This window comes from Mesoplodon densirostris, chromosome 11, assembly GCF_025265405.1.
Source record: "Mesoplodon densirostris isolate mMesDen1 chromosome 11, mMesDen1 primary haplotype, whole genome shotgun sequence".
Lineage (NCBI taxonomy): Eukaryota > Metazoa > Chordata > Mammalia > Artiodactyla > Ziphiidae > Mesoplodon > Mesoplodon densirostris.
The window spans coordinates 76,234,660-76,500,766 of NC_082671.1; the positions used below are offsets into that span (position 1 = coordinate 76,234,660).

General features: G+C 42.3%; 3 protein-coding genes and 1 non-coding gene across 15 annotated transcripts; 1 reads left to right on the forward strand and 3 right to left on the reverse strand.

The window, feature by feature from the left end:
* Nucleotides 1–3,506: 3,506 nt before the first annotated feature.
* On the reverse strand, nucleotides 3,507–117,148 carry POLR3B (RNA polymerase III subunit B). 2 transcript variants are annotated; one of them, XM_060113129.1, is made up of 28 exons: nucleotides 116,923–117,148; nucleotides 113,270–113,302; nucleotides 108,862–108,918; nucleotides 108,713–108,777; nucleotides 106,558–106,633; nucleotides 103,596–103,696; nucleotides 99,446–99,537; nucleotides 98,123–98,240; nucleotides 96,344–96,452; nucleotides 87,524–87,646; nucleotides 81,984–82,103; nucleotides 76,812–76,946; nucleotides 65,000–65,161; nucleotides 62,187–62,387; nucleotides 60,099–60,261; nucleotides 58,672–58,825; nucleotides 55,650–55,724; nucleotides 54,960–55,058; nucleotides 49,792–49,919; nucleotides 41,500–41,709; nucleotides 38,974–39,132; nucleotides 37,357–37,474; nucleotides 35,713–35,855; nucleotides 18,699–18,802; nucleotides 17,585–17,751; nucleotides 12,214–12,327; nucleotides 9,313–9,486; nucleotides 3,507–4,321 (listed from the first exon to the last, which is right to left on the reverse strand). In XM_060113129.1, the coding sequence occupies exons 1-28, from the start codon at nucleotides 116,992–116,994 to the stop codon at nucleotides 4,192–4,194; spliced, it is 3,402 nt and encodes a 1,133-aa protein (XP_059969112.1). In that variant the 5' UTR covers nucleotides 116,995–117,148; the 3' UTR covers nucleotides 3,507–4,191. The 2 variants fall into 2 exon arrangements, with proteins under 2 accessions (XP_059969112.1, XP_059969113.1); XM_060113130.1 differs by lacking the exon at nucleotides 116,923–117,148 and adding an exon at nucleotides 116,676–116,765.
* On the reverse strand, nucleotides 51,909–52,015 carry LOC132499690 (U6 spliceosomal RNA). Its single transcript, XR_009533919.1, has one exon. It is a non-coding gene; the product is annotated as a U6 spliceosomal RNA (small nuclear RNA).
* A 4,466-nt stretch (nucleotides 117,149–121,614) lies between the features above and the next one.
* TCP11L2 (t-complex 11 like 2) lies at nucleotides 121,615–162,889 on the reverse strand. 11 transcript variants are annotated; one of them, XM_060113694.1, is made up of 14 exons: nucleotides 162,724–162,806; nucleotides 161,413–161,583; nucleotides 156,184–156,494; nucleotides 156,030–156,080; nucleotides 154,710–154,857; nucleotides 154,070–154,263; nucleotides 150,599–150,734; nucleotides 146,519–146,639; nucleotides 145,293–145,513; nucleotides 143,274–143,410; nucleotides 131,308–131,495; nucleotides 130,913–131,094; nucleotides 128,447–128,619; nucleotides 121,615–123,928 (listed from the first exon to the last, which is right to left on the reverse strand). In XM_060113694.1, the coding sequence occupies exons 5-14, from the start codon at nucleotides 154,712–154,714 to the stop codon at nucleotides 123,684–123,686; spliced, it is 1,602 nt and encodes a 533-aa protein (XP_059969677.1). In that variant the 5' UTR covers nucleotides 154,715–154,857; nucleotides 156,030–156,080; nucleotides 156,184–156,494; nucleotides 161,413–161,583; nucleotides 162,724–162,806; the 3' UTR covers nucleotides 121,615–123,683. The 11 variants fall into 11 exon arrangements, with proteins under 11 accessions (XP_059969677.1, XP_059969679.1, XP_059969676.1 ...); XM_060113696.1 differs by having other exon boundaries at nucleotides 156,030–156,077; nucleotides 161,413–161,548; nucleotides 162,724–162,805; XM_060113693.1 differs by having other exon boundaries at nucleotides 161,413–161,548; nucleotides 162,724–162,805.
* A 32,713-nt stretch (nucleotides 162,890–195,602) lies between these two features.
* CKAP4 (cytoskeleton associated protein 4) lies at nucleotides 195,603–205,125 on the forward strand. Its single transcript, XM_060113051.1, has 2 exons — nucleotides 195,603–196,151; nucleotides 202,643–205,125. Exons 1-2 carry the CDS (start codon nucleotides 195,696–195,698, stop codon nucleotides 203,969–203,971), a joined length of 1,785 nt encoding a protein of 594 aa, XP_059969034.1. The 5' UTR covers nucleotides 195,603–195,695; the 3' UTR covers nucleotides 203,972–205,125.
* Nucleotides 205,126–266,107: the final 60,982 nt, after the last annotated feature.

The window sequence follows — 266,107 nt, forward strand, 5'->3', positions numbered from 1 at the left end:
AAACACAGGTTTAGAACCTGTGTTCTTATAAAAAACTTATTTGTTGAAGTATAATGTATATTCAGAAAAGTGAAAAATCCTGAGTATACAGCTCAGTGCATTTTCATTAACACACCCATGTGAACAACTCAGATCAAAAAAATATGGCCAGCACCCTAGAAGCCCCCTTCCTATACTACAGAGTCACCAGCCACCCACTCTACACAGTAACTGTTATCAAGATTTCTTAGATCATAGATTAGTTTTGCTTATTTTTGAATTTAAATGGAACTGATCCAGTACGTATTCCTTTGTATTTAACTTTTTTTTTACCCACTATTACAGTTATGAGATTATCTGTGATACTGTATGAGGCTTTTCATCACTATATAGTGTTCCACTGTGCAAACATCCCACAATTGATTTATTCCATTGTTAATACGCAGCGGTTATTTGTAAGTCGGGGCCATTACAATGGTGCTATTAGAAACGTTTCTGCTCACGCCTACTGATAACATACACACACTTTTCTGCCGGGCCCACCCACACCCAGGAAAGGGACTGCTGGGCACATTCAGCTTTAAAAGATACTGCTAGCAGGGCTTCCTTGGTGGCGCAGTGGTTGAGAGTCCGCCTGCTGATGCAGGGCACGCGGGTTCATGCCCCGGTCTGGGAAGATCCCACATGCCGCGGAGCGGCTGGGCCCATGAGCCATGGCCGCTGAGCCTGCATGTCCGGAGCCTGTGCTCCGCAACGGGAGGGGCCACAACAGTGAGAGGCCCGCGTACCGCAAAAAAAAAAAAAAGATACTGCTAGCAGTTCAGCCAAGGCTGCTGTGAGCTGGCGAATGTGTTGAGGGGTATAACGGACTGAATTGTCTCTCCAAAATTCCTACGTCGAAGCCACGGCTCCCAGTGTGACTGTATTTTTAGACAGAGCCTTTAAGGAGGTGATTAACATTAAATAAGGTCACAGGCGCCCTACTCCAATAGGACTGGTGTTCTTTGAAGGAGAGGAGGAGACCTGGAGCTTGCTCCCTCTAACACAAAGGAGAGGCCATGGGAGGATACAGTGAGAGGTGGGCGTCTGTAGCCAGGAAGGAACAGAGTCCTCACCAAAGACCAAATCTGTCAGCACCTTGATCTTGGACTTTGAACCTCCAGAACTGTGAGAAAATAAACTTCTGTTGGGTAAGCCACCAAGTCTGTGGCATCCTGTTGCAGCAGCCAGAGCGGACTAATACAAGGGGAAAAGTGGTGGAAAAGTTGGGTTCGCCTCAGTGAGCTTTCTTTCTAGGCCTGGTGTCTCGGCCACTCTGAGCATGCAGTTTTGTCTCCCCAACCCTTGGACTCTGCCAAAGCTTGGGAAAGGGGTGCAGCCTCTCAGTGGCTTTGACCTGGCTTTTTAGCCTCTCATCTTCGTGCCAATTCCAGCCTGGCAAACCCTTGAGGGAAAAAGTGCTTTGAGGGTGGCCTGCAAAAGGTTACTCTATCTTTACTGGAAATGGAAATCTAACTGGTAGTTTTTAAAACAGGAACTTACAAATAACAAAATAAAACTGTAGTAGTACTAACACCAATTCTGGCCTCTTTTTATTAATGTATTATTCAGTCAACTAGCTATTCAAATGTAGTATCTGCTAGTTTTTGACATTATCAACCCGACACAATTTTTTCCTCTAAGGATGTCTCAGTTTGGAACCCACACTTTCTAGATCTTTGATAACGTGGAGAACTGACTTCCTAGGTTAGGCGACTACCCTCAAAATGATCAGAACTGCCTGAACTGTTTTTGAAAAAAGAAGTTTAAGAAATTCAAATACTCAGGGGCATCTGAATTAAAAAAATTGTTACATTTAGTGATTGAAAAACAGAATCATGGATGAAACCCAGAGAGCCCTCCAAATCCGGAAGCCTGGTTTCAAGGCCCATACTGTTCCCTGTTAGTGGTGGGGCCCTAGGTGAGTCAGCCACTTGGTGCCTCAGTTTCTTTTTTTTTTTTTTAATATCTCTATTGGAGTATAATTGCTTTACAATGGTGTGTTAGTTTCTGCTGTATAACAAAGTGAATCAGTTATACATATACATATATCCCCATATCCCCTCCCTCTTGCATCTCCCTCCCACCCTCCCTATCCCTCCCCTCTAGGTGGACACAAAGCACCCAGCTGATCTCCCTGTGCTATGCAGCTGCTTCCCACTAGCTATCCGTTTTACACTTGGTAATGTGTATGTGTCCATGCCACTCTCTCACTTTGTCCCAGCGTACCCTTCCCCCTCCCCGTGTCCTCAAGTCCATTCTCTATGTCTGCGTCTTTAATCCTGTCCTGGTGCCTCAGTTTCTTTAGCTGTATAAAGGGCATAATCACGCTTGTGAAGTGTTCTTGAATTTCCAGAGCACAGCTAATCATTTGCCCTTGGGAGTTCCCTTAGCACTGCCGGGGTTAAGCCTTAGCACTGATTGAGGGACAGCGTTCCTAGCTGATGTCCTGGCCTCCTCCACTGGGTTCTGAGCTCCTTAGGGCAGAGGTCATGTCCTGCCCCTTCTATCCTCAGTACAGGGCCTCACACAAGGGAGGTACCGAGTACTGTGACATGACCCCCATGCCACTCAGCATGTGCTGGCAGCTCCTCCCTGTGTTCACTGACGTGGCACGCCTCACAGGGCGGGGCGATGGAGTCTTCAGCAGAGTTGATAAGTGGAGTTGTCACATAACGGGAAATAGTCAGAATCACCCTACAAAGCTCCTTACATGGCCCACAAAGTGCAGTACATATACATTCAATCTAATTCAGTCATCTTTAGGCACCATCACTTTTGAGAATGACAAAGCCAGATGCAAGGAAGGAACCACCGACAGAACCGAAGATCTGGGCATTCAAACTCCTCTGCCCTCGAAATTCTGAGTCCCTGAAGGGAATGGAGACACCTGGAGATGTCTGGGGAAGGTTTACTCCCCTGGAGCGTGTCCTGTGAAGCCTCGAGGACTCTTACACCTGAGTGAGACTGTCAAGGTTGGGTTCTCAAGTCAGTGACTAGCCTGGCTCCCTCTTTTGAAGAGTCCCAGCACACAGTAGCTTGGTAAAGGCTTTGAAAAAGTCCTTGGTATGTTTAACTGGGATACATGCAGTTTTTCAACCTTATTTGACACTGGACCTTGATTCCTGTTGGTGTATGATACCTATTAATATTCTGTGGGACATGTTCAATGTGACATGCTGGGAGTGCAGCCTTAGACCACTACTCAAAGCTTTTCTGACTTATTTTATAAACAATCCCTAACACAAATATTTATCTGCCTTCAGGGCACAGCAATTAAGAACAACCTAGAATTGGATGAAGAAGGCTGTCAGATTAAAAACAAAATGGACAGCTAACAGCCTGGCAGGAATGGAAAGGACAGAAAACTTATGGAGTATCCATGGAATTATTTTCAGATATTCAATAAATACTATTGTATGGTACGATCACGGAGGTTCAGAAGAGTAGCAGTCCTTAAGAAAATGTGACATCCTTGGCAAACTTGCTTAAGATGGTAGGAAGACATTTATTATCTTTACCAAGGTTAGAATTAAAAAGTTGGGTACATACAGACAAGGTTCAATTGTTGGGAAAATTTATCTTCTCACCGCACAAGATAAGAACCGCAACCCTCTTACCATTCGCTTTCCCAGCTTCCCGCAGTTGTCTTTCCTTGAGATACTGCTCAGAGCAGCCTCCTGGACAAAGGCCGAGTCAACCAACTCAAAAAGATTCTTCACGTCCTTCCAGCTTCATAAGAATCTGAGTTTTATTTAACCCCAAACATTTTTTTTTTTTTAAGGAGGAAGGTCTTTCTCATGAGTAAATTTCAAGATACCAGAACATAAATAAAAGTTTATTTATCTTTTAGGTCATGTCCACTTGTGAATCACATTCGGTACATGGATGAGAGACTTTGTTACAGTCCATGTCGTTGGCACCTCCTCCGTGGCCCGAGGCTCGTTGATTGAGGTTGTTCAGCCAGTCTCCTAATGTATAAAAAACCTCTCCATCAATTTTGTGGGGTTTTGTTGTTGTTGTTGTTGTTTGTTTGTTTGTTTTTGCAGAGAGAGAGAACATTCAAAGGAATTATTCCCTGGAGCAGAAGTGGTCCTCATCCCTTCCACCCTTCCGCTTTCCACTGTGTTTAGCATACTGACTATTCTCTTTAAATAACCGTTTTTTCCATCCTTACTCATTGTACTTGGACAGTTTCAACCTGGGGATAATGTTCATCGACTGCAGCTCCTGGAAGAGCAGCTTGCAGGCGTACGGGATACGCAGGGAGGACACGTGGCAGGACGACTTGCAGAAATGGCACCTGAAACCCAAGTCAGCTGTGTTAGACGGACAGCAACTCAGAGGTAGAGGCCTGCACACAGGAAGTGAGGATTTGCTCTGAAAATTCCATGACCATCCTATCAAGTCCATTCATTTTCTATTCCTCAGTGTTCAGTCACACTATCAAATATGTATGTATGTGCCCCCAAAATAAAAAGAAGCATCCAAGGCAGCACAAGAAAGAACAAAACAATATCACTCCCCCAGTTTTAAAAGCATGGAATTTTAATCAGTACTTCCACACTTCTAGACCTTTCTCCTTAAAATGCAAAATACCTGCCTATGTATTTATTTTGAATGAGGCCCAGAAATCGGAACCATCTGAAAGTTACTCAGATTTAGACGTTTTTTATTGTTGAAAGAGTTCCAAACCGATTGAATCCATGTCCATGTATTTGAAAAGCACCTACTACTCTATACTATTCTAGACAAGATGCTCAATTTGATTTCTGTCACTGAAATGCTTGAAGTGTGATGGGAAAGAGAAGACTTTCATATAGAAAGGTGGTATCCGATCAAATGCTACCTATTTTTCCAGCACTCTTCAAGCGTGGTTATTTCTCTTAGCCCTGGAAACCACTGCACTGAACAACGCGCTGGCCCTTGTGCAAAACCAAGGAACCTGTGTGCGTGTGCGTACATTCTCATTTAATCCTCACAACAGCACCTGCTCGTGACCACTGTGCCTGCTCTTCCAATTAGGATTTTCTTTTCCTTCAGGAAGAGCCAGTGAACTGAACCTAGATCTTAGTCAATAGCTACAACTAAAGAAGGGTCCCTGGGGAGAAAGTGAATTATTTTCTCAGGTTTCAGACCAAAATAGGACCTTACCCTATATCTCAAGGTCTGGGGCATGTGGGACAATAGGTTTCCAGTAAAAATCCTGAGACTTAATATGTAGAAAACTAGGTCATCCCAGTCAACAGGGGGCAAAATGAGTGCAAGAGGAACAGCAACCAGGGCTTAGAAGAGTCAGTGCTGACTGGGGACTAGAGCGAGACTCCTTAGTGAATGGTAAAGACCCTTCTGGAGGGCAGTAAGGCAATGTGTGTTAAAAACGTAGACACACGTTATTTCACTGAGTAATCACGAAAGTGGCAAAATATGTGCACAAGAATGTTCACGGTCACACTACTTATAACGCATAGTAGCATATGCATACTACTCCGGCATAAAGCAGGAGATGGCTCATGTGTCCAATAAGCAGTTTGTTCTGTGATTACAGGACATTTATGCAGAAGAATCCTGTGCAGCCATTAAACATGATGCTGTAGACCCACATTAGTGAAATGTAAAGGCGTCCAGGACACACTGTGGAGTAGAAAAAGCAGTTTGCTAAACAGTGTGATCACAAGGGGGGAGGTCCTCAGATGGGTTTCAGTAAATGTACGAAGTCCCAAAATCATATGTAACAAGATATTTTGGTGTACATATTTTTACTTTTATACTATTATCCGAATCTCAAAAGGGTTCATGACTGAAAATAAAAAAGGGTACAGGACTACTGACAAACAGAGATGTCCCCAAAAGAGTCACTAAAATGTTAATAGTGGTCATCTGTGGATGGGAGGAATTAGTGTGACTGTTTGTATTTCTTCTTTATATATGTATCATTAACATTTTTTATAACTTTGAATATTTTACAAAGAGCAGGGATCATTTTCACCATCAGTAAAATAAAGCTTTATTATTTTAGAAAAGAAAAGCATTAAGGCTGAGAATTTGAATATGGTGGTGAGTGAGTATGCAGATATGAACTTCTTGAGGAGAAGAGTATGGAAAAGGGATGAGCCATGATGGACCTGTGCTCGTGTCCCCACTAGGGGACTTACAGAGGCCTTGACAAGCACTGTGGAGATTTGATTCCATCAACAGTAATAACAGGAACATGGTGGATGACTTTTTCCTAAAAGATTATCTAAAGACCTCTTTAATGCATTATAGTTTAAGAATTATGTTTTTAATGTGCCTGGGTTGATCTAATTTACCCAGGAATCATGTTCATGCTTTAATTAAACTGGAGAAATGGATTTAACTGGGGCAACTTCTTGCTGATTCTCCTGTCCAGTACATTACCTGGTGACTTCAGGTCAAGCTAATCCACTTAAAACTTCCATATGTGCTGATTCATAATCCAGAAAGCCCACTAATCTTCTCTATTATTAAATATTTCTCCATCATTTAAAATGTTCCAATGCATGTATATACATACATGCATATGCGTATATATATATACACATAAAGAAAAATATTAAAATTTTTACCCTATTTCTGGAAGATTTCCAAAGAAAGAAACTTGACCCAAACAACAATAAAATAAACTGATTTTTTAGGGAAAAGCAGCAAAAGAAGGAGGCTGTGGCTTCACATGAGGAATGACTGTCCAGTAAAATATCCTCTACGAGCTAATTATCTTAATAGGGATTTTCTTCTCTCAGCAGTTTTCCTCTCTTTTGTGACTTATGCCCTCCATGTCTTCTGCAGAACAACAGTCTTGCTGTAAACATCCCCATAGCAATGCCTTACTAATGTGCAAATCACTGACAAAAGGCCAGTTTCAAGGTTCTGAACTGCTCTAATTACTCAGCCTCCATTGTGCTGTTCATTAAAGACCGACTTCCTCCAACAAACGCCCGTGCTCCCTCCCACACAACCCATCACCCACGATCAGGTAACGACGGGAAAATGACAGCATCATTGTGCTCCTCTGCCAGAAAGCAGCACGAGCAGGCTGCTAGACTACCAGACTGGATGAGGATTGTTTTCTGTTGGCAACAAGGGTATAAGTAGGCCACTCAAAATCAGACATATGGTATATCCAGGTCTGTTTCATGACAGTAAAGACCCTTAAACAGTGTAACCTGATTTAGTCCTCTTTCAAAGGATTTCAAATACAATATACATTGAACACATGAGCTTCTAAATCAGGCACTGCCATCAGATGATCTCTAAATGAGACAGAAACGAAGCAGGAAAGGAGATATGAATTTAACAGAATAATGTTGGGATCAATTATAGTTTATGTTAGTTTCCCTGAGTATTCAGAGGAATAGAGGGGAAGGTTTTCAAAGTGCATGAAGGAAGCTGGTCTACTGCTTCCTTTCTTTTTCTCTCTCTTTTTCTCCCTTTCTCTCTTTCTCTTTCTTCTTCCGTTAGGGGGCATGGGAGGGAATGTGAGGAGAATGGAGAAGCAAAGGAAACTCTTTTTGAAGTTTCATGGTCCCTGTTCTTAATAAAATGACTCCTCTGTACCATCTTTTCAAAATAAATTACTTAAAAATCCTTGTGCCAACTTTGAAGACCTAAGACCTAGGTTCCAGGCACCTTCCTATTATACTTTTTTGTTGCTGTTGTTACACAACCAGGACAATAAAATGCAAACTCAATATGCATTTCAAAAGACAAAAAGACATCTCAGAATTGAAACATCTGCTCCATGTCCCTGATATAAGAAACATCCAGGCTTATGCTTAGAATAATGTCACCTCATCCCTGCCACCTTATGAAAGGAACGGACTGCAAATAGCCACCTCTTGCGTTAGTTTTTAAAATGAAACTATTTCTTCACAGACAAGAAGAAACAGACAATGATTTCTTCTCATTAACTCTTCTACACCAAGAAAATCATAAAATAATTGGCTAAAGGGTTTTGTCATTTAACTAGCAAGGTGTATACTGTGTTCTAAGAAGCTCACTCATTCCGACTCTTGATTTGCTTTCATTCGCCAAGAAACTGGCAGCGTAAGGCGGCAAAAAGTTGGGGCTCTCTCTGGAAGGAGGCTTTGATGGGGAGCTCGATGGGAAAAAGGTGGTCTCTGTATTCCTCAGACTCTGGCAATGAACACTCATCTGGGCCTAACCCTGTCCTTCTGAGGATGCCCCACCCCCGCCCAGGGAAAAGGGGCTCTGGGACGGTGGGTGAGGGCTGATGAGGGAGTTGAGGCTGGTGGGTGAGGGCTGATGAGGGAGTTGAGGCTATTTCTTGTCCCCGCAGCATCTGCCTTATATACTTGTTAGACCTCATTTCTGATGGAAGAGTTGAGTAGAGACTGGGGAACTACCAGCCCTTCTGCCTATAGGAGTACTTCGGGGCTCTGGATCATGACTAACCCTAAACAGAGCAGCTGCACTTTGGTGGTAGAGTGGAACCATTACAAGGAGGAAAGGTGTTCTAACTATACAAACACGAACAAAAAAATATGTAGTAACATCTTTTAAGCTGGCCTTTGTGTACTGAGCTCTACACAGAAATTACAAATTTTGTGAATTACATAATTTACTTATTGACAATCCTAAGCAATTATATTTTATTTAGCATCAACCAGGTCACAGGCTGGAGAAGCAGGGGTAAACAAGACAGACTGGAGTTAGAATGAGCTAGAAGATGAGCTCCCTGTGAGCAGCCATTCATCCATCTTACTCCCCACTGTATTTCTGGGGCCTAGAACAGTGTCTGGACTTAGCAGATTCTTACTAAATGTTTGTTGAGTGAATGACTGAGACAGACACGGTCTCTGTCTTCATGGAATTCACAGTCCAAGTGTAAAGCAGAGAGAGTACAGACAACGTCCTGGCTCTGTCACCAACTTGCTACAAGAGCTGGGGCAACATACCTGGTTCTTTGGGTTTGAGGTTAAACGAGGGCATTCAACACAGTCTTCTATTAAAGGCTGCTAGTTAAAATATGCTGTAATTCTGAATCTGCTAGTACTTTTACAGATAAATAGTGTTATAAAAGGTACTCAAGATAATATTAAAAAGAAAACAAAGTCTCCTTGGGAGCTTAAACTCTAGTGGCTGTAGACAGCAGAACATTATTAGGCAGACAAACTAAGCATGTACATACAGAATCCCCAATTCCAGGAATGTCTGGATGGGGAAGGCTGGAGAATATGTGGGCATGATCCAAACTCTGAGCTGTGATTTAAGAGGCAAGGGATGTGGTATGAGAGACATGTGGTATCCACTTACCAGCCGGAGTACCCAAGAAGTCCGCACTGCCCACAGACATCAACCTCAAAGGCATCACTTGAAATCATCAGTCTCTCCAGTAAAAGCATACTTGCTCCATAACCGATTAAACAGTCACGTTCCATTTCTCCAAGACGCAAACCACCATCACGAGATCGACCTTCAGTAGGTTGCCTTCGAAACAAGTTAGACAAATGTGTTATTATTATACTAAACAAACAAAGAGGCAGCGTTGCATGCTAGCTAAGAGCACAAGGCTTCAGAGTGGGCTCACCGGGATTCAAACTGCTTTTAGACAGTGACCCAAAGCAGGCTGCCCAGCCTCTCAGCCTCATTTGTAAAACGCATGTTAGACAACCTATCCCAAAGAGGCTTAAAGGAGAAGAGATGTAACACTAGTGGTTGCTATTATTATTATTAGATAGAAATAATAATTACATAGTCTTCTGGGATATAATAATAAATTAATATATCATCATATAAAACAGCAGTCTAGCATTACTATTACCATCACTTTCATCATTATTAGCACAGTACAGTCCTCAAATCAGGGGGGAATGTCTTTTGAGTACTTTCAAAGATGTCTCAGTTCTGTTATTTAAAGGCAGAAAAACTAAGCAGAACGCACTATGGAAGAAACGTGGGTCCCCAATTGTTATTGCCAGGGCTCCAGGGAAGAGCTTTACTATTAAGAAATAAATTAAGCATGGAAAGAAGCAAAGAGAGTTTTATAAAACTTGGAATAGATCAGGAATCATCTGGAAGGATGGAGTACCTGAGCCAGATGGGAGGTTCCCCAGAGACTGGGAAAGTTCTGTGTGTCCCATTCAGGTCGTTCCTTCTTGTATGAGAACTGGGAAGCTATTAGCCCCCTGAATGGACTCCCTGTGGTTTCTGTATCTGCTGGGCTTGAGAATACTTTAAAAGGTTAGGAATCCAAGACCCAGAGATCTAGGTAAAATTAGGGGATTCTGAAACAACTCAGGCAAACCCACCTAGATCCCACCTAGGTACTGATGACAGAAATTATTAAAAAAAAAAAAAAGTAAAGAAAAGAAAGAGAAGAAGAAAAAAGTGAGTTCCCTGGCTGGTTGATTTTGGAGTGACAGTCCTTAGAGGTAGTCTGAGCAGGAGTGGACTATAAACCTCTTGTTTGCTTCATTCCATAGCATTTTTAATCTTTGTTGTTGCCTCCAGTTTCCCAAAGAGTTAAAAAGGTAAACACAGTGTACACCAGCACATGCTGAAATGTTCCCTTCTGTTGTTGAAAGTTACAATGGGAAATCAAATCGTAGATTATTTGTTGAAAGAAAATGTACCTATGAAAAACTTACAAATAGGTCTAAATAAACACAGTATAGTAGCCACTTCATAACTGAGCACGATATCTATGTTTTTATCTAGGGTGGGAGTCAGGGGCATCCCTACACCTGTGGTCACTGGACAAGTGAAGGGGGTCTGATCACATGTGGGCAGAACCCAAAACTTGGATTTTAACCAACTGAGATCAAACTACAAATACACTCCAGGCAGATTCATATGGAATACCCAAAAGTAATTCTAAAGCAGCAACGTTTTTTACACAACAAGGCAAAAAATAGGAAACATATTTTGAAATATGTTACTCTGAATAGTTTTTCTTTGTTTTTGTTGTTTTGTTGCTTTTTTTGGCCATGCCGCACGGTTTGTGGGATCTTAGTTCCCAGACTAGGGATCGAACCCAGGCCCTAGGCAGTGGAAGCGCGGAGTCCTAACCACCGGAGAATTCCCCGACATAGTTTTTGGATGTTGTAACTGAAATGGAAGTTCTGGAGGGGACAGCATTCAGGGGAGAGTTGCAGTGCCAGGTCAGAGTGAGCAGGGGAGTGGATATTTGTTGAGTCTCTCCCATGAATTGGCACTGTATACATTCTATTTTAAAACATCTGACATTCACCAGCATGCTGCAAAGTGGGAATTACGGTCTCCACTTCATATACGGGAAAAACTGAAGCCGAGAGGAGCTAAGTGATGTGTCCAAGGCTGGTGGAAGTGGTATAAGGTGGAGATGAGTTCGCATCCATGTCTGTATGTCTCCTCGGGCCCACCCTCTCTGGCAACCTTGGCACTACTGCCAGATTGAGCCGGGTCACTCTCGTGGTGAGAACTGACCTGTGCATTGTAGGATGTTCAGCTGCATCCCTGGTCTCCACCCACTGGATGCCAGTAGCTTCCTCGCCACCCGCCAGTTGTGACATCCCAAAATATCTTCAGACATTGTCCAATGTCCCCTGGGAGGCACAATCGCCCCTGGGTGAGAACCACTGCCCTAGACCCTGCTTCTCCAACTGGAAGATGTAGTACTAAGAACATGTGAAACCTAGTATTTATAATTCCCTTTCCCAACAACTGTACCCATTTATCAACACACAGACATTGTGCTTGGAATTGAGGACACACTGGTGAAAGGGCACATGTGGACCTTAACCTCCCAGAGCTTCTTCTAATAAGCATGCAAGTACAGGTGCCTTATGCTCCCGTAACAGTTTTAAAAAATGACAGTTGTGGCCTCGCTACCAAATAACATATGTATGTGTTTTCTGTGTACACATGGGAGCATTCAGGTGGATCGATATGTGTTCATGTAAAGTGTACCTACATTCGTATACTTGAACCTTGTAAAATAGGACCATATTTAAACATATTTAAATGCAAATGACTCTGTGAGGAGACTACTGGCAAGACCTACGGTGGGCTTGCTCTTGCACCTATGAATTGATTTTTAATTGGTTGCTATTTTTTCATTTTAATCAGACGTATGTGATTTTTGATGCCTAACACCCCAAATTTTGACATCTGCCTATTGCTATATCCGAGAAATGCAAGGTAGACTTAACCACATTATAAATGCTTTTCTCTTACCTGGTAAGGACAGCTCGTGGTCCCCGGGCCCGGGCATGCATCTTATCAAGCACCATGTGTTTCAGTTTCTGATAGTACACGGGGCCAAAATAGATGTATGCTTCCAAGGGTTCACTGCAAGAAAGGTCAGAGTTTTAGGTTAAGAAACTAAGTTTGGGCTAACAAGAGACAGCCTTTTCTAGGACTCATCACTGGCAGGCCCTTATTTATGAACAAGTTTATGACTGAATGAATGGAAGAGAGTGATTTTCAGTCTGCAGTGAACAAATATGCTAGAACTGAAAATATAAAAGTACCATGGATGCAATAAAAGATGCATTGTTCAATTAAGAAATAAAAATTTATGAACATTGGGGTGCAGTATATTTTCGAATCAGTTTTGTTTTTTTTGGATATATACCCAGGAGTGGAATTGCTGGGTCATATGGTAATTCTATTTTTAGTTTTTTGAGAAACCTCCGTACTGTTTTCCACAGTGGCTGCACCAACTTATATTCCCACCAACAGTGTATGAGGGTTCTCTTTTCTCTACATCCTCACCAACATTTGCTATTTGTGTTCTTTTTGATGACAGCCATTCTGACAGGTGTGAGGTGATTCTCACTGTAGTTTTGATTTGCATTTCCCTAATGATTAGCGATGTTGAGCATCTTTTCATGTGCCTGGTGGCCATCTGCATGTGCTCTTTGGAGAAATGTCTATTCAGTTCTTCCGCCCATTTTTAAATCGGGTTTTTGCTTTCTTTGATGTTGAGTTGTATGAGTTGTTTTTATGTTTTGGATATTAACCCCTTATTGGTCATATCATTTGCAAATATCTTCTCCCATTCAGTAGGTTTTCTTTTTGTTTTGTTGATGGTTTCTTTTGATGTGCAAAAGCTTTTCAGTTTAATTAGGTCCCATTTGTTTATTTTTGCTTTTGTTTGCTTTAGAAGATGAATTCAAAAAAATATTGCTGCAATTTATGTCAAAGAGTGTTTTGCCTATGTTTCCTCTAGAAGTTTTATAGTATCCAGTCTTACATTTAAGTCTTTGATCCATTGAGTTTATTTTTGTATGTGTTAAAGAATGTTCTAATTTCATTCTTTTTTATGTAGCTATCCAGCTTCCCCAGCACCACTTACTGAACAGACTGTCTTTTCTCCACTGTATATTCTTGCCTCCTCTGTCACAGATTAATTAACCATAAGTGTGTAGATTTATTTCTGGGCTTTCTATCGTGTTCCATTGATCTGTGTGTCTATTTTTGTGCCAGTACCATAATGTTTTGATTATGGCAGCTTTGTAGTATAGGCTGAAGTCAGGGAGCATGATTCCTCCAGCTCTGTTCTTCTTTCTCAAGATTTTTTTGGCTATTTGGGGTCTTTTGTGTTTCCATACAAATTTTAAAATTATTTACAATTGCCAAGGTATGGAAGCAATCTAAGCGTCCATCAACAGATGAATGGATATGTGGTGTAAGTGTGTGTGTGTGCGTGTGTATATATATGTGTATATATATATGTATATGTGTATATATATATATATATATATATATATATACACACGCACACACACACACATATATACACACACACATATACACACAATGGAATGCTACTCAGCCATAAAAGAGAATGAAATTTTGCCATCTGCAGCAACATGGATGGACTTGGAGGGCATTATGCTAAGTGAAATAAGTCAGACAAAGACAAACACTGTATGATATCACTTAATGTGGAATCTAAAAAATACAACAAATTAGTGAATAAAACAAAAAAGAAGGAGACTCACAGATATAGAGAACAAACTAGTGGTTACCAGTGGGGAAAGGGAAGGGGGAGGGGCAATATAGGGGTAGGAGAAAAGGGTTATTATGGGATTATATGAAATCACGTGTGAAACTTTTGAAAACTGTAAAGTACCATAAAATTTAAAGAATCGTTCATTCAATTAAAAAAATAGTGAAAAAAAATTTAAACAGGTTTTGAAACAGTGTGAACAAGACAGTCCCTCCTTCACTGCTGCCACCCTCGTCAGGCCACCACCCTTTCTTGCCTGGACTACTGCAGACAATACTCCAGTTGGCCTCCTTGCTTCCACTCTTCTCCCGCAACAATCTATTCTTCACACAAGCCAGAGTGATTCCTTCTAAATCATAAATCATAGCGGGTCATTTTTCTGCTCCAAATTCCCAATGGTTTCCCAATACATTCAGACTCTGCGTCACACAAATATTGTGTCACGGTCACAAGGTTTAACACAACCTGGCTCCTGTCCACCTCATTTGCTATTCCCCTTCCTCACCGCTCATTCTACTCCAGCAGCACTGGCCTCTTCATTGTTCCTCAAATGTAGCAAGCCCGTCTGCCCCAGGACCTTTGCGCTTACTGTCAGCTCTGCCTGAAACATTCTTCCGCCAGGTATTCACACGGCCCTGCCAAACCCTTCACCTCCTCCAAGAGGTGCGCCCCAATCACATTCTCTAGAGGCGCCTTCCTCCCACCCCAGCATCACAGTGCCAGTGCAGTCTCAACCCTCACCTTGGTTTTATGTTCTTCAGGGCACTTGTCACCGTTTGCTATTAAAGTACACATTTGTTATTTCTCTAATTATCGCCTGTTTTCCCCAGAAGTAAACGCCGCAGAATAAGCACTTCATCTCCTTGTCGCTGTGGCCCCTGCACTAATAACCCTGCCTGGCACACAACAGATACTCAGTAAACGTCTGTCACAGAGCTGACTCATGAGCCTTTAGAAAATCTGTAGTAAGTGTTTTAAAAGAGAGTGAATATTTAAGTGCTTTGACAGTGGAAAGAAAGCTTTTTTTTAAATATAAATTTATTTTTTTAAATTTATTTATCTTTGGCTGCGTTGGGTCTTCGTTGATGCGCGTGGGCTTTCTCTAGTTGCAGCAAGTGGGGGCTACTACTCTTCATTGCGGTGCACGGGCTTCTCATTGCAGTGGCTTCTCTTGTTGTGGAGCATGGGCTCAAGGTGCACGGGTTTCAGTAGTTGCGGTGCCTGGGCTCAGTAGTTGTGGCTTGCAGGCTCTAGAGCACAGGCTCAGTAGTTGTGGCGCACGGGCTTGGCTGCTCCAAGGCATGTGGGATCTTCCCAGACCAGGGCTTGAACCCATGTCCCCTGCATTGGCAGGCAGATTCTTAACCACTGTGCCTCCAGGGAAGTCCCTGCATAAAGTCCCTGAGATAAAGACCTCTTTATCTCAATTTTCTTAGTTGTACAACAAGGGGGCCAGACTAAGGTTCTTTCCAGCTTTAATAATAAATGATTCTAATTCCTCCACTGTATGGCTGCTCACAGTAGAATTTCCAGAAATCTGTCACCTAATGCCATTCTATCATTAACTGAATAAAGCCATATGCAATTTTTCCTCCTAGCTATGCTCGAAAATGCGACAAGGGATGAAAGCTGGTGGGTGAATATGTTTGTAAGCCCTTTATGAAACTTTCAACTAACAAGCTAAAGTAGTGTTTCTCAAACTTTGCAACTGAGTTGAATGGCCAAGAAATGAAACCACTTATTGGCTAAGGGCACTGGGGAAGGTGGTGAAGACAGAGCCTACAGCTGTCCATAGGAAGCAGAGCACAACCCATCCAAATCTTCCAGTAAAATTATGTTCAGAAGGGCCACCAAATTGATTCACTGGTTTTGCATACTTTCTGGTCAACTACTGCATTACTTCTGGATGAGAAGCAAAGACTAAAATGATCAGTTTAGCAGTGATAACTGTTTTTTTGAAATGGACCTTAGTTACTTCACTGAATCATTTTTGAAATGGACCATCACTCTTTTCCTGTAATGCGATTTCCTATAACACCTCAACTAAAGAAATCCACATTATTACAGTCTAGATAGGTCATTTGAGAAAGCAGGCAATATTTTTAACAGATACAGATTTTGGCCATTTTCATCATAACTGGATACTCTATTTGCAGCACTAACATCAAACTCTGTGTTCTCACACATGCTTCCACGCTGAGTTTCACTTGTGCTCAGGCAGTTTGAAACCTCAGAAGAGCGGCATAAATGCTATGTCCCAGAGTTTTATCTGGCATAAAATATGTAAGTGGGTCTTAATTTAAGCAACTGATTTGATCCTTTAAAACCATGTGTGAGTCAAGTTTGAAAACCTGATCATTTAGGGTAACCTCAGGGACAACTGTTTCTCCAGGGAACCAGGAAGACCCGGCGCTCTGCTGTGTCTCCCTTCAGGCTGCTTTCCAGCCTCCCCTCAGGCTGCAGACGCTGCCTCTTCCACTTCCCTGAACTTCCCAAGCTCTGCCCCTTGTCATGTGTTCAACACGCTTCTCCCCTGCGTGAAACACTCTCCAAATGTCTCTTCTCAGCCTTCGTTATCTCCACTGAAATAGCCACCTCCTCACAGGGGTCTTCTAACCTATTCTTTGCTTTCATTTTGGTGAGAGCTATTTGTACTTGTGTTGATGTGTTTTCATTCCTTTATTCAACAAACATTTATGGAGTGCCTGCTGTATGTCAGGCCCTGTGCTAGACACTGGAAATAAAACAGTAAACAAAAGAGACAAGCCCTGCTCTCATGTAGGTTACATTCCCATTGGAGAGACAGATAATGATATTATATGGTATTATTACATTACTTGATAATGATGAATGCTACAGAGAAAAATACAGCAGGAAATGGGCAACACTGAGTTGTGGTTTTAAAGTAAGTAGTCAGGGTAGGCCCTGCTGAGAAGTTATCTTTTGTCTTATTTTTTAATGTCTAGTAACGAATCTCAGTGGTCAGCCCCATAGGTCAGGGACCACGTCTATTTTGTTCACTGTTACATACTTAGTACCTAGCACATGTTAGGTGTTTAACACATCATTGGTGAATGAAAGGGCAAATGTTAGGCCTCAGGCTATCTGTCAGAGCACTAAGTATCTGATATTCATCATAGTAGTGCAAAGAAAGGCCAACAGTTAAGAGATTTTGTATTATAGACAATTGATGTGTTCTTTAAAAGCTGTGGAGAAATCCTATTTTGGTAAGTAAGATCTTTCTACTTTTTAAATGGGAGCCTTATCGGCAAAAGAGCACTCCTTAGTTTATTAGTTTTCTAAATTTGGACTTTCTTTTCTTCCCTCCCCCAGTTTCACTGAGATATAATTGACAAATAACAACATGTAAGGTGTACAACGTGTTGATGTGATATACACATACCGCAAAATCACTACCACCATAGCTTAGCTGCCACGTCCACCATAAACCTGGATTTTCTTGTATCAGATTTCTTAAAGGAGCAAAGCCGTATATCTTAAGGGATCTTATGCCTTATCATATTTTTACTTTTATCCTTTTACTTTAATAAAATCGTAATCTTCCTTTATGACGTCTAAACACATACTCACCCTGTGATGCCAGATGTAACATAGTCTTTCCCCAAGTAGTTATAACCGTGGCGAACGAGGTCCTCACACACATCCTTCACTTTACTGCCTCCAAACGCGGTGCCGTAGTGGAATCTGCCGTCTAACACGCCGGCCTTGCCCGCCAACAGCTCTATTAACTTTCCCACCTGTGGGATGTGAACAAATTAAGTGAGCACCTTCTTGTGGTTTAGGAATTCTGTCTGTTTATTTAGCTCTGGCCTATTTCTTCCAAAAGATTATAAGACTACTACTATTAATAAGAGTGATAAAACAGTAGTAGCAAATACTTATCCTCTCTTACTGTGACCTAAGTTTATGCCTCCAAGACCCCGATGGGATAGGTACTATTACCTCCCTCAGCTTACATCTGAGGAAACAGAGGGGTTAAGCAACTTTGAAGTCCCACAGCTGGTAAGTGTCAGAGCCAGGATGACAAAATGGTAACCACAGAAAGGGAGATACATTGATACATGGGGTTCTTCTGTTGAGGGGTGAGTTCATCACTCAGAAGACTGCTCTCGAAGGGAAGCCCAGACCTCTCCACACCCGCTCTGTAGAGGAGATTAGCCCCCACTGTCAGGGTCTAGGGACCTATTTATTTGGCAAGAGGTAAAAGGGCCCTTTCTGAAAATCAGTTTCAGGGCCCCAACTCCTCCGCTCACTACAAACCAACTGCCTGCCTTTTTCCTTAAAGGCAGCACCTCTGAAAACCGTATTAACTGGGCTTCCCTGGTGGCGCAGTGGCCAGGAGTCCTCCTGCCAATGCAGGGGACACGGGTTCGAGCCCCGGTCCCGGAGGATCCCACGTGCCACGGAGCAACTAAGCCTGTGCACTGTGGCTGCTGAGCCTGCGCTCTAGAGCCTGCGAGCCACAACTACTGAGCCCGTGTGCCACGATTGCTGAAGCCCGTGCGCCTAGAGCCCGTGCTCCGCAACGAGAGGCCACCGCAATGAGAAGCCCGTGCGCCGCAACAAAGACCCAACGCAGCTAAAAATAAATTAATAAATAAATTTATTTTTTTTAAAGATAACATTCCTTCTTAAAACAGAAAAACCAAAAAAAAAAAAAAAAAAAAAACAAACCCGTACTGACCGTCATTCGAGATGGGAAGCCATGGGGGTTCATTATGATGTCCGGGCAGATGCCAGAATCACAAAATGGCATGTCCTCCTGAGGGACGATCAAGCCACAAACACCTGAGGGAGAGAGGATTTCATGCCACGTAGAGCCGACCGGCAGAAAGGAAGAGCACAGAACTTAACTGGGGTCTCCCCGCTGCCATCTCTATTTCCACTGCTCTCAAACCTTCTCCGTGGTCTCCATTAAGAGTAATAAAAGCAACTTTCAACAATCCTGCTACACAAACAGTTCAAAAACGACTGTCCTTTAGAAAGGCACTGCAGCCTGCGGGTCGGCCTTCTGGCATGACACCCAACGTGCCGTCAGGCCGTCTGCCCGGCCTCTCCTGCCCCAGACAGGGGAGAGCAGTGGCTTCCCCACGCCCCAGCCCCGTCGTCGTTCCTGACGCTGCAAGTCAGCGGCAATCTCGCTCCTTGTCAGCCAGTCTGTGATCTGCTACCTAACGTACCCACAGCACAGGAACGCGAGTTCTCTGGCCACCAGAACTGACTGGGCAAGGGATGTGTTTAGACTGTGGTTTTAAAACCTGGGACAAGGAGTCCTTGTGAGTGGCTGATGTGCTGACAGGTCTACCTACTAGCTGCCGAGCCCTGGCTGGTGGGCTGGTTTCTGCCAGGGCTCCCCTGGCCGAGCCTAAGCTGCCCTAGGGAACTGCAATTCCTATAGCTTACGGCACGCTAGAAAAGTGACCTCTGATTGAAGTTGTAGAGTTGAACAAGAAAATTAAATGCCAAATTACTCTTGGAAGGCTGGAATTAGAAATGAAATTCTAAGAATGAAAACAAAACCAAACCCCACCAACTCTCTCCACTCTACTGATGGTCTCTTAAATTAGTTGTACTTTATTACTCCCTAAATATTATTCTAACCTGTAAGGGATCTTATTGCTTAAATAGTTTTAAATTCCTCTGATTTCTTTCTTGGTAGAACGACTATACGCGTACAATTTAGATTGTTCACCACAAGCTACCTAATTCAAAATTAGAAAGCTAGTGTACAATGGCATTGGACCAAGAAAAAAATGCTTTTATATTTCTTAACATGAAATTTCTTTTCCTTTGTATACAAAGTTATCAACCATCTGCACCTATTGAAAAGAAACTGTTCTCAAAGAAATGTTTCTTTCCTCAGTTTGATTTCTACATAATTACTCAAACTATTTTAAAATAAAATTTTTGTGCATGTTATAATCACCAAGACCTGAAGTCTAAAGAAAAAGAGTGCCATCTGCCTATTTAACATCGGTTATCCATGTTCAGATTTCCAGTGGCTACGAACAATATGGTAATTCGGTTTATGAAGTTGAATTCTAGAGCATGCCTTTTTGGTTGAAATTGTATTGTTTATTATAAAGAACATATGCTTTCCTACATTAAGCCCAGAAACATTCAGTTCACTTTATTTCAAATTCAGCTACAATGTGTTAGAATTTAAATCAAGCAGAGTCTGTGACCCTCCTTTCTCCCCTCCAAAAATCCATCTTGTCCACACTGAAATTATCTGACAAAACACTAGCGCTACTGGGAAATCTACTCTGAAAGACATCAAACTGTAAATCTAGGTGCAACCGACAACAACATTGTTTAGCAGTGAACAAAATGTTAAAAACAGCAATTCCTAAAGAGGCCAGTCCCGGGGACGTGCTTGGGTGAGAATGTCACTTTGGCTGGTGAGGAGGTGGAAGGTCCAGCTACATCCCTTAAAAACAAAACTGAAGAAAAGCCTCGGCACCCCTTCAGCAGCAGTTCACAGGGGGATGCTGGCGTCTGCTCAAGAGGAAGCTGCCTGTTCATCCCCGACAAGAGAAGGTGGGAGTGAGGTGCAGGAGGTACAGAAACCCACTGCGGAAGCAGGACATACTCATATTGGGGGAGGGTAAGGAGTGGGATGATTTGCATTTTGTATTCTCAGTCTTAGTTGACAAGTTTAATCAAGCAAATTTAACTTCATTTTGTTATTAAAATGAAAGCAATGCTGCCTCCCCTGAAATCTGAACCTCCAATAACTCTGCTTGAAATCTGATTAATATTTGGTATAGAGATTCCTTTCTTAGGAAGTTATTTTCTTATCAGCCCTTTTCTGACATTGCAGTTTAAAAATACATTGGTTATATAAGTCACTTACAGATTTTTTCATGCCCTTATAGGAATGGCTTTGGCCACATCTGAATCAAGGGCACCTGTAAGCCAAAAATTAAATCTTAGCTAACTTAAAATTACTTTAGGCTCTGAAAACCCTTTTATATGCCAAGATGGTTCCCATAGCAGACAGGCCTGTGTTGTTTGTTTTGTGTGAAAGTGAATGATAAAAGATCCATGAAATCGACACAGAAAGCCAGAACAGCAGAAAGAACTGAGGGCTCTCCATCATTGCGGCTTCTACCCTCTGCTGACTTGTGGAACAATGGAAGCTACACATCCAACTGCAGATCTAACACAGCTGTGCATTTCATTAGATGAAGAGCACTAGTGACACAAGTAAATAATTAACTTATTCTGGTCCGCTGACTGTGCTTATGAGACCAGTCATAGCTGACAGATTTTAATACAAGTTAACACAAAGAAACCATAATGAGCTTAGAAGTTAAAACAAAATATTTAGACAGAATTTGATGATCTCGAATCTCAAATTAGACAAATGATTTTTTAAAGTTTGTATTTTACTGAATTCACTTGGTGGGGGGAAGAGAGTCCTCAATCTTAGAACCAGACTTCTCTTTCTTTTTTTAAAGGTATTTCTGTTTCAGAATTATTCAAATCCTTAATTAAAGTAGGAAGGTTTTTTCCTTATTTTTCAAATGAAAAATTAAAACTCTGGTTTCTCCAGGGACAGAGGCATAAAAATCTCTTCCAATATTTAGAACTCTTAAAAGTTATAGTTCCTTTCCTTTAACACTGGTTTAAAAATGTAAATGATATGCAGTACGCTTCAGTGTGTTAACACTCCCCTGGATCCTTGAAAAGGGGATGGACTACAAATAAGCCATATCTAATGGAAGCTGTTGTGAAACAATTACTGATTCATACCTTAAATGCTTACACAGCATTTCAGATTTTAAAATAAAATTTCATCCCCCGGCTCATGCTGGCGTCTCGACTCCATTGTTTATAGCACAACCTCCTGGCAGTGAACTGCAAATACACCAGTTTAACAGGCCCGGGAACACTTAATGCCCTCATAGGGGCCAAATGGGAATTAGACCACAGATTACACTACTGAACTTTTAACAAATGAAAACAGACAATAAGGAAAAACTGGAACACAGAAAGTTAGAGCAGAAAGGTTCTACAGATACCCAGTCAATAAAATATTACTCCATCACCGTCAATCTTAATTTCAAGTTGTAAAGGTAAAGAATTTAGGGAGTCTCAGGAAGCCACAAATCTCACCACCAAGCCACACAGGAAAGGCAAATCTGGGGATCCACTGCCACGGTTCTCTGTGTCACGGCCCCTACACTGGAGGCTCTTACACCAATTTGTTATTTCTATTTCTGTGGCCTCGCAGAACACGTAAATCATTTTAAGAATACCCAGCAAAAGTCCAGTTAATCTGATAAATCACTCTTAGAAAGTATTTCTAATTGTAAACAGCAACTCACTTGTTCAAAAGTCATTTGTGGACTTTTTAAAAAACTAGTCTTAGTGTAATGGATCCATCTCAATCCAAATAGGAAAAAAAAAAAAAAAAGAACGTGAGAAAAAAGATAAGAAAACTAAAGCATTACATTACCATATAAAGACAGGAAAGCAAGTAACAACTGGCAAAAGACAACTGTAATAACATCTTTAATCTGAGATCTGTTTTTGGTGTGACTTTAACGTGTTGAGAGCCAGCTAGCAAAGGGTTTTCTCTTTTGTTGATAGCCAGGTCTCCCCTTAGGATCACACTCTGCTTCACTTTTTAATTTAAAAAATTTTTATTTAGCAAGTCTACCTTCTATGTAACCACTTTTGGATTAAATTTCTCACTCTCAGGTTGATATATATTTTCACTCTTCCTTTTCTGAGTGAGAAAAGAGAATCATTTCCCTCGATGCCCTCAGTTAATAAGCTGCATGACAAATGCTGTGACGGAGGCGGGGGATACGAAGAGGTTCAGGGACTTGAGTCCACTCGAGAGGTGTCCCACGCAGAGGAGCCTAACTGAATACTGACCATGAAAACACCTGGATAGTTCAGCTTACCACGTTCTAATGCTCTAAGAGATGCAGAGCAAATCAGGCAGTATGTCCTGCTGAAATAACACTAATCAGACTCTAAACTGCCTACTTTTACACTCTGTGAGTACGTTAGACAAGACTTTTCGTTTCTGCAGTTTAACACTCTGTCACTAAGCAAAGGTGAAATGATGTTCCGATGCTTCTCTATCAGTCCTAGTGCAAGAAGAGGGTTGGTGTTTGGTGAAGGAGTGATCACTGTATTAATGCCCGGTATTAATGAGGTTCATAAATGGGGGCCGGGGGGACGTGATCTATAACGGGCTCATCACCCCTTGGACGCTCAGACCTGTGTAGGGTGGGACATCCTGGAATTGGGTGACCTTAATTTGTCTCTGTGCTGTTCAACTGATATCGTTACCTTTGGGATAAAGCACCACTTTCTAGTGAGCCTTAGCTGTTTGGTCTTTGGAATGGGAATAATTAGCACCTATCTCATGAGGCAATTGTGTTAGAAGAACAGATGAGCTAATGTCTGAGAGGTACTTTAAGGTCCTCAGAGAAAGGCGGCATCTAAATACAAGGAATTATTATTATATAAGAAACCTAATTACTCTCAGCAGGAAGCAAACTAGCAACGCAAAGGAGACCAACTGAATGAATGGAAGGGGCAGATGCAGTTGCACTAACTGTGGCTGAAGAGACCGAAAAGCAGCTCACTCCGCCGGGCTGTTCAGATCATTTCACACGATCAGGATGGTGTCTCCTAACAACTTCAGAACTTCACAGGACCTGAGCTGCGGATTTCCAGGGCAGAGTAGCTTGCTGCTGATGAATATGGTGGTAAACAGGGCCGAAGAAGCAGGAGGAATGCTTTCAAGTTCGACTGTTCGTGTTAAATAAGAAATGTTTCTACTTTGAACAAATGCATCTCGATAAGCCTTTACATATTCAGAAATGTAAATCTCTAAATCGAAACGTGACGGCTAACACAGGTGGTTACTCCTTTCCTCCTTTCCCCCTTTCCAGTTATTGAATTAACCTTCTTTTATTCTCACACCACCACCTTAAATAATCCCAAGGGGGAGGGGAGGAGACAAAAACTGTTGAATCATATTAGCTTTGTTCTGTTGTTGAATCGCTTCCAGATCTATCACATCACTTGCCATATCCCGGTTGACATAATTTTAATTCGGCTCTTCCTTACATGTTAACAGATAAATAATGCATAAGAAAACTTGATTAGCTTTCTTATTAAAACATCACTCTAAATGAGAGGAGGCGCTAGAAGACAATACAGTTTTTACACGGCTTTCCCATGAGCAGTTGAATGGTTTGATGTGATAAATTTGCATAGTCTGAAGCACACAAAGGGCTGATTAATTGAAACCCTTACAATGCTTCTGGAAGCAGCTATTGTAAAACAATAACCATAGGAACTTTACAAAATACACATGGCTGAATGTGTCAAGAGCTTAATAAAATGTGTTGAGGCTACACTATTTGGAAACAGAATTGGAGATTTTTATTCTGGGCCATAAAATACTAAACACCCTAATTTCAAAGCTTTACTAGGATATTTACTGAAAGGTCAGAGGGTTACTGGCTAGCTACCGAAGACCAAAATTTGTTCTTAAAAAACTAAATTAAATAAAATCTTCTCGAGGTGTCTATGTGGACAAAATCATCTTGATTTCAAACATTAAAGTAAGAGCTGCCAGAACTTCTTTTTGGAACAAAACTCTGAAGGATTGTCTGGCATCATATACCTTATCTTGGGGCTCACACTGTTAGCTCCATCGGCCCCCTTCTCCCCTCCCACTTGGAGTCTTTCATTCAAGCAGGATCAAGCAAAGTAGGGAGCCAAAGACATCCAGACTTTGAAGCTTCAGACTAGCAGAGGGGATTTTAGACAGCCTCAAGTGCTACATGAGTACAAGGTGTTATTATTATTACTTTAATCAGAGTCTTTTCATTCTCTCAATTTTAGAGAACATAATATAGGGAATGGAAATAACAAGTGAAGGTCTGGAAAAGGCAAAGGTTTTGCCCAGCCCTGTTTAACAAACAAACTTTCCTCTTGGCTTTTCTGCCACACACAAATTAATATTTTCTTACTTCCCACAGCCTCTTCATACCTACTGTATAAAGATTCTTTAATGTGTTGGAAAGTCAGGGTACACTTTTTTTTCTTCTAATAAACATTCAGTTAATAAATTAATTTAACAGGTTGCTGAATAACTTTTATTAATGCAAAATGGAGGCAAGTGACCTTATAATGAAACTTTTGTTGAACAAGAGAGGGCCAAAGACGAACCTTCCAAACAATGTTATCCATAAATGCATAATCCTTATGAACTGATACTGTGAAAAAACTGCATTTAGTAAGACTATATTTCTATTTTAAAACAAAGTTTGACTTCACTGCACTTAAACTAGCTGTCTGAGGATTTAGGGGGCGATACTGAGGAGTGTATACCATTATCTCAGATTTGCAGTTATTAAAAAGCTTCTGTTTGCCAGGACAAACACTCTTGCTCAAATACAGTTTTTCCTCTCCTTTGGAATACTGTTTGGTATTGCTGCCGATTCTGTGATCTACAGGACCTTTGTTGGAGGTGCTAATCCTTTTTCACATGAGAGACTGAGAAATGTTCTTTCAGAGAAGTGATATATTTGCCTTTTTTCCCCCTACATCAAAGGAGTCCACTTTTTCCTCCCTCATTGTGAATGGCAGCAAAAGTAAGAGGAAATCTGGAAATATAATAATTTGGTTTCCTGAGCAATGAAATGAAATTTGACTTGGGGAATTCCTTAGGCTGACAGATAATTTTTGTTAAAGGATTAAAAAATAAAACAAACAAACAAAAAACCCAACTGAGCAGGAAATCTGCTCACCCTTCTAATAAATGCTCTAACCATCATAGAAAGCAAGGCTCTAGATAAAAGTGTTTGCCTTTGATGAGCTCCCTTCATATAGAACTTATGCCAAAGTTCAAGAGGCTTACATAACTTATTTTGATTTTAATGAGAATTCTAGTTCCAAACATGACTCCAATCAGCATTCTATGTGAATGTGTCTTCCTATCTTTAACTCTATCTATAACACTGATCAAGGAAGAATGTGAAGAGAAAACATGAAGAACATTCCAGACCCATCTCTGCTCTCTTTTCCCCTGTGGAGCATCATTATGCATCTATTATGTAAGTCATGGCTTCACTCTGAAGTACCTGGAAGTCTAGAACACTTGGGAAAGGAGATCAAGATTTTGGGGTTCTAATATTTTCCCACCGCCACCCGAATTTAAAACAAAACTAAACTTTCCTTCCTTGGTAAACAAACACACAACAATTTCATAACTTTGGTGCACAGGTTATTACTAAATCATCTCACCTTTTCCAATATTTTGCATACTACTAAAGGATGAACTGTTCTCGAGATTCTTGACCAAAGGCCAGCTCCTTTGAGGGGGAGCTGATTCACTGCGCATTTACTGATGAGATGCGCAACGGACCTCACAAAGACCCAAAGGACGAATGTACTTCATTAAAATTCTTTGTATTTCTCATTGGAAAACTATGTTGGAATTCCCTTATCTAAAAAGTGTGCTGTGAATGGATATTACCTGCTTTTCAGGCTGGAGGAGTCTTCACGTTAATTGTGACACCCTCTTCCTTATGGAATACTTTCTCCTTCCTCCACGCTTGGCTCTCTCTGCTTGGTCCTCCTCCATTACCCAGGTCACAGAAAGTGATGCTGTTTACTGGGTCTGTCACATTTTTAACAGCTACTGATCAAACACTTTCACTTCTCCAGTGGGGCTTCTCTGTCTGATCGATTACATTCAAGCTTTGCTTATTACACAGCACTGATGCTGATTCCCAACTACTTAGTACTGACTCTCTTGCCCCAGGTCACCCACTTATTGCGGCCTCTTCAATCTTCTTGCTGAGCTTTTATAACATAGAACACATAGCTACCGATGTTTAGCTTCCTCTTCACATTTATTTCATTTAGCTACTAATTATCCTACCACCTTTGAAGTGAACAGGCTTGAGCAGGAGAGACACTCACGTTCCGTGAAACTAAATTTTCAAGTCTCCTTTAATTGTTAGAGAGGATATTTTAAGAGGCATTAGGTACAGAAATGCCATCTACGTAGTATGCATATACAAGAAGAATTCCTAATAACAGCTTTGTCAAAGTAAACTTTTAACAAAAGACAAAAATCAGGCCATCTGCAGGGCCACATCGCTTTCTAAACACTGAGAATAACAAATTCAATGCTCTAAATGGAAGGGGCAAAAAGAGATGGGCATAAAGATGACCTACATCAGAACAATCTTTATATTTTCTCATAGAGAACACACGTGTGTCAGCTTGCAGGAGATGTTACCTATATATATATATATATATATATATATATATATATATATGTAATTTCCAAACAACTCTATATTTCAAGAGTAAAAACTAAGTTCAACTAACTACTGCACTTACACTGGTGTATATCTAGACCAAAACAGAAAGAAATCACTGTAGGAGTCACGGTGAGACACATGAAATTTTCATCAGCTCATTTCATGACAACCACAATAGCATAACCGACATTGTGGACTATTCTCCATTTCATTCACATTTTTACTTGCTGGCATCCAACTCTTTCAGGCCTCATCCAGCTCATCTTTGGGTCCCACACTTAGGGCTGGGCTACACGGCTCCATATAGTGGCCGCCAGCTGTGCCTGCTGCATGTGAATATTCCAAATCAGCTCCCCGCCAGCACTGTCCAAGCCACTCCCCTCAAGTACCCCTCCTCTTCTGGCTCTAACTATCACATCTAGCCAGATGAATCAGGAGAACGGGAGAAGTGGAGAACTCAAAAATTTACTTTCTCTTATATATGCTCAAATTCTTGACAGATTTGGGATTTTAACCAAAGCTACCAAGCCTGACCAGAGGACCAATTAAAGAAGGGAGTGGGGACAGTGTTTTATAATGAGGTGATTTTAGAAAGACAGGAATACCTGAAAACACAGCTCTGTGTAGGAGTATATCTTAATACGGGGATTTGGCAGACATTTCTAAAACAAGGTATGTGAGAATAGTGCTTCCCCTGGAGTGGTGGCAGAGGAGTGCTATGTGAAGCTGCTTATCCAGGAAGAAAGGGAATTTTGTGTCTCATTAAGGAAATATTAGAATTAATATTTAAATTACTAATACTAAATATAACATTAAGAAATATTAGAATTCTGTCCCAAGGAAAGGTTGTGTCTTTTCCAAGGGGAAATCTCAGGAAATATGGCAACCCTGGGGGCAGAGTGGTAATGGGATATCAAAAGAGAAAAGAAACACCTCAACTGGAATTAACAGAATGAGCAATGCACTTGGAATCAGAAATCTGGATTTGAATCCTGACTCTGCCAACACTAGGCTGTAGTAGGCAAGCAAGCTACTCACAACTCTCACTCTCAATCTCCTATTCTGTATAGTAGAAATAACAATACCAACTAGAATTATAAAGGTTAAAGGATGGAATATAGATGAAAATGCTTATAAACTATTAATACACAAAAGGTAAATACTATAAATGTAGGTGACTCCCAAATTTTATCTCTAGTCCTAACCTCTCCCTGGAGCTCCCGACTCTATATCCAAATGCCTACTCAACTCTTCACTTGGAGTCTAATGGGCATCTTGAACCTGAGGGCCAAAATCTCAACCCCTGCCCTTGCCTAACTCCAAAAAAACCATTCCTTCCCCAGTCCTCCCCTTCTTGGTAAATAGCCCTTCCAGTTGCTCAGGCCAGAGAACTCACCCTCAGTTCCTGTCTTTTCCTTCTCCAACATCTCTGCCATCAGCAAGTCCTGTTGGCTCTAATTCCAGAACATATCCAGAATCCATCACTTCTCTCCAATTTTCCACTGCTACTGCCCCTGTCCAAGCCACCGTCCTCTCCTCCCTGGACCACTGCCACAGTCTCCCTGCTTCCCTCTCTGTTCCCCTCCAGGCTGATCTCCATATGGAATCCAGGGTGATTTCTTAAAATAGTAATTAGATCTTGTCACTCCTTTGCTTACACTCACCACCCAACAGGCCTATTGGTTCCCAACATATTTAGTATGAAGTCCAAACTCTTTCCTTTGGCCACAAGACCCTGTAGTATGTGCCCCATCCTTTTTCTCTCATTATCTCAAACGATGTTCCTCCTCATGCACATGCCTGGCCAGACTGGCCTTATGTCTATTCCCTGACTATGCCAAGCTCACTGATACCTCGGGGCTGTTGAACTTCACTCTCCCAGACCCTTGCTTCTCTGGCTCCTTTTCGTCCTCCAGGTCTCAGCTCAAATGTCGCTTTGTGCAAGAGGCCATCCCTGACCATCAATCCACAGTACACCCCCTCTCCCTGCAAACCAGTCACTCTTTCACATCAGCCTTCATCTGCAGCACTTATCACTATCTTAAATTATTGTGTTTGTGTTTTTATTTACTTCTTTTCCATCTGTTTCCTTCCCTAAGAAAACACAAACCCCAGGAAAGCAGAGACCCTGTCAATATTTACCACTGTATTCCCAGTATCTAGAACAGTGCCTGGTACATAGTGAAAGCTCCAGAAATGGATCAATTAATTAATAATATAAGCACTTGAGATGATCTTGCATCATCTCAAGTTCAACAAGACACAGAGTTGCTTTGTGATCAGTGCCCTCATTTCCAGGCTTAAAACCAGTCACTGTGGCCTCCTTCCTCTCCTTGGCTCTCTTTATTCCTGTAGGTCAACACGTTGCACTGATTTGCTCTTTACTGTTGCTCCCCATTTTTTCTTTCACAGGAAAAAAAATCTTTATCACAGCCTTCCAAGTCCAAACCCCACCCAGCCTGCCTTCCTTTCCTGCCCAGCCTGCAAGAGAAGACAGGGGACAGACCTACCAGCAGTTACCTTTACTGACTGCTGGCGGTGCTCCAGGCGCTGTGCTCCCTGCTTTACACACATCATTTTGTTTAATCCCAGTAACAACTCCTAGGAAACCGTCTCCATTTCAAAGGGATAAAATTGCTCACTTAGTGCTCAGGACCTCTACCTCTTTGCTATACTTTTTCTCAACCTGAAGGCTTTCTTTGAATGTTGAACAGAGGTGGCCATGAAGAAAAGGGGAAATGTGACCGTTCAGAAAGCCCACAAGGCAGGGCAGGGCTAATGGGTATACATTACAGGAAAGCACACTCAGGCTCAATATAACCATCTGAACGGTGCCACCACAGAACGGCTGCCTCAGAAAGCAGCAAGGGCCCCCCCTCCACAGCTCATGTGCAAAGTGGAAAACCATCTGCCAAAAATAATCTAAAAGAAATTCTTATACTGGGGAAGATGGATTTGGGACTAGACTTCTAAAAGGTCTTTTTAAACTCTGAGATTTTGTCCCTATCTACAATAAGCTCTCAACTTCTCTCTCATGAATGGTCTTCACCATACAGTTTAATATTTAACTATATGTAATCCTTTGTATTCATCTTTTTGCCAACTCCTTAGGGGCATTAGCCAAGGGTTGAGTTTCCTTTCTACCTCCTAGAGAGCCCAACACGGTTTTGAGCCCATGGCAGTGACTTAAATATGACCAAGTGGATTTCTTTGGGCTGTCAAGGCAGATTCTCACTGAAGCCCAGGGCGCACATATGGGTGGCATGTGCATTTAGCTATTTTGGTTGGAAAAGCTTCAGTGGGCTTGTGTGGCCAGTTGGCCAGTTAGGACTGGGGAGCTATAAGTCTAGGGTGATGAAAGCCCTGGTACCAGTCTGGATAAAGATGAGACATTCCATTTCTGATATTTACTAGGAAGAATAAGTTATAGTAATTTGGGGAGGGAAGATTTTGTCTTGTTATAGCTGTACATTTAAGATATTTAATTATTCCACAGACACATTGAGTGAATACCATATAATATGCAAAGTGCTGTGATGGGGGCTTGGGGGTGGTTAAATAAATTAGTAGGGCACGTTTCCTATCCTCGATAAATGTAGAATATACTTAACGTTAGCAAACAAGGTATTCTGATATTTAACAACATATCCAAATATTTTAAAGCTATTTTTGAATCTTTACAATTTATATATAAATGAAAAGAACTTGAAAAAATAGGCTTCTGCTACTGTCATGCCTCTGACTTCAGATGGGTGACATTCAAGGAAAGGATCAAAATGGTAGACCTTAGTTACAATAATAATCCAGGGAAAAGATAAGCTATTCTCAGATAATTAAGAGTTGACAAAATGTGGTTAACACTCTTCTGATAATTGTTAGCATTTATGTCATAATTCTGAGTGTGTGAACTTTAAACATTTTTAACTTAGTTTTAAATCTTAGAAATGATTAGAACAACCAAAAAAAAAAAAAACAAAACAAAAAACAAAACAAGGTACCTTGGAGGCAAGGCTCTGGTCAGCAGACAAAAGGTTGGTGCTCTAAAAACCCTCCTCACCTTTTATGAAAATAATTTTAACTTCAGTTCTATAAATTGCAGAGAAAAAAAACCAGGCACACTAAGCATTCTTGTGTTGAAAATTCTCGAATAATGGACATATGGATTTCCAGTAAACAGGGCAGATGAAACACATGTTTATCTCTACTCCTTCTCCAAACCTCACCAACAGGAGAGTTGACAGAATTAAGGTATAAACCTATAAGGAAAAAGAATGGACAAGAGAGAATTTTGAAAGCTGATGAATAGAGGAAAGAACAGTAAGTGACTTGAAAGAAGGAGAAAAATACACCTAAGTACCTGCAGCAGAGGCACGAGGAAGTGAGCTGACTCAGCCCTCACCGCCACTCCAGGGAAGGCTCAGGAAATAGCCACAAAGTGCTGGCAAAAGGGGGATGAGGTGTGGGGCTGAGAGCAGCAGGACCGACTCAAAGGCCCCCCCATCCATCAGCTATTCCAGTGGGCTCTGCGTTAAAAATGTGTCTGGACTGATCCCTTCTCACCACTTCCCCCACCACCAGGCTTTTCCCACTCACCACCTGGGCTCTTAAAACAGCCTTTTAACTGGTATCACTGCTCGTTCACTCGCCCTATCACATTTCTCATCTGCTCAGGCCCCTCCAGGGGCGTCCCTCTCCCTCAGAGTAAAAGCCGAAGTTCACAGCGTGACCATCGAGGCCTCACCTCGGACTCCCTCTGCTCCGGCCACACTGGCCTCGCGGCCGGGCTTCGAGCACTCCAGGCTGGCTGCAGCCTCCGACCTTCCTTTTCCCTCCACTGCGCTTCCACCTGAGAGGGTCTGCTCCCTTACTGCTCTCAGGGCTTTCCTCAAAGTCATCTTTTCAAAGAGGTGCTGCTCCTCGACCACTTTACTTAAAACTTCAGGACTACCCACTCCTGCCCCACATGCTTCCAATTCTGCTCCCCTATCTTTTTTTTCCTTTTCTTCTCAGCACTTAACATTCTCTCTCTTGCCCACAAGAATGTAGGCCCCACAAGGGCTGGGATTTTGTCTGTTTTGTTCACTACTTATCACCAGGGCCTAGAATAGTACCAGACACTTAGGAGATACTTAATAAACATCTGTAGAAATATATGTGTGTTTAAGAAATCATCAGAACCCGAGTTTCTATTCTCCACCCCATACAGCCAAGAAACTACCCTTTTACCCCAAAACTTACCCGAGAAACTGCACCACAATGACCCATGATCCACGGGCAGCAATTACAGCAGAGGGTGGGGTGAGGGGCTGGCCTGATACAGAGGAATTAAGTGAAAGTGATTTCTTATAGGGCTGCTTAAGAATATTATTTAGAAATACAAAGATGAAGATGAGACGAAATTGCTCCTAGGAAGCAGAATTGGAAGAAAGGCAAGGATTTATGTTTTTCAGTAAAAGCCACCCTTTTTTGTACTATTTGACTTTTTTAAGCCATGTGCATTTATTATTTAATAAAAAAATTATACTTAAAGGAAATAAAAATTATGTTCAGTTAAGCGTCCTATGTCATTCCTCCCATTACTCTGTTAAAGCTTACATTACCTATTTTTTTGTTTGTTTGCTTTTTTTTCCCCCAATCTTTTCAATAAATCTAATGAAGCTGTAGGAGAAGGAAATATCAAGGGAATCTAGGCTAATCAGAAGGTTTTACCCTTGGATTAAAAGCCATCTGGAAAAGGCAAACTAGCAAGATAAACTCCTCACTACAAGTGAAAGGTCATCCAGACCCAGGAGGACTTTTTTCAGTTTCATATAGTGATGTACTAGTCGAAGGCCCCTAAGAGTGAACAGACCTTTAAAATCTGCTACGTTTCAGATCACTGCAAGTTGGAGACCACTTCTATCAATGAACATTATCCATATCATATTAATTGTTTGCAAAAATGCCACAGCACAAAGACCTGTTGACATTTTACCTAGCGGTCTGCATTCACAGGAACTTACTAATCAAGTGTGGTTTTCATTTTCAAAAGTAGCACGTTGATTATACTGTAACATATATACACTCATATATAATATACAGATTAAAACCTGGGTAAAATCAATCCAACAAGAGTGGGGAATCTGTTCCTTTTCACTTTCCCCCTACCTTCAATTCATTCATATATTCAACCGTTAGCAACTACCTACTAAGTATCTACTATGTGAAAGGCTTTTATGAGAATATAAAGACACGGTCCCTGTCCTCAAGAAGTTTAGTGGAGTGAGAACACAGTGGATAATCACTGAAATGTACTCCAGCCTTCAACTCTTTACACAATACTCTGATGGAGTAACGCACAAGGATCTGGGCTTCAAGTTTGCAAACTGATTCAGAGTGGAGATGTCCTCTTATGGTGTACATTCTTGTAAAGCTTCCAGTGCCAACATTTTACAAGGGAAGTATCAAGCTTTGCTCTTGTCTAGTAAGTCAAGTAAAATAGAGGCTGTTAACAAGGCCATGGCTACCCCAGAAAGACTCAGGAGTGTATCTCAGAAATTGTCAAGACCAAGAGAGGAGGAGAAACAGTCTCAATATAGAGAATTTGACTTTCACTAGTAAGCAGTGGAAAATATGAGAACATCAAGGTATGTTTAAAAACACTCAAAAGTTAAGAATTAGCATCTTAGGAAACTGTATGAAGTAGAGGTGTCAAATTCACATTTATAGAGGGAACCAATTCTTTCTTATAAAATACTGATAGGCTGAAATAATCTTGTGTCTGTTAACTGAACTAACAAATGCTTCTGATGAAACAGTATCTTAGTCTGAAAGTTTCATTGATGGAATGACAACTAAGGCTAGATTCATTTGACCAAACAAATTGTAATACTTGATACACCTGCTTGGCAAATAAACAGTCAAAATCATCAAGAATACATTGTATAATTATCCTCAAACCAATCAATTAATAACAGGAAGATACCATACCATCAATTTATAAGCAAAGGTGAGGTTCAAAGTTAAAGAGTGAATGAATAACAGCCAATATTAATGATCACTGCTCTCACTTCTTGAGCACTTACTATATGTCGGGCACAATCCTAACTGCCTAACAATCAGGATAGCATAGTAGTTAGTTAAGAGCATGGGGGCTTCCCTGGTGGCGCAGTGGTTGAGAGTCCACCTGCCAGTGCAGGGGACACGGGTTCGTGCCCCGGTCTGGGAAGATCCCACATGCCGTGGAGCGGCTGGGCCCGTGAGCCATGGCTGCTGAGCCTGCACGTCCAGAGCCTGTGCTCCGCAACGGGAGGGGCCACAGCAGTGAGAGGCCCGTGTACCGCAAAAAAAAAAAAAAAAAAAAGAGCATGGACTCTGAAGCCAGGCTGCTAGGGTTTAGAAACGAGTTCTGCCACCAACTGGGGACCTTGGGCAAGCGGCTTTCTGTGCCTCTGCTTCCTCATCTATAAAATGCAGATCATAACAGCACCTACCTCCTGGGATTGTGTAAAAAACAAATGAGTTAGGAAATAAAATGTGCTGAAGACACTGCCACACACACAGTTAGTGCTACGAAAGTGTTAGCTGCTGTTGCTGTTCTTAAAACTAGTAAGTGGCAGACAGATAAAAAATTTAAACCCCAGGACAAACTTAAATACTAGGTATATACAGACTAAAAGAGACCTTACTGATAATGAGTTAATCAATAGTGACACAGTGCACACATTTCTTGAAGATAAAAAACAAAACAAAACAAAACAAAAAATGAATGAAAACCCAGCATTAACCATCAATGGAAAGAGTGAGGCTCGCCAGTGGGATGAGATGGAGAAGCAGCGTCTAGGAGAAGGATCACTATGCGGGGGGCACAGCATTGCACTGGAGGCGGGAGATCAGGGTCCTAACACCAGCTCAGTGACTAGCTGGGCAGCCTTGACTGGCTGCTCACCAAGCGGAGTGTGAACTTCCTCATCGGTTAAATCAAGGGGCAGATGAAGGTATCTTGTGGTGCTGACATCCTATGATACTATGCCCCAACAGAACATACAGTATTTTAAATATATAACTTTCATAAAAAATAGGTATTACTATTTATTTCTGAACAGCCACTTGTACTTTAGTAGGTACATCATCTAGAATGTATTTATAATTACCATTTTGGCTCAAGCAGTTGTAGAATGAAATAAATAGCACAGTGAAGCAAAACTATGGTATATTTTAAAATTCCATTAAAATATAAACAGGTTAATCTGAGAAATAAAACAAGAATACTTCTGATAACACAGTAATACCTTTTCAAACATACTAAATTTTTCTAATGAGCAGAGTTATAAAGTTCTTATATAAAGTGGTTAATAAATACACTACTATAGTTTTATAAAAAAGTTGAGAAATGAAACAACTTACCTTTCTGTCCATGACGACTGCTGAATTTGTCTCCAATTTCTGGACGCCTTGTCTGTCTCAGCAGCATTTTGATCAGAAAAGCATCTTCGGCATTCGAAGATATCATCACTTTTTCAATATATGAATCCGTTGCCCCTTTGTAGCTAATATTAAGAGGAAGTCACTAAAGCAGAGTTTTCAAACTGCCCTTTGTGAACCTATCACCCTGGCCATATTTCATGTAATACCTATCACAGAATATTTTGACATTCCCATTTTGGGCTCTGAAAAAATGACTTTCATTTTTCAATAACAAATTCAAATGTGACAATTTCCCTTGTACAGTCCTAGTTTAAAATGGCTAACATTTATTATGAGGCAAGCATAATGCAGTTTAATCTTCACCACACACACTATTCACACATTGTTATTCCTTTACAGGAAATAAGGAATAAGGAAAACTTATAGGAAAACCGATGCTAAGAGAGGTTAAGCACTTGTCCAGGACACGTGCCTCATACAAAGCAGACCTGGGATTTTGAGCTGGAACCTGTTACTCAACTCCAAATTATTAACCACTTTTTAAATATTACTTTTATCTACTCAGCTCTCCCATTGTGAATTTTTTTCACACACTTCACCTCTTATCTGTTTTTCATACCATTATTCAGAGTCTACTCTGTGTCAGATCCTTGTAGGCTCTGGACATACAAAGATTAAGTAGACATGGTTCCTGCCCCAAAGAAACACACAGCCAATAAAGGAAGAGAGAAAGGTAAGTGCAAGAAGGTTATCAGTGGTATGGGGAAGAGGAAAGGCCCGAGGGAGATGACAGTCAGTCCTACCAGGGGCTGGGGATGACAGTGGTAGCAGTGGGGGCAGGCTATCAAGGACTGCTTCCCAGAGGAGGGGACCCTAGAGCTGAGTCCTGACCAGGGGGAATGAAATTCCAGGCAGAGGGAGCAGCATGAGTAAATGCACTGAAGTCAGATGGAACATTTGGAGAATAAGAGACAATTTACTAGAAATATGGGGGCCAATGTGCAAAAGGGTAAGGCTAGAGACATATGCCAAGAGTCATGGACAGTCGTGTATGTATTACTATTTCATTTGGCCTTTATCCTACAGGCAACACTGTCACTGAGAGTTTTACTCAATCTACTCAAGTTTTATTCTAGTTGCTCAATAGAGTAACATGAACAGATGAGTAATTCAGGGGAAAAAGTTACTCTGGCACTAACAGAGAGAGCCTGAGAGATGTGGGGAGGTACAAGGCTGGAGGCGGATAAGTGGTCACCAATAACTACGAGTCCGGCAGGAGAGGAGGGCCAAACTCAGACAGCTACAGCTGTCATCGGTGGATAAGAGAACTGCTAAGGAGACAGAACTTACAGATTTACCGAATTAAGGTTTGTAATGGAAAGGAGTCAGGATGGCAGTGCCACTCACCAAGGGAGGGACCCAGAAGAAGCATGTCTGAGGCTGGGGCAGGCGAGGGGAGAAAGATGGTTTGGATCTGCGTTTGGGGCCCCTGCTGTCCAGGTGCTGGTATGGAGCTGAAACTGGGCAGATGTCTATCTGGGAGTCACCAGCCAAAAGGAGCTAACTTCCAATTTCCCCTACTCCTTCTTTTTAAAAACTTTTCAGTGTATTTCCAATACATACGTGATGGGCACATCTTTGTACTGCGGCTGCTGGGGCACATTACTTCCTTCCAAGGGAATCTGAGTCACTGTGGGCATGGACTTATTTACAAGCACTTGCTTGTTTTCTACTTTCTCACCTAAGAAAGAGAGAAGGGTGTTAGACAAATCACTATCATCTGTGTGGAACGCAAAGACTATTGGTGCATAAAACCATGTGATTAGACTTAGTGCATGAAATCCAGACATGGGAGAAAAGAGTCCACACAGTGAGAACTAGAGCTCAACAGAGCTTGTCTGTAATTTTGCCAGCCCATTTGAAAAACCCATAGATTAAGATCACACTGTGTATAAAATTAAGAAACTCATTTAGGGGACCATATTAATGCGAGAAAATTCATGTCAGTAGGTAGCAATTTAAAATATCTCCTTGAGTGTTAGAACAGGTTTGGGCCACTTACTAGTTATTTCAACCAGTAATAAGTCACGACCAACCTAACCCGGACAATGAGAAAATACAAATATTTCTTTGATTTTCCTGTTATTCTCACCTTTGCTTGGTACTTGTTCATGGTAAGCTCAAAGACCAACTACTACACTACTGTCACTGCACTTATTTTCCCTGCCACAGCACCAGGTTTAAGAGTACAAAGGCAGCAAGAGGGAGGGGAAGCCATGTACCACGTGGCTCGGTGCACCACAGTGGATGCAGCATCACCGCCCAGCACTCACCCCCTGGGCAGCATCCGAGGACAGGGCTGTGTGGACTTCCTCTCCCACCCACCTTTCCAACCCAGCCCCCCTTCTCGCCACCTCCCCGCGGCTCCTGTCGCCTGGTGGCCTCAAGAGCTCTCAATTGGTCCCCTCTATCTTGGCTCCCTTCTACTTTCTTCTCCACACTGCGCCCTGCCCCTCCCCCCATCCCCATAGGCACACTGGCCTTCCTCTGGGTCCTTTAGTGAGCGAGCTGCAGGATACCTGCACAAGCCCGTCCCCCGCCTAGACACCCCCCCACCCCCGCTTCCGCTTCACTGGTTAACTCCACTTATCCTGCAGCTGCCAGTCACCTCCCCGGGGAAGGCTACCTCGACCTTCCTGACTAGGTCAAAGACTCTTGCCATAAAATGGCCTCATAGCTCCTTATATGATTCCTTAACCTGGTTGTAATTTGACCTAAGTTTGTGTGCGATCTTTTGATCAACTTTAGTCTCCCACACTAGCCTACAAGGCTCATCGGGGCAGGTTTGTAAGTACAACACAGGTTTGTAAGTACAACAGAGTCACAATTTTTAGTGGAAGAGGATTCTGAAGTCAGTCTGTAAGCTAAATGCACAAATGACGAAATACTGGTGTAGATGCAGGGACACGACCTTATTCTAAATATTTCCTTAAAGTGGCTTTATTCAAAATAATAAGTAGAAAAGTATAACTAGAATAGATTGCTGTTATGTAAAAACGTATGCACAGAAAAACAGACTGGAAGGAAATTCATCAAAAGTGACCACACTGTTTGAGTTAGGATAGGGTTTTACAGGTTGCTATTTTTTTCTGCCCTGTATACCAAACATTTAGAAATACTGTTGAATAACTTTCATAATTTAAAAATGTATACATTAAAAAAATTTTTAAAGGCTTTTACCTGGAGAACAAATACCATCTGCATCTAAAATTTCATGTCGCCAGATGGGTTTCCTTGTAGCAGCATCCAACATCGGCCCCATCACTTTATCAAAAGTCTGATTGGTATATCGTTTCAAAGTACATTTAGCATTTTTATATACAAGGCAACGCCCAAAGCCTAAAATGAAACCAAAATGGGTCAGAACCACAAGTAATATGAAACTACGAGAGGTCAAGATTTGTGTTATTCAACAACCCACCACACTCTACCTCCCTTCCCCGCCAAAAAAACACCCCAAAACTGCTCTACATTTAGATAATCTGAGACTGGCCAAACCATGTAACAATCTGGTAACTTGAAGAACTGGCTCAGGATCTTTACGTACTAACCATATTAACACTAGAATCTCTACAACCATTTTCCAGCATGGAATATACCTTGTCAGGTTGGAGGAAAGTGAGAGAAACCTAAGAATGTCACTGGGATTCTTTGAGAGCATAGAGCCATAGCACATGAAAACTGGAAAGGGCCTTAGAGATCACCTGGCTTAACCCCTCTATCCTACAGGTGCTATGAGTGAGTAGCAGAGAAATTAAGTGGCCAAGGTCACCCAGCAAGGTGGTGGCTGAGTTGAGACAGACCGAGTTCACTGATCAGCCAGCATTCTTCTCATACATCATTTTGGTGCATAACTTCTGCTAACCTTCTCTGGAAGGTTTTCCTTTTGCTGATTTTGGCATTTAGAGGAAGTCCCAAACGAGCAAACAAAAACATTAATTTTTCTCCAGAGAGGAGAGAGAATAAAAAGGAGCAATCAAATAATTTTTATGGGAGAGACAGTTCACCGCTGCCCTGAAGATTAGAGTTTACTTTGATTACATTTTTAGACCACATTTATCTAGTGGATGAGGGGAAAGTTCTAGGACCAATTAACAATCTAAACATTAAGAAAAGTAAGCAAAATGAACAGAAGAAAACCTTTAGAGGGAGCAAAAAACTCAACCACTGAATCCCACAAAAAGATTCGTCAGTTGTTCAAAAGAGCTGCCAATCCTGCACTAAATAACATTTCCTAACATGCTATGGCTGTATTTCTTTTTTCCCCTTTGGCCAAACAGTTGTTTTAAACTGGATTCTCCCTCTAGTCTCCTGAGGATATACTGAGCCATGTCAGAGTTCACTTAAACAGGAAAAAGTCTCCAGATTAAATGCCAGCTATTACTGAAGAAATAAATGCATGGCTATAAAATCCTTTGCTTATGATTCTCCACCAAAAGCAGAACTCTTTCAAGAAATCTAAGAATGTGAGTCAGAAAATCCATCAGGGAAGAGTGGATTTCTAAATAAAATCTCAGTGCTCTAATGTAATTTTTTAAATATGAAGGTGACCATGTGATGAAACAACACATTTCTACAACTGGATAGTAGATGAAGATATTTGTGTGTCTTCGAGAAAGGTCTTTGTCATTATGGCTCCTGGTAAATTGTGTATGGCCATGATAAACTCGGCTCAGAGAGCCAGCTGCTTTGGAAACATTACATGATCTTGAAATTTCATACAATGGCCATTAACTGCAACGTGCTGGAGTGCTGTGTGAATCTGAACTGCATGAAATCAGAAGCGTTTTCTTCTAAGTGTAAATGGACATTTTATTTACAGGTGGGAGCTTAAAAGCAAGAGGACAGTAAACTCAGATCATTAAATTGTGTTGTGGAGTTTCTGACAGATATCACAAAGTCTTCAGATTTCCACATAAATGTAACCAGTTAATCAGAAAGGAAAACACCTAGTTTTAAAGCATGGCTGTTGTCATTTGGAGGAAAAAAAGAGGCATAAATTAAGTGCAGCCAACATTAATGCCAAAGACACATGTCTAGGAGTACTATTATGGCTGCCTAGCAACTAGGAAGAGTGAAGGGGAAGGCAGAGTGGGTACGCAGGGAGGAAGGAGAGAAACAGACGATGAAGACAGAAGTCAGACCGAGGATCAGGTGATGGCTAACAAACCACCAAGTGGGGACCTGCAAAAGTAAACTGTCAAAACTGGGGAAGAAAAACGTAAAAACAATGAGCCAGGGTTTGTGTATGTGTACTTTTATCATTTTGCTAACAGAAAGGTACAGCATTATAGGGTTGAGATATACAATTAAAAAAATAGCCTTTTACATACAAATATTGCTACTGGCCTCTCAAACAGGTTTGTTGTTGAATATATAACTATTTTCAAAAAACATATTTCACTTATTGTAATTCCTGCTAGGAAATAAACGTTCTTACACATTTTCTGTTGAATTGTCTCGTCAGCAATAAATTAAAGGAAAAAAAAAGATTCCTTATTAATATTTAACTAATACCTCTATATAATATTCATTTAAAAAATGTTAACACCAAAACATCACCACCTCCTGTTTGTATATTATAAAATTCAAATCACTTGAAACTGACATTACCATTTTGACATCAAGTAACTTTCATATTGATCATGCCTGTATCTAAATCTGCACAAAGCACCTTTGGTGTTAGAGCTTTGAAAATTCACTTACCTCTGTCCAAGGAAGCCTTGTTTAAAACAAGAGCATCTTCTATATCATAGCCACTATAACTCATCACAGCAACTGTCGCATTCTGTCCAGCTGGCAGTTTCTCAAATTCTATCAACTCGATAGTCTTTGTTTTAACCATGGGTTTTTGTGGATATGCCAGGAGATACATGAGAGTATCAATTCTGTTCCGCTGGTTGTATCCAATGGTACCTTCATTGATATTGGAGAAAATGAAATGCAACTTTCTATTATATCAAATAATTAGGTACAAATGAATACAGAGATAAACACATTAATTTTACTAATTAAAATGAAGAAAATCTTCAGGTCAAATATTTAAAGAGCAATACTCTCATAGTGATTAACAACTTTTAAAAACAATTTTTCTCAGTTATGTTAAAAATCCTACAAAGAAGAAAAATCACATTCAAGGTGTACTAATCTAAATAATTTCAACTTTTTGGATTTATAAAATTGATCCCATTTGAAGAGTTTTAGTCTCCACTGGTTAATTTCACATGTAAGTCAACAATTCTGTATTTGGTTCTCCTATGTTCCAGGCACATTTCCAGTTGCAATTGGAGAACACCCCCCAGTGCTGAGAGGCAAAAAGCTTACACAGTAGGACAAACAGATACATTTCATCAAAAGAAATCAACAATTACAAACGTTCTAAATGAAAAGAAAGCAGGAAAAAAGGGAGGGAACAGGATGAAGAGGAGAGTGAAAGCAGAGAAGAGTAGACTTATCGATTTGCTTAACTATTCATTTATTAAGCAGTTAATAAACACCTACTCTGTGCCCAGCATTGGAGGTAAAATGGGGAAAGGCGGGGTCCCTTCCCCTAGGGAATCCAGGGCCCTGTCCAATCAGTGATAGGCTTTTCTCTCCTTAGCAATCAGCCTTTCCACCTGATTGGACCTTGGAGGGGTATCACTGTCATCTGAAAGTGAAACCAGAATGTTACCTACCCTTCTCCTTTTTCCTCATTGGGGTGCATTAGGGTTCAAAGACCTGCCTGAAAAAAGGCTTTCAGTCTCCTGGGCTTGTGAACACACAATCACTCCTACTCAGAGACCTTAAAAACCAGGAAACTCATGTTTGTCCTACTGTTGAGCTTGAGTGTGGGCTTCTCCCAGGTATCTCTTCTTTCCTGCCCTGAGTGGCGCATCTACAACCCTCACCCACCCCAAGACGTTAACGTGCCATTTAATGGAGTTAAGCTTTAATGTGAGCAGATACCAAAACCCAGTATTTATTTTCTTTACCTTTTTCTCTTATGTCATTAAATCAATGGTGATTTCAATTCAGGGATGAAAATAACCTATTCAGGCAGCAAAAATGGTATGGTACAATACTCCTTGACGATTACTATTGAAAGAAATAATGAAATCTGTAGGGCTCTAAAGAAACGAGCACCTGGTACAGTGCTGGGCTCACTACCGATGCCCAATAAATGTCAAGTAAATGAAATTATGAGAATACATATTTGTGCTTAAATCTCTAGAAAATTTATCAAGTGTCAGCTGAAAAACAACAGCTAAACTGAACCTCATCAAATTTTTGTCAAGTTTACAGTATAAATTGCCAATCAATGTTATTTTAGTGCCAACTAATAAACTGGGCAGGATACCTGTTAATAGATCACTTCCTGTTTTAGAAAGAAAACTGTTGCTGCTTGGATTGTTCACTAAGTTGGTTCTTTTACATGAAATCATTTCAAATTTATGTTGAGATTTCAGCTCCAATGAGACAAGGATTCAGGCAATGTCCCACTAGGCTGCCAAACATGTCTTCTGAAACCTGAGATGAGCATTATTATGCAGCAGGGAACATAGCCGCCTACACCTCTAAACAATGGTGAAAGAGATGGGATCCTGCTATAAATTGTGCTACCAGGCCCAGAACATAATTCTTGGGCACTGCAACTGACCATCAAATAGATGAACAGCAAAATGGTTTAGCAAAAGTTTGGTGCTTATGATCTCATCAGAAATTTTTCTTTAAAGACTTTTTAAAGAAGTTGTAGGCGTATACATATATACACACCTTTAGCAGCACTGACAACGGGTGTGTAGGTTAAAACATGATTTATAAACTACGACTTCTAAATTATAAAACTTCCAAATGCCACCACACACCACAATTTTTATAAAAATTATGAATGACTTGTTATTTTTACCAATAAGCAAGCTTTTTTTGAGAAAATGTCATGTAGAAATTACATTATAACACTAGCCTGCGGTGAAGCACATGCTCAAACTGGGATGCCTCTATTAGTATTTTCAGCTTTCTTAAGGGCACTGCGTACATATAATAACTAACACAACAAGAATATATCTATAAGCTGAATTCTCCTTCTACTGTCCCATTTTGGTATAACTATAATCTCCAATGATTTCATTTTCTTACTACCCAGGACATAATCTTTCCTATAAAGTCTTATTTTCCTGATCAAAACTTTCTTAAGGAGTCACAAGTTGGCATAACAAGGTATGTAAATGTACGTTAAAACAGTGAAGAAGCTTATTATTTTAAAGTGAGATGAAAAAAAGTAAGGATGCACATAGTTGAGAAAATGTATACTGAGAAACATAAAATGAAGTTTTATACATTTAACTATTTTTTCCATCCTCCTTTGCCCAATTTCTTTTTATTTAATCAATATTATTGAATTACAATAAATTTCACCCATTTAAAGTGTACAAGTTGATAAGCTCTGACAGATATATGCATCTGTGAAACCACCAGAGTCAAGATCCAGAACATTTCCAATACTCCCAAAAGGTCCCTCCCTCTGTCCCTGGCCCCAGGCAACCAAGGATCTGTTTATCAGTATAGATCAATTTGCATTTTCTAGAATTTTATATAAATGGAATCATACAGTATGTACACTCTTGTGCTGCTTCTTTCATGTAGCATGATTCTGGGATGCATCCACATGGCTGTGTGTAACAGAGTTCATTCCTTTTTATTGCTAAGTAGTATTCCATCATATGAATATACGTTTTGTTTATCCATTCAACTGTTGATGGGTATTTGGGATGTTTCCCGTTTGGGGCTACTGTGAACAAAGTTGCTATGAACATTCAAGCACAAGTCTTTGTATATTCATTTCTCTTGAATAAATACATAGGAGTGACGCTTCTGCGTTGTTTGCTGAGGGTATGGTTAACTTTCAGAAACAACTTAAGAATTTCCCAAAGTGATTTTACTGTTTCACATTTTCATCAGTGTGTGAGCATTCTGGCTGCTCCACATCCTTACAAACACTTAGAACGTCAGTCTTTTTCATTTGAGTCGTTCTAATGAGTGTGCAGTCATATCTCACAGAAATTTACATTTACCTGATGACTAATAACGTTGAACATATTTTCATAAGCTTATTGGTTATTCCTTTGTGAAGTGTCTGAGTTTTTTTTTTCCGTTTTACTTGGGTTGTCTTATTATTGAAGAGTTCTTTGTATATACACTGGATACAAATCCTCTACCAGATATATGTATTGCAAATACCTTCTCCCATTCTGTGGCTTAACGGTGTCTTTCATATACTGAACAGTATCTTTCAAAGAGAAAAAGTTTAATTTTGAGAAAGTCCAATTTATTAATTTTTTCCTTTTTTATAGTTTGTGCTTTTTGTGTTCTATCTAAGAAATATTAGGTGATTTGAGTGCACAAGGATTTTTGCTTAAGTTTCCTTCTATAAGTTTTACAGTTTTAGCTCTTACATTTAGGGCTGTGATTCATTCTGTATTAACTTTTTGTATGGTATGAGGTAGAAGCTCATGTTCCTTTTTTTCTATATAGATACTGAGACATTTTATTTTGTTGAAAAGATTTTCCTTTCCTCTAAATTGCCCTGATATATTCATCAAAAATCAATTGTCCATAAATGTGTGGGTCTATTTCTGGATTCTGTGCCATTGATCTATATGTCTACCCTTATGTCAGTATCATTACTGTGGTTTTAGGGTAAGTCTAAATACCAGGTTGTATGTCTTCCAACTTAGTTCTTCATTTCAAAGATTGTTTTCAAAAATCTGCATCTGATTTCTTAACAATTTTAATGTGCTCAGAGATTTATTCGTTGTTGAAACATTTATTAAGTACCTACTAAACTGGCACTAGGCTAGGCCCAAGGGATATAGTAATAAACAAGACATAGTCCCTGTCCTCAAGGAACTTATAGTCTATGGTCTAGCAGGGAAGGTACCTTCATCATGATCCACAGCGAACTGGAAAAAGTGAGGAAAGAAGTTAGTTTCAGTGGAGAAAAATTTTAGTAAGTTTTATAAATGTCATGGTATAAAAGATATAATGTAACTACTTATAAGTTTCTCAACCAAACTGGAAATCAGTTTCCTTGTCAGAAACAAAAAAGGTATGTATTATAGTTGACAGGATTATTAAGATGATTTAAAAGAAATGTACGTAAATCAGTTGGGTATTCACTAAGTGGAAGCATTCATTATGACTAATATTAACAATATTAGTAATGAAAATATACACCCATCACCCTGCAATACCACCCGTTCTACCTCCAACTCTAACCCGACATACGGAACTTCAATTTTACCTCAATTTTAAGTGCTCACTATTAACATTCTAGTCTCAGGAACTTTCACATAAGCTTACATCTAAAATAGTTACAATGATCTTATTTTTTTTTAACCAACAGAATTCTAAAAAAGAATTGCCAGGGATAATTTGGTCAAGACACCTTTTCATTTTGTATCCCCAAATGGATAAAAAAATAAATAGTCTAAAAAAAAATTCAGACAGCAAGTGGAAGAAGAGGAGATGTAGAATGAAACAATATTTTATGAGGATCTTTGTATATTGTGTGTTTTTAATACTTTAAAATTCTCCAGCCTATTTCTAGTACATCCCATCCTACTGTAAAGTGGGGGATACAAGAGAAGGAACTACCCACTTAAGAAGAGACTCTATTGAAAACAAAAACCAAAACAGAAGTTGCATTAGCTCCTGACTTTAAAAAAACAAAAAACAAAACAGTCCCAGCAATTTGGAGTTGAAGGAGGAAGGGGTGGTGAGAAGGAGCGGGGGCTGGAGGAGGTATGTGATGCATATTCATTAACCGAGCTGATAGTGACTAAAAGATCCTTTTAAAGAGGAGAAAGTGTTCCACTAGAGGATTGCCAACTAATAAAATGGGCAGGATATGAAAGTGTGACTCATGTGAACTTGGCATCTGGTGCCAGGGAGAGAACATACAATGCAGCCCCATCACACAGCCTTCACTTGCAGCACTGAGTGACCTGGAGACCTTGCCATTTCCACACACGTCTACCTGACTGCTTGCTCTGAACCATGTCACAACAAACAGAGCCATATCCATGGAAGGGAGCTGTTTCCCAGTAGCACAGTAGGACGCTGTGCAGAAACTTGAACTTTATGAATAATTTAAAGAGCCTCAGATTTAAGAAACACCCTCTGCTGGTGTTTCATGTTGCAATCAAGTCAGCCCTCTCTTATGTACAAGGTAAGGCTCTCAGTCTCTGTGGTTTGTGCTGTCTTGGTCTCCTTCGTAGTGACAGAAAATGACTTTCTCTTATTTTTTCACTCTGTTGAATGGGAGGGACTGGTAGTAAAAGGTATATAGTAAACTTCCAGGTTGGTAAGAATATTTAGCAAATTAATTCTGGGATCTTGTCTTTCACTTTCCACATGGACTAACAGATGAACAGCAACCAAAATATTATGTTAGAAAATCCACACAGAATCTCTGAGATGTATATAGTCTTCAGCATGGCTAATATTTAAAATGGGATAGTGTGACTTTTAGTTATCAGCTGTCAAGACAGCAAGGAATTAAAATGACTCCGAGAAGTCCAACTCAAAGAGCCAGGTCTCTGTTCTGGATCTCTGTTCTTCAGACCCGGGTCTCTGTTCTGGGTCTCTCCCTCTGCTGGCCTCTTTCTTTTTGCGACTTTTCCTATAGACCTCACTCAATACTTCCGCAGCTACTACAGTGTCCAAAGAGCAAGGTGGCCTTCTCATGTGCAAACTTTAAATATACTTTAATCTCATGGCTTTTCTTTCCAGTCAGGTGTTTTATAATAACAAACAGTAACAAAGGCTTTTTTTTTTTTATTACTTAAGATATTCAGTGGCTTTTGTCTTCCTAGCGTCAGCAGTCACGTCAGAGGATTGTATCCAAGGAGCTAAATGTGCAGGACCCAGGGTCAGAGCAGCTGAATACACCAACCTCAGAAAACACAGACAATGAATTGCAAATGACACTCAAAACAAAACGAGAAAAAAAACCTTCACACAGAAAACTACAAAAGAACTCTACAGACACTGAATTGGCTTTCTGTACACACTGATCCTGCTTAACTGTGTGTGGTAACTAGCCGAACGTTTCAGATACTCATGGCTACAAAATAAAAGGCTTTTTTTTTTTTTGGTAGGAAGAGGAGTTACAAAAATAAAAATATTATTTCTTTCGTTCAATCACTTCTTTATTTAAAAAAAAAAAAGATTTGCCAAGTGGAGATAGATGCAGCTCTTTCTGTTTCAATCTTCAAACACACTAAAGAGCGGCATTAGCAATGAAGTGATTAGTCTTCCGTTAATTCTGCTGAAAGTTCTACACAAAAGATGTATTGTTTCAGCTGGGATTCACATCATGAAACAAAATGGTTTGGTAAACCCAATAGAAGTGATAGCCCTTTCATGACACACAGGATTCAGTACTGTATATTTCAACTTGTTAGCAAGTCAGAAGCACAAGCGGGAAATCAGCCTACACTGCTGCTGAGTATGAATGGGAAAGGCTAAATTGATGAGCCGCTGTTTAGATTTTCCCACTGGGAATTATTCTGAACTGTCCAGGCATTACATCATTCAGGTAAATGGTAGCAGGACAACATGCTTCTTATGTCTTTGTTGCCAACCAAAGGGCAATATAAAAACTCGAAAGGAAATACATACTCTTTATCCGTAGGAGAAACATAATGACTTAATTGTCAAGCTATGGTCAACTGCAGCTAATTGTAAGTAACTGAGCAGCTAACTGCACTCTGGTTATTACCCAAATGCAATGCAGAAACCTTTTACAGTTTCTTTATGAACCTCCTTGTATCATACTTTAAATCAGAGATGACAAGTCATATTGATATCATAGACATATATGAAAATAAAGCCTACTAAACTTATTAGGATTTAAATGAGTTTTTAAAACATTTCAAAAAAAAGCTTATAAGCAAAACTTTTTTTGCTAGTATCCTCTCTGTATCCTCTTCAAGACAAAACTCAAACTCCCCAACATACGGCATCTCTCCACCACGCTTCTATGTCCATACTACAGCATATACTATACAAAACGACCCACACACTGCTTGCTTACGTTTCCATACCTGTGAGAAATACTCAGTATCTTTCAAGACTCAGTTCAGTTCTAGTCTTCAGAAACAACCCACTCTCTAACCTTAGGTGTTCTTTCTGCTTAGTCCCTTAGATTCTGGCTATCATCTACTACGGCATTTATCAGACTATATTGAATTATTGTTCTATTTGTTGGTCTCTCCTGCTAGACTGTGAACTCACTGAGGGCAGGGCTCTGTGTTATTTTTATATTTTAAGGTTCCAGCCTTAATGACTGGTTTATTATTGATGCTCAATAAATGTTACGGATGATAAATTAATTAATAGATAAATGAATGAAAGGGAAGAAAAATAGAAAGAAGAAAGGAAAATGAACTCAGAAAATGGTGTGACACATACTGAGTGTTTCAGGAGCTATAGGAGCAATTGCGTGGATATAATGGGTTCAATGACTGTCACCCAGACAATTACTAAGTACATTCTAATACACACTGTGCATCTTTATCTCTATTGCCTTTTGCTCTCCTCCCTTAACCTCGAGTTTTCCTGCTCTTTCATCCATCTCTCCTGCTTAACAACTTACATTTATATAGGGCTTTTCTCTTTATATTTACCCCCTTGTAATTCTGTGATAGTTATTATACATCCCTTTGTTTGGTCAAGAGGACAAGTTCAGAGAGGTTTTCTCCATTTTTGTTTAAGTTTTAGACATGACAGGGGCACCTACAAGCACTGCAGAATTCCAGAGACAACCTCCTGAGTTTGGTAACACTCAGGTGTTAGCAACGCCTGACCTGGCCCAACATGCAACACTAGTGAAGTAAGAATAACACAGTATTGTGAAGCAATTATACTCCAATAAAGATCTGTTAAAAAAAAAAAGAATAAAGACATAAGTATTTATCCAAGTATTTAGAACCAAGTTCAAGGAGGAACTCTTACCCATGGCTTGTTTCCCCATGGCACACTGATATGTGTTTCTTGGGGACTGGTTGTGATGAGGGTATGGGATCAGGCCAGCACAAACACCAAGAAGAGTGAAGGGTTCAATCTCCAAGTGGGTGGTATCTCTATCAAGTTAATTAAGAATCAGACATCTTAGGCACCAAGTATTAAAATAAATATCTCTTAAAGGGTATAAAAAATATTACTATCTAGGTCCCTGAGGACTAAACTTAAAATTTAAGTTTACAAAAATACATACAAAAATGTATACATAAAACACATACATTTATATCAATATAATAATAAAACCTCATAACAATAAAATTTGATGCTAGTAAAAATGACAGAAGAAAAACATACTTAAATAAAAATATAACAAAGCAAATTATTTTTTTCAGTGAAACTAAAGAGTGAAACTTTTATTATTTATAGAAATATAAGAGATAGGAGACAATATGGAATGCCTATATAAAAAATAAAACATCATTACATACTAACTAATAATAACTCATTTAAAGAAATTACTATATTAAGCACACAGAAATACAGTATCAAAAATACCTACATGGCACAACAGTGTAAATCAACTGTACTTCAATAAAATGTCTTAAAAATAATTTTTTTTAATATATCTATATGGATGAGTGGCCTGCTTTTCCCCACTTTTCCAACGTATATCAATGAGAAAGTTGTATTACCATTTTAGAGAGAGGAATATATCCCCTTTAAGAATAGTTACTATAGACCTATGGGGACCAATTCTGTAACCACTAGCTAAATGTGGCTATTGAGCACTTGAAAAGTTAGACTAGAATGGCTGAGAAACTGAATTTTTAATTTTACTTAATTTTAATTATCTTACATTTTAAAGCTCAAATTTAAATTGAAATAGCTCAGTTCAGTTATTTAAAACCTTTTAGTTATGTTTGTAACCACTTACATGTATTACTCTACTTTTTCAACTGTAAATGTTATGAAATCAGATCAAGTATTTCCAATGAGGGACTGCCCTGGTGGCGCAGTGGTTAAGAATCCGCCTGCCAATGCAGGGGACACGGGTTCAAGCCCTGGTCGGGGAAGATCCCACATGCCGCGGAGCAACTAAGCCTGTGTGCCACAACTACTGAGCCTGTGCTCTGGAGCCTGCGAGCCACAACTACTGAAGCCCACGCACCGCAATGAAGAGTAGCCCCCGCTCACCGCAACTAGAGAAAGCCCGCACGCAGCAATGAAGACCCAACGCAGCCAAAAATAAATAATAAATAAAATAAATTTTTTTAAAAAAAGTATTTCCAATGAAAATTTGAGCATCCAAATTGAGATGCAGTGTAAGTGCACACCAGATTTTGAAGACTTAGTAGGAAAAAAAGGTAAAATATCTCAATATTTTTATATTGACTACATGTTGATATGATAATCTTTCAAATATATTGGGTTAAATAAAATTATTAAAATTAATTTCATCTGTTTCTTTTTACTTCTGTAATGTGGCTACTGGAAAACTTAAAGTTATATGGTGACTTGCATTATGTTTTTATAGATACGGGACACAAAGTAAGACTTGACCTAGTAGATATTAGAATCTTGGTTACTTTCGTAATATGTTTTTGCAGAAAACTCAGTTTGGGCTAAATGATAAAGCAACTCAGCTATCTGAAGGGGAAAGGGCAGCCAGACTGCCTTTAGGTCCTGCTGAAAGGAACAGATCTCACATCCAGGATCTGTGGTCTCCAATGACCTTCTGTCCCTTCCTCAAGTGTTTCTGAAGCATAACTTTAATCGTAATTTCAACAGTTTACAGTACTTCTTTTTTTATCTCTCAGCCAAATGACCTACCTTTTTTTTTTATTCTTGATAGTCAAGTTGAAATACAAAATAATTGTAACAAATTCCACTGAAATCAACAAATTGAGAGGATCTGATTTACCATAACATCTCTTACATTTGTATTACAATTTAAATATACATTATATATCAACATAATACTTCATAGGTATATAATGAGATGTTCTTATTTACTATTTCATAATTTTCCAAAGAAGATGTTTCTTCTTTTTTATGTGATTGGTGAAATTGAAATAGATTAATAATTATCCGTCTTATGTTCATCTTTTAAAAATATGGAACGCTTCACGAATTTGCACGTCATCCTTGCACAGGGCCCATGCTAATCTTCTCTGAATCGTTCCAATTTTAGTATATGTGCTGCCGAAGCAAGCACTACAGTACTTCTGAAGAGAAGTGATTTCCAAGATAACCCAACACATCATGGAAAATTAGTTGCAATGTACATGGCAAAAGATCTCCCACTTATCCAGCTATCCATCTATTTGCTTTTCATTACACATGTATTGAATTGTGTCCCTCGTTTGGTTAGAGAGGATGCTTTCCATGTAGTTCTTGGTTTGAAGAATATAATTCTGACCTTATGACCTCGCAGAACCTCAATCCTCTCAGTCACTTTAGGCCTTTGTCAGCAGAGAGGGAAGGGGCTCTAGGTTTTGTTTTCTTTGTTTCTGTTTTTTACAGAGAAACAGCTTATAGTGACATTTTATAGCCTAGAATCAAACAGTTTGTTTAAAATGTACTGTTCTGTTTATATATTGCCAATTTGACCAATGCAAATTGGCAATACTACTTTTTCCAATGTAAAGATTGGGGTAAGCTGAAAATGAAGAAGGTAAAGATCGAAGTTTCTTCTCTTTTCATGACAACAACATACATAAGATCATACACTATCCTACTATCTAATAATTATTGAAAGTGCAAACTTTGTGAAAGTCTGGATTCGAATTTTACAAAACAGAGAGGAATATTATTATTCAAAATTATAACCACCCTAAGTTTCTATCCTGAACAGGAAACAGGAGACTTCCTGTTCACTATGCATAAGGGCCTTAAATTTAGCTCAAATTAAGACTAAGTGACCTTTTGCTTGCAATAGTGAAAAAACTGGAAACAGCCTAAATAGTCATCAATAGGGGAACAATTAAATAAGTTATCTATATGTAGTCAGACAATGTAATAAAAAACAATTAAAATTATATATATATATATATATATATATAAAAATATATATATACATACATTAATGTGGAAAAATATCCAGGATTTGATAATGTTAATTACATTAAGTTAAAAAATCAAGACACTGAAAAATAATTGCAAAATGTATGTATGTTTGCCTTCACTTAGAAAAAAATCTAGAAGAGTACATATTAAACCATTTGCACTGGTTACTTCTGGAGGGTGGAGTTTGGCAGGATGGGGAATTACTTTATGCACTTCTACATTTTAACAAATGTCATAAGTATGAATTAATACCAATTTTTTCTTATTTTTAAAATAAATTAATTTGATGTATGGGATAGCATGGTGATTGGGTGATACTGATAGTTATATTCCTTTATGGCAGTGAACAAAAGAGAGAAAAATCCCTGCCTTCATGAAGCTTCTAGTGGCGGGAGATAGACAATACACAGATGCATCAATAAAATACACGTTTTACAGATTTTAAGATTTAAGCACTAGAAAAATAAAGCAGCTAAGAGGGGTGGTCAGAGGAGGGATTTCTACTTTAAATAGGGTGGTCAGGGAAACTCGCTGAGAAGGTGGTACCTGAGTGAAGACCTGGAGGATGTGAAGGAGTGAGCCATGCAGATAGGTGACAGCGTTCCAGGTGGAGGGCACAGCCAGGGCAGAGGGGCTGGGGCAGGAGCATGAAGAAGAGGCCAGTGTGGTTAAAACACAGTGAGAGGGGAGAGGGAGGAGATGACGCTGCAGCCATAGCTTCCTTGTAGGAACCTGAAGGCCTCTGTAAGGACTTCAGAGGGAGATGGAAAGCCACTGGGTGGGGTGGGGCTGGGGGCGTGGTTTGAGAAGAGAAGTGACGAGACCATTCTGATCTATGAAGAACAGACTATATGGGAACAAGTGCAAAACTAGTCAGAAGCCTTTTGCAAGGATCCAGACAAGCAATGGCAGTGGCCTGCAGTAGGGCAGTAGGAGGAGGTGGTGAAAAGAGCTCAGATTCCGGGTATACTTTGAAAGTCCACATGGTATGCTAAGAGATTAGATGTGGGTGTAGAGGGGAAGAGGAGTCAAAGCTGAAACTGAGGTTTCTGGCTTGAATAACCAGGATGGAATCGTTATTTGTGGGGTTACTATATAATTCTCCAGTCAATCTTTAAACGAGGGGTATAAAAATAGTACTTTGAGAGATTCATACCTTTAAGGAATAACAATTCTCCTGAAAAGCATTATTTATTAAATTACAGTAAGAGAAAAATAAAGTAGTATATCTCATCTGGTAGTGGAAAACAGAAAACTACTTTCCTGACTGAAGACATAAATAGTTATCAGGTGGCGGTATTAAACTCCCTAACCATTTAATAGCATAATTGCAAAAATTCTAATTTCAGGTAAGTGGTACCTCAGCCACATGCATCAGACAGCAAGTTATATAAATGTCCTATAATGTATTCCAAATGGATCAAAGATGTTTCTAAAAATATCGCTGTTCTAGAAGAAACACTGTGAACATATCACCATTTCATGTCTATATTGCACATAAGTTTAGAGATATCTTTACAACATACAAGGTAGGGAATTCCTGCATTGACAACAGGAATTCAGACATCCACTGACAAAATCAACCCTGGAACAGATAAATACACCATTATGTAGCCTCATTCATTAGTTTAATTTTGGCAGTAATCGAATATTAAAATCAGAGAAGCAATTCCTTTTAAGAAATGTACAGCGAGTGTAAAATGAAAAGGAAGGATAATTAAATCTAAAGATGATTCGTTAGCAGTTTTGTGATACTCCTGGGATAAACTATGGGTTATGCTTCCTTATAAAACAGTATACTTCTAACAGTTCCTACTAAGAATACACAATAGAATTGAAGATGAAATGAAAAAAGAAGGTAGTGTCTATCATTAGAACAGTTTTTTGTTTTTTTTTTTCCTGTACGCAGGCCTCTCACTGTTGTGGCCTCTCCCATTGCAGTGGCCATGGCTCACGGGCCCAGCCGCTCCGCGGCATGTGGGATCTTCCCGGACCAGGGCACGAACCCATATCCGCTGCATCGGCAGGCGGACTCTCAACCATTGCACCACCAGGGAAGCCCAGAACAGGTTTTAATTATGGTTGTTACTTACTTATTAATCGTATGTTCATAGAGTGCAATGTTACAGTCATTTTCTTCATTCACATCTAGATATTCAACCAGACTCTCATGCAAGAAATCTTCAAAATTCCTGGGAAAATATTGGTGAAATGGATATTGTTAAAAAGCATTTTACTGCAGTATTTTATATGCAACAGTGGAAGATACATGCTTTCATTTAGGCCCAAAGCATCTTTCTCTCCCAAAAAGTATCAATACATTGGGATATTTGAAACACATTATTCTTAGATCATAGAGTTATCACAAATCACCAAAATAGAAACAGTAAAACATCTGTGACTCTTGTCAATCTGGTCCCACTTCTAAAAAATACCTTCTATGACTTAAAAAACCCCATATGATGAGAGACCCACAGTACGTCAGATGTCTACATCAACATATCCTTCTCGCCCTAGAAACACTGAAGAGTGTGCTAATTTACACCAAGACTCTGTAATCCTCATGATCTAAATTGATAAATATTTTACAATGTTCAAGCAAGTTCACATAGAAAAGAACAGGTTTTTAACAGGTTGATATAGCGGGTAGAGAGGAATTAAGAGACTAAAAATGAAAATATGTAATACTTTTCTTAAAAGCTCAGGTCAAATAATATTACTTCTGTTTAGATCATATAAATGAGTATTAAGGAGACTGAGGACTTTTGCTTTTGCCTATTTACCTGTACCCCTGAGCCAGCTCTTCCATATGCTTATTTGTGACTGCAGCCTTCTGTTTCTTAACAATTATATAGGGTCTGGAATAGAAAAACAGAAAAAAAAAACAAAAAACAAAACAGATTTACAGTACTTCAACAAAAGAATTAAATCAGTAAGTGTACTATAGTGAAATGAGGGAAGCGGTAGATATGATCAAACTTATTTCTGGAGTGCTTGAGGACACCAGGTATTTTTTACAAGGTGAGTGCACAGGGGCCTATTTTCTCTTTCTCACATACACATGCACACACATGCGCACACGCACACACCAGCTCATGTGTGCACATATACATGTATGAACACACAGTCCTTTCTCCAAGTATCTTTGGAAATACTTGGTTCTGAATGAGAAAGCAGTATGAAATGATACTCAATAAAGTCTAGAAAAACAAAACAAAACCTTTAATACCTTTAATATCATATTTTTTTAATCATCATATTTTTTTAAATGCATCCATCATACCAAAAGCATCTCCTGATTTCATACTGGGAATATGGAGAGGTCAGCAGGCAGAGAACCATCACCAAGGAAAACAATGGCATTTTGTAGTGAAGGTCTGATGACTACCAGCTGTCTAGAGTGGTTTGCTTTAGGATAAACATCCCTGGGCTACTCTAGCAGGGTACTTAAAGCTACACACAACCAAAGAGTTGGTATGAGTTTGCAGGGAATATAGCTTTTTCACTTTGGGATTTTTAGTGATGTAATGGGCGTAAGGTAGAGAGCTTTGGTCCACACGTTCTGGTAGATTAACCTGTAACTGTCAGTGGTGATCTGCCTCTGAGGGCTTCGCCACCACGAGGAAACACCCGACACAAAGGACGGCACGCGGCACGAAACGTCAAGGGCTGTTGCTATTTGGACAAGCAGCTCTTACAGAGAGGAGCAAGTAACCAGCAGACACTCGTGCGCGCCACCCTCAAGTCCAAATAACTATTTGAGGACTAATGAGCACTTTTAAAGTTAAGAAGAGGAGCTGCACAATGACAAAAGGGGGTACAAGCTGCTGGAAAGTGAACGGGTGAACTCTTCATGGGACTCAACACTGCCTCAAACTCCTGGCTGCCCCTTGGCAGGGAAGCAGAGACCCTGCAGCCTCCCTCATTCGGGGCTGCAGTTTAGCTCAGCTTAAGAGGCTGAGAAGTGATGGCAGAGCAGGGGTAGGAGAGGGAGGGGACCACACTTGGCCACCTCAGTTACCTTTCAGTTTACTCAATGAATTCTACTAATTCTTCCTGCCAGATCTATGTTGTGTCATTATACAATCACTTCTAAAAAAAAAAAGAACTAGTTTTCTTTTAGGCTATGCCATATTATATGGGATGTAATGAAAAAGAAAAATCCTAAAAAAGGGTAAGCTGGAAAATGTCAGTGTTTTCCCCACCCTTAATTGGACCATGTTAATAGCTATAAATAAGCATCCAGTGTTTGCCTGGCACCCTACAAGGCACTTACCAGACCTTATATCAATCCTAGGGAGGCACTGTTATTTACATATTTACAGCTGAGGAAATCAAGGCCCAGAGACTTAAGTAATAAACTCAGAGTCACACAAGTCAGTAAGTGGGACACTAGGATTCAAACACAGGTATAGCATCAGTTAGGGCTCTTTGGTTGCAAAGAATAGGAACCAACTCTGGCAGATTTAAGCAAAGATGGGATTTACTAAAAAAATAAGAAGAAAAATTTAAGGAATTTACCAAAAGGCTAAGAATTTACTAGAAGGATAAGAATCAAAGAAAAAAGGTGCAATGCTCAGCCTCAGAAAGAAAAGGAGCTAGAACAGTCCCAAGGATCCAGAAAGGCAGGGGTAATGAGCAGTCTCTTGTATGCATCGGTGCCAGGATGAATCTGTTCCAACCACTTCTGCCCTTGAGCTATTCTCTTTGGGATTCAAACTCTCTGAAGAGACAGTCTGACTGGCCTGGCTTGGGTCAGCCGCCTGACCTTTGGCTGAGCAGGAGAGAGCACCTGACTGACCGTCCCAAGAAGACTGCCAGTGGGGAAGGGCAATCCTCAAAGGAGAATGAGGAGGGTAACTGGAAGGAAACAAGGATGCCAGACAGACCCAGACACTGGCAGTCCACTCTCCCCGCTGGGCAGACGTCCAAGGTCTTGCCACCACTCTAACCGCTGCCAGCTCACTGACTTGTGCCCTCATACTACCTGAGGTCCACAAAGAAAGACTTTGGTGAATCAAGTGAAGGCCTATGAAACAAGGTGACATCCTCAGCTGAAGTCCCTGACTGTCCCCAAAGGACCAGATACCATGTCATGTTCATCTTCGTAAAGCCACCTCCTACACAGCACCTGTACAAAATAGGCCCTAAATATGTGCGGAATGAATATAAGGCACCTACTTCTCTACCAGATCTAATGTTATGGTATCTCTTCATGCTTCTGTGTTTCTTATTCTTGCTATTCCTTAGCCTTTCTCCTTTCCTCCTTTATCCTTTAAAGCAATCCTACTCATCCTTTAAAGGTCAGTTCATAACAACAGAATATAGTGGGTAAAGTCAGGACTGTTGGAGTCAAATGAATTCTAAGGACTTCTGGGTGAAAAACAGACTCCACCACTATCTGGCTTTGGGTAATTTACTTAGTCTCACTAAACCCCAGTACCTCATTTGTTAAATGAAAATAATAATCCAACCTTATAGCGTTGAATGTAGTTAAAGCCTTACACATAATACATCTATTCAGATAATAAATAATGGCTAGCACTTATTACTCGCAGAGTTGGCTGTTATTACTAATTATTTCTGCCTTTCCCAGCGGACTGAGTTCTCTGAGGGCAGAGACTGACTCCCATTAATCTTTGAATCCCCAGTAGCCAGTATGCATATTCATGAGGTGTTTGCTAAGTGAATTAAATTTATCTTAACAATGAAAGAGGTTAAAGCAGCTTCAAAAATAAAAACAAGTCCATTTCTTTCAAAAGCAAACATAAAGAGATCTTAACAACTCTTTCTAGCCACATCTACCTGCACAGCCTTCCTCCATCAGAGGAAATATAGACACACCGATCTGTCAGATTCGTTGAGATGGAAACAAATTCATTGATATATCCTGCTCTTCGCATCAGTCGAAATGTATTCACCAGCTTCTTGTGGTCTCGAATGACACCCAGGATGTTACCTAAGCAGAAAGAAGTAAGAATATTCGAGACCGAAATAAAAAATAAATCTAATGGGATTCAAAATATCTACTCAATAAAAACAATAAGCAGCACTGAGCAGTCATTTGGAAGTACGTTATTAAGCCTGCAACCAGTCCACAAGGCTGGAGGGAGCAGCAGAGTGGAGTGGTCAAGGGCAGCCCGGCGTGGGGACCGGAGTCCAGGGCCAGGCCTACCACACCCTGGCTGCATAACACTGGTGAAGTCAGCCTCAGTCTCCTCGTCTGTCAGCACCGTGCAGGGACATGAACTCGGGTCCAGACCCCTGGGTCTGAACACTGGCTCTACCACTTCTACAGGGTCGATGTGAGGATTAAATGAGCTGATCTCATGGAAAGCACTTAGAACTGGACATAGCACCTAGTAACTGCTATTTTTAAACCTGTTTTGTTGTCATCACCTGAGAAATGAGGAAAATGGCTTTTGGCTCCCAGGGTTATTGTGAGGATTTAGAGAGGTACTGGGTGAGTACCCAGAGTAAGGACTCACTCAGCGTTAGCTGCCAGAATTCACTGAGCCAGGCAGGCAGCCAACAGCCCTGTTTTCCTTCTCACCAGCCCACGCGGGAAATGGTGAAAGCCTCCCAGAGGAGGAAGAAGGGGGAGAAGAGCATGGGGGCTGAGGCCAGGACGAGCACATGCAGCACACCTGTGAGGGGACAGGCACCCAGGCCACCAAGCCACACCTGCTGCAGCATCTCTGGAGGACTCTGAAGTGGGTGGGAAGGGGTATGAGAGAAGCAACTGGAGCAGAAGCTGAAGGAAAGGGACCCTCTCGCCAGAGGCTGCTGACAATCACTCACTCAGTGGCTGAATACAAGTCGTCTCACTATAAGGGCCCATCTGATTATTTCTGCAGAACGTCTCACATATTTAACTTGAACTTAAAGATACCATATTGAGCCTCATTCCACTGTGGATACGCTGCCAGCTGTCAAAGGGTAGAAAGCAAATGGTCTCTGCACCATTACCCTTTAGCTCTGATAGCTGTATTTTCTCAGAACCTGGATCACTCAGCCAATGGAATAACTGTTTCTGTTACCATTTTTTCTACCTTTCAATTAAAGTCAACCTGGGTCCAGAATTAAAGTATACTCAGGGGGTACAGCTCAGTGGCAGAGAATTTGACTGCAGAATTAAAGTATATTTGTGCTCTATATACATGGATAATAGTCGATTCCCTCCCCCTCCCCACAGACTGTTTTGGATCAACATGTCTCCATAATATACTCACCATTAAGAAAGACAAGAAACACATTTGGGTAAGACAGCTCTTCCCCACATAATAAATTCACATCTTCTACTCCCAGGTTACTGGCTAATTTAACAATGGGTCCATCTTCCATGTCAGTTGTGATGTGCGTCATAAGGGCCAAGTTTTTAACCAAACCACATGCCTAATAAACAAAAGACAGTCATTTCTAAGAATGAACATGAGTAACACAAAGTACAGTTTGTGTCTGAAAATAGCTCACCACTCCACTGGTGACAAGGCAAAGAAGTACAGCCTCGTAGGGAACACTTTGGAGATTCATACAAAGCCTTAAGGATATACCTACCCCTTATTCCAGAGGAATTTATCCTGAACTAGAAAGCAAGGATATAAACGTAGATTTAGCCACAGACATGCTCAGCACAGTACTATTTGAACTGGAAATAATGATGGCATTATAAATGTCCCCTCCCCAAAGAAACCAATTACCTAAATTGCTATTCCCTGACAACAGAACACCACAGTCATTAAGATGACATTGTATAAAAATAGTAAAGGAAAACACTGATAATTGTGAATACATAAAAATATAAAACTGCTGGCCTGAAATGAGAAAGAGTCTGCAAAATAACTGGCCGGTACTCTCCAAGCTTCTTGGTCATAAAAGACAAAGAGTGAAGAACCGCTCCAGATTAAGAGGCTAAGGAGACTCAACAACTGAGAGCAATCCTGGATCAAAAAAAGACAGTGGGGCAACTGGCAAAATCTGAATCAGGTCTACAGATTACAATACTGTTATTAGTGTTAATTTCATAACTAGGGTTATGAAAGTTGATAACTGGGGCTATGAGGTTGATAACTGCTATAGTTACATAAGATGTCACATTTGGGGAATCTAGGTGAAGGATCATGGAAATTCTTTCCACTATTTTTGCAACTTTTTTTGTATGTCTGAAATTATTTCAAAGTAAGAAGGAAATGAAAAAAATATTCTTAAACTTCTATACAACCAGAGGGAAAAAATCTAAAGCAAACATATAAACAAGGACGAAATACGGCAAATTAAGAAAAAAAACAAAAACACTTGAGACACATGTGACATGTAAAGATTACATCTTCAATCTTAGAAACCATCTGCTGTAGTGATGCACAGAACAGGTACTTCATCTAGATTAGCTGAAGCAATCTCTGGGAAATTTAGTGTTCCAAAACTCAAGATGTATAAGTTATGCAAATTTGACAAGCTGCACAATTTTCATGTGAATTTCCATATGGTTTAAGATAAATCAGGAGAAGAATGATAATTTCTAAAAATTATAACCCTGTATGGACTTGTATTTTTCACCTCTCCCAAGTCATAACTAATTCCTACACTTTGGAACATATATCTTTTACCTGTCATATTTAACTTATTTATTCACTCAGCATATATTTACGGGGCCTTTAGTTTGAATGAGGCTCTGGGCTAGGAGCTTGGGATACAATGGTGAACCTAACATGGTTCCTTCATCCAGAATTTTACAATTTAGAAGGCATAAAATCAAGTGAAACCAACAGTGGTTAACATGAAGTAGAAAGGGCCACAACACAGGAAATAGTGGGTGCTATAGATGTAAACCAATTTAAACTCCTTGGTTTAGTGTTCAGGTAACTGCTTATGTTTCCTATATAAGTGAGTTGGAATCCAACTTAGGTCTTGGACTGTGTGCTCCTAGTTGGCTGCAACTGTGACTCTGACGTCCTCTAAGTACAGCCACAGAAAATAAGGAGTTGCTTAAAAAGAGCTCCTTGTGAGCAAAGGTGATGGGTCTCTTAATTTTCCTTCATATTCTTATCCCCTCTTCATTGCCTGGTTTGACTCTTGGGATAAACTAAAGCAAGCAAGAAAATTTGGACAATATTTCTATTTAGGTGAGATAATAAATCAAAGACTTCTGTAGGTACTGTTTGGGAATGATACTGATGACATTCTGATGGCTGCATCAACATTTCTCTGCCAGATACGTGGCTGACCCCAAAAAGGATACAGCCTGAGGGAACGGGAGAAGCAGCAGAGCATCACCAACAGGCACGACCTCTGACACAGCAGAGACTCCCTGGGGACCTTACCTCTCCTTCAGGAGTGTCCGAAGGGCAGAGCATTCCCCACTGAGACGGCTGGAGGGATCGAGGACCACTCACTTTTCTTGTTTTTTCAAACTGGGAAGAGATTCTTGTCATCATGCCCAGTGCGGATATATATGACAAGCGAGAGAGCACCTGAGTCACACCCTGGCGATCCATTTTAAATCTCTTCAGAGACCAATTTCCCTGAAGGGAGAGGAAAGACATGAGACTACCCCTGATCCGTTCATGTGGCCTGATACTCTGCAGTCACTCGGAGAGGCTCAGCATAGGAACTGCTTGTTTGTGAAATTAGAGCCATGATATATATTCAGAAATCGAAATGTCACAATTAAAATTTAGCCAAGTTACTCACCGGGGTTTTCTAGGAATTTAATGAATATTACCTGTATCTAGCAACCACCTCGGAATGCTACAACGTATCAACATTATCACATCAGAGTGGGTATTTTCTGAAGAACTAATTATATTCTGAACAAGCCAGTTCAACCAAAGATTTCCACTGGAAGCAATAAGCTAACTAATAGAACACTAGCAGTTTCTACACACATTTAAGGTAAAACTAGCTTGAAGCTCAAAGAGATAATTTCATGTTGCAATGTGCCATTATCTGGATGTCTTCCAAAATTAGTTTTAATGAGAGGAAAATATAGCAATAGAAAAAAGACTCTAATAGCAGTTATCAGGGAAAATGAATAATTATAGGCTTCTTAATCAAGGCTAAAAGTTGCACATATATTTATATTAATAAATATTATATACCTTCTTTGGCTACCATGTCAATCTTAAAATAGATTCATATGAAATAAATTTTAAATATTAAATTTACCTTATCTCCTATGCTTTAAAAGTACTGAAATATATTAAATATATTATTTTATAGTGGTATTAATTGTACATATTAAATATTCTCAAGGATAATTCAAGATTAAGGTTAGGAATCATTAAGTTTTCAACTCATGGTAACGTGAATTAATAGAAAATAGTATGCAGAGAAAAAGCAAAGTAGAAAACAAAATGTCAAAAAGTGATTGATTCAATGATCTTTCTGATTCAAAGGGAAAAAATTACATCTGCTAAACAGTGGTTCTTCATTTTTTTGATAATCTGATGAAAGCTATGACTATTCTCGAGAAAAATGCACATAGGACCACAAACACAAAATTTGCCTTCAATTTCAAGGAAGGACTCACGGATCCCAGATTAAAACCCCTCACAGTAGAAAAACTTATCTGTTTGAATTTAAATATCTGACGTCAGGGGAGCTCCTCACAAATTAAAGTTTAAGCATTATTTCAGTGAAGATCTATCACTTCAGAAACTTGAGTTTTTGATAGAGTGGAAAAAAGCTAAAACCTAGGAAGAAACTCGATGTATTACAAAGCAAAGAAATGGAGCAAACACACTGATCCCACAAGTTAACTTCTTATATTGCTTGTTCAGTTAACTCCTTTTATTCTTTGAATGAGAATGAACCTAGTAAACTGACTTATGACCACAAGGAAGATAAATAAATAAATAAATATTCAGCGCAGAATTCAACTAAGACAGCCGCTGCTGGCAAATAGGAAGTAGATGGGGAGTGAAGCCGAGATGTTCAGCAAGATAATCTGTTCCAATGTTTTCCAGGAGTTTTAAAAAGGGAGAGGAGAAACAGACAAAGGGTCTACAACTGCTCCTCTGAGAAAATTTATTTGTTGAAAATAGTCTACATATGACAACAATCACAATTTTAGAAGTTGATCTTTTTCTGGTTGTCTACAGATTGGGGTTCACCTGTGACAAGGCCTACTACTGATTTTCCTAATAAGCAGTCTGCTCCCAGACGTAAAGTGGTATCACTTAGGGGCAAAACAACTACTCAAAACAGCTATTCTGACCTGAAAATCATGGGTCAAAAGCAAAGAAAGGTCATTCTAACAGAAGTGTGTCAAGTGCTCTTTGGAGACTTCTCTTCAAATATTCAGGAATCTACTTCCAGACAAGTTTGGGCCACAGGAGTGTGAGGGGCCTAAAGAGGCACAAAGGCCAGGCTCCCCTCAGGTCTAGATGGAGCTGTCACGGAGAGGGCTGCTCAAACAGACCCACTGCAAATTTCTCAAGTCAAGGAGGGCAGCAAGTCGACCACTAATTCTTTCATTGTTAAGGGAGCCCACGTGCTACACTATATTATTCTTTTGTTGGGACCAAATCCCATCCATAAAACTAATTTTATGTCTGGCATACAAAACGTGAACAAGACTTTATCAGATAGACCTATAGATGTACGCTTTAAGAAAGGGAGCAAAAACCTATCTGATAACCCTTTATGAACAGCCGGAGGCCCTGAACACACAGCAGCTGGTAAGGCCTGAATTCATCACTCACGTGAGAACAGCTGATAGCTCTTTGAGGAATATAAACCTACAGTGAAATGAAACATTTTGTACTGTTTTGGACAAACGTTGTCATTAATAAACCTACTTGTAATATATCAGTTTTATGACAGAAGAAAATGGGGAAAAGTATCCCTTGAAAGAATGGTTATTAACGGTTAAAAAGATTTTTCCTTTATGTAAAAGTATATCTATTTTCTTATTGTCTCATATAACAGGAACTATAATTTGGCAATGAAGTCATATAGTAGTAAAATTCCTACTGATTTAAACTGTAGACTATCTTTCAAAGTAGAAAATTTATGACTTAAATATATATATATTTTTTTCACCTAGATTCTCAAAGTATCAGTACTTTAAATTTCCCACTGAACAGATTTACAAATAAGTTACAAAACTCTACCCAAATGACTGAAGACTTACGGTTGAAATGGCATTCACCATGCCATTGGTAATCTGGTCCTGACGCATGTGTTTCACGACATCAAACTGGGCTGCTCTTTGCTTAGGAATCACCTGGTCTGCAATTTTCTTCATTTCAGAATTAAATTTTTTGAACAAATCTTCAAAAAGAAGAGACAAAAGCTAAAGGAAAAAAAAGTATATGGTGAACTTTCAAAATGCATTACTAGCTTATTTACTAAGTTGTAGGTCCTTATTAAACTTTGTTTAAAAAAAGATGGAGAAACTGCTTAAAACTGAAAAAAATATATTTTAAAATTCAACTTGATAAACATGTACTTTTATTGATATATGTGCTTATCACTATGCTTGGTGTTGGGAATAAGAGCAAAGATGACAATCCCTGCATTCACAGATTTTTAATTTAGACCAGTCATTCCCAGACTGAGATTTCATTGACCAGTGACCTAAATAAATGAAGAAAATATTCTGGATGAGAAGACCATTTTAAGATTACTAATTTTCCCCAAATTGATCTACAATTCCACTGCAACTCTAATCAAAATCCCCAGGTTTTTAATGAAAATTGAGGCTAACTCTAAAATTTATCTGGAAAAGCTAAGACCCTAAAATAGCCAAGAAACTCCTGAAAAAGAAGGCAAATGGACTGATTAACATATAGATAAACTGACCAGTGTACAGAAAAAAAAGTCCAGAAACAAACAACACATATATTAAAATTTGTCATATGACAGATATGGCATTTCAGATCAGTAAGTAAATGAAAGACTACAAACAAATGGTGCTAGGACAACCAGTTATTCATTTCAGAAACAAATGAAACTGCATTCCTTACTTCATTCCATACCTAAAAATCCATTCCAGATAGACTAAAGAACAAATACCAAAGGCATAAGTTTAAAATATAAAGAGTACTAACTATTAAAAAGAAGAAAGGGTTGACAAATTAAAATTACAAACTTCTAGAATTAAGAGATACCATAAATTAAAAAAAAAAAAAATCCAGACTGGGAGAAGATACCAGCAACACATGTAACTGACAAAAAACTGGATCCAAAGAACACCAAAAAAATCTTAAAACCAATAAGGAAAATAAAAACAACCCAAAAGACATTTAAGAAAAAACAGGAATGGTCAATAAGCATATGAAAAAGAGGCTTAACCTCATTAGTAATGAAGGAAATGCAAATTAAGCCCACCAGGAGATGGTACTGTGCACCCACTAGATCAGACAAAAGTGTTTAATTTCAACACTAAGTCATAGGATGGAGACCATCAGGACTTATGTACAGTGCAGTGTTCAAATACTTGGGAAACTAGTTTGACACTCTCCAGTCAAGTTGAAGATTTAACTTGATTCCATGACTGGGTAATCCTATTTGTAGAAACTCTGTCATGTAGGCACCAGAAGATATGAATAAAAATGTTCTTTTTTTTTAAAAAAGGGAAGTCATACAAAGGTCTTGATAAGTAGGATGGATAAAGGGATATTTATCATATGTATCATATCTTTACACAATTGAATACAAAAATGAAAGTGAAATACAGTGGCATGAAACAATATAGATGAATCTTTAAAACAATGTTAAATGAAGAAAAAAGTTGCAGAAGAACATATATGATATGAATCTATTTTTATAAAGCTCAAAAACTCAAAAATAATTCCAAGTTCTTGGATTGGAAGAATCAAATATTGTTAAAATGACCATACTACCCAAGGCAATCTGTAGATTCAATGCAATCCCTATCAAATTACCAATGGCATTTTTCACAGACCTAGGACAAATAATTTTAAAACTTGTATGGAAACACAAAAGACCCCAGATAGCCAAAACGATCTTGAGAAAGAAGAACGGAGCTGGAGGAATCACGCTCCCTGACTTCAGACTATACTACAAAGCTACAGGAATCAAAACAGTATGGTACTGGCACAAAAACAGACACATAGATCAATGGAACAGGATAGAAAGCCCAGAAATAAACCCACGAACTTATGGTCAACTAATCTATGACAAAGGAGGCAAGAATACACAATGGAGAAAAGACAGTCTTTTCATTAAGTGGTGCTGGGAAAACTGGACAGCTACATGTAAAAGAATGAAATCAAAACATTCTACATGTAAGTAATATCATATGATACTTGTCTTTGACTTACCTCACTCAGTATGACATATGTGGAATCTAAAAAAATGGTATAAATTAACCTATTTACAAAACAGAAATAGAGTCACAGATGTAGAAAACAAACTTATGGTTACTAAGGGGAAAGGGTTGTGGAGAGTGATAAACTGGGAGACTGGGATTGACATACACACACTACTATATATAAAAGAGATTGAAACTAACACAACATTGTAAATCAATTGTACCCCAATAAAAATTTTTAAAAAAAAGAGACAACTAATAAGAACTTACTGCATAGCACAGGAAACTCTACTCAATACTCTGTAATGACCTATATGGCAATAGAATCTAAAAAAGAGTGAATATATGTACATGTATAACTGATTCACTTTGCTGTACAGCAGAAACGAACACAACATTGTAAATCAACTAACTCTAATAAAAATTAATTTAAAAAATAAATAAAACATTCTCTAACACTATATATTAAAAAAAAAAACTCAAAATGGATTAAAGACCTAAATGTAAGACTGGATTCTAGAGGAAAATATAGGCAGAACACTCTTTGACATAAATCACAGCAATTTTTTTTGGATCCATCTCCTAGAGTAATGGAAATAAAAACAAAAATAAATAAATTGAACCTAGTTAAATTTAAAAGCTTTTGCACGGCAAAGGAAACCATCAGCAAAATGAAAAGACAACCTACAGAATGGGAGAAAATATTGCAAACAATGTGACCAACAAGAGCTCTATTTCCAAAACAGACAAACAGCTCATACAGCTCAATATCAAAAAAACAAACAACTCAATCAAAAAATGGGCAGAAGATCTAAATAGACATTTCTCCAAAGAAGACATACAGATGGCCAACAGGCACATGAAAAAATGCTCAACATTGCTAACTATTAGAGAAATGCAAATCAAAATTACAATGAGGTACCACCTCACACCAGTCAGAATGGCCATCATTAAAAAGTCTACAAATAACAAATGTTGGAGAGGTTGTGGAGAAAAGGGAACCCTCCTACACTGTTGGTGGGAATGTAAATTTGTAGAGCCACTATGGAGAACAGGATGGAGGTTCCTTAAAAAACTAAAAATAGACTTACCACATGATCCAGCAATCTCACTCCTGGGCCTATATCCTGAGAAAACTATAATTTGAAAAGATACATGCACCCCAATGTTCACTGCTGCACTAGTTACAACAGCCAAGACACGGAAGCAACCTAAATGTCCATTGACAGATAAATGGATAAAGAAGATGTGGTAGATATATACAATGGAATATTACTCAGCCATAAAAAAGAACGAAATAATGCCATTTGAAGCAACATGGTTGGACACAGTGATTATCATACTAAGTGAAGTAAGTCAGACAGAGAAAGATAAATATCTTATGATATCACTTTTATGTGGAATCTAAAAAATGATATAAATGAACTTATTTACAAAACAGACTCACAGACATAGAAAACAAACTTATGGTTACCAAAAAGGAAAAGGGTAGGGGGAAGAGGATAAATTAGGAGCGTAGGATTAACAGATACATACTACACTATATAAAACAGATAAACAAGGACCTACTATATAGCACAAGGAACTATATTCAGTATCTTGTAATAACCTATAATGGAAAAGAATCTGAAAAAGAATATAAATCTACATACACACATACAAACACACAAACATATATATAACTGAATCACTCTGCTGTACATCTGAAACACAACATTGTAAATCAACTATACTTCAATAAAAAAAGTGAAACTTATATTGTAATAAACTATTTTAAAATTTTTAAATAAATGATGCAATAAAAAAATAGTAAAGGGCCTCCCTGGTGGCACAAGTGGTTGAGAGTCCGCCTGCCGATGCAGGGGATGCGGGTTCGTGCCCCGGTCTGGGAGGATCCCATGTGCCGCGGAGCGGCTGGGCCCGTGAGCCATGGCCGCTGAGCCTGCGCGTCCGGAGCCTGCGCGTCCGGAGCCTGTGCTCCGCGACGGGGGAGGCCACAACAGTGAGAGGCCCGCATACCGCAAAAGGAAAAAAAAAAAAAAAAAAAAAAAAAAATAGTAAGTACTCAAATTCAGGATAGTGGGGAAAAAAGAAGACAGAGTAAGGAAGAAATATATAAGTAAATGAAATGGTAATTAATGGTCAATTATTAAGAATTACTTAAGTTGGTAGTGGATTTGAGGGTGTTGATTTCATTTGTCCCCTTCATAGCTTACATATGTGACATTTTATTTATACTTTTTATGTTAAAAATTATATAATAAATGATATTAAACCATAGTAACCATGGAAAACAAATCATAAAGTCTAAAAATAGACTAGGATGGTTCTGTCTCCAGAATTGATGGAGTAGCTCCTATCAGATGGATTCATCTGCTCATAAAAATTATAAGGGCTGGACAAAATACTGAAACTATTCGAAGGCACTGGAGAGTAAAAGCAGGCAGAAACTGGAGGAAAGTTGACACTTATCGAAAGTGCATTTCTGTTTTTAAGGCTTTTCAACTAAGGGAAGGACACATTAACAAAAAGGGTCCAAGCTACATTCGAAGCTAAAACTCGGAGAGAGACCCACAGTTTTACTGGATTGAAGGACCAGAGGGAAAAGATCGGAGCCACCACGGTAGCTGGAAAGTGAGAGTAAATTCACAGAAAGGAGAGAACCACAAATAAAATCAACACCCTCAAATCCACTACCAACTTAATCTTGGGAGAAAACCCCAAGATTATGTATATAAATTTTGCCCAACTCTCTGGCTGACCCCTGAACTACACATTGAAAGGTGTGGCCCATGTCCCCTACTGCCCCAAATCAGGTGTGGGTTGTGACTGCTTTTTTCAATAAAGTTTTTTTTCAATAAAGTAAAGTAAGTGAAGCTGTGACTTTTAAGACCAGGTCATTAAGGCCACGCAGATTCTCTTGTGCATGTGAAACTCACTTGGAGTCCTGAGCCACTCTGATGCCACAGCACTGGAATGGTCAAGACTGAGCTTAGCCCAGCCTTCCAGACACCCCACCACCTCCAGCAGAACAACTACCAACCGAGCTCCATGTGAAACAGAAGAATCACACAGCCAAATCCTGCCTGTACTCCTGACCCACAAAATTGTGAGATACAACAAAATGGTGATTGTCTTAAGCCATGCAATGCAGAAACAGATATAACCAGAACACCATTTATATACAATTTGCAAAACTAAATAAGTGGCTTATGACAAATAAATAGCAGGCATACTTCTTCAATAATTAAATATATTATTACAACGACTTAAATTCCCCTGCAAAATTAATTATATTAGTTTTTTTTTCCTTTATAGAGGAAGAAAAAAGTAGGATATATTTGTAATCTAAGCTACCTAACCAAACAGTAATGTAATATTGGGGGACATTATATATGCACCCATTATACAATTAAACAGGAATTCTGAAGTTCAGTGAAATCTTGTAAGCTAAAGATTTTCCAAATTTCACACTATTCTTGAATGCTTATAACCCACTGGTAGTTTTCTGACTCAAAATGAAGACATTAAAACCAGTGAGTCTCCTCCAGCCACTGCTGAAGAAAGCATTTCCTAAGTGGAATGTTACTTAACACTCTTCCCCCTTAAGGTAGACAAGTCCTTCATCTTTCCTACTAAAATCAACTTTGCAGATGGGAAAGCCAGGATCCCGAACTTGATTTACCATGTCAGAAGTGTTCTAAAAAGAAAACTTCCTCCTCTGAGAGCTTAATCCTATCTTCCACTCAGACCCAGCAGTTTCCTTCATGGAAGAAAGAATATGGGAATGGAAGCAGGTGCAGGGGAGGAGAGGGATGGAGAAGCCCATTTCAGCAACTTCCTGTGTAAACTGGCAAAAGGAACTTGAATAAGCATCCTCAACAGAAGCAAATGCCCTTAACCTAAACCACAAAAGCTCAGCTCTATTTTAATTAGTTCCTTACACTTAGACTTTTGTGTCTCAAATTATGACAAAGTTTTTTTGGATCCTAGCTGAATTTGTTGTAGACCCCTGATTCAAGCACAAGGAAATGCCCCGGTACTAAACAAGTAAAATGTAAGAGCACACTCAACAAAACTAATGCCTCATTAATAAATTTCTCCACCCTTAAAATTTCAACGTAAGAGAAATAACGTTCTCCAGTTCACAGAGCAGTGAGAAGCTATAAGGCCAAGTCACACAATAAGCCACATTATTTAGGTCAAGAGTAAAATGATTAAAAGGGATGGAATGCTGGTGATAATATTCAATACCTTTCATTGCTAGCATGAGGCCTTTCAGCCTGCCTAAGACAGGAGCACTAAAGAGCAAATTATATTTAAGAAAAAATGCTGACAGCTCATCAATTGATTTTCAATGAAAATGCTAAAAAAAATTAATAAAGAAGTTAAGCTGCTGAAATACAGTTTCGCCAATTAGCTTAATGTCAGAGAATTCTAATTAGGCGTCTTGAGATTGCTATTTAGTGTTTAAGCCTTCAGAGTGCCAAATTCTCCTTTTCACACAAGCTGGTTGCAAAATTAAAGACATTAGGCAGCCTTAATTACATTATCAGAACAGCTGGGATTAGGCAATCTCTGAAGTCAAGACGGCATTCTTTTGTCACAGGGTGGAAATCCCTGGCTTTCCAGGGTGCCGGATTTTGGTGCCGTTCCATATCTCACCCATACAAAGCAAGCTGCATTAGAAACAAAAAAATTTGCAGACGAAGAATAGACTAATGCTCAGCAAATAATGAACACATTACTGAAAAAGAAAAGGTAGGTGAAAAGATTAAGCCTGAAATCGGTAGGTTTTGCTAACACCTCTATTGGCGGCTGGCCGGCCAGCCCTCTGGTGGCAGTGAGACTAAGCGAAAGCTCTGTGAACCCGCTTGGCCAGTGGATACAGCTCTGTTATCTAAAGCTGAAGCACATTTATACTCCCTCATCCCACGGGGTGTGAAATTAGCAGATATTGTTTTTACACAGTTTTGCCAACACAATGTCTTTTATGTCTTTACATTGTTTATAAAGCAATGTTTTCTTGCACATGGGAACCCTCTTTTTAATTCTAATTTTTTAAGCAACAGGACAGTCTCTCCTCTCCCCTCTCAACTCCATTCCTTAGTCCTCCAAACACCCAACATTTTTTTTTAAAGGACTCATTTAACAGCATAATTTCTTTTCCAAATAAAAAACTGTAAAAATTGGAATTGTTGGTGGTGGGGATTCGCACAATCCCCTGAACAGTGGTCAATCTGAAGGTGGCCAAAAACCCACCTGTTGGCATTAGCCGTTAACCAAACAGAACTTCCCACATATTCCAGGCATTAATTTTTTCTCAAAACCTAAAACTGCTCTAATTTTTCAATTCCAGTTTTTTACATTTTAGATGTGGTAATTAATATCTGCTGTTATCATTCCAGCCACCATCACTGTCATCTGGAATACTGCAGAGTCTCCTAACTGGTCCATTCCTGGTCTGTTCATCTCCAAATCAGATCTCTTTTTTTTTTGGCCGTACGCAGGCTTCTCACTGTTGTGGCCTCTCCCGCTGCAGAGCACAGGCTCCGGATGCGCAGGCCCAGCGGCCATGGCTCACGGGCCCAGCCTCTCCGCGGCATGTGGGATCCTCCCAGATCGGGGCACGAACCCGTGTCCCCTGCATCGGCAGGCGGACTCTCAACCACTGTGCCACCAGGGAAGCCCTCCAAATCAGATCTCTTAAACTGAAAATCAGATGGTGTCACTTCCCCGATTATGACTCTCTCGTGGTTTTCCACTGCATGCGAAATTAAATCCAAAACTCTTCCCGTGGCTTACGATGCTAGTTCTACAGTGTCCTCTCTCACCACCCCTAAACCTCACACTCCAGCCACAATGGTCCTTTTCCAGTTCCTCCAATACAGGCGCTGCCTGGGGATGTATGTTGCTTGTGCGGGTCTCTTGATGGAATGCAGTTCCTGAGGTTGCGTGAGACTGGCTTCTCCTCACTCAAGTCTCAGCTGGAATGTCTGAGGGCTCGGCTTAAAATATATCACTTTTTCAAAGAGGTCTTTCCTGACCATCCAGAATAAAGTTAACACCCCTTCCCCCAACCAACATCCCAACTCTCACTCTAATATTAATTAGTCTGTTTTTGGTTTGCCTTAAACACTTATGACCATCTAATATCACATTTATTTACTGTTTACTTGTTCCTTGTTTGTCTCCTCTACCAAAATGTACACTGTTGAGAGCAGGTGCCCCATCAAGTCTCATTCACTATTGTATCTCTGGTGTCTAGTACTTTATCTGGGGACAGAGAGATGAATATGAATGTAAGTGGTTCCTGCCCTCAATGAGTTTACAGTCTAAAGGGGGAAAGAAGCGAGCAGGTAGAGAATTGTACAGTAATTCAGCATGCAAATAAAGACCTAAACGACTGAGCTACTAACTACTCCTGGGGTTCACAGGTGGTTTCAAAGAGGGTGATTCAAAGAATGATGAATGCGTAGGAGCTCCTCATGATGGGGAAGGAGAAGAGGAGATAAGGGAGGGGCAACTTAGGCAGAAGACATAACTCAAAGGATGAAAGAGCATCACACTGTGTTTGGGAAGGAGTGGCTCACTTTAGCATGAGATGAGGCTGGAAAGGTGCACAGGGGCAAGATCATCAAGGACCCTGACAAGCCTGCTAAACAGTCTGCACCTGGGGACTTCCCTGGCGGTCCAGTGGTTAAGACTTCACCTTCCAGTGCAGGGGGTGTGGGATCGATCACTGGTCGGGGAGCTAAGATCCCACATGCCTCGCGGCCAAAAAAAAAAAAGAGTCTACACCTGGTTCTGTAGAGCAGTAAGACTGTGTTTATGAACTTCACAGAGGAGTTTCAGGGGAAGGGGAAACAGGCAGAGAAAGAAGCCCTTATACCCCACCTCAACCAGAGAGGCTCAACTTTTATCTGTTTCAATATTGGGATTCTGAGTAAGACTTCATGCTTTAAAAATCTTGAAACTCACACATGAAGCTCAGGCCTGCTGAGGGATGCTCCTGGGAAATGGACCTGTGCTTCACCGAATCTCACAGTAAATGCTCAGGAATGTGTTGGGATGGCTTTGCACCAGGTAAATAGGCAGGCACCTGGCCAGAGCCTCCAGAACAGACAGATGGGAGGGGCAGGAGAGAATCAGAGAAAGCACATAAAAAGATCCAAACATACTAATGCTGTGTTCACTCTTGAGCTGGGACATGTGAATATCTGCTTTATTGAGTCTTAATACACAAACACACATACGTGTTATATATAGTCCTATATGCATGAAAATTTTCGTAACTAAAAAGCACATACACAAAAGCAGGCATATGTCAATTTCTGTGGCAACACACACATTTAATGATTAAATCCCCACTAAGTAAGCAGACATACTGCTTTGAATATTCGTTTCATACTAATGAGGACAAAATGTTCCTTTATGTGATTTCTCCTAAAACTGCAAAGCCTGACTCCAAACTTGCCCTTGACAAAGGACCCCAAATGAGGCCAGAAAACTTAGCATAAATTCACACAGGCCTGAATGTCCACAAGCCATGAGTTTCCAACAGTAAAACTTTAAAAAGCCAGTTAATAAAGATATTTGTATATGCATAGGGTGTCTCTGGAAGGACAGAGGAGATGACGAGAAAAGTGAACATTACTGGGGGGAGGAACTGAGAATTGGGTCAGGTGAAAGGGTGGGGGGGTCAGAGTGGGAGAAAGACTCATTTTCACTGTAAACTTTCTTGTAATTGTTTGAAAGTCTTTTTACTGTGCTAATACGTTATGTTTTAAAAACATTTTTACTGTGTATTATTAGTTTTAATATCTGCTGTTTTATAATGTTTACTGTTACATTATTTTTTAATCATAACATTGTTCTTTAAAAATTAAAAATACTTGCTTAAATTGGTAAGACAAATAACCACAAGAATGGGGGAAGGAACATCTTACAGTCCAGCTATGGTTGAAAGAACTATACAGAATGTTTCAGCTGTTTGCTGCAAGGAGACAGGATTCAGAGGTTTACAGCCAAGTTAAATGCCTTAAAACAAACAAAAAACAAACATTCTTCAGAAGAATAAAACAGAATCCCGAGTCTCTACCATTCATCATCCACAATGTCCATCAGGATACAATCCAAGATTGTTACACACATGAAGAAAAAGGAGAACATGACCCATACTCAAGAGAAAATTTAATCAAGAGATTGATCCGGAGATGATTGATATGTTGGAATTAGACCAGGATTCTAAAACAGCTGTTAAAGTTCAAGGGTGTAAATGAAACTATGGTTGTGATGAATAAACAAACAAGAAATCTCAGTAGAGAAAAAATACCCAAATGAAATTTCTACAACTGAAAAATACAATACCTAAACTAAAAAATTAACTGGATGAGTGTAATAGCATATTAGAGACAACATAAGAAAAAGTAAGGGAACCTGAAAATAGATCAACAGAAATTATCCAATCTGAAGAAGAGAGTAAAACTGAAAAAAAATCAAGAGCCTTAATACCAAAGGGTCTAACAATATAATCTGAGTCAGAAGGAGAAGAGAGAATAGTACAAAAAAGACATTTGAAGAAATAAAGACTAAAAATGTCTCAAATTTGGTTAGACATAAATTTACAGACTTAAGAACTTAGTGAACCCTAAGTAGGATATTAACAGAGACCACCACACCAAGACACTTTTTTAAAACCAAAGGTAGGGACTTCCCTGGTGGCACAGTGGATAAGACTCTGCACTCCCAATGCAGAGGGCCTGGGTTCAATCCCTGGTCAAGGAACTAGATCTCACATGTATGCCGCAACTAAGAGTTTGCATGCCACAAGTAAGGAATCCGCCTGCTGCAACTAAGGAGCTGGCAAACTGCAACTAAAGAGCCCTGGAGCCACAAGTAAGGAGCCTGCCTGCCGCAACTAAGACCCACCACAACTGAGACCCAGTGCAACCAACAACCAACCAACTAAATAAATAAATAAATAAAACAGAGAGAAAATATCAAAAGCAGCCAGGTCTATATTCTAGCTGTTTGATTTAAAGGGAATTTCTGATTTAAATGCTGAAACATGAAGTTTCAAAGTTTTAGACACCTGTTACCCAGTTGAAGGGGATACATACTCTCAAAATAAGATAAAATTTATCAGGCTAAGACTGAAAATGAGATAAAAGATGTCCTCACTAACCTACTTCTACTACATCACCAAAAAAGTTAGGGGATTGTTTACTTGTTTATTGTCTATCGTCTATCTCTCTCACTAGACTATATGGACTAAGAGAAAAGGGACCTTTGTCTGTCTTATTTTCCCTGTATACCAGTTTCTAGAACTATGCCTGGCACACGATAGGAGTTTAATAAATACTTGTTAACTGAATAAATGATACTACTTAAAGCCATACATCACGTCCTACATTAAACAGAATGAGGGTAAACATCTCAAAAAAAGATATAATATAGGTAACACTATTAACATATTTAAAGAACTAAGAGTTTTCATAGCAATTGTTAAGTCAGAGATAGTAAGTCATGTGTGAATGTTTATACTCCAAATATACAAAACCTATATTCCATTCAACCATCTCTTCCTCCTATCTAAAATGAACACTAAATTAATTTTTATTGAGGAAAATAAAATAAGATTCCTGACATAAAATAATTAAATCACCTGTCCTGCCAACTCCAATCGCTTGTTACCATAATAATCTCTGTCGTCAACTTTATTATCTCCTTGGGCCAGAATTACTCTTCGCACCATCACTGCAGTATAGATACATTTGGCTCGGAAATTGAATTCTTTAACCTGTAATTCAGAAATCAGAGAAAATTTTTGAGACAATGCACATTAAAATTTAAGGTGCCTCAAGAAAACAGTCAATGTTATCATATTTAAGTAAGAAAATAATGAATTGTTTTGATTCTCCCTATTCAAAGAAATTCAACTAGTCTATAAACTTCCTGAGAGCTGAGATGATGACTTTTCATCTTTGTACTCAATACCTGTGTACCTCAATACCTTTTCTTCAAAGATGACCACCATCAACTCCTTCCCTCCCTATATGTTTTATGCCATTCCTTCATTAAGAGATGGAGTCCATCACCCCCTTTGGGTTGGCCTGTAAACTAGAAGTTTCCACTTCCTTTTTCTTAAAGTCCTGAAGTACCATGTGAGAAGTCTAGAACACTTTGTTGGGGAGAAAAGGGCCACTTGGAAAAGCAATGAGGAGCCAGAGATATGAGTGAAGACGCATCTTGGATGTCCACCCCAGTCAAGCCTTTGGATGACTCCATCCTCAGCTGCTATCTGTCTGCAACTTCATGAGACCCAAACTGAGAACCTCCTTCCCCACCACTGAGCCCAGTCAAACCAGAGAACCATGAGAGAGAGCAATAAACAGTTATCTCAAGCCATTAAATTTTGGAAATGTTTGTTATGCAGCAATAAATAACAGGAATGGTATATTGTCAGGACTCACCAAATATCTACGGAATGAATCAACAGACTGATGAATAAATTTGCTGCAAATGTTCTATTCAATTTTCTCTTCTACAACTGAAATCTACATAAACAAATCTCACCCAATCAGTAAGTTAAATCAGAACTGGTTAAATCATTGCACTGGTTTGTTTGGGGAGACAAAAACCTTAGGTAACTAGGTAAATTCTTTCTCTACAACCTAAACGATGAGTTCTGAGAGTACGGACTAAGCTTCTGCCAATTCTAAGGAACATTTTATAGGCTTGTCTATAGAAAATTCATATTATAAAATTTCTGTTTTACTTTCCTTAATCATTGAGTAAGATCCCAATGGTATCCTATTAAGTTTATCACTACGACAGATTAAAGAACAGCAACTGGTCTCCTTCACACGTTTTTCTGCTGCTGCTAAGGAATTACACTAAATGATATAGGATGTTAGAAACTCTGTATATGTTTCCAAAAGTTCATTCTCCTTCAAAGGAAGTTTCACGTCTTCATTAGGTCAATTTATCCCCTTTCTATTACTGAGAACTTTAGAATGTGTTAAAAGAAATGTGTTAATTTTGGAATGTGGTAAGAGAAAAAGCAGCCCTAAAAGCTATTTTGTCATCTTGTACCCACAAAACAATTACATCAATAAGAAAGGTTGGAATAAATCTAGATCTTCAAAAAGAAAAGTCTCTGGTCCATCCTCAAACAAACAAACAAACCAAAAAACCCTACAACCCTAACACCAATTACCACAACACTGAGCAGAAGAACCCAGTCTTTGAGTAGCTATAAGTAATTTACATTCTCAGTTGGTATTTACAAACTGTATGGTCCTCCATTCAGATACATCTAATTTATTTTTTTTTCTGATTTTAATGTGGTGAGTTACATTGAACATGTAACTCTTCTAGTTGTATTTACTTATTTTGTTAATGAAAAAAATGAAGCAAATTTTCATTAACCAAATTTTCAACTTTTAACAAAGTCCGTATCACGTGTTTATTTTGCATAAATAGTGGGAGACTCTCCCAAGACATTTATAAGTAGAAATAAACATGGATATTTACAGCAGATGCCCCACTGCACTTTAAAAGGCACTTGAACATTAACTCATTTTGCCGTTCCCCACTTTTTAAACTACTATATGCTGAAAAGTAAACCTTAGGTCTAAATTGAAAAAATAAGTTAATACTGAGCCCATTTTTCCTACTGATATAGAGAGTGGGAATCCTTTAATCTAGTAGCTGACATCACTTTTTGGTAGAATGCCAATAATAGTTCCATTATCCCTTTGTGAACTATCTGAAAGAGGGAGAGAAAAAAGACCTACCAAATGAGCTTGGAACACTGAAACAGAATTGTTATCGCCAAAACTCTGGAGTCCTTTTAATATTACCTTGGAGGAAAAAGAGGTCTTAGGCATCTTGGGGAAACCCTTAGAGCAGTGGTTTCCAAATTTTAGTGTGCATCATAATTATTGCAGGGCCTGTTAGAACAGACTGCTGGGCCCCACTCCCAGAGTGTCTGACTCAGTATGTCTATGGTAGAGTCCAGGAACTTCTGGCAAGTTCCCAGGTGATGCTGACTCTACTACGTAGTCTGAAAAACTCTCACTTCCAAGGAACTGAGAGGCTGGCCTTCGGAGCCAAAGCCTCAAGTACAAGTGCAGGGACTGCTGAGCATCCTGCCCATCTCTCTCCCTCTATGTAGATACATCTGAACCAGTGCTTTCTACATTTTAGTCGTTCAAGTACCACCATCATGATTACTGTCATATCTCTGTAACACTTAAAGTACTAATTATTTAATATTTTTTGTCAACTTTAAACAACTAATTTTTAAGTAAGCTTCATCTATACAATAATACCATAAAATCCTAAATACCACAGAAATGGATTTAATGTGCTAGTTGTATTTTTTCTAATAAGTACATAATTATTTAAAGAAAAATGTCCTTATATCATCTAAAATCACCTCTAACAGTATTCTTAGGTAAATATTGTCCTAAACCATTCTGGAAAATGAAGGTCTTTGCTTGGTTTATCTATTCTGACTTTACTCCTCACTGGATCATATATAACAAAACTTCTTTTTTAAAAGAATTTATTTATTTTATTTATTTATTTTTGGCTGCATTGGGTCTTCGTTGCTGTGCGCGGGCTTTCTCTAGTTGCGGTGAGCAGGGGCTGCTCTTCATTGCAGTGCACAGGCTTCTCATCGCGGTGGCTTCTCTTGTTGCGGAGCACAGGCTCTAGGCACGCGGGCTTCAGTAGTTGTAGCACGCTGGTTCAGTAGTTGTGGCTCACGGGCTTAGCTGCTCCACAGCATGTGGGATTTTCCTGGACCAGGGCTCGAACCCGTGTCCCCTGTGTTACGAGGTGGATTCTTAACCACTGCGTCACCAGGGAAGCCCTAACAAAACTATAAAAACGGTAGCTTAGGCCCACTGTAACCACACAAAAGTACCAATGTTCAGCTTTATCAATTTACATAAATAAATTTCGGTATAGCCAGCATTCTATCAGCTAAGGCTCTTTAACCAAAAGGTCTCCTCAGCTGTTGTACAAAGCTAAGTGAGGCCCCAATGGAGACGTGATGGCCATGTCTGGGAGCCAGCAAACCATGGAGCTTTATGTGCACCCTATCACTGAATTGGCACAATGGTATTAGTTTCATTGTTCAGATGAGAAAACTGAAGCTTAGAAAAGTGAAGATTTGCCCAAAGTAAATCAGCTAGGAAGTTAAGAAACCCAGTTTGAACCCTTGTCTCTCTGGCTCTAAAGCCCTTGTTGTTTCCACTACTCATTTTTGCTATTTTGAGTTTTAAACTGTTTTTCTAATCACCTAAAATTCAGTTCAGACACAGCTTTAACATTAAGAGTTTTCTAATTCTTTGAATTAGATCAAGGATAGACATAAATGAGTGGCAGCCAAAGGGCAGAATCAGAGACCCATATTATTTGGCTAATAAGGTGTTTCAAAATAAGAAAACAATCATTAAGATTCAGTTTAGGTGGTCACTGTTCACTTCTGCAGTTCCTTCAACTTTCCTTTATATATAATCAGCCCCTGAATGTAGAGTCTGCAATCCCTGAATTAGATCATCATGTATAATACACATGCTAATTCATCAAAAACCGGACTATTTGGTTAACAAGATAGTCTGACTAACAAATAATTTTATAACTTAGAAAGAGTAGCATATATATTAAATGGGAGTGGGGGAAGAATGACTCTTGCCAACTTGGCTGATCTCTGTTTAATAATAAGTTAATTTAAAAAAATAAATATTAAGGGTCAGAAGAGGGGATTCTAGCTCTCTCTCTCTCTCTGACAACTAACCAGCTGGATGAAAAGGTAAATCATCTAGCTTTGCCAGACCTGAGCATCTTCACTGTAAGTGAAGGAGGCTGGACAATGTGAACTCTAAAATTCAAGCAATAAATAGGTCTAGGAGATAGCCCATCCAATATTTTAATAAGGTCTAGGAGATAAGCCCATCCAATATTTTAATAAGTATCTATGGCAGTGATGGTAACATAACATTGAGAATGTACCTAATGCCTCAGAAATGTACATATAAAAATGGTAAATTTTTGGGACTTCCCTGGTGGCGCAGTGGTTAAGAATCCACCTCGTAATGCAGGGGACACGGGTTTGAGCCCTGGTCCAGGAAGATCCCAGCCTGTGTGCCATAACTACTGAGCCTGCGCTCTAGAGCCCATGAGCCACAACTACTGAGCCCGTGTGCCACAACTACTGAAGCCCATGCGCCTAAAGCTTGTGCTCCACAACAACAGAAGCCACGACAATGAGAAGCCCGTGCACCGCAACGAAAAGTAGCCCCTGCTCGCCACAACTAGAGGAAGCCCACACGCAGCAACGAAGACCCAACACAGCCAAAAATAAATACATAAATAAAAAAAATTTTTTTTAAAGAGGTAAATTTTATGTTATGTATATTTTACCACAATTTAAAAAAAAGTATCCATATGAGCAAGGCACTGTAAGCTCGCTTTAAGTTATTTAAAAATATCTAAAACACCATCCCTGTCCTTCAAAAGGAGAAATCTAATAGCAGTGCTACTATATACATGAATATAAAAAAACTGTAATTTTGGATTGAAATAAGAACCAAGAGAGAGTAAACATGATGATGATACAATACAGTTAACATTCTCTAAGTACAAATAAACTATTGATAATGGAAGATTATTTCCAGGGCAGTCCACTGGAGAGTCCTCTTTAGGATTCTCTCTTTTCTTAAGGAGCTATACTTGAATTAATGTAAACTTGTATTCAAAATTCTTTAACAGAAATGCATGGACCCCACAATGATCATTATTCAGTTGCACAGGGGTTACTCACTGGTACATGCGTCAGAATGGTAGAAGCCAGGAGCTCTCTTGCTTCTTCTATTTTGGTTTTCTTTGGTCCACCTCCCCACATCCTTTGCCTTCTTACTTTGTTCCCTATGTATTTTAATGCCTGTAAAAAACAGAATATACTTATAATAATGTTTGAATGACACCATCAGAGAGAATTTGTTAAACTACCCATACATGACACTATAAGCAAAACAGACAAGGATCCTGCTTATAGAGAAAGCTGAATTGGTCCTAGTCAAAAATCAACATTTGTCATAAATCAATGACAAAGTAGCATTTACATGCTATTTAATATACTGGTTCCCTTTTTATTTTATAATTTGTTTTCTTACTATAAAATTGATACATGATCATTGTAGGAAATTTAGAAAATACAGAGGAGATAGATGTATCAGCCATCAGTCTTCCTCCCACAGAGCACCACAGTCTATAGTTAACGCTTTGGGGTAGTAGTTTTTCCCCTCAAGAAGGAATTACACCATGTATGACCTCTATCCTGAAATCAACAAAGCATTGCTGAAAGAAAACAAAACCTAAATAAATTGAGGGTTATGCCATTTTCATGGACTGGAACATATAATAGTGTTAAGATGGCTTACTGTTAAAATTCTCTCCAAACTGACCAAGAGATATATCATAATTGCTAATTATACTCCTGGCAGGCTTTCTAAAAAACAAAAATTGATTGATTCCAAAATATATATGGAAATGAAAAAGAATAGCCGAAACAATCCTGAAGAAGTCAGAGGATTTACATTACATGATTTCAACTATAAAGCTATAGTAATCAAGACAGTGTGATGCAAGGGTAAGGACAAATGGATCAATGGAAGAGAATAACAAGTGTGGAAATAAACCAACTTTTATGGTCAATTGAATTTTGACAAAAGTGCCAAAGCAATTCAATGGGCGAAGGAAAGTCTTTTCAATAAATGATGTCAAAACAACTAAATACCCATAAAGTAAAAAATTAACCTTGACCCTTATTTCACACCAAATAGAAAATTAGTTTAAGATGGATTTTAGACATAAACATAAGAAGTAAAACTATAATGCTTCCAGAATAAAACATAGACTATGTTACTGCTCTTGGGGTAGGCAAAGATTTCTTTAAATGGAAATCAATAACCATAAAAAAACAAATAAAAACACCCTATTGATAATCAGATTTTATCAAAATTAAAAACTGCTCATCACAGTTAAGATAATGAATAGGGAAGTAATGGGCTGGGAGAAAATGCCTGTAATACATAAACCTGACAAGGGATTTATATCCAGGATATATGTATATATATTTTTTAATTTTAATTTTATTTTTTTATATTTATATTTTTTAAAGAGGACTCTGAAATTCAATAATAAAAAGGCAATTCAATAAGGAAAACGAGCGAAAGATTTGGACAGACACCTCACAAAGGAAGTCGATAAGCACATGAAAAAGTGTTCAACATCCTTTGTCATCTGGAAAATGCATGATTAAAACCACAATGAGATACCACCAAACACCCACTAGAACAGCTAAAGTTAAAAAAGACTGACAACACTGAATGTTGGTGAGGATGTGAAGCAATCAGAACTCTCAGACACAGCTGGGGGGACTGCAAAATGGTACCATCACTTTGGAAAAAGATCTGGCAGTTCCAACTTTATAAAAGTTACATACACAACCGCTTTTTGATCCAGAAATTCTACACCTAGGTATTTATCTGAGAGAAATGCCAAACTGTTCAGGCAGAGTCTTGTACACAAACATTTACGGCAGTTTTATTCATAACAGGAAAAGAGTGAAACAAACCAAACGTCCATCAACAGGAAAAGATAACAAACTGTGGTATATTCAAACAATGGAACACTACTCAGCAATAAAAAGGAACATGGGAATTCCCTGGTGGTCCAGTGGTTAGGACTCCATGCTTTCACTGCAGGGGTGCAGGTTCAATCCCCAGTCGGGGAACTAAGAACCTGCAAGCTGCGCAGTGTGGCCAAATTAAACAAAAAAAAAAAAAAAAAAAAAAGACAAAAAAAACACACAGAAAACAAAAAAGCAATAAAAAGGAACAGACCACATGGATAGATGACATAAAGAGGAACAACTTGGCTGAATCTAAGACAATACACTCCACAAACAAAGCTGGACACCAAGAAGTATACACTGCATAATTCCATATATAAAATTCTAGAACAGGCAAAACTAATCTATGGTGAAAAAATAAGATCAGTGGGGGAAGAAGATAACAGAGGTGAAAACTAACTAGGAGGGGCATGAGGGAACTTTCCGGGGTAATGGAAGTATTCTATATCTTATAAAAATTATACAATTAAGATTTGTACTTATCAGTGTATATACATTTTACCTAAAAAAATAAAATATTAAAAACTAATCAAGTAATAGGTGAGGAGGAGGTAGAGATTTAGATGAAACAAGAATGGCAAAGTGTTTTTAATTGTTGAAGCTGGGTGATAGGCACACGGGGTTCATAATACTATTCCGTATACTTTGCACATGTTGAAATTTTTCCATAAAAAAAAGTTTGAAAAGAAGAGGATAATGTGGTTATTATTTTGTAAAAGCAATGAATGCTTTTTTTTTTTTTTTTTTTTTTAACTGGTTTTCAGTTAGAAGAAAGGGATGATTCTTTATCCTGGAATTCCTGTCCCCATTTACCTGCCTGGGAAATTTCTTCTCCATGCTGCAAAACCTAGATCAGGTATCACTTCCTCTTTGAAGCCTCTCCTAACCACACTCCTTTCTCTGTGTTATTTTAATTCCTTATATATAAAGAATTGAGTACTTCCATTCATGTTCAGATCACACTATATTTTAATTGTCTATTTACCTGTATGGCTCTCTTACTAGATGATATGTCGTCTTTTTCCTCGATTCCTAATGACTAAAATAGTGCCTAGAACTAAATGGAACTCCTCTGTTAAGACTGGACATCAAATCTAGGAATCTCCCCTGGTTAAAAAAAAAGGTCATTTAGAGTGTAAAATAAACTTAAGACCTTTAAAACACAAGCTGTGGGTAACCTAGAAGTAAGTAGTAAGTAAGTAACTAACTGAGGCAAGTCAGCAGTTGGTGGGAACCACGAATAGATAGGCACTTCAGTTTTCCCTAAACTGAACTGTCTTCATTAAATTTTGGTCTTCTAGTTCCCTTGGGAAAGAGGCTATAGATTCTTCACTTCTTTAAGGAAGAAACAGAGGAACACAGGGGAGCCTGGTATTCTTTCTGATGTAGCAGAAAGCCACCTTTTCCCTAGAATACCTAATAAAGTTGCCAGGGGTTCACAGTGTGAGGGTTAGGGTAAGAGCCCAATCTGTTCATAAACAGGCCAAGATGACACCCCTAGTGCATCCTATCCTCCCAAAAAGGTAATAACTAATTTCTTCTCTATTTATCAGAGCCCCTGGCAATGAAAATGTAAAACATCCATGACCAATGTAACAGCAAAAAGGCTTTGTGAGCAGAAGTGGAGGAATCACTGAAAAGGGAAGCATTAAAGACAAAACAAAACACAGATTTTAAGCAATCCACTAAAGTGCCATGTCATCAAAAGTTCTATTACGTAAGATAAAGTGTACTTGCTACATTTTCGATTAGAATAACATAAAATATTCATGTTACCGTAACTCATATGTTCAATTTATCAACCATTTTGGATTACCCGTGCCTCTGTTACCTTTCATCAGTTGCAAATAATTAATCTTTGCTTTAATCCAGCATTCAGAGAACAAGCCATCTCAAACTTCTACTTCCTGTTTGTCTTTCTCACGTTAGGAACATTTGTCTTTCTTAAGTTAAATAACTGCACATTCTCCTATCTTTTTTTTTTTTTTTTTTTTTTTTTTGCGGTACGCGGGCCTCTCACTGCTGTGGCCTCTCCCGCTGCGGAGCACAGGCTCCGGATGCGCAGGCTCAGTGGCCATGGCTCACAGGCCCAGCTGCTCCGCGGCACATGGGATCCTCCCGGACCGGGGCACAAACCCGTATCCCCTGCATCGGCAGGTGGACTCTCAACCACTGCGCCACCAGGGAGGCCCTCTCCTCATCTTTTAACTGAACTTTTCTAGCTCCGTTAGCTAAAATTTTCTGTCAGTACCTATTTAAGAGAAATAAATGAATGTTTTTCCAACCCACTGTTTAGCCCCTGCTCAAATAGCTTTACAGTGAAAAGGTTATCTGACCAACAATGATGATGTTTGTAATAAATGAATAATGGATCTCACTGAATCCACGGGGGTAGCATTAAGGTAAATCGTTCTTCCAAGGCATTATACAGCTTTAAAGCATAGAGTGCGTCTTCCAAAATTGAGCCAATTCCTCAGTGTTGCTTAACATTTTCTCTTCACGTTCTTGGAGCCCTTGGACAACGTAATTTCAGTTTATAACAAAAATGCATATTCACTAAATATTTCACTTTCAATGAAGAGCAAAATTAGAATCCCCTAAATCCAAACAACTTTTCCTGATGCTGCCTGCCTGATAACTAGAGTTGACTGTAAATTAACTACAGAAAAAGAAGGCAGTGATAAGAATAATCCCTACTGATTTGTGCTTTTGAATTATATGTACTTACATATGACAATCAACCTTCCTAAATGTTTGGCTCAGTCTATGAAAATATCAAGACTGGTTTGACTTTTCAGAACACATACTAACAGATATAAGATACTATCTCTAATAACATCCTGGGTGACAAGAAAAAAGCAGCATGGAATTTATACCTTGTAAGCAACCCACAGAACAGACAATATATGGATGGATATATAATTGTCCATTGTGCTTCTACAGTAAGGAATTCCTACCTCCCAGGATGACTATGAGGAATGTCACTATTGATTTACACTTACGAAAGCACTTTACAAATGTATAACTAAAAATCCTAAGTATGGCAATTAGGGCTCCCTGTCACACAGAAAGGGAAGTGTAATTATTTTGATTATATATACAGTTCCCTAACTTCATCTTTGAGTCTTGTCCTACAATCCACAGGTTCCAACTGGTAGTGCCCAAGGCAGGTCAACGACGGCTCTGTGGTGGTAAAGGGGTTCTAAACCTGGGTGTTTCTTGCTGGACACACTGGGAATTCAGGAAAAGGGATACAGACCACATACAACTGGATGCTGAAGGCAACTGGAAGTAGGGAATAAAAAGGAATATTAAAGAGAAACACATGGAAAAAAAAACCTTCTACACTAGAGTTGCTGTAGTTTAAAAACCTGTATCACTCAGGCAAATAAGGAAAAGAAGAGTACTTGCTATTCTATCAGAACAAAAGCCTCTTGGCCCGCCTGCTTCTAAGTTACACACCAAAGGCTGATAATTTGTCTAGGCAAACTCCTTCCTCCAGTCCCTCAAATAATGAGTCAAAGAAGCTTCTCTACCACTCCTCCCATCTCCCCAATATCCTCCCCAAACCTGTACCCTTAAAAGTCACTGCATCTGATGCTTTATCAATGAGGAGCATTAAATCTCCAATTCCCTTTCGTAGCAAAGGACAACATGAAAAGACACACCTGCATCTGTGTGAAAATCTGAGCTTTCTGGCACTCTTCCAAACTGGGCCCAAATGCAGCCATCACGTGCTCCTCCGTTCCAATCATCTGCACGATTTCCTGGTCACTCTCAACACCCATGGCCTAGGAAGGAAAGAAAAGATAGAATGAGTGCTGGCTTTGTGTTAACTCACTGACATTTGCTTATGCTAATTTGGCATTGTTTGTGGGTATTACTTCTAAGCAAAAGCTAGTTCTTTTCTCAGAAATGGTGCCATCTGGCATTGGCAGCCATAGCCCAAGCTGCAGAAGAACCTGAAACAGAAATTTTGATGAGGAAGAGGAAAACAAACATTCTCAAGCACTTTTTGTATGTGTACAGTCTTCTATAATTTAAAGTATCCTATGATTTTCATCATGAGAAAGGAAGTAGGGAGGTATAGTGGAGACACTGGTCACAGTTACAAAGGCAAACTGAAAAAAACAAAACGAAACAAGACAAAACAGGCAAAGAGCAGTAAATCAGAAAATATGTATGGCTGAAAATAAACAGAACCCCAATTAGTTTTGTCACAAGATTAATTTCTCTGAGAACTGTCAAATCATGCACCTTCAGGCTAAAAGAATTTTTCTTAACGGATGTTTTACTTCACTATTCTAGAGATATCAAGCTCTACTTGATACAGGTTTTTAAAGAGATTTTTATAAAACCAAGAACACACTTAGGTTTAAGAAACCCACTTATCTTTAAGTGTTTCAAGGTGGCAGCCGGCAACGCAGGTCTTTGTAGATTCCATATGGTACTAAGGCTTACTCCTTCACACATTTGCCTGGCATTCTGCCGTATCAAGAAATACAGCATAATCTCACTAAACCTCTCTTGGCAGAGGAGTGAAGGGGAAAGTTACGTTTGCATTAAAATTCTTCCTTTAGCTGCACAGAGAAAAGAGAACCAGGGGTACTTGTCTAGTTAAACTTTAATGATCTAGTTCTCAGTTCTCCACACACAAGAGAGAGAGAAGGAAAAAGGAATTTTGAGTCCGATGCAGAACATGGAGAACATGAACCTGAGTACAACAGAAAGGGAACCTCTCCAAAGCCAAGAGAGAATGTCAACAACAGGCCGGACAACCACTATTACACGTCACCTCCTCCACCCCAGTTTCTTCTTTTGTCACGACAGGGCACAACCAGGCCCCTTCCAGTTCAACATTCTACAACTCTACATTTGAATTTTAGTAGTCTGTATCTTAAACTTCGATTTGGATACCTTAGGATCAGATGTAAGCTTATTTAAAGTTTTGAAGCTTTCGGAGGCAGTTAAATAGATGCTATGTCCCTTTCAGGCCAACTGTGATGGTTTTGAAAATGTTCACGAACTCTTTGACACTCTCTTCAAAAGGTAAAGACTAATTCTCCTCCCCTTGAGTGTGGGCTAAACTTAATGACTCATTTATACAGAAAAGGTGGAAACGACTGCATGGCTCCGGAGCCTCGGTCATGGAAGGCACTGCCGCTTCCTGCTGGCTCCCTTGTGGCAGCCAGCAGCCATGTCATGGAGACACTCAAGCATCCATGGAAGGTCCAGTGGTGAGAAGCAAAGGTTCTTACCCTGAGGGTGAGCCACCCTCCAGCTTCAATCCAGCCTTCAGACCACTGTAGCCCTGGCTGACACCTAGACTCATGAAAGACCCTGAGCCAGAAGCACTCAGCCAAGCAATGCCCTAACCCCTCACCAACAGAGACTCTGCTGTAATTTGTTATTCACCACAGATAACTAACAGACCAACTTTGGGAATTAAATCTACTAAACTTAAAAAATATATATTTTAAGTGTATAACTTGTTTTGTTCAAAAAAAGTTTTGTTTAGTGAACAAGTAAAGAAGTTCTAAGGATACAGGTCTCTTTTTTGTATGTTAATTTTCATGTTTTCTTAATCTCTGATATGATGCACTTATTCAAATGGACACTAGACACCAACTCCAAAAATTACACAAATTCATTAAGACATTTAGTCTTTCATGGATTAAAGAAGAAAGCAATCCTAAAAAATTATCAGTTCTAATTTTTAAACAAATGAAAACAAAAAACAAAAAAATGGATTATCCTTTGACCAAACACACTGAGTTGCAGCTACTCCAATGGTGATGGCGTATAAGTAGAACCATCTGCACTTCCTCCTTGGTCTGCCAAGTAGCCACTCAGAAACATCAGATGAGAATATTTCTCTGTGAAAAGCTAAATAGAATATAGGTTAATTTTTACTTGTCAGTCTCTCAAAATAATGTTATATGGGTTTCAACGGAACCAAAACATTTAAAAAAAAAAACAGTACTAAGGCAATAGTTTGCAGTCACCTTTTCTAAAACCTTTGATGTGAAACTTTGTAACTAATGCACCTCCCTTCTCAGAGGAAAGCCCGAACACTAAAAAGAGACCTATACAGCAGGGGTCCCCAACTCCCAGGCTGTGGGCCGGTACCGGTCTTGGCCTGTTAGGAACCGAGCCGCACAGCAGGAGGTGAGTGGCAGGCAAGCGAGCGAAGCTTCATCTGCCGCTCCCCATCGCTCGCATTACCGCTTGGACCATCCCCACTGCCGCCCCATCCATGGAAAAAACTGTCTTCCACGAAACTGGTCCCTGGTGCCAAAAAGGTTGGGGACTGCTGCTATACAGGACAGATGGCAAACCAAGCAGCAGGAAAAAGTCTCACTAAAACATAAATAGAATCCTAGAGTTGAAATGGCAGTGGCTTTCTGGTTGAGCCCCCTTTCTTTAGGGAAGTTAACATCTAAATCATCTGAATGTCACCTATATTACCTTAATACTGTTTAGTTCAGTAATCTCCAAGTAAAAAAGACTTGATTGCCTCTTTTGGTGTTTAATAATGAAAAAGTCCTTCCTTATTTGACATATGGATTGCCACTTCAAGTCGTCCTGATGCTGACCTAGGTAGTAATTTTATAATTGCACAAAACTCTCGAGTGGCCTAACGTGAATCTAAACAGACTGCTTAGGCCTACCAGATATTTCTAAGCTATGAAGCAAAGATACGCCAAGCACATGGTAAATGACACCATATGTGCATAAAGAATGATCAGTGGCAAAGCTCTGCTCTAAAAGGCCTAAACTCTTCCTATAACAGATCACTGAAATACAGGGTGATAACTCAGTCAGGTTATCATCAACTGTGCTCCAGCTCCAAAGATGGAACTGACTTTATGACTATTTAGCCTTTGGAAGTCACACCTACAAATAAATGACATATTGCTATGGAAATGACAGCAAAATGCCCAACCATTTTGCGTTACAGACATAATTCAGACATCTGAAAACTAGCTTTATATGGAACTCTTTGTACTCCAGATATCTGAAATCATTTCACCTAACTAATAAGTCAAAAGTGAATGCTGGAGAGGGTGTGGAGAAAAGGGAACACTCTTGCACTGCTGGTGGGAATGTGAATTGGTACAGCCACTATGGAGAACAGTATGGAGGTTCCTTAAAAAACTAAAAATAGAAGTACCATATGACCCAGCAATCCCACTACTGGGCATATACCCTGAGAAAACCATAATTCAAAAAGAGTCATGTACCAAAATGTTCATTGCAGCTCTATTTACAATAGCCAGGACAGGGAAGCAACCTAAGTGTCTAACATCAGATGAATGGATAAAGAAGATGTGGCACATATATACAATGGAATATTACTCAGCCATAAAAAGAAACCAAATTGAGTTATTTGTAGTGAGGTGGATGGACCTAGAGTCTGTCATACAGAGTGAAGTAAGTCAGAAAGAGAAAGACAAATACCGTATGCTAACACATATATATGGAATCTAAGGGAAAAAAATGTCATGAAGAACCTAGGTGTAAGACAGGAATAAAGACACAGACCTACTAGAGAATGGACTTGAGGATATGGGGAGGGGGAAGGGTAAGCTGTGACAAAGTGAGAGAGTCGCATGGACATATATACACTACCAAACGTAAGGTAGATAGCTAGTGGGAAGCAGCCGCATAGCAACAGGGAGATCAGCTTGGTGCTTTGTGACCACCTTGAGGGGTGGGATAGGGAGGCTGGGAGGGAGGGAGACACAAGAGGGAGGAGATATGGGAACATATGTATATGTATAACTGATTCACTTCGTTATAAAGCAGAAACTAACACACCATTGTAAAACAATTATACTCCAATAAAGATGTAAAAGAAAAAAAGTGAATGCTATTCAATAACCATACGAAAAAACAGCAGAGATAATATGTTTCTGCAGAAGGTCACCCAGTCTGGCAATCAGCAATAAGAACAAAAATAAGGGGAGGTGCTCTTTAAAAAGTGGCAGGAAGTCTTCTCCTTGGATATCCACTAAGTGTGACTAAAAGTGTGATTTTTAGAGACAGAAAGAAGAATACTAATGAGCAGAAGAGAATGATATGTAAGCTAACAGTGACATGTTGACATATATTACGTGAAGAAGGGAAATGGGTAAGTTGTTAAAATATCTAACATTCAGAAATCACTAATTTTTCTTTAAAGTAGACAGAAGTCAACCTATCATTTTAGGTTGACTTCTGACAACCAAAAGCAGTCCTAGCAGATAATAAAATAACTGTGATGGCCCACTTTAACGTTGTAATTTTTTTCTCTTTAAAGATCAAAAATTTCAATATAATACAGTGCCCAACACCCTTGATATTTGTCCTCTCTCCCATAAAAATTTTCAGACTACAGATGCCATCATAGTGCAACTGTTGAATACTGAGGGATACAAGTGTAAAGTAGGGAAGATTCATGGGCAGGAGAACGTCTGTAGTGATTCAAGTCCATTAATAAGGCTGATCTAGGCCTTAAAAGCTTTATCCATCATATTCAGACTCAGCATGGAGTCTGGAAGCCCTGCTGCTTCTGTCACTTTTAGCCAATTGTTGGCTACAATCAACAACCATCAAGTCCTAATGACTGTCAAGGTCTGTGTTAGGGCCACACAACACAAAAAGAGAAATGATGTGACTTTTCTCGTATCCTACTTTATTTTCCGGGGCTTCTGACATTAAATGTGTAAGAACTCAGTAAAAAGAAATAGCATTGTCTTTCTACGCAGTCTACTGCTCGAAATATATATTATCTCATTTGCTCTTCAAACAACCCCCTTAGGTGAAATGCTCACTTGGATAACAAACTAGATATAGTTATCCAAGACTCAGGAAGACTGGGAAATCTGCCCAAGGACACATAGCTAATAGGTGGAGAGGCTGGAAATCAACCTAGATCAGTCTGATTCTAAGATATCAATATTCTATGCTCCCTCCCAGATGGGAAAGTCTCAATAGTGGTTCTCAAACAAGTTTATTAAAACATCCCTATTGTGGGAGACCAAAAAAAGTGACTATGTGTGACCAATGAATTTAATTAATTTATTTGAACTGAAAATTTCTAAATATTTATTTTAATTCATATATACTGCTGATTAAAATGTAATGAATATGTTTCGGGAGAAAAATTTAATGACATGCACCAAGTTTCTAAAAATATATATAATCCCACGCCCAGGAATTAAGTCTCACAAAATAATCAGCAACATGCACAAACACGTATGTACAAGGACCCCCAGAGTGTGTATAAGAGTGAAAACTTAGGGGAAAAAAACGACGTGTAAATGTCACACTATAGGAATTTGCTTAATAGATTTTACCACATACACGCATTCTATAATACAACACCTACTAAAAATAATGATGTGGATTTTATTAATAGATGAGGAAAGCTAGTCACAATTCATTGTTAAATGAAAAAAATAAAATAAAATCAATGTGTATATTACAAAAGCAAAGGAAAAAAGGTCTTGAAAAAAATATATCCAAAAAAGTACTTATACTTTTTAGTGGCTTTCTGAATTTTTACAATGCAAGGACTATTTTATAATCAGAAAGGGAGAAGTTTGAAATCTCAACTACTGGCTACATAAAAATGCACACAGTTCATTTATAGCCCCATTCTAAAAAGGATTTAATAAGTCAGCTATAAATATATGTATACATTTACAACATAATATTAAACAAATTTGACAGAAGAAACTGTCTTATCAAACTTTTGTCAACTAGTCAAAAAAAGTATTTAATAAAGATTTTCTGGTTTTAAGGCATGCATGTGTCTAGTGATCCATTTTCCATGAGTGATATAAGATTATCTGCATTATAATTAATTTATAATGTCTGGTCTAAAGAAAGCAGTCCTATGCACCTTCAAGCATGGAAACCATCCATAAAAGTCCTTCTGATGCATGGTAACATACTGCCCTCTGCTGGAGACATAATTTTACATAGATAAAATTTTCTTTATCCACTAGATCCCACTATGTACACAAGATACTGCACTGAGCACTGTGGGATCCCTATAAAAAAAAGACAAAATTACTTTGCCTTTTACAAAAATTATAATTACAAAAAATATAAACTTTGAAGAAAGGTAATAAAAAAGTAAATTTAAGAATTCTCTCTGGCCCCCCCAATATAATGGTACTGCTATTACGATCATCATCATCATCCTAAAAAGGAAATAAATGGCATCATCTCACTTAGAGAACTCAAAAGCACATTAAGCTATACTAAGCATTAAAAAAATTTCCTACAAGCTCCTTCTTGTAATTGCTTTTAGAATATGGATATGTCCTGAGTTAATGAACCTGACTTGTCAATATCCATTCAATACCTATGAACAACTGGTGGCTTATCAACCTCTAAAATTATCTGAATTACCCAGTATCTTTCAGTAATTCCTCAAATAACCTGAGCTCTTTATTTCAATCAATCTAGTTGTCAAGATTCATTTTATACCCATATACCTCATGTTCTACAAAGTTGCTGCAAACACTGAATTGGTGAACAGTGAAACATTGTTCCCAGGAGAAATGCAGAGTTAGGTTCTTGTGAGCCTCTGGTTACACTTTCTTCAACTGATCAATACAGAACCTTGTTTTATGTGTGTTCTGTTTAAAGACACCTTATTTAATATACATCATCGTTGACTCATTAACATTGCGATTGCGTTCAGCAGCACTGTAACTCATTCCTGAATGAAGCTTATCTAACACACACGTTTTCCCCCGTAAGGCACACTGCAGCATTCTTGTGATTAGAAACACTACACAGCACATCAGCACCATGCCTGGGCCCATTTTAAACGACAAGATCGCTTACAAAAAGTACAAAAATTTGAAAAACATGGCACTAAATAGACTACAAAAAGGGCATTTGTTTGTAGTACGAGAGCTGAAATGAGAAGGCAGGGTATCCCCATGATTGATCTCAGCTGGGAATTACGCGTTTGGTGACTCGAATTTTTCGCTGCTCTGTCCCTGCACGTGTCTGTGAATAACGGTAAAATCACCACACGTGATGATTTGGGGGTTACAAATAAATTTTAGCAAGTAGGAGAACTGCCAAATACAGAATCTGCAATTACTGAGCATCAACTGTATCACATAATGCTGACTATTTTTCTGTTTGATTAATGACTAATACTACAAATAACCATTCATAGAATATGTATAATATTTAAGTCGCAGAGCAGGCTAAATGGGCCACTATTATCTGAGAATTATCTGAGAAGACTATACCATTTAAACATTATTTCTATGGGAAAATGTCTTTTGGGTTCTAAGTCAACAATTCACAAACAAGATAAATCAGCTTTAAAGATTCGTGTTTATGAAGAAATTCACCAGAATCCTGAAGTCCATAAAAAAGAACAAAAAACTTGGTCCATACTCTCTGACCTAGAAAATTCCACTGCTAGGAACTTAGCCTACAGATATCCTTGCCCTGTATAAAATATTACAGCAGCTCTGTAATAGCAAGAGTTGTATATGTCCACTGATAAGGGAATAGTTAAATAAATTATGGTACACTCATAAATGGAACCCTTTGTTAACAAGAACATGGTAGGGCTTCCCTGGTGGCGCAGTGGTTAAGAATCCCCCTGCCAATGCAGGAGACATGGGTTTGAGCCCTGGTCCGGGAAGATCCCACATGCCATGGAGCAACTAAGCCTGTCCGCCACAACTACTGAGCCTGCACTATAGGGCCCGCGAGCCACAACTACTGAGCCCACGTGCCTAGAGCTTGTGCTCTGCAACAAGTAGTTGTGGCACTACTGAAGCCCGCATGCCTAGAGCCCGTGCTCTGCAACAAGAGAAGCCACCACAATGAGAAGCCCGCACACTGCAATGAAGAGTAGCCCCCGCTCGCCACTAGAGAAAGCTTGCGTGCAGCAACAAAGACCCAACACAGCCATACATACATACATACATACATACATAAATTTATTTATTTTAAATAAAAAGAACATGGTAGCTCTGTATGCACTAATATAACAGTATCTCCAAGATGTAAGTTACAGAAAAGAAAACAAGCTAAGTGCAAAATAGTGTGCAATGTATGTAAGTAAAAAAAACAGAAAAGAAACCTACTACATACTCATGTGCTGTATATGCACAGACTATCTCTAGAGAGATGCACAAGTAACCAGTAGCAGTGGTATCCTTTGGTAGGATAACTGTGGTTAGGTACAGGTGGGTGGGAGGCTTACTAATCACTATATACCCTTTTGTACCTTTGGAATTCTTCACCATGTATCTACTAAAAAAAACAAAATAGATCACTACTTTTAAAAGTACCTGAAGCCCAGTCTTATTAGCTTTCAATTTTAAATACTGACAGCTTCTCTATGCCACAAATCTCTTTATTCTTAGAACTCCTTATGCTCCAAATTTCTAATTACATATGAAAATAAACCATAAAAAGAGTTCTTTATAATTTTCAGTAGATACCTGCAGCCTCACCTTAAATATGATGACAATGGGTATATCTTCTGACAAAGTATTATGCCTCAAATAAAATCGTCCTTGTTTCACAGCCATATTGGTTCTGCTTTTTTTCTCATGGGTAGAGCTGTAAGGAAACACAAGTTGGTTAAACTACATCCCCACTTAGTTCCAAGCTAGTTAACATGCAGTAGCAAATGACCACCAATCAATAAGATTCAACTCATCAACAACAATCAATAAGGTCCTTCCTTCCAAATAGGTGTCTTTTTACACAACTCCTCTCCTGCCTCCACCACCACTTCCATCAACATTTTAAAACACTAGAATTGTTTCTTTAGCTTTGAGATTATGGTGGAATTTTGTGTGTGAATGAGTGACAACCACCAATTCATTTTGACCTACTTCACTTTGATTCCACCTGGACTGCTTTAATGTAGTGTGGGATATATTTCTGATCAATTTTATACATTTGAAATGAAAAACTTCAAAATGAACCTACACTATAATGGGAAAACTACATGGAAATGAATAAATACTATGAGTTTTTAAACTAATAATCCAATAAAATATACCTACAATCTTGGTATACAGTGAAGCCAAAAGAAACTAAGGAATCTCCTTCTATAGATCTCTGTTAGCTGTAATTTTCCTAGTGGATTTAAAAACATTTCCAAGCTTTAATCAACCACAATAATAACACATACTGATCACCCACTACATGCTGTGTGTACTGTTACTCACTCTACTTACACTAGCTCTAATCTCCTACATACGAACACTTATTTCGAAGTGTTGCCCCCAAATCACATATAAGGAAACCAAGGCTTAGAGAAGCTAAGTAACTACTCCCCCAACTAGCTCATAGCTAGTAAACAACTGTGGGATTCAAATCCTGATTGCCCTGGCTTTAAAAGCTGCATACAACGGGAAGATGTGGGTTGCAGAATTATTAGATCTGGATTCAAATGCTGGCTTCCTCATGATCGATGCCACCTTGTGCTCAAGGCCTGTTACTCAGATGGAAATAACAGCACTTATCTTGGAGGGCTGAGGTGACAATTAAATATATATAAAGCACCTAGTACACTGCCTGGCTCCTAGTAACTGCTCAATAAATGGGCACTATTGTTAGCTGCCTCTCCACCAGAAAGAAAAATGCAGAAACTCTAAGCCAAGCAGTTCACTGTAGGCTGTCAGAAGAGAAACTCTATTGCATACTGACATTTTAACTATGCCACATTTTATTATTTCCAGAACTCATTAACATCCAAATTTCAAATTACATAATAATAAATCAGAGAAAAGAAGTTACAGGAGTGATATAAGGGATACTGTTGTAGAAAAATGAGTACACTATGAAGGAGGTTGGTCTAACAATACAATGTTAAGTACATGACATACAATTCATTAAGTATAAAATAGTCTCTGATTATATCAGAGTAAGAATACATATGTAAAATGGTGAAAGACTGAAAAGGCACATGAAAAACTAAAGAGTGTTTTTTTAAATTTCTTTTTTAAAAGTTCCTTTAATGCTATAGATTAACGTAAAGTTCAACTTGAATAAAATAACAAATGGCCTTTTGAGCGATGTCTCACACTTTCATCACTGGAAATTTTAAATCAATACTCTATGCTTACAGACTTACACAATTAATTGAATGCAGATAGTTTAACTACTACACTGCCTGTTATTGGAGAGAAATAACTGGCTACCTCCATATTGAACGATAATCATCTGACACTAATGGAATGATCAATATTTCTTAAGAACATTGTCCCTGCTATCCATACCTGGTGACTGAAGCACCCACGGCCCCTTTTCTGTCAGCCTCCACGATGATCCTGTTCTTAGACAGCTGCTCTTGGATAAGAATAACTTTTTCTACTCCTTTAACAATGAAGTAGCCCCCTGCCCAAGGGAAACAAGAAAGGTGTCACCAGCTATTCTTCCAACAGTGTGATTTAGTAATGGCAGTGATCTCCTGATCACTCTTCCATCACCTCACGGTGCTGGCCATCACTCAGTTCGAAGGGGTTTGTCAATATTGTTTTACAAATTGGTAATAGTCTCAGCACACGATTATATACAAATGAACCACAAGATGATAATCTTGAAGACAAGGGACGCATCTTATTGGTCTATGGATCACCAGGAGCTGACATATATGAGAGGTGAATGAAAAAAATGTTAAATAAATTAGTCTTCAGATTTTATAAGCACAGAATTAACTGACAATCTTCAATATAAGCTAAAATTTGCTCTTAGTTTTCTAACAAATCATTGACAATGGCAGATTAAGATTAGGTTTCCAAAATAATATTTGATATTCAATAAAACTCGTAAAACATTATGACGTACTTTTGCACACAATTCAGAACAGGATAAAGTGAGACTTCATTTTACCTTCAGGATATAAGCAAAAACAAGGCAATATATTTGACTTATGCAAAATCCTGTTTCTAATAAAGTCATGTTCTTTGTTAACCTCTTTCCAAAACCTTCTGGGATTCTACATCAATGCAAATTTAAAGGAATTAGATTAGAGCAACTATAAACTAAATTAATGTGAAACATGAATTAAGAAGTTAAAAGAACTTTCTGTTAAGTGCTAAGCTTGAAACTTAAAAAAAATACTGCCTAGAAATAAGTACAAAAATATAACTTTAAAAAATTTAAACAGAAGAACTTCATTTTTTGCCCCTATACGGCATTTAAAACAGCCTGAAGTGAGCTACTTGTGACTTTTCAGATGAGGTAGACAAGGAACTTTGTGAGATTACTCTTGAATTTTTAAGCATACCAAAAGAAACCACTGAGCAAAGAGACAAAGGAAAGCCTGATAAACCACAGCAATAAATCAGAACTTGGGGTATTAAAGTTTTAAATTTGAAATAAAAGAGGAAACGGTATATCTTTTAAAAATACAGACTAATAGAATAAATTTGGAACCAAATTTCTCAATGTTTTGCAAAGTTTTACCCAAGTTGACTATAAAGCAGAAAGGCTGGTATTGTTTTTGAGGAAAAGTGGTAAAACAACAGCAAGAGCAAAACAAAAGCAAAAGAAAAAAAAAGAAAAAGGAAGGGGGCACAAATCCAAGAAATCACACATACCTGGATCTAAAGGACATTCATTCAGTTTGGCAAATTCTGCTGGTGTTTTTCCTGTAAGAACACAGTTTGAACTACGTAGCATTATGGGCATTCTGTTTAAAATAAAACAAAAGAAAATGTCACATACAGGTTGTCACTGGTAAAAAAAAGCTGAAAAGAATACATACTGGGCACTGCACACATCACCAAGGGGTCTGCATTCCTGTTTGACATGCTAGGAAAGGCGGAGGGATGGTATTGCATGAAAGAGCCAAGTGAAATGAAGTATTTCCTCAGGCACACTGCTCTTCTGGTACAGGTAACAAAAACTCAAATGTGTGGTTTACTTAAACTTTGCAGACAAGCCTGAATGAAAGTCACAAATGGCAACACTTCATTTGTGGTAAACAAAGTGACTCCCCTTAGGTAGAAACAGCACAATGAATCAAAGTGTAAGGAACAAGGGACTATCAAAACTAACCAGGTAATTTTGAAAAAGAACTAAGCAAAACTTCTAGAAATGAGAAATGTAAGCATTTACTTAAAAATCTAGGAGTAGGCTGAATAGTAGATTTGATGCTGCTGAAGGCAGAATTACTGAACGGAAAAAGAGATCTGAAGAAATTATTAAGAATGTATTTTAGAGACAGAGATAAAGATATGAGGGTTTCAGAGTCCTGGAAGGAGACAGTGAGAAGGCCTCATGTATGTCTAATCAGATTTCTACACAGCGAGAATACACAGAATGTGTGAGAAGTCCTATTCAAAGAAACAGTGGCTGTGAACTTCTAAAAAATGTATGAAAGCATAAACTACACGATATCTATTCAGAATAAATAAAAAGAAAGCCACATCATAATCAAGATGCAAAACATCAAAGACAAAGAGAAGATTTAAAACCAAGCCAGAGGTAATGGCAGGTAACCTGCCTTTAAAAGAAGAGAACGATAGCTGGATGGACAGATAACTTCACACATGCAATTAACAGACGATAGGGCAGTGATAAGCCAGTGACTGTCAACCTAGATTTGTGTATTCTGTTAAGTCACCATTCAGAATGAAGTCGATACAAAGATATTTTCAGACAAAAACAAAGAAGTTACTACTAATGAACCCTCACTAAAAGAATTTCTAGGTAATTCCCTGGCGGTCCAGTGGTTAGGACTCTGCACTTTCACTACCGAGGGTGTGGGTTCAATCCCTGGTCAGGGAACTAAGATCCCACAAGCTGTGCAGTACAGCCAAAAAAAAAAAAAAAGATTTTCTAAAAGATATTTCAGGAAGATGAAAAACAAATGTTGAAGAAAGTCTGACATGCAAAAATGTATAGTGAACAAAGAAAATGGTAAATAATGTGGGTAAGTAAAAACAAATATTAGCTCTATGATAATAATAATTTCTAATATATGGGTTAAAAAAGACAAAACAAGCTAGAACTAAAATGCATAACAAAAGCATGTATATCAGGAGGGTTGATTTGATCCAAGTTAAAGCTGTCTAAGGTCCATGACCTTTCCATAGGAATAAACATATTATTTTCAAACTTTGTAAAATACGCAATTCAAAATTTCTAAGATAAGCATAAGCAACCAGAACTACTGTACATGACTTTCAAATCAGCTGGGAGAGAGTAGGGAAAAAAAACATCCATGAACCCTAAAGGCAAAAAGAGAAAAAACTGAAATGAAAAGCTGGACAGATTAAAAATGCAAAATAAGTTGACAGAAGTATATCCACATATATCTGTAACATATAATAAATATAAGTGAACTACATTCTCAGATAATTTTTTTTTAAATCTAGCCATATGCAGTTTATTTCAAACATACCTAAAACGTAAGGACATAAAGATAAAAAGAAAAGGATAAAAAAAATGATACGCCAGAAAAATAACCAAGAGAAAGCAGATGTGGCTATAATAAGAGCAGACAAAATAAATTTTAAGGCAAAACAATATTACAAGAGATAAAGATAAATGCCTAATATTCAATAACAAAAGGTTCAATTCACCAGGAAGACCTAACAATTCAAAACTTCCATGTACCTAATATCATAACTTCAAAAAGCAAAAATACACAAAAACATAAGGAAAAACGGACAAATCCATCATCGTAGTGGGAGATTTTAACACATCTCTCCTAGTACTTATTAAAACCAATCAAAAAATCAGTGAAGACACATAATATCTAAACAACACAATTAACAAGCTTGATCGAAAAGAAAAAGATAGACAGTGACACAACAACTGGAGAATACCCCTTGCTTCCAAACACACATGAAACATGTATGAAAAGAAACAGGTCTCCACAAAGTTCCAAAACTTGATGCAAAGCACCAATTTGCAAATTTAAAAACAGTCTTCTAAGTAACTCATAGGTTAAAAAAGAAATCATAATGGGAAGGTAGGGATAGAAATATCCTCATTTTAGGGACTTCCCTGGTGGTCCAGTGGTTAAGATTCCGTACTTCCACTGCAGGGGGTGTGGGTTCAATCCCTTAGTTCCCCCTGGTTGGGGAACTAAGATCCCATGCCTCAAGGCATGGCCAGAAAAAAAAAAAAAAACACCCAGAAAAAAAAAGTCCTCATTTTGATATTTAAATAAAGAAAAAAGACACTGACTAATATATAAGAATATTAAAAAATTTTTTAAGAATATTAAAATTACCAGAGTAACCAAAAGAAGAATTGAAGAATTAAAAATAAGAAACAAAATTGGAAGAGGAAGGGAGAAGGAAAGTGAATGATACAGATAAACCAATCCACACCTCCTATGTTAGTAGTCAAAAAATAGTTGTCTAAAATTGAGGTAGCAAGAAAAAAAGGTATAAGCATAGCATTTAAAGTTATGGATGTTAATAACCAGAAGAAATAACAGAACTGGTTACAAGGTCAGGAATGGGACTAGGGATGAGGAAGGGTAGGGAGGAAGACTCCTGTTTTGTATCAAATGTTCTTATGTACTATTTGATTTGCTACCAAGTATAAATATTATTTGGATTAAACTAAAAACTTTTTAGTTCAAAAAAATAATTAAATGAGATGTTTCCAATTATGGTAGTACATGGTACATATAAGCAGTCTAATTAACAGAGGTCGTTTTTCGGAATGCAGGCCTAACAAATGAAATCACCTATCACAGGACCTGGCACCTGGTAGGTATTCAACAAATACCAGTTACATGCCCATCCTTCCCTGCCCCTCTTTAACCCAGGATCTAAACCTTAAATGTATTTCTGGTTTGCTCCAGTATCTCCTGCCTTTCTTTCACAATACTCAAACTGGATAATCATTTAGCAACAGTCCAAGATTTAACTGGACACAAGTATGGTCCATTTACAAGAAAGAGAGAAGCTCTGATCTTAACACTGATAAACAGTCGTGCTAAGACAAAGATTAACATTTTAATATCCCTACTTCTTTTCCTAAGTGAAGAATGAGGAGAATGTAGCCAAACAAGCGATGTCTTAAGTGTCTTCTACTTACCTGAGGACCCAGCAGAGTGCAGACAATGACAGTTAGCTGGTGCATATTTAATGAACAAATGGGTGTTTATTAAACTCTTAGCACTTTTGAAGGGGGGCAACACTTGAGCGGCAATTATTTGCACTAAGTTTAAAGTTCAACATCATTATTAAACTCATTATTAAATATTGTGGATTTTGTCCATTTCTACAGGAGAATCAATATATTTCCCTAATTAGGAAAAGCAGGCAGCAAAAATGCTAGCTGATGCTATCTATTATTTCCAAACTTGCTCTGGGCAAATAAATAATTTCTGCCTTAAATACTGCTATAAACGCTCATTCTTCCAGGAAAACTCAAAATATGTAAGAATCCACCAAGAAGACCAGCCCAGGAGCATTCAGTGAAATGCTATCTTACCCAATGTTTCCCTAACAGCCTGGAGTTACAGGAGGAAATGGAAGCAATTTCCTTAACTTTATGGAAAAGGTTTCACAGTTTAAATATAACCACAACAACGTGAAGGACGCTGCTCCAAGTGCTTTACATGTGCTGACTCACTGGACCCATAAAATAACCCCGTGAAGTAGGCTCCATCTCCCCCATTTTTCAGATGAGGAAATAGGGCAAGAGCATTAGTACTTGCTCGAGGTCACCTCACAGGGCCGCAATGCTGGCAGCGAGGCTCCAGGAAGTGTCAGTCCTCACCTGCCAATGGGTAAGGCGTTGCGGATGATCCTCTGGCTGCCTCGGGTGTATTCAATATCCACTGTGATGGGGGCAGAGTACGTCATGTCCCGCAACCGGCACTGAAAGAGAATCAGACAATCACGGCTCCTCCTCTCTGGAAAAGAAAGGATCCTGGCAGCCTCAAAGAGCTCTTCTCGAGTAGAAGCATGGCCCATGCTGGACTCTGATCCCTCCATGGAACACAGCTGCCCCCTGTGCTGCCTTAAGGGCACTGGGAGTTACAAGCTTACCTTCTCCATGAGGGGATGATGCCAGCCATGGATCTAGACATTGCCACAGCTTCCCCACCCCTGCCAGCCCAGAAATGGGACAATAACTCTGGTACTGATTTTCTTCTCACTGATCTGATGCCATCACCAGTCTGTCCCATATCTTTGAAGCCATTAGATCATCCCTTGCAAACTGGGTCCTTGGAAAGTCATCAATGTGGCTGGCTTATTCAAAATAGTTAACAACCAGTATAATAACTAAAGTATGTACACGCACAAACTAAAAGAATTAAACTATATTTCCTTTTATTCTCCAAACAAACTAAACTATATCACAAAATTCCTTTCCAAGGGATATGTCAGAGCATGAATCACTCAACGCATCATTCTAACAATTTCTGAGTCACTTGCAGAACTTTAGAAATTGTTGGTGCGCGCTTTACTTTCACGTGGTGATGACTCACTAAGAGAAGCCCTTGCCTGGGCCATGATCAGGGAACCCCATGAAAATCTTCCGATGACTTCTCCATTATGTTGATGGTCATCAGGTGCCTTGCAGTCTCAAAAAGAGAATTTCTCTCAACCTCAACGATGCAATTCATGATGCTGAATCCTCTCTCTGGCTTTTACTGCACCAAAGACAGATACAAACTTTTTCTAGCCTAACAGTGCCTAGGATTTAAAAATATTATATAGTCCTATTATTGACCAGTATATTACCTTATATTTAATTATATCAAGCCTCCTGCAGGCCTGACCAAAGGTAGGGTGGCATGGTGATCAGAGTGTGGACTCTATTTTCTGTGCTCAAATCCTGGCTCTACCAATTAAGTTTTAAATAACCTTTCTGCATCTCAGTCTCCTCATACGTAAAACGGGAATGTGAATAATTTTAATTCCCAAGAGTATGAGTATATATTTTTAGAATGGTGCCTGGTACAGAGTACTATATAAATATTATCTCATTTTTGTTAATAAAACTAATGTAACACCCATGATAGGCAGACATTCATGGGTCTTTTAACAAACTCATCCCTTCAAATGGAAATGAAATTTGACAGAAGTGGTAAACATGGGGTCCCAAACTACCTCTGGGGCCCCCTCTGTCCCCCTCGAACTCTCTCTTATCAAAAGGAATAGGGCTGTGTGGGTAGAGCCTGCAGTACCTGCACCCCAAGTCCTGCTGTGGGTCCCATGACTGCCCACCCACCTGCTCTCCCACGCTCCCCATCTCTCTAAGAGTCAATATCCCTCCAAGAAACCTTTGCACCCTCTTTCTCTAATTGCAGTAATACCCACGTGTTTTCTTCAACATCAGGAATAATTATTATAATGGCAATTGTGGCTTCAGCCTTCTTGAACTACTTCGAATTCTTCGTCTTCTCCCTTCTCTGAACCCATATGCTGGTTTAGAAGGTGACTTGGAAATTGTTAATTGGCTGTTTAGTTCTTGAAAAATTGGAAAAGTCCTAGCCAGATGGAAAATGGAGGTGGGGAAAGCCAAATCAGGGCACACAGTTTCCAACATCCAGTCCTCACTACTCCCTGTTCAATCCAACGTCACATATTCGCCTTACCTACCGTCTAGGCTGCAAACCCTGGTGTCTCTGTTTCATTTGTTTTGTTATTTTAATCCACAAGAGTATGAACTTGAGCAAAGGTATTATGTCTTATTTCTTTTGTATCTCCCAATTTTGCAGCACAAAATAAATGCTCAATCAATACTCGGTGATTAATACCAAAATTACCTATATAAAATATCTGGTTACTTGATCACACTTCCTATTTCACCTTGCTTAGAAAACAACCATAGCACTCTAAAACCTTACTTGTTCTTTACTAAAGATTCCTGTGCTATGTTCCCTAATTGCTATTTTACCTTTACATTAATACAAACCAGGAAAATCTACAAAAATCATTTTCCTTCCTGAATCAATGCCCAATTATGGACACTAAGTGGAAGAATTTGAAGTGAAATCTAGAATCCGTTAAAAGCCAATAAACAGGCCTGGTCTAAAAGCTGTTGTCTGTAGCTCTTTTAAAACCCCGGCATTTACATTTTCTTCTCCTCTGCCTCTTCTGCTAGACCGTGAGTTCCTTGTCCTCAGTTCCTCTGCAAACGCAAGGCCTGCTGACCCTCAAAATACGCACTAAGCGAGAAACCCCTGCAGGAACAGCACACCGCACCAGACACCAGTGGTCAGCAAGGATGGGGAGTGGGGAGACCATGAAAAAACTCAGAAACATGACATAAAAAAGACACAGTGTGGGCCTCCCTGGTGGCGCAGTGGTTAAGAGTCCGCCTGCCGATGCAGGGGATACGGGTTCGTGCCCCAGTCTGGGAGGATCCCACATGCCACGGAGCGGCTGGGCCCGTGAGCCATGGCCGCTGGGCCTGCGCATCCGGAGCCTGTGCTCCGCAACGGGAGAGGCCACAACAGTGAGAGGCCCGCATACCGCAAAAAAAAAAAAAAAAAAAAAGACACAGTGACCTAACAGGGCAAGTTAACTAGGATTAAATGATAAACCAACTAATACAAACCTCTTTCCTAATATAGTATGGTATTATACAGGTGCTTATTTATTTTGGTTATCTTGTCTCATAAGAGATTTTTCCCCATTTTTAAATCAGTTTTTAAGAATATATTTTAAGGGCACCGACTCTTCCAGTTAAACCAAACAAATCCAATTAAATTAAGGTTGATAATTACCTCATGAGGGGACACTGGTCTAGTTACATTGAAGCTTTCTTCAACATCAGGAAGCCCGACATAGATATTAAGATATCTGAAAAGCAAGTTATTCCAGAACCAATTACAGTTCTTCAAAGAACATATAAACAATCAAGCTATTTTCCTCCCGAATACAAGATTGCCCTTTGACAAATGCTTATCTTGCAGAGGATGACAAATTAAAAAATTATAATTGGAGATCTTAAAGTCATAGAACACAGTTTACAAAGGAGAGAAAATGCTATCAAGTTACCTTTAAAAAAAATACTGTAAATTTCTTTACAAAAATATTGAAACTATAGCTCCCTACAAATGATACTTAAGGAAAAAAGCAAATGCAAAAGAGTAGCTATAGTAAGCCACCATTCTCATAAGAAAGGATAATAAGAGGAAAAAATATATGCACTCATTTGTGCAAAAGAAACAGGAAGAAGAAAGCAGAAACTAATGAGACTGGTTACCTACAGGGAGCACTGGGAACAGGGTGGGAAGAACTGGAAGGGGAGGGACAATTTTCTGAGTAGACTTTTTTCTATAGGTCTAACTCTTACAACCAAATAATGTCTCACATACCCAAAATGGAATACAAACCTTACTGCACTACAAATGAATAATATAACGGCACTGAAAAGGCAAGAAAGAAAATAACTAACCTGAGTAACTTTAGAAAACAGTATTTTGATTGGATACAGCAAAGACAGAAAAGCAGTATACAAATATCAGTAAATTTTATTCTCACAGAGTGATGAATTAACAATTCTGAAACTACTTTCTGTATATCCTAGGATTGAATAAATAAGTAAATATAGCTCTGTCTACTGAGACTTTAGTACCCATATCTTGGTGTCTAAACACTACTCTCCAATAAAAGAGACTAAAGCTCCTTGGAGAAATGATTGATTCCAGGCTGGGACAGGAAAAGCACTAGATGAACCACATCTCATGGTACCAGAAAGTAGAGGAGTGCTCGAAAGTTCACAGGAGCATGTTAAAAGGATGTAGTAGTCAACTTGATGAATCTCCCGATGGCCAAATCTGGGACCATTTGAGAAATAAAACAATGACAGTACTGGATTATGATGTATAGAATAAAATAAACACCCATGAGTTCATATTGATAAAAATAAAATTACAGATAGAGAGTAAATGAGGGGAAGTAAAAGCTCTTCCTCACAGTAGAATTCTAATATTAATGTAGAAAGAATGATGGAAATAGAGACTTGCCAATAGGTAAACACCACAGCAGTTACTGTTGTAGGTAACTGCTGCAACGATCATCAATGCATGCTAAAGGCAGTGGGTAAAGTGCAATGAGAAATAAGATATTTGCATAGTCTCGAAGGATCACCTTATAAGACAGTGATTAATTACTAAAGGAAAAATTAGTAACTTTATAGTGGAGAAACCTCGAAGATACCATCTTAATCAAGTGAACAAAGTTAAAATCACCAGCCGTTAAATATACTGACATCTGTACCCCCTGATATGATACAGTGAGAATGACACGAAGCATTGCTTCTGTGGTATTCTGGCCAAAAAGGCATAACCCAATGTAGCCACGAGCAAATACCGCACAAACCCGAATCAAGGACTTTCTACAAAACGACTGACCAGAATTCTTCAAAAGTGTCAAGGTCATGAAAGACCAAGAGAGCTCGAGGAACTGTCATAGATTGGAGAGGATGAAGGAGACATATGACGTCTGAACATAATGCAGGTCCTGGATTGAATCCTGGACCAGAAAAAGGACATTAGTGGGATAACTAAGATTCGTAGATTAGTCAGCAGTATTGTATCGGTGCTAATTTCCTAGTTTTGCTAATTATGCTATGGCTACATAAGATGTGACTATTAGCATAAACTGGGTGAAGTGTAACATGGGAACTCCTTGTCCTCTTTTTGTAGTTTTCCTCTAAAATTGTTTTTAAAAAAGTTTAAACCTAATAGTTTCAGTAACTTTTCACTCATAACTACCTGTTATCCTTAGCTTACCAATTGAAAATTAATAAATATCTTCCTATCAAACAGATAAAAGGAGAATTATGTTAAAAGAGTTTTGACAGCAACTACATTCACTATAAAAAAAATGTTAGACATAATCAAAATAGCAAATTAAGAGTAGTTGATTCCTTACTTTAAGTACCACATGGGGTCAGCATCACTCGTAACCTTTTCATTGGCTTTCATTATTTTCTTTATCTGCAGGGGAAAGAGTAACATGAGGAAAGACTCTGGCTTCCAGTTAATTCTTAACCATATCCTTTTCCAAGATCTGATGCTTACCTCTACATTAATGAAATAGTTAAATGAATCTATATGCTGTTTCACAAGGCCTTTCACCTAAACAGATAAAAAGTAAAAAGTAGGTTAGCAACAAAATAGCAGATTACACAATGGATCTCACCTGATACATAAATTTTCCTCAAAACCAAAGTGAGAAAAAAAATCCATGCATTTTACTTAGCAAAGCTTTACATTTCTGTGTCCTCACTCCATCTCTCCTCCATCTTACTAGAACACCCTCAAATTTTCCTCCCTGAGAAACAATCTGACCTTTGGAATTCAAGATATGAGTACCCGAATATACCTAATGACTCCCCATGAGTTAACAAATAAGGCAGATTTTCCCTACATGCTTTGAATTTACAAAAAAAATCCAAGAAAAAATACAGCAGTTGAGCATCATCTCTTCAACCCCCAAACAACGTCTATTTTCTTTCTTGTCTTGCTCCTATGTAAGCAGTTTTATATCTGTCTTCCATATCACTTTTAGAAGAATGAAGGGAAAAAACAAGGATCTCTATTAAGAAAACCAAAAATAATTGCATTTAAAATTGGAAGCAGAGTGAACATCAGGGACCTAAGATCGATCAGCTGGCAGTGACTTCCTTTCATCTCAGAAGTCAGTATGGCTGCACAAAGCGCTATAAATAACACTGAAACGATAAACACATAGAATCCAGTCTTAGGATTTAAAGGACTGTAATATGTTCATCTTTTTACATTAATCTTCAAACACAATTAGTTCAACACTTCTAGAACACTCTCAACAGACAGATAATCACAGGGCCTTTGCCTTAATTCCACCTCCTTATTCAGGATCTCACTGGCTTACAAAGCAGCCATCCTATTATGAAATAGTCCTGATTGTTAGGGGAAAAATTCACCCTTATAATGATCTGCAGTCTGTCTTCCCACAGTTTCCACCCCTTGGGCTTAACTGCCTTTTCTGGAGAAAATGTCTGCTCTACCACCGTCTGTTTAGTGATCACATCTCTCTTTCATGTTCTCACTTCCAGGCTGAACAGGCACTTCCACTATTTCTCGCAGGCTTGCCTTCCAGACCCTTCAGCAGCCCACGAACCGCTCCTGAGTGGGCTCCACTTCGTCATCACATGGATGTCCTGAACTCACTGACAATCCTCCACAGTCTGACCAGTGGACAGAGGGGCTACTACGTACCTCCCTCATTCTGGATCTTTTACCACGGCTATTAAAAAACAAGGTCACATTACAGGCTGATCAACTAAAACTCAAAAGGTAATTTTTATGTTCACAGAAGAATGCTATTAAGTCAAGCACACCCCATTTGGTACTTGTGCAAAACAAGAGGGACTTACATGAGACGCTCCTCACTGCTGTCACCCCAGCCTAACATTCCAAGTCTTGATTCTACCTGCTCACAGCACCGCAGCCTCACAAGCTTCAAGTTCCTGTCTTCAGTTACATATTAAAAATCTTTACATTTTTGCTCCTGGACAAATATATTTCAAGGTGGTCTGAGTAAAAGAGAACCCCAACTTTAAATGAATGAAACAGCTGTAGTCTCATGTCCCTGTTAAGTTCTCTACCTTGTCAACTACAAAGTGGCATTTTCCATTGGCACCTGCCATCTAAGCACTAATATTCTAGTCGACAGTTCAGAAGATTGAAGGTTCGAGTACCTTCACGGTTGCCATAGTAACTGTTGAGTTAAAAAAATGCGCAACAGGGGCCTCCCTGGTGGCGCAGTGGTTAAGAGTCCGCCTGCCGATGCAGGGGATACGGGTTCGTGCCCCGGTCTGGGAGGATCCCATATGCCGCGGAGCGGCTGGGCCCGTGAGCCATGGCCGCTGGGCCTGCGCATCCGGAGCCTGTGCTCCGCAACGGGAGAGGCCACAACAGTGAGAGGCCCACATACCGCAAAAAGAAAAAAAAAAAAAAAAAAATGCGCAACATGAGAGTTGCAAGTTAAGTTTTATTTGGGGGCAAAATGAGGACTGCAGCCGGGAGATAGCATCCCAGAAAGCTCTGAGAAACTTCTCCAAAGACGCAGGGGGTCAGGTCAGGATATATGTGATTTTGGTGAAGGGGGAGTACATGCAATCAAGCACATATTTTTTACAGAAGGTTTCTGCTACTTTCGTGAAGGTTACTGCTAGTCACGAGGCACACACGTCACCATGAAGGATTTTAGTGCTTTTCTAGATATGAGGAGATGCAAGAATTGGGCTCATAAAATTGGCTTCTGAAAATATCTAACTATCAGGCTTCCCTGGTGGCGCAGTAGTTAAGAATCTGCCTGCCAAGGCAGAGGACAGGGGTTCGAGCCCTGGTCCGGGAAGATCCCACATGCCGCGGAGGAACTAAGCCAGTGAGCCACAACTACTGAAGCCCGTGTGCCTAGAGCCCATGCTCTGCAACAAGAGAAGACACCACAGTGAGAAGCCCGTGCACCGCAACAAACAGTAGCCCCCTGTTCACCACAACTAGAGAAAGCCCATACACAGCAACGAAGACCCAACGCAGCCAAAAATAAAAATAAATAAAATAAAATTTAAAAAATATATATATAACTATCTGAAGACATGTTTTTGCCAGTTTTTCCCAGAGCACACAGTGGCTCATTTCTGCTCTCCACCCTGAACTCCTTTCAGGGGGTGTTGAAAGTCAGCAGCTGTAGCAGCACATGATTTAATCCTTGTAGAGGTAGATGGCAAGTGCCAATGGAAAATGCCAATATGTAGTAGACAACCTCTTCTTGGACCACATACCACAAACTGTCTCCTCTTTTTTGAATCATAAATCCTACCCACGGGCTTCCCTGGTGGCACAGTGGTTGAGAGTCTGCCTGCCGATGCAGGGGACATGGGTTCGTGCCCCGGTCCGGGAAGATCCCACATGCCGTGAAGCGGCTGGGCCCGTGAGCCATGGCCGCTGAGCCTGCGCGTCCGGAGCCTGTGCTCCGCAATGGGAGAGGCCACAACAGTGAGAGGCCCGCGTACCACAAAAAAAAAAAAAAAAAAAAAAAAAAAAAATCCTACCCCTTCTCCTCTGCTTATGCATATGTGTGTATATATATATATATATATATATATATATATATATATATAGTTCTATATATATAGGAACTATATATATATAGTTCCCTTTGAAAAAGAAAAAAGTCATAATTAAAAACAACAACAACAACAAAAAAACTTCCCTTGACCTTACTATCATTTTATTTCATTTTTGGTTACTTAAAACTTCTTCAAGAGCTTCCTATTGCTGTTAGAAGAAAAGCCAAAATCCTTCACATCAAATTCCTTAATCATATAATCTGGTCAGAAATCTGGCCCTGACAGCTTCCCAGCTTCATCTCCCAGCACTCTCCCCTCTGCCTATTAACAGAAAACTAAGTTGGACAAAACTCTACTCATTTTTCAAGTCTTCATTCTTTCACTTAGCGAGATGCTTCCAAGATTCATCCATGTTGTAGCATACGTCAGCACTTGATTTCTTTTTATTGCCAAATAATATTCCATTGTATGGATATACCATATTTTATTTATCCATCCATTAGCTGGTGTTCATGTGAGTTGTTTACACTTTTTGGCTATTATAAATAATGCTGCTATGAACATCTGTGTACAAGTTTTTGCACGGACATATGTTTTCATTTATCTTGAGTAAATACCTAGGAGTAGAATCGCAGGATCAGACGGTAACTATGTTTAACCATTTGATGAACTGCCAGGCTGTTTTCCAAAGCGGCTGCAACATTTTACATTCCCATCAGTAGAGCGTTAGGGTTCTGATTGCTGCACATCCTCATCAACACTTGCTACTGTCTTTCTTTTTTTGACTATAACCATCCCACTGTGTGTCAAGTGGTCTATCATTGTGGAACCTGCTACTACTCAGCATAAGCTCTTTAAAATTGAAATTCAATAATAATAGGAACCTTATAATCTGTAGTTCCTCTGTCTAGCCACTCATCCGTTCCAGCCAAGCAGACTGGACTCTGTTTCCTACAGACCTCGTGGAGGCTCCTCTTGAGCACTTTTATCAAGCCATGCTCCCTGCATCCTACCTTTCAGCTCAGTTCATTCCTTTCCTCTTAAGATGTGGCTTACATCTCACCTCGTTTGGGAGGCCCTCTCTGACCACTTGTGGCATCACTCTTGCCAACAGCACTTTGGTTTGTATTATTCATGGGCCATGCTACCATGTATACTACTTCCTATCTCTAAAATTAGATTAGCAATCCCTTAACTAGTATTTTATAGACAGGGATACTGCCTTATAATTTCTTGTATTTCTAAAACCTAGAAAAGCACACAGTTGTACAAAATCAAAAAATGTTGGTGAAGAAAAATTAATTTTAAAAAAGGCTTATTTCTTCACTCTGCATTGGAAAAACAACTAATTATTAGTAAATATTAATTACCTTTAAAAATGCTGGAAGCAGCCGCCATTTTTCCTGTGAATCAGAACAATATAAGTATCAGAACTCTGTGCTAGCAATCACAATATTTTCATGAGAAGTTATTTTAATGTACCCAAAATGACTCACTTCATCACAGTAAGCAAAAGAAAGTAAATGAAAACAAAAAGAACAATTTTTACATTGCAACCACTTTTATGGAAATCATATATGTACTGTGTATGTACATGTATACAAACGTACACACACAAGTATATAAAAACCACACACAAAAAAAACCCCCACAAATTTCTTAAATAGAATATACTTTAATCTCTTCTTGGTGACTCAAGATTCTAAGCACTCTTTATCTTTATTTTATTCTCAGGACATTTCCTGAGTAAGCAGGGTTTGCCAGTTTGAGGAAGGGTGAGTAAGTTTCAGAGAGTCTGGTGTGGAAGCTTGGTCTCTCAACCCAAAGGGAGTTCTTTCTCCCCCCTATTTTTTCTCAACTAGTGCCTGGTCAGAGCTCAGGCTGCAGAAGGATATCACATGGTGTCCATCTCCTACTTTAAATGGCTGCAAACTGCCACACTTCTTGAGTTCTTAGGCCTGCTCTTCACACCTTCCTGAGGTCGTAAACAGCCTACCATGATAAGACACTTCATGAATGGTATCTAATCTGTTAATGGGAAATCTGACAAACGGTTAGAACTGAGTCTTAAGTAAGAATACACAGTTTCTGAGTAAGGGCTCCAGGATCCTGTAAGACTTCCCAAGAACTGTAAACTTTTTTACTTTGAGTAACAGGAGAAGCATTGGAAGGTTTTGAGCAAAAGAGTGACAAGATGATGTGACTCATTTTAACTGGATCACTCTAGCTGCTGGGGTGAGAACAGGCAAGGTTAGAAGGAGGGAGATCATTTAGGAGTTCACTGGAATACTCCAGGCTGATAACAATATGGGTGGTGAGAAACTGTTGGCTAGGAAACTCAATGTGAAGTTAGAGCCAACAGGACTTGACAGTGGATTAGATGGAGACTCTGAGAGAAAGAGGAGTTGAGACTGACACCTTAGAGTTGCCATTTCTGGAGATGAGGAGGATGCTGGATTTCTGGATGCTGTCAGAGCAGCAGGTTTAGGTGTGCAGGGGTCATCAGGAGTTTGGTTGGGGGCATGTTAAGTCTGAGATATCCATTTGTCTATTTGGAGATGCCAAATAGACAACAATATAGGTCTGGAACTTGGGAAGAGAGTGGCCTGGAGATCTAAATCAGGGAGAGGTCAGCAAATGGACAGTAGTTAAAGCCGTGTAACAGATGAAATCACCTACAGAGTATATAGGTGGAGAAGAGTTCCATGAAGTGAGATCAAAAACACTCCAACATTTAGAGATGAGGAGCAGAAAGCACATCTAGCAAAGAAGACTGAGGAATGGCCTGAGGGGGAGGCAGACAACCTGGAAAAAGTAAAAACATTTTTCAAGAAAAAAGGTAGGTGGGGGCAGGGGGTATGTAGAAAATCTCTATACCTTCCTCTCAATTTTGCTGTGAACCTGAAACTACTCTAAAAAAAGTCAAATCTTAAAAAAAAAAAAGAAGTTGAGTCTGGCAAAACTCATCTATGATGATAGAAATCAAAAGGCGTGGTAGGGCACAAACTGAAAAGGGAACTTTGTGGGATGCTGAAAATGTTCTATATCTTGTATGGGGTGCTAGTCATTTGGGTATACATAACTGTCAAATGAACACTTAGTACTCATGCATCTTACTGTATGTAAATCTACAAAGAAGAATGCGAGAAAGATCAGAGAAGACTATATGAGGAGAGTAGAAAGATCTTGAGGAGATCTGGGGTGGGGGTGGGGGGTGGGGAGAAGAAACAGGTTAGAGAAGTAAGCAGTGGCCAGAATGAGAAAAGGACTCATATAAATATGGTAAGGACTTTAGATTTTGCCCTGAGAGCAATGGGCAGACTGCAGAATTTTAACCAAGGGAGCAACGTGATCATATCTGCCTGTTTAAACTGATGGCTCTGGCTACAGAGCAGAGAACAGACTGTTGGAATGGGACAAGTCAGGAGCCTAGGAAATAAGAGATGACAGTGGTTCAGACTTGGAGAACAGAAGAAATGAAGTTTCAGAATTGAGTAAATTTTGTAGCTGGGGGCCCTTAAGATGGGACGGTGGATTAGATGCAGAGGACCAGGAAAAGGAACTGTTATTCCTAAATCAGAAGACTGGAAATGTAGTACTGGTCCTTTCACAGCTGTGCAAATTCAGACAAGAAACAGAAATCCTTTAGGCTTATTCCTTCAGCTCTCTGGAGAAGCAGTCCAGTCAGCAGTTAAGGATGAGGGCTCTGGAGTCTTGACTGCCAGGATCCAAAATACAGATCAGCCATTTAACAGCCTTCTGAAACTGGGTGAGTTACTTAACCTCTCTGGGCCTTAAAAATCTTCATTGGCAAAAAAATGGGGCAAAAATATTACTTGCTTCAGATGATTAAATAACATAATGCTCGTTAGGCTTGAACAGAGCTGGCACATACGTGGTCAGTAAATGCTGGCTCTTAAATAGCTGTTCAAGAGCTAAAAATTCAGATCAACTATACTCCAATATAAAAAAAAAAAGTTAAAAATCCAGTATTGACCAATGAAGATCAGCAGTGTATTGCAGGCACTCACAGATTGAATCTAACAGACTGATTGTAATTCCTTTATTTGCCGAATAATTATTAAAGAAATAGATTTACTGATCCTGTCGGCCATTCTCCTCCTTAAACTTGTCAATGGCATCCCAGGCCTCCTTTAGATGTCTAACAAAACCTTTCATAATCAGGACCCTTATCTGTCGCCCTTAATCTCTCCTCTACTTTTCTTCATTCCAGTACTACTGGATTTGTTTTAATTCCTTAAAAACACATGGTCTTGCCTCCAGGCTTCCAGTGTCCTGTTCCCTCTACCTGAATCTCTCCCTTGACTATTTCTCCACTTCCCATCCCATGCCAACTAAGATTTTGAGGCCCAGAGAAGTTATATGTACCTTTCCAGAAAATAAAATTACGTCAACATCTGAACTTCATTAGGCAGCTCACTGTAGGGCAGTTATCCTTAACTTCTGAGAATCTGATGAAAGCTACGGGGCTACTCCCCCGAAAACACCTAGGCAAAATTTGGAGTGAATTTTCTCGGCGTTTAAAATACTCCTGCAGCCCAAACTTGAGTTCCCGGTGAAAAGGAGAAATTACTAGCCTGGGATTCAGACGATCTGGTTTTCCCACCACAGCCAGCTGTGGGACCTCACCAAAGTGGCCTAAGCTCCCTGGACCTCCTCATCCCTTATAAGCCGTCAAAGATGCAATACGTCCCCCCAAGGTGGGCGAGAGTCAGTCCTCCCCTGACAACACACAAACACTGGAATGCGTCCAACCCGAGAGCCGTGAGCGGAGCCGCTGAGTCTGCGCGGCGGCCGACATCTCCCCTCAGCTTTACCCTTGCACGCACAAGCGGTGGCCGGCTCTGGAGAAGACTCACGCGCGGAGCCCCGAGCACGCGCAAAGTCCTGAGCATGCGTGGAAGACGCGGCCCGCCCCCTTCCGCGGCCAGAGCTCTCGGGGCAACGCCTCCCGGGGACGCATGCCAGCCTCTCTTCCGTTCCACGCGTGCCCTGCCCTCACCTCTACAGTCGGGATCGGCGCAGCCAGCTGCTCCGGGGTCAAGTTCCCAAACTCCTCCGCAAGCACGTCCATGCTGTTCACGACGAAGGAAGGAGCAAACAGAACCCTCACACGCGCCTTCGCTGCGCCAGACAAACTGCTGTACCCGTGGAGAGCGGTGCGCGGTGGTCTAAATAGTCCCCGCCGCGCAACTTAATTGGAGGCGCGGAAGAAAGGTTCCGCCTGCTCTCAGTCAGAACCTGCGGTTGAACCCGGATGTGGCTGAGGCGGAGCTTGGAAACTGCGCCCCCTGGTGTCGCTCGGAAGTCTCGCCTGGGTAATCTTAAACCCCAGCGGACAGATTTTGTCAGTTATCCCACAATCAAGACCAACAACGCGTATTGTCGTTTTAAAAATAATTCAAAGAAAACGGTAAATGGATAATTTGCACAACTTGAGCCACCGAGGCATAGAATTCGTTTAATTTAGCTCCAAACTACACATTGTATAGTATGGAAAAAATAGGAAATTAACCAAATGCCTAGTAGGAGGGGATTGGTTAATAAATTAAGGTACATGCGTGTGATGGCCTATTATACAATCATTAAAATGACCACAACGTGAGGAGGAGTTAACTTACCTAGAAAGAAGAGCATAACAGGACAGTAATTAAGATACTGTTATATTCTAAAAGGGCTAGACAGAAGATCCAGGAGTAAATTCCAGCAGAAATTTAGTATGAAAAGATGACATTTTAAATCAGCAGGGGAAGATGGCTTACCCAAAAAATGATGTTGGAGCTGCTGATTAGCCATTTAGAAAAAAAATACATCTAAGTAAATCCTGTACGGATTAAATATTTAAATGTTAACGAAACCTTAGAAGAAAATATAAAGTGAATAAATCCATAACATTGAGCTGTGGCCACCTTCAAGGATAGCAATATCGTCAGAAATCATAAAGGAAAATATTCATAGATTGGATAATATAATTCTAGCCATAGTTTTATGATCCCATGGAAATTTAAAAATTTTCTGAACAGATGGCTAAAAATCACCGTGAATGGTTTTCAAGAAATACAAGTTGGCAGAAGAGAAAAGATTGGTATCCCTAATTTAAAGTGAACTTACAGGGACTTCCCTGGTGGCGCAGTGGTTAAGAATCTGCCTGCCAGTGCAGGGGACACGGGTTCGATCCCTGGTCTGGGAAGATCCCACGTGCCACGGAGCAACTAAGCCCGTGCACCACAACTACTGAGTCTGTGTTCCAGAGCCTGTGAGCCACAGCTACTGAAACCCACGCGCCTAGAGCCTGTGCTCCGCAACAAGAGAAGCCACCGCAATGAGAAGCCCGCGCACCACAACAAAGAGTAGTCCCCACTCGCTGCAACTAGAGAAAGCTCACGCGCAGCAATGAAGACCCAACGCAGCCAAAAAATTAAAAAAAAAAAAATAGAGCCTGCCTTGTAGCGGGTTGTGCAGTTATATGAGATCAAAGTGCTTAGGCCATATGGTAAGTAATTATTTTACTACATTCTGAAAGAAAAAAATTATATTCAGTTTCTCTACCATGCCGGCAAGTGCAGCTGCTGGGACAGATTACTAGGTTTCCTTTCTTCTTCATAAAGCCTTGCGATAAATCCCTAGGTCCCTTTGCCTTGAAAGCTGAACAAGGCTAACATACCAAGCTTAGACATGAAAAGATATAGCTTCACTTGAAAAACAGAGAACAAGAGGGTACAAGTTGCTAGTACAAATGTACGTTCTAAAAGGTTAGATTAAATCATGGAGGATAAAGTCATATCTGATTTACTAAATGAAATTAGAACATGTTGGGTGTGTCACTATCCTTTGAAGTTGACAGCAAGGACAATAACTGCAGCCTTCTATGTACCCTTGAATTTCTCTGCCAATGACAATATTGGGCTTAATGAACCACGGTTGTGATATGATTTGACAATTTTTGGTCTTATGTACTTCAGTACTCAATCATCACTTCTCAAAATACTAAAACCTCTTGAAGTGTGAAAGAGATTTAGGACAAATAAATGAGCTATTGTAATGTATTCGTCCACATTATGCTTTAGCGGTTGTAGACAATTACAAATACATTATCTCATTTGATTCTCACAATAGTTCTGCAAGGCAGTCAGGTAGGTTAGGAAATGGATATTCAGGGAGACTAAAAGATTGGCTTGAGGCCATATAGCTATGAAGCAGAAGTGAATTCAAACTCAGGTCCTGTGGCTCTCAGTCCCGTGCTACTTTTACTGAAAAATGAGTGGAAAATGTTGGAACCTAATATCCTCAGAGGTAGAACAGGCTGAATTTTAGTTTTTTTTTCTTTTTTTTTTTTTTTTTTTTTTCTTTTTGCAGTATGCGGGCCTCTCACTGTTGTGGCCTCTCCCGTTGCGGAGCACAGGCTCCGGATGCGCAGGCCCAGCGGCCATGGCTCACGGGCCCAGCCGCTCCGCGGCATATGGGATCCTCCCAGACCGGGGCACGAACCCGTATCCCCTGCATCGGCAGGCGGACTCTCAACCACTGCGCCACCAGGGAGGCCCTGAATTTTAGTTTTAAGAAGGATTCAAGTGAAAAAAATATGTTGCACAAAAGATGGCACTCCCCACGCCCATGGCTTGTCCTGGATTTAGCTTCAAAACCCTCTCAACACAGTGCTCTGGGAGCTAATACTAAAAGATCAGAGCAGACACATGACCTTAAACTTATTTTCATGGGATTTCCCTGGTGGTCCAGTGGTTAGGACGTTGCGCTTCCAATGCAGGGTTCTCGGATTCGATCCCCGGTTGGGGAACTAAGATCCTGCATGCCCTGTGGCATGGCCAAAGTAGGGGCGGGGGGTGTAATCAGGTAACTCCTGCATGGTCTACTAGGCAATGCCCAGCACTTCATTAACGCAAGGACCCAGTAAGTTCTGTTGTTCATTTAAAAAATAAACTTATTTTCATAAAAAGATGATTCATAGGGCTTATTCAAGGAAACTGGAGGGATCTGAGATGGAGACTGTTGCTAATGGTTACCAATACCCAACACCCACGCCCGCCTTTTCTCCTGGGCACCTCGTCCTGACTCCTTTGCAGTTAGATGGGGCCAGATGACCATCTAGCCATCTAGTCATCAACTAACGATCTAGTTAGTTCTGGCCAATGTACCATGAGTAGAAGTGGGTGATCCTTTTCTTTCCCTTATCTTCTGAGTGATTAAGGAGATGCTGAAGGTTTCGGGGACTATTGAGTTACAAGATGAATGGAAGTTGAGTCTCTAAGTGGCTGAATGGAGTAGGGTCCTCGACACACACACCAACCTTCCCTAAACTTTGAACTACAATTTGAGAAATAAGGTTATGCTGAGGCTTTGCTCAGCAGTTCATCTACACACACCAATAAAGGTTGACTTCAGTGACTGTGCCCTTCCTGGAATCATCTTTTCGTGTCATTCTTAGAGGTGATACTGGATTGGGGGACCTCTTCACACATTTCTCCCATTCAAGTTTTAAAGACCTCATGAGTGCACATGATAGTGGATTTGTTTTTCTCTTTCTGCTCCTTCCTATTTGGAAGAAATCCCTAGTTGGGTGACCTTGGTGGGAACACAGGAGTCTAAGGGTCAGCTACTGTCTTGTTCCATCCCCTGCAAATTAGAGCCTGGGCCCTTGACAGAGATTCTTCCAACTGAATGTTGATATCTGAGACTTTAAATCTTGAGCAAATGAGGCAAAGCAGCAAGGACAATTGAGAAACCAGTCTCTGAATCCAGCTTGGCTGAGGTCCTACGCTTGCACTGCCTTGGTTCTTCCCATCTTCCAAGCTTAATTCCCCAAGTAAAACAGATTCCATGAGGTACTTAAACCTCTCCAATAAACTCTCTTTCTGCTTCTGTTAGCTAGAGTCCATTTCTACATGGACTCTTGTGCCATGTGTTCATGTGTGAGTGTGTATACACATATGCACACAACACAGAATATTCTAGCACCAACAGCAAGTGTTCTTTGCCAGGGCAATCCTTCCAAAACATAAATTGCTTGTAACCTTCTCCTGTTTCAAAAGATTCAATGGTTATCTCTTTCAGGACAAAACCCTCCCTTCTGAGCATGACATCCCAGAAGCCTTTTACCTTGCTTGTTTCCCCTCTCATCACTTCCCCTCTTCTATAGGCTGGACCCTTGGCTTACCATTTCTCTACACCATCGTACCCACTGTGCACTTGACCTCTTGTGCCTTTCCCTTTCTTGGCAAGTTCCTGCCTACCCTTCATGCTTTAGCTCAAGGGTGACCTCCACGAAACACAGTCTGGCAGTATTTCCTCTAACACCATGTGTATGTGTTTTATTGCCCGAATTACACTTTATTGCAATTGTTCACAAGTTTGTCCTTCTTACTAGGTTACAAACTTCTTCAGGACAGTGTCTGTCTAGTCATCTGTGTATCAAAGATCTAGGATACTTCTTGGCACACCATAGATGCTCAATAGCTATTTGTTGACTGAATGAACGAATGAACATGACCTGATGTCTGTGAGGCTCTGATGATCAGCAGAAGAATCCTTCTAAAACAACTGCAATAAAGACTGTGCAGTATTCCAGCCCTGAGTTGCCCAAAGGTGGTTTAGAAAACAAAGAGACACCAGCTATCTTGAAATAATTTTTAATGTTTTAAAATTTAACTAGTGCACACAATACATGTTTTAGCAGAAGAAGAATGAAAGTGTGTGTATGGTGTTTAATAAAATTGACATTACAAAACAAGACCATGTTAAGAAAATTCTCAAAAGTAGAAGTAAACATTTCAGTAAAAACCAAGTAAACAACACGCTAAGGGATAGGATTTTAAAATCCTAATAAATGTAGTTGCCTAAATCCAGACTTCAGACATTGAGATTTACTTTGTCACTTAAAAAAAAAAGGCAGAATGCCCTTCATTTAAAAAAAATGTTTGCACATTGTTTTCCTGCTGGCAACTCAGTATAATCAAGTATATAAGAATACCAGACGGATTCCAATCTGATAATATAAAAGTGTATCACCTGGTCTTCTGGTTAAATATACAGTTCACCTCAGAAAGCAACAAAAAGTTATGCTACACATTACATTTCTATGTCACACCCTCCCTGCTGTCCAGGTCCCAAAGTGAACACAGTTGAAAACTACTTCAACTTAAGAGAAAATGAAAACAAAAATCTACAGCACCTTATGGTTTCTAAGCATAGGAAACAGGCAGAATGGAAATACAGGAAGAGGGAAACAATGGGTGAGACCAATGATGTGCTCTTCAGTAAAATTCCATTTATACACAGCTGCTCAAATGGACAGAATGGCTGATTTATGTACTGGTCATGTGAGAAAAACAACTGACTTTCAAAATTTCCTCAAATTCTGGCAGATCCCTCCAAAATGTAAAGACCGGAGATAATTTATTCACACAATCATTTCCTAGAACTTTATCAAATAATTAGGTAGCATCATAATGGTGAAGGTCGTGGTGAGGAAGAGGAGGTGAGGAAGAAAGGAGCATTATTTTTTACTTCCTACCCACTCTTCCCCATCAAATTACTAAGGTTCAATGAATCCTCAGAAAACCAAACAATCAAAATGCATTTCATGCAAATAAAGCACTTTCCAGGCTGAGTCCGTCCAAAAGGTAGTGCTTCACTTAACACTTCGGAAGAAGTATGTAATTCCAGGACAGTATGCAGGTTTCTCTAGAATCCTGACAACCAGTGCCAGCTTGGCAAAGTTTAATTTAATGCATAAGAATGGCAAATGATGATGATACTTAGTAGAGCATCTTGGTCACAGCAGGTAAGAATTTAATCAGCACAGAAGGCATTTGCTAGCACATTATATGGTTAAAAATTCCAAAGTTCAACTATTTCTTTTTCAGACATGAATTTCACTGAGAATGGGGATCTCGTTTTATCAATTTTTCTTCTTCTTACAAGTAAAACAATTCAAACCACTCCTGCCTTATGTAAAAATATTAAAATCTTATATAAACCTTATCAGTGGCCTGAGAAATGCAGGGACATTCACGAAGAGATGTGTGCAAAAACTGTTTCCCTCAGAGAGCAGGATAAGTGAGAAGAATCCACCCTCTAGAATAAAATTTTAGAAGGTGTTTGTCTCTATTTTCACTAAGTGAACAAGGGAGGTTTTATCTAAAATTTGTATGTAGCTTTAAAATGTATTTAATACATTGAAATTCTAAACAAATACTGACAATTTGTATCACAAAATGTGATTTGGTATATTTGTAGAATTTGAGGACTTACTACGTAAGCTTCTATTACACATTAATAAAATTTAATTGTACATTTAAAATACGATTATCCCTTACTTTACATAATTTATTCAGAACATCAATCCTCTTGGTTATGTTCACAACTTTCAACCTTTTAAGAAGCTGTACCAAAGTTAAAAAAATCATTAGATTTGATGTGAAATACAACTCCTTATGGGTTGAATGAATAAGCCAGATATATATGCTTAAGAAAACATTTACAAGTATTATATAGGTAATATAATTAATTACAAATTGCTTTCTGTTCATTAAAAACATCGCTTTTGGACTTGTAGATAATGCACAAACAGGGTCATTACGACGTGCATGTCTTTGCAATGCTAATATTACTGGATTATACAGATTCGGGCTAACGCTGTGCCACAGACAGGACTGAGAACGTGCCGCATCTGAAATGCCACTGATGGAAACAGACTGGGTACCTAAGTGCTGGGCTTCCAATCTCTTATCCAATGTCAGTTCCTCTTTAGTTAGTAGACGATGAAGCTTCCGCCTTCCCCGTGGCTTCCTCACTGAAGAGCAGCTTTCGAAGTATATTTGCATAAAATGGTCCATACACTTGTTTGTTGAGATTCACAATGTTTGCATATTGCGTGCCTAGCACCTCTAGCTCCTGCTGAACGACAGTGAGGCCTCCTGGCACGGCAGGCATGCATTTTTGAGGGTTTGGCAGACAAAGTAGGCTTTTCATGAATAGCTGGATTCGTTTTTCTGGGGAAAAAGAAGGCATCTTTATCTGTCCCATTATTAAAGCACATGATTTTGAAAAATGAGAATAGTAATTGTGGTAGGTGGATTGCAGCAACATTCTCAGTTCTTGACCTCTCCCTATATTCATGCCCTTTCCAAAGCAGCCTTGCAGCTCTTCCCATCAAAGACTGGAGTCTGTTTCCCCATGCCTTGGAGCAGGGATGGCCTTACGACTTGCTTTGGCCAATGCAGAATGTGGCAGAAGTGCTGGTATGTGAGTTCCGTGTTCAAGAGGCATGGTTTGAACCCACTCTCTCTGCCTACCACCACCATGTAAACAAGCCTGGGCTTGATGAGGGACCATGTTGAGGGAAGCCTAGTTATTCCATCTTAGGCCATCCTAGACCAACCTGTAGCCAACCAACTCCCAAGCACCTGAGAGAGCCCAGGCAAGATCAGCAGAGCTACTCACCCAAGCCACAGCTGACCACAAATGCACGCGTGCGTCCAGCAAGACCAAAAGAACTACCCAGTTGCCCCACAGACTTGTAAGCAATGACAGATGGAGTTTTGGGGTGATTTGTTATGCAGTAATAGCTAGCTAACAAAACATGCATAGCATTTTCAGGGTGGGGTGGGGAATCTTTTACAAAAACTCAACATCCATAATTTTAGTTATGTATCTTAAAGCTGAGTTTGTAAACTGGCACTGCCAGTTTGGTCCACGTAGTGTTTTTTTAAAAATAGAAGTCATTTAAAATGAGGGGATTTCACATAGAAAATCAAATTTTTGGTTCTTCTTGAAAAATCTACAGATCTGGCAAACTTGGGGGCCCAAACCGCTCCATGGCAAGGGTGAACACACATCCGAATTTTCACAGGACAGTTAAAGTTGACACCTGCTGTCCTGGCATAATTAAAAAGAGCACTCTCAAAAGTGTCCTGGGGTGGAAAATAAATTATATGATCACCCCCCATGTGGGAAACAATCTGGAGTCACTAAGGAAGGGCCACCTCAACTGGCACTGCCACCTTCTCCATTCTTCCTGCTTCAGTGCCTCAATGTATCTGCATTTGAGACGACTTCACAAAAGCACGCAAATGCATAAATAAGTGAAGCTGCAGTAGTATGGGACAAATGGTACTGGACAAGCCTGACATGCCCCAGCCCATGCTGCTCCAAGGATGTTCTCTGGCTTTGGAAACAGAAATCTCACAAATAAGGAAGTTTACTAAGGAAAATACACTCCGTCGAATACAGATAACTATATTGCTGAAACTTATCTCTAAACACTTCTCCCAAAAATCACACGTTTCAGCCAGACCTGACCTAGAACTCAAAGTCCCCAGTGTTCCATGTCCATATCTTAGCCCAAATTGTTTCCTCTTACTAGAATGCCTTTCCACCTCACCTCATCTCTGCCCAAGTCGAGAGCATACTTCAATGCTGATGCTAAAGTCACCTCCTTTCTGTGGCTTTTCCGCAACTGTTACACTATCACCCCGTATTACTGTTACTTGAGAATTTATCTCTCCCTTCTTAGACAGTGGGCTTTCTAAGGGTTAGGGCTATTTTTTTGTCTTATGATATCCCTGGTCTGGCATGTGGCAGGCACATCATAAATGCTGCTTGAATTAAAGTGAGATTGGAATGTAAAAGGTCTATAAAGATAAACCCCAAACTGAAAGCAATGGGAGCCAGAGAGGAATGGGGGCTGGAGAAGGCAGTCAAAGATGACTTGGGCCTTATCCATAATTTGTCCACAAGAGGAAATTATTCATGGATGTATCACTTGTATAATTGAAATTTACTTTTTAAAAATGTAGGTGGCTATTAGCATGCAAATAATTTACACAGCAGGTAATCCATAAATCATTTTTACATGGTTTTGGTATATATTTGAAAAAAAATGGTTTGAAGGAAAACTCCCTCTCTAATTACCTTTTTTAATGGCTAAGAACACAGTGGGAGTTGTAATTCCATTGTAAAGAAACAGCACATCAACTAAGAACAAAAGAAGGCAGACTGTGGGTACCATGAACTACAGGGGAGGAAAGCCAGGGGTAAATTGGAGCCCTTCTGTCCCAGGGATCCCTCTAAGTGCTTAATGTATTCCAGCTCCTCTGCAGGCAGAGAATTAAGAGGAAACTGTCTACTAAATTCCCCGTTAGGCTGACTGCTCGACTCTCAGAAGCCGGGTCTATTTTCATCACAGATATGGTCCAAACACTTTTCACAAGGCTGTTTAAAGAATGAAACTTTTTCAAAACTGTTATTATGCTGACAAGTGGTTCTATCTCCTCTGTGGATGAGTCAGTTTTTAGGCCAAGACTAAGGTGACAGAAGCGTCTGTCCATTTAGGAGCAGCCAAACGGAGCCCCTGCCAAAGACGTGCCCTTGGCTTCCAGAGCCCAGGGAGGGACGCTCAAGTGAGTCATTCAAGTTGCTAGGCAACAATACTTTGAATGAGGTTACAAAATACTTCCAGCTTGCAAAAGAACAGGAAACTTGGACTGGGGAGAGCTGGGTGGAAAAAAGTTGCTTGACTGGATTTTAAGAGGCCACCTCGGGGTGGGGCATCTCCTGGACCCCAGCTTCCCTCTCCCTTGACACTGCAAGTACTTCCCTGATCTAAAGCAAGGGCATGGAGGACACCCAATGCTCTGGCCACCCTGCCAATGAGCGGCAGGGCTCCAGCTTTGACTGTAGTGCCCATTAGAACAGTTAAGAATATGAGTCAGCGAGGCTCAGGAAGAAGCCATACTCTGCAACCTGCTAGTTATGCGACCTCAGGTGAGTTACTTAACTGCTCTAAGTCTCCATGCATTCACCCATTCCACAGATATTTATTAAAGGTCATCTCTGGGCCCAGCATGGTATAGGGAAATAGCAGTGAGCAAATAAGCGCCCCGTCCTCATGAGGCCTGTGCACTAGTGGGGGGTCTCTTGGTACGTGGCAGAGACCGCAGACAGCCTGCCCCTCTTTTTCCGGGGAACACCATCTTCCAGGTGTTAGCGTTCAGCTGGAGACTACAGGCCATGAGATGCATGTCAGCAGTGAAGGTTACGCAGGGAAGGGCTCAGCCACAGGCAGCTGCTATGCTGTGTGTGTTACTGTTTTCACCCGTCACCCCTCAGCAGCCCACATGCTGCACACTGGACAGCTCTTTTCTTGGGGGTGGGGTTGAAGCCTAGAGCTATTAAGTGGCCTGGGTGGCCTAGATCTCCAGCATCCCGTGTCCCCAGGGATAAGAATGAGAGAAACTATTTAAGAGCCTCAACTAAATAATAACAAGTACTTGTATTCTTAGGGAAGTCAGTGCTGTACTTTGAAAGCTTGCAGATTAGTCCTGGAATGTTAGTATATTCGAATGCCACACTCTTTCCTCTGTCTGGTCCATTCCTCACCCTCTGCAGTAGACACTTGCTTTGTGTCCCACATCACCCTCTTCCCTTCTTAAGGCCACAGCACCCTGATCTTGTTTGGGGGGAAAACAATCTCTTCCCTAGTTTCAGACCAGGTGTTACAGGTAAAGCTGACTCACCAGGAACTGAACACGTCTCAAGTTTAAGTTTCTTCCCCTCTGGCCACCATGACTGAGTCAACAATGGGACGTGACCACCGTCTGGAGTCAATGAGACTCAATTCTGGGGTCACTGTCTGAGCTAAGAGGGGAGGGAAACTGACTCCTTTTTTTTTTTTTTTTTTTTTTTTGACTTGACTTAAACACAGAAAGATGTAGGCTGGAGCTGAAGTCATCTTGTTATGTTGGGAAGAGACTATCCGCGGAGACAGCCAGCCCAGAGGAAGGCAGTGCTGAGGGACCAAAGTGGGGAAACCAGCGCCCAGGACATAGTTTAAGCTCTGATTAAGCTGTACCAGCAGCCAATCCCACCCTGCTCTTTTCTGTTATATGAGCAAATACATTCCCTTTTTGCTTAAGCCACTTTAGAAGCTTAGGTTCTCTGTCACAAGTAATAGAAAAAGTCCTAACTGATACATTCTCCCCAACTCACCAATACAACTTGACCTTAAGATATTCATTTTCTTAGCAATCAAGTACAAAAAAAGTCTACCCACTATACCTCTCAGTTCCAGGGTCTTTTCAAGTCTTTGTCTCTCTAAGCCTGACCAACACAGGGGCCTCAGCTCACACAGGTTAGCTCCCAGCAGAGCCCGTGTCTACTTTCTGTGAACATACTGCCAGCTGGTCTGGATTGCTCTATTGATCTAGGAATTTAATATTACTGGCAGCATGATGTTATTTTCTTCATAAAAACCTATCGGCTGGGTAGTAAGGTAGAAGGCTCTGCAACATCCCCCCACTCTGCTACATATATACACAGAAGCAGCAATGAGTCCCAAACCTTTGAAAATATTAATGCTTTCTTCATATTTTCAATATTTATTCACTCACCAAAAGAAGCAGGTAATCTGTTTAAGACTAAACTTTGACTGACATTTAACATTAGCCAAAACCAGCATGGTAAAGCAAATTGGAATTGAAGCAGAAGCCAATAAAAACATGAAGACTCACCAATCAAGGACCAGATAGGATTGTCCTCCTCTTCGATGCTTGAGAATTGACCTACAAGATTAGCTTGAACCTCAGCATTAAGAGCAGGTAAACCTCTCTCCATCAGGGTCTTGTTTACCTCAACACAAGTCTGAACACCGATAGAATTTAGGACTTCCTTCAAGTTAAAGGTCCTACAAAACATGAAACAAAAATCCCATCAGGGATAGTTTTTATTTAGCAAGGTTTTTGTTGTCGTTGTTGTTTTAAAAATATACCAACTTATTTCAAATGTCTACCAATTTTCCCCTATACAGACAATACTTACCTCTATTAGAATAAGCTTAGAAAACAGTAACTCCTCCCAACCATCCTTTATATGTAGCAGATTTGTAAATGCTTAAAACCACTCAATTCTGTGGGTAACGTTTAAATAGGAAAGCACAGACAGAAAAATGTGGTCCCTGAAGGTAAGTCTGCAACCCCATCTTCAGGCAGGGCTATCAGAAAGGGAAAGAGTAGGTTCTTTAAAAAGTAACCTATTTACTTCTTAAAATAAACCCTCTGGTCTGAGTGGATTCATTCATAGATTTTTTTTTAATGTGCTTGGAAAATGAGGTACGATCAATTCCTTTATCCATGCCTGAGCAGTAAATCTCTAACACCAATCAAAAACAAGAAATGAAGATATTCAGAAGCCAATACCATAAAGACAAGTTACCTAAAACTCTTGACCTACCATGATGAAAGGTAAGAAACTCCTTCACATTGTTACTTTCAAGTAACTGATCAGTAATCCCAAATATATACAGTCCAGAAAATTGTAAAAAGTAAATTGTAAAAAGTGGTGGGTTATTTAACAGGTAAGGAAAAAGGTGTAATTAGAAACAGCGTTTGTTGGATCTACACTGTTGGGGAATGATGATGGAAAATTGCCGCTCACTAGTCAGAAAGGGTCTTTAAGACAACTTTGTGAAAAATGGGAATTAAAGGATAAGAGATGGGGGGATGGGGTGGGGGGAATTAGACAAAACAAAAATATAATCAGATAGGCAGAACAACTATAAAGATGATGACTTAACAACTAAGTAGTTATTAAAAGCTAACGTTTATCAAGCACTTACCATGTGCCAGACACCTGCCCTAAGTGCTTCACACGAGTCATCTTAAGCTTCCATTAACTCTAAGGTAGGTACAATTATTCCCTTCTTACAAATGAGGAGTTGAGACTCAGAGTGATTCAGGATCTTATTCAATGGTACATAACAAGTTAGTAGCATAGCTAGGATTTAAACCCTGGTTTGTCTGACCCCAAAGTCTGTCCTCTTAGTAACCATTTTGCTGTGTGCTTTACATTAATACTTAAGCAGTACTGGGGGTTCACTAAAGGCTTAATAAATTAGAATTCCTGGAAAATAATGGTTACCCAGTGTGGGAAAATGCTAAGATAAGATCTATTTCAAAACCAGAGCCAGAGCAGGTTTCTTTTTATTATAGGTCTTAGGTCCTGGGATGTGAAATAAAAGAGCCTGGCAAGTTAGCACCAGATCAGTAGGAAGGGCAGGGCCTTGACACAGGCCAGGGTTCAGGCCTTGGCTTGTCCTTTTCTTGGTGTGCACCCCAAGACAAATCGTATTCTCTCTCTGAGCTTCAGGTCAAAATGAGAACTTTGGATGCTATAACCACTTGGGCTTCTTTTGGCTTTTAATATTCTAGGATTTTATCAAGTCATTTATGTGCTCTCTAAGTAATGGGCAGGAGGATGGGAGGTTGGGTGTATCTCCCTTCAAAGAGAGGAATAAAGTCCCTGAAAACACCTGAAAGGGGAACCAGCAAGAGGAGCTGACCCATATGAGACCCATGGAAACATCTGGCCATTGGCTAAGACTAGGAATTTTCTAACTTGGACAGGATTCCCAATAGGATGATCTAAATGCAAAATTGAAATGGTATTCTAGTATTCAATGAAGGTTTGATGCTGGGAAATGAATTTGGCAAAAACAAAACTTTCACTGGACTTGCAGAGCATCTCTGAAGGACAGAGATGTCACCACTCTGAAGATTTCACAGAGGCTGAGTCAGTGAAGCTGGTAAACATTTCATGGCAGAAAACCTATGGAGTTGGAACAATTGAATCAGAAAGCCTCTTTGATAGGGCGTTCTAAACACTGAGCATGGTGGATTTCTGCGTTTTGTTGTTTTTTTCCACAACACTGTCAAAGAAGAGCTTTTGCACACACCCATCCTAAGTGGAAACACTGTACTCACCCTGGCACTTGTTATGGAAAAGACCTCTCCTTTCCTATGATGGGACATCTAAGCCTTCAGTGATATTAAAAGAAATTCTAAAAGAAGAAGGTGTGAGCTAAGCTCCTCTTAAAGCACAGTCCTGAATATCACATCCAGATGTCAAGGCTATTCACATTCTCTGAAACACATGCAGACCCTGAATACAAGGCAGAGCAGATAAAAATGCTTGGAACTTACTCTTTGTTCATGCCTTCAAGTAGAACAGCTGAAATCTTTTTTAGCCTGATTGCAAGCTCAGGTAGGCCTTCTGTCATAGCACCCACCATGTTGTTGGTGATTAGGGACAGGCAGGCAATCATTTTCAGTTGATTCAGCTTTTCTGTCAGTTCCTGAAGACGTGCTCCATCTGTCATGAGTGTCTAGCAGGTTTATTTAAAATGTAAAAATAGTAAGGGAAGCCCAATACCATGAACTTGTAAAATAAGCAATGTTACATCCAAACTCCCATTTTTATCTGATTTCAGTAAAGTTATTAAATCACATGCAACACAGACAGACCAGCTGATTCACAGTTTGAACTTAAGAATTAGAATACTGGAAAACTTGAGTGAAGGAAAAAAAAAATCACTCACCTCTGGTAATTCTTTTTTCTGATAATCCCACTGTAACAATTTCAAATAACTATTATTTAGCACCAATGTAGGGCTCAGGCTTGGCTTGGAGCTGTTTTTGGCCCCAGGAGTTAAAGCAGTCTCAGAAAGAGAAAGTAATTCTTCATGTACAGATTCTTTTATCCATTCTGTAGTTTGATCAAGAGCACCTGCAAGTGCAAAGGCCACATATTTGTCCTACAGCTGATGGATTCCTTCATTTGTGCATTCTACATGACAGATGTCAGGTTAGGTGCTGGGCATGAATGACAAGACAGCCATGGCCCTCAAGGAGCTCAGCTTAGAGTCCAGATGGGCAGACAGACCTGTAAGCTCACAATTACAGCAGAATACATTGAATACTAGAAGACACAGCAGGAGTGGAGGGAGGAGAGGCTGTCCAGGACAGACTGTAAGAGGAAGAACTCCGTAAGTGACACTTCAGGATACAAGGCAAACAGAGGAAAGAGCTGTCACTCCAGGCTAGAAGAATAGCCTACAAAAAGACCCAGAATAGTGAGAAAATATGGTAATTTGGATGCTACAAGCAAATCTGTACTGCTGGTCTATAAAGAACTAGGCGGGAGAGAGAGTGGCAGCAGATGGCATCAGATGGATAGACAGGCCAGCTCACATATGACCTTGGGTCTTGTGCAGAGAAGGTATTTAGATTAAAGGCATTGATGACTAATTAAACATTTTGGGGTTCCATACCCCTCCTCGGAGTGTCTGAATAGAGCTATGCCTTTCCCAGCATGCTGGTGTGCACACTTTATTTTACTTCAGACCCAGTTCTAAGGTTTCCCCCTAGAAATAAATTGCTTTTTATACCACATTTCTTATAAAATTATGTATTTGGTAGAATTTATAAGGTGGCGATTGCTTAAAAATGCAGACTGAACACAGGTGCAGATTTTTTAAAAAGACCCAGAGAACAAAATAAATAGTCACCCTGAAAACAGGGGTAATTTATGAGCAGCTCCGTTTGCCACACTTAAGCAACACCACCCCCAGAATTTCACAACTTTGTTTCTCCTCAGCTGGCAAATGTTGTTCTTGGTTTTCCCAGTTCTGTTTATAAAGATATAAAAGACTTGCAGTCTTTTATTTAAAAGGTACCCAACAGAAACAGTGGAAACCATCATGGATATAATTACAATATGGTAGTAATAAGCATTTATGCTGCAAGCTTAATCATTTACAGCTGACAGATTTAAAAGCCCATTTCTTTATCTCAAACAAAAGCAACAGTGTAGCATAGAGGTTCTCAATCCTGGCTGATTGTAGAATCACCTGGGGAACTTTAAAAAGAAAGAAATGTGATCTTGGGCACTGGCTCTTGGAGATTTTGATTTAATCAGTCTGAGATGGGGCTCAGGCATCTGTGTTTAAACACCCTAGGTGATCCTAATATGTAGCCAGAATTGAGTACAACTGGTAAAGCAGAAAGAGCATGAGTTTAGGGGAAAACATGGGCTTTTCTCTAAGGGATCCGCTGAGATTTCACTCCTACAACCTAGTACACTGACTGTTCTATGTGGCTCCAAAATCGAGGTCAACCCTATGAGGCACTGGTACCCTCGGTTTTTCATATGGAAAAGAGCCTCTCCATTCATTTCTTCAGTGACAACTGAGCACCTACTGTACACCAGATACTATACCAAGTGCAGAGAATTCAAAGATGAGTAAACACAGTCCCTATACTCAAAAACCTCCTTATCTACCAGGAGAGAGAAACAGAACAATAGGCAATGGTTTTACAGGTGCATTTACCTAAGAATTTCTCAGGGGCAGTGGAGGCCCAAGAGCACTTCCCCACCAATATATGTTCCTGTTTCCTGCCAGGAAGGCTTGGCCTAACCCCGCTGAAACTATCTCTGGTTCTCTCAGTCCATATCCTGCCAGTCCTTAGTGGTCCAGCCTCTTCCTGTGGGAAGCCTTTCTTGATTGTATGGACCCATACTTATCACTGCCTTCTTTTTGTTTTTTATATAAATTTATTTATTAATTTATTTATTATTTTTGGCTGCATTGGGTCTTCATTGCTGCGCACGGGCTTTCTCTAGTTGGGGTGAGCGGGGGCTACTCTTCGTTGCAGTGCACAGGCTTCTCATTGCAGTGGCTTCTCTTGTTGCAGAGCACGGGCTCCAGGTGCACGGGCTTAGATGCTCAGCGGCATGTGGGATCTTCCTGGACCAGGGCTTGAACCCATGTCCCATGCACTGGCAGGCGGATTCTTAACCACTGTGCCACCAGGGAAGCCCTATCACTGCCTTCTTGAGGCACATCTGCCTTTGAATTTTTTATCTGGCTGTCATTTCTCTTAAATAGCTGACCTGAAAAACAGCTTCTCTATTATTAAAAAAAATTATTAAATAGTTCATGTGCCTTTAATATTACTAGTGATATGAAAATGAGACTCCTTGAGAGTCCAAGCCTATGACGTTTATTTTTGTTTGTTTGTTTGTTTTTGTTTTTTTTTTTTTTGGTACGCGAGCCTCTCACTGTTGTGGTCTCTCCCGTTGCGGAGCACAAGCTCCGGATGCACAGGCTCAGCGGCCGGCGGCCATGGCTCACGGGCCCAGCCGCTCCGCGGCATGTGGGAACTTCCCGGACTGGGGCACGAACCCGTGTCCCCTGCATCGGCAGGCGGACTCTCAACCACTGCGCCACTAGGAAAGCCCTAACGTTTATTTTTTATATAGCTTTCCCTTGACTTAGCTCATAGCACAACCTGATAGGTGTGTGAGATATCTGGCCTTGTCTTGGCAGACCCCTTTGCGTTGGAAACTAATCAAACGTTTTTCCAGTGGTACTTGTCACTTAGTAGGTTCTCAAAAAGCCTCTGCTCTCTATACCTGGCATGAGAGACGCAGGAGGTTTGCTATTTAATTCACCATCTCTGGAGGTAACCATGGGCTTAAGTACTGACTCAAATAGTCTCCTGGGCTTCCCTGGTGGCGCAGTGGTTGAGAGTCCACCTGCTGATGCAGGGGACGTGGGCTCGTGCCCTGGTCCGGGAGGATCCCATATGTGGCGGAGCGGCTGGGCCCGTGAGCCATGGCCGCTGAGCCTGTGTGTCCGGAGCCTGTGCTCCTCAGCGGGAGAGGCCACAACAGTGAGAGCCCCGCGTACTGCAAAAAAAAAAAAAATAGTCTCCTTTAGACTGACAAATTGATTTGGTCCTATATGCCTGAAGATATCTTTCCCTTCAACTGTCATGCAGTAAAATGTTTACTAATACACACTGTGCATGCAAATCAAACTAGAAGACACAGGGTGTTTTAACTCTTTCAGAAAGCAGAGTAGGGAACACTTCCTAATTTATCTTATGAGGGCAGCTTTGCTCTGACACCAAAACCAAGCAATGGCATTATAAGAAAAGAAAATTACAGGGGGACATCATTCATAAATACAGATGTAAAAATCCTTAAGGAAGCATTAGGAAGGCAATAAGATAAAGATAATATACCAGGGCCAAGTGATTGGATAAACATCTCAGGATTGCAAGCTTGGTTTAACACTAGAAAAAAAATCAGTCACTGTAATTTGCCACATCAACACAATCAAGGGGAAGAAAAATATGACCAATTGAGTAAATGTAGAAAAAGCATGTGAACAAATTTAATATGTGACCTATTTAGATAAAAATTCTCAACAGGGCTTCCCTGGTGGCACAGTGGTTGAGAGTCTGCCTGCCGATGCAGGGGACACGGGTTCGTGCCCTGGTCCGGGAAGATCTCACATGCCGCAGAGCGGCTAGGCCTGTGAGCCATAGCTGCTGAGCCTGTGCGTCCGGAGCCTGTGCTCCACAACGGGAGAGGCCACAACAGTGAGAGGCCTGGGTACCTCAAAAAAAAAAAAAAAAATTCTCAACAAACTAGAAATAGAAGAAAACTTCCTTAACCCCCAAAAATGACATCTATGAGAAGCTGCGGCTAACATCATACTTAGTGGTCAAACAATAAACATTCTTCTGCTAGAAAAGCAAGGATGCCCTTTCTCATGACTTCTATTCAACACTTGATTGGAGGTCCCAGTCAGTGCAATAAGATAATCCAAAGAAATAAAAGGCAACATGATTGTATATACTATAGAAAAACCTAAGGAATACTCCAAAAAGCTATTAGAATTAATAAGTTAATTTAGCAAGGTCTCAGGATGCAAAGTTGATCCTCAAAAATCAATTATATTTCTATATGCTAGAAAACAAAAAGTTTTATAAAATAGCATTTATAACACCAGAAGAACATAAAATGAGATTAAATTTAACAAAATAGTAGCTTCCCTGGTGGCGCAGTGGTTAAGAATATGCCTGCCAATGCAGGGGACACAGGTTCGATCCCCGGTCTGGGAAGATCCCACATGCCGTGGAGCAACTAAGCCCGTGTGCCACAACTACTAAGCCTGTGCTCTAGAGCCTGTGGCCACAACTACTGAGCCCGCATGCCACAACTACTGAAGTCCGTGCACCTAGAGCCCATGCTCTGCACGCAACAAGAGAAGCCACTGCAATGCGAACCCTGCGCACCACAACGAAGAGTAGCCCCCACTCACTGCAAGTAGAGAAACCCCGCGTGCAGCAACGAAGATCCAATGCAGCCAAAAATAAATTAATTAAATAAATTTAAAAAAAATTACAAGACCAGTACACCAAAACTAAAACAATATTGCTGAAATAAATTAAAGATTTAAGTAGAGATATTGAGTTCACAGATCAGTAGACTCAACATTATTAAGATGTCAATTCAACATAATTCCAATCACTAGCCCAGCTGGCTTTTTTGCAGAACGAGATAAACTAATTAAAAAATGCATATGGAATTGCATAAATTCCATATGCATTTTTAGGACCTAAAATAGGCAAAACATTTTGAAAAAGAATGAAGTTGGAAGACTAACACTATCTGACTTCAAGACTTAGCCTCAGTAACCAGGATAGTGTGGTATTAGCTAAGAGTAGAAATATAGATCAATGGAAAAGACTAGAGAGTCTAATAAAAAGGAATGAAGTATTGATATGTGCTACAACATGGGTAAATCTTTAAAACACAATACTAAGTGGAAGAAACCAGATATGAAAAGCTACATATTATATGATTCCATTTATATGAAATGTCCTGAACCGTGAAATCCATAGAGACAGAAAGTAGAACTGTGGTTGTCAAGGGCTAAGGGAAGGGAGGAATGAGGAGATACTGCTAATGAGTTTGGGGTTTATTCTGGAAGCATGAAAATCTTATGGAATTAAATACTGGTGATGGTTGCATAACATTGTGAAAATACTAAAAAACACTGAATTATACACTTCTAAAATTTAATTTTATGGTATGTAAATTATGTCTCAATTTAAAAAAAGAATAAAGAGTTCAGAAATAGAATCACAAATGTATGGCCAATTGATTTTCAACAAAAATGCCAAAGCAATTCAAAGGAGAAAAGACAGTCTTTTTCAACAAACAGTTCTAGAACTGGATATGTGAATGGAAAATTTTGAACCTTGAAATATATTGCCTTGAAATGATTCATAAGCCTAAAAGTCTAAAACTTCTAGAACATACCAAAAAAATCTTCATGACCTTAAGATATACAAAGATTTTGTAAACAATTCACTAAATGCACAAACCACAGAAGAAAATTTTATTATTTGCACTTCATCAAAATAAAAAACTTATTCTTTTCAAAGGATAGGGCTAAGAGAATGAAAAATGCAAGCCACAGATGGGAAAAAAGTTTCACAACACAAAAATCTGACAAGGGACTTGCTTCCATAATATATAAATAGCTCTTCAAATCAATAATAAGACAACCCAATTTAAAAATGGGCAAAAGATTTGAACAGACACTTCACGTAAGAAGATAAATAAATGTCCATTTAGCATATAAAAAAATGCTAAACATCATTAGTCATCAGGGAAATGTATATTAAAACCACATGAGATACTTTCACATTCTGTATAAATATATATAGGGTAAAATTTAAAAGACTGATAATACCTAGTGTTGGTGAAAATGTAAAGCAGTTGGAACTCTCATACACTGATGGTGAGTATAAAATGGCACAACTACACTGGAAAATAATTGGCCACTTTTTCTAAAATTAACCATATATTTACCATATGACTCAGCCATTCCACTCCTAGGTGTTTATCCAAGAAAATGAAAACACATGCCCACACAAAGACTGGTACACAAATGTTCACAGAAGCTTTATTCATAGTAGCCTAAAACCAGAAACAACACAGATGTCCATCAACAGGTAAATGGATAAATGAGGTATGTAATCATATAGGATTACAATATAATAGGATAACTTTCAATAATATAAACTATGGATACTCACAACAACATGGATGAATAGCAAAAACCTTATGTTGAGTGAAAGAAGCTAGACAGAAAAGTGAACACACAGTATGATTCCATTTAATATGACGCTCTAAAAGAAGCAAAACTAATCTACATTGATAAAAATTATATCAGTTTTACCTCCATGGGGGGAGGTTGGTTGCAAGGGGCCTGAGGATTCTTTTTGGAGTGACAGAAATGCTTTATTTCTTGTTTCTAGTGGTGGTTACATGGGCATATTCTTCAGTCAAAACTCACAGAACTATACACTTAGAGTTGGCGTGTTTTTATTGTATGTATTGAATGCTTCAATAAAGTTTTTTTAAAAAGATATGGGTTATGGGTTGGCCAACTAAGTCACTGAGTCTAAGGCAAAAACCTAGCAATCAATCTATGTGATAAAGTCACATAAAGCTTTATCAACACAAAACACACATGTAAATATTTACATTACATAAAAGCCATTGATTGTGCTATTTAGTGCTTCAGAGAATTCAGTCCAGGGAATGCTCTGTGAACTCTGCCAGTTTGGTATGAATGAGTTTAGTATTTGAGCTTTCGGAGATGAATGCATCAAGGGTATCCCTGTATGGATTCATCAAGGAATACAATTCCCATCTCTACAGACTTCTAATATGGTACCTAAGCATGAAATCTGAGTGACCCTTAAAAAGGCAATGACTCTGCATCCTGGACTTGGGGGATGGCCAGGCTAGCTCTTGGTCTGTACAATTCTGAACAGGCACCATTCAATAAACTAGGAGAATGGTGCAGAAGACATGGATGGGAGTCCCTGATGTTGCCCAAAGCTTTAGATGGCCTCTATTTTCAATATTCTGGAAAATACTCAGAGCAAATACCCCAATTTTCAGTTAGAAGAATGTAGTTCTCTTATCCATGACATCCACTCGTTTATGCCTAGCAACACCTCACCTTCCCCTTTTTTTTGGTACTGATTTTGAGAAATCATTTTCCCTCACTCCATGCTTTCTTTTTGTGAACATCAATTAGAGGTCCCATGACCAGGCAACCTCCCTGACCAGGGGTTGGCCTCACTGAGTCATGTGCCCATCAGACTCCTTCCTAGGACTCTGAATGATGACCACAACGTTCAAGGATGGCCCATGTTGAAGTGCACATTAACCATCTGAGGATGGAGCTCGGAACTTTCCCTTGTGTCTTCCTCCCCAGATTCCTGATGCCCTCCCGGTTTCTGGCCTTGCACAGACTCAGGTGTTTTCGCTTTTCTGTAAACTGCCCCACTCCTTCCATTCACTTCCTTTTCTGCTAAATCAGCCAGTTAGTTTCTGTTGCCTGCGATATACCCCAGCTGATATAACACAGAATTGAAAAATCCAAAGAAAGGAGCCAAAGCAGCAGCTTGATTTACTCCTGACTTGGCCATGAGAGACCTGGCTTCCAGTCCCAGCTCCGCTACTTCTCAGCTGTGCGGCTCTGTCTTTGGGCAGATCGTTGCTGAGCATCAGCTTGCTCATCTCTAAAATGTTTCATAAATATTTCCTGGATGGCTTGGGTGCCAGGCAAAGACAATCATAATGCAGTTTTATATATTTCTGAAACACATTTATGTCCCATAAGGATTTCTGAATCACATGAAATGAAGTTCCTGAGAACATTTTATCAGATATAAGAGATTATCTAAATAAATACAACCTTTTCTTTCTGAGTATCTGAAAAATTACTTGTGGCCTGGCCCCCCAGGGGTAATGTGCCATTCTTTCTACAGATAATTTAGTTGTTGGATCTAATGTGGTTACTTTGTTGACATTTAATACATTCACCCAATCACTGCCTAAGGCTTTCTTGGGTAGATTTTAACAGGGCAATTATATAAAATCTCTCTGTCGGCAAAATACAATTTTGGGGGGAGTCAATTAAGAAACGCAGAGTACTTCTCTGTATTAGTTTTCTGAATAATTATTTTATAAAAATCATGTACACACAAAAATCCAACACTTTTGTCCTTCTGTGCAATACTGTAAGACTCTTATTTTGATACTAGGGCACAGTGGCCGACTTTTGGCAGAGTGACTTGAGGATATAATTAATAGTTGACATACACTCTGCTTCCTGGACTCTTGATTTCTCTGGGAACATATTTAGATCTGGGCAACAATGACCTACTTGCACAGCTGGATTTATTCTATTCTTAAGTCTCTGGAAATATCCAAGTCAATGTGAAAGGTGCAAATGAAATATAAGTCACTAAGCCTGGGTTTTAAGAAGAGAAACAAATCATTTGAGATGAATGAAACTGTAGTTCAACCCTACAGTGAGGAATTTGTTCAAGATTACAGGCTATCTTGACTCAAGACATGGAGACATTTGCACACATGTGTATATACACATACACAGGGACACAAATGAAACCAACCAATGAATCTCAAGAAAATGCTGCTAAGAATGTGGTTATCATAGTTCAGGTTTCAGATCCAGGTTCTATGTAGGGTTCTATGTCCCATAATCCCTCTCTGCCTTTGAAGCCAAAACAATATAGCTCTGAAGTCATAGAATTTTTGTTGTAGAAGTATCCTTAGAAGTCATCTAGTCATATCTGTCACTTGATGCTAGAGCTCCCTCTGCAAATCCCCCCAAGATAGTCGATATATTGTCTGGAGAGAGTCAGTTTTGCATAGTGGTTGAATGCACACACTTTGGGGCAGAGACATAGCTGGGTTATCCAGGCTTTACCACTTACCAGCAGTCACCTAGGGTAAATACCTTAACCTCAGTTTCTTCTTTTATAAACAGTAGGTGATAACAGTACCAGCCTCATAGGGTGACTTGTGAAGCTTGAATGAGCTAATAAACGTATGGTGTTTGGCACATAGTAAGGACTTGGCACACAATAAGTGCTCAAACAAAATGTTAGCTAGCATGGGCTACTATCAGTAATAGAGAGGCCCATTCCAAAGTTAAAACAGCAGCTCCAGCTGCTAGGAAGGCCAAAACTGGCTGTCTGCTGCTTCCCTCCCATGGGTCCTAGTCTGCCCTACAGAACTTAACCAAAGCCCTGAATCACTATCGACAGGGAAGGCAGTGCTCATGGCCCACCCGAGTCTCCCTGTTATCAAGCAGAATGGGCCCAGCTTCACTGATTGTTCCTCCTGTCACCCTCCATGGTCCATGCCCTCTTCCCTGGACAGGCTCCAGCCTGCTGGAGCCCCTTTTAAAGTGGCATCTCTTTGGCTTTGTTTACATGAGGCTATCATATTGACTAGCGTGACAGAAAAGCTCAGTCCACGAGGGGTAGGGTGGGGTGGGTGCATCACCTAACCCAGCCTTAGACTGTGGTTAACCAAAGCCCAGAGGCTGCTGTCAAGGGTTTGCCAATGAGGGAACCAGTTAACCAGCCTCTTGCCAGCTGTCCAACATCTGGCATCTCAGCTTCCTCACCTGTGAAACAAAGGGAATAACAGTACCTCTCTCACTGAGTAATTGTGAGGATTCACTGAGGTAACACTTCCTCTACTCCCATTCTTTCTTGACGTCTCTTCCAGTCCAGTTTTAATGCCCACTAGTCCACTGAAACTGCTCCCATCACGGTTACCAAGGATCCTCACACGGTCATATCCAATGGTCAAGCCTTGGCCTTCATCTTTTTTGACCATTTAGCAGCACTTGTCGCAGCTGATGTTTTCCTTCTTCAAACACTTTCTTCGCTTGTCTTACAGGACGGACACCATCCTCTCCTGGCTGTCTTCACCTCTCTGACTACCCTTTCACAGTCTCTGTTGCTGGATCCTTTTCCTCTTCTCAAGCTCTAGATGCTCTAGAGGTCCCAGGTCAGGCCCATTAAGTATCTACACTCACTCCCTAGGTAAACTCATCCAGTGTAATACTGTGGATAAGAGCATGGAGTGGATAAGAGTGTGGAGTCAAACTGCTTGGGGTGAGTCCCAGCTCTGTAATTCACAGGTTATGTTGTGGAGGGAAGTGATTTAACCTCTCTATGCCTCAGTTTCCACATCCATAAAATGGGGAGTAATTTCCTCAAGTTTTGGTAAAGATTAAATCAGTTAAAACAGGTAAAGTGCTTAGAATGTGGTAAGCATTCTATACATGTTAGCTACTATCCAGTTCCATGGCTTTATCCACCATGAAGATATTGATGATTCCCAGATGTATATCCCCAGTGCCCACCATTCCTCTGAACTCTAGTCTCATATCTAAATGCCTCCTGGCATCTTCATGTTGATGTCAAACGAGATCTCAAGGTTCACACATCTAAAACTGAATGCTGACTCCATACCATCTCCCACCCTTCTTTCCCCGGTCTCTCCCATCTCTCTAACGGGCATCACTCTTCACCCAGTTGCTTAGAGTCACCCTCAACCCTCTTTTTTCTCTCATCCAACTTTCAGCAAAACTTGTTACTCCATTTTCAAAATACAACCAGAACCTGACCTCTTCTCACTACTTCCACCACTACAACCTGGACCAGTCCACCATCTGCGATACCACCTCATTGGTACCCGTTTCCCTTCTTGCTCCTGTACAATCTGTTCTCTACCCAGGAGCCAGCGTACACCTAAAAAATCAAAATCAGATGTTGCTCCCCTGCTCAAATGCTCCAGTGACTTCCCATCACACTTGGAATGAAATCTAAATTACTCTCACTTCCTAACAAGGCTCTTTGTGACCTGCCTTTGCCTACCTCTTGGCCTCATCTGCTACTACTCTCTCCTGCCTACTCCACTCCAGCCACACAGTCTGCCTTGTTTGTCCAATTTCACAAGCAAGTTCCTGCTGCAGGGCCTTTGTATGTGCAGTTCTCTCTAGCTGGAATGTTCTTCTCTCACATCTTCCTATGACCCTTCCTCATTCCTTTGTAAACTCCGTTCAAATAGTTACTTATTAGAGAGGCCTTCCCAGTCCACCGCATCTAAAAAAACACCCCCTACCCTCACTCCTGTCCCGTTACTATCTGTCCCTTTATCCTATTTTTCTTCGTAGCACTTAATAATACATCCGACAATACATGTTTTTTGTTTGTCATGCCTACTAGAAGGTCAGCTCCTTGGGGGCAGCAGCTTTACTCTGTTTTATTCTATCCATAGCACCCAAGGTGTGTCTGGGACACAGGAGGCACTTAATAAATGTTTGTTTGTTTTTTTAAAATGTATGAAGGGCTTCCCTGGTGGAGCAGTGGTTAAGAATCTGCCTGCCAGTGCAGGGGACACGGGTTCGAGTCCTGGTCCGGGAAGATCCCACATGCCGCAGAGCAACTAAGCCCGTGCACCACAACTACTGAGCCTGCATGCCACAACTACTGAAGCCCACGCACCTAGAGCTCATGCTCCACAACAAGAGAAGCCACCGCAGTGAGAAGCCTGCGTACCACAACGAAGACCCAATGCAGCCAAAAAAAACAAAAAACAAAACAAAAAAAGTGAATAGTGCTTAGCATAGTTCCTGGGTCAGAGTCAACAGCTATAAGTTTATGAGGTCAATTTTAGAAGTTAAAAAAATGTTGAACAGAAATGCCAAAAGTCTTTAGTGATACTATTTAAGATGTCAAAAATAAAAATAGCATATTTTTACCCAATTGCAATATATATACACACTTATATTGTACTTACTCGGAGTTTCTTCTAAAATTTCTTGGAACTTGGTTCTCTCATAATCTACCAACTGGCGTTGAAGATGTGGTCTCAGACTCCTAATTGTAAAATTGACCATGTCCATTTTCATGAGGTCCAGGACATGAAATATTTGTCTAAAAATTTTAGAGTTAAAATAGTTAGAGAGGTGATTAAGAAATCAATTGAAATTCATTAACTATTACTAATTTTATAGGCTGGAAAATATAAACATCCACAAAAGGTTTTAAAATTCCAATCACTTTGACAAGGTCACTTTTCACAAAAGGCATTATACATGCATTCCAAATGTATTCTTCCAGAGATCTCAAGAGTATTTGCTTCAGCAAATATACCTCCAGCTGATCCATTACATTCAGCCATAAACTGATAGACACTAACAAGCATAAACAATGAGTCTTAACAATGAGACAAAAAAGATTCAAGAAGGAATTTTCATTTGAAATTTTATGAAGTCTGAACATAGTGTACATTGTTTCTGTTCCTAAGGAAAGAAGAAAAAGAAAAGGAAAGAAAGGACAGGGCAGTAAAGCACAGGGGGAAAAACACTGCATTTTAGAGTTAGGCAGCCCTGTATTCAATTGCAGCTTTACAACTGACCAGCTCTGTGGCCAGGAACAAGTTACTCAATCTCTCTGAGCCTTAGTTTCTTCATCTGTGAAAGAAAGGGACAAGATCAACCTTGGAGGGATGTTGTGAGAGTCAATGAGATAATGAACGCAAAATGCAGGGGAGAGTGACAACCAGTAGGTGCTCAATACATGAGGAAGATGAACACCACAGACAATCCTTCAAAGCAAGGATTCTACAACTGGAGAATCTCAATCTGCCAGAGCTGAGTGCAACTCTAAGGATACTTACAGCCTATTTTACAGATGGGGAAAGTGTGACTTTGAGAGGTTGTCAACTTTCCCAGAGTCATAAAGTAAGTAACCCATTATATGCAAACCAGCTTCCTTTCCCCTTCCCTTTCCTATACTATCACGTGAAACTTAATTCTCAGTGTGGCTGTATTCACAAAAAAAGGAGAAGAATTCCCCTCAATGGCAAAAAGTACTGCAGACTCCTCTCTCCTCTGGGATCACAAAGAAATTGCTGTCTACACAGCCAGATTAGAGTCTTACGATCTTACTGTACACATCACTTCCTGAGGGAAGCTGTGGCAGAGATAGCTAGACGACCACCAAAGGTCCACGTTGCCTTCCTGCAGTGTGGCTTTGTGGCTGGGAAATGTGTTCCCAGACAGCAGCCACATTTCCCAGGCCACCTTCAATGTAGGTGGTACCATGGGACTAGGTATAGCCAATGTAATGCATTGCTTCTGGGCCTAGGTGGTTAAACACTGGATATGCCTTTCTCATGATCTCTTTCCCATTCACCAGCTGAATGTAAAGGACTCCAAGGAGCTGGGCGAGGGTGGAGCCAAGGAGAGAAGGAGCCTGGGTCCCTGAATGATACATGGAAGGCTGCCTGACCAAGAATCCCTGACTCGGACTCTGACATGAGTGAGAAACAAACATTTATTGGTTAAATCACTGAGAACTCAGGGTTTACATGTCATAGCAGCTAGCAATACCCTAACTAATGAAGAAGCCTTCCTGGATCCTTAACTAGGTTAGGTCCCCCTGCTGGAGGCTCCATTAATCCCCTCTACTTCCCTTTTCATAGCACTTATCACAACTTTAATTCCTTGTTCAAGAGCTGTCTCCCCATTAGACTGTAATCAGAGATTGCATCAGAGATTGCATCTGCCTTTTTCATCACTGCACCTCTAGGGCCCAGCAATGCCAACTAACAACCTTGTTGGGTCACTCAGTGTGAAAACTCCATGCACACAATAAATGATTGACTTGTCCCTTGCTTAGGTGGTTTCTTCCTAGGGTCAAGGGTTCCTTTGGGAGAGGAGGAACCCTTATTCTGTGTTCCTCAATTCCCACACCTCCCTTCTGAATGAACTCAAAGGTACTCTAAGAAAATGCAAGCAGCAGAACCACTAACCTCAGCACGTCCACGATGTTGCAGGTAGCCTTTAACTCTCTGATATCATCATCTCGCACAGGAGCGCACAGCTTTCCCATCGTACTGATGACGTAGTTGGCCAGGCCTTGGATGTCGACAGCACTGTGCTCAGCCTGCTGCCTAATGAGGTCTGTGTCCAAAACTTCACAGATCTGGTTGCGAAGCCGGTTGCCACCAGGAGTCAGAAAAGAGAGGAGAACCTATACAGGGAAAGGAAAGAAAAATTAACAGCATCCTTACATGAATAAAGGTTGTCATTTCTAATTTCAATGTCTAGATGACCAAGCTCTCTGTCCATATTTTAATGCCCCAGATGCCACAGAAGTTTGCATCGAGTGGTGGATCAGAGGAGCACTCCAGGGTCCTGCCTCTAAAAAGAAAGCTCTGTCTTCTGAATGAAAGCCTCCCCTCCCCTCCCATGGGAAGTTACTAACACTATCAGAATGAAAACAACTGGCAAGGAAGCAATACTATTGAAAGAACTTCAAAAAGTTTACAGAGAAACCGTGCAAAGACAAGTTGTACATCATGGCTCCAAAAGAACCCTTTAAAGAAGGGCAAATAGAAACATCCCCATGGGCTCTATTAGTATAATATATTTACATGTGAAATATTACATATTATATGAGCAACCTATATTGTGTATTCACTACACAGCAGACACCGTACTTATAGACACAGCATGCAGTTAGGAGAACACGCTCTGAGCCGGAGTGCCTCAGTTCAAATCCCTTCCACCCCTCAAAGCTGCATGACCTTGGATGAGTCAGGGAACTTGGTTTCTTTATATAATAACAGGCATAACTGCCTCACAGCATTAGGGTAAGGATAGATGAATAATCTAGTGCTTGGCCCAGAGCAAGTGTCTTGTAAAAGTTAGCTATGACTGTCATCTGATTTAACTCTCACAACTACGCCGGAGACAGACTTAAGAAGAGAGAGCCTGTCACTAAAGCAGGTCCATCTAACTCAGGCTCTGTGCTCTGAAGCACCAAAGCCACTGCCCTACATGCTAAGCACTGACTTGAGTTCCTGCCGCTGCCCTGTTTTCCCAGCCTGCACCCCATTCCAGGAGGTGCAGGAAAAAACCCTTCTGGTGACTGAACTGGCTCAGTGTTTCAAAAGAGTCTCCAATACTCTCTGCAGGACATGAAAACAGCCTTTGGGGGGAAAATTCCTAATTAATACAGACAACATCAACTTGCCTCTCTGATTTCTTCAAACAGTTTGATGGCGTGTTCATACTCAGGGGGCTCAGCGTTCAGTTCTGATTCCAAGACGTCCCAGAAGGCCTGGTGGACAATGTGCCTCACTCTACCAGCCAAGCTACAGGAATGAAATGGATCGTTTTTTAAAATAAGCACTATTTTTCCTGATTATAAGAGAAAGATACTCATTCTAGAAATCTTAGAAAATGTAGAAAAACAGAGAATAAAAATTGCTCATAATCCTATTATTAATCTTTTGACATATTTGACATATGTTCAATGAATGCATTGTTTTACTATAACTGTTTTAATACAGAGTCTGTACAATATTATTTCATTTAATATTCTGTCTTAAGTGTCTCCCCTATGCTTCCTCCTTATAGTTTTTGATATGCTCATAAAATTTTGTCCTAAGGAGATACCATAATTTACCTAGCTACTCTTCTACACAGACTTTTAGACTTGGTCTAGATTTTGGGGATGAGATGGCAAAATTGCTCTTTCCTTAACAGCTTCAGTTTCATGGCATGGAACAGAACAGATTGGCCCATGGAGACATGCATTTGATTGCCTGCCAGCTTCAGCTTAGATGTCCCATTTAAAGTTGGCCAGACCAAAACTGCTGAAATAGGAGCCTTCCTAGGAAAAGCTAACAATAGAGTAGGTGGCCACCTTGCTTTACCCTGTATGTCAATGCCCTAAAATAGGTGTATGTTAAAAACACACAGGGACTTCTCTGGTGATCCAATGGTAAAGAATCCACCTTCCAGTGCAGGGGATACAGGTTCAATCCCTGGTCTGGGAACTAAGATGCCACAGGCTGCGGGGCAGCTCAGCCCACACGCCACAGCTACTGAGCTTGCGTGCCTCAACTAGAGCCCGTGAGCCACAAACTACAGAGCCCACCCGCCACAACTAAAGAGAAGCCTGTGCACCGCAACAAAAGATCCTGCATGCCTCAACGAAGATCCTGCGTGCCACAACTAAGACCTGACGCAGCCATAAAAATAAATAAATAAAATTTTTAATTAATAAATAAATAAAACACACATCCCTATGAACTCCTACACCATTTTGCAACAGCTTTTAGAAAAGCGCAGATTTCCCTGAACTGTAATTGCCTGCAAGTCTCTATCCCACACAGGGCTATACACCTCTCTCAGGTAGAGGCCACTTCTTCTAGGTACCTGCCACTGTACCTAGCATAGGACTTGTCATTTACTGAGGGTTCACTGAATGCATGGTGAATGAATTAATAATTTGATAGTTAAGCATATCTCCTAATTTTTCTTTTAAAGTACAAATAGCTAAATATACAATAATGCTATGAGAAGTGAAAATTAGCTTTCTGAGGAGTATGAGTTAAAACTGTTTCTGTAACTGCAAATACTATATTCTACTCAGCCACTTTAAGTGTGAAAACTTATTCTAGTTGCCTGAATAGATTTATTCAACATAAATGCCATTTCCAACGTTTGAGACTCTCTTGAGCAATTACAGAATAATTAGAAAGACAAACATTGCTGGGACAGACTTTTGCTCTGAACTTTACAAGCCTCATGTACTTGGCTTGAATGCACCAACCAGGAGTGAGCTAAAACAACTTTATAGCTCCTTGAGGGATGTCGGAGTTTAAGTTTTCCCAAAGGCTACAAGCTTTTTAATTTTGGGGAGTGGAAGAGGTAGGGAGGAAGGGGTGGAGATGAAATCAGTCAAATCACTTATAAGCATTCCTACCTGGTATCAGAAATCTGACTTATTTTACCAAGTGTTTCCCCCCACTTGGTAAAATATGAGAGTCAGCCATATTTTAAAGAGTAACAAGAGACAGTGCTTTGAGAGCTATCACCCTGTCTCCTTATTTGTCACAAATAATAAACGCTTATGCTTTGATTAAAAAAAGAAAAAATTTAACGACTTGGTCATTTTGGAGGGTCATCTGAAAAATCAGCAGCTAATGATACGCTATTTCACTTTTAAACAAAGGTAATGTGTCCCAACTCTACGTGTTGTTTCCCTTGCTCGCATTTTCTAGCCATGGCAGAAAATGAAGAGAAGGGGAATTCGTATCTTCCATAGTATCAAAGTACTTACATGCAAGGCACTTATATGCCCAGGAGCATGCATTTAGAGTGAGTGTTGTGGAGAATGCGAGGTTCAGATATGGTCACAGCAGAGCCAGGATTCAAACCCCGGGGTCTGTCTGATCCTAAAGGGCCTTCATTCAGCCTGTATTTGCAACTTTTGAATTTAAAGCACAAACACTCCCAATTTGTCTTTTCTGTACTTCATAAAACATACTTATTTTAACTTCAAATATTCATTTTTATTAGTCAATAAATGTTTATTCAAAATTCAATATGTGGTAGGCCCTATTTCACGTGCTTGGGTGTAGTGAAAAGAAAGCCTCTGCTCTCAAAAAGCTTACATGTTAGCAGAGACAGAAAGACAAAAAACACACTGAAAGGGAGTAAGACAATTTCAGAGCCACAAGGAAGGAAGAGGAAGACAATGTGGTCCACAGTGATGAAGAGATGCCGATTTGGCGGGGTGGCTGAAGAAAGCTTCTCTAAGACAGTATGCGACCTTAGAGCTGAAACCCAAATGGGGAAAAGAAAGCAGCTGGTGAAGATCTATGGGAAAAACATTAAAAAAGAAGGAAGAAGGTCCAAGTCCCGGGGACAGGATCAAGCTGGTGTACTCCAGGATCAGCAAGGAAGCTTCAGTGTGGCTGAAGCACAGCAAGCAGGAGGAAAAGGAGGAAGAGACATGGTCAGTGAAGGGGGGCCTTGCTCGTCAGACTAAAGAGTTTGAATTTTTATTCTAAGTGTAATAGAACCATTGAAGGGTTTTAAGCAAAGACATGATCTAATCTGATTTACCCATTAGAAAGATCACTGTGGCTATCTGTGGATGTGGAGGATGGATGATGCGGGAGCTAAGGATGGAGACTGGGCAACTAGTTAGGACACAAAGAGTCCAGGTCAGAGATGATGGTGGCCTGGCCTGGGGGTGTAAGCAGCACAGCTGATATAAAGGATCATGGTGAAATGCAGTCACCATAGAAAGCCAAACAGATAAACCTACTTTGGCCAGTAATCCTAAAAAGTATTAGTGATTATTATAAACAACATCCCCAGGAGGAGGACTATGATCCATATATTAAAGAAGGAAAATTATTGTGTTTACTATTTTCCTGCTTTAAAACAAAAAATGTTCTGAATGGAATCAAATATTATATGTTGTCTTAATTGACAGAGAGAATGCCTCCCAATTTATGAATGGCACTGGGAGTTTTAAGATTCAGTGCCATTATCCAGGAGCCAGTTTTGCCTCTAAAGGTGATTTACCTGCAGTAATGGCTGCAAGACTTTTCTCCTCTTTGTCCCAGGAGACCTGTGAGCCACTAAAACCAGAAAGACTGAGGTAGGATATAAGGGCATGGCTCTAACTAGAGATCCCTTGGGCATGAGGTTAACCAGGGGTGCCTATGCAGCTGTGATTCCTCCCTCCAGAGGCTTTTGGATCACCTCTTACCACTTTGGCAGCTCAGCTGCCTTTATTTATCTTTCACAACCTGAATATTAGCTTTTAATAAGTCAGGCTGCAAATATTTCTTGAGCAGGTGCTACATGTCAGGCACTCTGCTAGGCAATAAGGACAGAGCAAACAATATAGACATAGTTTCTCCGTTAACGGGGCTTTTGGTCAAGTGGGAAAGACAGACTTTGAACCTCAAATTATAAAACATCTTAGCAAGAGGGAGATAGAAGGGGCTATAGGAGTCTTTAGAAGGGGATTTAATGTAGTCTAGTGAGCTCAGGAATGTCAGGAAAAGCTTCCTTCAGGAAGAGACATATAAGCTGAATTCTAAAGATTATGAGTAACATATACCCTAGAGGAGTGGTTTTAAAAACAACTATAAGACCTTGTTAGAGAACTAAATACTGTTAACTCCCAGTGGATATTATACGAGACTGTCCAGGAATCAGTGTGAAAATCTGTGTTTGCAGTACACACACACACACACACAGAGTCTGCAGCACAGGTTATGCACAACACATGCCTCCAGGTTACCTGTTCTCAGGGAGGGCATCTTGTTTCAACTGAAAGCTCTCATTTACAGCAATCTCGTGAGCAAGAGTCATGTTTGATAAGTTCCTTGCTGCAGCCATCACTTCATCAAATGTTACAACCCTGGGAGGGCTTGTTGCTGAAAGGAAGACAAAAACCAGTTAATGCTCTGGAAGAGGAGTTGTCCTCCAATGAAGCCTCCTGATGCACACAGGGTTTAAGTTACTCCAACATATATTTTCAGTAAGAAGAATATATACCAAAATAGATCAGTTCCCCTGCTTAATACTTAAGGCTCCAAAAATTTAAGAACTCCTTTGATAGCTTCAGTTACTGTATTGAAAATAAGTTGTCGGCCACTCTCGCCTTCTGAGATGGCCCACGCTCTGTCTGTGGAGTGTGTTTCTCTCTAAATAAATCCACTTCTTACCTATCACTTTGTCTCTCACTGAATTCTTTCTGCCACGAGACATCAAGAACCTGAGCTTCATTAAGTCCTGAAACCAGATACTGAAACCCCCGCCAGGTGGGAGAAGTTAACTATAGGCTGCCACAACACTCAGACCCAGGACCAGTTGGAACCAGAAGGTTGATGATGCTGACTCCCAGCCAATCAGAAGAAAGCCCATGAGCTGATCATGCCCTCCTCTTTGAACCATTACTATAAAACTCCTCACTACCCCCTCCAGGTCAGGACACTCAGTTTTGAGAGCATTAGCCCTCTGTGGCTCCTTTGCATGGCAAAGCAATAAAACTATTCTTTACAACTTCAAAAAAAAAAAGAAAAAGAAAGAAAATAAATTGTCAAATGTTTCTGAGAAAATTTTATTAATATAGGCTATTATAAGTTCTTTTTAAAAATTAAATCACCTCATTTTTTAGCAAATATTGATATCTGCATTTATTACATGTACTCTATAGGAAATTGATGACTACTTTTTATTCTGTAATTCATAACTCCCATTAATTTAAGCAGACTCAAAATGAACTGATTTTTTAAAACTATAATTTTGAAAAGTATATGCCGTATAGCACAATTCTAGGTTTTGCTAATTGGTAGTTATCATTTGACTTTGCTGAAGCATAACTTACCTCCTCGTAGGACTGTCCTGAGGTGACTAAATAAGATAATTTAAGTAAAGAACATGGTAAGAACTCAATAAATGTAGATAATTAAAATAAAATAAATCTGATAAGCTGATAATCTATGTCTCAGTAGGAAATAGTGGGTAAAGAATTATTTTAGTTATCTGTAAAGATTATTCAAAAAATTATTCTAACAAGTCATGTCTTTTTGAAATCATTGTTGGAACTCTCGGCTTCTGTTAATTAAAAATCATTAGCTCAAACAACAATCCTGACTGGCAATACTTTGCTACCTAAAATAATTTATTTAAAAAAAAATTTTTGGCTGCGCCACACGACATATAAGATCTTAATTCCCAGACCAGGGATCGAACCTGCACCCCCTGCATTGGAAGCGCGGAGCCTTAACCGCTGGACTGCCAGGGAAGTCCTTAAAATAATTTTAGAAATAAGAAGAGGAGGAGGTAGTGGAGAAGGTGGAGATGGAAGAGGAAGAAGAGGAGGAGGAAGGAATGCTGATATACAATTAGTAAAACCCTTCTTCAGGACACCTAGGTACCCTGCTGGAGACATCAACTCCATGTATAGTAATAAAGAGTGAGAAAAAGCACTGAAAGCTGGGGGACTGCTAATAAATTCTTTTGCCAATTCTCTTTCCCATTAAGATTCTCCTTAAAAATGTCTGTATGCTTTGGTCCAGCAATCCAATTATATCCAAAGGAATTCCTAGAAAGGCTTTATGCACCACGATGTTCATAAAGCACTATTTGTAATAACAAAAAAAAAAAAAGGAAATGAACTAAATGCCCAATGATAAATCAGAGGTTAAATAAATTGATGGTACTTTCACTTGGTAAAGTAGTAAGCAGTCATAAAAATGTTTAAAAAAAACATTATCATGAGTAAATATTTTAGTTATAATAGTAAGTGAAAAAAGTCCACATACATATACATATGTATGTCTATGTGCAGTATGAAGATATGACAAAGCACTATCACCTGTCATCTTTGGGTGACATTATAGGCGATAATTTCTTTTCTTTCTACTTATCTACCTTTCCATTTTTTAAAATGAGAATGTACTAATTTAGAATAAATACACGACAGATGAATGGATAAAGAAGATATGGCACATATATACAATGGAATATTACTCAGCCATAAAAAGAAACAAAATTGAGTTATTTGTAGTGAGGTGGATGGACCTATAGTCTGTCATACAGCGTGAAGTAAGTCAGAAAGAGAAAAACAAATACCATATGCTAACACATATATATGGAATCTAAAAAAAAAAAACGGTCATGAAGAACCTAGGGGCAAGACAGTTATAAAGATGCAGACCTACTAGAGAATGGACTTGAGGACACTGGGAGGGGAAAGGGTAAGCTGAGACAAAGTGAGAGAGTGGCATGGACATATATACACTACCAAACGTAAAATAGATAGCTAGTGGGAAGCAGCCGCATAGCACAGGGAGATCAGCTCGGTGCTTTGTGACCACCTAGAGGGGTGGGATAGGGAGGGTGGGAGGGAGGGAGACGCAAGACGGAAGAGATATGGGGATATATTTATATGTATAACTGATTCCCTTTGTTATAAAGCAGAAACTAACACACCATTGTAATGCAATTATACTCCAATAAGGATGTTAAAAAATAAATAAATAAATACAAATGAACAAACTTTTTCTGAAGTGGGTATTTGATCATATTAAATGCTAGTTGCTTCTCTCTGCATTTGCTTGGGCAGCTTAAGGAGTTATATTTCCCATACAAAATGTCAATTAAAAAGCTAAAAAAAAAAAAAAAAAAGACAAACACATGGCTTCACACATTTCTAGCTTCCACACACAAAAAGGGAAAAAGACATCTCCCTTCACCATGGCACTCTTTTCATTCCTTCTCGTACTCCTAGTGCAGTAATTCTCCTCGTGGGCACTTTTCTGGGGTGATTTGCACAACAGTTTTTGAAATCAGTAGGAAACCCTTTAGATTATTTCACTTCCTGCCTGACCCTTGAGTTGGGGCAAGTTTCGTTCCATGTAAACAAGAAAGGACTGATTTGAATTTACCCTTGAACGTGGCTCAAAAAATGATCTCAAGAAGGAGTAGCTTTCTGCTAATTGACAGAGAAGACAGGTGGGGTTGGGAGACCTGATTTATAGCCAAACCAAAGCAGATCAAAGGCAGTGATGAAAATAAAAATGGGCAGATTGTAAACGTCAGTGGCAATTTACTGCTGAGAGTGTGTACAAGACAGCTGCAGGGCCCTGGCAGTGCCATTACAGTACATCTAGAAGGGAAAAGTTAGTACTTTGCTCTCATTCATTTCCAAGTTTTAAAATCCAACACGCGTGTCGAGAACCACTTCCACTCCCCATTGGCTTACAAGCAGGAGAGCTGGATTTGCTCGAAGAGTCGCTTGTAAAGCTCTGCCGGGAGCACTCATAGTCACTGAGTGAAGCCATGCTTTCGGAAAACCGGGAAGAGTCTGAATCGCTCGGCTGGTCCTCGCCCACACACTGCTTCTCACCACTGAAGGGCATTCTGTGTCTCTGGAGTGTGGGGAAACAGACAGCACACCTGCACAGACAAACAGACCCTGTGTCAGCGTTCTGCGGTATGCCCCCCAGCGGTGCTGCTGCTGCATTCAATGTCGACAGCCGTGTTGCATGTGTCACAGCACTGGGAAGGCCCCCAGAAGATGACCTCCTTCCTCCCATGGCACCCGGGCCAGGCTATCACTAGGCCTGCAAGACTGCCTTCCAGAAAGGGCTTCCATGGCCAAGGTGGGAGCTCACACAGGACCTCCTTGGTGCGAACGTGGAGCAGCCCCCAGCAATAAAGCATCCTCAAAAAAACAATGCGCAGAGCACACACTCTCTCCTCCTGGGGTGGCTAAAGCGTGGGAGGGTAAGAGTGAGAGTGTGGGGCTCTGGGTTTGAAGCTTGTTCTGTCTTTTGCCACGTGACCTTGGAGAAGTCACTTAACTCCCTACCTCATGAGTCAAGCTGGGCTGAAAGACTAACCTCATAGGGTTGCTTGAAGATGAAACAGGATTAACCTTATTCAAGTGCTGAGCACAGCATTCAAATGTTTGCTATTATTATTGTTCCTCTGTCTTTGTTTTAAATAAAATATCTTTGAAATCAGCCTTTTTAGTTGTCTGTGAGCCTCCTAGGGAAAGAGGAAGACTAATTAAAATTTCTGGCTGGCAAGTATATAGGTTTTTCTCCTCCATTTTCCCATGAACTGTCACGCTATGAAGAGTAAGGCCTGATATTTGGTTTGTGCTTTAGACAGTACCCACTGCCATCCAAGGAACAAACAGGCACAAAAGATCCTCATTCACAGGTTGGGGGGAAAACAGACACTAGGAGACCTACTGTGCCATAAAACCAGTCCCTGGACTCTATCCACGGCTGTTTCTGGGACATCAGATTGCTTCCCAGGGAACGGCAGGGCAGTTGGGCCCACTCAGCCCCTGGAAGGGAGATCCTGGGTTCCCAGGATGCTCAGGCCTGATCCCAGGATCCTCAGCCAGGCCTGTGAGGAAGCTGGCCCTGATATGAGTGCAGTGATAGCTGACACTGAGGGGAAACCTGGGCCCGAGGAGAAAGGCACCTCAAATCCTGAACGGATGGTAACGATAGTAAGGGTTCACTGAGTTTCTTTAAACCTGAGCCAGCAATGAGATACTCAGAGCTTTTAAAGCTATCAGAATGGGAAACCACAACTACCCATGGAATGCCTGGAAATGCCTGCAGTTTCTTCAATGATTCCTTTCACGTGTATTAAGTGCCTACTGTGCACCAGGCACTGGGAAAAGTAACAGTGAACAAAATACACAGGGCCATCCTCTCGTGGCTCTCAAGTCCAGTTACCTAAAATTGTGTGTGCCAGGTGCTAGAGGACAAGGAAAGGGAAACCAAGGCACTGCTGAGGAAGCACGAGAAAGGAGAGGCAGGGCTGGGACCAAGGTAGGGGGATGGAGCCTTTGCTGAGAGAAACAGTGCTGTTCTTTATCCTTCGGGTGATGACAGAGAAATGGATGGGCCTGAGAGGGACTTACTAAAGGTCAAAAGCCAAGGGCACTTGCCCCTGGCCTCACCTAAACAACCTCTCCAGTCCCACCACTTGTAGAAATGCACCCGTGCTCAGCCTACCACTTTCGCAAACAGAAAACCACCAACTTGGAGGCTGCCTCTGCAAACCGAAGGGCAGGGAGTGGGGACGAGCTGCCAGGAAGCTCCCCAGTAGACACACTCGCCTTCTCCTAAAGCCCAGAAGCCAACCATCTCGGACACAGACTGAGGGCCGACCCCTGGCATCCTCAGCAGTGAACTCACCTCCTTTACCCCAGGCAAACGAGATTCTCCTTGAGCGTTAACTCCCGTCTGCTGGAAGGGGAACAGGTCGGGGTGAGGATAGAGGACAGAAGAAAGGGGTCTGCTTCAACCCTTTCAATTCCACCGAACCCCAGATCCCAACTGGTGCGCTTACCCTTCCCTCTAGCCTTCTCTCTTCGCCAACATTTTACTTCTCACTGATGGCATTTCTCGAAAATGCTAGCTTCTCCAGGAAGCCTTCCCTCTACGCCATGGCCAGAGCTAAGGGCACTCTTCTTCGTACACCTGCAGCACATTTCTTGTATCTGCACAATGGCACTTGTAGCTATTTTCCTCCTGTGGCTACTTCCGACTCTCCTTAATAGGCAGGAACTGTGTCTCGTCCACCATCATCAGTGTCGAGTATGGGACAAATATTCATTTGGTGTTAGCTGAACGGGAATCACTGAATCCCATCTGGTACAGCTGCAGCCAGAACATTTGCAAACTGATTATCACTTCACATTTACAGGCCCTGCTGCTGTCAAAGTTCAAGGCCTCGAGCAGAGTACCTACCACCTCAACCTGCTTTATGAGGCTTAAGACTCAATAGTCCCTGGTCCTGTCACACTCGTACTAGAATATCTTAAACTCTGTTTCCATTTTATTATTTCTTTTTTTTTTTTTTTTTTTGCGGTACGCGGGCTTCTCACTGTTGTGGCCTCTCCCGCTGCGGAGCACAGGTTCCGGACGCGCAGGCTCAGCGGCCATGGCTCACGGGCCCAGCTGCTCCGTGGCATGTGGGATCTTCCCAGACCGGGGCACGAACCCGTGTCCCCTGCATCGGCAGGCGGACTCTCTACCACTGCGCCACCAGGGAAGCCCCATTTTATTATTTCTTTCATTCATTCAACTGTAACAACTGTGCTGTGATGCTCTGCCCTCAGTTTCTCTTCGCTTTGGCTATTTTGCCAAGTAAGAGTGAATAAGAGCTTCCATCCATTGGAATTTATGAACTGGGTTAATAGCTATAACTATCCATTTCATTTTTCTACTCCAGCTGAACAGCACACTTCATAGGTTTCTTAACTGTGTTTAACAAGGCAGCTAAGTACAAAGATTAAAAAAAATAAGAAGCTCTAGGTTAGGAGGTAGAAGTCCTGGGTGTAAGGCCTGGGTCTGTTGTTGATTTGCTGCATGACTTTATCCACATCAAGTCTGCTCTCTTCACCTCATTTTTCTGAGGGGGCTGGGCCAGCTACCAGGTGCCTTTTAGTGAGGAATTGCTAACATGCTATAAACCCAGAGTTCCATGAGGCATTACTAGAAGCTCTGAGAAATTAAATGTGCTCATGGCAGACATACTTAATAACATGCAACTACGCTTTCTTCCAACAATTCACTGGAGGTAGAGTTTCTGGCATAGGGGATGTAACAGAAAATGTAAAAGCATCAAAATGTTTAGAAACTCTTGTTTAGTTAAGCCTCCACATTACATCTGGGTTTTAGTGGATCCAAGCAGAAACTTTTCTTTGAGGCCAAAATGCACACTATTACTCTATCAAGAAATCGCCTGCATCCTCATATTAATAATACCTAACTCACAGGGTTGGTGTGAGATTTCATTCAGTCAATCTATGTAGAGTGCTTGGAACAGTGTCTGACACAGAGTAAACAGGATACAGATGCTTGCTATTGTTAGTATTATTTGCTTTAATAGTTGTTATTATCATCATTTCAGTCATTAAAAACTCTAGAGGGAAGAACAGTTCTATTCCATGATGATAAAAGCATGTTACCCTATAGATAACAAAGACTGGCATTTAACCTAGGACAGAATTCTTGCATTTGTTTGAAATACAAAAATCAAAAGCAAATGGCCCATCATGGTGTAAACAGTTTTCTGCAAGTTCCTTCACACTTGCTCTTACCTTTCTTGGTCTCAGGTTTCCATACAGGTCATCTGGGGACAAAGCTACTTGACTCAAAGACACTGACGGTAATTAGACTGTTTTTAAAGCTATTTTGGATTCTCTCTTAGAATAGTGATAATGAAAACAGGTTGTTTCTTTAAGAAAGGTAATGTTTCTCATACTGACAAACCTAGATTTACTTAACCTTCACCATTGCAACTCACAAACAAACCAAACAACTTTCCAGGAACACCACTTCTCATCCTAACTGGGAAGATTTACTCACTCACTGGCCAAGTGTGAAGTCAATGTGAAGAAAGAAGATAACGCCAAAACAAAGCCTCCAACACTCCAGTGAGTCACTATTCAAAGAGAATAATCACATTTTTCATTGTACTGTCCCACATTTTATAATCAGAAAGGCAATATTATGTCATTCCTTCCAAAGTCAATGACTGGGAGGCAGCCGGCACTTGAATACTTATTGTTGAATGAATGGCAGTATGACCACTGACATTTTAGAGAGGAGGGAACAGGTACAGAGACCTGAAGGGGCTAGTCCTGTGTTCCAGCACATACGGAGCAGAGATCAGTTTTTAATTTGCCAGTGATCCCCAGGCTGCACCCAGATTACCGACTCTACTTCCTTATTTCCTTTCTGCAGCAAACTCTATCTGCAAATGATCCTGCACTGGTTCAGGATTGCACAGATCCACCAGTGACAATGCACATGTCACCGAAGCAGTAAGAACACTGGCTCTGGAGCCAGATGGACTGGTTCCTTGATCTCGACTCGTGATATTTACTGACTGGAGACAGGGAACTTACCAGTTATGAACCGGGGACAATACTATTATCTACCTTGTAGAATTGTTGTGAAGATTAATTGAAATAGTCTATGTCAAGTACTTAAACTCCTACTAAGTGCTCGACAGATATCAATTATTATTTTATTCTTATTAGAGGAAGTCATGAATTTAAAAAAATGTCAATGTCATAAAAAACAAAGAAAGGTTGAGGATATGTTCCAGATGAAAGAGGACTTGACAACCGAATGCAATAAATGATCCTAGATTGCATCCTGTACCAAAGAAAATAATGTTATAAAGAACACTATTAGGGCTTCCCTGGTGGTGCAGTGGTTGAAAGTCCGCCTGCCGATGCAGGGGACACAGGTTCGTGCCCCAGTCCGGGAAGATCCCACATGCCGCAGAGCAGCTGGGCCCGTAAGCCATGGCCGCTGAGCCTGCGCGTCCGGAGCCTGAGCTCCGCAATGGGAGAGGCCACAGTAGTGTAGGAAAAAAGGCCGGGGATATATGCAACTTTCTCTGCAACTAGAGAGAAAAAGACAAAACAATAAAGCCTATGGAGCAAAAGGTTAATAGGTGAATATGAGTAAAAGGTAGACAATAGGGAGTTCTTTGTACTGTTCTTGCAACTTTTTCTGTAAGTTTGAAATTATTTCCAAGCAAAAGGTTAAGAGAGAAGAAGTACTGAACCAAAAGTTCAAGTCTAATTCAGAACAGCCCAGTCTCCTGTAGTTTTCAGATCTTGATTGTTCCCACCACTACAATAGCTTAGATCTACTCTATTACAGAAGCTCTTCTAGACAGTCAACCCCGTCCCAATGTCCTTCTTAAACAGTGCCTAGTGAATAAAACAGGAAATCGTCCAGAGCCCTTCTGAAAAGGCAAAAGAAATCATCCTTTTTAAGAGTTCTTCTCCAGGTGGGTTTCCTTTTCTTAAGAAGTCTCTTGGCAGTGGTTTATAACCCCTCTTTGATCTGGCCTCTGCCCACTTCATTCTGTTACCACTCTCTCCCTAATCCTTCATGCTCTGGACACAAGGGCCTTCTTTGGGCTCCTCAGACATGCCAAACTTTCTCCTTTGGAGCACTTGTACCTGCTTTTCTCTTCCAATGGGATGTTCTTCTCCCTGATCTCTGTGTGATTGGAGTCTTGTTGTCATTCAGATTTGAAAGCAAATGTTACAACTTCAAAGTGACCTTCCTTAACATCTCCACTAATTCCATTTAAATTCGTCATCTTAGAGCTTAGAATACCGCATGGGATAGAGAAGGAGCTCAGTGAGCATCACTGATGAACAAATTAAGCCACGTTCTATTCAAAAGACAACTTGGGCCGCCCTTCTCCTCTGCCTCACTCACACTGCTCATATTCCCATTATGCAGTCATTTGAAGTACGATAGTTGTTTTCTGCAAATCTGCCTTGCCACTAAATTTTAAGCTCCTTGTGGGAAGAAGCTACATCTCCCTTCTCCAATTCCCAGTGCAAATTAGCAAAGACTCACAGTCCCAGAGCTTAGAGAAACTTTTACATTGTACCTTCCCAACCTCCTAATGCTAACTGATAGCAAATAATAACAATTGGAGTTAACAGTTATTGAATACTTACTATGACTCGGCCCCCATAAGTGCTTAAAATGTTTTATCTTCTTGAATCTTCATCATAACCTTGTTAGCTAAGGTATCATCATTATCCCTGTTTTATAGATAAGAACCTGAGGCTCAGAGAGGTTAAGTTATGTGCTCGAGGGTTCACAGCAGCGGCAGAGGCACAACTCTAATCCAGGCAGTGGATCCTTAAAGCCTGTGCTCTTTACCGCTCTAGGATGGCTGCAGAAAATTTGGTGAACTGCTCATTCTTTCCTCTCCCACTCTGCCATTGATCTACGCACTACCATGTGGACACTTGCACATGTGGTAACAAGCTGACCTTACCCCCAGGGTGTCTGCTTAAGTGCTATACTGTGAAGGGCATCACTGAAAGAGTCCATTGACCGAAATTACTCTCAACCACCCCACTAGAGTGACTGAAAATCCTCTATCAGGGAGCCATTCTTTATGCACTGCAAAATCCCTCCTTAAAACCCAAATATTATCAAAAGGGTTAATTGCTTATAGCTAGCACGAGTCAAAAGCATTCTGAAGTGAATTATTCAGATTATCCAGCAGGGCCCTGAGGAATGGAACCCATTCAATTAAGGTTAAGTCATGAAAAGAGAAAATTTCAAGATATATCTAGCGGGTATCATTCTTCAAGACCAGATCAAGGTCAGCTGCAAGGACAAGCATTTATATATTTGTAGTAAAAGGCAGGGAGTCAGAGGAGTAGGACTGGGCTCTGAAAAAAACACTGCAGATGATACGGAAAAATCTTCATCTTCTGCAAAGTGCTGCTTTAGAACCAGTCCTAAACAGCAGCAGCGCTTAAAAAGTTATTCACACGCAGCAAAGCAAAAACCACAGGGCAGAGAGGTAGGTGCCTGCTCCATTCAGCTAGAGAATACTGGTGTTCATCAAATTAGAGCCAACCAAGAGCTAGATAAAAGCCAACAAAGCCAGTCATTGTCTTAAAAAGCAGATGTTCACGCCACACATAACATTACAACGTCAGGGAGAAGGATTTCTAGGCACTTTTCACACTTGAAAACACTTCTTCTCCCACCCCTGGTTGGCCTGTTTTAGTACCTGTTTCCCCCTCTGGGCCCTCAACCCTCCAGAAAATGGCATTGAAGCTGCTTCCACACACGACTGGGTATCTTCAGCTCTGGGCCACTTCAAGTCAGGCAAACTCCACGGGCTGCCAGGGTGATAGATGAAATCCCTGGAGGCAAGAGGAAAAGGCAGGCAGAGCGCTTCCTGCAGTGGGAACCACTGTCATAACCTCATTAAGTTTGGCAGGTGGGACAGAGCAAGGTGTCTGACTGGGCTGGAGACCCACGGGACCAAGGGGACCTTGGGGGCCGAGGGGCCGACTGGGGAAAAGGACAGCTTGTCTAGTTTCTTCAAGGTGAAAGTAACAGGATAACCATCGAAGGCAGCATAAACTTTAGTCACTTGAGGGCCATTCTTCACGCCTGTTTCCACATTTCCATCCTCACCTGTGCTCTATCAAAGACTTCTCTTTATCTGAACTAGATTTTTGCGTTTAGACACACTTAGTTTGTAAGGAAACTTTATATCATTGTGAAGTCGCTCGGCTTAAGGGAACAGTTTTTCTTAATACTAACGAAAACACTTAACCACGTTCGTCCACGTGCCACCTCAAATCATCGCTGTGACCCGAAGTGGCGCCACACAGAGTAGCAGCCTTGGGAAGCACAAGCCATCCCTGACCGCCCCAGGGGTTCGAGCCCGGGCCTGGTGGGCATGTCCCGCCTCTTCCCCGCAGCTGAGGGTACCGTCGTGGGGACGCATCTGCACACCCCTCGCCCACGTCCTCTGGGCGCCCCTCCCCGCCAGCAGCACGTTTCCTGTCAAAACAAACCCTTGGGGGAGGGGACGGCGGAGGCCGAGCCGAGCACCGAGGAAACCCGGACAACAAACCCCAGACACACACTTGGGGCCCCGCCCGGCCCCGACAGCGACTCAGTTCGCCCACCCGGGCCAGGGGTTGCAGGAGACAGGATGCCCCCTCCTGGAGCCCCGATGGTGGGAAGCCGCTCGCGGCGCGGTCGCTGGCACGGACCCAGGGGGATGTAAGCAGAGGCCATGCGGCCCCGACCCTGGCGCCTCCAGGGCCCGAAGCCCGCGGCCGCTCCAACACCCACCGTGGCCCGCTCCCACGCGGGAACGGCGGTTCGAGGTCAAACAAGGTGATGTGGCGGGTTGGGGGAGCAAGGAGCGGGCCTTTACCTCCCCTGCCCCCGGGTCCCAGGACGGCGCTCCGAGGTGGGGTGGGGGAGACCCTCGGGCTGCCCGGGGGCGACGTGTCCCTCTCCGCCGGCCCGGGCCCATCGCCTCAGAGCCCACGACCCCCTCCCCCGGGATGGTACGCACCGGCTCCGGCGCGGCGACAGGCGGAGAAGAAAGGCGACTGAGTGAGCCCTGTTCAGGCGTCTCTGGGTGTTCACTCGCCCAGCACGGCACAAACTCCTCAGAAGCCCACGAGTCCAGCAACCCTCAGACTCCCCGACCCCCCCTCCACCCCCACGCGGCATTTAAAGGGCCGGGAGGGACTCTAGAGAGGCAGCCACGGCGTGGCCATCACGTAACCGGAGAGAGGGGGGAAGACGGCATCGGGGAGAAGGGGAAATCTAGGGCACTTCAGCTTCGATGTCGGAGCTCTGACAGATCTGACCTAATACAGGACATTTCCCTCATCTTCGGATGAAAGAGTCCAAGGAGAGCTCGGATTGGGTGTGTTCTGGGTGCGAGAGGGAACGGTTCCCCCCCCCGTGGGCTGAGAGTGGTGCGGTCCGGGGACTGCTAGGGGCGGGGAGAGAAGTGTTTACGGAACTAGGGCAGCGGTGCCATCCCCAGCTCTCGGTGTTGGAGGCGGGGCCTGTCGGGACGCTGGGGACGGGGCGGAGCGGGGATTCTGGGGGCGGAACGGGGATTCTGGGGACAGGGCGGAGCCACGGGCGGAGGTGCTTGTGGAGCGCTGGATTGACCCCCCCGACCCCGGACTCCCGGGGCGCACCACCGTAAGCAATGCTGCTAGGTCCCCGGCCGCGCGTGGAACTTTTACAGCCCGAACACCCCTCATCTAGACTGGGCGATCCAAGTTAAGTGCCCACTATCACACGGTCTAAACTGAGACAACCCAACCCACAAACGGGCAAGTGCATTCCCACGCACGTCAGCAACCTATGTTTGTGTCTGCACCTCCACAGAAGCAGGAGTCTAGATTTGCATATGGCTGGACAGGACGATTAGCTCCTGGGAGTCACACCCACCCAGGCTCTCTGAAGACGTAAACTTCGTGTGCACGCAAAAGATAAAGCATCTTACTTCCCCTAGGGTTCTTCAGCATCGATCTCCCGGAGAAGTGTTTCGACAGTGGTTAATGTAAATAAGCAGTCCCAGGGAGCTCGGTGCGGTCAGGCCTACTGTTCGGCTCTGCTGTGGGTGTGCTTCAGAGTGTACAGAAACACCCTTCCCCCAACCGCACACACGAAAGCCACTGTATCTTCTGTCAGGTGTACATTGGTGTTATTTGAGAGACAGTTTCATGCAAGAATGTAAGTGACTTTTGTATAGGCTCAAGTACTTCCATTTAGTGCTGAAATCATGTCTGGATTGTGAAGGCAAAATTGGTTCTAGAAAAAGAACCAGACAAGCAACATTTTAAAGGAGGGCAGAAAGCCAGTTAACCTAGATGGAATCATTCAGCGTCACAACATGGGCTCATACTACTATGAGATCTTGGTCAATGGGGAAACAGGATAACTGTCTCATTGGGTTTTTGTGAGGATGAAATGAGATAAAGCAGTGCTTAGAGCTGTACACAGTAAGCACTCAATCAGTGTTGTTGAAACTATTTGGCAAACCACTCTGAACAACCTTAGCTGGTGATCCGTATAAATTTGTAGTACTTGTGTCTCCTTATGCCACTCTCTCCTCCCTTCTCCTAAAATACACAACTTGTTACAAATCAAGAGATTAAAGAAAAAATGCTATTGCCACCCAGGTTCTTTCCTATGAACCTTGTTTATACCATTTGTTGGAATCAGAAGTCAGGTTGACAGAAGCCTCTAATTTCAATTCTTGTCAAATAACAACCAGCACACAACTGCCATCACCACCCCAAAGATTCCACAATAGAAAGATTAACTAAAAATATCCCCCAAACTTCTGGACACTGTGACAATGACACATTGCAGCTTTGCTTCCTTTGTTAGCTTTGCAGGAGCTTAAGTATTGTTTTGCCATATTACATAACGTGAAGCAGGTAAGCATGAATCAGGAGAGTTGTCCAGTCTACCTGGGTCACCAGCTGCCTGACCCTGGGCACGGCACTTATTTTAAAGCTCAAATATGTAACTCTCAAAGTCACGAGGAAGCAATTTTTGTCAAAGCAGATGAATCAAGTTTTAGCCTATGCTGGGGTGAGAACCTTGAGGCAGAAGAGGTAGGGTAAAACCAGAGACCCATGCTAAGGAGAAAAAGTCTCTTGGAAAAACAATCTTCTATTACATCAATGTTAAATAACTTGCTATCTGGTAACCTTTTGGCCAATTACCTGACTAATTGTCCTTAGCCTGGCTTGTATATAAAATCACTTTGAAGAAATACAGTACTGTAAAACATTGGTAGTTTCCTTAAAAAAAAGAGCCTTGTATCATATTCTTACTCAGAGAGCTCAGGCCATCATAGAATAAAGTCCTCCTTGCTTAGATTATGTTCATGACCTTCCAAAACAACTGTCTGAAAAGGCAACCTCTTTAGTAAGTAAAATAATTAGCTTTTTATTTGAAGAAGACATCACACCTAATTTTTCTAACTTTTCTGTTTTGAATCACTTAGAGAACTCATGGTAATGCAGTTTGTTTAAATTACACAATAGATTAAATTTGATCTGTTACCTTTGGCAAATGACAAAGGACAGATCAAAATTTTTGCTTGGTAAAGAAATGTAAATACTACTTTTCTTTTGACACATCTTAAATCTGAGTTTTAAATTACAGTGAAGCCTTGTATAAATCAGAAAATCCCAAAATGTAATTTTAATATGGATTTTCAACCTCTCAGCCATTTAACTTTTATAGCAGGGCTGCATCTTGTGCTGATCTAGCGTAATGCAAATTCAACTAGACAGAGATGGGATGGGGAGTGTGGCGCACAGCAGCATAACTGGAACTCTGCCAATGATTTTAACCCCTTCTTCTCTCTGTGGGAGTTGTGAGGCTTCGCTTTCCTGAGTTGATCTCAGTTTCCAAGCTTCTCATTTATGTTCCAAACTTCTTATCCAAGGCTGGTTTCGTGAGCATGCAGTGGCTCAAGACCCTGACCTTGGAAGAGCCCCATACTAGGTTTAATGCTCTGATGCTGCCAACTTGAAATTCTCAATATTTTTTAAACAAGAAGCTCTGCATTTTCATTTTGCACAAGACCTCGAAAATCATGTCGCTGGGTCTGATCTCACCACACAGAATATGAGTCTAGTGTTTAAGGTGCTTATTTTCCCTTTATCTGTCCTCGAATACAAGTCAATTACTTTATCTAGTGCTCAGGTGAAGAAACATATATGTTTCCAGGAATCCCCTGGTGGTCCAGTGGTTAGGACTCGGCGCTTTCACTGCCAGGGCCGGGGTTCAATCGCTGGTAGGGAAACTAAGATCCTGAGAGCTGAACAGCCGAGAAAAGAAAAGAAAAGAAAAGGAAAAAGGTGTTTCCAAGGTCTTATGGTCCACTTAAGGAATTTTCAAGGATAACTTTGGTTGCACATGATTTTGACCTTATGATCTCTCTTTAGAACCTAACCCCTCACATAATATATGACTCCACTGTAAGTAGAAAAATTGATTAAATGGAATCCCATCTCTTTTTCTCTCCCCTGTCCATCTTAACATGCTAGGAAGGACTAAAAAGCAATAAAGGGTGGGGGGGGGGGAAGGGCAATAGAAAGTAGAAGGAAGAAAAATAATTTGGCTAATATATGAACAAGATGATCCGTCACTAAATGTTCAAAATTTATCCACACCTTCTTGGCAGATTTGTCTTTTTTTTTTCTTTTGGTCCTGAATATAAGGCAGATTTAGATCATTTACCAGTTCTGAGAGAGAATCAAAATGTTGATTCTTGATCAAGTTTCCAACTCACCAAAACCAGTTTTTCCCCTGACTCTACCCAACTGAATTGGTGTAAACTTGGAGATTATTTCTCATTCCAATTGCCTCACACCTACCATACTAAAAAAAAAAACATTCTTAATTAGTACCCCCCTTCACCCTCCATGGGCCCCCTCCACTTACCTGGGAACCACTGTTGTCCCTTGGAAAGCCAGAAAAGAGAGCGAGGGCTAGCAATGAGGACAGCTCTGGGCAGGAAGTGGGAGGGGCCAAGGAGAGATGAGGCTCAAAGGAACACCTACGAGAGGCCAAAGAGGTGATGGCTCAGAGCTCAGCCAAGACAGCCATGCTCTCTACCCCACCTCTGGGCCAGCAGGCAGTTGTTTTCTAAATGTCTTCATAGTCCTTCATTCAACCATGGATGAAGATGTGGGCCCTCAATTTAAAAATCAATTGGAACACCCAGCGGGGTGGGGGAAGAGCTTCTAAAATTAAAGGCAAAACCCAGAAGACATAAAGGAAAAGACTAAGAAATGTGACTCTTCAGATACATAAAAACATAAAACGTTCCACATAAAAACATGAATTATAGAGCAGTCACTGTGCGGTGATACCATTTATGCTTGAGAGAGAGCTGGCACTAGAGAGCACATGTATGTATTTTGTATACATGCCATGCATAGAAATGGACTAAAAAGTTAGCCTCCCAACTGTAAAGGAGGCAAGTTGGGAGATGTTCCTCCTTTATTCTATATACATACAAATGACTTGTTATTTTTACAGTGAGGATGTATTCATTCATACATTATTAATGTAATTTCACATGACCTCACAATGATACTACTCTTATCATTGAATGTCCTCCTAAATATGTCTTAGTGATAGAGGGCTATTAACACTACGCAATAGTTTTCCCATCTCCTTTGTATTCATATTTTTTTAAGTCATGATAAGGAAAAGAGCTTTTTATGTAAACTCTGGAAAGGAATAGATTTGCAAAAGGCCCTTCACTAAGGTATGTCAAAATTATTTATGCTGGGGTGGTGGAATACTCATCTTTACTTTTTAAGTTGTTCCCTTCAAGCCCAATTCTTAGACAGTCAAGGTGCATGGAGTTACCTTTCATTTTAAAAACATGTTTTGCCCCACCTGCAACCTCTAAGGATTTCTTTCCTTTGATGATAAACCAAAGTGGTATGGGGCTTAAGTAATTATATTACTTTTTGAGGATAAAAAATTGAGAGCCCTGAACATTCAGGTGTCTGTACAATAGTTTTTACTTAAGTTCCAGGGGCTTCTAGTAGAAGGTATTACAGGGTTTATGACTGAGCAAAGGGATATTGAGTGACTCACTGAATTGGCTGGTCAAATATGGAACAGTATGGAGGTTCCTTAAAAAACTACAAGTAGAACTACCCAGTAATCCCACTACTGGGCATATACCCTGAGAAAACCATAATTCAAAAAGAGTCATGTACCAAAATGTTCATAGCAGCCCTATTTACAATAGCCCAGAGATGGAAACAACCTAAGTGTCCATCATCAGATGAATGGATAAAGAAGATGTGGCACATATATACAATGGAATATTACTCAGCCATAAAAAGAAACAAAACTGAGCTATTTGTAATGAGGTGGATAGACCTAGAGTCTGTCATACAGAGTGAAGTAAGTCAGAAAGAGAAAGACAAATACCGTATGCTAACACATATATATGGAATTTAAGGAAAAAAAATGTCATGAAGAACCTAAGGGTAAAACAGGAATAAAGACACAGACCTACTTGAGAATGGACTTGAGGACATGGGGAGGGGGAAGGATAAGCTGTGACAAAGCGAAAGAGAGGCATGGACATATATACAGTACCAAACGTAAGGTAGATAGATAGTGGGAAGCAGCCGCATAGCACAGGGAGATCAGCTCATGCTTTGTGACCGCCTGGAGGGGTGGGATGGGGAGGGTGGGAGGGAGGGAGACGCAGGAGGGAAGGGATGTGGGAACAGATGTATATGTATGACTGATTCACTTTGTTATAAAGCAGAAACTAAAAAAAAAAAAAAAAAAAAGACACAGACCTACTAGAGAATGGACTTGAGGATATGGGGAGGGGGAAGGGTAAGCTGTGACAAAGCGAAAGAGAGGCATGGACATATATACACTACCAAACGTAAGGTAGATAGCTAGTGGGAAGCAGCCGCATAGCACAGGGAGATCAGCTCGGTGCTTTGTGACCGCCTGGAGGGGTGGGATAGGGAGGGTGGGAGGGAGACGCAAGAGGGAGGGTATATGGGAACATATGTATATGTATAACTGATTAAATTTGTTATAAAGCAGAAACTAACACACCATTGTTAAGAAATTATACTCCAATAAAGATGTAAAAAAAAAAAAAAGAATAGAAAACAAAGCTCATTTCGTGGCTTTTCTACACACACACACACACACACACACACACACAGAGTCACATGCGAAGTATTACATATTGGCATTATTATTTAATTTCCATAACAACATGCCAACAAGCATACCAGCACTGTATCAACTAAGTGCCCAAAGTATTTATAATCACATTGCATTACTCTAGAAGGGTGCTTGGACCAGGTACTGGGGTGGCTGTGCCTTCCAGGTAGCGAGGAGAATGAAACGGTGCCAACTCTCTTAAAATATGAAGCTGTCCTTGCATCTCTCATATGTATATATGAAGCAGTCAGAAAAAGAAAAAAAAGTAAATCCTGCTAAGAAAATCTCTAGTAAAGAAGCAAGTAAACAGCAAGGTGTTTCTGGCCGATTCCCTGAATGTTCATGTTAAGAGTATACCTCTAACTACATAATCAGCAAATCCTGAAAACCGGGGAACAACATAATTGTGGTCAAATGAATTTTAATGCTCAAGCTGATTTCTTTATTTAATAGAAGGCTATTGTGATTACACTTGTAAATTAAAAATGATTTTTAAAATTTTACAAATATATGTAGATCAAAATTTTCAAAGAGAAAATCAATTCAGGTACCAACTACCTGTATATAAAGAACAAATGTATTCTGGTGGAAAGAGGGAATGTTTTGGATTCACACATACCAGAGGACTCATATGTATCACTCATTATATCGATACATATGCTTTATCTTCATAGGTATAAAATATGGATAGTGATATTGTGGAGGCCATTTGTCATTTTGGTGGTCCAGCTTCCCAAATGGTATTCCCATTATTACTATTTACTATAGAAGCCAAAAAGGGGGTAATATGGTAATCCCATTAATACTTTACTACCGAAGCTGAAAGGAGAGAAGACATTCTTCCCAGACCCTCACTGGGCCACGGGCATGGGACCTAAGCATACCTATTAGATGCTGCCCACCACGGGCAGGTAGGGATGATTCACAGAGCCTGCAGTGGTGGTGTCCCAATGCATGGAGTCCTAAGCAGATCACCCCTGTGACAAGATAGCTATGCCTGACTTCCTTTTGTTCTTTCCCAAGCCTGGATCTCCAGCCTTCCTGTTAATTCCATGAACTACCCAAGAGCATTCTAGTATATCTATTCAAAGTAGGTGTCTATAATTCGCCACTAAGAATGTTGACTAGAACAAATACCCCATAGTTCGTCAGAGAACTCAGAAATAATGTATATAAGAAGTTGAGCAGATTGCCACGTACATTGTATGGATCAATAAACTATAGCTACTATTATTATACTCTTGTTATATACTGATTTAATATTTATAGTTTCAACTGGGCAACAGTTTCCTAAGTGACTTAAAGATCTGTGACATGTGATAATTTAAAATTCTGCCAAGGAACAAATTTGAATCCATCAAGTTGGTGGTACAGGAGCCATTTACTTAGCTAATGAATGAGCCTGACAGAGTAGCCAGTATTGACATATCAATGTGAATATTACTATTCTCTACCCATTAGGTCAATAACTCAGGATCCATTCAGGAAAACAAGAGTCTGTTCCATATAGTTAAATAGAGGGAATTCAATCGGGAGAAGAAGTTATAGACAGGAAGGAAGAGCTAAAAGTCCTGTTACGGGCTGGTGAAACAATCCAGATAATAGAATCAGTGGAAAGCTACTTCCATCCCTAGTGCTAAAGGAATAAAAGGACAAAAGCAGAGCCTGGGTGTCAGGACTGTCCAGTGGGAAGTGAGGCCAGAGAAGGAGGGAATGAGGAGTAGGAGGTGAAACCATAGAGGAGATAAGCCTTGCTGGAGAGGCTTTCTAAAGGTGGAGGGTGGAAGAGGGGAGGAGGAGGGACAGGAGTGGGTGCGTCTCCCCTCTTCCTACCCTCCTGTCTCCCTCCAGTGCCAAACCCTGAAGCCAGTTGGCAAAGGAGGCTGGGACATGTAGTCCCCAAGAACCCAGAGCAGAGCGGAGAAGGGAAGAGAAATAACTCTGACAACTTTAAATATAACTTTTTTTCCCCTTTTCCTTTTTGCTTTGATTGAAAACCAGGAAATATACAAGGTAGTCAGAGGGATTAGGGAGCTAGCTGTGAAATTAGGAAGGAAATACATTCCCCTATCTCTGTTTACATTGGAAACATATCTCGCTATCTCTCTAAATAAGATCAGAACTACATGGGAGCTGACCAGAGAGGTTCTTGAGGAAAATCTATGTAGATTTTCTGGACCTAGGATAAACTGAAATAAGCCCCAGGCAAGCCAAGAAAGATTAAAGATCACTTAGGACTACCCAGAACTTTGTGAAAATTGGTGTTTGATCAACCAGTGTTTCAAACCATTCTAAAGCTATTTATGAAGACACATAACAATGTAAGCCTTTTCTTTGGGGGATAGTAGCTGGAGTGGGAGAAATTAGCAAAAATTAAATTAGCATAAAAGAAGGTGGGTTTATTAAAATGAATCTAGTTTTGAATTCCAGCCTTACCACCTATTAGCTATATAATTTTAGGCAAGCACTTTAACCTTACAGAGTCTGAACAATCTTATCTATAAAATGAGAAGAATAATGCCCAACTACTTGGAAATTCCATGAAAATAAAATGAAATGTATGTATATGTGAATATGTGCCGAGACTGGCTAGCCACTCATACCTGGGTTTCCTTTTCCTTCTGGTGCCTGCCTCCCAGAGGTTAGATGTTAACATGTGACCGAGTTCTGGCCAATGGAAGGGGAGGGGAGGGATGGGTGCCCCTTTCCAGGATGGCCCTTAGATACCACTCTCCCCCAGAAGATAGAAGTCATAGGATGGAAGGAACCTGGGTCTCTGGATGCCTGCCAGTCGGGAAATTCCATTTGGACTTTATGAGAGTGAGAAGTAAGCTGTTATTTAGATTTGGAACAGTTGGCTTTAACTTCATTTAGTATATACATATATATATATATATATATAATTTAAAAGTATATTAATATAATCAATGCATAATATACATATATAATAATAGATTATAATTATATATACCTTCATTTATTATATATACAATATATAAAATAAATGTATAACATTTCATTTATTATATAACATGTAATAAATATATATAAACTATATAAAAATATAGCTGTATTATATACCTTTATTAAATATAATTTTTAATAATAACATACATCACATATAGCATTTACATAACATATGATAAATATAGAGCATGCTTTTATAGAGCAATTACCATGTGTCAAGCTCTATCCTAGGCATTCGAGATACAAGATAGTCAAGGAAGGGCCCAGGCCTCCAAGCGCTTACAATTTAGGAAGGAAGGTGGATAACAAATCACAAATATATACTATGACTTTAGGTATCAATAAGCTATGGAAAAAATAATGCCCAGAAAGGGGATTGAACATGATGGGGGAGGTGGATGGGAGAATGAGTCAGGGAAGGTTTGTTAGGGTGTCAGCCAGTTATTAAATGATTGACTCTCACCCCTAACCCACCTTCTGTGCTCTGATTTGTAATGCATGGAAAGGCTGAGGCTGAGATCCTACAGGTTACATTTCTCCTTTGCTAGGAGCTCCCTGTTAAGGCTATGAAAATTGGGGTGGGGTTGTGTGCTAGAGGGAGACGATGAGGCTGGAAGGGATATGTTAAGCCCCTCCATGGGTGCCCCAGCTGAGGTCTGAGGCTCAGCTCTGCGGATAAAGTCAAGGGGCTTGAGGTTCTGTGGGAATGAATATCCCTTAGGACGGGGACACTGGAGGAAGAAGGAAGATGGGAAGTAGTGACCTAAGAATGTCACTTGATGTGATACTTCGGAAATGCTACTGTTGTGGTCAGTGACTGAGATTGGAGCAACGCTGTCCAATAGAACTTTCAGCAATGATGGAACTATTCTATAATCTCAGTGTGCTCAAGCCACGGGTGGCTATCGAGAACTTAAAATGTGGCTAGTGCAACTGAGGAACACAATGTTGAATTTTATTTCCTTTTAACTAATTTAAATTTAAATAGTTATAGTCTGATGGGAGAGAATAACACAGATAATATCAAGGGAGTATGGTGTTTTTTTTTGTTTGTTTGTTTGTTTTTGCGGTACGCGGGCCTCTCACTGCTGTGGCCTCTCCCGTTGAGGAGCCCAGGCTCCGGACGCGCAGGCTCAGTGGCCATGGCTCACGGGCCCAGCCGCTCTGCGGCATGTGGGATCTTCCCAGACCGGAGCACGAACTCATCTCCCCTGCATCGGCAGGTGGACTCTCAACCACTGCGCCACCAGGGAAGCCCGGGAGTACGGTTTTTAAAAAGCACCCGGGATGCCAAGGGAGCACAGAAGAAGTGCATTTAGGCTAGTTTGAGGATTGTGAGGGAGGTTCCTGGAAAATCTCCATGTGCCAAGTCCAATGGTGAATTCTCAGTCCTCAAGCTACTTGACCTCTGTATAGTAAATGTCACAGTTTATAAACACTCTCCCCATCTTCAAGCACATTCTTTGCTTTGTTTCTGTGCATCAGACTCTCCCACCTCTCTGTCTATTCCTTCCCAGTCTTTGCAGGTTCTTCTTTCCCTGATGAGCCCTTTAGATGACTTGTCCCTCTTGCTCTCGACCTGCCCACATCTCTTCCACAGGTACCCTCATCCCCTTCCATGACTTCCCTATTTATGTGCTGTGTCTCTCCTGGACTCTCTAAGTCTAGCCCTCCCTACCTTTGTGTGGATGAGGAGCCACCGGTCACAAAACTTGTTTTTGACTGCCTCATTTGTAAGTCCTATCTAAGTAGTCTGACATCTCTCTTAGAGACAGGGGAGTAGTTGTTGGCCACTTTCTTGTGGCTGCAGATGAAACGGATACCATCGCTGTGTCATTAAATATCCTATTAAATCTCCTCCTTCCACTTGGACCCCATGCAGGTAAGGGCTGCATCATTCTTCATGGCTGTCTCTCCAGTGCCTGGTGTAGTATCTGGTGCATTGTTTGTTTCCTCATAAATATTTTGTGAATGTGAATGAATGAACGAGCTGCCCTAAGGCTGTCTTGATGGGTGAGTTAGTGCGTTAGCTGGAAGAAGAAAGGGAGTCATTGTTCTGAATAAGAAGACAGCATGGCCAAAGGCACAGAGGTGAGAAATAGGAATGTGTGCAGACTTTAAAAGCAAGGGCAAATGGCTACATCCCACATTATTTTGTTGTTTTCTCTTTGTTAGACTCACCAGTCTACTCTTTTTTTAATCCTATGGAAAATGGAGAAAAAAGAGATGTTAGGGAAAAAGTGCAAAGGGGGTGGGAGCACATTGGCATACTTAAAAAAAAACAGCTAGGAAGCAAGGGTGGCTGGAATGTGGTGGGGAAGGGGTTGGGGGTGCGAGGATGGAAGTAACCCAGGGCCAGATCACACAAGGCCTGTAAGTGATGAAAGGCGGTTGGAGAGAAGGGACAGGATGTGATAGATGTTTTAAAAGAGTCACCCTGACTGAGTGAAGGTAACAGCCTAGCAGAGCAAGAAGGAAGCAGGGAGAACTGTTGGGAGGCTGCGGTTGCGATTCAGGCTGGAGATGATGCTGGTTGTCCTGGGGTTGTGCTGGTAGCCTTGTCCCTTGCACAGATCATGCCTATGAATAGCAGTTGGCTGTGCTCCTTTGGAATCCTGACCTGGGAGTTCCCTTTGAGGTGAAGCTGTCTTAATTCTATGTCTGACAGTGAGAAGGAGATTACCTGGGATGGAAATAATGGAATGGTACATGAGTAAGAACATAGTGCCATCAAAGGCCCTCAGGAAAATCCCCAAATGGAATCTGAGACTATGGCATCTCCTTGTAATTAATTTTTCCTTGTCAAAGGAACAGATGGAACTAGTGGATGGCAACCATTGCTCTTAAGGAAGGCATGCCAAGGCGGGTGCCTTGGTTTAGTTCAGATGCTTTTGGCTTTGAGGAACAGAAATCCAATTCAAACTGGCTTAAACAGAGGGGAAATCATCTCCCATAGCAGCAATATTCTGTTCGCTTGTACATTTTGATATGCATATCTTTATAGACAGAACCCTCTGATCTGCTTGACTTTTTCTTTTTTCCCTTACATCTTCTAGCATACTAAAAAATGTGCTTACTTATGTTTATTAGTGTTGTTTTTCTTTCTCCAGTAGAATTAACCTCCATTACTGCAGGGTTCATTGTTTCGTTCACTTATGTATCCTACGTGCCTATATTGGTGCCTGAAACAGTGAAACAAATAAATATTTGCTGAGTGAATGAGTAAAAGGATGAAATATCTTCCTTTGGATCCCAAATGAGGCAAAAGGAGAGTCATGATGACTCCACAATTTCTCTCCTGAGGAAATAGGGAAAAAGTCAGGAAACTCTCCATTTGCTAGGATAGTTTCCTTGTAGCCTCCAAGTGGACAAGACTGTAAACTGAAAACCAAACCCCATTGCAGAGAGGAGGGTACTCTTCAGTAGGGTTGTGAAGGCTGAATAGGAGTTTACTAGGAAAACATGGAATAGGAGAGGGCAGAGTGACACTCCAGGGAGGGCAAATAGCAGATACAAAGATGTGGCTGTATGAAGCAGCACTGTGTGTTTAGAGAATTATAACTGGTTATGTATTTCTGGAGTACAAAGTGCCAGGAAGGGAGTTACCAAAATTGAGGCTGGAGAGCCGGGCAAGGGCCAGAGTATTAATACTTTGTATGTTCTGGTAAGGGGCTCTGTGTTTATTTTAGGTGATGAGTTTTCATCAGGAGAGTAAGAGGATCAGATTTATGTTTAGAAACATCACTCTGGTATCCAGGGACAAGATGGATTTGACAAGGGCAAATTGGTGTCAAGAAGACCCACTCACACAGAAAAAATAACAAATCTTTGGCGGTTTCCCACACTGCCCACCAGGTGGAGTAAGTAAGCCAGAACAGCTTGGTTGCTGGCAAAGAAGAGGAGAAAGCACCAGCAAGGGGTTGTTTTCGCCGGCAGGAAGCTTCTAAGTCAGGTGCCCATAACTCAGAAAAGAACGGTACTGATTTAAAAAATTCTCCAGAAAAGACTGGAAGTCACTTAAATGTCCTCAAATGGAGGATATGTTAAGTATCACAAAACATTCACGCACTGGATTACCAGTAAGCCATTTAGAGGAATGAGGTGGATTTGTGTGTACCACATAAAAAATATACAAGTGAAAAAAGCAAGTTGTTAGCATAGTGTATAATATGATCCCTGTTGTGCAAATGTCCAGAAAGATGATCATAAAATTGGTATCAGTGGTAAATTCAAGAGAGGTTTTTTTTGTTGTTTTTTTTTTTTGCGGTACGCGGGCCTCTCACTGTTGTGGCCTCTCCCGTTGCGGAGCACAGGCTCTGGACTCGCAGGCCCAGCGGCCATGGCCCACGGGCCCAGCCGCTCCGCGGCATGCGGGATCCTCCCGGACCGGGGCACGAACCCATGTCCCCTGCATCAGCAGGGGGACTCTCAACAACTGTGCCACCAGGGAAGCCCCAAGAGAGGGTTTTGGGCTTACTCACAGTGTGTGTCTAACAGTTTTATTGAGGTGTAACTGGCATACAATAAGCTGCATGTATTTAAAGTGTACAATTTGATAAAATTTGACCTATACGAACCCCTATGAAACTGTTACCACAATCACAATAGTGAACATATCCATCACCCTCAAAAGTTTCCTCACACCTGTTGGTATTCCCTCTCTACCATCCCACCCTGCCCCAACCCCATCTCCAGGCAACCACTAATCCTGCTTTCTGTCACTAAAGGTTTCAATTTTCTAGAATTTTACATAAATGGAATCAGACAATATGTCTTATTTTTTGGTCTTGCTTCTTTCATTTAATGAAATTAATTTAAGATTCATCCATATTGTTAAGTGTATCAGTAATTAATTCCTTTTAATTGCTAAATAGCATTACCTTGTATGGTTGTACCACAATTTGTTTATCCATTCATCTGATTGACATTTGGAGTGTTAATAGTTTGGGGAGAGACTTCCCTGGTGGCGCAGTGGTTAAGAATCCTCCTGCCAGTTCAGGGGACATGGGTTCGAGCCCTGGTCCAGGAAGATCCCACATGCCAAGGAGCAACTAAGCCTGTGCGCCACAACTACTGAGCCCGAGTGCCACAACTACTGAAGCCCATGCGCCTAGAGCCCGTGCTGTGCAACAAGAGAAGCCACCCAATGAGAAACCTGTGAACCGCAAAGAAGAGTGGCTCCCGCTCGCTGCAACTAGAGAAAAGCCCGCGTGCAGAAACAAAGACCCAAGGCAGCCAAAAATAAAAATAAATTAATTAAAAAAAATTATTTGTTAAAAAAAATAGTTTGGGGATATTACAAATAAAGCTCCTATGAGCATTCATGGACCACTCTTTGTACTTGCATGTGCTTTCATTTCTCTTTTGTAAATACCTAGGAATGGAATAGCTAGATCGTATGTTAGGTGTATGTTTAACTTTTTAAGAAACTGCAAATTTGGTTTTTCAAAGTGGTTGTACCATTTTACATCCCAACAGCCCTGTTTGAGTGTTCTAGTTTCTCTATATCTTTGCCAGCATTTGGCAGGACCAGACTTTTAAGACTTTTAGATCTTCTAATGGGTGGTTTAAAATTTCATTTCTTTAATGATTAATGATGTGTGTTTTTCTATACTTATTTGCCATCTGTAGCTCTTCTTTGGTGAAGTGTCTATTCAAATTTTTGTGGGCTATTGACATTTCTATTTCGCTTTATATTTCATAATGTTTAAAAATTTTATAGCAACCGTATATCTCTTTTATAATAAAATGAATTTAAAACATCTCAATCCAGAGTACAATAATAATTACAATCTGCACTTCAAACTTAATAGTAGTATATAATGATACTGAAGGCAAATCCTGATTATATCCTTAAAAGGTAAAATATTTGGTTTCCAATCTCAAATTACTAGGAAATGACCTCAAAACCAATATTTTTATTTCACTAGATTATTGCATTTGAGAGATATCCTGAGTTTAGACTCAAATGAACCTGGCTTCAAACTCCAGCTCTTCTACTTATCAGCTGTGTGATTTGGGGCAAATTCTCAGAGCTTCGGTTTTCTTTCTTTTTTATTTTAATTTTTTTTAATCTGACATATCCTTCACCCCATAGGCTCATTTTAAGGATTAAATTTGATATTATATTTAACACAATAACTAGCATGTAACGTGTTTCACAAATATTAGAACTTCTAAGACAAGCAACTTGAGTGTCTTGACAACCAATGGTTCCATGCTCAAAATTCAAGCTAAAACTAAATAAAGCACAGTCACAGTGTTTTGTAAAGGAACTGTTGAAACCAGTGTCAAGACAGGCAACATCCTTTGTGATAACAGAGTTCACCAGCCCTCCCTCGCCCCCATGTATTTGGAAAGAACCTGACAAAAGAGCTCTGGTTTGCGCTTGGTTTTGAAAGCGGTGGGTGGGGGGGAACTGGAAACTTAGGTTGAAAATGGACTTTATTGAGTATCTTAGCACACGTTGACTTCCTTGGAGAACCCTCAATATCCTCTGTTGCTCAACCCACCAAATAGACTTGCAGACGTTCACGGTACCCTGTAGGGTGGTACAGCGCTAGTGCAGAGATAATGTTCTGCGCGTTTCAAATTGGGGTGATTGTCAGTCATAAATGCTGTATATTGTGTAATGCAATGGAAAGAACCTTGGCAGCCACAGCCAAAGAGAAGCTTTTAGAAGAGAAACATGAGGAACACCAGCTGAAACCATGGCTTGAGAAAGGAACTCAGAAGTCAAGACTCCTGTGGGTCTCAGCCTTGAATCTCTAAGGGGCCCCAATCTACAGGCTGCTCCATCCCCTCAAGTCCCACGGCACTTTGCCCCCATCTTTGTTATAGCACCAATGACCTGGTATGGGGATTACTTGTTCCATAAGCTGTGAGTTCTAAGGAACTTAATGATTAAATTCTTAGAACTGTTGCTCGTGTATTTTTCCAGTTTTGTATATCTCCAACATCTGGCACAAAGCACGTTCTCAATTATATTTACATATTTAAGAGTAACAGAAGAAGTCACCACTACAACTGCCTTGTAAGGAGTGGATTCGGCTTCAATGAAAGGTCCTTTTGTTCAGTTGGGCACCTGGAAGGGTCAGGAGCTGAGTCTGGGGGTTGGGGCTTGCGTGTTCTGTGCATTCTGGAGAGAGAGTTAGGGTTGGCTGTGAGGTGTGGGCGGGACAGGAGGGCAATGGGAGGGAGGGAGGGAGGCAGGGAGGGATGAGCCAATAAGATAGTCAGAGAGCAAAGCAGCCAATAAATAATACATTCTCTCCAGGGCCTGGGAGCCAGAGGGTTGTGTTTTGTTTTGTTTTGTTTTCACAGGAAAAGTATTCCCATTGAAGTTGTTTGAGTTTCAGCTATGTAAACCTCTCCTCGCCCTCCAATGCCTTTGATAAACTCTACATGTTCAGATCACCTGGTAGAGTAGGTTTTCTATAGAAACCGAGGAAGGAGCTGAGTTTCCATCTGGGTCAGGGACAGAAAGGTGAGACCATTTCCTGAATGAACTAGTTCAATGGAGTCAGAAGTTAGAGGCAGAAACAGTCTTAAGAAAATAATCTTAAGAAAGGAGGCTCCCGGGGAGTTTGCTGAAATCTTGGGTAAAGATTTTTTTTCTTTTTTTTCCCTAACATCTTTATTGGAGTATAATTGCTTTACATTGTTGTGTTAGTTTCTGCTTTATAACAAAGTGAATCAGCTATACGTATACATATATCCCCATATCCCCTCCCTCTTGCATCTCCCTCCCACCCTCCCTATCCCACCCCTCTAGGTGGTCACAAAGCACCAAGCTGATCTCCCTGTGCTATGGGGCTGCTTCCCACTACCTATCTATTTTACATTTGATAGTGTATATATGTCCATGCCACTCTCACTTCATCCCAGCTTATACTTCCCCCTCCCCATGTCCTCAAGTCCATTCTCTACGTCTGTGTCTTTATTTCTGTCCTGCCCCTAGGTTCGTCAGAACCACTTTTTTTTTTTTTTAGAACACATATATTTGGGTAAGGCTTTTAAACTTCCCTTAGGACATGAATTTGGGAGCATCTAACTCATTTTACCTTATGGTGCAGAGACACTGCAGGCGACATCTAGGATGCAAAAGGGAGGAGAGGAAGAAAAGAAGGAAAGAATAAGAGTGAGAAGAAAAGATAGCCAGCAATGTAAGAGTCAAAGAAGGGAGCAAACGTCAGTGCCAGAGTTAGGGACAGGAACAGAAGTTCTCACAAAAGAGGTAGGCCTTGGACAAGCCTTGAAGGGTGGATCTACTGCTTAAAAGAAGCTTACTTTATATATATGGTTATATATAAAGTATTTATCTATTTTCTTCTCTTACTGGGGCAGGTGGGGTGCATAGTGAGCTTTGGTTCTGAAATCAAACAGGCCAGGCTCTAAATCCTGGCTATCAGCTGTGTGACTGTGGGCAAGTTACTTAAGCTCTCTGAGCCTCAGTTTGTAAACTGGAGACACTAAAAGTACCCACCTCATAGGCTTGCTGGGAGATTTAAATAAAATAATCTATGAAAAGTACTTAGCATAGGGCCTGGCACAAGGTAAATACTCAGTAATACTCAATATATGGTATCCATTTTTATGTACATTTATTGAATGCAATTTGGAAAATACAGTGGAAAGCAGAACTGAAAACCATCAATAGTTCCACCACCCAAAGGAGAAAACTACAGTTAACATTTTGGAGTATGCTTTTCCAGTTTTCAATTAATACATAGTTTAGATAGCTTTTTTCTTTTCTTTTTATATTGCCAGTCATTCCAAATATAAAATTTAAACCCTAATTTTTATTTAGTTAACATAAGAATTTTTTCCATCTTATTATAATCTCTTCAAAACATTTTTAATGACTGCGATACATTAAATTGAATTGATGTATTGTGATTTACTAAATCATTCTCCTATTGTTAGACATTTGTGTGGGTTCAGGTTTTTTTTCCCTATTCAAAATAACTCAATAATAAACAAGTCTGTGCACAAACCTTTTCTGTTTTTTTGTATTGTTTCTTTAGAAATGATTTCTAGAAATGAAATCCCTGCTGTAGAAGGTATGACTAGTTTTAATGTTCCTACTTGTCAAGAGAATTCTGAGGGCATTTGGAGAAGGGGTTCCTATCTCCAGGTTCTTTCCGTACAGCCCTCTTTTTTGCCTCTTTTCCAAGAGGAGGTGGAAGAGGAGGGAAGTGATTAACCAGATGCCCAGGCACTCATTGGGTCATCTTTGCCAGTGGGCAGAATCACCAGGCAGAACGAAGTCTGGAGATGGGTACAGTTTCTCTTTTTTCTGCCGATCTGTTGAATGCAGTCTGAGAGAACAGGTGACCCAGAGCATGAACTCCCGAAGGATGCCAGGGAATTTCGTTTGCTCTCAAAACTCTCATATGTCAAGCAGGCCTGGGGCCCACCCTGGTCCTGCCAGGGCTCCCTGCCAGGCTCAGAGGCAAACACACATTTTCTTGAGAGCTCTTTCTCTGTGGTTCCATCTCACCCAGCACTGATGGATGTGCACTGTATCACCTTTCCTTGCAAATGGCTGACCCAGAATTTAGGTCAGGGGAGAAGGCTGCCCCCTTAGGTGTCTAGCTGTGACCTTGTTAAACAGTCATGCATCAGAGTTCTGCTCTGAGGTGCAGATCCTAAAGCCCAGCTAAAAATAAAACTCCCCCTTGGGGTTTTGCCTCCTTTGGGGACTGCCTGGGGTGGTTTCTTTATTTGTAAACTGGGGATAATAAAAGTTTCAGGTGGGATTTGGGTGCTGTCAGCATCTCTGGCTGCATTGCCCAAAGTCCTCTGGATTGCTAGAGAAATCCAGCTCAGGTAGCTTACAGAGAGTGGTGTGCTGGTAAATGTTTAACAACTGCCTCTCCAGAAAAAAAAAAAAAAAATCCTGATTTGCAGTGTTTGCAGATTTCCATGGGCTGGAAACTCCCCTGTGGCTATAGAGTAAATACTTCTAACAGGGCTGGTTTCAAGTTCTAACTGTTTAACAACCTGTTCGCAAAATTCCTAAACATTTAACAATAGGCTCTTGCAAGCCAGAAGGAGCCCACTCTGGTGTACACTAAGGGAGGGGGTTGATTGGCTCATGTCAACAACATGTGGGGAGGGCAAGGACACAGAAATGACCTCAGGAATGATGGGAACCAGGGAATCTAGTGCCAATCGGATTCTTTCTGCAAACCAATCTTTGGTTTTTTTTCTACTACAGATATACTCTCGGCATGCTTCAACAGACATGACTGCTGGCGGCTTCCAGAGTCACATCTTCACTGAATCACAAGCAGAGAAAAGGAAGGGCTTCTCTTCCAGCCAGCGCTGGTGTGCAAGTCCCAGCAAAGGGTCAAGCAGCCCCTAATCTTGTCCTTTCCCCTTGACTCAGAAGGTAGGTGCACTGCCTGAGCATCGTAGGGTCTGTCAGAAGAGGGGGATGGAGGGTTGAGGTCAGATACAACCAATGATTCCCGTTAAAGTGATCATCTCGATACCATTAGAACCTGGACCCCGTTTCTACTAGCCTCCAAAGCAGCCGAATCAATGACAGCATGAAGGAGCCTGCCTTGGCATTATATGTCATGGTTTAAAAAAAAATCTCAGCTAATTTCATAGGCAAAAATAGTAACCCATTGGTATTTTAAATACTTTTATTTCTTATATCGCAAGTGAGGTTAGCAATATGCTCCTATGTGTTGAGTAATCGTATTTCTTTTGTGAATTATTTTCATGTCTTTCTCACTTATCTCCTGGGGTTTTAAGGTTTCTAAAAAAATCTCTTCATTCGACCAATATTTACTGATCCGTTATTGTAGGGCAAGCATCTATAGATTTAGGAAATACAATAGCAAACAAGATAGGGTTCCAGTCTTCAGAGCACTTATCCTATTTGTATGACCTTTTTAGATAATAATATACTAACATTTGCTTGCCATATTTACAACAAATATTTTTCCTATATTTTTTCCTTATTCTTTAATATAGTAGTCTTATGTATTCATGTAGTTAAATCTGATCCACTCTCCCCTTTTAATAAAACCTTTTTCTTCCATGTTTAAATTCCATTTCCTCACCAAAATCTTAAGATATGATTCACTTTATTTTCTATTTGCCTAAAGTTGAAACTTTTGTATTTAATGATTTAATTCATTTGTAGCTTGTCACAGTGTATGGGTGATCTGAGCATCAAAATTGGTCATTTTTTCCCAAACATTTAACACTTACTGAAGTCTTCTTGACTGATTTGTAAAAATGACAGACAGAATTGTGATTGATGGAGAGGTGACGTAGGGGTTGTTGAAGGACAACTGGAATTGCTCAGTTTAGGGAACTTGCATGGGAAATGGTGAGGAAGGGAGGAAATATAAGGCACTAATGGGGGTTTGTCTGGAATAAAGGGTCCATATGTTGTAGTGATTCTTAACCAGGGATGGACATACCTATTGCCTGTGAAGATTTAAAGAAGTACTCATGCCTTGGTCCTTAGCAGCTTTATGGGGTATTTTTTTGGATTATTTTTTAGAAGATAAGAAGTGGAAACATTAAAAAAATAATTTCTTACTAACCTTCAACAGGTCGGCTTCTTTCTTTTCAACTGTGTTAATTCAAAATGCATCGCCCAGGGACTTCCCTGGTGGCACAGTGGTTAAGAATCTGCCTGCCAATGCAGGGGACACAGTTTCAAGCCCTGGTCCGGGAAGATCCCACATGCCAAGGAGCAACTAAGCCCGTGCGCCACAACTACTGAGCCTGTGCTCCAGAGCTCGCGAGCCACAACTACTGAGCCTGTGTGCCACCAATACTGAAGCCCATGCACCTAGAGCCCGTGCTCTGCAACTCCTGAGCCCGCACGCCTAGAGCCCGTGCTCCACAACAAGAGAAGCCACCGCAGTGAAAAGCCCGCGCACTGCAACAAAGACCCAACACAGCTATAAATTAATTAATTAATTAATTAATTTAAAAGAAAAGAAAGAATCCGCCTGCCAATGCAGGCGACACAAGTTCGAGCCCTGGTTCTGGAAAATCCCACATGTCACGGAGCAACTAAGCCCATGCACCACAACTACTGAGCCTGCACTCTAGAGCCCGCGAGCCACAGCTATTGAGCCTGTGTGCCACAACTACTGAAGCCTGCACACCTAGAGCCCATGCTCCACAACAAGAGAAGCCATCGCGATGAGAAGCCAGCCCACCGCAATGAAGAGTAGCCCACGCTTGCTGCAACTAGAGAAAGACCCAACACAGCCAAAAATAAATAAATTTATTTTAAAAAGATGCATCGCCCAAAGACTTTGCCTCTATTGTACATCCGATATAGCAAATCATGCAAATCCCCACTCTTATTTTACAGTGACAAACGTGATTACCATTTACATATAACTTTCATGCTTAATATTGCAACTCTCAAGTATGTGTGAGCAATAGGGAGATTTTCTGAATCTAGGTATTTGTATGGAAATCTTGAATCTTGCAGGTTGCAAGGCTGTTCTTTGGGAACAAGCTGATGCAGTAGGAAATGAGTAGCTTTTTTGCCCGGGACATGAAGAAAGTCAAATCTTCTGCCTCGTAACCACATCTTAATATACGTCTGCACACTTGGAGTAAATCTCCCTTCAAATAATAAATGTTTTCTCTTTGTGAAAATTGAGGAAGACTATGAAGAGTGCCTTAGTCCACTCAGGCTGCTAGAACAGAATACCATAATCTGGGTGTCTTGTAAACAGAAATTCCTCACTGTTCTGGAGGCTGAGAAGTCCAAGATCAAGGTGCCAGCCATTAGCAGTTTTGATATGTGGTCAGGGTTCGTCTAGTTTTTAAAAACTCCCTGGGCACTGATGATGTAGAAAACTGTGGAGAATAAAGCTAATTGGATAAGTAGGGAGCTGATCGAGAGAGCTGTCAATGCCAAGCTGAATTCAGTTGCACGTCCAGGAAGCCTCTGGGGAAGAAGTAGAAAGAGCGGGGTGGACTTTGGACTCAGGCAGATGTAGGTTTCAATCCTATTTTTGCCACTTGCAGGCTTTGTTATCTGGGCAGATCGCTTGTCCGCACTGAGTCTTCTTATTTTTCTGCCCTAAACAGACTTAATAACATTTACCTAATAGGGTTGTGATGATTCAATGGGAAATTAGGTATAAAATGCCTGGCTCGGCACCTGACACATTAATCAATTCTCCCTTCTTCCTCTTGAATGAATCTTCGGCTCGCGCAGGGCTGCTTCAGGATGAACTGATGTAAGACATTTCCAGAGAAAACATGCAAATACATGTGAGGATGAGAAACGGAAAGAGGTCCAGGTCGTCCTTTAATCCCAGAGATTTCAGAAACCTTCAGAGAGGCTGTACCTTTTAGGAAAGGAGCCCTTCTCCCTTAGAGAAATGGAGAGATGCTTTGAACTTTACCAAGGCCTTGCCTTCATAAACTAGGCAAAGGCAAAATCTGGCTCCACTGCAGGCCACCTCTACTCAGTGGCACAGATAATCCCAGCTCCTGGGCAGCTTAGCCTGTAAACCAAGGACAGCTGTTGTGAAAATAACACAGGCGTAGTCATTTAAAAAAAACTTCTCATGCAGACCTGTTTACAGTGCAAAGAAGCTCCTTTCTCAAGGATGGAAAACGCCATTCCTTCTCAGAAGATCCACCTGCCTTAACTTCATTTCATTGATATTCATTCAGTGGTTTGACAAATATTTATTGATATCACTTCTGTTTGATATCACTTCTGTTCTCTACATAGTACTCATTTAAACCAGTTTTCCATGCTTCCCTGCATTTCAAATTGACACCAAATATTTATTTTGGGATTGGGTGCTAATCAGTATTCCTTGGAGGTCATTCATCCAAGAGGCAGTGGGGACTGGTGGAAAGGGAGAGGGGTTTGGAATAAGACACACGTGGTTCAAACCCTGACTCTTTATAGGGACGAGCTGTGTGACTTTAGGCCAATCGCTAAAACATTCTGGGCCCCAGTCTTATTTTTCTTTAAAATGAGAATGTCTTCTTTGCTCTAAAGCCAGTGCTCTCTTCTTGGAAGAACTGCATTTTCTTGGGTGGAGAGGAGGAATGAATTCATTCATTCTAGAAGGCAGGATCTTGTGTGGTACCAGAGAGGAGAGAGAAAGAGGTCAGCTGCCTATGGGGTGGGTGTGCTTGGGAACAATAAGAGAAAACATTGGGACAGCAAAAGAAGGGCCCTTCTGCCCCCTGGTCACAGTCCACTTTAGAACAGGGGTCTTGGAAGTCCCTGGAGGGGCTTGAGTTGCAGAAGGGATGAAGCATTAAGACTGATGTTGCACTGAATTGCCAGCTTCCTATAATTAGAGGTCTGCTTCGCCTTCATTGGACGTCAGAGAAATAGACCAAGAGAGGGGTGGTATTTTTTTCAGTTGAAGAGAGAACAAGGGGACCTAGGCTTATTGAAGCAACAGGGGCTTAAATTAGTAATACTGACTTCCTGGCTGTGAGAAAAGTACGAGATTATCCTACCTCACCAAGAAGTCTCCTTTATTTTATTTTATTTTATTTTTTGCGGTAAGCGGGTCTCTCACTGCTGTGCCCTCTCCCGTTGCGGAGCAAAGGCTCCGGACGTGCAGGCTCAGCGGCCATGGCTCACGGGCCAAGCCGCTCCGCGGCATGTGGGATCTTCCCAGACCGGGGCACAAACTCGTGTCCCCTTCATCGGCAGGCGGGAAGTCTCCTTTTTAAGTGATTTGAAATCTCCCGGCTGGCAGAGACTCAGAGAGGAGTTCGTTTGTTCATTAGTGACTCTTAAGCTCTTCCACATCATTTCCACATCACTGGACAAGCCTCCCAAATCACCGTGAGGATCGTCGCTGTGTTTGAAAGTTTCCTGGTGAACACCTAGTTCCCTCACTCTCATCTACCCCCTTTTAGGCAGAAACCTTTTCAGAGGCTAATCTGAGTTGCGGACAGCAGGCTGCTCATTCTGGCCACTGAGTTCCAGGTGATATCCCAAATCTGATGGGGATGCTGGGCCCAGAGCCCAGACAGTTGCTGTTTGTCCCTATAAAACGAAGAGGCCCAGGACTAATCAGAAGTCACAGAATCTGAACTGTAGACTGCCCTGTCTACCTTTTTGAAGGTTGAGGAATTCAACCCAAGTGATACAATACTGCACTTACATACAATTCTGGTATTACTTTAAAACCTAAGGATTTTCAGAGCAAAACGTCAGCTGTCGGGAAACAATATCTCCACTGAAGCTAAACTTCAAGGGATAACCAGGTGTTCATGGTTAGGGACATAGTGAGATTCAGTTCACTGAGCTCTTACTAGGTGCCAGGTCGTGGGCTGGGTCCTGGGTGGTGGTGGGAGTGACCTAGAGATAAGAGTGATGATGACAGTGATGATAATAACAGCAACACATGCTGAGAGCTGACCATGTCCCAGGCATTGTGCTCATGTATTCATTTATTCAATAAATAGTAGGGGCTCGGGCTTCCCTGGTGGCGCGGTGGTTGAGAGTCCGCCTGCCGATGCAGGTGACATGGGTTCGTGCCCCGGTCCGGGAAGATCCCACGTGCCACGGAGCGGCTGGGTCCGTGAGCCATGGTCGCTGAGCCTGTGCGTCCGGAGCCTGTGCTCCGCAACGGGAGAGGCCACAGCAGTGAGAGGCCTGCGTACTGCCAAAAAAAAAAAAAAAAAAAAAGTGGGAGCTCCATAAATACTTGTTGACTGAACTAGTCACTTGCTCCAGCTACACTGGCCTCCTCTCTGCTCCCCAGATTCATCTCAGGGACTTTGCATTCACTCTTTTCTCTACTTGGAAGACTCTTCTTCCAGGTGTTTGCATGGCTGGCCCCCTCGCTTCCTTCAGGTCTTGACTCAAATGTCACCTTCTCAGTGAGACCTCCCTGACCACCTAATCTAAAGTTTCAACCCCCCTCCCAATCCCATGGCCATCCTGCTCCCCTTTCCTCACTACACTTTTTGCCTTTAGCACTTAGTACTATCCAGCATGCCATAGTTATTAATGTGTTATTTGTCTGGTCTCCCTTGCTGGCATGAAAGCTCCATGAGGGCAAGGACTTTGGATGGCTTTGTTCACTGCTCTGGCCCCCTTGCCTAGGTCAGATGCTCAAATTTGCCCAATGCATGAATCACATGAAATGCTTTCTTAGTGTCAATTATCCACACAACAATAAGCACTAAAGATAATGCAGTGGATGAGGCAAAGTCTTTGCCCTCTAGAGGTCCATGGCCTAGTGGGGATAAGATATCACACTAATCACAAAATAATCTCCATTCTGCTGAAATAGTGCATGCTGGGTGCTTTACTGATATTATTTCCCTGAAACCTCACCACAACCTTAGGCCATTGGTACTATTAGCCACAGCTTATGGATGCTATTTTTTTTTCTAGCTGAAAATACACAGATAGGCTCTGAATTATAGAGGGACTGGATTTATCTAGTTGGCACACATTAGTGATAATTATGTACATGTAACTTACAGTTATAATGGTCTTCTTCATACTCATTACTTCCCATGAATCCTGTGAAGTATTCATCCTACACAATAAATGAGGACTAGAGAAGTTAAACAACCTTCCAGAGCGACACAACCAGATAGCATCAAACCCAATCTGTATCCTTACCACCCTTCCTCATTCTGAACAACCCACATGATGGAGGGACTGACTGGGGTGGTGGGAGGAGGTGGTCACGGACTAGATTTTCCTAGAGAAGGAGGCAGTTGGGACTTCCAGGCGGAAGGGCTGGGGAGAAGAGCTGGAACAAAGCGTGAGGGCTTGCAGGCGGCTGTAGGTCAGGGAGAGGCAGGTTGAGTAGAATCCTTGGTGAGTGGGGAGGCTTAGTTCTCACAGCCCCATCCCCCCCACACACTCCTGGCCATTGTGGTTTGACTCTAATAAGGAGACTTGGGAGATTCTTGAGCTAGGCAGGGGCAGGATGAAAATGGTCTCTGAAGAGCACAGTTTTTGCAGCTACCTCTCCATTCCATTCACTGAGGAATCCATCATCTCCACACACCTCCTCTGGTTTTGGGGTTAAATTAACAAATTATCTGAACCTATCACAAGACATTGCATGTCCACATAGTACCCACTTCTAAACTTTCAAAACTTTGGGACTTTCCCAACACCCCCACCCACTAAAGAGTGGGTACCCTGAAAGGGGGGATGCTGAGAATCAGAAGTCTGGCATTCTAAGTCACACAGTGTTGTATCCATTCAATGAACAATCCACTGTGGACTGAGCACCTCCTCAATCCAGGCAAACTGCCTGGTACGAGGCATGAGAAAAAGGAACGGATGACAGTCTCTTCCCTGAACGATTCAGTGTGAATGACAGTAAGCCAACAGGCGATTACAGTACATCATAGTAAGTGCTATGACCCATCTGGGAGCTGGGATAGCACCAGGGAGGGACATCTTATCCAGACCGGGGGTGGCACAGGAAAAGGGTCAAGGAGGCTGAGTTCTTGAGAGAATATGGCAAATTGGGGCAACAATAGGAAAGTTGAGCCTGGCTAAACATAGGGTAGGAAGAGATTTGAGGAAGACATGAGGCTAGAGAGAGAGAAGCAGGGGCCAGATTATGAAGGATTTTTTTATGCCATGCTAAGGCAGTGGCTCTCATAATTCTTTTTTTCCTACAGCACTCCTGAGGGGTGAACAATAGGTCCATCAGCAGCATGATGAGAAGAAACAGTTGTGGAGGTAAATCGCCAGTGTCAGGTTGAGATACAGCCCTCCCCTGTCCTTCCCGGTCTGAGATTCATGGTGCTTATTAAGAGTCTGGATTTCATCAGAAGGCTGGCTAGCCATGGATAAATTACCTCATCATACTAGGCTTTGTCTTCTTATTGGTCTACACATTCATGTGTTGGTTGAGGGTATGAGCTCCAGGATCAATCGCCTGGATTCTAGCCTGACTCCCACCATTCTCAAGATGTGTCACCTTGTGTAAGAGTGGTTCCCCCTCATCGGTAAACTGGATCAGTACCACTGTGGTGCCTACATCAAAGACTCACTGAGCATGGAAGGAGGTAAAGCATGTGAAACTCCTGGCATAGTGCCTGGAGTGAGTGAGCAGTAAATGTCAGCTGACTGTGATACTGCAGTTCCCCTACAGCCTCACAGTGTTAGCAGTCATCCTCTCTTTGTCATCTCCTTCCCCATCATTGTTGCCATCATCATCATCATCATCATCATCATCATCATCATCGTCATCCCCATCATCTTGATATCGAAGTTCTAGGAGGTCATTTCTCACTGGGTTCCTCCCCTCCACTGTCCTTCCTTTCATAAGACACTGTGGTTATCTCATGAAAGAGAAGGCACTACGTAGATAAATTTTAAATAATGCGAGATTCATCATATTCATCGAGCTCCTACTATGTGCCAGACATTGTTCTAGGTACTGGGGATACAAGAGTGAGCTAAATAAAGTTCCCAATCAGGGAACTTACAGTCTAATGAGAAGAAACAGGCAGTAATAATTAAATAAGCAAATATATAGTAGGTCAGAGGAAAAAAATCAGGAAAAGAGGGATTGACAGTGTCTCAGGTTGGGCAGTTGTTATTTTATATAAGATGGTCAGGGAAAAGCCTGCCTAGAGGTGACATTTGAATTGAGGAAGTGAAGAACACCATCTCATGGATACCTGGGGGTAAAGTTCACTGGGCACAGGGGACAAAATGACAAAGGCCCCCAAGGTAGGGACATAGCTGGCATATTGAGGAGCAATGGGAGGCCAGTGTGGCTGGATGGCAGTGACCAAGGGGGCAAGTAAGAAGGGATGGGTTCAGAGAGGCAGTAGGGAGCCAGGACACGGGGACCATGGAGGTCATTGTAGAAACTGCCTTTGACTCCGACTATCTTGAAAAGTCATTGGAGGGTTTTGGAAAAAGGTGTGACATGATCTGACATATTTTCAGGGATTGCTCTGGTTTTTGTATTGAAAAAAGACCACAGCGCAGCAGCAAGTGCTTAAGCAGGGAGGCCAGTATGAAATTATTTCAATAACTCAAGTGTGAGTTGGGTGGTGACTTGGATCTGTGGGATAATGGTGCAGGTCGCAAGAAGTCAGAGATGCTGGATATATTTTGAAGGTAAAGTCAACAAGATATGCTAACATAGTGTATTGGGTGTGGGGGGATGGGTGAGAGAAAGAGAGGAGTTGAGGATGATTCCTGAGCAACTGGACAGATGTTCTTGGCATGTGCTGGGATGAGGAAGACCATGAGTGGAGGAGAAAATCAAGTGAGTATTCACATTGCCTCTGTAAGGTAGGGACTATGGTTTTCTGCCATAAAAACTGGGGCTCAGTGAGGTGAAGCCTCGTATGGTGCTGGGAGTTCCAAGAAAGAATTCCCCTACTGCATGGAGCTCAGGGTTTGGAGCGGGGGGACTCCTGGGACTGGGAACCGTTGAGGCTAACACAGGCCCTGTTTGTGGGGCATTTGGGCTCATGCCTTGGCCTCTGGGGGTCTTGTTAACCTGGAACAGAGAAGAAGCAATTGAAATAATAGGGGCTTTCTATTTAGACCTTCTAACTGAAATGCAGATAACCAAGAGGGCTGCAGGGTTACAAAGCTCCATGTAGTTTAAGATTCATGTAGTTCAAGGGTGTTCAGAAGCATCTTTGCATAAGCTGGGGGAAAGGAAGAGATGTCTCTGGCTCCTTCTCTTTTCCACCTGCATTCCTGACCATCAAACACACTTTAGGGAGGATGAAATGGAAAAGGGATAGAAGAGAAGAAATCAGGAGGAAAAGAAGGGAACTTCCTCTAAATGCTTGTTGTGCTGACTCAGAAAATGGGGTAGAAGAATGGTAATCTCCAAGAAGGACCGTTGGAGCCTTCCTGCCCTAGAAGGTGCGTTTCCACGACTACTTACCAACCTCCTTCTCTGGGTGTAGCCGAACACCACAGTGGAACTGCACTCCAGGGGGAAACAGTGCTGCTTTTTCAAGTTAAACACATAAAGCCTGTGGTCTATAAGCCGCATATGGTGCTGGGAGCTCCAAGAAATAATGATGAAAGAAAATCGTTGAAATCTAGACATAGAAGCTCTGTACAGCTAGACTTTCAGTGACTCTGCAAATTGTATTAACTACCCTTTATTCACTGAGCCCTGCTATGGGCCCAGTATCATATGGTGTCTCTCATTTAACCCTCACAACAACCAGGTGAAGTATGTTTTATTACCCCCATCTCACAGATGAAGACACAGAGGTTCAGAGAGGTCACATTCCCCAGTCAGTCATGGAGGTGAATTTGAACATGTCAGTCTATCCCAGAGCCTGTGTCTTAACCATTATATTTCACTAGCTCCCAAAGGAAAAGGGCAAGAGGGAAACACTGATGATAGTCACAGTGCGTTCCCCCCTCCCTTCATTCTTCCAGGGCTCAGTAGAGGCAGGAAGTTGAGAAACCTGTCATTCTTATATCTGGCCTATGTTCTGAATCAACTTTTAAAAATTTAATTATTTCTCATAATAATCAGATGACTATTTTCTCTAAGAAATAGATTAATAATAAGAAAGGCCTTTAGAGATACAGAAGTGGTGACCTTGAAATCCAGAGAGGAGGTTAAGTACACTTCTCAAGGTCACAGAGTTAGTTTGGTGCCAGAAGTAAGGGTAAAAAGCAGGGCACCTGCCTCCCAGGCCAGAGCTTGTCTGGGCCCCCAAAGCCGCTTTGCAAGTTATCACTACCTCTGCCCTAACACGGATGACTGCTTGAAGGAGGATGGTTACTTTTTTTGCACTAGATATTTTGAAACACAATCTGAATTCAGCTGAAATTGTTTTTTTTTAATTTTTATTTATTTATTTTTGGCTGCGCTGGGTCTTTGTTGCCGTGCAAAGGCTTTCTCTAGTTGCGGTGGGCGGGGTTCTACTCTTCGTTGCTGTGCGTGGGCTTCTCATTCCAGTGGCTTCTCTTGTTGCGAAGCACGGGCTGTAGGCTCGCGGGCTTCAGTAGTTGTGGCTCACAGGCTCTAGAGTGCAGGCTCAGTACTTGTGGTACACGGGCTTAGTTGCTCTGCGGCATGTGGGATCTTCCGGGACCAGGGCTCGAACCCGTGTCCCCTGTACTGGCAGGTGGATTCTCAACCACTGCACCACCAGGGAAGCCCTAGCCGAAGGTTTTTAACAAGGCTCTTCTAGCAGCTTCATGATGAGTTAGTTTTCTGATTTCCTCTGCCATCTCCTTTCCCCCCTTCTAGGTCAGAGCTATGCATTTTCTACAAGAGCTCCTGGTATTTAGCAGGAGTGGGAAGATTCCTCTCTGTCTGGGGCAAATGATTATATTTCTAGTCCAGAACCTGCTATAATCTACTCTGGCCTCCCACACGAATAGCGACTCTTCCGCCTGCCTGGCTGGCTTCTGTGAACCTCTGCCATCTGGACCCTCTCCACCCAGCTCAACTCTCTCTTTCCTAATCGCAGCTCACACCCTTGTGTCAGACAGGTGTCCTGGGCTCACCCCATTTCCGCCACAGAAATATCCCCCTGCTCCTCCTATGCAAGTCCATTCTTCAAGGCTTTGCTCAAGAACTTTCCGCCTCAGAAGACTTCCCCACGTGCTGCCCAGTGGTTTGCTTTCCAAGTTCCCTTTACATTTATATTCTCAACTACACAATTTAGTCTTCGAAATGTTTTTGCACATTTCTCCAAATGTAATGCAGGCCCCTTGAGGGCAGGCACATGTGTTCATTCATTCACGAGTGATTTTTAAAATATATATATATTTATTTATATTTTATTTTTGGCTGCAGTGGGTCTTCGTTACCGCGAGTGGGCTTTCTCTAGTTGCGGCGAGTGGGTTTCTCAGTGCTGTGGCTTCTCTTGTTGCGGAGCACGGGCTCTAGAGCGCAGGCTCCGTAGTTGTGGCTCGCGGGCTCTAGAGCGCAGGCTCAGTAGTTGTGGTGCACAGGCTTAGTAGCTCCTTGGCATGTGGGATCTTCCCGGACCAGGGCTCGAACCCGTGTCCCCTGCATTGGCAGGCGGATTCTTAACCACTGCGCCACCAGGGAACCCCGGGAATATTTTTTTTTTAAAAGAAGGAATTGGGAGAAGTTTCCAGGCAGAAGAAACGGGGTTCCTAACGCACAGGCACACACAGACACCAGGTTCAGGGGTGAAGTAGCTTGTAGAGTGGAGCTCTGTCCCTGCCACAGCACTAACTAGCCTTATTGAGAGTGGGCAAATTGCTTAATTTCTCTGGGGCCCATTAAAGGGCACAGGGCTCTGAAAGGAGCAGACCAAGGTTCAAATCACGGTGTGTGAGACCTTGAGCCAATCAGTTGGGGCGGGGCTCAGCCTCAGTTTCCTTCCTATAAAGTGGGTAAAATAATTCCTACCTTAGAAGCTATCAGTGAGGTCTGGAGAATATATATGTAAGTTGCTAAGCACAGAGCCGGCATTATTCTATCTCCTTCTACCAAAGTAGGGGTGACCCTGATCTGCCTCCCTCTCATTGCAGCCGCTGCTGGTTTCCCAGCGCGCAGCCCAGAGCCTGTCCGTGGTAGGGGCTGAGGCCAGAGCGTGGGCCCCCAAAGAGAAAACTGAGCTGAAAGGCCTTCAGAAAAAAGTCAACAGCGTCGACGGCGGACTGGCTGGGCTAAGTGGGCCGCTCAAGTCTTCTCTTGAACAGTCTTCACGCAGACCGAGAATCTTTGCTAACTTCCCTTAAACATGCCCCTGGAGCCAACTGGTTTTCAGAAAGCCCTTTCTGCCTCCGCCTTCAAACCCCAGGAAAGGGACAAGGTCCAACCAGCGGAAGCTTGGAGGGTGGGATGGGGGAGGGGGGTGGGGATTTCCCCAACTCCCAGCAGAAAGGAATGGGGGGTTGTGTTCCCGCCCCTTTGCTCCCACTCCCAGGGGCAGGGCTCCTGGGGCGCCCCCCTTCATTTCCTCTCTCCGCACAGGTCCAGAAAGGAGCGGGGTTCCCACGTGGCCCACTGCACCGGGTCTTCCCCCGCTCTCCGCTCTCCGACCCGCCTAGCCACCCCCATCTCGGCCGCCTATCCCCGGGGCCTCCGTGGCCTCAGCTCAGTCGCCAGTCCCGGTCCCAGTCGAGCCAGCCCTCCGCCCACTCTCTTCGGCCACTCGGCGCCGGTTCCCGCCTCCGTTGACCCAGCCCGGTCGCTCCCCACCTCGGCTGCCTCCTGCCCCCTCCCACCTCAGCCGCCTGCTCCGACCTCCGGTGACCCGGCTGGGACGCCATCCTCGCCCCCCCCGCCCCCCCCGGGCCCCAGTAGACCCCGCTCGGCCACTACCCTCCCCTCCGCCGGATCCCCAACCCCCGACCCCCGGACCCTGCTGGGCCGTCCCTCTCCCTTCGGCCACCCCGGCTCCCGTACACCCCGCTAAGCCACCACCTTTCCCTCGACCGCCCCCTCCCCCAGACTTGGTCCAGCCCCCTAGACCCTGCGGAGCCGCCCCCCGCTCGGCCCTCCCTCTTTGGGGTCGTGGCGGCAGGGGGAGGGGCCGCCCGCCGGCCCCAGCGTGCGTGGCAGGCGCTCCCGGCTCTGCTCTGCCGGCCTCCCTTCCCGGGAGGCGGGGTCGGCGCCGCGGCGGCAGCGGCAGCGGCGGCGGCGGCGGCGGAGGCAGGCCCCCCTCCTCCTTCCTCGCTCGCCCGGCCTCCTTCCTCGCCCGCCCGCTCGCTCTCTCTCTCTCTCTCTCCCTGCCGCTCCGACGCCAGCAGCGCCCTCGTGCCGCTCGCCCAGCCCCGGGGGAACCCGAGGAAGTTTCCTGGGCCGCGCGCCCCGCTCGCTCGCCTCGCAGCCCGCGGCTTCACTCGCCGCCGCGCCCGCCATGCCCTCGGCCAAACAAAGGGGCTCCAAGGGCGGCCACGGCGCCGCGAGCCCCTCGGAGAAGGGCGCCCACCCGTCGGGCGGCGCGGATGACGTGGCGAAGAAGCCGCCGCCGGCGCCGCAGCAGCACCCGCCGCCGCCGCCGCCCGCGCCGCACCCGCAGCAGCACCCGCCGCAGCATCCGCAGAACCAGGCGCACGGCAAGGGCGGCCACCGCGGCGGCAAGTCCTCCGCCGCTGCCGCCGCCGCCGCCGCCTCGTCCTCCGCGTCCTGCTCGCGCAGGCTCGGCCGGGTGCTCAACTTTCTCTTCTACCTCGCCCTGGTGGCGGCGGCCGCCTTCTCGGGCTGGTGTGTCCACCACGTCCTGGAGGAGGTCCAGCAGGTCCGGCGAAGCCACCAGGACTTCTCCCGGCAGAGGGAGGAGCTGGGTCAGGGCTTGCAGGGCGTCGAGCAGAAGGTGGGTACCCCGGCCCCCCAAACCCCGTGCGCCCGGCGTCTTGCCCACGCACCCACGGCCGGGCCCCCTCGTGCCCTCCTGGCCGGGCCCCTCGCCGGCCTAGGCCCGCCAGCGGCCCGGGGTGCCCCCGCCCCGGCCCCCTAGTTCCGAAGCAGTCCCCAGACCCTCTTTGTTAATGGCCGCGGAGGAATCGGCCCCGAGGGATGGACCGCTTCGAGGATGGTCTGGCCGGCTCGGGAGGGTGGGCCAAGGGCCTGTCACAGGACATTAGCGGTGACCTGTAAGGAAGCCGGCAGGCTCTGGGAAGCCCATTCTTTTTGGATTAGGAATCGCTGAATGGGCAGAGTTGTCTAAGAGGAGGTTGGAAGGGAAGCCAGCGCATCCCTGGAAGCCTCGGGCAAGGCCGCACCTCTGCTCTCCCAGTGGGAGACATCTGAGCCAGATTTTAATAGACCTGGAGCCTGGGGAAAGAAAAGCTAGTAGTCTTACTCATTTGTGTAGTTCTAATGAAATAGCTCATCTCTTTAGGCTCCTTGCCCTTTATTGGACCAGTGTACCTATGTGGGCCTTGGAAGTAGCATATTTCAGCTTTAGAGGAAAGGAAAGGCCAAAAATACTAGGTCATACTGGTGAATAATACCACATTTATATGGTGTTTAGAGGGCTTACTCACTTATTATCTAATTCTCATAGCAACCCTGAGAGGGAGGACTGGCAGTTTTGACTCCATTTTCCAGACCAGAAAATTGAGGTTTAAAGATTAAGTGAATTGATAAAGACCCCAGCTCTTGAGTGGCAGACTGCATAACAGTGTCTAGGCCACTGCGGAGTGCAGGGTCCACAGGGGCCTATTTCAGGTATGGATGGACCTCCCTTTCAACATGAAGTTGCTTAGGTTCCACCCTTTCTGTTTCCCTCCTACACCAAGTGCAGCTCCCTCAGCGTTATTCCTGTGTCCTCCCCTAATGTCATTGCTCAATGAAAGTTGGTTGCATGATCGAAACAAAAAATCCCGCCACCACTTCTGAGCCCGGAACTGCTGCCTTCTTTTCCCAGCATGCTGCCTGCCCTGCCAAGTTTCTATCGACTTGTGTGGAATATGCAGGACTAGGAATTTCCTCTTAAGACTGGCAGAGCAACTGGAGTGAGTCATCTCACTCCATGCTGCAGGCCAAGGGAGGTGACTTTTCGAAGGGAATTAAGTAGGCAGTGCTGCTTTGCCTATCCTGAATGTCAAATCATTCTTAAAAAGTAGACATACTGCTGGAGTATAATCACTAGCTTCTCAGTTTCCTCTCTTTGATCCACCCACTTACCAATCAATCATAATATTTGGTGAAGTCTGATGGTCATATGGCTCCTCGTAGGCCCTGCGGAGGGTGCGAAGGTGCAAAAGACAAATCCTATTTGTGAAGCAGCACACAGGTAGGTTTCAGTTGAGGGTAACTGCTGTGCGAGTTCAGAAGAGAGAGGGTGGAGTTTGCCCAGGCCCGTATCCTGGTGGCCAGGGTAGTGCCAGTCTAGATCTAGATGGTAATGGATAACTGTTGAGAGGAGTGAGGAACAGACAGCTTTGTTTGGGGCACAGCACGTGGCTACCCTGCCTGTAGCAGAGGAACCTGTAGGAAGCTGTGAGGGGGAGGCGGAGGTCGAGGCCAAGATGGTGGAGGTCTTGAACTGAGGTGGAAGAAATTGAACTTTATTCTCTCTGCTTCTTCCCTGCCCCTCCCTTATTCTCCTTGCGGGTTCTCACCCCTCCTCCATCACAGCTTTGTACAGATTCCTTTCCTTTTGGAGACTCAGTTTTCCCATGTCCACGTTAAGGGGAGGGCTCTGTCCAGATTTTTAAGAGTCCACCTGGCTGTAAACGATTGAAATCATGACCTTTCTTTTAATTTAGTGGTGTAATCAAGCTAATAATTAATGCCTCATATTTACTGTGCACTCATTCTCTTGACTGTCACAAGCCCAACAGGTATGGACTGTTATGATCCCCCTTTCACAGATGAGGAAAGTGAGCACAAGGTGGCTAAGGAACTCTGCGTGGTTACGCACCTAGCAGGTGGCAGGGCTAGGACTCAAACCGCAGTGAACTCCGAGAACACTTCTAACCAGTCGCCTGTTCATTGTGCTATCTTTCCCATGCCTTGCCTGCTACCTAGTAGGTGTTCAATTAATGCTTACTTCATTGACTTGGAACTCAGAACATGCCCAGAACGGGGGCGTTTGGCACACAGGATCTTCCACAGTGTGTGGTCACTTCCCTCTGCACCTCCGGGGTGGCCAGGAAATGTTATTCTGCATTGAGGAGTGAGTAGTGATGGATGGGCCCTCTGACAACCTAAGTTTGAGCCTCTCACAGCCCTCTCTGTGAGTTTTGATGGGGGCTGGGGTTTGCTTCTTCACAGGGACATATTCTTACTGTATTATTTTGTTCATAATTAGTCTTCACTGTGGGCCAGGCATTCCCAGCCACCCTCTGAGGCGTTAGCACCATTTCGTAGATGGGCCAGCTGAGCCTGGAGCGGTTGTGTTACTCATTCAGGGACGTGCAGACCCTCAGTGGTGGAGATGGGGCTGGAGTCAGAGCAGTGTGACTCTGAAACATGCTACTCCACTGCCCTTTTGGACGCCCACCTGGTCTCTCTTGTTCTCAGATGCTCTTGGTATTGGGACACGGCCCAGGTCTGCTGAATGGGCCAAGAGGCTGGTCTGTTCTTACCCTGAAGATTCAGCAGGCACACGTGGGTGCAGGGCTTCAGAAAATGTTGGTAGTTCAGCTCTAGGCCCTCTGAAGGGCCTGGGTTTCTCTGGCAGATCCAGGGTGGCGTAGAGTATAGGAGTAGGCTTAGGCCTGGTGGGGACAGTTTAATGAGACTAAAAGCTGTTTGTGGATGATTGAGTTCTCTGGCCGTATTTCTTTGTTTTCTCATCTTGACTCTGGGCTAGGAGTCAAGGCTTGAGGCTGAGGCAGCATCTCCTCCAGGCACTCAGTGCACTTTGGACATGCTTCTGCCTGAGCGTATCACTGGAGGCTAAGAGCGCAGGTTCTAAAGTCACACATTCTTGGATTTTGATGCTCAGCTCTACCACTTCCCAGGCTCCTGCTTTGTAAAATGGGGATTAACGGGAGCTACCAACTCATGAGATTATTATCAGGGTGGATTGGGATGATGTCTCTGAAGTGCGCTGCATAATCACTGGTATACATCAAGTGTCCTGCTGAATGTGAGCCACCACTGTTCTCTTCTCCTACCCCCTGCTGTGAGCTCCTTGATGACAGGGAACCTGTCTTAGCGTTACTTTGCTCTGGCATCTTTTCCACCACTTAGTGGGTATCCCCCGTATGTTGGGGAAACATGTATCCACTGCATATTGATTATTATTATTTTTTAATATTTATTTGCTTGCGCTGGGTGTTAGTTGCGGCAGGTGGGCTCCTTAGTTGTGGCTCGCCGGCTCCTTAGTTGTGGCTTGCCGGCTCCTTAGTTGTGGCCTGCCTGTGGGATCTAGTTCCCTGGCCAGGGATCGAACCTGGGCCCCCTGCATTGGGAGCGTGGAGTCTTATCCACTGCGCCACCAGGGAAGTCCCCTGCATATTGATTATAATGAGGTCTTTGCATGTGAAGGTGAACAGCTCACAACACCATCATAGGGAGACACTTCTTGTGCTCTTTTCAGTGTCACGGGTTGATTTGTTTGGTTTCATCCATAATTTCTGATCTAGTTCCCTTCCTAGCCATTTGTAAAGAGCCAGCCCAGGTTAGGAGTGACAGTCAGGGGTTGGGGGAAATGGACCAGCTCCGTCTTCATCAGGCCTTTCTCTGTAAATGCGTTCATTCTTTGATTCATTCAGAAAACAGTGATGAACACCTGCCATGTTGCAGGTAGTGTGCCTACCTGTTCACACCTTTGTTCTGAATGCTGTGCTCAGAACAGGCAGGTTCTGTGATTGAATAACCTAATTTCAGAGGTGAGCTCTAGGTTATATTTGGTTAAGCAGGGAAATCGTCTAGTATTCTGGAGTCCTTGAGAATCCTATTCTAATCTGTCTTAAAATCACAGACCAGTGGAAGCCAGAAAGGACGTTAGAAACCTATTTGTTAATAGATGAGGAGCTCGGGACTTGGAATATGAGTGTGACTTACTTGTGCTTACAGAGCTGGTTATTGGTGGTGCTGGAACTAGAGCCTGGGGTCCTGTTCACATACCTGTAGCATTTGCCCTTTGGCATTGGGCCAAGGGTGGGCTAGGAATCTCCAGACTTCTGAGCTACTCCAGAAGAAAGATTAAATGATAATGAAGGTGACAGTTACTGTTTATTGATCATTATGTTTTAGGCACAATTTAAGCACTTTACATATTAATATGTAAAGTGGATTAAGCGCACTTAATCCTCACAGGACAGGCCTATGACTTAGGTACAGTACTCTCTTTGTTTCCATCCTGTGGGTGAGGAAACCAAGGCACAGATATGCTAAATAACTTGCCCAAGATCTCACAGATAGGAAGTGTCCAAGCTAGGATTTGAACATGGGCAGTCTGGTTCCAGAACCCATGCTACTTTATTTTTTTAGCTGTCCATCATGGAAATGTTCAAGCATAAACAAAAGAAGAGATCAATATAGGGAACACTATTTTCAATAATTATCAATTTTTTGCTATTTTAATTTCATCCCCTCACCAGCCCTTCCTCCTCCCATTTTGTTGTGCTCTTTTTGGGCTGGAGGTGGAGCAGTATGGGTCTGAAGCACTCTACACCACCGTGTTGGGTGCACACCTGGTTGTCTTGTTCTCAGATGCTCTGATGATCTCGGTATTGGGAAATGGCCCAGGTCTGCTGAATGGCTTAAGCATGGGCAGAGAAGCTGGCCTGTCCTTCCCTGGAAGATTCAGTGGGCACAAGTGGGTGCAGGGCTTCAGAAAATATTGTCAGTTCAATTCTAGACCCTCTGAAGGGCCCTTGTTGCCCTGGTAGACCCCGTGGATAGTGATCTATTTTTAATTTTGACTGACACATTAGTTGACCCAAAGTATTCTGGGATTTATTTCTAACAAATGAAGAGTTCCTTTCCGGTCTTTCCTTTTCCTCTCCTTTGCCTGTTTCTTTTGGCAAAACACAGTATATTACACCTAACAAGTTAACAGTAATTCTTGATTATCACCTAATACCCAGTCCAAAATCAGATTTCCCTTTCTCAAAAATGTCTCTTTTACAGTTGGTTTGTTTGAAGCAGGATCCATATAAGTCCACACATTACATTTAATTGAGAAATCTCTTGTTTCTTTTAATCTGTAATAGTTTCTTATATTTCCTCCTTTAAATATGCCATTTATTTGTTGAAGATCCTGATTATTTGTCCTGCAGAATTTTCTACATTGTGGATTTGACTGTATCCTCATGGCATGTTTCACTCTTGTATGTTTTCTGTGAATTGGTGGTTAGAGCTAGAAACTTGACAGATTTGGATTCTTTTTTCTTCTCTCTCTCTTTTTTTTTTTGGCAAGAAAGCATTTTAGGTGGTACCATGTGCCACATCAGGATGAAGCCCAGGCCATTAATCATCATACTCAGCCTCTCAGTACATTAAACCTGCTCCCGGGGGTGGTTCCCAGCTCAGCCCCTGTTTAGGGTAGATTTTATTTAGAATGAAGGTGTAGTGGCAAATAGGATCATAATGTGTTCACAAAGCCAGAAAATGCTAAGGGTCACTGGTCCACTGATCACATTTTCAGGTGAGGACAATGATTTGTTCAGGGCCATACAGCTACGGGTGGTGAGCACAGACCTGAACCTTGTCTCTTGCCTCCCTGCCCAGTGTCTCCCATGTGCCTCAGCTTTGTTTCTATGAAAACTTGAGACTCTTTCAGTTGCAAGAGCTAAAAATTCAGCTTAAACTGGCATAAACAGAGATGGAGGAAGGGAAAGAATTTATTGGCTCGAACAAAAAAGTTCCAGAGTAGGTTCCTTCAGTATAGCTGTATCCAGGGATTTAAATTGTGTCTTCAGAACTTGACCTTGCCATCTCTTAGTTCTGCTTACCTCTGTGCTGGCTGGCTTTGAAGGCAGGCGTTGGTCATGTGCTGGTCTGAGCTGTTCCAGGCTTCCCTCATCCTATAGCTAGCAATCCCAGTAGAAAGAGGTTTCCTTTCCCAATAGTTTTAAGAGAAGTTTTGGAATCGATTTGTTGGTCTGGTTTAGGCCACATGCCCATCCGCGGGTTCCAGGAGCGGGTGGTTCCAGGAGCGGGTGGGGAAGTGGGTGGACGGAAAGCATTGATTGGTCAGGCCTGGAGCACTTGGAGCCGGCCTTGGGGTTGGTCCCCCAAACCACATGGGCTGTGTGCAAGGATGGTTCCCTAAAGGAAAAATTATGGTACTGTTCTGGAGGAGGAGGGACCTGTAAGCTGGGCAAACGAAAAGAAATACAGCTGAATTGCATAAAACCCATCAGCCCTTCTCCGTGGTTGACATCTGGATTTTGGTTACAGGTGCAGTCTCTGCAAGCCACGTTCGGGACTTTTGAGTCCTTCGTGAGAAGCTCCCAACATAAACAAGATCTCACAGAGAAAGCCGTGAAGCAAGGAGAGAGCGAAATCAACCGCATCAGTGAAGTTCTACAAAAACTCCAGAATGAGATCCTCAAAGACCTCTCGGATGGGATCCACGTGGTCAAGGACGCTCGGGAGCGGGACTTCACGTCCCTGGAGAACACGGTGGAGGAAAGGCTGACCGAGCTCACCAAGTCCATCAATGACAACATTGCCATCTTCACCGAGGTCCAGAAGAGGAGCCAGAAGGAAATAAATGACGTGAAGGCCAAGGTCGCCTCTCTGGAAGACTCGGAGGGATACAAGCAGGATTTGAAAGCCTTGAAGGAAGCGGTGAAGGAAATACAAACCTCGGTGAAGTCCAAAGAGAAGGACATTGAGGCCCTGAGAAGCACAGTCCAGACCATGGAGTCTGATGTCTACACGGAGGTCAAAGAGCTGGTGAGCCTCAAACAGGAGCAGCAGAGGTTCAAGGAGGCGGCCGATTCGGAGCACGACACCCTGCAGGCGCTCATGGAGAAGGTCCTCCGGGCGGAGGAGTCGGCCGCGCGCCTCCCCGAGGAGATCCGGAGACTCGAGGAGGAGCTCGGCCAGCTGAAGGCCGCAGCCCTCAGGCCGGAAGAAGACGGGGTCTTCAGACCCTCCGAGGCCTTCGAAACGCTTCAGAAGGAGAGCCAGGGCTTGGACGCAAGGCTGCAGAGCGTGGAAGATGGGGTGCAGGCGGCGCGGGCGGCCTGGGAGCACCATCGTGAGACGCTGGAGGCGCTGCGCTCGCAGAACGAGGAGCAGGCGCGGCACCTGGCGGACCTGCAGGAGCGCGTGGCCGGCCTGGGCCCCGCCCCCGACGCAGACGTTGACGCCGACGCCGGCAGCCTGGCGGGCAGGGTGCGCGGCCTCGGTGAGGCCCAGCTCTCCCTGGTCGGAGACGTGGACGAACTGAAGCGTCGCGTGGCCGAGCTTCCCGGCACCGTGGAGGCGCTGCAGAAGGTGCAGGAGCAGGTCCACACACTGCTCAGCCGCGATGCCGCCGCGCCCGCCCAGGACCTGCTGGACAGACTCTCCTCTCTGGACAACCTCAGAGCCTCCGTGGGCCAGGTGGAGTCGGACTTGAAAATGCTCAGGACTGCCGTGGACAGTTTGGTCGCGTACTCAGTGAAGATTGAGACCAACGAGAACAACTTGGAGTCAGCTAAAAGTTTGCTAGAGGACCTGAGGAATGACCTGGATAGGTTGTTTGTGAAAGTGGAAAAGATTCACGAGAAAGTCTAAATGGATTGAGTGTGCAGGGCGCGGATGGCGAGTCCAGTTTCTCACGACCAAAAAATGTGTTGTTTGCTCCCGCGCCCCTCCCCCCAGGGCCTGGTCCCTCCCGAAGAGCCGGCCACACCACCGGGACCACTGGGGCCTTCTGTGTTTTTGTGCCCAGTTAATTTATTTACGATGGTTACCACGCGCTGTTGGTTGCGCAGGCCTTCTGCTTCTGCTTTGGGTGGGTTTCCTGAAGGCCCGGCCCCTGTGTATCAGAGGTGCCTTCTAGAAGGGATGTTTCTCCCTAGTGTCAGGGAAGAACCGTAGTGGCTGCAACCGAGGATAAACAGAAGCAGATTAACCTCAAAAACCCTGCCTGGCCGGCAGATTTCAAGTAAAAAAAAAAAAAGTGGGGGGAGGAGGTACTTTTCTTTCTAATTGTCTTTAAGGAAAATTCATTTCACTTTTTTTTTTTTTTTTTTTTAGTATTTCTGGCCGAGGTTTTCATGAGATGTCACTCCTTGTCTTCCACTTTAAGCTGGTTACAGTTCATAAATGTCAGCTCTGAATTGGGAGGGGGACAAGCCCCTCCATCTTAAAAAGAATGAGCTGCTTGGTGGTCTGTGGGGTACATGTCTTTTCCATTCCTGAACCATTTGTCCATCTCAGTGATAACTATGCAAAAGAATCCAGACGGTTCAGAATGTGAAGGCACAACCCCCCCCCCAGAATCCCCTGTGGCCGACCTATGTCGCCTCTTGGTAGGGTCCCCAAATAAGGTGTTTAGAATAAGGGTTTAGAATCCCTGAAAAGGGAATCCTTGGATTCTTTAAAGAAATGTATTATGAGAGCTGCTCATAAAGGCATGGGCTGCCTCCCTGGGGAATGGAGGCCACATCTTTATTTTACCATGATGTCCCTGAAGAGGTTTGCTGTCAGCAGACCCCATCCATCAGTGAGGAACACGTGCATTTTCCGTAGCTGTTTGCTGTTTCCCTTCTCCTTTGAGCTGTACTGTCCTTTAATGGCTGTCTTGCCCTTTAAAAAACAAAAAAGAAAAAAAAAAAAGGAAAAGAAAAAGGAAAAAAAAGGTTTGTTTAGTTTACTGTGAAATGAACTGTATGGCTTATTTACAGTATTTTTAATTCTTAATAAACACTTGAGCTTTGTTATGACTTTTCCAGAGTGGTTGCTTTCTGAGAATTTAGTAACTTTGAACGATGTATGTTACTAACATGCAGTATTCAGGATTAGAAAGATGGGTAAGTTTTCAATTTTAAGACTATTTTTTTCAATTCTAAAATCAAGGTGGCCTCCCTCTTAGGCCTGGGGGCATAGGTTCGATTGATTATTAGCAGGTTTGTTTATAGGTCATTGCTTGACTCCAACTCTTAGCTATAGCAGCGGGTCCCAACCCTGGCTACCTGTTAGAATCTTCCAGGAGCTTTTAGAAATGTCTGGGGCCCATCCCCATGGAGTCAGGTTCAGTGGGTGTACAGAGGGCTGGCACTAGCATTTTAAAGGCTCCCTTGCTGATTCTAGTGCACAGCCAGGTTTAAGGACCACTGTCTTGGACTATCTTGGTGACCTTTGGCCCCCGTGTAAACCTGGGCATGTTTCCTTTACTCCTCAGGTTGCCATCCCCCTGCCACTTAATAAGGGATACTGTTTACGGAATTGAGTACCTGTGTGCCAGGCATGGTGCTTAGCACTCATAGGCCTCTGTTTATTCCTCCTAATATTCCCTGGAGGTAGGCAGTATCATTCCCCGTGTTACAGAGGGGCAGCAGGCTGAGGAGCATCATGTATCATCATTAGCTAGGAAGTGGCAGGACTGAGGTTTGAACCCAGTCCCTGCTCTTAACTGTGACAGCGTCCTCCAGCTTCCAGCAGCACAAGTACAGGGTCACATTGACCTGTGCAGCACCTGCCGTCCATTGTTTCAGAGCCAGAGGCTACAGGAGCTCTTTTCTCTCCCACTCAGGGAATAGAGGGAGGCCAAGACCTGAGTGCATATGGAGCTTTAAGCCTCCTTTCTGGCTGGAGGGTCCCTCATCTTTGAACTTCTCTGCCAGTCATTCTGCGTCCTGGAGGGAGGCAGATCCTTAAGGCTTCACCACTCTTTCTCCCAAAGCAGTTTGCAATCAGGATGGGCCCTTTACAGGTGTTAGAAATCATCTGTATTTTAATTTTGAAGTCAAAGCGTTTATGTTTTAATAGCTTGTTTTGCCCTCTTTGGGGGCAGGTGCTGAACAGCATAAACTCCCATGTGTGGAGCCAGTTAAATTGTTGTTCCTTCTCAGCTTGGTTGGTTGCATCAGGCATATTCTTGCTCTTTTACCCTCATTTCTGCAGTCTAACCTCAGACTGTGGAGTAGTTTAATATATTCTCATTTAATATTAATAGTTAAAAACATCTACCCGGGTCAGAGAAGTAGTTAGATGGAAATTCAAGTGGTGAAAATAAAAGGAATGCATTATGAGATAGATCTCACCCCAAATAATAAGCACAATTCAGTCTTGCTCGTGTCTGCTCATTCATTCAGTGGACATTTATTGAGCCCGTAGCCAGACATTTTGCTAGGTATCAGTGAATTCAAGATGCACTCGACAGGATCCTTATCCTTAAAGGACCTGTAGCCAAGTGGGAGTGACAGTCATGTAAGCTGGTAGATGTCATAAGGAATTACAGGTGCTATAGCCAGGTGTAATGGGGTACAGAATAGGGAGTGGCCAGTTCTGCCAGGCTTGGGCTAGGGTGGTTAGAATAGGTTTGCAAAGGCCTATGGGAAGTCTCTTGGAATGTGTCCATGAGTAATGGGAACCCTCAGGAAACATGAGTTTGCCCCGCCCTTTGAACAGGCAATAGGCACAAGTAATTGAAGGTATTGATTAAACTGCAGATGGTCCAGCACCAGGATAATAGGCTGCTGTGAAATTCCCCAAGCAAGACTGGCAGCGTGCTGGTAAGGAGACTGCTCCACCACATCCCATGTCACTTAGAATAGTGATGATGGTGATGATGACACCTCACAGGATGATTGTGAGGGTTGAATAAGGCCGTGGGTGGAGAGGGTTTAGCTTGACACAGCATCTGGCACATAGTAAGAGCTCCAGTGCTCATTCATGTGCAGCCACACCAGAGGGTAAAAGATTGAAATACTTCTGTGCTGCTTGGTAAATAGCTGCAGCCCTGAGCCCCCTGAGTGTCCTCCCTCGGGACCACTAACCTCCTTACAGTCCAACAACTAATAGGCTAAAACCTTGGTGTAGTGAGGTCTCCAGGACCGTGCTCCACCCTTGTGGAAGCATTAGTTCTCATGGGTGGGCACCCATGCTTTGCCAGGGGTTAAATATTTTGCAATCACCCAATGTCTTCCTCAAAACATGATTCTGAGCTACTGATCTGTTTTTCCAGTAACATCTGGAACCCTGCCCCCACGGCCTAACATCTCACAGGGTTCGAAACCAAAGTCATTACTTTCTCCTGGAGTCAGTGGAACCACTGCTCCCTCATTGCTTGAACCAGAAGCTCAGCAGTCACCCGTGTCTCCCCACCTCTCTCTTTTCCTGTCCCTCCACATCCACTTGGGTTGAAGCCCAGACACAGCCACCCCCATCCCACTCCTCCCAACCTTCGCTCCATCACCAGATGGTGCCTGAATTCAGGCAGCAACCCCTGACTGCACCCCCTGCCTGTTAACACAGAAACGTGGTTTGTGCACTCAATATTCATTCAACAATACTCGGAGAGCACCGCTCTTTGCTGGACAAGGAGGAGATGACAAGGAACAAGACAGATACGGTTCCTGCCTTCATGATGCTCATAGTCCAGGTGGGAGGAGACCAGCAGTAAATGTGGAAAGAAGCAGAGCTAAATGTACGAACTGCAGTTCGTGTCTTGAAGGAAACGAACAGCCCCTATTTGGCCTCCCCTGTCCCTAGCCTGGTTCCCACTCAGGGAATCCTCCATGGGTAACTGGTGTGATCTCTCTCAAAAGCTCTGAGAAAGAGACTTTCTCAAAAGTTAGCCTGTGTCCTTTCCCCCACTAAATCCTTCAGTGTCTCCCCTTTGGCTTCAGAAGAAAATCCCAGTTAAAAACCTGTGCTCTGAATTACTCTATAACTGATTTATTTTCTTCACTCAAAAATACCTAGTCCTGGGACTCTCCTGGTGGCACAGTGTTTAAGAATCTGCCTGCCAATGCAGGGGATACGGGTTCGATCCCCGGTCTGTGAAGATCCCACATGCTGTGGAGCAACTAAGCCCATGTGCCACAACTACTGAGCCTGTGCTCTAGAGCCTGCCTATGAGCCACAACTACTGAGCCCACATGCCACAATTACTGAAGCCCGTGCTCCTAGAGCCTATGCTCCACAAGAGAAGCCACTGCAATGAGAAGCCTGCACACCACAACGAAGAGTGCCCCCGCTCGCAGCAACTAGAGAAAGCCCACGTGCAGCAACGAAGATCCAACAGAGCCAAACATAATAAATAAATAAATTTATGAAGAAAATACCTAGTACTTCTTGGATTTACTTTTTATTGAAGTATAACATGGGTGCTCTAAGGCATACACATCTGAAGTACACAGCTGAATGAATTTCTACACATGACACACCACGTGCTAACCACCAGATCAAGATATACATTTTCAGTACCCAAGAGGCTTCCTATGCCCCACAGTCAATAAGCTCCCAAAGTAACCACTCTTCTGACTGCCTTCACCATAGATTAGTTTAGTCCGTTTTTTATTTTTATATAGATGGAATCATACCATAAGACCTGGTATTCCTTAAAGCAAACAAACAAACAAACAAAAAACAAAACAGCTTTACTGAGTTATAATTCACATACTACAAAATCTACCCTTTTAAAATGTACAATTGTTCTTAGTATATTTACAGAAGGCTGGACACATTCTTATTTAATAAATCTTGCCTCTGTCACATATTAAAAAATGTGGCACATAGTAGGTGCTCAATAAACAGCATCTGTTTGAGTGCATAAGGATTTTTGAGCTGGATAACACATTTTGGGGTCTCCATCTTACTGGTCAATGACTCTGAGATGAAAAAAGAGGGTGAGGTGTGGTGGAAATGTTCTTCCTCTCGCCTCTCTGGCTGGGTCCACAGGGAAGGAGGTGAAAACCACAGAGGCAGGGGCTTTGACAGTCCTTCCCCCTCCTCAGGCTATGTTTGGTTAAAGTGTGGATTCCACAAGTGGCTGTTTATTATGAACCAGGCAGAATTGCATTCACTCTGGGAGATGAGACGAAGGATGAGGTCTCCTTTCTTTGAGAGATTCCCAGCTGAAAATGGGACACAGATAAATGGGGCACATGAGGTGTGACATATGCAGCGGTAAAGGGGTGCATACAGGAGGGACTGATGAGGTCCTGGACCTCTGTTTTTGCCTGCCCAGCATCAGTCCTCCCTTGTTTGGCAACAACTCCTCTGTTTTTCTTCAGAACATCACTCCTTCCCCATTCTCAGTCCACTGCACTTTGATGAGACTGACTGGGATAAGCACATGACCCAGGATCGGCCAGTGAGAAATCCCATTCTCCTGGTCTGATTTGTTCAAGATGAACACATATCCCAATCTTATCCATTGCTGCTGGAACTTTCTAGAAAGGAGTGACCTCTGTCCACTGACAGGATATAAGCCCAGAGCTGCTAGGGGCCACCCTATGTGGAGAGACCACTGAGAATGAAGCCAGCATAGAGGAAAGCAAAGCCAAGAGATGGTACTAGACAGATTCCTGATGACATAGTATGAGCACCTGGATCCAGCTGTGCCTGAAGCTCCACAGGCCATGTTCTTTACCACACAGAATTGTACACCACTGTGCCTTTCATATGGACACAAGGTGACATGGAACCATGTAAATGACGGGCATAGTGGCAACTGCTTATGACTAAAAAAATTGTAAACACCTGAAAAGTCTGGTAACCTGATCAATAACTACTTTGTCACTTGTTCATACAATGGACCTCAAAACAATAAAAAAAATGAATTAAACCAGAATCCTGTGTATCAGTGTGGATGGATTGCTCAACTAAATGCTGAGCGGAAAAAAAAAAAAAAGCTGCAGAAGAAAATACATAGTATGAAAACTTGTATATAAAATTAAGGGGGGCTTCCCTGGGGGCGCAGTGGTTGAGAGTCCGCCTGCCGATGCAGGGGACACGGGTTTGTGCCCCAGTCCGGGAAGATCCAACATGCCGCGGAGCGGCTGGGCCCGTGAGCCATGGCCACTGAGCCTGCGCATCCAGAGCCTGTGCTCCGCAGCGGGAGAGGCCGCAAGAGTGAGAGGCTAGCGTACCGCAAAAACAAAACAAAACAAAACAAAAAAAATTAAGGAAGCATAGAAAGTAATACTATATATTACAGTAAAAGGATCAAGAAAAGGCTAGGATACTGACTATCCACATTCAGATTGATCTCTTTGGCTAAGTGGGGGCTACCTGGGCATTCATTATATTATTCTTAATATCTTTTTTCTTCTCTCAACAATTTATTATGAAAATTCAGACAAAAAATGGGAAGAATTGTGCAGTGAACACATACATTTACCACTGAGATACTGCAATGAACATTTTACTATCACATATATATCCATCTCTCCATACATATATATTTTTTTGATCATGCCGTGTGGCTTAAAGGATCTCAGTTCCCTGACCAGGGATTGAACCTGGGCCATGGCAGTGAAAGCCTGGAGTGCTAACCACTCGGCCACCAGGGAACTCCCAATCTCTTCATATTCTTGATACTTTTTGCATGTCAGAAATGTTTTGTAATGAAAAAAATTTAAAAAGGGGCATGAAACACGTAGGGAAACACTCATACTTTAAAAAATTAAATTATAATTAACATAAAATATTATATTAGTTTCAGGTGTACAACAGTGATTTGATATTGTTATACATTATGAAATGATCACCACAAGTCTAATAACCATCTCTCACTGTCCAACGTTGTTATAATATTATTGATTATATTCCCTATGCTGTACATTACATCCCCATGATTTATTTATTTAATAACTGGAAGTTTGTACCTCTTATTCCCCTTTACCTATTTCATCTCTTCCCTCCATCCCCTGTCCCTCTGGCAACCACCAGTTTGTTCCCTGAATCTATGACTCTGTTTCTGTTTTGTCTTGTTTGTTTGTTTTGTTTTTAGATTCCGCATATAGTGAGATCATATTTGTCTTTCTCTGTCTGACTCATTTCACTTAGCATAATGCCCTCCAGGTCCATCCACATTTGTCTTGCCACAAATGGCAAGATTTCATTCTTTTTTATGGCTGAGTAATATTTCATTGTGTGTATATATATATATATATATATATATATATATATATACACACATCTTCTTTATCCATTCATCTACTTAGGTTGGTTCCATATCTTGGCTATTGTAAATAATGCTGCAGTAAACATAGGAGTACACATATCTTTTCAAATTAGTGTTTTTGTTTTCTTCAGGTAAATACCCAGAAGTGAAATTCCTGGATCATCTGGTAGCTCTATTTTTGTTTTTTTGAGGAACCTCCATACTGTTTTCCATAGTGGCCTCACCACTTTATATTTCCACCAACGGTGGAAAGCGTTCCCTTTCCTCCACATCCTCGCCACTTGTTGTTTCTTGTCTTTTTGACGATAGCCATTCTGATGGTGTGAGGTGGTAAACCACACTTTTATTGTTTAAAATAGTGTAGATCAGAAAACAAATGGTCATCTCCCTATACTTCATGAGGTGCTATATTTAAACATAACTAACTACTTTTCATGATAGCCAAGCTAAGTAGCCATGTGGCAGGCCTTAGAGAGCTAAGGCTGAAAAGGGGTTCCAATGTCCCTTATTTTATAGATCAGGGGAGGGGGGACTGAGTCTCAGAGAGAGGAAGTTGCTCCCCCAAGGTCACAGACTAGCTGTTAAGGAGACAGGGCCTAGTTCCTTCTCTTCTCTCCCACTAGTTGTTTTGGCTCCATCCCAGCCCTAAGCAAATTTCTGAAGTGCCCAGAAGCAAGCAAAGGATCAAGGCAGCTGAGTTCCTGCGGGCAGTGAACTGCATTCTGGGCAGGAAAGCGAGTGGCCCCTTGGCCGTGCTGAGCGAGCGTATTGGTCATGAACAGCCAGGAGCAATACATGTTGGGCAATGGGCTGTGGGGAAACCTCAGCCTATGTGCGTATAAATACCTGATAATGTTCTGTTGAAACGCCTGTTATCAATCGGGTGTAGCTGCCTGGTATTAAGATGCTTACTGCCCTATAGAGTCACTCTTAGAAACTCAGCAACATAGGTCTACGTTTCTCATGCGCTTGTATTGTCTTGGTTTGCTCTCCTTAGGGGAGTCCCCAGCTGAAGTTTTTTTTTTTTTGGCCGTGCCCACATGTGGGATCTTAGTTCCACTACCAGGGATCGAACCTGTGCCCCCTGCAGTGGAAGTGCTGAGTCCTGACCACTGGACCGCCAGGGAAGTACCCCCGGCTGAAGTTTTAAGGACAGGAGGCAGGGCGGAAAAGGACCTGGGATCAGGATGCTGGTCTTAGTTCTGCTCTGCTGGCCTGTGTTTCTTTGGATAACTCATCTTCTCTCTCTGGGCCCCTGTCTGCCGTGCTGTCTGTAAAGTGAGGCGGGTGATAAATATAAAATGATCTCCAAGTTCTCTTCCAGCTCCAACTTTCCTTGACTTTATTGTCTTATATGATTCTTTGGGAACATCTTGTGGGCAGCAGGAGGTCTGAGGGAAAAAGAACTAGAGGGTGGGCAAATCCCTGGAGGTCAAGGATAACTTCTGTCTTAACCAAGGCTGTGGTCCTAGCTCCCATCAGTGTCTGGCATACAGTGGATGCTCAAATATTGTCTTTCTTACTGGGGTGGGGCTAGTGATTTGTTAGATTTGTTATTGGCGATAGCCTCCAGGCTGGGCTGACATCTTGTATAACCTTATCCGAAGTCTGTTTACTTTTAGAAGATACCCGGATGCACCAGGAACTCAAACTCTTGAACTTTCAGCTGGGGTGTAACCCCAAATCTGTAGGGCTGATGGCTGTAGGAACCAGAGGTGCCACTTGAAGTGAGAATTTAGCGCCATCTAGTGTCTAAGTTGGGGATCATAGGAATGATTTCTTCAGTTTTTTAGGTATTGTGTTTCAGAAAGGAGGGATAAATCCAGTTGTACCATTAAAATGCACCAAGACGACCCACTATTTAAAAGACTCATGAGTGTATTGTTATGTGACATGAACACTTTTTTTAATATGTATACTCTACCCCAAATAAGCTTCCTCTGAAAACTTAGGTAATGATAAAGGGTTTTGTTAATAGGAATCTTTTGTTAATAGAGGCTTAGTGAGTCCTAAAGGCCTTATCCTTCCCACGTCCAGCTAGTTCAGAAGGGCAGGCGCTGACCCTTAGAGCAGTCCAATGCTGAATGCTTAGTCATTAACATAAGTAGCAGTCACTCATTATTGTGTATCTGTGTTTTATGTCATGCATTAGGTAAAACACATTTATCTCACTTAATCCTAGAGATTATCCCAGAAAGTAAGAACGGCAGTCTCTGATTTGCTGGTCGTTCACAGCAGCTAAGAAAGTTTTATTAATTTGCCCTGACATCACACAGTAATCGTTAGGGCCAGGATTCAGACTCACAGTGGTCTGTCTCTAATGACTGTTCTCTGTCTACTAAAAATCACATTCTTTTTGCCATAGTGACATAGATGGCATCCCATAATGTCCAAGGATACAACTTTACATACTTGTACTGTGTATATAATACTGATGGTTAAGGAATTGGATTCTGGAGCCAGACTCTGAGTTCAGATCCTAGCCATAACAATGTCTATTTGTTGGACATAGGGAAAGTTACTCAAGGGCTCCATGCATCAGTTTCCCATTATAAATGGGGATGATGCTAATAACACCTACTTCCTAGGGTTGTGTGACCCTTAACACAGTCACTACATCTCAGGTGCTGAGAACAGTGTCCTTCACACAATAAGGTGCTCAGCAAATATTACTTCAAAATTGACTGTAAGGCAGGGAGTTGAAAATATGAGTCCTGTGAAATGAGCTCGCCTGTTGTTGGCCAACAAAATGCATGCTGAGAATTTTGGGTCCGAGCACCTCTAGGTGGGCCTGTGTCCTCTAGATCCTCACAGGTCCCATCACTAACTCACTTCTGCTTCTCCATCCATTTAGGACCCTTGTCTGGCTCTCAAAGGCATTTGGGATTTTGATCCTTGCAGTGTATGAGATGAATTAATGGAAACTCTCAACCCCGAGAAATGGAAACTTTGGGCTCTTTGTAAATCTCTTTTAAGGCCTGCAAATTCACACCTTTGTACATCAGAGAAGACCTTTGGGTTCTTCCGTCGTGCAATATGGTTTCTCCTGCCACGAACAGGGGCTCTGCTAGCCACGAGCTAGGGCCAGCTCCAGCTCCACCTTACCTCCTTCCACAGATGTCTCCTTTCCTCCCACCCTTCCCAGGGAGGAACCAGGCTCCGGAGGTAAGAAGGGATGCAAGAGAAAGCGAGTGAGGTTTGCAGACACAGCCGAGAGCCCCAATCCCTGGAGTCGCTCTGCAAAATCTGCCCTGAGGAGATGTCAGAGCCTCAAGAGTCTTGAAAACTACACGCAGACCAAAAAGGCAATTTCCCACCACTGCCAGAAGAGGGCAGTGTAGTGCAGAGGACAGCGATGATTAGGTCTGGGAGACGCAGGTTCAAGTCCAGAGTCTTTTTGGAAGGACATAGCTGTGATCTGCACAGTAAGCTTGGCCCCATTTTTCCTGATGTACAGCTCTAAGGTTCTGCGATCCTGTCAGGAGAGAATTGGGATGAACTAGCCAAGAACTCCAAGTCGGCCTATGTAAGTAAGAAACCAGAAATGGACGAGGGGAGTGGGGGGATGGGTGAGAATGGGGTGGTGGTATGTGCAGCTGAGAAGTTTCTTTTGTGAGGGTTCAAACCTCTCTACGTGAATCCAGCAGGGGGAAAAAGGCTTAAAACAGCTCTTTTAGGGTCACATGCTCATGTTGGGAGGCATGTCAAACCACCCCAAGGAGTCTGGAATCCAGCACTGTAGCCTGCTTGTTGGTGTCACTGTTTAATCCCGAAAAAAACACTTACAGTTACAAATACCACCCGCTGCTGGTTTGCCCATCTCTGCATTGTGTAATAGCAGAGCCCATTTTTTTCTTGATGGAAATTCCTTCCAGAAATGGCTGATGCAGAGCCTGTGGTGGCCTCAGGGTACCCCTAGGCAGAGATAAAAAGTGAAATCAGCAGGCAAAACCCTTTCTGGCTCAGCAGCTCCACTAAAAGTGCCTTGCTATGCTTTAGAAACCCCATCCTGCTAATTTTGGGCAGGGCCTTTTTCCACTGAATTCACTTGATCAGGTGCCCTGGTCGGGTGCCCCAGAAGTCAGGGACAGTGAGGTTGTATCTTAAGAGAGCACTAAGGGTCTAGCTTGTCATTAGGAGATGAAGGGGCATTTTTGGTGGTTTGGTGTCTACGCGTCTCCATTGGCCTCTAATTCTGCCAGACTCACCCAAAAGCCAGCTGTAAAAGTATAAACTCTGGGCAGGGAGCCTTGTTCAGGAGCTTCCTACCAAGCTTCGCATTTCCCAGCCTGTTCCTACATCTGTTGGCTGTGGACCTCTTACCTCACTTCCTCTTATTACCCTTGGACTTCTTGGAGCTAGTGGGGACAGGATAGCCTAGTAGCTAGGGACAGAGGCTCTGGAGCTCAGCTGTCTGGGTGTGTGACTCAGGGCAAGTAATCTAACTTATTTCCCCAGTTCCTCACCTGTAAAATGGGGGTGATTATAATAGTACCTGCCTCACAGAGTATTTGTGAGGATGCAAGTGCTTAACAAAGTATAAGTAGGCACCTGATAAAGATTTATTGAACGTATATATTCATGTCTACATTGCAGACTCTAATGTATGCAGAGAAAAAAAATCCTAGGAGAAAACACATTAAAAAAACCATTATCTCCACTTCCACATCAGGCTGAGGTGGATACAGGGACTGGATTTGCCCATCTGCCTGAAACAACTAAATACTAACATATAATAAGTGCTTATTAAATGTTTGCTGCTATTATTGTTTTCATGCCTTAACTCACTTATTCGTCACAAGTGTGTGAAGCATTTTATTTTTATTTATGTATTAAATTTTTTTTCCTATTTATTTATTTATTTATTTGGTTGCTTTGGGTCTTTGTTGCTGCACGCGGGCTTTCTCTAGTTGCAGCGAGTGGGGGCTACTCTTCGTTGCGGTGCATGCGCTTCTCATTGCGGTGGCTTCTCTTGTTGTGGAGCACGGGCTCTAGGTGTGTGGGCTTCAGTAGTTGTGGCACGCAGGCTCAGTAGTTGTGGCGCACGGGCTTAGTTGCTCCATGGCATGTGGGATCTTCCCAGACCAGGGCTCGAACCCATGTCCTCTGCATTGGCAGGTGGATTCTTAATCACTGTGCCACCAGGGAAGCCCATGTGAAGCATTTTAAATTATTAGTCTCATTTTACTGCCAAGGAAATTGAGGCTCAGAGAGTTTCCATGACTTGACCAAGGTCCATTAGCTAGTAAGTCAGGGGCAGAATCAAGACCTGAACATTCTAGAGGCTGTGTTCCGGACCACTGTGCTATCATGTCTGAGTGTGTAGCCACGTGTTCAGCGATATTTGTTGAATGAATGACCCCAACAACCTGGAATGAGACACTCTCCATCCTCCCCCTCCTCTCTCATATCCTCAGCCTCTCCTTCTCTGACTCTACCCAGTCAAGTCTTGAACACATTCCTCCCTCTCCTATTCAGGAAAAACAAAGAAAAGAAAAGAAAAGAAAACTTCCAGTGCCCATTCCACCTCTTGCCTCTGCCCACAGGCAAACTTCTTGAAGGAGTCACCAGTTTTTGTCTCTTTACCGTCCCTCAGTCCTGCTATTTGAATTCCCCTCTGTGCTGTCACATGGTTCCTGTGGAAGTCACCAGTGGGTTCCAAGTCCAAGATCTTCTCATCCTCATCCTCATCTCATAGCTGTGCTCACTACAAGTGCCCACTCCCTCCCCTGGTGGCCGTGTTACTTCATGCTTCTGGTTTTCTTCTCACTTCCTTGGTCACTCCCTCTGGGGATGTGTGCCTGCTTCTCTTCCTTGACCAGACCTAAGGGCTTGGTCACGGACAGTCCTTTCTCCTTGCTCTATCCTCTCTTCCTGGGTGATGCCACCTGTTCCTGGGCTCAGCATGCCACTTCCATAGTCTGAGGACACCAAGGTTTTCTCTCAAGCCCAGACCTCTCTCCTGAGTTCTGGACCAGCTCTGGTTAAGTACATACTTGGCATTTAAAGACCTCACAACAGACTGTCTTTGGAACACACTTTCTATTTGGGGGAAGAGGCACAGATATTCTCTTTTCTAGTTCTCAGCAAATTACAGACTCTCAGCCTAGAGCATTGAACTCTCAGCTCAGCCTTTGAGGGGCAGAGAAAATCAGAGGTCATTTACAGTGATACTGAAGAAATCACGTGTCTAGGGTTCAGATGGAGAGTATCCAGGGGTGGCGATGCCCCTGGCAGCATCCACAACATGCTGTTTTCACTTGAACTTTGCTTCTCTCTTGTTTGAATGTTTTTGGTGACGGGGTCTCTAGCCTTTCTTTTGTATCAGTGAGCCACCAGCTATCCTTCCAATCCAGGGCTATTTTGTGGTGATTGCAGCCAAAACCATGAAATGTACAAGCTTACTAAATTCATTGTGCCTCAAACGAGCTCATTATCTACTCCTCTGAAACCCTCTCCTCCTCCAGTGAACTGTATCAGAGTAAATGTCTTCTCCATCTATCTGGTTTCTCAGGTCAGAAACACGAGTCTTACACCTCCCTCTCCCTCACTGTCTACCTCCGGTCACCAGATCTCACTCATACATCTTTCTAAACATTTCTCGAGAATGTTTCCTGCTCTCCACTGCCATGACTATGGTCCAAACCACTGTCCTTTCTTGCCCAGACTCTTGTGATTGCCTCCTGCCTGATGTCCTTGCTTTCCCCAGTCCATCCTTCCCCCAGAAGCCAGAGTGACATTTTAACAAGACAAATCTAATTTTATAACTCCCTTGCTTAAAACCTACAGTGTCTGTGTTGCTCTGAGAGTAAAGTCCAAAATTACACTGGAGTCCCTAAATTCACACTAGAAGCACATGAACCTTTCAGTTTCCTGCCAATGCAAAACTCCTTATCACCTCAGCAACTTGGCACAATCTGGTCCCTCTGTCTATAATACTCTTCCCACTATCCACCTTCACCAGGCCAAAACTTTGTCATCTTTTTGAGCCCAGCTCAAATGCTGCATCTTCATGGAAGTCTTCCTTGAATCTCCAGGCTAAGTCAGATCCTTCTGATATATGGTCTTCTGGCATTCTGGCTTTCTCTGTCTCAGCTCTTGTCATAATTGTTATTAATTATTGCTCTAGTTCCTTGATTTTCCAATATTTATATTTCTAAACACTTTAACTTCTCTGAAATCAGGATGCATCTTACAACTGAACGTGCCTCAGAAGTATCATTGGTAGTGTTTTTCTTTTTTAGTTGTATATAAAATAATGGTGCAACTTACAAGCAGTGCCATCTTAGAGCTGATGAACTATGGTAATTATACATCCATTGGTTTGCCTGAAGTATCTCCTAGACTGCAAGTCATGTCTGTCTTGATGAGCACTGTATCCCCAACACTACTATAGTACCTGGCACATAGTAGGCACTGGATAAAGATTTGTTGAATATACACACACATGTATATATTACAGAGACTAATATTTGCAAGGAAAATAATTCTAGAAGAAAATAAACAAAACTCCTCATCATCTTGACTTCTGCTTCTGGGCCAAGGTAGAGTAACAGTATTGGATTTACCCACCCATCTAAGACAACTAAAAAACTGAACCAAATGTGTGAAACAGTGATTTTCAAGACATTGGATATCAGACAACAAATGAAGTGAGCCCTGGACCTACCCTAATTTGCAGTCTGAAGAGAGTTTCCAGGCTGTGGTGTAGGGAGAGCGAACCCAGGTGGATCTTGGCAGTCTCCCCGAGTTGAGGAGACAGAGGTCTCCTTTTGAGGAGTTCGTAGTGGCTAGCATTTACAGGACAGAATACTGGGGAGGAGAGAGAACTATGGAATTCTGCAGATAGTCCTCCTCCAGTCTTCAGGTGAACAGCCTTCAACTCACGTGTTTGAGGAAATACCCAAAGTTGGGGAAAGAACTCCTCAAATGGATGGGAGCTTGCTCAGGGAGGGGAATAGTCTCTGTTCCCACCAGTCAAAGTGAAAACCTCATAATTCACAGGGCATTGGGTAGAGTACTCAGTAGAGTTTTGCCTCAGTAGTAGGAGAAATTAGCCCTAGATTAAACATTAAACTCTCCTTCAGTCCTGCCTAACAGAATTTAAAAGCAAGACTCGAAAATACCATATTGTTTCTGGGTAACTTAACTATGTTCAAGAACAAAGTTCAAGAGTATTTATAAGACTACAAAAACATCCAGCATCCAAAAAGGTAAAATCCACAGTGTCTGGCATTTTATAAAACACTAGGAGGTATCTGAAAAAGCAGGGAAATATAACCATAATGAGAAGAAAAATCAATCAATTGAAAGTGACCTAGAAATGCCACAGATATTAGAAGTTTTAGACAAGGATATTAAAGTAATTATTATAATTGTATTCTATGTTTTTTAAGAAGGTAGAGGAAAGAGTGAACATATTAAGTACAGATATGGAAGTTATAAAAAAAAGACTGAAATTGAAATTCTAGAGATGAGAATGACAACGTCCAAAAGGGAACTAATAGCAGATTACATTTTGAAAAGAAAGATGAATGCACTTGAAGATATAACAATGAAAACTATTCCAAAAAACATAGAAAAAAAGACTGAAAACAATAAATAGAGCTTCAGTGAGCTGTGGTAAAACTACAAGTGACCTCATATAAATGTAATTGGAATCTCTGAAAGAGGAGGGGACAGAAAAGCTGAAAGAATTTATCATTAGCCAACTTGCACTATAAAAAATATTGAGGGAAGTCCTTCAGGAAGAAGGAAAACGATACCAGGTTGAAATCTGGGTCTACGCAAAGAATGAAGAGCCCCAGAAATGTTAATTACATGGATAGATATTATTTAAATCCCTCTAAAATATAACTGACTGTTTAAAAAGGAATAACAATGTATTGTGGGATTTATAACATGTAGAAGCAAAATGTATACCAAAAGGAGGAAGGTGAAATAAAAGGATATTGTTGTAAAGTTCTTACATAATATGTGAAGTGGTGTTGTATCACTTGGCGGGAGACTGTGATAAGTTAAAGATGATTATTATAAACCCTAGAGCATCCACTAAATTATAAAACGAAGAGTTAAATTATAGCTAATAAGCAAACAGAGGAGACAAAATGTGAAGGGATAAAAAGGAGGGATTCCAAAAGGGTAGGAGAACACTTTGGGGCGGGGGTGATGAATATGATCACTATATTATCATGGTGATGGTTTCATGGGTATATACATATATATCAAAACTTACTATACTGCACATTTTAAACATATGCCCTTTGGTATACTCAATAAAGCTATTAAAAAAGATATCTCTTGGGGCTTCCCTGGCGGCACAGTGGTTAAGAATACACCTGCCAATGCAGGGGACATGGGTTCAAGCCCTGGTCCGGGAAGATCCCACATGCTGCAGAGCAACTAAGCCCACACGCCACAACTACTGAGCCCACGTGCTACAGCTACGGAAGCCCATGCGCCTAGAGCCTGTGCTCCACAATAAGAGAAGCTACCACAATGAGAAGCCCGCGCACTGCAATGAAGAGTAGCTCCTGCTCGCCACAACTAGGGAAAGCCTGTGTGCAGCAACAAAGACCCAACACAGTCAAAAATAAATAAATTTTTTTAAAAAGGATACCTCTTGATGGTAAGGTTATGAATCTCTTTTATTTTCCTCATTATCCTTTTCTAAGTTTTCCAGAATGAAGATGGGAAAGAGAAAGCCAATGAATCTGTTTTTGTAAAGCCTCTGTATCTTTCTTCTCCTTTTGAAAATTCACGAAATTCTCCTGTTTTCCATACTTTTTCCTTTACCTTCTCTGTAATCCATCCAGCCAAGGATCACCAGCTTCATTCCCTTAAAAGTCATCTCTCTCTCCAGCTTCCCATCATCTATAATTTAATGAGGTCCCAAATCCTCCGCTGGGCATTTAACACCAGCAGTTAACCTAGCATCTTTCTAGATGGGGTCGGGTTAGCCTATTCCAGTGGGCACATTTTGGTAGTTAGGGGCTTGCCTGGAATTTGGATTTCCATCCTCCAGGGCAGCGTTTTTCATCCACTGCAAACCCTGCGGAGGGAAGGAAAACCCAGAGGCTGGAAGCCACTTCCCCACCCCCAACGCATCAGCTCCCGGCAGAGCCCAGTGCCTCGGCAGTGGTGGGTGAGTCAGGAAGAGGGGGACTGGCTGCCCTCCTCTCCCCATGTCTCAAGTGTCCCAGAAAAGAGAAAATCTTGAAATGGTGTGAGCTACACAGACCGCTGTATCTCTCAGAATATGTCAGAGCTGGGGGCTGAATATTTTTCCCAGCTATACATTCTGAAAAATACTCTGTATATCCCAACATTAATGGTTTCTGTCTCCTCCCTCCCTTCCTCCCTTCCATCCTTCCTTCCCTCCTTCCTTTGACGGTCTCTCTTTCCCACTCCTTTTCCTTCTCCATCCACTTCCACCAACGCACCCTCCTCTCCTTACACGAGACTCTTGTTTTCTTTATCATCACTCTTTCTTGGTTTGTAGTTTCCAAGTACATGGTCTTAAAAAGTGCCCGGCTGACTCGAGGGCTCCCTTGAGAGGCTGTTTCCAACAGGTGTGTCCCAGTAAGCCCAGGGCGCCCCCAGCCCAGCCCCGGCCCCCAGCTCTCATTTCCGCCCTGCCCACTTGCCCTGCCCACTCCTTTTCTCTCTCTATCAGCCTCAGCTCTGGCTGAGCACAGGGAGGGCTGCCTTCAGCAGGTGTGCCCCTGGTGAACCGTCTGGCTGCCAAAAACAATGCTCCTGGTGCCAGGCAAGAGCGCTCCGCGTGGCAGAATGTTTATGGAACTTTCTGCAGAAAAATCTGGCACCTGACAGTTTTAAACCACGGGGAGGGATCCTGAAAAACAACTTTTTTTGGCACTTTCTCCAAGAACTTTCTCAAAAGCAAAGGCAAATTACATTTTTTATGGAGAAAAAAGAAAACCACATGGAACAAACAACAACACAGGGTAATGACAGAGGATGAGGGAAACGCTGTCAGTGATGTGAAAGCATGCTGTCGTTTTTTTTCTTTTCTTAGCACTTTTCACTTTGGAGGCAAAAGAGCCATGGCTCTGCTACATTCCTGTGGACGGTCCTGTTTTTTTGCCAGGATGGATCTGGTTGGGGCAAACTCTTTTGGTTCTGAGTAAGGGTGGAAAGCATAATAAGTGTTTGTTGGAAAGATCATAAATTCCTTGACCTTCTCCAGGCTCTGGGGCTCTGGGGAGATGAGATTCTGAAGCTCCTGGTTCAGTTCTGTGCCATCTGGCTCTGGTCTAATGAATGTTCAGTGACCCCTGGCTTCTGGGTAATAAAGCTCTGTGTTTATACTTCTCCCCTCTACGAGAGCTTGAACTACCTGCTGACCTGCCAGGTCACTCACCTTAAATGTTAGTGGTGGGGAATTAGGGGCAGGAAAGCAAGCAGGCAGAGAGACACTTCCAGAGAACATGCACAGAGGGGCTTTGTATTGGTTCCCCGGCTGCTGTAACAAATGACTGCAAACGTAGTGCTTGAAAACAACACCAATCTATTCTCCCACGGTGCTGGAAGTCGGAGTGTAAAATTGGTTTCACTGGGCTGAAATTAAGGTATCAGCAGGGCTGTGTTCCTCCTGGAGGCTCTGGAGGAGCCTCTGTTTCCTTGCCTTTTCCAGTTTCTAGAGGCTCATGGGCCCATCATCTGTCTTCACAGCCAGCAGTGTAGCATCTTTGAATCCACGGGGCATCACTCTGATACCCTGCTTCATCACGGCATCTCTAACTCTATTAAGGACCCCTGTAATGACATTGGACTCACTGAGATGATCCAGAATAATCTCCCCATTCCATCTCAAGGTCTTGAACCTAATTACCTCTGTAAAATCCTTTTTGCCATGTTGGGTAACATGTTCACAGGCTTCAGGGATTAGGGTGTGGGTATCTTTGGGGGACCATTATTCTGTCTGCCACAGGCCTCTTGGAAAGGCAGTTGCCTTAAGTCATGTGGTGAGACTCAGAGGACAGAGGGGACTTGCTTTAAGTCAGACAGCCTGTCACTGACTGAGATGGGACTCGAATCCTAGTTTAGGACCCCTGTCTTTCCATGGCATTTGGATTTGAGAGTAACCTTTTGAGGATGGGTGGGGATCCTTGCAAAGCAAATCTTAGCCTTCATAGAGAGGAAGCAATGAGATGGCCCAGATGGCGTTGGAAGGGTTTGTTAAAAAATTATAATTGGGCTTCAGTTTGTGCAGAGATTATGGTAAGTGATTAAAGGCCTTACTTCACAAAATCACTCACAAAACACTATGCAGTAGGGATAATTATAAGCTCCATGCTACAACTAAGAAGACCAAGGCTAAGGGAGACTAAATAATTTGCTCAAGAAAGCAGTGAAGCCAGGATGCAATATCAGGTCTGTCTGACCTCAAAACCCAGGTTCTTGGACTTCCCTGGTGGTTCAGTGGTTAGGAATCTGCCTGCCAATGCAGGGGACAAGAGTTCGAGCCCTGGTCCGGGAAGATCTCACATGCTGCAGAGCACATAAGCCCGTGCGCCACAACTACTGAGCCTGCGCTCTAGAGCCAGCAAGCCACAACTACTGAGCCCATGTGCCACAACCACTGAAGCCTGCACTCTTAGAGCCCATGCTCTGCAACAAGAGAAACCACCGCAATGAGAAAACCACACACCCCAATGAAGAGTAGCCCCCGCTCACCGCAGCTAGAGAAAGCCTGCACAAAGTAACGAAGACCCTAGACAGCCATAAATAAATAAAGAACTAATTAACTAACTAACTAAAAAAATAAATAAAATTATCCCTGGTTTTCCTACTCAGGTGTCTCTCATATATGGACCCATAAAATCCTGTCTTTATGGCTCTCATTGCATTAATTAAACTTTATTAAAATTACCTTTAAAAAAAAACACACCCAGGTTCTCAATGACTGTGGTACAAAGGGAGGACTCATGAAACACTCTCCTGCCAGGAGAAAATTTTGCTGTTCCTCCTAATTTACCTGCAAGGCTGAGTTAATTCAGTACCACTCAGAGGATAGAACAGAAATTTATGGAGAAAGTCGAGGTACAGAGAGGTGAATAACTTGTCAAAAGTCACACAGCCAGGCAGAGGCAGGGCCAAGAATAGATGCCTGAAGCCTCTGTGGGGACCTCTGTGTCAAAGATTATTCATGGTATGAAAGGGACACTAGGAGAACTGGCTCCTCCCTCCCTCAACCTTCTCTGCAGGATAGAGAAGGAGGCACAGAGAGGCGTCACCTGGATGAAGATGGTAGGATAAAGTCCATCACCATTGCCATGGCCAGCAAAGCCCTCCATGATGGCCTGGCTTCTACCTGCCAAGCATGTATCCTGCCTCTCTCCCCTGGCTTGCCATACCCCATCACACTGGCCTTCTTTCAGTTATGCCAACGTTCCAAAATTCTTGCTAATTTAGGGCCTTTGCACTCATTACCCCTCTGCCTAGGGCACACTGCCCCGGTTCTTACATGGCTGACAACCTCTTCTCATTCCAACCAGTCATCTCAAATATCACCTCCTCAGGAGGCCCTCCCTGATCACCCAATCAAAATTATCACAACACTTCCCAACCTTAACCATCACTCTCTGTCATGGAACATTGTTATTTTTCGCTTCACTGCATTTACTACTATTTGATTTTTTTTAAATTTATTTTTATTTTTTTGGCTGCGTTGGATCTTCGTTGCTGTGCACGGGCGTTCTCTAGTTGCAGCGAGCGGGGGCGACTCTTTGTTGCGCTGCGTGGGCTTCTCATTGTGGTGGCTTCTCTTGTTGCGGAGCACAGGCTCTAGGTGTGTGGGCTTCAGTAGTTGTGGTACGCAGGCTCAGTAGTTGTGCCTCGTGGGCTCTAGAGCGCAGGCTCAGTAGTTGTGGTGCACAGGCTTAGTTGCTCTGTGGCATGTGGGATCTTCCCGGACCAGGGATTGAATCTGTGTCCCCCACATTGACAGGTGGATTCTTAACCACCGAGTCACCAGGGAAGTCCCTACTGCTATTTGATTTTCCTACTTACTTTTTTTTTTAACATCTTTATTGGAGTATAATTGCTTTACATTGTTGTGTTAGTTTCTGCTGTATAACAAAGTGAATCAGCTATACATATGCATATATCCCCATATCCCCTCCCTCTTGCATCTCCCTCCCACCCTTCCTATCCCACCCCTCTAGGTGGTCACAAAGCACTGAGTTGATCTCCCTGTGCTATGTGGCTGCTTCCCACTAGCTATCTATTTTACATTTGGTAGTGTATACATGTTCGTGCCACTCTCTCACTTGGTCCCAGCTTACCCTTCCCCCTCCCCTTGTCCTCACGTCCATTATTACTGGTCTCTACCCTGTCCCCCCGCCCCCGTAAGCTTCATTAAGTGCAGGAGGGTTGCTTTGATCATTTACAGCTGTGTCTCCTAATGCCTGGTAGATGGTATGCCCTGAATAAATGTTTGTTGAATGACAAATAAAAGTCAACCAGGCGTATATAGGTGGTGGGGAGACATACTAGAACTCTAGGCAGAGGGAACAGCATTTGTGAAGGTCGAGGGCTTTGAGAGAACAAGGGACAGTGGGTGGTCGGCCATCTGGTGTGGCTGAACCATCAACGTTGAGATGGTAAGTGGAGGAGATGGGGTGTTGAGTTGGATGGGGCAGGCTGACGCAGGGTCTTGTCTGCCAACCCAAATAGCTCAGAGCTTATCCTGACAGAGACGGAAAACCATGAAGGAGTTTAGGCAGGGATGTGTCATTGTCCGATCCTCACGTTCTACTGACCACTTTGGCTGGGTAGGAAGCATGGATTAGATCAGGGAAAGGCTGGAGCAGAGATAACAGGTAGGAGTGGAGTTGCATGGTCCGGATGAGAGGGTGAGAACCTGAATAACATCTGGGGATGTTGCGCATGGTTTTTGGATGCTTCCTGTAATTTATACATGTTACACATACATGTTTGGTTCTCTAGCCCCACTGTTCTTGCTCTTCGTAGTGGATGCTGATTGTGCTCTGTTCATAGTCCCTGTCCCTCCCAGTAGGGACAGGTACCCACAGCTCTTGGCCTGTCTTGGAGTTAACACGTGGGGAGCAGCCTCAGCCAACAGTCAATGTTGGAGGACAAACACCCCAGCCTCCTGGTACCCCAGGGGAACAGCTCTGAGGCCTCTTCTGCACCATCTCCCGATGTCCCCAGTGGGACTGAGCTGCAGGGGTAACCTGCTCACGAAAGAACCCTCCCTCTAATGGCTTCCTCCTTTCCCTGGCTCTCTTCCTCATTCTCGTCTTAGTGTTTCTGGGGTTGACTACCAACTAAATCACTCACATCCAAATCCTTGTCTCAGGGAGTGCTTCTGGGGGTTCCATCCTGAGACACTGTTCCTCACACCTCACACCCTCCTTTGCATTTTCTGTCTCTGGATTCTTCTTCCCCCAGGTTTCCAGAAGGCTCACTCCTTTATCTCCTCAGATCTCTCCTGAGATATCACCTTCGTTATCAGTCAGGATGGGTTAGTTATGCTGAGGTAACAAGCTGCTTATCTCAGTGACTTAACCAAGGAAGACTTATTTGTCCCCATGCCACATGCCTCCTGGGGTTTAGCAGGGGTGTTTTGCTCATCAGAGGCCCCCAGGACCCAGGCTGATGGAGGCTCCATGGCCACATGGATTCCACAATCACCACAGCCTGGTATGGACCATGGGGAAGTGACCCTCGCCACTTCTGCTCACACAACAGATGCCAGAGCAAATAAATGGCTGCACCTAGTGGGGAGCAGAGAAGTGCAGTCTTCAGGTCCAAGAGGCAGAGAGATGGAAATATTTGGTCAACATCCCCAGAGACTCCTACATCTTGGGGAACTTAGCTGTGAACTGGAACCCCATAGGCACAGGTCATGTTCTGTGTCTTCAACTGGCTACCTGAGTACGTGCACTTGGAGAAAGTTTGTTGAGCTGAACACGTACGATTTGTTCACTTTTCCGTACATGTATGATATTTCAATAAAAAGTTTAAAAATTATACTCCTGTACTTGCTGCCTTCTTTCCTCCTTCTCCATAGCATTTATCACCATATAACCAACTACGTATTGTGCTGCTTTATTTGTCTCAACCATTGGAATGTAAGCTTCATAAAGAGGGATAGCATTTTCAATTTTTTTTTTTTTGGTCCAGGCTTCATTGCTGTTTGTTCAGGTTCTGGTATACAGTAGGCATTCATGCATGTGTATTAAATAAATGAATATTTGGAACCAGATGTAATATTCAAAATATGTCATAAGTAGAAAGTAAAGGCCTGATCCACTTGGGGTGGATATTTGTTATAAACAACCAGTACAGTATTATTGGGCGTTCTGGCTGAATATTAGCCCTGACTGGGACACTAAATGCAGCATCTGAGAATCTTATACTCTCCAGGCATGTTCTGGGAACAGGCATTGCCAGGGCTAATTCTCTGTAATTGCTGAAGGAAGGGGAACTCAGACCTCCTGAGTATTTCACCTTGTGCCAGTCCTGGTTTGGGCCTATCATTTAACTGTATGGTCTATTTTGTTTTATTTCAAAATAATCCCAAATTGCATACCCCAACATTCTTTTTCCTCCTGGCCTCCCCTTTCCTCTCTCTGCGCCCACTTTAGCAGTGCACCTGGCAGGTAAAAAGGTGCTCCTGGGACCTTGGTGGTTGATGAAAACCAGGTTAGGAAAAATAGGCTGTTATGTGGGTCTGGCTGGGACCAGCACCTCTGGCAAAACCAGAAAAGACACCACCAAGAGGGCCAACTGGGCCTCCTTTTCTGTCTGTATTCATACCTCATCTTTCCCTGTCACATGTGACACCTAGAAGATTTTATACTGAAGCTGTCTGGCTGGCCCAGGGGTTCATACATAATGGCCTAGAGCGCTTATTCTTTCAACTCATTATTATTATTGTTTTATTGAAGTAGTGACTTGAGAATGCTAAGTCTGTTCTTTATGAACACTGGCTTGCTTCAAGACCAGGCCTCTGGGTCTGGCTTGGAAAAGAACTTGAGCGTGAACTTCACAGACTACACACTCAGTTCCTCCTGGATTTGCTCACTGGACTCCCCAGTGTATTGGAGAGTCAGTCCAAAAACTTGATAGGGTTTGGGTTCTGTTAGGCTTTTTAAAATTATTGTTGAATTCCCTGGCAGTCCAGTGGTTAGGACTTGGTGCTTTCACTGCCATGGCCTGGGTTCAATCCCTGGTCTGGGAACTAAGATCCTGCAGGCTGTGCAGTGTGGCCAGAAAAAAAAAAAAAAAAAAAAATCGCTGGTGGTGACGTGATGGCTCCAGAAAAGAATAGAGGCTTTGGAATCAAGAGCTATAGCAACCCTTATCTGGGAAGTTGATTTCATTTCTGTGTTCCTGCCCCACCATCACAGGGCATCAGAGCTAAAAATGAAATTATTTAGTCAATCGAATCAACAAATGGCATCTTCCATTCATCCAGGCACCAGACCTGGAACTGGGGTGCAGCCGTGCACAAATAGAGATGACGTATTTCTACCGTCATTCCTTCAATGATTATTTACTGAGTGTACACTGAGGACCAGACCCCGGCTTGGGTGCAGGGAAAGCAGAGATTGATAAGACACAATCTCTGCCTTATAACTTAGTGGATAAGAACATGAACAGGGGAGTTCAAATCCCAGATCTGCTCTCTCCATAGCTGGGTGACCTTGGGCAAGTTGATCCAACTCAGTGTTTTAGTTTCCATGTCTGTAAAGTAGGGATAATAGTAGGACCTATCTTATAGGGTTGTTGTTATTAAAATGACCTAAATGTTAGGTCTTTGGAATAGTATCTAGCAAGTGTTCAGTAAGTGTTAGCTATTATTATTAGCAAGAATTCTATTGTTTATCTAATCAGGGAGACAAATAGGCCAACTCTTACAATGTGATACAATCTATAATGAATGAAGGGTTAAGGAAACAGAGAACAATAAATTCTGATGGATTGAGAAAAAGCTTCATATGAAAGGGGATTTTCAGAGGCGGAAGTTGGGTAAGGAGGGAGTGGGGTGGAACCCTCAGCAAGGGGAACAAAGTAAGCAAAGACATAGATGTTTGGGCACTCACGATGTGCTTAAGGAGATCAAGAATATTTGAGAAGGAATCATAGGTGAGGTGAAGCTGGACCAACTTTGTGGAAATAACCTGCACTCTGGAGCCAGGCAGACCTGAGTTTGAATCCTAATTCTGCTACGTACTGCCTGGATGCCTTCTGTTAAGTGATTGAAACTTTTGGGGTCCCTGCAAAAGGGTCATACTTTCGCCTGTGTCATATAACCCATGAGAGAAAAATGGTGTCACTAAATTGTCCCAAAGAACCTCTGTCTATTCTTTCCGTCTTGAATTTTTTGGAACTATAGACCAGTTCAGAGTTCTCCTCCATGATTTCCAAATAGCATCCCCCCCCCAGATCAATCCTGTGTTCACAGAGTCCTTGTAGCCACCCAGAGATGTTGGCCACATTCTCCTTTTCTCTCTGGCTCTTGTTGAGTTGTCTGCTTCTGTTTGCACTGCTGTATCTGTGCCACTCTAGACTCTTAAAGTCTTGCAGTCATGTCAATAAACAGCTTCCTGAATGACTTTCAATGCAGCCCCCTTGTTTCCGGGGCTCAGGCATGAGTCAGAGACAGTTTGGGGACAGGACCTCGTGCCCAGAATCGACCCTCACCCCATAACACTGGCCTATCACTCTGGATCCTCTCTGCTGTGCTTTCACTCTCTTCCACTGTTCTTAAGCTGTGTGTGTGTGTCTGTGCATGCACACATTCACATGTACACACATTCTGAACCCATTTGGTGGCTTGGAAAAGCCCATAAATCCCTTCTCAGTGTCAAAGTCATAGATGCAGCTAATACTACTGTGATTTGCTTCCTATACTCTAAATGAAAAATATGCTACATTTCAGTTCTAGGTTAGTGAAAATAAAGATGCATGTTTTTCTTCTCCAAATTTTTGGACTCCCTGAGTTCTATTTATAGGCACTTCAGGATATGTGGACCCCAGATGTCCCAGATATATATTATGCTGCATAATAAGCTACCTCAAAATTTAGTGGCTTAAAGCAATACTGTTTTATTCTGCTGCTCCACATGGTATGAACTAGAATCACTTAGTGGTGACATTTGTCTTATGACGAGTCTGATCTGGAGGCTCTGAGAGCTTAAGAAGAAGTTTTGAGTCCTCTTCAAAGGCTAGACCAAGAATTGGCATGGCATCACTTTCACTGTACTCTACTGTCAAATAGTCACAGGCCTTCCGAGAGTCAGGGGAGGTGAAATAGATCCCATCTCTCAATGGGTGAAGTGTCAAAGAATTTATGGTTCTCTTTCATCTGTCATACCAGGTGACAGTAAAATGTTTGCTTTTTAAAAATCTTTGCTTCTAAAGCGGTCTGTTTCCTAGGGGGCTCCCCGGTCCCTCATGCAAATCAACTTCTGCCAGGCTAGCCCCATAGATCTGCTGAACAAGCCCACATGTCAACATATTAGATTGAACAAGACTTAAATGCCTTTGTTGAAACTCCCTTACATTCCTAGGACTATGCAAAGATCAAATGTGATAATATACGTCAAGTCCCCGGTATAATAAGTAACTTATGGTCAGATAATGTCAATTCCATTCCCATTCCCTTTCTGTTTTGACAAAGCAATAGCAAACACTCTCAGAATTCAGAGAAGAAAAGGTTCATTTCATGTGGGATATCAGGAAAGCTGCTGTAGGGCTTAACAATAATAACTAATATTTATTTGGTGCCTTCTTTTTTTTTTTTTTTTTTTTCGCGGTATGCGGGCCTCTCACTGTTGTGGCCTCTCCTGTTGCGGAGCACAGGCTCTGGACGCGCAGGCCCAGCGGCCATGGCTCACGGGCCCAGCCGCTCTGTGGCATGTGGGATCCTCCCAGACCGGGACACGAACCCGTGTCCCCTGCATCGGCAGGCAGACTCTCAACCACTGTGCCACCAAGGAAGCCCCTGGTGCCTTCTTTATGCCACATCCTGTGCTAAGTGCTTTAGTGGCTCATCTCATTTAATTGAATCTTCTCTGAGTCGATGAAGCAAGTATTCTTGTTTCCTCATTTTTCAGATGAGGCAACTTAGATTCAGAGACATTAAATAATTTGTCCAAATCACACAGTAATCAGTGATCGAGATGAAATTTGAATCCAGGCACTGTAATTATAGAGCCATGCTTTTAACCATCGTAATATATTAGTTTTCTATTGCTATGTCACAAATTATCCCAAAAGTTATCAGCTTAAAACAACAATGAATATTTATTATCTCACACAGTTTCTATAAGTAAGGAACTTAGGAGCTGTTTACCTTGGGTGCTAAAGTTCTCCCATGAGGTTAAAATCAAAGTGTCAGCTGGGGCTGCAGTTGTCTGAAGGCTTACTTGAAGCTGGAGGACCCTGTTCTCAGATGGCTTGTGCACATGGCTGACAGGTCTGAGCTGGCTGTTGGCAGGAGACCTCAGTTCCTCACCACGTGGACCTCTCCAGAAGGTTGCTTATGTCCTCTCAACATGGTAGCTGGCTTTCTACTGAGTGAACATTCAAAGAGAGATCAAGGTAGAAGTTGCAGTTTAAAAAAAATGGCCTAGACTCAAAAGTCACACACCATTTCCACAAAATTCTTTTGGTAGCATAGGTCAGCCCTATTCAGTGTGGATGGGAACTGCACAAAGGTGTGAATACCAGAATATGAAGGTCATTGGGGACCATCTTGGAGGCTGGCTACTACCATGTGCTCTTCAACACAGAGAAGGTATTCAATAAGATATTTCACATCTTTGGAATGGTATTGATGGAAGCTTTAGATTTTTGAGTTGGATCTAGAAGGCTGGACAGTATGTTAATAGTTAGAACTGATAGGAAGTATGAGTCAATCATTTCTCTTTGCTTCTTCACCCCTAATCATTATCATCATTGTTAACTGATATTGTCACTATTGTTGTCATCATTATCATCAGCAGCAGCAGCAGCATCATCACCGTCATCATCATTCTAGAGATGTCCTCGACCACGTTTGCAGGTATTTACAATCTATGATTTTTTTTTTTTTTTTTTGCTGTACGCGGGCCTCTCACTGCTGTGGCCTCTCCCGTTGCGGAGCACAGGCTCCGGACACACAGGCTCCGCGGCCATGGCTCGCGGGCCCAGCCGCTCCGCGGCACGTGGGATCTTCCGGGATAGGGGCACGAACCCGTGTCCCCCGCACCGGCAGGCGGACTCTCAACCACTGCGCCACCAGGGAAGCCCTACAATCTATGATTTTAAAGATAGGGACAGATGTATATAGAGTCCACACATGTATAAAGTTAAGTCTATACTGTACAATGCAAAGCAGCAGTTATTTTGGTGGAGTGGGATGGGTGAATTGTGCGCTATAGCAAAGACCTACTCATTTGCCTTCTGGAAAGCCAGTCTCTATTGAGGCTTAGAAAAGGAGGGACTTGGTACCTCAGCTGAGGGCTGTGAGGGAAATATCTTAGTAAACCAAAGTGGGCTGGCCCCAAATGCCCTTGCTGTATGTTCCCTTGGCACTCTGAATTTGTAATTTCTTGTGTAACAGGATGTTATATTTGACTTTTGGTGTTTTGGCAAAGTACCCAAGGTTGAGACCATCTGTGTAGTACATGCTAAGAGATTGTGAAATCAGTTTTTGTTTAAAAAAATTCTTAGCTCATCACCCACATGAGCTAAGACACATGGAAGACAAACAATGGGGGTGGGAGTGGGGATCAAGGAAGAGAGACTGGAGAGTAAGTAGTCAGAGTGGGGAGAGGAAGGGGCATGCTTCTCTCTCCTTCCTTGGAACCAGATGCGGAGGACTTCTGAGAATCACTTGGAAAAGTCCCTGGCATTGAAGGGACTTAGTGACTGGTGCACGACTATGCCTGGAGGGTCTAAAGAGAGAGTCAGACTGGAATTGCCTTGATGAGAAAGAGAAAGAAAGGGACTTCCCTGGTGGCGCAGTGGATAGGAATCTGCCTGCCAATGCAGGGGACACAGGTTCGAGCCCTGGTCCGGGAAGATCCCACATGCCGTGGAGCAGCTAAGCCTGTGTGCCACAACTACTGAGCCTGCATGCCACAACTACTGAAGCCTGCGCGCCTAGAGCCCGTGCTCCGCAACAAGAGAAGCCACCGTGATGAGAAGCCCGTGCAGCGCAACGAAGAGTAGCCCAGCTCGCCGCAACTAGAGAAAGCCCATGTGCAGCAACGAAGACCCAATGCAGCCAAAAACAAACAGACAAACGAATAAATAAATAAAAAAGAAAGAGGAAGAAGGACCACGCTGGTATGAACAGTCCTCCCAAAGGCAATGGGAGCCTGAGTATTGTCCCAAGGAAGAGGAGCCAGACTTGAGTTATCTGGAGAGGGGTCTCCATTCAAGAGATCCCTTGTGAGGCACAAGGTGACTCCAATAGAGTGTCTGAGTAAGACAGATGGCTGGAAGTGAGGGGTTGAGAGGTCAGCTGGGGAAGGCGTGGCCCATATCAGGGAATTACAGGAGGCCAATTCCATCAATGGCAGAAGGGAGTGGAGAGGAAGTCCCTGTGGGAGAAAGAACCAGTGTTTGCACATCTGCATTAATGAGGACATTCGACCAGTACAGATGACCCTGGCTCCATACGACCCGTCTCACCTTGTTTACCTCTCTCACCTCTCCTTTCTGCCAGTGAAACAGTGGGTGGGGAAGAAGGGCAAGGATCAGCAAAGGAGCCCATACAATCCCTTTCCCTATTGCAGCTTCCCAGCCTGAGCCAGTACCAGGATGAGGCTGGGGGAGGACTTTTTAACTGGATGAAAGATTGGAACTTTGCCATTAGACTAAGTGGGACTTTATAAGTTACCCAGAACGTGAGATTATTCTTTAATATCTGAGAGTGGCCAGAATAAATATAGGATCCATTGAAGATACCTAAGATTTCCAAGGAATAAGAAGATAGAGCAGGTTTGAAGAGGCAGCAATGAGAAAATAAAGTTGCTTTCGACTGATTTCAGTTCATTCTGGAATCTGGTTACCTTTTAAAAGATGGTTCTTTTCTGCTGCTCTTTAAGCTCTATGAGGACAAGAGTGCATGTTAGTCTCCTTCATTGTGGGATTCCTAGCACCAAGGACAGGGTGTAGCTCACAGCAGGTGTTCAGCAAAATTTTGTTTCACTGAATTGAGTTGAACTCGGGGTGTGGGCAAGAGTTGGGTGAATGTGATGCCAAATCTAGTGATTCAGTGGGAGAGAAAGAAACCACCTTTCCCCCATTTAGGATCCAGTGAGGAATGTATGATATGATGGCAAGAGCCCCATATTGCAAGCCCTGGGTTCTAGGCCTGATTCTGCTGCCAGCAGGCTGATTTCCTTGAGCATGTCGCTAGAACTCTCTGAGCTTCAGTTTTCTGATCTGGAAAACGAAGAGGTCATTTGGATTGGCAAGTAGCTTCCAAACAAGGCTGTACATGAGAGTCATCTGGGGTGCTCAGTAAACACAGATTCCTGGACCCTCTCCTATCCTTGTTCCAACTGAGGGTGGTGATATCTAGAATAGGGTTCCAGCTTCTGAAGGGTTTCCTAGATAATCCTGATATACCAGTCAGCTTTGGAACCACTGGCTAAGATGATTGCTAAGGTCTGTTCAAGCTTTAAAGGGTCCAAATTGCTTACCTTATCTGAAAAATGGGAATATTCTTAGTATCTGCCCCAAGGTTGGTATGAGGTTCAGATGAAATAATACATGGAAAGAGTTGAGAGCAGCTTCTGGCACATGCTACCTACTTAGTAAATAATAACTCATGAACTATAAAAATAGAGGTCTGCCAGTAGAGTAGAAGTGTCATCTTTAAAATGGGTTTTAAGCCCACAAGTATAATGCCAAATCTTTTCCTGTTTTCCTTTTATTTTCTTACACATTTCTAGCCTGGGCCATACCCTTTCTCCCTCTCATGTGTTTGTAATTATTTTCTCTTTAAAATGTTTTCTTATCCCATCCAGCCACATCCCACGCTTGTAGTGTGTTTCGTCTTACACTGAAATTATGGACATTGCTCACTAATTTTCCAGTTCTCATGGCAAACTCCCACCAGTACCTCCACCCCAGTGTCCCTGAAATGCAATGTCTTAGAAAGTCCCTGGCATGCGAGGCAAGTTTTCTGTAAGTTGAACAAGAACCGAGGGCACTGGGTAACTTTGCTTTCACGGTCCAGTCCTGATGGATGGAGGGGTTGCTGTTGTCCTGGTGAATGTTGATCTTGGTCATGCTCAGCTTCCTGGCTGGTTTTCATTGCATCCTGACTTGGCCCAAGCCAAACATTTTGTGCTGGGCCAGCAGTTGTGCAATCCACAGCAGATCCAGTGGTATTGTGTGTCTATTTTTAGACGCTGTGTCCTCAGGGCCAGAGAATGGGGGTTCTGTGGTATTTTGCTGCTTCTCTTGGGCCTTGCTGTCAGGGACCTGACCTCATTTTTCACTCACCATCAGTAATTGACTGCAGAACCACCTCTGGATTTCTCCAGAACCATCTCAGACTTTCTCCCTGCACCCTCCCACGACTGAGCTGCAAGTACACTGCCTGACTTCTTGGACGGAAATTAATCCTGGACTAAGGCACTGCTCCAATACGGTTTTCTATAGCTGAAGAGGATAGGCCAAAGGCCAGCATATCCTAAATCCCTGCAGGTCCCTTGCTTTTGATGAGCCGTTAAGGAAGGGGACGATTGGAATTGGAGAGAGTGGGGTTGAGTAGGCTTATTCCAAGGTTTGTCAAACCCAGTACAACGCAGGTGGTGGAGAAGGTGGATCTCACTCACTCCCTCTGTTATCACTCCTTGACTTACCATCACTGTAGCACTTAGCCAATCGCACTGTTAGTTGCTTGGGAATTTGTATTGATTTGCTAGTAGCTTATAAACCACTGTGGTCCAGGCACTTGGTGGGAACTCAGGCAATATCTGTTGAGTGAATTTGGAATAAACTACCTGAGGAGTGGGTCTCATCGACCATTTATTTCCATTTCACGCAGGATTTGGAGTTGGTAGGGACTCTATTCTATCTATGAATTAATGAATTTCAGCATCTATGGCTTTGGAGTCTGCCAGTTGTGGTTTCAAATGCTGGTTCCACAGCTGTGTGGCCAAAATCGATCAGTTTCCTTTCTGAGCCTCACTTCCTTATCTGCATAACGGAGCTAACAGTATCCATCACACAGAGCTTATCTTGAGGGTTGGATGAGCTAATGTACCAGCTGATGAAAAAATTCGGTAAAGGGAGGCCCTTAGAACTGATGGTGACTCTGAGAGAAATTAAAATAGAGACAACAGAGCTGGAGGGGAGACGGTAGGAAGAGAGGCAAAGATACAGTGAGGGCCAGTGAAGGGTATAGAATGTATCCATTTCCCTCAGCTGGTAACCATGACTGGTTGCATGGTCCACCCTCTCTTTCTGGATCAGAGACTTAGAGGTCCAGCTAGGGAGACTGGAGAAGGTTCCTGCCTGACTCCACTGAGGGAGTCCCTGCTGGAAGTGATTCTGGGACAGGATGCAGGTCACTGGGTCCAGTGGAATTCCAGGACATTGAGAGGCTGAGCACAAACCCAAGTGCCCTGCCCAGATCTGGAATATCAGTCCTGGTGGCACCAAGGTAAATGAGTTTTTCAGACTGTGACTTCTCCAAAATTCTTAATGTCTATGGTTAGTGTTTGAAAAATGTTATATGGAATATTTGGCTGTTCAGAAGTCTAAGATAGTAGTACCATGCGATGATAGGACTTCTCTTATATTTTGTGTAACTTCAGAGGTTCTACAAAAAGGAATTAGGGAAGGGAGGGAAGCATGTCACTTCAGAAATATTTTTTAAAATTCCTAATTACCCAGGAAAGCTAATAAAATAAAGTTAACACATATATCAAATCTATCAGTGTCTAACACCTTCTAGATATTCAAGAACTATTACTTTTTCTTCTCCTCTGCGGCATTAAAAGGTGGTAAAAAAAAATCAAGTCACAATAAAAGGAAGGCGCCCCAAACCCCCAATTCCAAATCTAAATCCATTTTTTAAAAATGTTGCAGAATTATAACTGAGGAACAGTTCCTATTAGTCTCATGGCAGAAAGTAACAGAGCAGTAACTGAACCACACGATGGCTCTAAAAGCTTCTGCTCAATGGTGGCTCTGTCACATCTGCCCACATTCCATTTGCCAAAGCAAGTTTATGGCCAAGCCCAACATCAATGGAAGCACCAAAAGCTGTGTGGCAACGGGCAGGGGTATTTAATCTGCTTACGAGAAAGGCAGTGACTGATTGGAACAGTAACAGGATCCACTGCCAAGACTTTGGAAGTGGGACTTCCTTGGTGGTCTAGTGATTAAGACTTCACCTTCCAATGCAGGGGGTGCGGGTTTGATCCCTGGTCGGGGAGCTAAGATCCCACATGCCTTGCAGCTGAAAAACCAAAACATAAAGCAGAAGCAATATTGTAACAAATTCAGTAAAGACTTTAAAAATGGTCCACATTAAAAACCAGACCAAAACAAAACAAAAAAACGTAGCACTTCTCTGGTGGTGCAGTGGTTAAGAATCCGTCTGCCAATGCAGGGGACACAGGTTTGATCCCTGGCCCGGGAAGATCCCACATGCTGTGGAGCAACTAAGCCCGTGTGCCACAACTACTGAGCCTGTGCTCTAGAGCCCGTGAGCCACAACTACTGAAGCCTGAGCGCCTAGAGCCCGTGCTCCGTAACAAGAGAAGCCACCACAATGCGAGGCCCACACACCACAACCAAGAGTAGCCCCCGCTCGCCACAACTAGAGAGAAAGCCCACATGCAGCAACGGAGACCCAACGTAGCCAAAAAATAAATTAATTAATAAATTAAAAAAAAAACCTTGGGCTTCCCTGGTGGCGCAGTGGTTGAGAATCTGCCTACCGATGCACGGGAGACGGGTTCGTGCCCTGGTCCGGGAAGATCCCACGTGCCGCAGAGCGGCTGGGCCCGTGAGCCATGGCCGCTGAGCCTGCGCGTCCGGAGCCTGTGCTCCGCAACAGGAGAGGCCACAACAGTGAGAGGCCCGCATACCGCAAAAAAAAAAAAAAAAAAAAAAAAAAAAAAACTTGAAAAAAAAAGACTTTGGAGGTGATTTGATTCAAGCACTTCACTTGACAGATAGAGAAACTGAGTCCCGGATTAAAGTAACTTGCTCGCAGTCACGTGGGTCACCAGTGGCAGAGTGAGGGCGAGGACCCAGGTCTCTTGTGTCCCAGTCTAGAGCTCTTCCCTGTGCCCCGGCTGCTCCCTTGAAGTTCCCCTTTGGCGAGTGAGGTGAGATGGTCACAGTCTTCTGTTCCCTTCTGCTCACTCGCACAGTATGTTTCCCTGCACTGATTGCTGGATGGTGGTCAGGGCAAAAGAGAAAATTCTCCAGAATCATCTGAGCTGGTTTCTCCCAGGCATTTAGTGAGAACAGAGAGCAGGTTAGGGGTGATCAAACAAAGTCTAAGAAATAATTCTGGGGATCCTGGAATGGGGAGGACATCTGGAGTGGACCCACAGGGCCACAGCCCACCCGCAGCCAACAAGCAACATGAATGAGAAATGAATTTTGGTTGCTGTAGACCATTGGAAGCTTGTGGCTGTCTGTTATGGAAGCCTTTTTTAGAGAAAGTGGGTTAGTACAGTCTCTAGCTTTGAAGTTCTGGGTCTTCCTGCCTCTGGTGCAGGAGCCTCTTGGTCATTCCCCTCCGAACAAATGGCATGCCCATTCTAAAACCAGATCTGATTGTATCCATTAGGGCTCTTTTGGCTGCAAGTTCAAGAAAATCCAACTCAACAGGCAAAAGACCAAAAAAAAAAAAAAAAAAAAGAAAAAGGAGTTTAAAGTTTATTTAACTAAGAAGTCCAGGATAAATTTGGCTCAGCTTTACCCAGAGGTGCAATATTATCATCGGGACTCCATGTCTCTCTGTCTCTTGACTCTGCTTTCCTGCTTTCTCATTTTTTGCATTAGTTTCAGGCTTTCTATGGTAGCAAGATAGCTATTTTAACACCTTCTCTAGGTTTAAACCCTTCTAGGTCCAATCTAGCCTAAAAAAGGCAATCTTTTACCAATAGTGCTTGCACAAATCCCAAGAGTCACTTTGAGTGGAGCAACTTGGGTGAATATTCCTGAAACAATCCCTATGAAGTCAGGAGGATAGAATTATTGTGATAAGCTTACCTCTAAATCAATCACTGTGGCTTGGGGAATTCTGTGCTCTGACTGGCTGGGTTTGGGTCACATGCCCTCCCTCTACCTCTAAGAGTTGTAGAGAGGTGGTTCTCCTAAAGAAATCTGAGCTACTGCTGCCGGGAGAAAGGGGATGTCTGTTGGGAGGGAAATCAGCAAGTGAGCGTTATACTCACTATGTCACTTGTACGACAGTGAAAAAAAAATTACCCTCCCCACACTCTATAATTTTCAGGACCAAATCCCAACTCTTTGATCTGGTCCTCATTCACTTTGCTGACCTCATCTTCCTCCCCATCTTCAGTAAATCCTTCCCTCTTGGCCAGGTTCACTTCCTCAGAAGTCAAGAGAGGTGCCTTGAAGCCAAATGAAGACATGTCAAAGTAAGGATAGGAATATTGGTCTTTTTTTTTTTTTTAAACATTTTGGGGCTTCCCTGGTGGCGCAGTGGTTGAGAATCTGCCTGCCGATGCAGGGGACACGGGTTCGAGCCCTGGTCTGGGAGGATCCCACATGCCGCGGAGCAACTGGGCCCGTGAACCACAACTACTGAGCCTGCACATCTGGAGCCTGTGCTCCGCAACAAGAGAGGCCGCGATAGTGAGAGGCCCGCGCACCGCGATGAAGAGTGGCCCCCGCTTGCCACAACTAGAGAAAGCCCTCGCACAGAAACGAAGACCCAACGCAGCCAAAAATAAATATAAAATAAATAAATTTATTTAAAAAAAAAAACAAAAAACGTTTTGGTTAATTAACACTTTCAACACATGCATGAGAAGTTCAATGGGGATATAATCTCATTAGAGGATTTAGGATCAGAGGCCTGAAGCTGGGGCCCTCTGTGATGGTGACGCCAAGGTGAATAGGCTTCCAACTACACTCTCAGCCTCTGAACTGCCTCCCTCAGCTCTCCACAGCTTAAGAGGTCCTCAGCACCCTCACCAAACAGCTATTGTACCTGAAAAGCATGTGATTTTCCAAAAGCTGTTTCCTGGGCTGAAATGCCTTTCCCCTGCCCCTTTCTTTTGCCTGCTTTAATTCATGCCCTTTAAATTTCAGCAACTGGTCCTTTAAAAGACCACACCTGCATCCCATAGTCCAAGGGCCCTTAATCTTTTAATGCCTTGGACCCCACTGAAAAAAAAGAGTTAGTGATATAGTGATCTATATGCTTCTTATTAAGGTATTAGATAACAAGATCCAGCAGCGAGTCTAATAACTACCATTGTTTTGATGTCGTGATGCAAATAAGTGTTATTTCAAGGTTTCTGCCACAAATGAAATGTGATATGAGAATATTTGGGATTATAATTCATGGTAAAGTCACAGGTACCACTCATGCCACTCTGGTTTGCTGCCTACACTCCTAATAGAAGGGCCTTCTTCATTTCAGTTAGAGGTTGGTGAAAATTAAGATAAAAATTTTTTCATGTCCAAGTTCAGGGAGCCCCTAAGTTCAATCTACAGACTGCAAGTTAATAACTCTGCCCTAGTCTGATTTAGATGGCCCTGACCTAAGATCTGGAAGCATTTTGTCTATGTCTTGTCTCTATATCTTCTGCTCTCAAAGCTGGACCAAGACATACAGGCATCCTCAAGCAGCCCATAACCTGCCCTCCCAACATCTACTTATAGGAGGGGTGGGGGTGATGGGGGAAGATGAAAAGGAGGTTGGACCTCTGCTGGCAGCCCTCAGCCTCATCTCCTGGTGCCAGCCCAAACCGGCATACTGCACCCAATAAAATCCATGCCCTTCTTAGAGAGCAAATCTAGTGCTTCTAAATTGCTGTTTGCTGAGCTTGACCCTTGGAGGTCCAGTACTGGAAGAAGTGCTAGAAGCCTCTTTCTAAAGAGACAGTTTCTACGCTTTCCTGGTATTCATAAAATCTTCCCTAAGGAGTCCAATGCCCACCTTTCCTCCCTGATTAGGGGGGTGGATGGGGAAGGGGGGTGGTTACTAAGATGCTCAAGCCAGTCAGATTTTTCTTTATTTTCTTTGTTACAAATGTTTTACCACCTAGAGCAAGTGTTTAGCTGGGTCTCCCTCTTAATGTGGAGGAATGGTAATCACCGACTAGTTGACTGTAAGTTACCTGAGGACGGGACCCAGGGCTCTGTGTCCCAGTTTCTAGTACACATTAGACATTCAATATTTTGGGGAGAAAAACTTCTATAAAAAAAGCAATGGTTAATAAAGTTTAAGATGTCAAGAATGAGAACCTAAAATACCTGATCCTTGCTCAGTCCTCAGGCTTTCATTCAAACATTTTTATTCATGAAACCAGTCTTTCTCCTTTATTGGACTTTCTTGCTCTCCCACCCTATACCATGTCCTAATTAAGCGGTTTTGCTTTATAACCTGGCACCAGGAAATGACATGAACCACAGACCTCCCAAATGAACCCCTGCTCCCTATATTTTTTGGGTGAAAGGATGACAGACTCTATGGAGAGGCAGAGAATACATTCATTTAACAATTGAAGAGAGAAGAGAATACAGGTTTTCATATATTTTCTTTCTTACCACCAAAAGGTTAAAAAATAAAAATAAAAGGGCTGTGAAGCTTGTGCACATTCTTATCACTGGGCCCTTTTGCTCAGGCCCTGAGGGCCTCCAGTCCAGTTGTATAACCATTTGGATCACATTGAATTTGGTGACTCTTTTGATGTGCCACTTGTGTTCTAGGCAATCTATTGGTTTCTTCCTGGAGCCACCTGGCTCACCAGGTGACGTGGCTTTAGTTATAGACTTTGGTTTATGGAGGTTTTGGGAGTCACAGATAGACCAGACTAGCAGGTAGACCAGAAGTCCTACCAGGTAGTTGGTCTGTTCCTCAAGATATTAAAAAATTTGGGAATAAGAGGCCTATTTTTAAAAGATAGGATATTTTACATTAAAAAGTCTGAATTTCCTGCCGCTTTTGGAAAATTGGAAGGTCTGGCAATACTGGGTTCACTGTCTCATGTTCCAATACCTGGCTGGCGTTGAGTAGTAGCTGCTGCCACCACTGCCCACGGTAACCCTCTGCCTTCTATGTTTAAAACCCTTCCGGCTTCCCAGTGCTTTCAGGTTACAGACCAACAGTCTTTCCAGGACCCACAGGGCCTGAATAGCCTGACTCTTGCCTACTTCCTTGCCCTCATCTTGGGCCAGGAATCATAACAGGAAACATACATATAGGGCTAAACGTATGCCAGGCTCTGCCTGTCCTCAAGACAGCCCTGGGAGGGAGGTACTTTTACTGTCCTCACGTTACAGGTGAGGAAAGTGAGGCACAGAGAAGTCAAGTAACTTGTCAATAGCACACAGCTAAGAAGAATCAGAGCTGGGATTCAAGCCAGGCAACCAGCCCCTTGGAGTCTCCACTCCTAATCACTCCAGTCCCTCTCTTTGCATTCCAGTCACATAGTTCCCTCCCATCACAGGCTTGTTCCATGGGTGTTGTTACCCTGCCTATCATGCTTTCCTGCCCTTCCCCAGCTTTCTGGATTTTTCCTCATCCTTCAGTCTCAACTCAAACGCCACTTCCTAAGGGAAGCCTCTAGGTGTCTGAACCCCCAGAACTCATAGTTTTGGTTCCTTTCCTCTTGAGCAGTGCTCTCTGATAGAAGATTCTATGATGATGGAAATGCTCTCTATTTGTGATGAGCAGTAAGGTAGCCACTAGCCCCATGGGCTGGTGTGACTGAAGAACTGAATTATTCATTTTGTTTACTTTTAATTAATTCAAAGTTGAATTCAAAATAGCCACTTGTGGGGCTTCCCTGGTGGCACAGTAGTTGAGAGTCCACCTGCTGATGCAGGGGACACGGGTCCGTGCCCCGGTCCAGGAAGATCCCACATGCCGTGGAGCGGCTGGGCCCATGAGACATGGCCACTGAGCCTGCGCGTCCGGAGCCTGTGCTCCGCAACGGGAGAGGCCACAACAGTGAGAGGCCCGCGTACCACAAAAAAAAAAAAAAAAAAAAAAGCCACTTGTGGCAAGTGGCTACCGTCTTGGATGACACAGCTCTGGATTGTTCACCTGATGTAGGAATTACACTCTCACCCCTGCTGGTTTGATCTGCGTGTCTCAGTCCCAGACCATAAGCTCCATGAGGGTAGACATGACTTCCTTTGCTTCCCACTGTATCCCTGACCCTATAGTCAGTGCCTGGCCCATCCCAGATAATGCCTGAATGGACAAACTTTATAGTTCTCTTCTTTCCACCAGAGAAGAATGTGCTAAAGAAGGGCAGTCTGAAACCCCCAGGGTGAGGGTGACTTTGCAACAGTGTGGACGCTGGGGACAAAGCTGCACTTGAACCCAGGCTCCAAATATGAGCTCTGTGAAAATGGAAATTTTCCATTAGGAAAATGGAGATGGTAATAATTGCTATCTCAGAGGATTGTGAGGCATGTTTGAATAACTGCTGATAATAATAGTTACGATTTCTTGGGAGTTTATTTCCATGTCTTCTAAGAGTTTTCTATGTATCATTTCACTTGGTCCTTTCAGTGAGCTGAGGCACAGAGGGGCTGGGTGACATGGGGAGGGGGTCAGGGGGGTGGCACGGTGGTGCAGCCTTGTTTGAGCTCACCTGTTTCCCTCCCCAGCACTCCCTCTTAATCATCAGGTAAAAAGCCCCAGCTCTTGGTGAAAATCCTAGTGTTTACCTGTTGTCCACCTCCCCGCCCCCATCCTTGTGCCCTCCTCCCCCTCCCCCACCCCCCACCAGCTTCTCCCTGGTCCAGCTGCAGCAGTGAAGCCCCCCTGGTGGTGTGAGCCCCTTCTGGGGGCAGCTCTGGGGTCCAGGTGGCTGAGCCCAGCAGAGCAGGAGGGCTCCTCTCTCACAATGGTCCCAGAGGCCCTGGGGCTGGGGACAGGCAGGGTGCCAGCTGTTAGTGAATGGACTGGCGCCCCGGCCAATCTCTCTGCTGCCCCTGCTGCTGCCCCTGACCTTGCGTGGCTCTACTGGGCGCTGTGAGTCTGGTCCAGCTGTGAGAGGTCAGCCCTTCTCTCCTCGGGCAGGGTGGTTTCCATTTAGGCTTGTTGGAGCCTCCTTTCTAAGGGATTCAGACTGGGAGGCTGAGAAGGGGGTAGGAGGTGGAGTTGGAGGGAGTGAGGAGGAGGCAGGAGAGAAGGGAAGGAGGGAATGAGGTTTGTGGGTGAGAGGTCAGCTCTGTCCAGAAACCAGGGCATTTTGGGATTTGTAACCTCTTGGGCAGCACTTTGCAACAAGGCTAATGGTAATAATAATGAAACTAACACTTATCAAGCACTTGAAACCCTTCAAAACAGTTGTTCTCTGATTTAATCTCATTTGACAGATGAGAGAACTGAGGAACAGAGAGGTTAAGTAACTTGCTCAAGGTCACACAGTAGGTGATAGACCCAGGATTCCAACACAAGTAATTGGACTTCAGAACCTAAGTCTTTATGAAATAATAAACCCAGATTACCTCATGTGCATGTTGGGAGACACAAAGATTAGTTATCACGTATACCCTGTTCATTGCATAGCTGGAACCTCAGAAATCTAGAGAGGTGGAATCTTGAGGATTGCCTCAAGGTCATACACGTGACTGGAGATGGAGCTGTGTAAGAACATAGTCCTTAACTTCTACTTCAGTCACATGTTAAAAAAAGATCAGGACTTGGGGGCTTCCCTGGTGGCGCAGTGGTTGAGAGTCTGCCTGCCGATGCAGGGGACATGGGTTCGTGCCCCGGTCCGAGAGGATCCCACATGCCGTGGAGCGGCTGGGCCTGTGAGCCATGGCTGCTGAGCCTGCGCGTCCGGAGCCTGTGCTCCGCAACGGGAGAGGCCACAACAGTGAGAGGCCTGCGTACCACACACACAAAAAAAAAGATTAGGACTCAACTATGCTAAAATAACCAGAATTCCACCTCCCTGGTGACTTCAAATAGAGACTCCAATGAAATATTTCCAGAAAATGTACCATGAGATGCTCTGTGAAATAAGAGTCCAGAGGTAGATGAAGTCTGGGCAGTGTCTTGCAGAGATTCACAGTGCATATTTGTTTACCAAAGGCAAACTCTCTCATCACTTGATCATGGAGTTTTGGTAAAATGTTTGATTCAGTGGGACTTAGAGAGAAGGACTAGCCACAGCTCAGGTTGGGAAGAAGGGGGTAGAATTCAGATAGAATTGGGAGGGCATATGGTATGGGGGAAAGGCCATGGACTTCAGAGTTGGGCAGACTTAGGTACAGACGTTTCCTGTACCACCTGTGTAATGTCGGGCAACTCCTTGGAGACTGTTGCCTCCGTTGGATGAAAATGGCTCTCAGATCTGTGTGACTAGTGATAGCTATTAATAGTCTTAAAATAGTTAACAGCAGTTCCAAAAGTGTATTAAGAGAATGCAGGGTTTTTTTTTTTTTTTGGAATTAAGAGGTATTACTTGACAAAAGTTTCTGTGGCCAAATAAGTTAGAAAATGCAAGGGATGCAGATTTCTTTCTACAGAACTTCTCAATGCCTTTAGTTGAGTTCTTCTTCAACTCCATCTCTAGTCCTATTTCTTAGGATTCCCAATTCTGATTTTTTAAAAAGGAACATTACTTTCCTATTTATTTTTTGATAACTACTTACCCTTTGGGTGCTCTAAATCTTAAAGTGCCTGGAATCTTTTGTGGTACTCTGAACGTTAACTAGTAAGGTATACTGAGCTAAAGGGATGATTATATGTGTGTCATGCCAGGTGTCATGGGGGACAAAACCAGCATTTACTGAGTGAGGGCTTACTATGTGCTGGTTAATTTACACACATAATCTTATTTATTTCTCACAAAAGTCATGTGCCATTTTAGTAACCCCATTTTATAGACTGGGAAACTGAGGCTCAGAAAGCTCAAATATTCAAGGCAACCTGTATAGTTTATGGCTCTGCTGGGCTTAAAATCTAACTTCAGGCTGACTCCAGAGTCCGCATGCTTGGAGAGGTGGTATGAGCGCGGACTTTAGGGACGTCAGAAAATAAAAATTAATGAAATAGAGAAATGAGAAGCTTCTTGGGCAATGAAGTGTAAATAGAGGAGCCCTAGGGGGAAAAGTGAGTTAGCTGGGCCATATGCTTTTCTCTGGCTAAGTGCTGGGGCTGGGGAGATAATTGAATAAATAAAGAGCTGGGTCAAGTTTCCTAAAGGTTGACAAGCCAATAAAATGACAGTCTTCATCCAGTTTAAGGGATGGAAAATGGGGCATAATTGAAAGAAATTGGCTATTTCTGCCTCCTTTGGCTAAATGCTGGACCTTACATGTGTTCAGTTTGGATCGATTGTGATTTTCCTGCCCTGTTCTAGTCTTTTCTTTTTTTTTTTCTTTAATTTCTGAAAAATGATCTTGCAGCCAGTTTCTGAGAGATGACGTTTTCATTTTACATGGGGTTGCTTTAATAACTTAATATTACTTATTGTCATTTTCAATAATCCCTTGAATATTGGAAATAAAATCTTTAGGGGACAAACTTGCTTTCTTTCTCTTTTGGGACTAATGATTGTTCTTCTTAGAAGAATGAAATGGAACTCGGGAGAATGAAGCCTAGACAGGAAAAATGGAAAGTGAGCTAGAAGCCAAAGCATTTGGGGTCCAGCTCTAGCAGAGCTAAGTCAGAGTTAGGACTAGAGGCTCCACTTAGCTGTGTGACCCTAAGAAAGTCCTTCTACTTCTCTGGGTGTCCATTTCCTCATTTGTCAAAGAGAGGGTTGAACCAGGTCATTTCTCGGAAGACTTCCAACTCTAATATTCCATAACTATGAACTTATTGTATATGCACGGGATAAATAAATACCTGGTACAAACTCGGGACTGCTGGTGAGATCAGTCTTGGGGTGCTGGGTCTGGGGGTCATATTGGGAGTGGCGGTCTGTGGGAAGACAAGGTCTTCTTCATGCTATCAACCTCAGAGCATTAGAGGTGCTCCCCCAACTCTGGATGCCATGCCCTACCTTGCAAAGACCAGGTGGCATAGTGGTTATAAGGTGTGAATCTCAGCCTGGCCATTTTGCTAGCTGGGTGACTTGGCCCAATGATGTCACCATACTTTGAAAGAGTATCCCAGTGTTTGTGATATACAGATCAGCCTGGAAATCACTGGTGCCACTCAACTCTTTAGTGTTTTCCACCTCTAAAATGGTTTCCAGTCAGTTATTTTCTGAACCTGTGAAACTGAAATAATAAAACGTATAGACCATAGACTCATAGTGAGGGTTAAGTGAGATCATGTGACTAGTGCCCTGCACACAGTAAATACTTAATAAGATAGCAGTAGCTCAAGGTAGGTGCCCAATTAATGCCTGTCTACTTACTGTGTGTGTATTAGTGCAGCTCCAGTTTAACCCCAGGCCCTTTCTATACCACGCCCTCCCCCCCAAATACCCTTCTCCCTCGATGTTGTCCCTGTTGTTCACTCTGCTTTCTCCTTTGCGCCTTTATTCCAGAGCAGCTGCCTCTTCCTGGGCACCTGCCTGTTGGCCTGGCCGTTTGGCAGGGCCAGTTTTCCCCGCATGCTCTGGTTCTAGGTCCTCATTGTCTGAGACTAGAATTCTGAAAGTCAGGTTTTCTTTTAAATAAAACAAAGTGTTTCCTCTTTATTATGAGAGCAATTAAGCTTTTAACTGATCATCTGGAAAATGGGAGAAGAAGAAAAACTTAAATCTTCATCAGTCTAAAACTGACAGCTGAATGTAGTGACTGTAATATCATATTTTCTCACATTCTTTTTGTCTACATGAAATGTGTTTGAACATAATTGGGACCATATAGTATATATAATTGTGTGCCCTTATTTTTCCTGTAACATTATAATAAGCATTTAAGCTATTATCACAAACTCTTCTTAAGTGCACTTAGTAAAGGGCATCTAATACTCCATCAAGAGTGGTGGCGCATCATTTCTTTAACTATTTCCTTTTTGTTCATTTAGGAGATGTTTGTTGAGGGCTTATTCTGGGTCAGGCACTTTGTGAACCATTAGACATTTAGGTTGTGTTCATTTTTCTAATAGTGTACATAGTTCTGGGATGAACAATGTTCTCCATAATAAATTCTTTTTCAAGTTTGAGATGATCTTCTTAGGCTAGGTTTCTAGAAGTTGGGGGCAGTTGGCTGTAGTTAGTGGAAAAATTCATAGGTCTCTGAGTCAGACAACTGGGTAGTATCCCAGCTCCATCTTTCAGTAGCTGGATGACTCTGGACAAGTACATTCCCTCTCAGAGCTTTGGTTTCTTGTCTCTACAATATGGGTTAGAACGCATAACCTATCCTTATCGTAAGGATTCAGAGGTAAGTGCTGAAATAACGCCTGGTATGTAAGTAGTATTGAACAACAATCACCACAACAAAATATATCGTGTTATTGAGTTTGAGGGCACGAACATTTGGGACATTCTATAGGCTTTATAGGTCAAGGCATCTCTTATTTACTCTTCCCAGCTGTCGTCTCATTTCAGCTAACTCTGGGCCTGGGAAGATTTAACTAGGCCCCTCTCTCTCTTTGTGTACCTAAGAATACCTCTCTGTGAGCCCATAGGGAAGGAAGTGGGTTTTGAGGTCTAATCTACACAGAACCAAATTCTCTGCCCCCAACCTGTCTCCCCAGCTGGCATCCCTTGGTGCCAATATCTTCACCATGACAGGGACTTCTCTGACCCAGAGGCAAGAGCTCTGGCCTTACTACAAGAGGGTGCAGTCTGCAATCTGCCTCAGCCATGGAAGGTCCCAGGAAGGAGCCCCTCTGAATCCAGCCTCCTCTAGCCTGCAGGAGCCAATGCTCCCTTCCTTCCCCGCAAAGTTGAGAGAAACCAAAGGGGTGTGCATAGCCCCCGCCAGCCTGTATCCTGTCAGTTGAGTCTGACGAGGTTTGGCTGCAGAATCCCTTCACCTGCTCAGGCACCCAGCCTTCCACTCAGGTCCAGCTGACTTTCACCCTGTAGAACTCTTCCCCAGCATTGCCAGATCTTCTGATTTTTAAAATATAAGCTCAAACATCTGGATTTAAAAACACAAAATAATCTCCCAAGTTTGAAATGTTAGCAAACCCTTATTTTTCCTTCAAGACCCTTTCCAGCTCTCACCTCTTCTGGGAGTCGTCCCCTGTCCTCCAGTCTCCTCTGGGCCACCCACGCCCTCTGCTTCTCTCCACCATCCTCATATCTCATCACCTTGTGTAACCTCTCGTGGGATGCTTCCCTGTCCATCTCTCACATTTGACCCTGAGTTATTGAGAGTGACCACCTGGTCTGACTCATTCACTTTCCCTGGGCCCAGCACAGGGCCACGTACAGAGAGATATTCAATAGACTTCTAGAATGAATCGATGAGTCGGCGACTGATGAAGAGCTGAAGCAAGTAGATGTTATCTTATGATGCAGAACTTGCAAACCCAAGGACCAGGTTGGTAGAAACAACAACAAAAATCCTTGAAGCTGGCTGCACTTAAGACAACAGTCACCTGGCTGTTTGTAACGCGAACCATTTACCTTCTGCCTTGTTACGTGGGTTAAGCACACTGCCCCACGAAACACACCAGGGGCCACTATTCTGCTATCCTGGCACATCCCTATGTGGCAATGGATTATACATTATGCTCTGTAAACCAGCTATGCTCAGGTGCAAAGATGAGAAAAAGAAACAGGATACAAATGGCATAGGTTGCTAGAGTAGCCAGGATACTGGTGAAGTTCTTGCCATTAAAAATGTATTATGCAGACTTCCCCAATGGTGCAGTGGTTAAGAATCCACCTGCCAATGCAGGGGACATGGGGTCGATCCCTGGTCCGGGAAGATCCCACATGCCACGGAGCAACTAAGCCCATGCACCACAACTACTGAGCCTGTGCTCTAGAACCCGTGAGCCACAACTACTGAGCCCATGCGCTACAACTACTAAAGCTCGTGTGCCTAGAGCCCATGCTGTGCAACAAGAGAAGCCACTGCAGTGAGAAGCCCGCGCACCACAACAGAGAGTAGGCCCTGCTCGCTGCAACTAGAGGAAGCCCATGCACAGCAACGAAGACACAACGCAGCCAAAAGTAAATAAATAAATAAATTTAAGAAAGGAATTATGGTTACAATGAAAAGTTTGTTTAGTTGGAAATAATTTTCATAGTGAAACATGCAGAAAGGTACAAAGAATATTACAACAAACATTCATGAACCTGCCCCTTTGAACTGCTGTTGACATTTTATCCTTTTTCCCCTCAAATCTTTTTATATGAATGAAATTTTAGAATTACAGATACCGTGAAAATTCTCTTCTGCCTTCTTTCTCGGTCTACCTCCTCTAGCTCCTTCTTCGCCCCACCTTACCCTCCTCACACACCACAGGCACCGATATCCCTCGTTTGGTGGGTCTCCTTTCCACCTTTTTTACAGCTGGCAATGTCGTTTAGAATAATAAATAAAAATGAGAGAACAAAATCTTTTTTTTTTTTTTTTGCGGTACGCAGGCCTCTCACTGTTGTGGCCTCTGGACGCGCAGGCTCAGCGGCCATGGCTCACGGGCCCAGCCGCTCCGCAGCATGTGGGATCTTCCCGGACCGGGGCACGAACCTGTGTCCCCTGCATTGGCAGGTGGACTCTCAACCACTGCGCCACCAGGGAAGCCCGAGAACAAAATCATTTTGCCTTTCTCTATCCAATCCCTATTCTTTTAGATACCAGGATGAGAGGCTTAAAAATCTCAGTTTTGGGGACTAGAATATTCTAGTAGACATCACTAGGAAGAGCATGGTCCTTAGACCTAAGAGGTGCTGTATAGGCAGTGTGGTATGTTCAATGGGATTAAATGTGTCCAGTGCAACTAGAGAAATGATGATATATTCAAAGTTTACAGCATGGTGGGTACTTTATTATTTTTTATTTTTTTGTCTGCACCATGCAGCATGCGGTATCTTAGTTCCCCAACCAGAGATCGAACCGGTGCCCCTGCAGTGGAAGTGCGGAGTCCTAACCACAAAACCCCAGGTAAGTCCCTGGTGGGTACTTTAAATATGTAATCTCATTCAAGCTTTCCAGAAGCCTGTGAGGAAAGTATTTCATCCCCATTTTACAGAGGAAGCCGAGGCTTAAGGATGTGACGAGATAGCCCAGGCAACTCCACTAACAATCATAGCTGGATTTGAACCCAGGTCTGTCTGACTTTAGTGCTCCTGTAGATGACAGCTGAGTGACACAGGCTGCGAACGGATTCAGGCCTACTGGCCAAGGTTCTTGTTCTCGTTAAATAGAACTTCCACTTGGTTCTCTGTTTTCTTTCACTCACTCAGAATTTTTCTGAAAACTTCTCTCCTTAGGGCAACATTTTCCATCACAGAAGGTGATTTGTTTTGGAAATATTTGAGTAAAAACAGCTCTGTATTTCTTGCTTTCCAGAGAATGGAAAAACACATGCTATTCAGTTGTGTTTTTAATAGCTACTTTGAGAAACAACACGCAGACATTCACATAAATTATTTCTTCTTTGTTAATCACCGCAAATGCCATACAATGTTTCCAATGAACAGCTGGGAATGTGAGTTAAGAAACTGAGTGATTTCTTAACATATTTACTTTCCTTATGAAATCTGTATCCTTTGCTTTAGAAAGATAAATGTGTTTGTGATTTCTCAACTTGGAGTTATTTAACATTTTCCAAGGACCAGCAGACTTCCAGGTGATTTTGAGGGGCATTCAAGTAGACATGGGATCTTCAACTTAAAAATCTCATAAGACAGGCAGAGATATAGAAAAATATATGAACGAATAAATGGCTAGTATTTTGCAGTTAAGAAAGCGTTCGCATACAGTATTCCGTCCATAATCCTGGAGGGTAGGGGAGCAGACTGTTATTCCCATTTTACAGAAGATGCAGGTGGGATGCTCAGAGGTTGAGTAGCTGGATTAGGTAACGTGATTGGTGAGGGGCAGAATTACCCCTTCACCCAAGGTCTCCTGAGTCCTGGAGCCATGCTCATTCCCCAGGGAGACAGAGTGATGCGGTTTGAGTCTTGACTCTGATGCTTACCAGACAATGTGCTCTAAACTTCACGTCTTCAACTGTAGAAGGAGGAACTAGGATGCCTATAACCAGAGGGATGGGAGAAGAGTCAGTGAGCTAAGGAGAGACTTGAAAGAAGATGTCTTAGATCAGGCTCACCAAGTAGTCTAAGCAAACGGGGGGATCAATAGGAGCATCCTGGGGTATCTCATGAAAACCAAGTATGAGCTCTCTTTCTTTTTCTCTCCTCCTTTGTTGCTTTTCTTCAATCCCCAACCCCTCCCACCCCAATGGCTTCTCATCTCTGCTTTTCACTCTGCCAGTCTCTTTTCTTCTTCCTTTCCTCCCTTAGGCTTTCTTGGTTTCTCTGGACACGGGACATGCAGTAGCTACCTCACCTCTTACCTGTCCTCTTGGTTCAAACACCAACAGAGAAGAACCAGAATTTCTGAGTATCACTTACAAATTTTAAACAGACAAACTCTAATTGGCTTAGCTGGGGTCAGGGTTCCTGGAGAGGAGCCATGGGGTCATGGGGTCATGGGGTCATGGGTCAAGTGGTCAACAAGCATTTAATAATCCCTTAAGTACAGGCAGTGTGCTTACTGCCATGACCTGATCAGATTTTTAAAACCATTGTTAATCGAGTGTTTCTGTAAGTCAGGGATTGTGCCTTGTACCAATTTCATTTCATTGTCATGGCAACCCTTTGAGGGAGACATTATTACCCCCATTTTTTTTAACATATGAGGAAACTGAGGCTCAGAGAGATGGAACCATTTTCCTAAGATACATAGGTAATAAGAGCCAGAGGTAAGATTTGAACTCAGGTCTATCTGACTCCAGAGTAGGCAAGTGTAACCACCAGGAAGTATTGCATGTAAGATATTTATTGCTTCTCTGAATGTAAGGAATGACTGAAGGAATGAGTGACTCAATCACCACTATTTGAAAGATGTACTAGAACAGGAGAAGGTCACGTTTCCTTCCCAAGCTTTTGTGGAGGCTCGTATGCTCTGATTCACATAGGGTCATTCTTGGGTCCCAGTTTAAAGTATTTTTTGAGCCTGTCATGATACTTCATCTGCTGGCTCTCCAACCTTCTCCTCCTTCAATCCCATCCCCAACTCAAGTAACAACCAGACCCCCGAAGGCACCCTGCCCTCCATCCTGCACTAAAGTTCCAACCTGCATCTTTTGCTCCTCAATACAAAATAATTGACAGTATAAGACTTAAACAGAACTAAGCCTTTCTCAGACCCTTGTATGATGGGATGATACTTCATCTGCTGGCTCTCCAACCTTCTCCTCCTTCAATCCCATCCCCAACTCAAGTAACAACCAGACCCCCGAAGGCACCCTGCCCTCCATCCTGCACTAAAGTTCCAACCTGCATCTTTTGCTCCTCAATACAAAATAATTGACAGTATAAGACTTAAACAGAACTAAGCCTTTCTCAGACCCTTGTATGATGGGAAGTCTTGGAGGTTTAGGTGAGACATCTGTTTCATGACCACAGGGCAATCTAAATAGGCCTGGATGTTCATGGTTTCAGCTACTGAACCATCCCCAGACCCCTTTATGGAGCTTTGCTTGGGGCAGTAGGGGCAACCTGGTTTAAGCGGTAATAAAACCCTGGAGAAAACTCTTGTCTTAGTAGCTGATCAGAGAAGAATTCCTTTTGGGGAAAGGACCTATATATTTGTGAAAACTGATGAAACTACTTGGTGTGAGACCCCTTGAAGTTCATACCAAGAGTATTAAGAACGCACCAAATTCAAGGGTGGCTCCCTTTTCCAGGCTGGGCCCAACATTTTGATCTTTTAAAATAAGTAACAAAGAAGAAGCTTCTGGACACTGGAAGATGTGACAACCACTCAAAGACTGTTCTCCTGCCCGTCAGTATCAACTTGACCAACATTTGGCTATTACCATGCCACTTCAGTCCTCAGCTTGGGATGCATGTTCCTTTGTGACCTGCCTGAAGAGATGTCCCAGTCTGGGTAGGGGCATATCCAGAGTTTTTTCCACAATGGATAGATATCTGTTTCAAAAAGGGAGATGATATTTTTATAAAGTCTCCTGGGGAAAATACTATTGCAGGGATGATATCGGATAATAACTCCCAAACCTCAATTGAGGTAGCATTAATGGTTCCCTCTTAGCTTTTTAAATTGAACATTAAACAAAAACAATGGCCCAATGATTGAATGACTGTTTCTTGTAGGCATGTTCCAAGTACTGTATGTACCATTTCATTTAATAATGCAAAATATATTTTTCTGAGAAACATGCACACAGATCTTAGTGTGACTCTCTGGAGGCAAAGGGAACTAGTTAAATAAATTTTCATTCCCCCCACCCCCAAAAAAAATAGAAGGGAAAAAAAATCTTAAAATGTATGTTGAGTTTGAAGAGGTTCAGTCAGGAAATAAAAAAAAAACATGCTGGGTATTTCTAATACAGGGAATTTAATACAGGGTATTGTTATAAAGATCTTGAAAGGACTAGAAAAACAGAAATGAGAAGGAGATGGGAGGGAGAACAAAAGGGAAGACACCTGGGCACCCAGAGTTGCTGGTGTCTTTGGCAGGAACCACTGCCTCCCTGGGGAGGTTGTTGCAGTGAGATCTAAGTCAGTTAAAGTGGTGCCTCCTTGGCCCGGGCTGGGACTGCTGAAATAGAGCTGCTTCTGCCCGAGTGGTTGGAGTCCAGACTCACCTAACTGCTGCAGCAATTCTACCTGTCAGGGTGCCAGAGCAGGAAGCTTCTCACCAGTGCAATACCTGTCTCTTGGCAAAGTGTTCTAAGTGAAGTGTTGGTTTTTATGTCTGGCTCCCCTAAGCTCACTTGAGCTCCTTGAAAGGATTGACTTCACTTTATTTGTGGTCTCATTCTTTTTAGTAATTGAGTTTTTACCTGGGCACATGGCTGCCCAGAATAAAAACTTCATTTCCCAGCATTCCTTGCAGCAAATATGGCCATCAAGTTATGACCAATGGGATATGACTGGAAGTGAGGGAGGAGGTCTGCCTGCCTTCCCCTCCCTCTTTCTCCTTTCCACTGGCCAGAATGCAGACATGGTGGTAAACCATTCTGGACCATGTAGATGAAGGCAACATCTCTGTATTAGTTTTCTGGAGCTGCTGTAACAAAGTACCGCAAACTTAGTGGCTTAAGAAACAGACATGTATTGTCTTGCCTTTCTGGAGGCTAGAAATCCAAAATCAAGGTGTCAGCAGAGTTAGTTTCTCCTTAGGGGTGTGAGAGAGGATCTATTTCATGTCTCTAGACTGGCTTCTGATGGTTTGCTGGCAATCTTTGGCATTCCTTGTCTTGGAGAAGCATCACCCCAATCTTTGCCTTTGTGGCTTTCTCCCTGTGTGCACTTCTCTGTCCAAATTTCCCCTTTTTATAAGGACACCAGTCATATTGGATTAGGGGCCCACCCTACTCTGGGATAAGCTCATCTAAACTTAACAACTTAATCTGCGATGACCCTATTTTTCCAAATAAACTCACATTCTGAGGCACTGGGGATGAGGACTTCCATGTATAAATTTTGGAGGGGACATAATTCAGCCTGTAACCACCTCACAGTGGATGCTGTGCTATGATTACCTTTTAGGACCGAAGGATTTATACCCACAGCTGCCAGCCCCCCGCTTTCAGCCCTTGCTGAGACGTGCCCTCCGCTGAAGAGAGTCTTCTGGTCCAAGGTCACACACCTTCCCTGGGGGCAGACAGTAACCAATGACCAGTCTCTGTGTGTGTGTATAAAGGCCCAGCCCCATTACCTCAACTTGGACAACCCTGAAAAGCCACTGCAGCTACAGGGCACCCCAAAGGGGTGGCTGAGGCCTTGGTCGTGACTGGTTCACAGCCCCACTCCTCCCTCTGCTCGATCCAGCCTGTACCCTTTTCCACAGGTGTTCATCCTGCATGCTAACCTCCATTTCTGAGTCTGTTTCCTGAGGAGTTCAAAGGGCAACACACCCTAAAGAACCCAAAGCAGAGAAGAATCCTGTGTCCCTGGCCCCAGGGAGCAGCCCTATCAACCTCTACTGTTTACTGTGATATGAGAAAGAAAGAGACTCTCCTCCATTTAATCCTGAGCTATTTGCAGCCTCTCTCACTGCAGCAGAACCTGTGTCCCAAGAACTTGTTGAGGTGCAGCGGGTGGTACGCACTGAGCAGGTGATTGTGCTTAGCGAGCTCTGATGATCTCTCCAGCCTGGAATTTCCAGGATCCCCAGATTCTGTGAACACTGCGGAGCGGGCAGTGGTCCACAAATCTGTGCATCGCCTGGGAAATTAAAAAATGCTTGTTTTGGAGGTTGCATCCAAGACCTCTAGCATCTTTGCGGTGGGGCTCAGATGGTTGTGATGCTGCCAGCTGGGCAGCCGTGAGAAGATGACATTTGGGGTGCACTGGTGTGGGGAAACTCATTGAGTTTTGCTTAGCGGACTTCTTCCAGCTCTGAGTGTCCCGCTTCCAAGCTCTGTTATTTTGTCGGGCTTCAATTTCTCCATCTCTAGCACAGGACTGAGTTATTTGCAAGTCCCTTGCTCTGCCTACTTCAGAAAGTTGCATGAGGCCAACTTGAGCCCAGATGAAGGGCTTTGAAAGGTCAGTAGTGCTGTCCAAATACACAAGGTGAGATGATCATGATTGGTATTGACATTAAAAGGCTGTTTTTGGTCACAGGTTGTGCAAACCAATGCTTGACAGATGGTGTTCCGCTAATGCTCCCAGGAGTCTTGTTACTGGGGGATTTTCCACTGAATGCAGTTTTCTTTCAAAAGTTTTGTTTTGAAACCAGAGAGCCAGTGAGGAGCGTTAGTTAATCCTGGGTGTGGGCTGAGCAACTCAAGCTGAGCATGGGGCAGGCCCTTTAGCTAGGCCTGGACCTTTGCATGACCTGGGAAGAGAAGCTCTTTCAGTCCCTAGGACAGCTGACTGCGGTTGATCCAATGTGAGCTGCAGGCTTATTGCAGTTTCCAGAAGTCTCTGGGCTGAGGTTAGCCAAACTCTCTGCCTTTGTCTTTTTTTTTTTTTTAATTGAAGTCTAGTTGATTTACAATATCGTGTTAATTTCAGGTGTACAGTGCAGTGATTCAGTTATATATATATTCTTTTTTTTCAGATTCTTTTCCCTTATAGGTTATTACAAAATATTGAGTATAGTTCCCTGTGCTATACAGTAGGTCCTTGTTGGTTATCTATTTTATATATAGTAGTGTGTATATGTTAATCCCAATCTCCTGTTTTATCCCTCCCCCCAACCCCCTCTCTGCCTTCGTCTTTTTTTAAAAATTATTTTTATTTATTTGTTTTTGGCTGCATTGGGAAGCTGTGCAGGGGCTTTCTCTAGTTGCGGCGAGCGGGGGCTACTCTTCGTTGCGGTGCGCAGGCTTCTCATTGTGGTGGCTTCTCTTGTTGTGGAGTATGGGCTCTAGGTGCACAGGCTTCAGTAGTTGCGGCCTGTGGGCTCAGTAGTTGCGGCCTGTGGGCCCTAGAGCAGAGGCTCATTAGTTGTGGTGCATGTGGGATCTTCCCGGACCAGGGCTTGAACCCATGTCCCCTGCATTGGCAGGCAGATTCTTAACCACTGTGCCACCAGGGAAGTCCCTCTGCTTTCATTTTGATATGCATTCTTTGGGACAGGGGTATGTGAGGGACAGGGTGGCTGGGAGGGGGAGGGAGGGAAAGGAGAGGGAGATCATAGCACACTGGAGCTGGAGGGGACCTTAGAGCCATCTAATCCACTCTCTTTCTATTGCCTGTCATGACACAAGGCTCAGAGAGGTTTATCTTGCCTAATAACATCACACAGCAAATTAGGAGACAGCTGGGTGCAGAACACAGGATTTTAAACTTCTAGGCCTGGGGCTGTTCGCCACCCACAGAAACTGTTGACTGCAGCTTCCTGGAAGGTTCTGCAGAGTGGGGGAGTGGGGTAGAGTGCGGACTCATTTGCTTGGACCCGATTTCCCATCTCAATAGCTGGTTCCTTCCTCTGGTGTTGCTAGATCTTTGTTAGATTAGCTTCTCAGAAGCAGCCATGGGCAGTGACCTGGCTGGCCCTGGATGACCCTACTTTGAAATGCAGTAGAGAGTTGATTATGGTCTGGTGCAAGGGCAGTGTGACACCTTCTGCTTCTCAACAGACTGCCCCAACCACTGCCTGGAAATGCCCTCTTTGGAGCTGCCTGTCTAAGATACTCTATTTAAAATGTAAACACCCCTGGGAGGCACCACTTTTCGATCTGACCTGCTATTGTTGTCAGGGAGTGTCTCTGATCTCAGAGCTGGTCCCGAGAGAGAGACTTGAACTGGGTGCACTGAGGGGGGTGGTAGGGTGACAGGGAGAATATGGAAGTGAGGACTGGAGCGTGGGAAACTCTTTTTTCTCGCTGCACAACTCTGGTGAGGGCTGGTAGGCTTTTGGGCCCGGTCCCTGCCTGGGTGACGGCCATTTGCCCTTCTTGCCCAGTGACCTTGACCTGACTCCCCAGTTCTGAGGACTGCCTGGGAAGCCCGGGCTAGCCTCAGAACTGGGCCCACCTTTGACTCCTCTCACAGGTGGGGAGCAGGGGATTTCAGGGTGGGCTCCACAGCTGAGCACAGAGGCTACAGGGGTACAAGGGCCCAGGCAGAGGGCTAGCGGACACTTCTGGCCACTTTGGGGGTCAAGGAAGGGCTTGTAATGGTCTTTCCTCTGCTCAAGGCCTCAAGGTACCCTTGGTGGGGAAGCAGGGGTGGGCTCAGAGCTCCATGATGGCCATGGGAAGTGTTGAGGAGGGGTCTTTGCAAAGGCAGGGGAGGTCCCTCTCTTCCTAGTGTTATTTCAGGGGAAACCAGAAGAAGCCCTGACCCCTAAATATATCCACACCCCGCCGCCCCCAACCATTGGCTCTGCCTTCTCACCAATGGATCAGCATTTCTTTGAAAAAAGAAAGAACATTAAAAAAAATTTGTCATGAATATCATAGAAAATCTAGAAATGCATAAAGAAAAAACAAAAACAGTCCTCTATAATCCTATTGCCCATAGACAAGCACCGTGAACATTTTGGCTAGTGTCCTCCCAGTATTTGGGCTGTGAGTGTGTGTGTGTGTGTGTGCATCTGTAAATATATGTGTATGCATGGGTGTATATGTATACATGCATGTGCATGTATTCAAACGTGTGTGTACATATGTATCTATGTGTGTATGTGTATACATGTGGTTGTGTGCATGTGTATACATGTGTATGTGTGCGCGTGTGTGTAGGGTCCACCAAAAATAGCCCTCTTCCCCATCTGATGTCTGAACGTCTTGGCAGAGTCTGAAGAGCTGGGACGGAAAGTCTATGAAGAGAAGAGAAGGGAGAATTACCGAGGTGAGGGCAGAGTTAAGGAACAGATACGCAGTGGTGTGGCACTCTAAGGCTAGCAATAGCTGGAAGGACTTACCTCCCCTATGGATGCCAGGAAGGCAGAGGGATTCCATTTCGAGGAGCCATGGAGGGGGTTATAGGGCAGGATCCCTGGCCACAGAAGGATGCACAAGTTGCTAGCAGTAGGGCACTTGTCATCCTCCGACCCTTGCTGGTGCCTCCCAATGGCTGCACCCAACTGAAAGCCGGAAGTCAAGGGGAGTCAGCCTCCCTAGGTCAGAGAAAGAACAGAATGGATGGGTGTTGAGTGGGAGGTGCAAACAATAGGCAACAGAAACTTCCTCCCCAGCGGACGAGTGAGTGAGGAGCTGGCGAGAGGTTGACTTTGATGGTGGAGCTACTTTACAACTAAGTAAGAGTCAGGAATGGGGGAAAAAGTCCTTCTTCCTCCCCTTCCCCTCCCCCAACTGTCTGTCTGTCTATCTCTCTCTATCTGTTTACCTATCTAACTATCATGTCTATCTGTCTCTAAATTCTTCTAGGAGAAAATTGTAGGTGGTATGAAGTAGCAGCTAAGTTCAGGCTTTGAAACCAGACCACTTGGGTTGGGGTGCTGGCTGGACCACTTGAGAGCAGTGGGGGAAAAGAAAGCAGTGGGAGTTTGAGCTGCTTATCTCACTGCTCTGAGGCTCACTTTCTGCATCTCTCAATGGGACCAGTGGGAGGATGAGATGAGTGAATACATGTAAAATGTTTAGAACAGTGCCTGGAATATAGTAGGTGTCAGTTAATTTGTAGCTATGCCAACAGCCCATTGTATTAAGTTGTATTAAGACCTAATGAATAGTTGGGTAACGCTTCCTCATGCAAAGAAAGAAAAAGAGCCAGTCACCAGGTCATGGAATGGGGGCGGGGCTGGGGTTGGCTTGCCCTGTCTCCAGTGTCTCACCCCACTGTTAGATTCAGACTTCCCAGCCAGGGCCTCTAGAGGGTCTTTCTGGGCACTTCTATTCTAGTTCAAGCCTTTGAAAATGAAAATCCTCTGGGGGTAGGAGCTATTCTCACTGAAGTGCTAAGAGTTTCTCAGATCTTGGCAGGTAAGGAGGAGACATTAGTGGCTCAGATTGGAAAGGAGGGAAAGGGGAAGGGAAGGAGGAAAAGGAGGAGGAAAGTGCTGCAAAAGGCAGGAAGGAGCACGTGAGACGCCAAGACCAGCTCTTCTGGTCCAGGGTGCACTGGGTCCCTGTCCCTTGACCCCACCTGGCTGCCTTCCCACGGGTCTCCCCTGCCTGACATGCAGTGAGGCTCAGTGGTCTCAGCCAGGCCTGCCTCAAGGCCCTCTCTGCCCTTCTTAGGTAGCAAGTCATGAAAGGAGCCTCAGTTTCCTCACCTGTAAAATGGGAACAATAACCCTTCATTTGCTTGTAGTGAGGTTAAATGCAATACAATAATGCATCTGTGGAGCTTGCTTGAGTGTCTGGCACAAAACACAAAGGCAGCATATGGTCATGTAAAAGAAAACCAAAGGACCTGAATAGACATCTCTCCAAAGAAGACATACGGATGAGCAATCAGCACATGAGAAGATGCTCAACATCATTATCATTAGGAAAATGCAAATTAAAACCACAATGAGATATCACCTCACACCCATTAGGATGGCTATTATTATTATTATTACTATATATATATATATATATATATATATATATATATATATATATATATATATATATATTTTGTGGCCGTACCGCATTTCTTGCGGGATCCTAGTTCCCCGACCAGGGATGGAACCCGTGCCCCCTGGAGTGGAAGTGCAGAGTCCTAACCACTGGACTGACAGGGAATTCCCTAGCATGGCTATTATTTAAAAAACGGAAAATGATAACTGTTGATGAGGATGTGGAGAAAATAAAACCTTGTGCCCTGATAGTAGGAATGTGAAATGGTGCAGCCACTGTGGAAAACAATATGGTGGTCCCTCAAAAAATTAAATGTAGAATTACCGTTTGATCCAGCAATTCCATTTCTTTTTTTTTTTTTTAATTTCTTTTTGGCTGCATTGGGTCTTCGTTGCTGTGCTCGGGCTTTCTCTAGTTGTGGTGAGCAGGGACTAGAGTGGGGGCTACTCTTTGTTGCGCTGCACGGGCTTCTCATTGCGGTGGCTTCTCTTGTTGTGGAGCATGGGCTCTAGGTGCGCAGGCTTCAGTAGTTGTGGCACGTGGGCTCAGTAGTTGTGGCGCACGGGCTTAGTTGCTCTACAGCATGTGGGACCTTCCCGGACCAGGGCTCGAACCCGTGTCCCCTGCATTGGCAGGTGGATTCTTAACCACTACACCACCAGGGAAGTCCAGCAATTCCATTTCTGGGTACACACCCAAAAGAAATGAAAGCAGGATCACGAAGAAGTATTTGCACACTCATGCTCATAGTAACATTATTCTAAGTAGCCAAAACGTGGAAGCAAAAAAGTGTCCATTGATGGATGAAGGGATAAACAAAATGTGGTGTAGACATAAGATGGAACATTATTCAGCCTCCAAAAAAGAATGAAATTCTGACAAAAGCTATAATACAGGTGAACCTTGAAGACATTATGCTAAGTGAAATGAGCCAGTCACAAAAGGACAAATATTGTTTGATTTCACTTTTACCAGGAGCCTAGAGTAGTCAAAATCACAGACAAAACGTCGAATGGTGGTGGCTGGGGGAGGGTGGAAGGGGAGTTAGTGTTTCATGGGTACAGAGTTTCAGTTTGGGAAGATGGAAAACTTCTGGAGATGGATGGTGGAATGATGGTTGCACAACAGTGTGAATGTACTTAATGCTAGAAATGATTAAAATGGTAAATGTCATGCTATGCATATTTTGCCACAAAAAAGTAAACAAACCAAACCAAACCAAGGAAGTTACAATAACAACGTTATTGTTAACAACAATTACTCTTATCTTTCTGAAAGTGGATCTTGTTTCTTAACACTCTTGTCTTTCCCAGCCCAGCACAGTTCCAGGCTCTAATGAAAAAAACCATTGGTAGTTATAAGATCATATCCTCCTCTTAGTCTGCCTTCTCCATTTCCTTCTTCTTCTGGAGGACAGGTCCTGGGTCTTTTCCCCATTTATTTCCAGAGCCTAGCACAGTGCCTGCTTACTAGAATTTTTTTTTCAATGAAAAAATGACAAAGGCTATTCCTAGGAAAAGATTTGTCTCTGTTCTCTCACTTATACTCCTAGAAATGCATCTTGAGGCTACTGATGTGGGTTATATAAAGGCAGCAGAGCAATGAAGAAGCTAATAAAAAAGACAGCTCCTCTCTTCCAGAGGGATCAGAGCTATCTCAGTTTATTGAGATAGAACTTGATAGGTGAAAATCGAAAGCTTTGAGGCAGAAGAGCCAAAACTTGGTGAGAGAACAGCAAGGTTTCATCCCTGTATAGAAATGCTGAGTCCTTAATCACTAACCAGAAAAACAGACAAATGTCCTCTCCAAGATTTAAGTCACTTCCAAAGAGACTGGCTTCATTCCCTCAGGAATAAGAGGCTTTCCGGGCACTTTGTTTTATTCATTGAACATTCCTTTGAAACGTTCTAATTTTAGGATACACAGTAGTCATTTCTTGGTAGAGCAAGATTTATCTCAGGGTTTGAGAGCTAGTAGGTTAAAACCCTTGGAGACTGGAATGAAAGTCCTGTTTGCCTGTCTGGCTTATTTTCACAGAGCATTTGGAATCATTGTGGTCCTTTCTCATCTTGTAGACCATGTGACTCATCTTTGGAGTGAGAGGAAAAAAGGAAGAGGTAGAACTGGGGGTCTTTGACCTAAGTGACAAGGGCAGCAGATGGGCTGCTTATTGCCTCACTTTGTCCTTAAGAGGGTCTGTGCGTGGTTACTGCAAATTTCACTACTCTTCTGTGCACACCAGGGTTGCCAATCGTATTAGTTAGCTTTTGCTGTGTGACAAATGACTCTAAAACTTAGTGGTTTAAAACAATAGCCATTTATTCAGCTCATGAGACTGGGTGACTGGCTGTTTCTCTTATCTGGGCCAGGTATGACTTACAGCTGTTGGGTTCATGCATCTGTGGTCAGCTGTGAGATGACTTGGGGGCTGGCTGGTCTAGGGTGGCCACAGCTGGGCTGACTCATCTCTGCTTCATGTGGCCTCCCATCCTCCAACAGACTGGCCCAGTCCAGGCTTGTTCCTGTGGCAGTTGTCCAAGGCTGAGAGAGAGATATAGTAGAAATGGACAAGGTCCCTTGAGGTCCAGGCTTGGGATTGGCTGGACATCACTTCCACTGCATTTTATTGGTCAGAGTGAATAATAAAGCCAGCCCAGATCCAAGGAGTGGGGAAATGATTCAAGGAGGGGAATGATGATTTTTTGTAAACAATCTATCATTCTAACTTTACAAGTTTGCTATCATCTAGGACATCAGGTGAATGGGAGAAATAATGAAAGAGCACAGTGCTTGCCATTAGTCATGCTCAGGAAATGCTGAATAAATAAATAAAAACATCTTATTAGGCAGAGAAGATAAAAGTAAGAATAAGATGCAGTCCTTGCCCTCAAGAATCTCAGAGCCAAGAGGGAAGACAGAGGCATAAACAGATCGTTCTGATACAGCGTGGTCAATGTGGCCTTAGCAGTTTGGATGGAGTACTACAGACACCAATAAGACACAAGTCCCCCTCATCCAGCCTGGGAGTGGGGTGTGGGGAAGCCAGAGGCAGTGAAGTAGAGTGGTTAAGAGTATAGTTTCCAGCCATCTTGCCCAAGTTGAAATCCAGTTCTGATGCTGGATGTGACCTTGGGCAAATCACTTGACCTCTCTATACCTCAGTTTCCTCATCTTTTTTTTTTTTTTTTTTTTCTTTTTGCGGTATGCGGGCCTCTCACTGTTGTGGCCTCTCCCGTTGCGGAGCACAGGCTCCGGATGCGCAGGCTCAGCGGCCATGGCTCACGGGCCCAGCCGCTCCGCGGCATATGGGATCCTCCCAGACCGGGGCACGAACCCGTATCCCCTGCATCGGCAGGCGGACTCTCAACCACTGCGCCACCAGGGAGGCCCAGTTTCCTCATCTTTAACATGCAGATGTTAAAAGCACTGCTTACTTCATGGTGTTTGCATGAGTTTTAAATGAACTAATATTTGAAAAGCACTTATAACAGTGACTAGCATATAATAAGTATTGTATGTTAGCTATTATTATTATCAATTATTTTTAATAATTAGTAGGTGTTAGCCAGATGGGGGCTTGCGAGAGGTCAGAGCATTCTAGATGTTGGGGGTTTGGTGAGACCCTACTGCATTCTCCTCCCTTTTAGTTGTGAACCAACTGAGAAATGAACACAGGGATCAGGTAGAGGTGAGAGGATCAGTTTTATACTGCTAAAGGTGGACTAGAGATCTCAGCTTGGCTTTGAGGATGATGTGGTTTTCCTGCTCCTTACTATAAAGCTGGCATATATTTAGTGTTCAACAGGTTATTATGTATGATTCCACCTTGATGTTAACTACTGGATTTCTTGGGCTATAACTGAATTTTTAATCTACTGGAAATAAAAATTCTGAGAACCTTTCTTGCTTGCCCCCCCACCCCCCTTTTGTCTTTCCCTGCCTCCCTCCATGGAACCTGAATATGCCTGGCATTTGCTTTCCCAGCCTGCTTTGCAGCTAAATGTAACTATATGACAAAGTTCTGGTGGAGGGGGTGGGCTGGGAAGTATTTTCATCTCTCATAAAAGGAGAGACAGGGCTTCCCTGGTGGCGCAGCGGTTGAGAGTCTGCCTGCCGATGCAGGGGACACGGGTTCATGCCCTGGTCCGGGAAGATCCCACATGCCGCGGAGTGGCTAGGCCCGTGAGCCATGGCTGCTGAGCCTGTGCGTCCGGAGCCTGTGCTCCACAACGGGAGAGGCCACAACGGTGAGAGGCCCATGTACCGCAAAAAAAAAAAAAAAAGGAGAGACAGACATATGAAGGGGCTCACACCACCCCAACGCTTCTTACTTTGAAAGCAATAGTATGAGAATGTGATGTCTGGAACTATGGCAGCCATCTGTGACCATGAGGTAATAACCCAAGGAAATTAAAAAAAACCCCAATAAACTAAAAATGTAAGAGAAGAAGAATTGAAAGGGCCTGTGTCCTTGATGTCTTTGTTGAACTGCTGA

Bases quoted from the DNA above. Each gene is read 5' to 3' on its own strand.
- CKAP4 (XM_060113051.1), top strand. From the start codon at position 195,696: ATGCCCTCGGCCAAACAAAGGGGCTCCAAGGGCGGCCACGGCGCCGCG. The intron at 196,152-202,642 runs GTGGGTACCCCG...TTTTGGTTACAG, and splicing joins TGCAGGGCGTCGAGCAGAAG to GTGCAGTCTCTGCAAGCCAC.
- TCP11L2 (XM_060113692.1), bottom strand. From the start codon at position 162,884: ATGCCGCGTGGGGGTGGAGGGGGGGTCGGGGAGTCTGAGGGTTGCTGG. The intron at 154,264-162,723 runs GTGCGTACCATC...TTGTCTGTGCAG, and splicing joins CTGTCGCCGCGCCGGAGCCG to GTGTGCTGTCTGTTTCCCCA. The intron at 150,735-154,069 runs GTAAGCCAATGG...TCTTCCTTTCAG, and splicing joins CAAATCCAGCTCTCCTGCTT to CAACAAGCCCTCCCAGGGTT.
- POLR3B (XM_060113129.1), bottom strand. From the start codon at position 116,994: ATGGACGTGCTTGCGGAGGAGTTTGGGAACTTGACCCCGGAGCAGCTG. The intron at 108,919-113,269 runs GTAATTAATATT...TTATCTGTTTAG, and splicing joins TGCTTCCAGCATTTTTAAAG to GTGAAAGGCCTTGTGAAACA. The intron at 106,634-108,712 runs GTAAGGAATCAA...CTTGCTTTTCAG, and splicing joins GACCCCATGTGGTACTTAAA to ATATCTTAATATCTATGTCG.